Genomic DNA, 288358 nt, shown 5'->3' on the forward strand with positions numbered 1-288358 from the left:
GCAGAAATAGTTAACTGTCACTTTTGTAGGAGTTTTCATGGTGTCTCAGCTTGTCTGGATGGAAATTCTTCTCCTAACAGAACCTGTTTGCAAAAATAGCCCAGAATAGTGCTGAATGCATTCCTCCTGATGGTCCTAACGTGGTACCCCATCCATCACGTGTTACTCTTCCTGGAAATCGATAGGTCCTGCTTTCAACAAACATCTCTGAAACGTAAACGTTCTCACCACTATGTAGAGGCACCTATGCCCAAGTGCAAAGGATGTCTTGCGAATCAATGGAGCGTTCTGACCGGCTCTTACTGAATTTACCCGCCAAATTACTGATGCTGCCAGTGTGGAAGCACTGTCCGCCTTTTTCTTTCTGCAGACAAGACATTCAGCGACAAAACTATTTTGTACAGATCGCCATATTGGACTGAGGGTTGAACCCTGCAAAATTGGCCTACAGATCGTCAAATACAAAAAGACTCTTGCTCAAATACACTCTTCTCCCACTGAAGGCAGAAGAGTGAATATTAGAGCGTGAAACCGATCTCCAAACTGGCAATATATCAAGGCGCACCATGTCGATGTAGTAAACATACAAGTCGTATCCTGCACCATACATAATCGCCCCTTTTGCATCACGCATATAGCTATCGACTGGCAGACAGTCGTATGTATACTGCGAAGACAGACAGCATAAGCACATGCACCATAGCTATACTCCTCACACCACTAGATATTTCCCATGAGGTCGGGCGGTCACGACCACAGCCAACAGTCACACACAAGTCATCCACTCCCAATATGTGACCAGAGCGCCCTCAGCGCACCAAAGTCACTCTCCGAACTATTGTACATCGCCGGGCTCGTCTAGCCTCGGCACAAACACGTTACTGTTTTTGGCCCCAACATCCTTGCTTGCTTTCTACACCCCTCTTCAGACTCTGGGATTACAAGAACACATGTATTTTCACATGGTTTGCCAGAAGATTATACCATTTACGCGATACTTCTCAATATCAAGCATGTAGCAATATCGCTTGCATAGCAGTATCACTCACACAGTATAATTCCAAAGATATAGACTGGAAATTATTTCTCTAGGAACCAGAGACTTTTATTGAGATGAAGTGTGCTGTTCAAATGGCTCTGAGCACTATGGGACTTAACATCTGAGGTCATCAGTCCCCTAGAAGTTAGAACTACTTAACCTAACTAACCTAAGGACATCACACACATCCATGCCCGAGGCAGGATTCGAACCTGCGACCGTAGCAGGCGCGGGGTTCTGGTCTGAAGTGCCTAGAACTGCACGGCCACCAAAGCATGCTGTAAACACTGAATAACTAGAAACTTATCTCATATGCAAAGACCTTTAAGTGGAAACCCGAAAAAAATGCTCCTATTTCCTCTTGCGAATACGAGTGTCGGTGATTCCAGATATCCCCCATAATTTACAAAGTCAAGTAAGGTGCCTCTCATCTCTAGAGAACCAGCAAACGTGTCTTCCACTCGTCTTTCACATTCTGGATGCACACACCACAATCGATGTTCCCTCATCTAAATAAAGGAGCGAAATGTGAAGAAGCAGTCAACCAGACAATTTACATGGGAGGGAATAATGGTCCAGCGCAAACACATGTCCATATTGAATCTTCTCAGATTTCCACTCAATCAAGAAACCTATCCAACACATACTAAGTATTAGTTCGCTATTCGGCCTCTAGAGGACGACATGGTTAAGTCAGCTTCATTCCTGCATCCCAACACACATTAACATCCGGACAGTTTCTGCCGTTACCGGGAAACATGAGTCATTCCCAGCTAAGGCCACAACTGGCGCACCACGCACTCCTAGACAGAATCGACCTACGAAACCAGCCACATATTTCATCCGTATAGTTACAATTAAATGTTACGATTACGGTCTCAACTGAACGACATTCGACAATGAGCAAAGTATCGGAAATACACCCTGCTCACGGCTGTGGCTCTGGAAATAGAAATATCTGTACCATTCTTATGATTTGACATAATTTTCCCTTTGATATCACAGTATACCACGTCAGATCCATATATTCCTTACAACTGGACATAGTCATTTCCTTTGCACATGTCGGAACACAAACACATATTTTATAAGCCTGATGCTCAAGGTGAACCTATCACGCATCCCCTACTACCAAGTACCTGGTATAATACTTAGCCAATAACTGATTGCTGGCGATACAAAATAATACTGACCAAAAATCAGCCATAAGTTTCTCTGGCGAGTGGTACCACTGTGTCTTAGAAAGAGAGGTGTAGTCCTCTTTTTTTTAAAAAAAAAAAAAACAAAAAAAACACGATAGCAACTACTGTATGTTACTGTCAAAAGTAGGCTTGGTTCTACAGGAGCACCCAAATATCCATGTCAAAAGCTATACTGGCTTTATAAATCGAGGTATGGCATTACCTCTGAATGAAGTGGTTTTTCCAGATAAATACCATATCACTTTATAGACGGTGATCGCCGGAGTGTATATTGTCAGACCAACAGTGCAGTTACACGTCGCCGACGTTGCAACCTCGTAATAAAATTACCAAAAATGGCTCTAAGGACTATGGGACTTAATATCTGAGGTCATCAGTCCCCAGACTTAGAACTACTTAAAACTAACTAACCTAAGGGCTTCACACACACCCATGGGCGAGGCAGGATTCGAACCTGCGACCGTAGCAGCAGCGCGGTTCCGGACTGAAGCACCTAGAACCGCTCGGTCGCTAAGGCCGGCAATTTACAAAGTGATTCGGCTAAGGAACGTGGCATGAAACCGGTATTTGCAACTCATGCCGCCACTAAATATTTCTCCAATATTTGTAACGCATTCTGTCTCTATGCCACATCACAGGTTCGGTGATATGTCCACTGAGTTATGGGCAATGGTTCATTGAGAAGGATCACAAACAGTAGATGGTGTGCTGATTGAAGTCGTAAGTAATGTACAGCAGCTTTTCAGATCTCCAGTGTTACACACTCCACTAGAGTATTTACATTCAACCACATACCTGTGTCGGATCCTATGGAGAAGTCCTTTAATGATTATAGACACTAGTGAATCATATTTCTGGCACTCTCATATCTCGAAACGAGTCACCATTTTCGAACCTATCAGCTACTGTGAAATTTTCGATAGTCCCTATGCCTCTTGCAACTGCTACCATTTCTGCAGCTTTGCACATGTGATCGTTCTAATTGAAACCTTTCCGTCTCATCTATATCTCTTTTGTTACGCAACCTTCCCTTCTACAATAACCTATGAAACTTTCGCTTTAGGATTTCTATCTCTTCCTTAATAATAACAAATGAAATCCTCCCTTTGAAATTAATTCTCTTTCTCAATAATAATAAGTGCACTCTTTGCATACGAATTTAAATGCTGCTTATTAAAAGTGATTTGCTGATTATTTCGACGAAACATAGACTGTGTCGTCGTCGTGGCCCTCAGTCGTTATCTGCAATAACCCAAAACTGTTCCTTACCTTTTTTACTGTTACTGGATCGCCATCTGACTGCTACATCGAACTGCGACATGAATATACTTTCTCTGTTTTACTAAACTCTATTAGCTGCTGGTGGGCTGTCATAGTAAGTGGCTTTATTTATTACCAAAGCTGACGTTATTCTTTAATAGCAAAGCTGACGTTATTCTTTAATTAATTTGATCGAAGTTACGTAATTCATAGTCAACCATTTTCTTGACAACAACAAAATTTTGCAAAGTTTTACGTTGATGGTTTTTGGGATGGATTATAATCAGTAATGCAATATTGCTGGCAAATATTAATTATATTCTGAAAACGATTCTTCAAATATTTACTGTTGGTAATGAAATGATTTTACAAACGGTCAAATGGGACTTACTTTTTACAATAATCTTACAACTAACATTGCACAAACATACCTTCAGTAGTCTTGAGTATAAAAAAAAAATCAATAATCTTAGTTCCTCTTACGATAATAATTAGCTGATGTCTCTGTACATCCGTTTATAATCTCTTGTAAATCATAGCTAGTGGCTAGCAGGCACACCGCTCCTCTCAACCTCTCACTTCTGACCTACTACCGAATCGCTTCACATCTCGTTACTGCTGACTTCCTACGAATGCTAAAGTGCGGTCTCTCCCGCCAGCAATGCTTTCTGGTGCTGAAAATCCTTGCTATCATTACAAAATGTACCAATGCGTGGTCTTTCCCCACACTTTCCTTAAAATGTATCCATACGCGGTCTCTCCCGCCCTTTTTAAAATTATATCTATGTGCGGTCTGTCCCGCCAACAATACTGTGGTGCAGACATTCCCTGCTACCACAATTATTTCCAAAATGACGAATATTAATTATTCCTACTCAATCCTATTAATAAAATATAAACATCTTTCATAAATTGTGGTTTGACAATAGACAATAGAAATATACACGTCTTACATAACCTTCCACTGGGTTTCCTTAAAATTTTCCTACGTCGTTAAGTTATTTGGGCTTGACGTAAAGAGAAAATTTGATTATAGAAATATATGTAGTAATAAGTAAGTTAATGATAGAATATTTCTTTCAACAAAGCACATACATATACTGTCATAAGAATTTGTTCTTCTAAGTCTAACAAAGAGAATATTCAAAAGAGTATACATCAAAATATACAAATAATATGAGTCAGTAAGTTGGAAGTGTACATCAGGTAGTAAAAGTTTTTTATATCTCTAATAGTAATGAATAGCAAAAAATTAGAACATAGTTTATGTTTCATTATAAATTGATTTCACTGGTAAAATTGGCATCTATTAGTACCATATTCTTATTATTATTCTGGATTTACAATGTGAGTACATTTTTCCAACACCTATTCTAGATTACAGTAAGCCACTAATTATTGTTCTCCACTCTTCTCTATTTGTCCATAAATCTTCAGGAATGTTGTTCTTCCTCATTGCTGACTGAACTCCCTGTATCCATGTATCAGGTGGTCGTCCCCTTTTTCTTCTTCCAATTGGTACCCAGTCGATTATGCATTTTGGTAGCCTTTCCTGTTCCATTCGTCTGATGTGTCCATACCATTTAAGTTGTTTGTGCTCGATGAAATCAATAATTGAATTTTTACATTTCATCTTGTCTCTGATTACTTCATTTCTTATTCTTTCTCATCTTGATATTCTTGCTGAACGCCTCCAGAAATCCATTTCTGTGGCTAATAATTTTGATTTCAGTTGCCATTTTGTTGTCCACACTTCTGAACCATATGTAATAATGCTCCTAACTATTGTTTTAAAAATCCTTATTTTGTTATCAGTTGTTATGTGTTTGTCCCAGAGAATTCCATTCAATAAAGAGATTGCCGTCTTTCCAGAATTTATTCTTGATCTAATTTCTTTGTCCTGTTTCCCATCATTTGTAATTTTCACACCTAAATATTTATATTCCTCAGTAGCTGTTATTGTTCCCATCCCTTCTTCTAATATTAAGTCTCCATTCACTCCACCAATTACCATATTCAAGGAAGGAAAAAAAAGGGAATTGGATAACATGGTCAAAGTACTGTCTGTGAATGCACTTTTATTGAAAGAGCCACCTATACAGCCTTCCTCTTTAACATACTCCATATTACATATTTGTTGCCTTTCTCCAAACCTATCAACATTTCTACCATTACCATTATGTCTAGTCCTTTTCATCACCTGTTCAGAACGCCATCCCTGGACCTGAGATGTGGTGAACATGTTTCCCGACCGGTTGTCACGCGAATTTCCCCCGTCAAATCTGTATTCTTTACTTGGGTCCTGTTCATGGAAGTTATCACTCCCGTTCGTTCTCCGGCCATTCTGCTCATTCCAGCTTCTATCTCCCTGAGAGTTCCTTTAATTTCTCTCTCGATTACTATTTTGGTGATGATTATATAGATTCCCATTTTTATAACAACCACCCAGTTTGCTCTGTGGTTTGAACTTCAAAGCCCTCTCTAATTTTTCTACAAATTCTAGAAATTCGTCGACGGAATCACATGGACTATGGACATGATCCCACTGCAAATTTTCGGGTAATTGCTTTTTTAACGTGACGATTTCCGTTTAAACCTCCAACGGATGTTTCACATTCATAAGCTTGCCAAGTTCGCGCATGCAAAAATCTCTCATTGTCCCATTACCGTACCTGTAACTCGGCCCGTTTAAAAATTAATTCTGGATCCGTGTCTGTTTTGCCTCGCTCCAAAATTTATTCAAAAAACACTTTTCGAGCTCTTCGTACGATTCACACAAACTACATTTAATATTTGCCCAAGACTGTGGGTCTCCATCCAAATGCTGTTTAACGTATTTTATTTTATTTTCGCTTTGTCCGACACGCCGTGAACAAAAGCATCCCTACAAAGAAATTTACTGGATGGTATCTTCCATCGTCTGTGTAACAGTTCACAGATCCGGTATTTGCCCAAGGGATATTTATAACCATCGTGGCCTGTTGGGAGGTTAACGAATTTAAATCACATTTTATCTGTTGCATTTGTTTTTTAAATTCATTTTCATTAGTGATATTGGACTCTATTTTAGCTTTAATTTTGCCCACTTCTTTCTCCCCCTCACCAACACCATTGGCAATGTCACTAACTGCTAAATTTATATCGCTTTTATGAGCATCTTGCGCTTTTATATAGTCGCTTACCTTACCCCTAAGTTCCGTCTGTATCTTGTCCACTTTTTTCCCGAGGTCTTTTTCCACTGCTTCGATTTTAGATTTCACTATTACAACTTCATCTGTAATTTTCCCCATATTCACTCGGACACATTTTAATTAATCAAGGTTACCCATAATTTTTTTCAACTTCCTTTTTCATAGCAGAACCCATTTCAGTTCACATTGTACTCATATCAGTCCAAATTGTATCCGTAACTGTTTGCAATGTGCCCATATCTGTTCTCAATGTACCCATATCTGTTCGAATTGCACTGTTATTATTTGCCATTGTATTCATATTATTTCCCAATCCCTGGATCATTTGCATTAGCTGAGACATCCTATCTCTCTTGCCTGAATTCCTACTTGAGGCTAACCGGCTCACTTCCATTTTCAGAATTACACATACTAGGCGACTGTTTTATATTCGCGAGATCTATAAGTGGAGCTTGAACTTCAGAGTTAAACACTATCTCACTATTTAGCATGCACTTATCTGATCTAAGATGGTTCTCTCTGCCATGGTGATGCCGTCGGTTGTAGTGGAAGTCGGCACTGAAGACTGCCCTGGAGTACTAGAAGGCGCTGCCGTCGTACTGCTGTCGATCTGCTTCCACCACTGGAAAAGTCTGTAGCTGCTGCCGGTTACCGTGTGTTCCAACCATCTCCGATACCGCTGTCCGTTAAACTTATTTAGACTTTGAGCCCCCACACAAATTGCATTTAACGTGATAGATTAGGACCTCTGTCGATAGCATGTGTTAGTTGTGAAAATTACTTCGCAATTTCAATATTTCCAGAAACCTACATGAAGAAAAAAGCGATCTCACACTGTGTTTTGTGAGAGGTTCACTCTACAGAACTCTCTACTTGTTTTGCAAAGATTTTTCACTTCGCATAGTACGCTGAGTGACAGAGAGCAAAGGAATTACCACTTTGCAGGACACAAATCCTGGACGAGCCCCAAATTGTGGGCTTTCAAAAAAATTAATAGTGACTCTCAACAATGTACCCTCAGACTCAGAGTTGAAACATTAAAAGTTTTGGCTGGTTTCGTTGTCTAGGGGGTGGAATACGAAGTTGCCGCATTACATGCCAAATACAGCTGAGTCTACAGTACACAATATGAATACACACATGAATCGAATGGCATACTTACCTGGCGTCGGGGATACCGTGATCATGAAGGCGGTTCCTCCGGGGTGAGGCTCTTCCATTACACTTCGGTCGAGCTGACCCCCGCGAAAAAAAAAAAAAAAAAAAAAAAAAAAAAAAAAAAAAAACCTGAGTTAACGGATCAACAACGAACTTAAACGGATGTCTTACGACGTCCGCCACGAGCAGATGCAACGAGCAAAAAGTGAACAAAAATGAGATTAAAAAAAAGAAAAAAAATGGCTGAATGTTCCTATCACACGGTAATTGCGAATTTTGAATGTAACACAGAAATTTATAAATGAAAGATTGCAATTAAATAAAATCTCCAGGTACCATTTTAACGACTTTAAATGATGAGTACAACAGCATGTCGTTTATTACTGCAAAACACTTATTGGTGTCGATGGTCCAGCAACTAAATACAAGTTGAATAACAGGGAAACAATAGATTCCAACTTCACGTAATTAGTTATGAACAACAACATAGCTCGCGAGATATTCACTTCTAAATGCATACTACGTCTTCACTGCAGAAGCCACGGAAATCTCACAAATGCACAAGTCGGCACTACGAAATATTTCTATCTCATGCGACCACGCACAAACCGTGCAACACTCTCCAAATATTTTCTGCGTCCGTCTGTCGCGTCTTCCCGTCCAGCACTTCTCCTCATGTTCTGTGCGACCCCATGCTCCTCCTCCACTTTCATCCAGTCTCTCCATTGACTTTGGTAGTCGCCTACCATAGTAACGAGCGCGCGCTGTGATGGGCTAGAGCGTTCTCGCCATGTCCCCAAGCCAACGCACACTCACATACATATTGAAACACATACGAAATACTGGATTTACATTTAAATAACTTGAAATTAAATAAATATTCCTACGGCTGGACCATAAACACGCTCTAACACACATTATTAAATATACACTCCTGAAAATGGAAAAAAGAACACATTGACACCGGTGTGTCAGACCCACCATACTTGCTCCGGACACTGCGAGAGGGCTGTACAAGCAATGATCACACGCACGGCACAGCGGACACACCAGGAACCGCGGTGTTGGCCGTCGAATGGCGCTAGCTGCGCAGCATTTGTGCACCGCCGCCGTCAGTGTCAGCCAGTTTGCCGTGGCATACGGAGCTCCATCGCAGTCTTTAACACTGGTAGCATGCCGCGACAGCGTGGACGTGAACCGTATGTGCAGTTGACGGACTTTGAGCGAGGGCGTATAGTGGGCATGCGGGAGGCCGGGTGGACGTACCGCCGAATTGCTCAACACGTGGGGCGTGGGGTCTCCACAGTACATCGATGTTGTCGCCAGTGGTCGGCGGAAGGTGCACGTGCCCGTCGACCTGGGACCGGACCGCAGCGACGCACGGATGCACGCCAAGACCGTAGGATCCTCGCAGTGCCGTAGGGGACCGCACCGCCACTTCCCAGCAAATTAGGGACACTGTTGCTCCTGGGGTATCGGCGAGGACCATTCGCAACCGTCTCCATGAAGCTGGGCTACGGTCCCGCACACCGTTAGGCCGTCTTCCGCTCACGCCCCAACATCGTGCAGCCCGCCTCCAGTGGTGTCGCGACAGGCGTGAATGGAGGGACAAATGGAGACGTGTCGTCTTCAGCGATGAGAGTCGCTTCTGCCTTGGTGCCAATGATGGTCGTATGCGTCTTTGGCGCCGTGTAGGTGAGCGCCACAATCAGGACTGCATACGACCGAGGCACACAGGGCCAACACCCGGCATCATGGTGTGGGGAGCGATCTCCTACACTGGCCGTACACCACTGGTGATCGTCGAGGGGACACTGAATAGTGCACGGTACATCCAAACCGTCATCGAACCCATCGTTCTACCATTCCTAGACCGGCAAGGGAACTTGCTGTTCCAACAGGACAATGCACGTCCGCATGTATCCCGTGCCACCCAACGTGCTCTAGAAGGTGTAAGTCAACTACCCTGGCCAGCAAGATCTCCGGATCTGTCCCCCATTGAGCATGTTTGGGACTGGATGAAGCGTCGTCTCACGCGGTCTGCACGTCCAGCACGAACGCTGGTCCAACTGAGGCGCCAGGTGGAAATGGCATGGCAAGCCGTTCCACAGGACTACATCCAGCATCTCTACGATCGTCTCCATGGGAGAATAGCAGTCTGCATTGCTGCGAAAGGTGGATATACACTGTACTAGTGCCGACATTGTGCATGCTCTGCTGCCTGTGCCTATGTGCCTGTGGTTCTGTCAGTGTGATCATGTGATGTATCTGACCCCAGGAATGTGTCAATAAAGTTTCCCCTTCCTGGGACAATGAATTCACGGTGTTCTTATTTCAATTTCCAGGAGTGTATAAACAAATCAAATAAACGTATATCAAAGGAACAGAAACAAAAGTAGGTCAGTAGCCTAATGCCTCTGGGCTTTCTAAAACACAGTAAATATATGACCTATTTCTTCATGAACAGTATACTGTATATCGGATATAAAAAAGACATTGACAATGAAATATATTTATAAGCATGCTGCTACCATTTTTTCGTGTAACTGTGGAGTACTTACGGCCTGACGCGATCAATAGTAATCGGCCACTCTGACCTCCAATACGTCATGTACTATTTAAGTTCCATGCCTGTAACTCATACCAATTTAGGTTTACACTTAGCTTTCTAAAGACATGTCGCTCGACGAAATCGGATGAACCGTTTAGATTTTGGAAATTCGTTGCTGTGTGTTACGTGTATAATTTACAGTCAGATACTAAACTTTAAACTAATAAATATATTGAAAATCTGATTACACAATCAGATTCGTCGTGAAAAAAATGGTAATGTACACGTTTCTTTTTAAGGTATCATGATTCCTCTGCCTATTATTAATTTCTACATGAACTGTGAAATGTCTGCCATTGTTGTTTCACAAAGTCCATCTTTGGCACTCCCAGCATACAAATCTCCTTCATCGACAAAAAGCACAGTCCTCTACACAGCATCAACATGGAATGCCCAGCCACGCAGTCGGCCTGGACCACACGCTTGGGCTACCCCTCTTTCTCCAGCTAATGTTCGGCACCCCGTGGTTGCTGACAAGGCTCGGCTTGCCAAGTGGCCCGTGCGGCCACGCCAACTCCGGACTTTAGAATATTTTCAGGCAGCCACAACTCACCCGTTACCTCATAAGCTGGGCACGACATTGCATTTGATCCATATTCCGCCAGAATGTCATGGTGAATCTTTGTGCAGTTTAAGCGTTTTGCCCACCAGAATCGTTCTGTCTCGAGTATTTCAACTTTGAAGAACGTTTTCAGTTGCCGCGCCATTTCACTTCCACACTGCGATATGCCTGTTATCCGTACCTCAGCAGAATTGTGTCTGCAGGAAACCCAGAACAAGTACTCTCTTCTGATAATTTTATGTAAATTGAATGTGGAGGGCAGAGGAAGGAACTATTGATGTCAGCTGCTTTGGGACTTTATGAAGAATCAGCAGTGACAAGTGAAAATGTGTGTTGGACCAGGATTCGAAATCAGCACCTCCTTACTAGACAGTACGTTAACCACTGCGCCATCCAGACCCAGTGTTTATCGCAACTGCAAGGACTATCTCAGTACGCCTCCTGGCCAACCCACACTCCCACACAGTGCCATCTATCAGCAGTCCCTGTCTATGTCTGCAATGCTCCCTCCTTTGAGATTACCGCAGTAGGTCGAACGTAATAGTGCACTGAAGGCGGTGGATTCATTGCCCACCTAGGAGAATTAGTTATACAAATGTATGGTGTCTGTTCTTTGGGACATGCCCAAAGGAACAGACACCACACATTCATATAACTCTTTGGGACATGTCCAAAGGAACACACACCACACATTCATATAATTCTTCTGGTAATGTCCCACTCTTGTTGCACAAAGGTTTTAGCAAGGGACGACAAGTGTAACTTACTTTCTGAAGTCCGTACGTATTCACATCTCTCTACAATCTTCTTTCTCTGCACCATCACTCTCACTCTCTTTTACATGTCTCAATACATTGAAATGTTCAGCATTTATTGTCGATAGGATTCGAACCTGCGACCGTAGCGGTCGCGCGGTTCCAGACTGAAGCGCCAAAAACCGCTCGGCAACACTGGCCGGCGCCAAATAGTTACATCAGCCTCTGTCTCTGTATATTTTCTCTCCCGTGAGGAACTATCAACAGCTCTATTATTCTTTCTGATAAACTACAGGATGTTCTTAATTAAAATTCCAGTTTCAAAACGCTGTAGAAAGAGAACCACTTCACAGAATGACATCAAATTTGAACAGCCAGCCGCCCGGAGTGGCCGAGTGGTTCTAGGCGCTTCAGTCTGGAACCTAGTTAGGTTTAAGTAGTTCTAAGTTCTAGGGGACTGATGACCGCAGAAGTTAAGTCCCATAGTTCTCAGAGCCATTTGAACCATTTTGCAGCAGTCGGTCCGCACAGGTGGTTATTTTGAACATAACCTCTTTACTGGTCAGACTCAACATAACTAGTGTATGCATTTGTGCTGTTCTTCAGCGTGCGCTACCACAGGTATTGCACAAGTATCAGTGCGGGAACTTTACAAAATACGATATCTCGTAAACGACTCGCACTAGAATTCTGCAGCAAACACCACTGACGTTCTGATTCACCCTACTTTTAGTTTGTTAATGTCAATGGGCATTATTCCATTTAAGAAGTTGTGTATTTGCACAAGAAATGCACTTTCTAAGGCTTATTACAATCTGTTGATTGGCTAACAATACGAGCCCCTGACGACCAACCCATTCTGTGAAAACCGCGCATCAGTAGCAATTTCTATTTCCGAAATATTTGCGATGCAACTTTGAGGTGATTCACCCTGTATAAATGATTACACAATCTGAGCTGCCCTCTTCGACAGTTCGCAGATGATGGCACCGCTTAGTGTATGGTAAAGTCTTCATCACACAGAAAGGCGAACCAAAGACTGCGTTTTATTGGCAGAATACTAAGAAAGTGCTTAAGATTTTCTAAAGAGACCGCCTACGCTTGTCCATCCTCTTCTGGTGTATTGCTGCGCTGTATGGTATCCTTACCAGATACCACTCACGGAAGGTGGTGAAAAGGTTCAGAGAAGGGCAGCTCATCTTGTATTATCGCGAAATAAGGGACAGCGTGTCGTGGATATGATATGCGAGTTGGGGTGCCTGTCATTAAAACAAAGGCGTTTTTCGATGAGGTGAGGTCTTTTCACGAAATTAAAACCCCCAACATTTCCTCCAAATACAACAATGTTTCGTTAACTTTCACATACATAGAGATAAATGATCGTCGTAATAAAATAAGAGAAATCAGAGCTTTTTTTATCTTTTTCTTTATTGTGATTTCATACCCCTGCCCCATACGGGCAGGGGAGGGCTGTCAGCGGCACAATCCGCCGCTCTTCAGCCGAGAGACACGACAACTAAAACAAGAATAAAATGATACATACATAAGGAGATAAAAAAGGGGAACATAAAACAGAGTAAGGGGAGAAAATGGAGGTAAAAAGACATGGACATTAGACGTTCATGGGGGACAGTTAAAAAAGTCACCAGAAAGTTAAAAAACACAGTTGGCGATTCTTTAAACTCAGAGAAGACACTGAATGCGAATGCACAGGTTAAAAGTTGGCCACAATATTAAAAACACTCCGAAACAACACACTTAAAACCCACTTGGAGCACACACGACGAAGAGTAAAACTACCAGGTGGGACCTGCCGAGGGAAAGGTCAAACAGGATGGAAAAGGAGGGGAGAGCATGGGGCAGCTGAGGAAGCGGCGGGATGAAGAGAGGAGGGGCAACCGTGGGTTCACGAAGAGGCAGGAGACACGTGGGGCGGGAGAGGAAAAGGGAAGACAGGGCAGGAGGGAGCGCAGAGACACTGAAAGGAGGCACAAGAGATGGAGGGGGAGTAGGAGGGGAAAGCCGCTCAGGAGGAGGGAGGGGGAGGAGAGGGAGCCCTGAGGAGGAGGCAGGAAGAGGGGGTTAGAGTTGGTAGGAAGGGTAGATGTCAGGGCGAAGCTCATCATCCGGGAGGGGTAGATGGTGGAAGTTGTGTTGGGAAAGGAGATGGAGGGTGTGGAGATGGAGAGAGGGAGGGACACAACGGTAAAGGCGCGGCAACTGGTTGGGAGTGGAGAGGAAGGGAGACACCAGGGGGTGAGGGGGATCAAGGCGGCGGACAATATATAGTGTGCGGATGTGTTCAAGGAAAAGGAGAAGGTGGGGGAAGGGGATGAGGTCGTAGAGGATGCGTGTGGGGGATGGAAGGCGGATGCGGAAGGCGAGGCGGAGTGCATGGCGTTCGAGGATTTGGAGGGCTTTATAGAACCGGGGAGGGGCGGAAATCCAAGCGATGCTGGCATAACAAAGGATGGGGCGGATCATGGATTTGTAGGTGTGAAGGATGGTGGAAGGATGCAGACCCCACGTCCGGCTGGACAGGAGTTTCAGGAGGCGGAGGCGGTTGTGAGCTTTGTTTTGGATGGTAAGGAGATGGGGAGTCCAGGTGAGGTGGCGGTCGAGTGTGAGGCCAAGGTATTTGAGGGTAGGAGTGAGGTGGATAGGACGGCCATAAATGGTGAGGTAGAAATCATGGAGACGGAAGGAGCGGGTGGTGCGGCCTATGATGATCGCCTGGGTCATGGAAGGATTAATACGGAGGAACCACTGGTTGCACCAAGCGGTGAATTGGTCAAGGTGGGTTCGGAGAGTACATTGGGACCGTTGAAGGGTAGGATAAAGGGCTAGGAAGGCGGTGTCATCAGCGAACTGGAGAAGATGAACAGGAGGGGGAGGTTTGGGCATATCAGCAGTGTACAGGAGATAGAGGAGAGGAGAAAGGACAGAACCTTGGGGCACGCCGGCAGAGGGGTAGATAGTACGGGAGTTGGAATTGTGGATAGTCACATAGGAGGGACGATGGGAGAGGAAGGAAGCAACGAGACGGACGAAGTTGATGGGGAGAGCATAGGTCTGGAGTTTGAAGAGGAGCTCGGGATGCCAGACACGGTCATAGGGAAACAAAGATAGCAGAGCGACGGGAGTTAAGTTGGAGGGAAAGAAGATTGGTAAGAAATCAGAGCTCGCATTGAAAGATTTTGGCGTTCATTTTCCCCACGTGCAATTCGGCATTGGAACGGTCGAGAAATACTCTGAAAGTGGTTCTATGGTCCCAGTGCGAAGCACTTAAGTGTAAACCCTGAGATGTACGAGGGCCTTTCAATTAGTAAAGCTACACATTTCTTTCTCGGCCTATAACGGTTGAAAAATGCGTAATTTGTTGCGGGACATCGTGGATTATTCCCACGTCAGCCCCTATAGCTTCATGAAGTTCCGCTAGGTGGCGGCACTATACGTGGCCTTCAAAACAAGGTCTATATACTAGTTCTATATAGACCCTGCCTTCAAAATTACGTCTGCAATGAAGGTGCGTTCCAAGCAGAGAGCTGTCACTGAGTTTCTTTTCGTGGAAAACCAGAGCACCGCAGATATTCATAGGCGCTTGTGGAATGTGCAGGGAGACCTGGCAGTGAACAAAAACACGATGAGTCGTTGAACGAGGCTCCTGTCATCATAGTTACAAGGTCGCGCAAACACATCAGATGTCGCGCGTGTCAAACAAACACAGCTGTGACTCCTGCGATGTTGAAACAAGGGGCACTCTTATTCGAGGGGATCGACGTACCACAGTCAAACACCTCGCTGCTCACCTGGACATCTCTGTCGGTAGTGCTGTCACAATCGTCCACCAGTTGGGATACTCTGTGTGTGTGCTAACAGAGAACTAGAAAGAGCGGCGAAGGACCATCTGTGCAGAATTGCTAGAGCACTCCGAGGCTGATAGTGACAACTTTTTGTCGAACATCGCCACACGCGATGAAACATGGGTTCATCACTTCGAACCGGAGACAAAATTTCAATCCATAGAGTGGCGCCACACCACCGTTTCTGCTAAGAAAAACTTCAAAGCCGCACCCTCAGCCGGTACAGTCATAGTGACGGTCTGCTAGGACTCTGAAGGCGTTATTTCGTTTGACGTCCTGTCTCGTGATGCACCGATGAGCTCTGAAGTGTATTGTGCTACCCTCAGGGAACTGAAGAAACAAAATGGTTCAAATGGCTCTGAGCACTATGGGACTCAACTGCTGAGGTTATTAGTCCCCTAGAACTTAGAACTAGTTAAACCTAACTAACCTAAGGACATCACAAACATCCATGCCCGAGGCAGGATTCGAACCTGCGACCGTAGCGGTCTTGCGGTTCCAGACTGCAGCGCCGTTAACCGCACGGCCACTTCGGCCGGCCTGAAGAAACAACTTCAGCGTGTTCGTTACCACAAAATGCAAACAAACTTCTTCTCCATGACAACGCAAGACCTCACACAAGTCTGCGCACCCGGCAACGGGACCTTACAAAACTTCATTGGGCTGTTCTTCCTCATCCACCCTATAGCAAGATCTCGCACCTCCCGATTTGCATGTGTTTGGCGCAATGAAGGATGCACTCCGCGGGAAACAGTATGTGGATGATGGGGAGGTTACTGATGCAGCAAGACGTTGGTTCCGACATCGACCAGCAGATTGGTACCATCAGGCATACAGGCCCTGCCAGCAAGGTGGCGTAAGACCGTCGCTTTGAACGGAGATTATGACATAGTGTTTTGTAGCCGAAAAGAACGAGGAATAATATAGTGTTCCCGGGTTCGATTCCCGGCGGGGTCAGGGATTTTCTCTGCCTCGTGATGGCTGGGTGTTGTGTGCTGTCCTTAGGTTAGTTAGGTTTAAGTAGTTGTAAGTTCTAGGGGACTGATGACCATAGATGTTAAGTCCCATAGTGCTCAGAGCCATTCAACATTCCATTCAATAATATAGTGCATTGAAATCCTGAATCAAACCAACCTACTTCCAGAAAAAAAAGTGTTGCATTACTTATTGAACGCCCCTCGTATGTGTAGATCATATGAAGCAGAAATGTAAAAGCATGTCCTAACGTGCTTTGATGTTGTCAGAAACTACTATATCAGGTACGAGAGAATTCGAGAGCCGGCGTACCTCATCGTCCCGGAAGTGACGCTTTGACAAGCACAGCTATCGCGGCCTGTGCTCCGTACGCATACTTCTAGATATTTTATGGAAGTAACTGCTTCCAGTGATTTTTTTGCAGTTGTCTGATGATACAATATTGGATCTTTCTGTCTATGGATACGCAACAGGTTACAGTTCTTTACGATGAGTATCAATTGCCACTCCCTGCACCAAGCGTCGATCCTCTGCGGATCTTCCTGTATTTCTCTACAGTTTTCTAGCATTGCAACTTCTCTGTATAAAACAGCATCATCCGCAAAAAGCCTCAAGGAACTTCGGACATTGTCTACTATGTCAATTTCGTATATTATGAAAAGTAATGGACCTATAATACGCCGTTGGTGTACGCCCGAAGCTACTTTTATGTCTGAAGACTTCTCTCCGTTGAGAATAACATGCTGTGTTCTATTTGCTAGAAACTCTTTGCCCGCAGCTCGTGGTCGTGCGGTAGCGTTCTCGCTTCCCACGCCCGGGTTCCCGGGTTCGATTCCCGGCGGGGTCAGGGATTTTCTCTGCCTCGTGATGGCTCGGTGTTGTGTGATGTCCTTAGGTTAGTTCGATTTAAGTAGTTCTAAGTTCTAGGGGACTGATGACCATAGATGTTGAGTCCCATAGTGCTCAGAGCCATTTGAACCAATTTGAAACTCTTTAGTCCAATCACACATCTACTCTGATAATCAGTACGCTCTTGTTTTGTTCAATAGGTTGCAATGCGGAACTGTATTTGTCGCCTTATGGGTCTCGCGGACGAACAAATTCGAATTGGGGTTCACACTATCGTCGGATCCCATATTGATTCCTGCAGAGCAGATATTCGTTCTCCAGAAATGTCATAATACGCGAGCATAAAAAATGTTTCAAAATTATGAAATAGGTCGAGGTCAGAGATATAGGCCTATTGTTTTGTGCGTCTATTCAACTGGAAATTTACGCAAGTGACTGTACGTAATGCTATCCCTGAATTTTTACATAATAAAGGCTTAACGTGGGGTGACTGACAAGTAACTGAAGCTGACTGAATAAACATTACTCAATGAAAGCGCAGCGATGATTGTACTCATATACATTCAACTATGTTCTATCGTAGCTCAGCGCAGACTGAATGGGTTTGCGCACAGCGCCTGTTAAAAAGACGCGTGTAGGACAGTTATCACAAAATTTAAAAATACAGAGTTATTACATTTCAATACAAACATAAAATACAGAAACGATAGTTAATACATATTTACATTAGAGCATGAAGTTAATTTCTTTAACTGTGGTAGCGTATTCTTTTAATGGCATAAATACTAGGTTCTGTTTTATGTTGCGGAGTTTTGGAAATACAGTTTGATACCCTAAGAAATTTCTGGAAAAGCAAATTTTCCGTTTGAAATACTTCGTAAAACAACCCTCTTGTCTAGTAAAATCACACATTTTTGGAAACACAAACATCAAAGCTGTAATATTATGACATTGCATTCTGAAAGGGACTACATTTCAAAACACGAACGTATTAGAATTCTTAAGTACATTATGATTTAGTTAGGGTATAACTCAGTAATCACACAGTTTTCAGGAAAGACAAAAGGGTTTTTTTGAAAGAAGAAGATGAGAGCTTTCATATAAGGCATGAACAAAGTATTATTAACAGCGTCTAATTTTCAACTGCACATAGTTCGCGAGGATCTTAAATTTTGAATATTTCTTTATGTGAATTGTTTCTACATGGACTAGTTTTCTGCTGCATGTAAATTATATACTGTATAATAAAGTTAACAAAAACACAGCTTGGAAAAGAATTAAGAGATACAATACATGTATTATGTACACAGTCTGCCCGAAAAGATCCGAGAATTATTTCATCCCTACTTATAAGCGACGACAGCGCAGTAAATTTGGTGGGCACTTAAACTAACAACTGCAAACAACAGGTGTGCATTCGGCAACTGGCGATTATGTGTCAACATGTCGCAAATCGCAGTGGAGCAACGTCTCCAAATCAAGTCTTCGAGATATCCTTCAGCATGTTTTGGAGAAGAGAGAGGTTTGTGCAATGTTTGCCCCGCACCTTGATTCTCGAACAAAAACAACGACACGTGGATATTTGCCGCAACTCGATTTCAAATTCAAAAATCGGACTGGTTTTTTTTTCTGGAAAAAAATCATCACGGGTGACGAAACTTGACGTCACTAACACGAACCTACCACAAAACGACGAAGTGCATACATTCACATGAAGTGTCGATGCTTTGACGACATACCGACATTAAAGCCAATGTGACGCGCGAGTAGAATAATACTCCAAATAAGTACTTTTCTGACAGTTTCCCATGGTCGTATAAATGTTCTACGCGTTATACTCAAGTGAAGGGAGACTATGTAGAACACCTGACGCATTAAAATCTCCATCTTAACTTTTCTCTAATTTTTATTGATGCAGTCTCGAAACTGTTTGGACTGATGGGGCATGCAAAAGGGCGACGAAAAAATTGATTTTATTTTAGTACTGGTATGGTAGCCAGTAGAAATATTCCAACTTACTGTTTCAATAGCTTGCATGCTGTTCAGCACTGCTGCAACCGAGGAAAAACTTAGTGACGAATACCAAATAGCTTCACCTGAAATAACTCACTCAAGCAGATGCATGTCAGTTTTAGAAAATGTGAACGACTAGAAAAAGGGAGGAAAGAAAAGGTAGTGCTTAACGTGCCACTGAAAAATAGATGCACGGAGACAGAGGACAAGGTTGGATTTGACCAGAGTGTCTAAGGAACCAGCCACAGAACCGTCCTGGGATTCGCGTGAAGTGATTTAGGAAACCACAAAAAACCTAAATATCGATTGAAGAACACAGAAATCGCTCTTGGACAGCGGCATGATACATTGTGTGGATGTCTCTTAAGAGGTTAAAGAGTCGAGCAGTGAGACGAAGAGGCAATTTGTGGCCATGTCATATGCTGCAGTCTCAGTTACTCTTGATTAAGTTGAAAATGCTGAAAGCATGGTGACTTCTCTACCCTCGATATGATGGAAAAATTATACGTTTAAAGCCGGCGGTAGGCATAGAACTTAATCCGAAATTGTACTAAATGCTTTCTCAGAAAATTACTTTGAACAATTAGTTCACGAGCCCACTCGAAGCGTAAATGGTTGCAAAAGCATACTTGACCTCTTAGCAACAAATAATCCTGGACAAATAGGGACTATCATGACGGTTACAGGGATTAGCGACCACACGGCAGTTGCTGCTAGGCTGAATACCGTAACACCCTCAATCATCAAAAAGAAACGCAAAGTACATCTATTTAAAAAGGCTGATAAAAATGCTCTTAACGCCTTTTTAAGAGACAGTCTCCGCTCCTTCCGTTCTGATCATGTAAGCGTAGAAAAGACGTGGAATGATTTCAGAGAGATAGTATCGACGGCAATTGAGAGATATATACCACATAAATTAATAAGTGATGATACTGATCCCCTATTGTACACAAAACGGGCCAGATCGCTGTTGCAGAAGCAACGAAAAAAGCATGCCAAGTTTAAAAGAACGCAAAATCCCCAAAATTGGCAAAGTTTTGCAGAAGTTCGGAATAAAGCGCGTGCTTCAATGCGAGATGTTCATAATAATTTCCGCAACGAAACTGTCTCGGAATATGGCAGAAAACCCAAAGTGATTCTGGTCATACATAAAGCACACCAGTGGCAAGACGCAATCAATACCTTCACTGCGCGATAACAACGGTGAAATCACTGATGACAGTGCCACAAAAGCAGAGTTATTAAAGATGGTTTTCCGAAACTCCTTCACCAAAGAGGACGAAGTGAATATTCCTACATTCCAATCAAGAACAACTGCCGAGATGAGAAACATAGAAGTAGATATCCTCGGTGTAGCATAGTAGCTTAAATCACTTAATAAAGGCAAGGCCTCCGGTACAGATTGTAGACCAGTCGGGTTCCTTTCAGAGTATGCTGATACAATACCACCATATTTATCAATTATATACAACCGCTCGCTGACAGATAGATCCGCACCTAAAGACTAGAAAATTGCTCAAGTCACACTAACACCCAAAAAGGGAGATAGGAGTAATCCGCTGAATTACAGGCCCATATCACTAATGTCCATTTGCACAAGGGTTTTAGAACATATACTGTGTTCAAACATTATGAAGTACCTCGAAGAAAACGATTTATTGACAGTCAGCACGGATCCAGAAAATATCGTTCTTGTGAAACTAGCTCTTTACACTCATGAAGTAATGAGTGTTATCAACAGGGGATGTCAAATTGATTCCATATTTTTAGATTTCCAGAAGACTTACGACACAGTTCCTCTCAAGCGTCTTCTAACCAAACTGCGTGCCTGTTGAATATCACCTCAGTTTTGCGATGAGGTTCGCGATTTCCTGCCAGAAATGTCACAGTTCATAGTAATAGACGGAAAGTCATCGAGTAAAACAAAAAGAACATCCGGCGTTCCCCAAGTAAGTGTTATAGGACCTCTATTGTTCCTGATCTATATTAACGACATAGGAGACAATCTGAGTAGCCTTCTTAGATTGTTTGCAGATTATGCTGTCATTTACCGTCTTGTAAAGTCATCAGATGAGCAAACCGAATTGCAAAATGATTTAGATACATCTGTAAGGTACGAAAAGTGGCAATTGACCCTGATTAAAGAAAAGTGTGAAGTTATTCACATGGGTATTAAAAGAAATCTGCTAAATTTCGATTGGTTGGTTTTGGGGAAGGAGACCAGACAGTGTGGTCATCGGTCTCATCGGATTAGGGAAGGATGGGGAAGGAAGTCGGCCGTGCCCTTTCAGAGGAACCATCCCGGCATTTGCCTGGAGTGATTTAGGGAAATCACGGAAAACCTAAATCAGGATGGCCGGACGCGGGATTGAACCGTCGTCCTCCCGAATGCGAGTCCAGTGTCTTACCACTGCGCCACCTCGCTCGGTGCTAAATTTCGATTACGCGGTAAGTCACACGAACCTGAAGGCAGTAAATTCAACTAAATACTTACGGATTACAATTACAAATAACCTAAATTGGAACGATCACATGGACAGTGTTGTGGATACAGAAAATCAGAGACTGTGATTCATTGGCAGAACACTTAAAAGGTGCAACAGATCTACTAAAGAGACTGCTTACACTACGCTTGTCCGTCCTATTCTGGAGTACTGCTGTGGGGGCGGGATTCGCATCACGTGGGCGTGACGGGTGAGATCGAAAAAGTTAAATGAAGGGCAGCTCGTTTTGTATTATCGCGAAACAGGGGACACAGTGCCACAGGCATGATACATGTATTGGAGTGGCAATCATTAAAACAGAGGAGTTTTTCGTTGCGAAGGGATCTTCTCATGAAATTTCAGTCACCAGTTTTCTCCTCCGATTGCGAAAACATTCTGTTGGCACCCACCTACATAGGGAGAAATGATCATCATAATAAAATGAGAGAAATCAGGACTTGCACAGAAAAATTTAATTGCTCGTTTTTCCCGCGCGCCTTTCGAGAGTGGAACGGTAGAGAGACAGCTTAAAAGGTGGTTCATTGAATCCTCTGCCAGGCACTTTTTTGTGAATAGCAGAGTAATCACACAGATGTACATAGATGTAGAAGCAAATGATAAGGAACATTCCGAAGTACAAAAGCCTCAAAAGAACTATTCTGGAGCGGGGATAAAAGCTCCGTCCAGCCATTTATTTTTAGATCTGCCGCTGTATCTCTAAATCATTTCAGAAACGTGCCGTTACGTTTCCATTAAATGATCAGGATCGATTTCTTCCTCCAGAGTTGCCCATCTGAGCCAACGATTTCGCAGCCCACAAGGCTTTTAACTGAAGCTTTGCTCACTTCCTTATACGGCACTACAAAAAAGGTTAAATTTTAGCTGAATAACGTCCGGGGAACAAGTTAATAAGTGAAATAAACTACTCCAAATTGTTAGGTGTTTATATTCATAAGAACCTAAACTAGAAGTCACGTGTTACAGATCCCAAACGTTTAAGCTCTGCAACTTTTGAGTAGCGGATAATATCAGGTTTAGGACACGAAAATGTCAAAGATTTAACTTAATTTTACTATTTTAATTCACTAATGTCTTATGGCATCATATTCAGGGAAAAGTTGCCATTGAGGAAGAATATGTTTGTTGCATATAACCGTGTAAAAGGATAATACGTGGTGTTCACTCTAGAGTCTCTTGCAGTCATTTAAGCTCTCTTTTGTGTTAATTTCGTTTTTCACGTCTAGTTCCGTACGGCCAAATTGAAGGGCAATTCTCCAATTAACATCAGAAAAGTTAACAATAAATAAAATAAAATTTACACGAATTCCATGCAGACGACAATCTGATGAGTATATACACTCCTGGAAATGGAAAAAAGAGCACCGTGAATTCATTGTCCCAGGAAGGGGAAACTTTATTGACACATTCCTGGGGTCAGATACATCACATGATCACACTGACAGAACCACAGGCACATAGACACAGGCAACAGAGCATGCACAATGTCGGCACTAGTACAGTGTATATCCACCTTTCGCAGCAATGCAGGCTGCTATTCTCCCATGGAGACGATCGTAGAGATGCTGGATGTAGTCCTGTGGAACGGCTTGCCATGCCATTTCCACCTGGCGCCTCAGTTGGACCAGCGTTCGTGCTGGACGTGCAGACCGCGTGAGACGACGCTTCATCCAGTCCCAAACATGCTCAATGGGGGACAGATCCGGAGATCTTGCTGGCCAGGGTAGTTGACTTACACCTTCTAGAGCACGTTGGGTGGCACGGGATACATGCGGACGTGCATTGTCCTGTTGGAACAGCAAGTTCCCTTGCCGGTCTAGGAATGGTAGAACGATGGGTTCGATGACGGTTTGGATTTACCGTGCACTATTCAGTGTCCCCTCGACGATCACCAGTGGTGTACGGCCAGTGTAGGAGATCGCTCCCCACACCATGATGCCGGGTGTTGGCCCTGTGTGCCTCGGTCGTATGCAGTCCTGATTGTGGCGCTCACCTGCACGGCGCCAAACACGCATACGACCATCATTGGCACCAAGGCAGAAGCGACTCTCATCGCTGAAGACGACACGTCTCCATTCGTCCCTCCATTCACGCCTGTCGCGACACCACTGGAGGCGGGCTGCACGATGTTGGGGCGTGAGCGGAAGACGGCCTAGCGGTGTGCGAGACCGTAGCCCAGCTTCATGGAGACGGTTGCGAATGGTCCTCGCCGATACCCCAGGAGCAACAGTGTCCCTAATTTGCTGGGAATTGGCGGTGCGGTCCCCTACGGCACTGCGTAGGATCCTACGGTCTTGGCGTGCATCCGTGCGTCGCTGCGGTTCGGTCCCAGGTCGACGGGCACGTGCACCTTCCGCCGACCACTGGCGACAACATCGATGTACTGTGGAGACCTCACGCCCCACGTGTTGAGCAATTCGGCGGTACGTCCACCCGGCCTCCCGCATGCCCACTATACGCCCTCGCTCAAAGTCCGTCAACTGCACATACGGTTCACGTCCACGCTGTCGCGGCATGCTACCAGTGTTAAAGACTGCGATGGAGCTCCGTATGCCACGGCAAACTGGCTGACACTGACGGCGGCGGTGCACAAATGCTGCGCAGCTAGCGCCATTCGACGGCCAACACCGCGGTTCCTGGTGTGTCCGCTGTGCCGTGCGTGTGATCATTGCTTGTACAGCCCTCTCGCAGTGTCCGGAGCAAGTATGGTGGGTCTGACACACCGGTGTCAATGTGTTCTTTTTTCCATTTCCAGGAGTGTATTTGCACAATCAACAATATAATACAGGAATTTGCTTAAATTTTCCCAGGAACAGAATACAGGGAGAGGGCCATTAGAAAATTCTGCAGTTTAGTCTTGAAACTGCGAGGATTACTGGTAGGATTTTTTAAATTCTTGTGGTAGTTTACTGAAAATGGCCAGCAAAATATTGTACATCTTCAAGCACAAGAGTCAAGGATGTGCGATCCAAATGCATATTGGATTTCTGTCTAATGTTAACTGAGTGAAAACTGCTAATTCTTAGAAATAAGCTCGTATTGTTAACAATAAACGACATAAAAATATAAACACTGACGGAAAAAAATCGCAACACCAAATAGGATCATGCAATACTAGTTGGAGACGACTTTAACCTACCGAGTATAGACTGGGATGCCTATGCAGGGGGTACAGACAGACAAACACATGAAATACTTTTGAGCACTTTTCTGAAAACTGTCTTGAGCAGCTAGCTCGGCACCCCACATGTAATGGAAATATCTTAGATCTTGGTGCTACAAATAGACCGGACCTTATACACAATGTCAATATAGAAACGGGGTTTAGCGATCATGATATCATTGTAGCAACTATGGTTACGAAAGTTATTAAACCAGTAAAGAAGGCTAGGAGAGTATTTCTGCTGGATAGAGCAGATAAGCAGTTATTAGCATCCCACTTAGACAGTGAATTGACACCACTTAGTACCAGTAAGATGGACGTAGAGGATTTATGAGCAAAGTTTAAGCAGATTATAAATCATGGTCTGGACAGTTATGTGCCTAGTAAGTGGATAAAGGCTGGAAAAGACCCAACATTGTTTAATACGGAAGCTCGGAAGATGTTGAGAAAGCAGAGGCTGCTGCACACTCGGTTCAAAAGAGATGGCACAAATGACGACAAGCGAATGTTAGTATAGATTCGTGCGTCTGTGAAAAGATCTATGCGCGAAGCACACAACGACTATCTCGTCACGCCTTAGCAAAAGATCTGGCAGAGAGCCCGAGAAAATTCTGGTCATAAGTAAAATCACAAAGCGGGTCTAAGGCTTCCATTCAGTTCCTTGTTGACCAATCTGGTATGGCAGTTGAAGATAGCAAAATCAAAGCTGAAGTTTAAATTTCACGTTTAAGAAATCGTTCGCGCAGGAGAATCGGACAAATATACCGTCATTTGACCCTCGAACAGACTCCCGTATGAACGACATAATAATAAGCATCCCTGGTGTAGAGAAATAACTGAAAGATTTGAAAAGCAATAAATCACCAGGTCCGGATGGAATCCCAAAAAGGTTTTACAAAGAGTGCTATATGGGATTGGTCCCTTAACTAGCTTGCATTTATCGTGGATCTCCCGCCCAGCAGGAAGTCCCAATCGACTGGTAAAAAGTGCAGGTGACTCCAGAGTATAAAGAGGGTAAAAGAATAGACCCGTAAAATTACAGATCAATATCCCTAACTTCAGTTTGCTGCAGAATCCTTGAACGTAGTCTCAGTTCGAATATAATAAGTTTTGTTGAGACTGAGAAGCTTATGTCCACGAATCAGCACGGTTTTAGAAAGAGTCACTCCGGCGAAACTCAGCTTGCCCTTTTCTCACATGATATACTGCGAACTACGGATGAAGGACAACAGACAATTCCATATTTCTAGATTTCCGAAAAGCATTTGACAAGGTGCCCCATTGCGGGCTGTTAACGAAGGTACGAACACATGGAATAAGATCACAGATATCTGAGTGGCTCGAAGACTTCTTAAGTAATAGAATCCAGTATGTTGTTCAAAAATGGTTCAAATGGCTCTGAGCACTATGGGACTCAACTGCTGAGGTCATTAGTCCCCTAGAACTTAGAACTAGTTAAACCTAACTAACCTAAGGACATCACAAACATCCATGCCCGAGGCAGGATTCGAACCTGCGACCGTAGCGGTCTTGCGGTTCCAGACTGCAGCGCCTTTAACCGCACGGCCACTTCGACCGGCCCAGTATGTTGTCCTCGACGGCGAATGTTCATCAGGGCCAAGGGAATCATCAGGAGTGCCCCAGGGAACTGTGATTCGAATTTGGCAGACAGGGTGGGCAAGAATCTGCAGTTTTTTGCCGATGATGCTGTGGTGTACGGTAAGATGTCGAAGTTGAGTGACTGTAGGAAGATACAAGACGACTTAGAAAAAAATTCTAGTCGGTATGATGAATGGCAACTAGATCTAAATTTGGAAAAACGTTAGTTAATGCGGGTGCGTACGAAGAACAAACCCGTAATGCTCGGATACAGCATTACTAGGCACTGCCTGACAGTCAAGTCGTTTAAACATCTGGGCGGAACGCTGCAATATGAAACGGGACGAGCACGTGTGAACGTTTCTTCATATACACAACTTATACCTTATGGCGACAACTTAAGCTCTTAGCAACTGTTCAAAGTAACGACAACCAGTCTTAACGTACAATTTACAGCGGCATAAAAACTTTGACCACACTCCTCAAATATCCCTGTTGTGTGTTGCACAGTGAGACGGGCAGATAGGGCCCAACAAGTTAGTATCTCTACGGTTTCTGCTAAGGCTTTATAAAAGATCGATTTTATACAGGGTGACCAAAAACAATCTGAAGAGCTTGTAAGGGTGTTGCAGGATATGTTGTGCTGAGAAACAATTTTCAAGGAAAAAAATCTATACACTGCGCCGTATGACATCGGAGTTAGCCAAACAGACTACTACGCGCAAATGTAAGCGACTTCGAGAGACGTTGTCGTTAAACGAACAAGAGAGCAATTCAAAAATTGGACATGGCGTGGTAGTAAGGATCAAACCCCAGCTCGTGCGCTATCATCTATGTTACGAGAACAACAGCTATTACTAGTATCTGGCAGGCTGCTTGAATTTGCGCTCGCAGCCACATGATTGGCTACTTTCAATGCTAAATAACTCGGAAATGGCGCAAAATGTCTACTGTTTTATCTTAACAATTATTTCTCAGCACATCCTCCCCTGCAACGCTCATCCAAGATTTTCAGACTGTTTCTGTCCACCCTGTATAGTCCCATAGCAAAATATCCACCGTGGATACGTCACAGACGTTTTTCGTTGGTTGTCGAGCTAGTGTCACACTGGATGCAGTTTACTAACACGTGCCTAACGCACATTGCTCATTCCAGACCTCATATAACGCCATAGAACTTCAAATATTCATATCTGACCATTGGCTCCTTTGAGCCGTGCTCTCCTTCCTCTGGCGCATCGCCAGAGGGGGTCACGGTCCTTAGCGTACGATCGCTGGCGGCTTTCGGTGAAAGAGGACGTACTAGCTTACTGGTAGCTGGTGGTAGGTGGCCCGTGTTTTGCGAGTGGGATTGTATCGCACGGTGAGCTGTTTTGAGGTCGGAAGCCACGCCTCGTCGCGGTTTGTGTTGCGACTCATCGAGAAGGGCGGTGAGATGATGTGCCTGGAGGCATGATGTTCTGCCGTTTGTATTATCGAGTTCCCGTCTTCTTGTGGTAAGATTGCTCTTTCCTAATGTATTGTAACCCCCCCCCCCACCCCCTTAAAGAGCACATGGTGGTTTAAGCTGTGGCTGATGGTCTGTGAAACTGTCGCCGTTCAGTATTCAATTTGTTTAACGGCAAGCAACAAGAGGAGTCTTTCAACAGAGCGACGTTGAGTGTTCAATAAGTGTACAGTTGAAATTACTGTTATAACCAAATACGTCGTTGCTCTGTGATTATTAATAACTTGGCAAGATTACTACATTTCGACCGAGCGCCGTTGATATTTCCTGTTGTTATTAAAGTGCGCCGTCGAATCACAATTTGATTAACGGCAAGCCACAAGAAGAGCCCTTCGACAGAGCGCCGTTGAGTGCTCATTTTATACTTCCTTATTTTTAATGTATGTATATTCTGGGCCGCAGTAGGTCTGGCGACTAACTATTACTGTTGTCAGTAACACCTGCTACTTGTTGCTTCAACGATTATCTTGTTGTAGTCCTTTATCTATGTCTGTTAATATTTAAAAGGTAAATAATTCTGGGCATTTAATAGTCTTAACACAGCAGGTTTACCTGGTAGCTTACAGCCATCAGTTCTAGTATTCTGGGCTTGTTGCTTGGTTGATTACATTTTTCTAGTTATATATATACAGGGTGTTACAAAAAGGTACGACCAAACTTTCAGGAAACATTCCTCACACACAAATAAACAAATGGTCAAATGGCTCTGAGCACTATGGGACTCAACTGCTGAGGTCATAAGTCCCCTAGAACTTAGAACTACTTAAACCTAACTAACCTAAGGACAACACACACATCCATGCCCGAGGCAGGATTCGAACCTGCGACTGTAGCGGTCGCGCGGTTCCAGACTGTAGCGCCAGAACCGCTCGGCCACCAGCGGCCGGCACAAATAAAGAAGAGATGTTATGTGGACATGTGTCCGGAAACGCTTAATTTCTATGTTAGAGCTCATTTTAGTTTCGTCAGTATGTACTGTACTTCCTCGATTCACCACCAGTTGGCCCAATTGAAGGAAGGTAATGTTGACTTTGGTGCTTGTGTTGACATGCGACTCATTGCTCTACAGTAGTAGCATCAAGCACATCCGTACGTAGCATCGACAGGTTAATGTTCATCACGAACGTGGTTTTGCAGTCAGTGCAATGTTTACAAATGTGGAGTTGGCAGATGCCCATTTGATGTATGGATTAGCATGGGGCAATAGCCGTGGCGCGGTGCGTTTGTATCGAGACAGATTTCCAGAACGAAGGTGTCCCGACAGGAAGACGTTCGAAGCAATTGATCGGCGTCTTAGGGAGCACAGAACATACCAGCCTATGACTCGCAACTGGGGAAAACCTAGAACGACGAGGACACCTGCAATGGACGAGGCAATTCTTCGTGCAGTTGACGATAACCCTAATGTCAGCGTCAGAGAAGTTGCTGCTGTACAAGGTAACGTTGACCATGTCACTGTATGGAGAGTGCTACGGGAGAACCAGTTGTTTCCGTACCATGTACAGCGTGTGCAGACACTATGAGCAGCTGACTGGCCTCCACGGGTGCACTTCTGCGAATGGTTCATCCAACAATGAGTCAATCCTCATTTCAGTGCAAATGTTCTCTTTACGGATGAGGCTTCATTCCAACGTTATCAAATTGTAAATTATCACAATCAACATGTGTGGGCTGACGAGAATCCGCACGCAATTGTGCAATCACGTCATCAACACAGATTTTCTGTGAACGTTTGGGCAGGCATTGTTGCTGATGTCTTGATTGGGCCCCATGTTCTTCCACCTATGCTCAATGGAGCACGTTATCAGAATTTCATACAGGATACTCTACCTGTGCTACTAGAACATGTGCCTTTACAAGTACGACACAACATGTGGTTCATGCACGATGGAGCTCCTGAACATTTCAGTCGAAGTGTTCGTACACTTCTCAACAACAGGTTCGGTGACCAATGGATTGGTAGAGGCGGACCAATTCCATGGCCTCCACGCTCTCCTGACCTCAACCATCGTGACTTTCATTTATGGGGGCATTTGAAAGCTCTTGTCTGCACAACCCCAGTACCAAATGTAGAGACTCTTCGTGCTCGTATTGTGGACGGCTGTGATACAATACGCCATTCTCCAGGGCTGCATCAGCGCATCAGGGATTCCATGCGATGGAGGGTGGATGCATGTATCCTCGCTAACGGAGGATATTTTGAACATTTCCTGTAACAAAGTCTTTGAAGTCACGCTCGTACGTTCTGTTGCTGTGTGTTTCCATTCCATGATTAATGTGATTTGAAGAGAAGTAATAAAATGAGCTCTAACATGGAAAGTAAGCGTTTCTGAACACATGTCCATATAACATATTTTCTTTCTTTGTGTGTGAGGAATGTTTCCTGAAAGTTTGGCCGTACCTTTCTGTAACACCCTGTATATATATTGCTCGCAACAGGTCTGAGAATTAACCTATCATTATTGAGAATTGTGCCGCGGTTGTTGGTTTGATTGCGTAGTGACCATAATTTTGGTATATCCTTTTATATACATTCTTCCGACTTAAGGTTTGGGAAGACAAGAAACGTCTGTATTTATTATCATTGCAGGGCCGACATTGGTTTCCGATGTTCCGCACCCAACCGTGATCCTGTACCCTGTACCTTGAGCGCGTATTTGGGTTGAGGGAGTTGCCTATTCTGATGCGCGCCAGTTGCTATCTCTGTTGGAGCCTGTATTGTTCGATTCCCCGGAACTTGGCCTAGCCGTTCCACTCCAACTCCTACTTAACGACAAATCCAGACTTGAATAGGACCATATCATTTGTAGCAGAGTGTGTGTATATCCAGGTTACGAGTGGAGCATGTTAGGTTTCATACGAGCATGGCTGTCAGGAGCTGTCCAGGGTTGTCATACTTAAAAATTGACCATCTGAATTACTAGCTCGCCATTGTCAACAGTCAACCCAGGGGACCGTAACTGAGTTAGTAAATGGATTGTGGGCTACATTACACGAGCGACTTGTCACTTCTCCTGACATCCTGGGGCAGGTTGACCAAGTTATACCCTTGATTGAGCAGGCTGTTGACCAGCTCGAACAGAACTTGAATTTTTTGGCGAGTACTCAAGTCACTCCGAAACAAGGGGCAAGAATTCAGGCCCAACTTTGTCACTGGCAGGCCAGATCAGGTGATCTTAGCTCCGTGCCAACCGATAAACGGCCCAAGGAAGAGATAGACGAGTTAGCTAGCAGAATTACTCAGGTACAAGCCAAAGCCAGTACTATTGGGATAAAGGAAGAATTCGAAGTTATGCATAACCAAAGAATCCAGCCATGCAATCCCCAACAGCAAGGTGCTGGCGTGCCGGAGGGAGAGATGATGGTACAGTTTGCCAGATTGTTGAACCTGGTCATGCATTTGCTCTGATATGTCACCCAGCTCGCCATTGACAGTATTGACCAAATTCGACATTTTCTCTAGTTAGTCGTGCATCTCCCATGCTGAAGCGTTGGGAGTGCCGGAAGCTACCATTTTGTGTTTGTTGTATCCGCTCAGTGTGGGGACCCAGTCTGGGATCTTCTTGGAAGTACTGCGAGAACGACCTACCCTCGCCTACCTCCAACGGACTATTATTACATCAAAGCTTTCACCTTGTGCCCGCAACGAATTGGAGGGCTGGTATTATTGGAGCGTTCAGGGACCATCTGAACTGTTAGTACAATATATCGACAGAGTTTGTACTGCTGAACACACCATAAGTATGGAGGTTGCCAAACAGAGGAATGTGGAGGTTATTCTGCAGGGGGTGAGACCTGAGGATCAATCAAGGGCGCAGTTCACTGGGAAGCCTACTATCTACTCCCAGTTATCATAGTTGGCTACCTCTATAGAGGCCCTTAGGGATGCTGATGAGCAAAGAGGCCTTAGTAGCGCCGCGACCAAGGCACCTGAATTTTCGTCTGAGCTAGCACGATTGCCTCATTGGTTGTTAACTGACTGGAGATGTTTCAGGTGCAGATCTGACACCCATCTGGTCATGAGTTGCCCCAAGCAGCGTGGGACCAAAAAAGGTCGATGACGCAAGAGGAAACGGGGGGGAGGGGGGGGGGGAGGACTATCGTTCTAGGTTACCGAAAGACTGTGCTCATGTCAGAACAACAAATTGCTCTAAACTTCCTTTATCTGTGCTCTACTAAATCAGAATCCCATTTGTTGTCTCCTTGAGTCCGGGAGTGCTGTGTCCCTGCTCGATCTGGACTGGTATCTTGAATTTCGTAGTATCTGTAAGTTGCCACCCAGAACTCCCAGTTTTCAGAGGTGTCGAACAGTTAATGGACAGAGGCCGCCCCCAGCAGGAGAGGTACGGGTCGAGTTGTCTGTGGCAGGTTTTTCCTGGCCAGTAAAGCTACTATTGGTGAAAAAACTTCCCGTTACCCTGTTGCTTCGTTGCGATTTTATTCTGCACACAGGCGTTATCCTTGACATCAACAGCAGGACCATTTTCTTTAAATTTTGCCGCGACCAGAAAATAGGGTTTTGTTCCTGTCAGATTAGTCAGCGGCGTCCCTTGTTGGTCAACGAGGTTACATCTGAGTTTCAGCTTGGTCACCTCCAGAGGCCCCAAGCTCAACAACTGATCAAGGTGGTCCAACTTTATCCTGACGTTCATACCGACAGAGTGGGAGTAACCGATAGGATAGAGTATAGAATTCGCTTGGTTGATGATGTCCCAGTGTACCAAGCCCCCTTTCAGTTATCCGCTCCTAAAATGCGGATCCTATGCCAGAAGGTCAACGCTATGTTGCGTGATGGGGATATCAGACCATCTAACTCCCCTTACGCTTCCCCAATGATCTTAGTCCTGAAGGCTCAGGGGCGAGATTACTGGCCTGTTGTCGAATACTGGCAACTTAACAAGAAGGTGGTTCTGAAGTCCGTTCCCCTTCCTGACCTTCATAACTGCTTCTCCTGGTTTGCCGGCGCTAGGTGTTTTACCGTCCTCGACTTGAATCAGGCATGCCATCAGATTCCGTTGGCGGAAGAATCCAAAAAAGCTACCGCATTTTGTACCAACTGGAATCTTTTTTGAATTTAACCGAGTTCCGTTCAGATTGTCGACTGTAGCTGCTGTTCTATCTCGCCTGTTGGACAGTGTATCCGATGATATCAAGTTTGAATTCCTTTATAATTATTTGGATGACGTAGTCATCTACAGTAAGACCTTTGACGAATATTTAAATCATTTGGGATCCATTCTGGAGAGATTGAAGGGTGCTAGTCTGACGGTTAAACCGTCCAAGATCGCCTTGGCTAGAGAACAAATGCCCTTCCTCGGGCATTTGATTTCACATGACGGAATCCGCATTGATCAGGATTGGACCATCAGTCATAGAAATTTTCCCCCGCCCACCCTCTTTGGCCCCACCTAAGACCCTGGTTAGCGACAATACACCCGACTTTATTTCGAAAGGATTTCACAGGTTCTGCTTTAATAATGCCATCAAACATGCTACCACCACACCTTACTATCCCCAGCCTTCATTTGCTGAGCATGTCAACTGAACCTAAAGACAGCCTTAATTATTTATCATGCCATCGTGCAGAACAATGGGGGTTTGTCATTGCCGTGGCTCAATCTTGCTTTTAACACTGCTTAGCATGAGGCTTCCAGCGCGACCCCTGCCTCCCTTATGCTTGCTTATCCAATTAATACTCCCCAAACCAATCTGTGGAATACAAAAGACCTCTTACCAGCAAATTTGGATTCGCATCAAGTTAAGTGCAATTGGGAGAAGGCTAGGTGCAATATTAAGCGATCACACCTCCGGCAAGCTCAGCGCTATAACCGTGGTAGGGTCCCGGCCCAAATAAAGGTAGCCCATGCGACAAGGGGAGCACCTAGTGTTGGTAAGTTAGCCCCCCGTTTTATTGGCCCATGCCAGGTCCACAAGCAACTGGGTCCCGTCAATGTTCTGGTTAAAAAACTTGCTAACAATAGGTTCATTCGGGTGCATGTTACTCAGATTAAAACCTAAGCTGTCATGCTGACGTCCTTTGACATCCCCCCCCCCTCCCCTTACTTCATCCTTGGAGGAGGAGGAGGAGGAGGAGGAGGAGGATGTTGAGCAATGATCTCCTTCCTCTGGCGCATCGCGAGAGGGGGTCACAGTGCTTAGCGTGTGATCGCTGGCAGCTTTTGGTGAAAGAGAACGTACTAGCTTACTGGTAGCTGGCCTGCATGGACGGCCGCATTTTGTGAGTGGGATTGTATCATACGGTGAGCTGTTTTGAGGTGGGAAGCCATGCCTCATCGCAGTTTGTGTTGTGACTCATCGAGAAGGGCAGTGAGGTGATGTGTCTGGAGGCATGATGTTTTGCCGTTTGTATTATCGTGTTCCCATCTTCTTGTGGTAAGAAGATAGAGCCATGATCACCTTCCCTCACCAGAGTGGCACACAACATTAGTTGGCAGCATCGTTCCCATCCGTTCCCTACAGCCAGATCTGATATTTCCCCCATGTGTTGTTCTTTCACTATGAAGATGCAGCCATGGCTGGCCTTTGCACAGCACCAGAACTTATCTGCCGCCCAGCCACTGCCCTGCCCTGGCTGCAGGTGAGTACACAAATACAAGTGCGACAACTGTAAGTGGTAAGGCAGCATTTGACGAAAATATATCTGTACTTACATAAAGATGAAGCACCATTATTACAGTTATGCTGTGGTGACAGTTTTGCCACTTGTATTTGTGCAGTCACCAGCAAATAATTTTTTTTGTATTTATACAGTGATCTCCAACAGTGTAAACATGTAAATGAATGTATAAACGCCTGAGGATGGGCGCAAGCCTGAAACCGGTCATTTGACAAATAAATAACCTTTTATTGTGACTGGTAGCGGATATTTTTCTTCACCCTATTTGTCATTGAATCACTTCGAAATATTATACATGTACAATAACACTACTTGCCAATTCTTCCTCCTATTTTATATTACTGCACATTACCATACTTTCCGTGACACCAAGTGTGTAGCAAAACACAGAAAAATGTCGTACTCCCAAATTTCTATCTAATACATGGAACGAGACTGTTTTTATATACTTGTTTCTCTCTTCACAACAATAAATGTATTTTGACAGACTGAACAGCCTCTGTTGGAAAATACAGCTTTGGTTTTTGACGACGGGTGATAAGCACTGACTGGACATGTAAGGTAACTGACTGTGTCCTCTTCAAAGGAATCATCCCAGCTTTTGCCTACAGTGATTTAGGAAAAAAAGAAATATCCCAATGGCCAGACAGGACTTTGGATTTCACTCCTCCTCCATGCCCTCTTTCTTAAATGTGTGTTCATATCACTCAACTGCCAACACAAACCAAATGATTTTTTTTATTGAAGATGTTCACACTGCATGGATGCCATGAAATATTACAGAACTACAAAGTCCATGCATTTCCATCTCCATCTGCAACGTTGTTCATGGACAAATGTCATGACACCCAATATGAAGATAGCAGATTAAATCCTGATGGTCAAATGAATTTTCATTACCATTATTTGAACAACATGAAGAGGATTGTGGAGGAGGGTGTAAACTTGCTAATCCACAGGTTGTACTAAATTAAATAGAATGAGGGCATTTGAGAGAATTGACAATTGTCAACTTTATCATGAGGCAGAGATTTATACCATTATCATTGCCCAGGCAGTTGAGATAAGATACATGCTCCCTTAGATACATAATGTGCTACAATTATGCCTTGTAGTGGTGCCAAAAAAACACAAACTGCTTGTCGGATAGAAGTCTGTAAACACTGACTGCTCCACAACTTCGAATCCCTGATTTCGCCATACTTGAAAATACCCAAAGTGACTGGTATATTTGAGGTAGTTGTCATTTGGCACCAACGAGGATGCAACGGGTGGCTCTAAAATGCTACTGAGGTATTGAGCATTACCCTACTACTATTCAGGAGGACTATCATATCCAGGAAAATTATTTCTGGGGTTATATGCAGCTATTGAGACAGATGGTTACATTGGGGGGAGGGGGGGGGGGGAATGTAGTGGCATGGAAATTGGGTAAGTAAATGGGTCCGTGGTATTGCCAAGTATGTCCAAGGGATAGGAAAATAGCTCAACATGAAGGGACGATTAGAACCATTAAGGCTGAACTGGATAGTGCTAGGGAACAATTGATGAGGTTAAGGAGGGAGAAGGATGAAGAGAGTTGGGAAGTGATAGCAAGGAACAGGGGCCACAGAAAGAGAACAGTATCTGACAGCTTCATCATTGGCACAAATAACAGATTTGCCTTGCTACCTCAGTTATATGAGGAAAAGGCTCAAGTAGATGTAAGTGTAGTTAATACTCACAGACTTTCACCAGGAACCCAACTGTTTCCAAAAAAGTAGTACATAGTAGGAAAGTTCTGTCATTCCGTAGTAGCCATGGAAGAGGTGTCGGGCAGATCTTGCAGGAAAAATTACATGACAGATACCAGATCACAGGTTTCTTCAAGTCCAATGCATGTCTTCGCCAAGTGATACAGGATGTAGGATCATTGTGCAGGGGTTTTACAAAGCACAATCATGTTGTGAAATTGGGAGGAGCAGGAAACAGAACTGACAGTGATCAGGGCTAGAATATTGAGTGGGACCTGTTAAAAGTAGCATCTGCATGGACTCTACAAATGTTGGCTTGGTTTCTGCCTTCATGTAGTATTATTGGCCTCAACTGAACGCATCTGACAGGAGGGTCAATACTGAGTTATATCAGCTGCTTTGGATGGCTACTTTGTCAGACATAGATTTGGTTTCTGTTGACACTACTGGTAGGTTGGACTTCACAAGGTGTGGACTGCATCTCAGTAGGAAACAGAAGGGTAAATTGGCTGTAATGATAGCAAAAGCTTTAAGGGGAGGGGGGGGGGGGGCACTGAAACTTGTGGGTAGCTCTTTTTTAGATTAAGATCAGTGTCCAATGAGTCAACATGCAATGAAATTAAGCTAAATGAGAAGCTCAAACAGGCAGGAACTAGAGATGTTAAAATATCACAAGATTCTCATAAAAGTGCAGCGAAAAACAATGTTAGTATATTGCATCAAAATATCAAAGTATATCAAAAAAAAGTAGATAGGCTTCTTGTTTGTTTAGAAGATTTAGTAACTGAGCGTGGAATAGATGTACTATGCCTATCTAAAGAATATATAGTCACAGATGTGGAAAATATAAATTTAGGATGATGCAAGCTTTCAGCATATGCAAGGAGACACACTAATGAGAGAGGAGTTGGCATATATATTAAAATTTATCACAGCATGGAAAATTTAGAAACTCGACTATTTGTGTAGAGCAACATATAGAAGGAGCATGTGCCTGTGACCTTAAACTAAACAATGAGACTTTTGTAACTGTAGCTCTGCATAGGTCCCCACAGGGCAATTTCAAGCAATTTTTGAAAAGCTTGGATTCTTTGTTGTTCTATCGGCCAGACAGAAGGAAGCAAATTATCGTTTGTGGGAATTACAATGTAGATTTTCTGAAAAAGTCTCATAGAAAGAATGACCATGAAGTATCACATGGTGCTTTCAATTTGGCATCAGTTATTGATTTTCCTACTTGGGCAGTACAGGAAAGTAGCACCTGATAGATAATGTTTTTATGGACCAAGATAAATTTAGTCAAATAAACACTTTTCCTCTGAACACGATGCACAGCTAGTTACAGTGTACAACATAACTCCATATAGTAATGCAAAACAGCCCTCCAAAATAGTGTGTTCAATTCAGTGGCAGATACAGAAAAACCTCAAGGACGGGGTGCTAAAGATATCTTGAGCTACCTTTACTTGTACTGTAATAAAAAATAATCAAGTCACATGCAAAGTTTAAGAAAGTTCTATTTAAACTGACTACACACACGTATAAGACAATGCCATCTTTTGATATAAAAAAGTTACAATTGTGGTTCTCTTCCTTAAATGATGAATTCTATGCACCTGTTCTTCCTGGAAAATTGGTTAATTACATCATCAATAGGACAATTGGTGTCAGGGTGAGTGTTCAACAGAGCTAAGCTGTTCCTTTCTAGTGTATTCAATAGAGGGCGCACATGGTAACTATGAGTTTTTAGGAATCTTCTCGAAAGTCACTATTACCAGAGATACCTGCATCAATAGTTTCCCATACTTAACTTGTATTACGAGTTAGGTACGGGAAACTATTGTTACATTATTAGTAAAAATATTGTTATGAGTCTCGTAACAATATTTTTTTTGAGCAATTACTATGAATTATTATTATTATTATTAATACTTCACAATCAACAGATAACTCTCACTGTTGAATTATGTTCACACTTGCACCTACTACACCGAGGCCGTTTTAATTATTAATACTTCAGTTTTAATATTTCTGCTTCTGAATGTAAACTAGCTTCTTATTCAGTGAATAGTCCATATTTACAATGCTATGTATTGAAAGTCTCTGTACAAGAGAACAGTAGAATATTTGTGACTTTTCTCGAATAAATGCCAGACAGAATAACGTATTGAGATTGCTAGAATGGCCCTGACTTTTCTTGTAGGTATGTGTTAGCTATCTATGTGCCAGACAGAAACGTATATGATGTGGATGTGCGTGCTACATAGGAAAGTACAACTACTCAATAGCTCGATTCAGTAGAGTCGACTGATGAAAGGAACGAATGAATCGCATGCGGGCTGACTGGCGGGGTCAGCATGGGAGGCAATGTGGGCAGCCCCACAAGGGGGAGGGGGGCAGGGGGTGCATGTGCCCCTCATATGTATCTGCCACTGTTTGAATTAGCAATTCAACAACTGTAAATTTTAGGGAAAGCCTGCAACAGTTAGACTGGGATGAGACGTATAGGGAGCCATGTGCTAGTTTAAAATTTAACCTGTTTCATGATATCTTTATGAATATATCTGAAAACTGTTTCTCTAAGAAAACAATGAAACATAATTGTAAGACACCATCTAAATAGCCATGGCTTACTTAAGGGATAAAAATATCTTGTAAATAGAAAAGGGAAACGTATATTATAGCTAGAAGGAAAACTACTGCACTGTATTAAGAAAAGTTATTAAAAAGTCCAGAAGCATGTGCGTTATGTCTGAGATTAGCACCTCTGATAATGAAATTAAAACACTTTGGAATATTGTTAAAAGGGAAACAGGACAACCAAGAGCACAGGAAGATGGTATTTCTACCAAACTCAATGCAAAGCTTGCTACAAAAAAGTCAGAATTACAAAATATTTTTAATAATCATTTTTTAAGTGTTGAAGAGAAAACAGGGTCTCCAGCTGTTCATTAGAAAATGCAAGGCTTTTTATGAAAGAGGCAATACCTATGCAACTGGATAACACTGAAATTGAACTGACCTCTCCTACTGAAATTACGAAAATAATAAATTCACTTAAAAGCAAAAGCTCACATGGAACTGATGGCATTTCCAACAGAGTACTAAAAGCTTGTTCCCAATGGATAAGTAGGATTCTCAGCCACATAAGCTGTAGCTTACTGAAACAGGGCATTTTTCTGGATAGACTGAAACATGCTATTGTTAAACCATTGCATGAAATGGGGGACAGGTCTGATGCTAACAATTTCTGCCCAATCTCAATTCTGACAGCTTTATCCAAAATTCTTGAAAAAGTAATGTATTCAATAGTACTTTCAAATATCTGTAAAAATGAAGTACTAACAAAACATCAATTTGGTTTTCAGAAATGCTTTTCTACAGAAAATGCTATAAATGTGTTCACTAATCAAATATTAAATGCTCTGAAAAACTGAACATCACCGTCTAGGAATTTTTTGTAATCTCTCAAAAGTGTTTGATTGTGTGAATCGTGAAGCTTAAATATTTGTGGTATGAGTGGGACAGTCTACATGGTTTAATTCATATTTAACTGGAAGAATGCAGAAGGTTAAATTTAACGTATATTATACCTAGAAGGAAAACAACTGCACTGTATTAAGAAAAGTTATTGAAAAGTCCAGAAGCATGTGCATATGTCTGCGATTAGCTCCTCTGATAATAAAATTAAAACAATTTGGAATACTGTTAAAAGGGAAACAGGACAACCAAGAGCACAGGAAGGTGGTATTTCTATCAAACTCAAAGAAAAGTTTTCTATAAAAAAAGTCAGAATTACAAAATTTTTTAATAATCTTAAAAGTGTTGTAGAGAAAACAGGATCCAGCTGTTCATTAGAAAATGCAAGGCTTTTTATGAAAGAGGCAGTACCTATGCAACTGGGTAAAATTGAAATTCAACCCACCTCTCCTACTGAAATTAGGAAAAATAAATTCACTCAAAAGCAAAAGCTCATATGGAATTGATGGCATGTCCAGCAGAGTACTAAAATCTTGTTCCCAAAGGATAAGTAGGATTCTCAGCCACATATGCAGTAGTCTACTGATACAGGGCATTTTTCTGGATAGACTGAAACATGCTATTGTTAAACCATTGCATAAAAAGGGGGATAGGTCTGATGCTAACAACTTCTGCCCAATCTCAATTCTGACAGTTTTATCCAAAATTCTTGAAAAAGTAATGTATTCAATAGTACTTTCACATATTTGTAAAAATGAAATGCTAACAAAATGCCAATTTGGTTTTCAGAAACGCTTTTCAACAGAAAATGCTATATATGCTTTCACTAATCAAATATTAATTGCTCTGAAAAACCGAACATCACCCTCTATGAATTTTTGTGATCTCTCAAAGGCATTTGACTGTGTGAATCATCAAGTTTAAATATTGTGGTATGAGTGGGACAGTCTACATGATTTAATTCAGATAGTAGAAGAATGCAGACAGTTAAAATTAACAGTACAGATAGTCTGCAGAAATTAGCAGTCCTCTAACTGGGATGTATCAAGAACAGTGTCCCATAGCATTCAGTTGTGGGTCCTTATTGTTCTTAAAATATATTAATGACTTGTGACTTGCCACTCTATGTTCATGAAGATGCAAAGCTAGTTCTTTTTGCTGATGCAAGTACACTAATCACACCCAACAAACAAGAGTTAGCTGAGCAAATTGTAAATAATGTCTTTCAGAAATTAAGTGGTTCCCTGCAAATGGACTCCCATTAAGTTTTGAGAAAAAACAGTATGTATAGTCCTTGTACCGTAAATGACATAACACCATTGACAAATATAGATTTTGAACAGAGGTCTGTTGCTAAGGCAGAATATTCAAAATTTCTGGGTGTATGCATTCATAAGAAATTGAACAGGAAGAAACACAGTGACGATCTGCTGAAACATCTGAGTTCACCTACTTATGCTATTAGGGTTCTTACAAGTTATAGTGATAAACATATCAGTAAATTAGCCTACTATGCCTATTTTCATTCACTGCTTTCATACGGCATCATATTTTGGGAGTAATTCATCATCAAGGGAAAAAAGTATTCATTGCATAAAATCATGTAATCAGAATAATAGCTAGAGTCCACTCAAGATGACCTTGCAGAGATTTATTTAAGCAGCTAGGGATGTTCACAGTACCTCCACAATACATATATTCAATTATGAAATTTTTCATTAATAACCCATCCCGATTCAAAAGTAATAGCAAAATGCATAGCTACAACACTAGAAGAAAGGATGATCTGCACAAAAGGCTTTGGTCATTTAGAAAATAGCATTAAAAATCTGTCAGATAGCCAACCAGCATTTAAAAATTACAAGAATTTCTGAATGATTGCTCCTTCTACTCAACAGATGAATTTTTAGATATGAAAAAAAGTATAAAAAAATCTTACGTTAAACTGACACAGTCCACACCACTATGAAATGTCAAATTCATAATCTCTGGAACAATTATTAATGTAGTGCAGAGTAATGGATTTAAATGTTTCTGGGATTAATTTACATTCAGTATGAAACTGAGCTCCCCAACAGTCAGAAATTGCACAAGCATGAACCTGTGAACATGTAATTCACAAATGACCCCTATCTGCAACATATACATTGTATATGAATGGTCTCTATAATTAAAGTTTCAGTTTCAAGCCGCTGTAGAAAGAGAACCATTGATCAGAATGATGTCAAATTTAAACAGCAAGTTATTGATGCAGGTGGAAATATCTTGGGACAGAAAATGAATGAAAATGAATATTTCACCAACTGATGGCATTATAAGCATCTTGACATAAATGAGATCAGCTACAAATGACAGATGAATAGCAATATGACAGTGTGATTTGAGTTGCACATTACACCATCCATACTGTTTAATGTGCATGACTGTACAGATCAGTAGTCAATAGTTGTGGCACTGTTATTTAGGTAAGCCCATCCACCATGGCAAGGTCGTACCACATCAGATAGGAAAAATTAGTTTTTAATTCTCCTGAAGCCAATGACTGCATAAAAAGCAAAATTACACAGGTTTCTAATTGTTGTGAGACAGATGTTCAATATGTTGTCCACAGTTTTCTGCCACAAGTTGAAACTGAGAAACAGCATGTCGCACAACAGATTGGAGTATCTTGGAGGTCAGGTTCAGAATGCATTATGTGCCTTCAGTCCAGCTACATTCATAATTGAAGCACTGAACACAACATCCTTCAGATAACTGCACAGACAGAAGTCACATAGCTTAAGTTCAAGTGATCTGGATAGCCAGGCTGTAGGGAAATGACGACTGATAATTTGAGCACTTCCAAAATGCCTCTGCATCAGCTGCTTCACTGGTTGTGCAATCTGTGGAGGAGCACCATCTTGCATTGAAATGACCTACTCACACCGATTAGATAAGATTAGATTAGATTAGATCCAGTTTTCATTCCACAGACCCAAAAAATGTGTTGATTCTCGAGGGTGTGGAACATATCAGAAAGTACAAGATAAAAAACATAAAACATTTGAATATAATACTTACTACCCCGATCATTTGTCAAGAGATTGTCGAAATAGGTGTATACAATACAGTAAATATGTCAAGATGCTTATAATGCCATCAGTTGGTGAAATATTTACAGAATTAATACACTGTCAGAATGAAACATTGTTATGCAATATTAATAAATTTATCGTACACAAAATACCTAATCTTTACTTTTGTGACCAAGTGTTGTCAAAACTGAAATCTAACAGACGTTTTTACTTAAGCTGGTCTAGTAGTCTCTGTTTAGATATTTATCTCTCTATAGAGTAGATGGAGCTGCCTATCAAAAATTCTTTCAAACTCTGTGTAAACTGTGATTAATCCAAAACCAAGTTTTTAACGGTTGCTGGCAATTTATTGAAAATGTGTGTTCCTGAATATTGGACCCCTTTTTAGAGCAAGGTAAGTGATTTTAGGTCTTTATGTAGATTGTTCTTATTCCTAGAATTGATACTATGAATTGAGCTATTGGTTGGAAATAGAGATATATTTCTTGCAACAAATTTCATTAAGGAATAAATATACTGAGAAGCATTGGTTAGAATTCAAAGTTCCCTGAACAGGTTTCTACACGATGTTCTTGAATCTACACTGCAAATTATTCTTATTACACACTTTTTCACGCTAAAAACGTTTGCTCGGTTTGATGAGTTTCCCCAGAATATGATCCCATATGACATAATAGAATGAAAGTAAGCAAAGTGTGCAAATTTTTTTATATTTGTATCTCCTACATCTGACATCATTCACTGAAAATACAGACTTGTTTGGCACTTAAGAAATTCTGTGGTATGCCCTTCCCAACTGAATTTATTATCAAGCTATGATCCCAGAAATTTAACACTGTGAACTTCTTCGATCTGCATGTTTTCATATGTTATACACATGCTGGAAGGAAACGTTCTGAACAGCATATACTGGGTATTTTCAAAGTTTAATGACAGTGAATTAGCTTTAAACGATACATTAATGTCACTGAAAATTTGATTAGCAACTATTTCTAAATCTGTACTTGACTTTCTACTTATTGCAATCTTTGTCTCATCTGCCAACAAAACCAATTTATCATCTGGCAACGTAACAGAAAAGATGTCATTAATGTACACAAGAAAAAGCAATGGACCCAAGATGGAACCCTGAGGAACACCACATGTAATTAATTCCCAATCAGATGAAGACTGACTACTTACTGCACAGGTATTTTGCAATGATACCCTTTGTTTCCTGATAGTTAGATAAGACACAAGCCATTATGCAGCATTGCCAGTGACGCCATGATATTCTAATTTGTGGTTCACACAGTCAAAGGCTTTTGACAGGTCACAGAAAATGCCAGCAGCCTCCACTTTACAACCTAATGAATTAAGTATATTCTCACTGTGGGTGTAAATAGCTTTCTCTTTATGAGAACCCTTAAGAAAACCAAACGGTGACTTGAAAAGAAATTATTTACAGTCAGCTGCTTAAGGAGACACTTTAACACAACCTTTTCAAATATTTTTGAGAAAACTGGCAAAAGTGAAATTGGTCAATAGTTTGATGGTATCTCTTAATCTCCCTCATTCTAAAGAGCCATTTTTCACCAGTCTGAAAATGTTCTGCTGATAAGAGATTGATTACGCAAATAACTTAAGATAGAACCCAACTTGCATGAGCACTCTTTGATTAAGTTTGTTGATATATTATCATAACCACTACAATACTTAGATTTGAGGGATTTTCTGATGGATGCTAATTCTTTGGGAGATGTGAGTGTCATTTGTATTTTACTGAAGTTATTTTTAAAGACTGGTCTCAGATACTCCATTGCATTGTTCACCAAACTTGATAACCCCAAGCTGTCAGCAACAGAAATGAAGTACTTGTTGAAGAGGTTGCAACACTACATGCACTTGTTACCAAAGTCTCATTTATTTTTAGATATATCTGTTCCTCTTCCTTTTTGGTCCCACCTGTCTCTGTCCTCACTCTCTCCCATACAGTTTCTATTTTGTTGCCCAATGTAATTAGCTTTTTCTCATAAGCTGCTTCAATTTCTGGAAATTTGCTTCACTATTTTGCAGTATTCTTTGTAATGCATTACAATGCTAACATCAGAGCTATTCCTAGATAGTAGATACAGTCTCCTTTTTGTCCCACGACAGCTTTATCCCTCGCATAATCCATGGTTTACTTTTTTACTTCTGTGTGATATGAGTTACCTTTAGGGGAGAACAATTTTCAGAAGTGGAGGTAACTTTATTAATGAATGCTTTGTATTTTCCATTTGAGCCAAAAGTATTGTAAACATCTATCCAGCTCATGTATTTGAGCAATTTCCTGAATTTCTCAATTTCTGATTTGTTTACAACACCTGTACTCAGATTTAATAGGTTTTTTATCCTGACAAATTTCAACATTTAACACAAGATGCTGCATGTCATGATCAAACAGTCCATTTACTATTGGTTTTATGATATCACTTTTTTCCCTAGATTTGTCTACAAAAAAATTATCAGTAGCAGTCTCAGAGCATTTACATATCCTAGTTGCAAAGTTCACAGTAGGAACTAAATTGAATTATACTGTTACTGACTGCAATAATTGTTCACTGACAGAGCTTTACAATAAATCCACATTAAAATCACCAGCAACCACTATTTCCTTGTTTTTTACTGTAAGATGGGACAACAGAGTTTCCAGATTTTTTATGAAGAGATTAAAATTTCCTGAATGTGATCTATATATCCCTGCTATTATAAAGGACTTACTATGAAATAATACTTCTGTTGCACAAGCTTATAAGTGCTGCTGCAGGCAAAATTTATTAATATCAATATTCTTGAAATCAAAACAGTTTCTGACAAATGTGGTAACTCCTTCTTTCTCTGTATTTTCTCTACAGAAGTAAGAAGCTAACTTGAGTCCTGTAACATTTAACATATCTATACCAGTGGTCACATAATGTTCAGAGGCAGATCATATCAACTCGTTTGCTCAACTCTAATTCTTCAAAACAAACAAGCAACTCATTAAGCTTACCCCTTAGTCCTCGGATACTCTGATGCAATAAGGATAACTGATTTTGTGCACTGGCTGAATTGCAACTGGATGAATGTAATTTTCCTGTCAGTTTATGAGTATCTCTAGTTTGAATCAGAGGCTGTCTGCATAAACTGTGTACATTAAAATTTGCTTTCTGGCTGCCTGTTTTATCAATGTGAATGTCATTTTCAGCCTGTCTCTGAACATCTTTTGTTTCTGCCCTCCCTACATTAAAAAAAACTGCTGGTCTGTCACTTATAACTACTGGTACTTTACCAATTGTGACAGTGCCCCCCCCCCCCCTTAAGTTATTTGCTATTAGCCCAGAGTTTTCCCTTCCCTTTCCTGTTGAGGTGAAGGCCATGCCTAATAAAGTCCCACCTGCTGATAGAGTGAACAGGAACCACACCGATATGAGACTCCATACCTGATCCAAGCAGCTCTTCCACCTCTAAATTAACTCTCCTAACAGAAGAGTTTAAATGAGGGTGGTCATGGCACCTCAGAACAGACACAAGCCCAACACCAATATGTCTCATTGCTGAAGCTACACTCCTGGAAATGGAAAAAAGAACACATTGACACCGGTGTGTCAGACCCACCATACTTGCTCCGGACACTGCGAGAGGGCTGTACAACCAATGATCACACGCACGGCACAGCGGACACACCAGGACCCGCGGTGTTGGCCGTCGAATGGCGCTAGCTGCGCAGCATTTGTGCACCGCCGCCGTCAGTGTCAGCCAGTTTGCCGTGGCATACGGAGCTCCATCGCAGTCTTTAACACTGGTAGCATGCCGCGACAGCGTGGATGTGAACCGTATGTGCAGCTGACGGACTTTGAGCGAGGGCGTATGGTGGGCATGCGGGAGGCCGGGTGGACGTACCGCCGAATTGCTCAACACGTGGGGCGTGAGGTCTCCACAGTACATCGATGTTGTCGCCAGTGGTCGGCGGAAGGTGCACGTGCCCGTCGACCTGGGACCGGACCGCAGCGACGCACGGATGCACGCCAAGACCGTAGGATCCTACGCAGTGCCGTAGGGGACCGCACCGCCACTTCCCAGCAAATTAGGGACACTGTTGCTCCTGGGGTATCGGCGAGGACCATTCGCAACCGTCTCCATGAAGCTGGGCTACGGTCCCGCACACCGTTAGGCCGTCTTCCGCTCACGCCCCAACATCGTGCAGCCCGCCTCCAGTGGTGTCGCGACAGGCGTGAATGGAGGGACGAATGGAGACGTGTCGTCTTCAGCGATGAGAGTCGCTTCTGCCTTGGTGCCAATGATGGTCGTATGCGTCTTTGGCGCCGTGCAGGTGAGCGCCACAATCAGGACTGCATACGACCGAGGCACACAGGGCCAACACCCGGCATCATGGTGTGGGGAGCGATCTCCTATACTGGCCGTACACCACTGGTGATCGTCGAGGGGACACTGAATAGTGTACGGTACATCCAAACCGTCATCGAACCCATCGTTCTACCATTCCTAGACCGGCAAGGGAACTTGCTGTTCCAACAGGACAATGCACGTCCGCATGTATCCCGTGCCACCCAACGTGCTCTAGAAGGTGTAAGTCAACTACCCTGGCCAGCAAGATCTCCGGATCTGTCCCCCATTGAGCATGTTTGGGACTGGATGAAGCGTCGTCTCACGCGGTCTGCACGTCCAGCACGAACGCTGGTCCAACTGAGGCGCCAGGTGGAAATGGCATGGCAAGCCGTTCCACAGGACTACATCCAGCATCTCTACGATCGTCTCCATGGGAGAATAGCAGCCTGCATTGCTGCGAAAGGTGGATATACACTGTACTAGTGCCGACATTGTGCATGCTCTGTTGCCTGTGTCTATGTGCCTGTGGTTCTGTCAGTGTGATCATGTGATGTATCTGACCCCAGGAATGTGTCAATAAAGTTTCCCCTTCCTGGGACAATGAATTCACGGTGTTCTTATTTCAATTTCCAGGAGTGTATTTTTACCAGGTCATGATCAACTGAATAATTAGAGTTCCTATTTATGCTGTTGCCCACCCCACCCACTACTACCATGGTGTCTTCCTTAGTGAAGTCTTTGCAAAGTGAACCTGTATCCTGTATCACCCGACCCAGACTTGCACTATGTTTAAAAAAGCTTGTGACCTGGTAACCTGACCCTAGTTCATCCTGCAACAAGTTGGCCAACATCTCTACCATTTGAACTACCTAACAACAAAACTTTCTTCTTCACAACTTTTTCTGACTTCTTACTTTTCAAACTTTTTTTGGGAGGTTGTTGTGTCCTGTCTACTCCTACATTTAATTGTGGCTCATCAGTTTACAAGCTATTGAAGGGCTGGGATTACGTTGGTGTGCAAAAGACTCTCATAGCATTTACCAGTGATGGCACAGGTAACACGACCCACGGAATTCACTTCCTTGAAAAAAATACTGCCCTGTGATAAATGATGTTCTCAACCCGCACCAGAGTCACCTTTGAAGAATAAAGTAGCACCGGCTCATGTGCATGTGGATTTACCATTGCCAATATTCTGCAATTCTGCATATTGACATTTTCTACATGATGGAAATGGATTTTGTCTGTCCAGAGAATGTTCCATGGCCATTCATTATCCACTTTCATGCAAGCAAGAAATTCCAGAGCAAACATTTTTCCTGCTGGTGGGTCAGCAGGAAGCAAATTCTGAACATGGGTGATTTTGTACGGATAGCACAGCAGGATGTTTCATAGGATTTTATGCTCTATCTTCACAGGCATGTCCAATGTTATGGCCATTCCCCATGTATTGCATGTTTGCACATCTCCACTTAACCCCTCCTGCGATGCTGTGGCCACACCTTTGACAGATGTTGAATCAACTGCTTTCCTTCCTCTGACACACTGCACTTCAAAAGAACCTGTCTTTTTGAATTTCATAATCATTTCCTCCAGACCCTTAGCAGACATCGGAGCAATACCTTTTCATGCCCTTGATCATGTGGAACTTCTGCAGGATTACTGGTGCACTGGCAGCCTTCTTGTAAAAGAGCTTTACCAGCAGTGTGTGATACTTCATGGAGTCAGTCATGCTGGGCATCTTAGATGCAAACTGAAGAACAGCCATGTGCTGCATCCAAATTTGATGTCGTTCTGAGCAGTGGTTCTGTATCTAGAGCATTTTGAGACAAGAACTTTTAATTATGGACTCCCTGTATGTTAAGTGTTACCTTTAGGAACAGAGCATTATCACACTTAAATATGCCTACAAGGAACAAACAAATATCTCATATTTTAAAAATTCAATGAGAGGATCTTAGGTGCTAGTCATGCACTGAATGTGACCTCAATACCTACTAAATAAGTGTCACATTTTTTGCTAACCATGAATAAACAAAACATTGATTCTCTAGGAAAACTGTGATTTGTGTTGGATTTCTTCACAAGTATTTGGCTACAGTCACAGAAAATGCGTAGTGCATAAAGTTTGAACACATTTCATTATGTTGTCTACCTGATTGTACTGAGAGTTGTCATGGGATAAAATCAACAGATTTAAAATGCTGTTTTCATGTTTCATGGCAATGTAATTTGGCATGGGACAGTGGGCACTCATCAGCTGATGCTGTTCTGAAGCCACAATACTATCTAAAAACAAATGTCACAACAAGTAAGGACAGTTAAGTGTTTAATTTACTGTTAAAATCATATTAGGAATAAAAAACTAGCCGTGTATTAGAAGAGAATGAGGAGCGAAATGGACAATGTCTTGTGAAACCAAACTAACATTTTAGAAACGTGATTTAGAAGCTTAAATGAAGTCCTAAACCATGATGATCACATGGAGATTCCACTCCAGCTTTCCCCCAATACAAAACTACTGTCTCAACAGGGTACCACTTAGTATAAAACATACTGTATCATCAATTTTACTCTTAGCAGAGTGGTGTGTCATCCTCTGTTCATTATCTGTAACCTTCCTACAATAGGTCTACATTTCATCTACATAGATACTATGCAAATCACACTTAAGTGCCTGGCAGAGCCATACGGTATCCTTTTGTGGTGTTGATAGGTCACACCGACCACGTAAAGCATGATCTTTGAACTCTAACTGCTCTGACGAGCCGCCATGTTAATGTTCCAGTCAGCCTTTGTATCTCATACAGTGTACACGTGTATCTTTCTTTGTGCTGAAATATATGTATGTATAGATGTATAGTCATTTCTGGGAACAGTTTGTTGTGTATACAGTTATCTGTTTTCCCGTTTCTCACATTGGTGATCCCAAAGTTTCTACGTCTACTGTGACTTCCATGCCGGCCATGTGGAATCAACAGGTTTTACGTTTGATACCATGGCTGCCTCACCAAATGTTTTATACAAGGATTTGGAGGCTCGGCTACTACTACCACTCCAATCCCCTGCCAACAGTTGTTTTGCCGCTAACGGACAATGATTCGCGATCTCCAACGAAGTTAACCTCAAACTTTGCAGCCCTACAATGATCGAGTGTTATGCTGTTACCTCAAACAATGGACTCTGGTTTCGTGTCGCCGGACTGTGCACGCCAACATGTGAAATGTGAAGTTGACGATTTCTAGAATCGTGTAACGACGATTGCTCATGTAGTGTTCAAAGGGACCCAAATTTGCAGATGTGCTTTGATCCTATACTCGCCCCAACGTTGGTTACAGTAGTGCCGTGTGCAATGCCGCTGTTCATGCAAAACGCACTCGTGGTTAACTGCTATCAAGCTACGCCAGTTTTGCATTCCTCACAATTTAATAATGGACATTTTTATACATCAAGTTCACCAGGCTCAACCACCAGATCTGTCGCCCAGTTTCTCGACCACATGGATTCGAGCACACCCAACGGCGCTTCACCATCCAGGAACGTTGTACCACGACAATGTGATCGCCAGCAAGTTTCACCAGTGATTTAAGGTCCTACCACATGGGGTGTGTTTCCAATGTGCACAGAAAGCTCACACTGTTGCCACACCAAGTTTTCCGGCCGTCTGCAGGCAGAAGCAGGGCTTGTTCCGGCTCCACGCCATCTACACCACTGGGCAGTACTCGTTCTCTCTCTCCTCTTTCTGAGCACTCAAGAATCGCACACGCACCATATGTCCCGGTTTACATTCTGGAACAGATCAGCGAGGACAAACATCCTCCGCTGTCACAATCACCGCCACTGCCACATTCGGCTCACTTGTACTGTTGATAAAACAAGATTTTCGGGGATGAGGCCAAGAAGTGCAGATTATCTTGCCAGCACCCAAACGCCGACCGCAGGACCTAAAAGACGCCGAGTCCTGCGGGGAACTTCACAGGCATTCCTAAACATTGTACTCCGTCCACTCAGCCTCTCGGCCGAGCGGTCGTTTATACGTGACCGACATTTCGTTGCGGCTTGTTTTCCTAGTCGACACAGGCACTGACATATCCATCATAACTACATTGTTGGCTCCTCACGTTTTTTCACCGACAAAGTCACTTCTATGCACTGTCAACGCATCAACATTACAAACTGTCAGCTCTGCTAAAGTTATGGTGCATCTGTCTCCTCTACGTTTCCCATGGACTTTTTACATCACCAACATTGATAAACCAATTCTCAGTATGGATTTCTTGTCCCATTACAAACTCTCCCCGGACATAGTTAAAGGTTCAGTGCTACACCACCCTTTTGACACTCAGAAACCATGCTCAGGTACTTATGCTCGTCATTCCATTTTCGTCGCGACATGTGATTTGATTCGTGAGTACTCGACCCTCGCGGACAGAATTGTGACCTGCGTCGCTAATCTACTGTCACACTTTTGACGAGCTCACTGCGGCTCGTACCTCACTGCTGCAACTGCAGTCCACAGTTCCTTCACCTGATCGACCTTCATCAGGAGACACCAGCATGGACGCTCATCAGGTTACTTCAAAAACATTCATTGTATTTGACAATTCGCGTTCAGTGATCTCTGCACCCGCCACACGCTTGCTATGTGCATACCATGTGTTTCAAACAGTGCTTCTAATGACAGTCACGCGCGCGACGCAAACACACCCACCACACAGGCAGCCGCCCCGCATGTTGGTAAACAATCCCCCTCTCTTGCGTGCCAACCACGTGAGTCGGCAGCTATCGCCATTCCCCGCGCAACGCCAACGCCTCTCTTGCCTCGCGGGTTACTCAAGGCAAAGCCAACAACAGACAGTTGCTGTGCGCCCCGATCTGCTCCGCACGCAGCCAACCCCTCCAAACAAGCGCACGCCACACTCACGTAATAGGCATGTGACTTGCATGCTGCCTTTCCCACTCACGCTAACGGCTACACCTCATCACACCCCACTCGTCCCTAAACTTCACGTCAGTATGTTACTCAGCCTCATGTGCAGTTCTCAGTTTCTTCTGTCACTGACGGAATGACACACAAGATAATTACCACTGCCAGCCCTCCTATTAGGCACAAGGTTAGACGCCTCAACCCTATTAAGTTGCTCGCAGCCCAGCAGCAAATTAACGAACTTCTGGAGGCAGGAATTCTACAGCCATTGGACAGCAATTGGTCTTCACCGATTCACCTAATCACCAAACATGACAGTTCTTTTTGAATGTTTAGTGATTACAGATGCTTACATGCTCATACCATCATGGACAATTACCCAGTGCCAAACATAAATAATTCCACCCATGTGTTATCGGGCGCCACAATCTTCAGTGTGATTGACTGTAAACGTGCCTATCACCAGATTCCTGTAGTGCCGGAAGACATTCCAAAGACTGCTATCATCACACCGCTCTGTTTGTTCCACTACAACTTCATGCCATTTGGCTTAAAGAATGCGGCACAAACATGGCAACGTTTCATTGACTCAAACTTATGACAGTTCGAGTTCTGCTTTGCATACCTGGATGATATCCTCATTTTCAGCAAGTCGACTGAGGACCATGAAGATCCTCCAGACCTTGAACTCCAATGGTGTCGAGGTCAACAAAGATAAATTCCAATTGCTCCAGTTTTCTGTGACATTTTTGGGTTACACCGTCTCCGCAGACGGAATACAACCTCCAAAAACCCGTGTGCAGGCTATAACGTCTTTGCCACACCCGGCTATGTACGAAGAACTCTGACGTTTCCTGGGTACTATAAATTACTACTGCCAACATCTACCTTCTGCCGCTGCCATGCAGGCCCCGCTGATGGACTCTGTCTGGCAAACAGACTTCGGGCCTTAAGCCAGTCTGTTGGGCTGAACCTATGCTAGAGGCCTTCAGGACTCTAAAGACAGTGTCAGCTCATGCCATTGTACTCGCCCACCCCGATCCGTCTGCCGAGTTGTTTATCACTACGAATGCCAGTGACATCGTGGTCAGGCCAGTATTACAGCAATGCAAAGGCGACACGGTTTCACCCCTTCATTTCTTCTCTAAAAAGGTGCCTACAGCACAGAAGAAATATTCCACTTTTGATAGAGAACTTCTGGCAGTTTGTGAAGCCATCAAACACTTTCACCCTCACATTAAGGGTCATTCCTTCTTCATCCTTACTGACCACAAACCACTGGTGGACGCCTTCTGTAACCCTCCCGAGGACCCACCCCCTCGGTGTTTCCGCCATTTCGACCTGGTCTCTCAATTTATTACGGATGTATGCTACATCAAAGGCATGGAAACATCCCCGCTGATTTCTTTTTGCGGATCAATATTGTCTCACACATCGAAGATTTATCTGACCTCAGCACTCTCCAGGTCTCTGACGAGGAATCTCAAGCTCTCCTCACAGATCCTCAGACATTGCTTGTGTTTACGAAAGCCAAGTTCCCCAGCATTTCGGACGAAGTGTGGTGTGACTCTTCTACCGGCACTCTGCGGCCGTTGCTCCCTCCCACGTTGTGCCGACAAGCCTTCGACGCCTTGCATAACCTCGCCCACCCTGGCGTCCGCGCTACCACACGCCTCATCACTGAGTGTTTTGTTTAAGCAAGACTGTCAAACGTGGGCACGCAGCTGCATTTCCTTCCAATGCAACAAAATCGGATGCCACACCTCTCCTCCCTTTGGAAGTGTGACATTTTCATCATGTACATATCGACCTTATCGTCCCTCTGCCACCATCAGAGGGCCACAGATACATCCTCTCCACAATCGATCACATGTCTCTTTGGCTGGAAGCTGTTCCTTTACCCAACATCACAGCAGAAATGATGGCCAAGGGATTCGTCTCATCATGGATCGCTAGGTTTGGTTGCCTGTCCAACATCACCACCAACCAAGGTCGACAGTTCGAGTCTGCACTTTTCACAATTCTATGTAACCTTTGCAGTATCAAAAAAATTCATACAACAGCCTACCACCTGCAAAGCACTGGTTTAGTGGAACAATGGCACCACACCCATAAAACATCTCTCAGGTGCCATGCCTGCCTCTGGTCTGAGGTGATTCCTTGGGTGTTACTCGGTCTCCATTTGACCTCTAAACCTGACTTACAGGGAACCATCTCTGAATTCGTTTTCGGCAAGAACTCAGTTCTACCTGGGGAACTTATCCTGCCTCAGGCACTCGAGGATTTCCCCACCTCCCCAGACTTTATTAGTTGGATGCGCATCCACTATAGACACACACGGCTACACCCGCCAGTCGGTCATTCCCTGCCGGACACTTACGTGCCAACCGCACTCAACAAATGCTCCCATGTTATGCTCAGGGAAGATTCTGTTAGACAACACCTACAACCCCGATACCTTGGCCCCTTTGAAGTACTCCGGAGGGGCGAGACGTCGTTTGACATTATGGTTAAAGATCGCCGGCAGACCGTTTGGCTACACAGGCTTAAGCCTGCTTTCGTGGACTCCGATGCCCCTCTGCCATGCCAGTCAGACCATCTGGACAAATTTTTATTGCCAAGCCCGATAATCAGTTATCTCATCCCATGGTAGGGTCTTCTCTTTCTGATGATTCGTCACCGCAGTTCACAGATTTCCCAACCATGTCATCATCAACCCCATGCACAGGTTTTGATGACATTTCATCTACTGCAGAGACTTGTCCCCTGACTTTCAACTTGTGCTGCAATGTACCACCTAACTACGTCAACAACATGTCAATCGTCGCTTTCGATGACCGTGTGCTTGTGCTCCTTACAGACACTGCAGACTCAACACTCAATGAGGAACTAGATTTCAAGGTAGTGCATATCCTGTCCCTCCCTCGAGAGTGCGATCCATCAAGAGTTCGTGCATTCATCTCCTCGGACGGCTCGATCTGCATAGGAGCAGGCACACTTGCACACCGCACCCCTCCCCACACCTGTACTCCCGGGCCGGCCGGCGCATCATCAGCTCCCACTGGCTGTCTGATATGATGTGGACCTGCAGCCCATCACCGCACCTTCATACGCCACCCTGAATGAGATGGAGCTTCCAGTCATGCGCTTGCCGCCTCGCACTACTCACTCCAGTGCTGACACGACCTCCCCCCAGGCCTCACGGGCCATACTACAGGGGAGCGGGGGAGGGGGGGGGGCTGTGTGGTGTCAATAGGTCACATCAACCACGTAAAGCAAGATGTTTGAACTCTAACTGCTCTGACGAGCCACCATGTTAATGTTCCAATCAGCCATTGTACCTCGTACAGTGCATACGTGTCTCTTTCTTTGTGCTGAAATATTTGTATGTACAGACATTTCTGGGAACAGTTTGTGGTGTATACAGTTATCCGTATTCCCATTTCCCATACTTTCTTTACATCAGATATGATATTGATTTACTACTTTAGCATTTTAATCCCTTTTGCTGTACATTATTTACACATTGTTCCACTCCTGTACCATGCTGTGCCATGACAGTTTGAGCCAGTAAGCAAATTAATCTTTTCAAGCCAATAATACTTCCATTTTAAAGATATCTTCTGTTCTTCACTTTTATCAACGGCTATTAAAACATCATTGTTCAGCATTAATCTTTTTTTCATCCCTATTTGTCAAATCTTGATTCTTACTTCTGTGCCCTTGATTTTTGTAACCATCTTCTGCATAATAGTTTCCCTATCATAAATGCATAGTCATTTATTATTAGTTGTTCAAAAAGCTGCTGATTTCATGTTTTCCATACTTCTAGTTTTTTCATATGACATGAAATCCATATTAATGTAATGTATCAATGACTTGGTTTGTTCACATGTAAAACATATTTATTTCAAACACTGGTGCAATATAAATCTTGTAAGATAGTATCAAAGAACATGAAAAAATTTTTAACACACATATTTAAATATAAATGTGATATGTTGTCTAACATTAAGTAAAATTTGATAGTTACACAAGCCTGACAGAAAACAACACTTCACTTAAGTGTGTAAAAAAATAGCAAAGGTTGCACTTATCCAATACTGCCTCAGAACAACGTACTACTAAGTCTCTCCAACAACACAAGAAATTGATTTGAAATAATCTTTTTTGTAAATGCCATGATTATTTCATTAAGGAAATATAAAACAATAAAATCAAAATCAGTAACATATTAGGTATGGAATCTATCCACCTTTACACAGTTATATTGTAACAAGTTTTATTAACATGATGGCATCACCACAATCCACCCAAAGAAACAAAGTAAACACCATATTTCTAATACAGTGCAAGATAACAATGTTTATTGCACAGAGTGCCAAGCAATTATTGGAAACTGTAACGTGATAAGGTCATCAAATGGATGTTCACAATTCTGTCGTGTAAGCTGTATGCAGATTCCAGGAATAAAGGAACAGAAAACCGTATCATAGTTTTTGACAATTTTATTTAAAAATGAAAATATATATTGATATGACAAGAATTAAATCACTGACTGTATTACATATAGTGATACACAAGCAATTAAGTAATAATTTTCAATTAAATAACTACATCTTCCACCTTAACTCAAACACTTTTCACACAATATCATCATTCATGAAATGCTTAAGTTTTTACATTTAGTCACCCATTTTTTAAATATAATAACACTGCAAATGAGACCTTCATTAACTTTCTTGCAGTTTCATTCATGTGATATGAAATAATCAACAACACTAAATTTTACAGAATATAAAGCTATCAGTGGGTAACATTCAATCCCACCATTAGTACCCGTATTAAGTGACAATGAACTATCTGTGAAACAGGTGTACACCACTCTCTCCTTGCATCCAGTTTCAAATGACAGCTGTTTTACAACAACAAAGAAACTAATAATTTCAGCTAGGAAAGTTACTTATTCCAACTGCAAAATTTAAGCTGTAATGAAGCAGAAGCTTAAACAATGTAGTCCCTGAATGACTGCATTAACAGAGAGAAGTTTGTTTTTTGTTTTTTTATATTTTGTTATTATGTTTTCTAAAGTAACTGAAAGGGAAGATACATTAAAGCATTGTGCCTTCATTCATTGTGTTCTATTGTCATCAATCATATGTTAATCTGAAAAGTAATTGTGATTTGCCCTTCCTGAAACTATGCAATATGATGTAACAATAATTACAAATGCCTTCATGGTGAAACAATGTACAGCAAACTATTTTGTTTGGCACAACATATGGCACTAATAAAATCTATCCTGCAGTTAATTTCATGGCACCTTGATACTAGTGTTTTGTCACAACAACAGTAAAAGTATACTCTTATATTTTTCAGGCATTTGGGAAAATTATGACTTTAATAAGGAAGAAAACAAAACTTGACATCATCTTCAAGAGATATTTGAGCATTAGGAATAACCTAATGGCCACAAATCAATCAAACATAACAGTAATTTCCATCACCAAATTGTCACAGAGAAACGAGAACATGATCTGACAATGCCTCCAAAAAGATTATAATAAGTACATACTCACTTATTACATCTTAAAAATGCTGTATAATCACTTCAAACAATTCAACTCACATATTAAGTATGTTTCTTCTAATTGTTTCTAAGAAATCACATTTGTGCAGCCCAGTACTGACTTTGTTTTATTTTTTATTTATTAATCTGCTAGTTATCAGTTTATGAACTCCATCCGAAAATTATAAACCTGAGCATATTTTGCATGCAAACAAAAATTGACAAGCACTGCACAAACTGTGTCATGGGAGTTGAATATCCTGTGAGCCCTTATTAGTGCTATGTGCTTTTTTAACATATGATATAAGTACTACAGAAAATGGACATGTCTGACAAATGTTTTCATGATACACCTATCAGCACCACTCATCTTATTTGATGGCTTCAGCACAGTGTGTGTGGTGGGGATAGAACTGCTATGTTTGGTCACTCCAATCTCAATCCACATACCTCAAAGAGTTTATCATGGGAATGTTTACACAAGTATTGATCCAAAAATAACTATACGAAATGAGTATCAGAGGGGTATCAAAATGGTCCATGCAGCCCTGCAGAGTGCTGCCTTATGCGTTCCGACTGTCCTTAAAACTGATAGCCTGCATTTTCAGCACAATTTGTAAACTGACACACATTAAATCACAGAAGTTGGCATTACAGTGTGATATAGAAAGCTATTAAAAATATCTCACTGGAATTACCTATTCATTATCTACATTTTCTTAGGTTACTAGACATGTCAGTAGTTAAGTTATTGTTCCTGATCACCTTGCTATTTGTTTTTCTACAATTAAGACATGAAGTGTAAATGCACCACTAGCCTAGACAACATAATAAAGTTTAACTGAGTGCTTACTCTGGCAGGCAATCCTCGTCAGGAAACAGCCACCAGGTGGTGAGAGCATCACACTCTTACTTGTGGCATCAAACACAAGATGGCACTCTGTTCAGTGAAATTTGTGGCAACCTTGCCCAACCGCACGCAGTCCCAAGTTGCTTTCAACTGGCTGGCATCTGTACAATACAGCTGCTTCTGAGATACATGCTACTGTGGAACCGAGTCATCACCCCAAGTGCCTGTGAGTACAACTAGTCAACAGCCCATGTGCAGCATTTATCAGCCACCCCAGACACATTGAAATAAGAACTGTTAGCAACAATAACTGTTTCAATAACACGGAATTTGTCATGAAAAGCTTCTAGGGAATCTTTATCAGAAGTGGTGCTTGCTACTGAGAACATAATTATAAATCTCTCTTAACAGCATAAGTGAATATTTGAAAATTTAAGCACAAAACCCAAATCACATTTTGTTTTTAACTTCATATGACAAGTTCATCCATAGCAGTGATTTTGAGAAAATAATGCAAAATAGATTAAGAAAGGTAGAGGTAAATGTTGGAGAACTTGAAAGTTCATTTCCATCTCAATCAAACTGATCACCAGTAATGCATACCACAAGTAAAACCATGCATCGCTCAGCAAATGTACTGATATTTTGTCTACACCAGTTTACAGTTTTACTTAGACACTTATGGCCCAAAACACGCATTCTTATATCTGCTGTTACTGATTACAGATACAAAGAAACCATTAGTATGGCTTAAAACTATTAAATAGAGCTTTATAGACTCCAATGTTTATGGCACACTTACATGGCATGGTAACTAGAGATTTACAACTACTTAAATGTTCTTCCTGCTCTTTCATTGTGAAGCTCACCAACTCACATGAATCTGAACTAAAAATTAACTATCATATTATTACAAAAAGGGCTCATACTTAAATATGAATTTAATGCAGTTGTATACTTAGGAAGGCAATTATGCTCCACATAATAATCACACTTACATCAACATCATCATCATCACATAACATGAGACTTAGAGAGATGTTTCAGTCCTCTGACAGAGAGAAATTTATAGAGCCAAGGTGGCGTGCTGGATATGATTGATGCCTGCAAAATAAATGTTAAAAACCTATAAGTAAAACATCTTAGATATATACAGTTTATTTTCACAATTCTCCAAAATTACAACTTGTTAAAAAAAATAAAACCCAGTGAGATATCAGGTGTCCTAAATAACAAACACCAAAGCAGGGGAATGTTAGGTACAATTGCGTGCGATGTATGGATGGTGAACAAATCAGACTGAAATTCATATTTTGTTAAAGCTGTTTTTCCCACAAAGATTGCAAACTAGTCATGGCAAGCTGTGTTTATTCTTACTGTAATATGAAGGGATCAGGACATTAAATTTTTAATAAAGAATCAGCAATATAATTTATCACTTCTCTCTCTCTCTCTCTCTCTCTCTCTCTCTCTCTCTCTCTCTCTCGCTCCCCCCCCTCCCTCCCTCTCCCTCACAAACAAACACACACACACACACACACACACACACACACACACACACACACACACACACACACACACGTTTCCAACCATGAACTGAGACCATACATTGGATACTACAATACTGAAACAGATCAATTGTTGGATACTTGAAGAATTTTTTGCTGTGTTCACCGTATGTTTTGAAGTTCAGTTGTTGGAATATACATTATGTAACATTCTCACACAAAGAAATAAACATCTACACTTATACACTCATAAGGATAAGCTTATATTCTTGTGAGTTTATAAAGGAACAAATTGTTTTTGATGAACTGCAATTACAAACTGTTTGGGAATATGAATAGACATACAAAAAACATTTTGGCAGTCAATTTAGCTGTGGCTTATACTTGATTTACTTCTGTGATGACTACATCATGTGTAATAAACTGAAAAAACCGCCCAAATTATTACAAAACACAAATCGATACATAATCTGATGAAACATCTAGCTTGAAAACTTACATAATTATATGTTACGATCTTTTGATAATTTATACCTATTAGAAAACTTAGAAAATGGATTATACACAATGCATTTTGAATCATGCTGGAGCTATTGTGTTGGGTTATAACTAGGTTTATCATATTTTTTGGGCCCAACCCAGGATATATTGTTGTTGTTGTGGTCTTCAGTCCTGAGACTGGTTTGATGCAGCTCTCCATGCTACTCTATCCTGTGCAAGCTTCTTCATCTCCCAGTACCTACTGCAACCTATATCCTTCTGAATCTGCTTAGTGTATTCATCTCTTGGTCTCCCCCTACGATTTTTACCCTCCACGCTGCCCTCCAATGCTAAATTTGTGATCCCTTGATGCCTCAAAACATGTCCTACCAACCGATCCCTTCTTCTAGTCAAGTTGTGCCACAAACTGCTCTTCTCCCCAATCCTATTCAATACCTCCTCATTAGTTACGTGATCTACCCACCTTATCTTCAGCATTCTTCGTAGCACCACATTTCGAAAGCTTCTATTCTCTTCTTGTCCAAACTGGTTATCATCCATGTTTCACTTCCATACATGGCTACACTCCATACAAATACTTTCAGAAACGACTTCCTGACACTTAAATCTATACTCGATGTTAACAAATTTCTCTTCTTCAGAAACGATTTCCTTGCCATTGCCAGTCTACATTTTATATCCTCTCTACTTCGACCATCATCAGTTATTTTACTCCCTAAATAGCAAAACTCCTTTACTACTTTAAGTGTCTCATTTCCTAATCTAATCCCCTCAGCCACACCTGATTTAATTTGACTACATTCCATTATCCTCGTTTTGCTTTTGTTGATGTTCATCTTATATCCTCCTTTCAAGACACTGTCCATTCCGTTCAACTGCTCTTCCAAGTCCTTTGCTGTCTCTGACAGAATTACAATGTCATCGGCGAACCTCAAAGTTTTTACTTCTTCTCCATGAATTTTAATACCTACTCCGAATTTTTCTTTTGTTTCCTTTACTGCTTGCTCAATATACAGATTGAATAACATTGGGGAGAGGCTACAACCCTGTCTCACTCCTTTCCCAACCACTGCTTCCCTTTCATGCCCCTCGACTCTTACAACTGCCATCTGGTTTCTGTACAAATTGTAAATAGCCTTTCGCTCCCTGTATTTTACCCCTGCCACCTTCAGAATTTGAAAGAGAGTATTCCAGTTAACGTTGTCAAAAGCTTTCTCTAAGTCTACAAGTGCTAGAAACGTAGGTTTGCCTTTTCTTAATCTTTCTTCTAAGATAAGTTGTAAGGTTAGTATTGCCTCACGTGTTCCAACATTTCTACGGAATCCAAACTGATCTTCCCAAAGGTCCGCTTCTACCAGTTTTTCCATTCGTCTGTAAAGAATTCGCGTTAGTATTTTGCAGCTGTGACTTATTAAACTGATAGTTTGGTAATTTTCACATCTGTCAACACCTGCTTTCTTTGGGATTGGAATTATTATATTCTTCTTGAAGTCTGTGGGTATTTCGCATGTCTCATACATCTTGCTCACCAGATGGTAGAGTTTTGTCATGACTGGCTCTCCCAAGGCCATCAGTAGTTCTAATGGAATGTTGTCTACTCCTGGGGCCTTGTTTCGACTCAGGTCTTTCAGTGCTCTGTCAAACTCTTCACACAGTATCTTATCTCCCATTTCATCTTCATCTACATCCTCTTCCATTTCCATAATATTGTCCTCAAGTACATCGCCCTTGTATAAACCCTCTATATACTCCTTCCCCCTTTCTGCCTTCCCTTCTTTGCTTAGAACTGGGTTGCCATCTGAGCTCTTGATATTCATACAAGTGGTTCTCTTCTCTCCAAAGGTCTCTTTAATTTTCCTTAGGCAGTATCTATCTTACCCCTAGTGAGACAAGCCTCTATATTACCAGGATATATTACCATATTTTTTTGGTCCAACCCATGTTTGAAATTACTTCAAAGTATTAACAGTTTACTGAAAGATTAAATTTTATTTACTCAGCTGTATTTTTCACTAGGCATGACTTTTCAGAAATGGTTTGCGTACAATGTGGACTGAACAGTCAGTTTCTAAAATATGTCTATCTATATCATTCTATACTTTTCTGAACACATTTTCATGTCCCTTTCTCTTTACACCACCAAAATTACTGTTAGTGTTATCAGTAGTATAACAAATCAATTTTTCTTCTTCTTTTTTTCATACTGCAAAAGACACCAAGTCAAGATTTGAGCAGTTTAACCTGTTACTCAATCGAAAATTTAAAAATTTAGCTTGAATTCCCTACTCAAGACAGAAGTATCTTTAAAAAAATCTAAATAAGCTTTACTTCACTTCCTCTTGAGGTTCTGTTGAATCTGAGTTTGTCTGGCAATGTGTTATGAAAATGTAGCCTCTTTAGTAGCACGTTCCAGATCACAATTCGCATTTTTGGCTTTAAATAAATATCATATGTTTGGTGAAGCTGTAGCAGTAATAGCACTCCTATGTTTAGCTGTTTTCACATGGTCTTTAGTGTCACCCTGTCCTTTACGTTCAACAGAAAATTTTCCAGTACAAAGTGTGCAATAAACTTTTTCATTGTTATTGTCATTACACAATCTCAAAAATTTGTATTCCTGTTGGAAATTAACAACAAACACACACCATCTTTTGCCCATTGCTAAACAATGAGACACAAAAGAAATGGAGATAAAATGGTCCAAAAACATGCAGACAAGTTACTTTGCATACAAAAACAACATAAACACACTGCCCTTTGTTGTCTTGCCAAATGACTAACAATAAGTGAAAAATTGTGGTGGAAATGGTAACTATGCCTCCCCATCAATGCCAGTACTTGCTCCAAGGTCGGCCGAGAGACGCTCGGCTGTAATAGAATGTTTAAAAACATGATGTCGAACATAAAGGTCTACAATTAAAAAAATCATTGCCAGTCATAAAATTCTTAAACCAACAACATTTTTGCAACCCTAGACATTACTCCAGACAGCACTAAACAACTGGATCGTCCTGGCTACTCCCAAATGTACTGTAAGGCTAGTTATAACCCAATTATTAAATACGTAAATTGCATCTATCTCAAATCCAAATTTTATAACACAGTTAACGCATATAAAAAGTGACACTAGCATAATATTTGGATTTTTGTGACACTGAAAACATAAAATCTGGAAAGTGACCATCAAAGAAAAGCAAATATTAAAGTGTTTCAAAACAACTGGCCAAATCAGAATAGGAAGACTAAATCATATTTCCATAGTTATTGATCATTATGAAGAACTGGAGACATCATGTGAAAACTACTGATATATTTTCATAATTACCATAAATATGATCAATTATTAGTGATCTTTGAAAAGAGATTAAAATGTAATAGTTATATTGATCTTCGACAAGTGCACCATGGTTAGCACTAAGAACCAGGAAGGATACAAGCTGATGTGATATGCTAGTAGACTGATTAGTTGTTTAAATGCCCCTTTCTTTAGTCGTGCAATTGAACTAGCCACCTCCTCATATGTAAATGGATTGACTACCCTTTCAGTTTCATATTCTTGTTCCATTTCAGTTTGAATGTCAGTACGTATCCCTAGGTCAGTATTTCTGTCATTGTCAGGAAGGAGTTCTGCAGCAAGAATTCTGCAGTACCCCTTCAGCCTTGTGTCAGTGTGCCACCATCTTGTGTCAGGGTAGCCAAAACCAATGGGCTTTTGACCTTTTCTGTCAAAATTTTATAAGGGGCTCCCCATGTATTGTCTTGTAACTGTCACTGTATATAGGTGTCCTATTGCCTTTTTTTGGTCTTGAGTATAGTAGTCCTACATCATTCTTTAGTCTCTCTGTATGTTTGCAGTCTAACCAGTCTTTCCCTAGCATTGTTTGCCCGCTGATAATATTTACATGTTTGTCGTGTTCTTTTCCTTAGTTCCAAAAGTTCACGAGTCCAATGCATTTTTATGCATGGTTTTGAAGTTTTGTTTATGTGTCGTATTGACCTTAATTGTGCATTTTGTATTAACTCTCTCAGTTTATGTATATTATAGTCTACACTACCAGTAATGTCTGATAGCAGGTAGTTCGAGATTATCTGTCGCAGACTATCCCAGTCTGCTTTATTCAAGAGAAATGTATTATATGTTGTTGTCTCTTCTACATTACAAGTTTGGATGTTAATCGTGATGACATTGTGATCACTTTGAGTGTAATCTTCGTGAACTGTCCAATCTATTGCAAATCTCAGTGTGTTATTGTTTACTACAGATATATCTATATTACTGTGATGTCCAGTATGTGTACAACAATTCGATGGTTGTCCACCCATGTTTAGAATATGCAGGTTGTTTTCATATATTGTATCATTGACTATCCTACCTCTTTCATTTGTTTCGTTTGAGTGCCATAACACTGATCTAGAGTTTATGTCTGCACAAATGAGTAAGTTTTTGTGTATTGAATATTGTGCCACATTTGCAATCAGTTGCGTATATGGATAAATGTCATCTGAATATTGGGCATACAGTGAGGATATGATCCATTTTGTATAGCCCCATTTAAGTTCCACTGTGACTAAGTTCTTTTTACTATATTGGCTTACTTTGGTTACAATGATATTTCTGTTTAGTACAATAAATGCCATCGGAGTGAAGTCACCAGTCAGGGTGATGGTTCCAGGTGGAAGGTGTATGAGCTACCCAGCCCTGGAGTATGGTTCCTGGAGACATTCAGCACTCACTAACATACTCCTACAGGCATTCAGCTGCATTACTCTCATAGTAAACATCTAGTAAAGATGTAGTCATTGGGCAAGCATTTGTTATGGTCAAAGTAAATTCTACCATGAGCATGAACTAAATCTTTGTAAATTTTCTCTAAATTTAACTTCCAGAATGATGTATACACACCTTTTGTTAGCAACTCTTCTACTGCTTTCACATCAGTAGGTATATTTTCTGATCACAAAAGTATCCTATCTGTCTGTTCTGTTGTTGGGAAACAGATTTTATCACCCTGTGGATGGGTTAGCCTAACAAGCAGTCTCTGTGTTGTCTGTAGGTTCTCTTTGTTCTCCATCCTAGTTAACTGAAGATTTTCCTCTAGTTTGTTGTAATCTATCATGGGGTAAGAAAGGGGCATTTCAACTTGTGTACTTTTACTTACACTTGATTTGGACTGGAATTGATATAACTCAGGTGTAGTTGAGGTCATTGTACACGTAGTTGTATCCTGTACCCTCACCTCCTCCACACTTGTCTGTAAGTAACCTCCTGAATCGAATTTTACTGGCTTAATACTATCCTTGCACCTAGTTGTATCATATTTGTATTTAACTTCTTTTTTAGATGGGTCTACTACGGATTTATTTTCATTTACAGATGGCTTATGTATTAAGTGATCACTAAAGTTATTGGGTGTGCACTGTAATTGATTAGTCCATTCTGAACTTACAATGTCATCATAATCAAGAACATAATTACCCATAAAATTGTTCTTATGACTGCATGTAGCCATGCACTCATAGGCAGATAGTTCCTCTGCTATAGTTTGAACTTTATTTATAATGCTTGACTCTGTCAATGACTGCATGGTCATATCATCTATATAATCAGTAACTTCAGGAAATTTTGACTTAATTTCTTCTGTTGAAGATGTAAGTGAAGTGGTGTCCACTCTGTGTAATGATTTGTGTTCCTTTTGTTGTTTCCATGCAGTGGCTCTTCACCATGCATGCATCCTTGTAGAGGGTGATTTGTATTTCTTTCTATATTCTTGAGTTGTACTCTCTTTCAGATTATTATGTATTTCATCCTACTCATTCTTCAAATAGGTGTCCTTGGTGGAGCATCAACATGACAGTGATGTTCATTTTTTTGTTCAATTTTGTGCATGTGCTTACATTTCCAACATCACACACATACATGCATGCATATTTGTGTGTGTGTAATTTCTCTGAACTTGAGTGTGTGAATCATAGTGCTGTTTATCAGATGGCTGGCAGCTGGGACCCATGCATGTTGCATTCATTGTGCAATGTGCTGTGGTTATGCTTTAAGGTAATTTATGTGCAATAATGTCTGCTGACTCGAAAGAAAGTACATTGAAATTTATAGATGATTACAGACAAAAAGATTGTTTGAATACAAATTTGATATGTGATGTCCTGAGCATTAAATATTCTATAAAAAGTCTCTGACCACATTACTGTAAATAATAATTCTTAAAGTAAGAAAATGGAAGAGGGAGAAGAAAAAGAAGAAATAGTTTAAAAATTTATGAAAACTGCAGGCAAATATTCATATAATGCAACTTAATACCACAAGAACTGAGGAGCCTGATATCTGAAGAAAAAGTATGGGATATGTGAAGCTCCTATAATCTGCCAGAAACTGAAATTAAGGAGACTGATGATGCAGATAATACAAAACTGGGAAACACTAACTTCATTCTAGTGGATGCTGTGGTCTGTGACATTCTGGAATTTGTTAAGTCCGAGAGTGTTAATCTAGGTATAATCTTTTTTGACTGAAGTTTTATAAAATAAAATTCAAATCATGTATTGAAAGTCAATTAAATTTCACACAATGACTGAGAATGTCCTGTAAGTATTTCTCAGTTTCTGGAATAATCACTGACATGATTTGTTTCAAAATGTGAAATAAGCAGCTCAAACTGATATATAAGTTTGGTAAATAAATTGCGAGTAACCAGCTAACAACATATTATTGACAGCCTCTATCACTGCAGTTTCCCAAGCAGAAAATGTAAAATCTGGTTGTGATCTCTTGAAATCAAACAAAACATTGCAGTCACTTCATATATCTCATATCTCTATTATTCACATATTTTTCACCCATATTCATCTTAGTGTTTTCTTTTTCTGTCACCTTTCATCACAATAAATGCAGCACAAACTGCCGAGCAAAGGAGGGGATACATAGCAGATTGCTTGAGCAGTGAGGCTGTGTGTGGACACAAGAACACATGTGTACTTGGATTATTTCAATTAATTTTTGTGCATGCAGTTTTCTTCCTGTGCGTAAACAATTGTGTACAAGGAAAGGGCAATCATGAAGACATACCTTTAGGGTCATGATCTCAACAACAGAGATCTAGACAGAGCCCTTAAAAGCGTCTACTTCAAATCCTCTTTGACCACTCCATAATGTTACGTATTTATGAGGAGCCATTAGCATGAAACTGTTGCAGTTAAACTTAATGAACAGCACAATGACAGCTACAGATATCAAAAGACTGTAGGAGGGACTGAGAGTGGACTCAGTATGCCTCCAAGAACTTCACATCCATGTTAGACAATTGAAGTGTATTTGCTAGGGCCATCACAGGGTAGCCTAAAGCCTTCACAGTAGTTGTAGTAAGCAATCTGAATTGGACTATCCTGAAGGTTTCCAATCTTTGACCAACACACACAGTCACACTTGAAGTAGCAGGGGGTCATGGTATGTTGACACTATCATTGGTGTATGCTCGGTTCTAACACGAAGTATGAAATTATCTAGAGGATATTGGTAGAGCTGCTGGCAATGATATGAGGCACAATTTACTAATAATGTCAAATATAAATGCATGATCAGTGTCCTGCCATTGTGATCACAATGAAGAATATGGAAGATTGGTACAAGGTATGCTAGAAGAAAATAATGATCCGTACATTTGGAAATAGATCTGGTCAAGCACCAGCCTATGAACTCAGGGCAGGAGAGTAAAGCAACATCAATACTACTGTTTGGAAGGGTTGCATGAGATCAGCAATTGGTTGGCGTTACAAGGGCTTATTTCAACTAATTCTTGTGCATGTGCTTTTGTTTCCATGTGTCAGCAATTGTGCACAAGGAAAGAGCCATTGTGTGGACATACCTTTACAGACAGGATCTCAAGAATTGTATGGTATGTAATTCTAAATTAAGGCAGTGCCACTAGGTACATTGTGTCAAAGACGTGAGGCACTAATGTGGAAGCTGAAAAAGGCTGATCAACTCTGAATGTGTCAGTTAACATCAGAAGGCAGTGTGGACTACAAAATCCATATCCTTATGCAAGAATTACTGGTGGAGCAGAGGAGGTTGATTCCACCAATAAAACAGCAAAATGAGAAGACTACCACATGAACTCTGCAGCTAACAAAACTAACAAGGTAAATGAGAACTGCTAGAACAGTGTACCTATGTGCCATTCTGGTGGTGGATGGACAACAGAGGCTAGAACAGTAAAGAATAATTAAAGACCACAACAAAACAGTGCTGTCCAAACAAGAAGAGTCTCCCGGGAAAAGTATTTGCACATTCCATTTCAAGTAGATATCTGGGACAGACACTACAAACTCGTGGCTGAGCTTGTCAAAACACCTATGGTATTGGCTATGCTATGGATAAGTGACATCAGTTCCTCAAGGGGATGGTGGGATACAGCAAAATATCTGCTGCACAAACTCCTCTCTGATGATGACCCAGTTACAGATAAACAAGAATGAACACAATAAGGGCCATACTAGATCAGATTACAACACTGATACAGTAACTTACTTTTACATGCAAGAGTATATTGCAGCGGTTCTGATCAAATTAATGAAGGAAAAACACATAGGCCTGAAAGTATCCACTTCCTTAACATTTAAACTAAATTAAATGTTGTGACGGGTGATGGGGAGAGGGAGCTAGCATCTGAATGATAGAGGACCAAGTATCAGTACAAAAAAAAAAGACCAGAACCTCTCAGAATATAAGTCCTACTGGCCTACTAGCCTTGTAAATATCCTTGTTAAGGTCCAGGAACATCTGTGTGAGCAACTCCAAGCACACAGGAAGCTTCCTGGACTTATCCACTATCAATTTGGTTTCAGACAGGATAGATTGATAGACATGAGGCACTCGACATAATAGACAAATATGCAATGGAAATTATGATCAACATTGCATGTGCCTTTGATAATTTTTGGGAACCTGTGCTGCTCATGTGACAGAGAGAGGTACAGGTACCTGCTTCACTCCATAGCAGCTTTTTTGATTACTGCAAGTGGTGAGCGGTAGAGAGGCCCGAGGGAAACCAGGAAGTGATTAAAAGTATCACAAAGGGATGCTCACAGAGGTCCATCTGTAGACGTGTCTTCTAGGATCTCATGACAGAGCCTCTCCTCAGTTTTATGGACAGGGACACACTGAGGCAGATGGGACAGCGGAGTGTGCTGACAATCTTCTAGTAGCAGTTTCTATGAACACAAGAGTGGTTCTTGAGAATAAAGCCTGCAGTTTGATGGAGGAAGCAAGGAAGTGATGTGAAGGAAACAAACTAATGATTACAGTGCACAAAACTACCTACACTGACTTAGTACATGTCATGGGATAGTGGGGCACAGACAGCACAGGTGTATTGTATGTACAACACACGCTCCCTGTATAAGATGCAGTTGTATAAGAGACCTTCTGAGAACAAACTCCAATTAAAAAATTGGATGGTAACTAACCTCGCATAAGAAATGGGACAATATTGATAAGGGCCAATAAGTTTAATCTCTCTTCCTGAACATCTGGGGAAAGGCTGAAAATGTACCATAATCAATCCTAATTGGAACATGGTACATCTCTTGACAGGACATGATACTTATTACAATTATCTTGAATGACTCAAGCTCAGACAGAGATATTGGAAAATGGGGAAATGAAGGAACTTCGTAACATGTTGTTTTCCACTGTACACTATTTAACACCTCTAGACAGAACATTTCTTTGCATGCAACAGACCTTGAAGACTGGTGCATAATTAATTACCTAGTGATAAAAATTTCAAACAGACTGCTAGTAAAATACAAGGAAATTTGTCATCATGGTTTTCCCATGGTGTAACAGGTGCAAAATAGGGAGTATGGTGCTACAGTGAGCACAAGTGAAGAGGGAGTGTCACACAGTGTAAGTGAAGTGTTCAGTGATGACGTTTTGTGTGTGTGGAGATCATACCTTGAAGTGTTGTTGGCACACCTGGCACAGGTCAAACTCTTGGCTGTAGATAACTACTAACATTATGTTGGTGTTATAGTTGTAGTAACAGTAGCTGTAGGATAACTGCAATGGAAAATTCCACTCTAACTTTATAATGCAGCATAATATTTATCATTAGTTCAAACAATGGCTCTGTAGAGCAGCAAAGGCTCTACATCTTTAGAACTATATTGAAGTGCACAAAAACAGAATGTAGGCAACTTGCTATGGGGAGTAGACTCGACATATATTCCAAGGCCACAACAAACAGTGGCTGCAATCAGGACTTAACTGACATCTCTTCCTATTTTCTATTATTTCTTTTTTCTTCTTATCTTTTAGTTAGATTTCTTCAACTTTATTCACAGCTTATATCTTTTAAATTAAGTGGTAATCACTGTGCAAACCACTAGTAGGACCGTTATTCTTTGTGCTATTGTTGTATATTCGAACCACATTGTACATACAAATTGTGATAGAATGCCACTATCACGTGTGATTTTATTATTTTAATCATGATTGTTAGTTGTGTCATTAATGCATGTATAGTCCATCATAGTATCTGGATTGTGAACTCACAGGAAAGTAAATAAATAAACAATAAAATAAAAGGGTGAGCTGTTCCATTTCTGCCTCAATCAATCTTTTCATGCAAACCTATTTTTCCCTCGACAACCATATGACACTATCCTACTGTGCACTGCTTTTCAGCACAAAACATGTAGAACATCAAGTGGTGATCCTCCACCACTGTGTCTATGCATCCTGCCAGTATTTCAATGTAGCCATTGAGAGATGACCACAATGAAAGCTTTAGCCAAGCACCATCTACATCAACATCCATACTCCGCAAGCCACCTGACGGTGTGTGGCGGAGGGTACTTTGAGTACCTCTATAGGTTCTCCCTTCTATTCCAGTCTCATATTGTTCATGGAAAGAAACATTGTCGGTATGCCTCTGTGTGGGCTCTAATCTCTCTGATTTTATCCTCATGGTCTCTTCGCGAGATATATGTAGGAGGGAGCAATATACTGCTTGACTCCTCGGTGAAGGTATGTTCTCGAAACTTTAACAAAAGCCCGTACCGAGCTACTGAGTATCTCTCCTGCAAAGTCTTCCACTGGAGTTTATCTATCATCTCCATAATGCCTTCGTGATTACTAAATGATCCTGTAACGAAGCTTGCTGCTCTCCGTTGGATCTTCTCTATCTCTTCTATCAACCCTATATGGAACAGATCCCACACCACAGAGCACTATTCAAGCAGTGGGAGAACAAGTGTACTGTAACCTACTTCCTTTGTTTTTGGATTGCATTTCCTTAGGATTCGTCCAATGAATCTCAGTCTGGCATCTGCTTTACCAACGATTAATGTGATATGGTCATGCCATTTTAAATCACTCCTAATGCCTACTCCCAGATAATTTATGGAATTAACTGCTTTCAGTTGCTGACCTGCTATACTGTAGCTAAATGATAAAGGATCTTTCTTTCTATGTATTCACAGCACATTACACTTGTCTACATTGTGTTTCAATTGCCATTCCCTGCACCATGCATCAATTTGTTGCAGATCCTCCTGCATTTCAGTACAATTTTCCATTGTTACACCCTCTCGATATACTACAGTATCATCAGCAAAAAGCCTCAGTGAACTTACGATGTTATCCACAAGGTCATTTATATGTATTGTGAATAGCAACGTCCCTATGACACTCCCCTGCGGCACACCTGAAATCGCTCTTACTTTGGAAGACTTCTCTCCATTGAGAATGACACGCTGCATTATCTAGGAACTCTTCAATCCAATCACACAATTGGTCTGATAGTCCATATGCTCTTACTTTGTTCATTAAACGACTGTGGGGAACTGTATCAAACACCTTGTGGAAGTCAAGAAACACAGCATCTACCTGGGAACCCGTGCCTATGGTCCTCTGAGTCTCGTGGACGAATAGCTCGAGCTGGGTTTCACATGATCGTCTTTTTCAAAACCCATGCTGATTCCTATAGAGTAGATTTGTAGTCTCCAGAAAAGTCATTATACTCGAACATAATACGTGTTCCAAAATTCTACAACTGATCAACATTAGAGATATAGGTCTATAGTTCTGCAAATCTGTTTGACGTCCCTTCTTTAAAATGGGGATGACCTGTGCCCTTTTCCAATCTCTTCTAGAGACCTACGGCACACTGCTGCAAGAAGGGGGGCAAGTTCCTACGCGTACTCTGTAAAAAATCAAACCGGTTCCCATTAGGTGCAGTGGCCTTTCCTCTTTTGAGCGATTTTAATTGTTTTTCTGTCCCTCTGTCATCTATTTTGATATCTACCATTTTGTCATCTGTGCAACAATCTAGAGAAGGAGCTACAGTGCAGTCTTCCTCTGTGAAACAGCTTTGGAAAAAGACATTTGGTATTTCAGCCTTTAGTCTGTCATCCTCTGTTTCAGTACCATTTTGGTCACAGAGTGTCTGGACTTTTTTTTTTTTTTTTTTGATCCACATACCACTTTAACATAAGACCAAAATTTCTTAGGATTTTCTGCCAAGTCAGTACATAGAACTTTACTTTCGAATTCAGTGAACGCCTCTCGCATAGCCCTCCTCAAACTACATTTCGCTTCGTGTAATTTTTGTTTGTCTGCAAGGCTTTGGCTATGTTTATGTTTGCTGTGAAGTTCACTTTGCTTCCGTAGCAGTTTTCTAACTCGGTTGTTGTACCACGATGGCTCTTTTGCATCTCTTACAATCTTGCTTGGCACATACTCATCTAATGCATATTGTACGATTGTTTTGAACTTTGTCCACTCGTCCTCAACACTATATGTACTTGAGACAAAACTTTTGCGTTGAGCTGTCAAGTACTCTGAAATCTGCTTTTTATCACTTTTGCTAAACAGAAAAATCTTCCTACCTTTTTTTATATTTCTATTTATGGCTGAAATCATCGATGCAGTAACCGCTTTATGATCGCTGATTCCCTGTTCTGTGTTAACTGTTTCAAATAATTTGGGTCTGCTTGTCACCAAAAGGTCTAATATGATATCGCCATGAGTCGGTTCTCTGTTTAACTGCTCAAGGTAGTTTTCAGATAATGCACTCAAAAAAATTTCACTGGATTCTTTGTCCCTGTCGCCCGTTATAAACGTTTGAGTCTCCCAGTCTTTATCTGGTAAATTAAAATCTCCACCCAGAACTATAACATGGTTGGGAAATCTACTCGAAATATTTTCCAAATTTTCCTTCCAGTGCTCTGCCACAACAGCTGCTGAGCCAGGGGGCCTATAAGACATCCAATTACCATGTCTGAGCTTGCTTTAACCGTGACCTTCACCCAAATTATTTCACGTTTCGAATCTCCATCAATTTCCTTAGATACTATTGAACTTTTTATCACTATAAACACGCCTCCCCCTTCAGTGTCCAGCCTGTCTCTGTGGTATACATTCCAAGCTGAGTTTGGAATTTCATTACTGGTTACATCTGGTTTCAGCCAAATTTCTGTCCCTAGTACTATGTGGGCATTGTGACCGTTTATTAATGAGAGCAGTTCTGTGACCTTTCTGTAGACACTCCTGCAGTTTATTATTGTTATTCCCTGTTGCGTTTTGCCTACTACTACCTTGTCACGTCTCAGGAGGCATCTTGCGTAGTGGTCAGGAATAGACACCAAGACAGAATGCCCAGAGAGCACAATATAGCAGGTTGTATCCCCACAGCCCTCCTCAGCTTCTGCCAACTCTATCAGTCCAAGAGGCACCTTGCAGCTTGGCTATGTGGGGCCATTCTCTACAAAAGGTGACTTATCAAGGTGAATAGGTCATCAAAGTTTCCTTTTGTCATCTGCAAGAAGTTCGGCAAGCCACAGGCCACAATCTTACAAGTGACACAGATGATCATTATGAAAGGCCCTCCTTGCACTTCCGAGATCCAAACCTGGTAACAGTTTATGTCAAGCAAAATTTTGCAAAATCTGTCCCCAAAAGCAATAGAGACCACATGAGACTAAGAATCTAATGGTGAATGAGAGAATGATATGGACATTCAAGGCATACAAACTGTTAAATCAAACTAATTTTTATCTTTTGCTGTGGTACAAGGATCCATATTAGAAATTGCTCTAATTCTGTTTTTGAGTACACATAGAATGCTGTTAATCGGACACTTAAACCTGGTGGAAATCCTCCACCTGATTCAGACAGCACCTCAGGTTTTCAGTCAGTACTACCACATCTTATACAGTTCCAGACTGGGTCCATACATTCAGGTGCACAACGGGATCTACACTCAAATCATGGTCCATCTTTCCAGCTGCCATACATTCATGATCTCCACTGAGAGAGGACAACTTCACCAGTTGAAACAAAAGGTAACATTTCAACAACTGCCACATTCAACTACTCATTACCACGGGGAGACCAGACTCCACAGCCAACATCCTGTACCTTCCGACCTCTAGCAGCACCATAGGATGTGGTGTTGTCCACTTGGCTACAACAATCCATGCTCTGTACAAGACTCAGTCCCATTCCTGATGTCACAGGCTGCCATCAAGGAAGGTTACATAGAGATTTGCTCCTCAACTACTATAGCATCACCGATGCCCATGTACATTATAAAATAACTTTGTCAAAGATATTTTATGAAAAGATGTTTAATAAAATATTCAACAGTGTATAGGGAAGCTTTACGATATCTTTTATAAAATTTAGAGTGTGGTCTTCACTTTTATAAGACAATTATCACAGATCTTTGACAGTATAATACTGGCACAGGCAAGCTAAGCATTCCCCAGAGCATATTATAAGCATTAAAGTCTCCTGAAAGTAGGAGTAGCTGAGGGAGTTGTGAAGTAAAGTCTGAGTGAGCCTCTATTGAGAGCTTCATTGCATAACATTACTTGGAATGAGCAATTTTATGGCAACTGCTTGAACAACTATCAGGAGAGGGAACGGAATTGAATTTTATGTGTAATTCAAATAGGTGGGCACTGTCCATTTATCCCTGTCTCCACTGAGGCATCCTTTCATTGGAGCTACATACAATGAGAATAGAAGCATTCGAACATTTAAAATGCTTCATGTGTAGGCTTAAGTACAGTGGCATGGACTGCACTAACAATTTCATTCCCTCCATACGTGCACTGATACTATGCACTTTCCACTGAAAGATTTCTTTTCTTAGATTTGGAAAATCCAGATCAGATTATAGTATGCATTAGTCATCCTTAGTTCTTAGAATGTTGTTTGTGTCTCATAGCATGTGTGAATATACTACATCTCTCATGTTTTACCTGACCTTCACATCACACAGTGGTGTGCCTGAATTTCTGGCACTTTCAGTAGTCAGTAGATCATGGAGATTGGAATTATGGTGATACTTTCAGTATGAGAAATAAAGCTTTTACATAATTTTCCTAACTGTTAAATCAAACTAATTTTTATCTTCTGCTGTGAAGAATTTTGACAGAAAATTCATTGTGCAACTGTAAAGTAATGGAATACTGTGCCCCACACTGAATACAGTCAGTGATATTAATGTAGTCACAGAGTACATTGAATATTTCAGAGATTATACAACACCATATGGTGGTATCATCAACACCCAAACCATGGCATCTGTTGCCATGCTGCTGCAGATCACATGTCACTACCAGTGGTAGCACTAGTCATTCATTGAAGTTGTGTAAATTCTGCTTTCTGACTTTGTTGGTAGCGGAGTAAACTATATTGATTATTCATGCATTACACTATTTGTAGTACCTTCATTCACAAAAACAACACATACAAAAAAATTCTTTGCATTAACGTCTGTTAAAATTGCCTAAAAAAGTAAGTCATTGTAACACACAGTGAACTCCAATGGGAACAAATTTTCCACTGAAAACAAAATATCATTGCCAAGTGTATCAGATCATATTGGATAATGAAGGTACACAATTAGAACAAATATATCTTATGCTAATACATTTGAATACTACTTAGTAAGCTGTAGCTACAATAGTGACATATTTCAACACAGATGTGAGCTGCATCTAAAGTGTGATGACATTAACAGCACTGTCCACACCAAGTATAAACCAGATACAAAACACATAAGTAGTTGCCATATGGACTATATTACTACTGATACCTTTATTATCCATATTTGATGCACCCACTCATAAAAAAATTGTTCTGTGTAATAGACTGCTTGTGAAAATGGGCAGAGCCCAAAACTAGTCAGCCAATAAATAATTAGCAGCTTTTCTGGAAACAGTCAAAATGTCTTTTTTTCAATATTTGAGAGCTGCGAGATGCAACTTCCTTAAAACCTTTATAAGTGTAATATAAATGCAAAGCTGACCTGTTCTGCAACATTGCAGGTGGTCACAGTTATGACCTATGGATCAAGCAAATAACTAACTTCACCTCATCACACGATGTTGAATGCCTTAAGAACATTTACACTACTGTCATAACCCTGGCAGTTATGTTAAAATCTCAGTTCTGTGAGGCACATAATGCTCATCATGCCAGACAGTGGTTACTGAAGCAAACCCAGATGTTACAATAATAAGAGCACTTAAGTCTCTCAGCTTCTTGTATCCTGGAGTAAGAGAAAGCATTAGAAACTAGCACAATATGTATACCAAAATTTCCAAATGTAGGAATGCCCAGGGGATCTCATTGACTCAGTCCTGTAACTGTCTCATCATATAGGCATTGTACCATTGTGGTTAGAGTGATAGATGAGCAGTGATACTTGGTAGTTATGAACAGTCACCCCCCCCCCCCCCCCTCCCAACTGAGCGACAGAGACAGAGACAGAGAGAGAGAGAGAGAGAGAGGGAGAGAGAGAGAGAGGGGGGGGGGGGGGAATTGGAAAATACAATGTATATTCTTTTGCAGAAACATGCACAAAATGTCTATCTTGTTTGTGAAAAGACTTTACTTCTGAACTTGTTGGTGTTTCATTGTAGTATGGAAGCCTCCTATCAGTGACACTATATCTTTTTTTCCCCCCTGTTTCACTCACTCTTTGTACTCAATTGATTACGTAAATTTATAATCAACTTGGTTGCTGACCATGACTGTACTCACCAGGAAACACAGGGCACAGCCACCCCACCCCCTCATAACAAATATTATCTTCGTAAACCAAACTCAGATACTGTTGCACAATGAAGATAGATATATCAATTCTGTACCAGTTTGTAGAAAGGCAGAACTGACTACTAATAAGTTAACCCAGAAACATTTATTGTGAAATATCGAAAGCATTTCACCATTCATTGTGCAACCACAATGTGGTCCCCCTCCCTAGCTGAGGTCCTGGGAACACTTTGTCACTGACTCTATAAAGTACAAATAGCTCTTGAATTGTAACATTCATAAGAGAGAAACGGTCACTAGAAGATGGCATGATCTGTATTGTCACACGATAAGTTAAGATGTATCTCATGAATTACGAGGCAATAAGGTACGTAAGAAGAGGATAAACATATATAATCTAATGGAGATAATGGGAGTCATTTCTAAGAACCTTCACTAATATCCTAGATTACCTGAAAGCCCGGGGGGCAGTGCAATTCTTCTGATTACAAGATAAAATGGATAACACAGATTTTTAGGTATCTGAAGACCATTACTGTACAGTTAATGAGCAGCTATTGATATCAGACTCTTAACAACACAATGATCAGTGCTGCTTTAAGATAAGTGTTGGAAATCACACAAAATATTCAGTTACTAGCTACATGTCATTATGGTGCACGACAGAGCAAGGTTAACACTGACAGTAATATGGATCCATACAGTCTACATCCTTAGTCTTAAAACAACCATACTATCAGCTCTTTAGATGGTGTCAGTGAAGGCATGAGAGCATTTAGTTTTACAATACAGTTGAATTTTATCTGGCATCATTGTGTAGCAGCCCACACCAACTTATCAAATAAAAGACACAGGAAGCAGTATGGTTCAGTCACTTTTAACAATTTATCAAGACATTGTATGGAGGTCTACTGTTTTGAGCCAGGTAGGTTATGGGTATTGCAGTCCCCCAACAGTAGAAACGGTGGAGGCAGCAGCTCCTCTAGGCCAACTATATCTTGGAATGTAATCTTCCTGTATCATGGTAAATAGATATGGCACACCTATACCTCACAAGGCATCAGCACCAGAGCTACAAATGCTTCTAGTTCAATATTTGGAAGCATTTTTCCAATTAAGGCAGCAGAGTCTGTGAGTGTGTGGACACCACTGGATGCTTCATTAATATTCACAGTGTTCTTGGAGCATACATTATAGTTCCTAGTGGAAGGTAGTTACTGGCAAAGCTCAGTCTACACCTACGTCTACTTACATTCTCCACTAGTCATGAGACATACTAGCAATTTATATACTTGCTGATCAGCTACCTAAAGGGCATGAAGTTCACTGGGACCCTGTCACACCCACAGATATAATAAATACTGTTAGAAAATTTTCAAACTCGAAAAGCATGGACTATTACTGGCTATCTAACTACACAATAAAAAGGACAATACACTTCATTTGCAATCCACTTGCTTTTATTATGAATAAATGCCTACAAGTTGAAGTTTCCCCTGATCAGCTCAAAATTTCCAAAGTTATACCTATATACAAAAAGCAGAAAAAACACCTCCCTGGAAACGATAGACCAGTGTCTATTGTACCAATCTTTCCCAAAATATTTGAAGCAATTTTCGACAAAGAGCTAAGAAAAACTATTTTGAAAAGTATGACCTCCTTTGTAATAGACAGCATGGTTTTCGACAAGGGAAAACTACCACCTCTGCAGTCCTTGAAATAGTTAATCAGAGATTAACAGCATTCGAAAATAAACAAACAGTCTCACTTGAACTTTGTGATCTGAGTAAGGCATTCGATTGTATCCCCTTTGAGATCCTACTAGCCAAACTGAAGTAGTATGGTATAAATAATACTGAGTTAGAAATAATCAACTCTTATCTACATAACAAGAGACAATTTGTGTCAATTCAAAACAGAAACTCTTCCATGAATAATGTCACATCTAGTGTACCTCAGGGCTCTGTCCTTGGTCCTTTCTTCTTCATTGTTGCAATTAATGATTTGCCATCTTATGTTGGGTCGGAGTCAATTATCTGCTATGAGGATGATACAACCTTAATCAGCACAGATCAAGATTTATGAAAGCTACACCAGAAATCACAGGACACTCTCACCTTAACACTGAACTGGTTCTTGGCTAACAAACTTCTATGTAATCCAGAGAAAACTCAGCATCTGCAGTTGGGACTGGCTAACGAGGTAGAACCAAAATCCGTAAAACTACTTGGAATACACACTGATTCCAAACATAGCTGTCAACCCTATATCAACTACGTCTGCAAAAAGTTATCGAGGGTGTCCTATCTCATCCAAAAACTGTCTGATCTAGTGAGTAACAAATATCTCAGAACAGCTTACTTTGGACTTTTTCAGTCTCATATATCTTATGGGTTGTTACTATGGGGACACTCATGTCATGTCAGTGATGTACTACTGATGCAGAAAAAGGTGCTACGAATAACGTGCAAGGTTGGTCCACGGGAACACTGCCATCCATTTTTCATCAAAATGGAAATTATGACAGTGATAAATCTTTATATTTATGCATCACTGACATATGCTAAAAAGGACATAACAAAATTTAACACCAGAGAGAACATACACTTACATTACACCAGAAACAAAGAGAGTATTGACATTCCTAGACATAGGCTGACAAAAACAGGCAACTCTCACAAAGTGAACTGTTTGAAATTATTTAAAAAATTACTAAACACTGCACTCAATATACCTTTCAATAATTTTAAAAGTAAACTGCACAAATGGTTAACAGACAATCCATACAACAGTCTTACAGAATTCTTGGATACTTTTAACATAGAAATTGAGTTTTAACTCTATTACTGCAATACTGTACAATCAATTAATGTAGCATAAATAATTTTTACTTGTAATGTAAACACTAACTAATGTAGTAACTTCTTATGTATCTTGACATAATTGTAATGTCTATTTCACTGCATGTGCTCAACGGCAAATAAAGAATCAGAATATGTTTTACTACTAGTCATTTCCTTCCCTATGCCACATGAAAATGGAACAAGGGGAAAAACAGTCCATATGCCCTTGTTCAAGCTTTATTTCTCTTATCTTGTCTTTGCAGTCCTTATATGAAATGTACATTGGTGGCAGTAGAGTCACTCTGCAGTCAGCTCCAGGTATACCCATTTTAAGTTTGTAAAGCATCTCTGTGATACTTGCATGTTGATCCAATCTACCCAAAAGCAAATATAGCATCTAGCCTCTGAATCACTTTGATGTCTTCCTTTAATCCAGTCTGGTAGTGATCCCAAACACATGAGCAGAACTCAAAAATTGGTTGCATCAGTGTTACACACAAGATCTCCTTCATCAATGAGCTACACTTTTCTAAAATTTTCCCAATAAACCAAAACTGACCATTCACCTTCCATACTACCATCCGTAAATGTTTGATCTATTTCATATTACTTTCCAACTCTGTGTATTTTTCTAATTTAGAGCAAACCGCCACTCATCACAACAAATACAGATTCTGTCAAGTCATCCTGTATCCCTCTTCAGTCACTCGGTGACAATACTTTCCCAAATACTACAGTGTCATAAGCAGACAGTCACAGATTGGTGCTCATCCTATCCATCAAATCATTTATGTATACAGGAACAGGAGTGATCCTGTCAACACTTCCCTGGGGCACTCCTAATGATAACCTTGCCTTTAATTAACACTCAAAGTTGAGGACAACATACTGGGTTCTATTAATTAAGAAGTCTTCAAGCCAATGACAAATCAACAGGGTATAGTCTTTCAAATTTCTTCTTGAGCTCTTGAAATGCAATGAATATACGAATATATGTTGCGAGTATTACAGAGATGCTTCGCAAACTTAAATGGGTATCCCTGAAGCTGATTGCAGAGTGACTCTACTGCCGCCAATGTACATTTCATGTAAGGACTGCAAAGACAAGGTAAGAGAAATAAGGCTTGAACAGGGGCATATAGATTGTTTTATCCCCTCGTTCCATGACTGCAACCATTTTCAAAATGTCATCACGTGATGATAACTGCCATTCTAGTTCCACTGCAACATAGCCTTAGAAACTTTTATAGAGTAGGCTTATGGGGAGGAATATGAAGAAAAAGAGACATGCTGGGACCATTTTACTGTCTTTCTTATACTACTCAACTCAGAGGTACCATGTTCACTTTCATTTCCTAACATTCAGGTAAGGTTAGATCAATGGTAGTAGGAGCTGAGGAGAAAAGTTTCATCTTGAATCTTTTCCTTTTTTCCTGGTGTGACTTTGGTGACTCAGGAGCCTTATACTTCTCTGGCTGCACCAATAAGCTGATTTTCAACAGCTCAAAAATTTTGTGGATGATGGAGAAGATATCTTTTCTCTTAAGTGGGTGGTCTGTCTATAATCCATATGACTAGAAAAGATCCCTAACAGTTAAAGTGGTCCTGATGTGGCTGCTACATGCATACATGACAAACAATAATGAAACACAAATTTGTTTACATCTATATGGCAATGTCTCAATACTGTTGCAGTTCTAGGTGAGTATGGTTTGCATTCAGTATTGATGACAGTCATTTGCACATTGTGGCTGAAAGCTGGCTATAGTGCAGTCAGGCATCAGCTATTTTGTCTCTCCATATGAAGTACGTAATCAGACTAATGGTTGGTGTTGGAAGCGTAGATGACATCAGTGCATTTGGGTCAGGTAAAAGATCGTCACAGTACTAACAAAACTTGATGACATATTAGCAGGCTGGAAGCTACCAAATTTTTCCTGATATTTTGGTATGATAAATAGTCAAGGGGCTTTCATGCCTTCTCGTATTGTGGCATATCAGTGATGAAGAAGAGCAGAGTCTCATGAAATTCATACATACAGGAGATAATTCACAAAACATTTTTTGATGTGTTATCCATTCACAGTGCCTGGAGATGGCTCCTGAAAACAGCAGGAGGAGACATACCCACACATTGGACATTTAGAGCACCTCATATGTGAGGAACGCATATGCTTTTATATCACACCGGAATATCATGACCTTGGCCTTCACTGGTAAAACATTCCTTCACAGGAGACCATAAAGATTGAGTGTCTACTTCATTACCTTCCAGCCCATGACAAATTCAGCAAATAAAGTGAATAAATTCAGCAGTTTAATTCAATGTGCAGTTTTCTGACAGTATGTACCATGAAGCCCTGATATATAGAGCCAGCCATTAAAATTGCATCACCATGAAGGCAGCATGCAACAAATATCAACTGGTAAGAAGTGTTCTACACACTTTGATAAGCAAATATTTCAGCACAACTATACAGAGTAGGTAGGAGTAACACAATCTACATTCTGCATATAAGGAAAGATTACACAGCAAGTCTATCATTCAGAAATCACATTAAAATGTTAGTTGTTTCTGAGAAGGTCATATTATGCCTTGTGTAAGGAGAAATGTCTACTAGTATGTGTTGGAAGTCAAATGTGACAGTATCGTGGCCTATCGAGACTACAGTTTATTGTTCCATGAATTTTCTGCTTGGGCTGGTCAGGTTTCCACAACTGTCATACAAATATCAAAAGAATGATTAAAGAGAACCATCTTCAGTGCCTTACATGATCTCTATGGCCCCACATGGCTAGCAGCCAAGAGGACAGACATATTGTTTGCTTGACCATGTAGGATCCTTCAGTCACGTCATGTACCTCAAACTAGGACTGACCTTTTTTGGACCAAGACAAGTATCCACATCAACACTGCAATAACATCTGGAGCATCACAGATCGTCAAGCATGGCAACCATCATTGTGGCTTCCCTTGGCTTGGCATCAAAGGGAGGTGCAGCAACTATGGTGTATCAAACAACAACACTGGACACAGGATTGACACCACATCATCTTTTCAGGTAAGTCCCAGTTCTGTGTACATCTATATCTACATACATACTCTGAAAGACATAAAATGGTGCGTGGTAGAGGGTACCCTGCACCACTACTAGTCATTTTCTTTCCTGTTCCTCTTGCAAATAGAGCAAGGGAAAAACGACTGTCTATATGCCTCTGTACAAGCCCTAAGCTCTCTAATCTGATCTTCATGGTCCTTAGGTGAAATGTGTGTTAGTGACAGTAGGACTATTTTTGAGTCAGTCTCAAGTGCTGGTTCTCTAAATTTTCTCAATAGTGCTCCTCGAAAAGAATGTCGCCTTCCCTTCAGTAATTCCTATTTGAGTTCCCGAAGCACCTCTGTAATAAACACATGTTGTTTGAACCTACCAGTAACAAATCCAGCAGCTGGCCTCTGAATTACTTCAATGTCCGCCTTTAATCCGACATCATGCAGATTCCAAACGCTCCAACAATGACCAACGATGGGTCATGCTAGTGTCCTGTTTACTGTCTCCTTTACAAAAGAACCACAGTTTCCTAAAATTCTCCCAAAAACTGTAATCAATCAGTCACCTTCCCTCATACAATCCTTACATGCTCATCTCATTTCAATTAGTTTGCAACATTATGCCTAAATATACAATCAACATGTGCTGTACTCGAACATTATGGGTTTGTTTGTCCTACTCATCTGCACTAACTAACATTTTTCTACATTTAGAGCTAGTTACCATTCATCACATCAACTAGAAACTTTGTCCAAGTCATCTTGTGTCCTCCTACAGTCAGTCAACAAAGATAACTTCTCCTACATCACAGCATCATCAGCAAACATCCACAGACTGCTGCTGTCCACCTGTACAACTTGTATCCATGTGTGGAGGCTCCAAGGAGAATGGACATTGCCAGACTGCATTTGTCATCATAATACAGGCCCAGTACCTGGTACGACGGTATGGGCTGCCATTGGGTACACAACACAGTAACCTCTGGATCACACAGTTGGTAATTTGGACAGCAGGTGTTGTGTTTCTGATGTGTTAAGACTGGTGGCTGTGCCCTATCTTTAAGGTACCCTTGAGTTTACCTTCAACAAGATTACACATGACCACATGTTGCCTGTGCTGTCCTGGCCTACCTTGATAGAACGGTGTTAGACAGTTGCCCTGTCCAGCATGTTCTTCAAATGTCTCACTCATTGCGAACATGCGATCATGGGTTGCCAACACTTGCCAGCAGCTATAACTGATGAACTCTGGCACATAGATGAAGCAACAAGGAATGATGTTCTGTATTTCTCATTCAATCTCAGTTCAGCTTGATGCCCACCTGGGTTAGGGATGTGGCACCTCTGTGCAGATAATTTCACATTCAAATTCTTACTACTATACTGTATACACACAATAAGTAACCTTTAATTATTTGCTATACTCTGGAGTTTGCAATTTTAATGACCAACAGTGTAGACGAGTCCCTGAATCTTGTGCATTTATTTATTAGGAATAATCTCAACTGGTACACCTCCAAGACTGTTACTTATTTGACTGAGTACACTTCAACATTTTAATTAACACACATGTTTGTCAGATTTCAAAAACTGCTACTTCCCCATGCTTATCTAAAATCTATTCTTCTTAAGAGACTCTTATTCAGTTCTAGAGCGTACCAAATACTGACACACTGTTTTACTCCACTTCTCCTACCTGGTCTGCTTACTGTAGTGTTGTCAAGGATATGAACACTATGAGCTTATAACTCTCTGCATTGTAAGTTTTGTTACAATCCCGTAAGGCAACATGAAACTTGAGCTTCTCCTAGCATACTGAATATTCAAATAATTCATGGGAACACAGCCAGGTAAGGGTATCTGACAACCAGCAGAAGGTCAACAAGTGAATACCCCATCATTTTCAAGGCAAAAATGAAATGAGAGATCACTATGCAAGGCAATTTCAACGTTCTGTGGGCAGGGCTAAAGAAATTTGGAAACAGAAAGATGAAGTAAGCAGAAAGACAACACATGCTGAGAACAACTAACATCACCACACAACAAAAGGTAACCAACATCGGACATTGCTGATAGTGAAATATTAGCCAATGATAGGTGAATTAGTAGCACTAACTCTGTTGCTCTTATATTTGACCAGGGAGAGAGTAGAATTCCAACTGAAATTTAAGCAAAAGCCTCCAACACTATTGTTGAGGTAACTTAATAGATTCACCTCAATAATGGTGAAACCATCATTTCCACTGCTCCATGAAAGCTTGATTCCCTTCACTGGAGATCGTCCATCCTGATGCCTCTGTGAGACCTAACCCACTACGTCAAGCTGTTACCTGGCATGTTAACCAATGTCCTAATTCCCAATGCCTTTGACTAGACAGTGTACATGGGGAGCTCATTCCTCATGTATCTGAGGTGCAATTTCCGCATTGTCAGGGAGCAACAACCATAAGCATTGCCAACGTTCTGCCTCTTCCTAATATCTCCTGGTACACTGGCTAGCATGTTGGTTATCAGAAGTCAGAATTGAACCATTATGAGAAAGGGTACTTGGGGAGATGACACACAATGAACGGATTACATGCCACAAAAGGTGCTCCTCCCCAGAGAGCCCACAAAACTGTGAAATTTTGAAAACTAAGGGGTTATGACCATGAGAGAGACCACAGATGTTTTTAACCAAAAGAGCAAAGTACTATGTTATCCAAATCAAGCCTTAAGTCTGTCTTTTTCAGTGTTGTATCATCAACTTTGGGAGCTCTCCATGGATAAGACAATCCCTGCACTGGTCTTTAGTCACCTCTTACAGTAAACAAGGACTAACACGGTCCAATTCTAGCCCCTGTGGGGGATGTGAAGAGAATAATGGCAGTTAAAAATTTCCAAAAATGTGTAGACTATGAGAAAGACATATGACTAATGCCATGTTCACGCTAATCACAGCAGAAGAAAATATTTTACTTCATAATACATTTATTTACCTCTCAGCATGTACACTGAAGCACCAAAGGAACTGGTACAGCCATGCATATTCAAATAGAGAGATATGTAAACAGGCAGAAGACGGCGCTGCAGTCGACAATGCCTATATAAGACAAGTGTCTGGTGCAGTTGTTAGATCAGTTACTGCTGCTGCAATGGCAGGTTATCAAGACGTAAGTGAGCTTGAACATGGTATTATTGTCGGAGCATGAGTGATGGGACACAGCATCTCTGAGGTAGTGACGAAGTGGGGATTTTTCCGTATGACCATTTCACAAGTGTACTGTGAATATCAGGAATCTGGTAAAACATCAAATCTCTGACATTGCTGTGGCTGGAAAAAGATCCTGCAAGAACAGCACTAATGATGACTCAAGAGAATCATTCAACGTGACAAAAATGCAATCCTGCTACAGATTGCAATGCTGAGCCATGAACAAGTGTCAGTGTGTGAACCATTCAATGAAACATCATCAATATGGGCTTTCAGAGGTTACAACTGGGAACCCCCTCCCATATTGTTATATTAAATACACTGAAAAGTCAAAGAAACTGGCACACCTGCCTAATATCGTGTAAGCCCCCCATGAGCACACAGAAGTGCCACAAAATGACATGGCATGGACTTGACTAATGTAGAAAGTAGTGCTGGAGGGAACTGACACCTTGAATCCTGCAAGGCTGTCCATAAATCTGTAAGATAATGAGGCCCACTTGTGTACCCTTGATGACTGCATGACACAAAGCTTTATGCCTCACCTGCATCCGTCAACACCGACACTGGACTGTTGATGACTGGAAACATGTTGCCTGGTTGGATGAGTCTCATTTCAAATTGTATCAAGCAGATGGATGTGTACGGGTATGGAGATAACCTCATGAATCTGTGGACCCTGCCTGTCAGCAGGGGTCTGTTTAAGCTGGTAGATGTGTGCAGTTGTAGTGATATGGGACCCATTATATATCTAGATATGACTCTTACAGGTGACACATATGTAAGCATCCTGTCTGATAACCTGCATCCATTCCAGTTCATTGTGCATTCTGACAGACTTGGGCAATTCCAGCAGCACAATGCGAGACCCCACATGTCCAGAATTGCTACAGAGTGGCTCTAGGAACACTCTTCTGAGTGTAAACACTTCCACTGGCCACCAAATTCCTCAGACACGAACATTACTGAGCATATCTGTGATGCCTTGCAATGTGCTGCTCAGAGAAGAAATCTCCACCCCCTCATTATCTTACAGATTTATGGACAGCCTTGCAGGATTCAAGGTGTCAGTTCCCTCCAGCACTATTTTCTACATTAGTCAAGTCCATGCCATGTCATGTTGTGGCACTTCTGCGTGCCCACGGGGGGCTTACACGATATTAGGCAGGTGTGCCAGTTTCTTTGACTTTTCAGTGTATTTAATATAACAATATGGGAGGGGGTTCCCAGTTGTAACATAATCTACAAGCAACTGTAATCATAGTATTTGTATAAGGCACAGAATCACTAATGGTATCATCACATGAAAAATTGACTATTAATTTTCATCTGAAAAATGTAGATGCTACAACCAAATTTGTGAAGACTAATGACCTAGCATTTGTTCATATCCACTATGGTGATATTTTCTTGTATCAGAATACAGAATACAAGTTACCACAAAATTCAAAGAATTAACATAAAATTTCATATTTTCTTCTATAAATTGATTTTTAATCAACAGCTACACAATCCAGTCAGTTAAAGTTTATGCAGTATGCATACAATAGGGTCTATAATACATTATAGTGACTGCTTATTCCAACAGTACAGCTACATTGTAGACCAAAAACAAATTAATAATGAAATAATGAACCAACAAAATTTCAAAACTCATACATGCTTCTTATGGAGAATGACATGTTAACTGTACTATCAGAATAAATGCAGTAATAACTGTTAGCAAAATTTCAAATAAAATTGATAATTTCATGGATTTGTTTCTTACATTATTGCACAGAAGAGCAGGATAATTTTGTAACTTACAATTATATCATGTAGCCAGTAACCAGTTGTGCGTTCAGCTATTCCCAAGGTCCTTACTGCGTGCCTTGCATATTTGTCAGCATTTGGTACAAACCATGAGTTTTGCAATTGTTTGCTGTATCCTACCATTTTTGTGTTCACGAACCAAGGTATTAAGGTCTGGACAGAAACATTATGGTCCTTGCATTCATACTGCAATGCTTGAGAAAAGTAATCCATATACACCTGCAAATTATCAACACTAAATTGGAAAAATCATTCACAACTTCTTAATTTTCTTTTAACTAACTACCTAAAGCTATGAAAGAAGTCAAAATATTACCTTAGTTGCTGAATAAACAGCAAACATTGGTGTAGGCTGCAGAGCAGCAGTAGAGGCTATGTTTACTATAGCTCCTTTTTTCCTTTCCATCATACGAGGTAATATCATCTTTGTTATCATACTGCATGGAATTATATTGACATTAATATGGTTCTTTATGTCATCTTCGGTCATGTCAATAAAACACATTGGTTTTTCTAGTATAACACCAACATTGTTTACTGTAAAACATTTTCAAAAAAAAAAAAAAAAAAAAAAACAAACTTCCAAATAAATGAATTTACATATCAAACAACATAGTTGAAATTTACATTATGCAACTGATCTCTTTGTGCAATTTCATAAATGGACAATAAATATAATATTAATCACATCACTTTAAAAATTCATAAGTTTTGAGAGATTCCTCTCCAGGAAGGAGGCATACATTGCCTGACAAAAATGTGGAGCACCCAGAAGAGAAGGAGATAAAATGAAATTTCATGGACTGAGAGGGTATGTGATGTTATTTAAGTTATTACAAATCAGGTTTACAAAGAATTTGGCCGTCTGAGCCCACTTGTCAGTATGATGTTGAACCCCCGCCCCCCTTGGTCTAGATGCAGGCACTGAGCTGCTTCGAAAGGATGTCATAAGTCCATTGTATCCTCTTCTGTATCAAGCTGGCCCACAACTGTTGTATTAGGGTATGTTAAATATTTTGATTTTGTTTTTCAAAAAATGAGGGGGATGTCATAAAGCTACATTTTCATTAGCAATTCAAAATATAATATTTATAAGAAATGACAATCACAGTGTTTTGCTTGGTAAATGACTATCTCAATTCCATGACATTTTGCAAACTGTCTTCTTCCAAGAAGTGTTTATTTATTTGGACTGTATGTATGCTCTAAGGGTAAAAACATACTATAAAACCTGCAAACTTTTTTCATGCCACTTCTAAAAGTTTTTAAACTAGCAACACTCATTTACAGATGAGTGTCTTTTTGTTAATATCACACAAATAGTAACATTTTCTTGTCTTTCTTGTACCATGCACAAACAGTTTCTTCCACTTGCAAAATCTGAAAAATCAAAAGCATGGCTAGTAAAAGGAAAACAAGACTGGCAACTATCACACACATTTGACTTCATTGGAACAGGTTGAGAAATGGTGCCTTCTGAATTCCCAACTCTGTGTGTGTGTGTGTGTGTGTGTGTGTGTGTGTTGTGTGTGTGTTGGGGCTTATGGGCGCTCAACATCGAGGTCATCAGCACCCTGACACACATTAAAAGGAACGAATGTGGAGAGACCTAATAAAACTGAAAAACACACTCAAAGAAAGCAGGAAAAAGAGGGAAAATACTACATAAGAAAGTAAAACCTAAGGAAAGGGAAAACATAGCAACAAGAATGACACACAAAATTGTCATTGGCTGGCCACTTACATAAAATATGGGCGAGCTTGTCACACAGTGAGCAAATTAAAATCCTCTCCCTAAAATCTTTGTAAAAACATGTGACATGGCACAGAACTTTAAAACTTTAACCACATTGGTCCGAGTGTTGCCTAAAAAAGATGGCAGGTCCGCCGGCAAGTCAGCCGCGGCCCGCTGGTCAGAAAATAAAACGCAATCCAATAAAACGTGGCGCACAGTGACCTGGACGCCGCAAGCACCACACATTGGAGGGTCCTCTCGCCGGAGCAGGAAGCCATGCGTCATAGGGCTGTGGCCTATTCGAAGCCGCGTGAGGAGAACCTCGTCCCGTCGATGGGGCTGGAAGGAAGTACACCACACACGCGTTGTGGGCTTGACTATACGGAGCTTATTGTCAGTCACTTCCAGCCACTCATCCTCCCACCGACGCATGACTCGTGAGCTCAACAGCGAGGTGAGTGCGTGCAAGGGGATAGCACACTGAGATACTTGTAGTTCGAGACACGCCTCCTTGGCTGTGAGATCCGCCCTTTCATTCCCAGCAATGCCAACATGCCCCGGAACCCAGCAGAAAACTACAACCTTCCCCAGTCGCTGTAGTCGGAGGAGGGCATCCGGGATGGTCTAGACTATTTTGTCCACCGGATACAAACGTTGCAATGAGTGAAGGGCACTGAGTGAATCGGAACAGACAAGAAATTTAGGAGAGGAAGAAAGTCTCATCTGCTCCAGTGCCCGCAAGATCGCAGACAATTCTGCATCAAAGACAGTAAAAGTCTGAGGCAGTCGGACCTTGAGGACACGATCCGGAGAAACAACTGAGCAACCCACGGAATCCCCTTGTTTCGACCCATCCGTAAAAACAGCTACATAGTCGTGGTGCTCAGATAAAATGGCAGAAAATGCTGCATTAAAAACGCTGGCAGGAGTGCAATCTCTCTTGTACTGCAATAAATCTAAAATCACATGGGGCCTCTTCAGTAACCAGGGTGGCAGGCAGTTAAAACCCAGGATTTGGGGTTGTACAGACTCCACACCAAGGGACTCTAGCACACGTTGCACTCGGATCCCAAACGGCAACGTAGCCCGGGGGGTGGCGGGAAAAAAGGCGGTCCAGAGGTGGATGGGCAACAAGATGGTGAGCAGGCGAGCTGGGAGCTGCAAGAAACTTACAAGCTTGGCGCACCAGCAGGAGCTGCCGCCGGATGGTAAGTGGCGGTTTGCCAACCTCAGCACAGAAGCTGAGTACGGGACTGGTCCGATAAGCACCCGTGGCCAGTCGAATCCCAGCATGGTGAACAGCGTCAAGGATCCGCAAATAAGACGGCCTCGCTGACCCATATACTGTGCACCCATAGTCCAGCCGTGAGCGCATGAAAGCTTGATAAAACTGAAGGAGACGCGCCCTGTCCGCTCCCCAAGACCTGTGGCTGAGGCACTTGAGGATGTTCAGTGCCTTCAGCGTTCTGGCTTTCAAGTCACGTAGGTGTGGCAACCATGACAACCTGGAGTCAAAAATTAGGCCCAGAAACCGCACTGTGTCTCTAAAATGTAGGACAGTATCCCCCATATGCAAGGCAGGCAACGTAAAAAGACGACGAGAATGATTAAAATGAACACAAACACACTTATCGGCAGAAAACCTAAAACCCGTCTTTGCAGCCCACTCCTCTAACCGCCGCACTGTTAGCTGCAATTGACGGCTCGCGGATGCAACACTAGAGGAGGAACAGAAAACAGCAAAGTCGTCCACAAACAAGGAGCACTGTACTGGACTCCTCACTGTAGACGTTATACTGTTTATGGCTATGGCAAAGAGGGTAACGCTTAAAACACTGCCATGGGGGGACACCGTTCTCTTGCTGAAAGCGATCAGACAGTGTGTTACCAACGTGGGTCTGAAAAAACCGCTGAGACAGGAAAGACCGAATGAAAATGGGGAGGCGGCCACGAAAGCCCCATTGATGCAGTTGTGCAAGAATACAGTGTCTCCAAGTAGTATCATATGCCTTACTGATATCAAAGAAGATACCGATACAGTGATGCTGACGGAGGAAAGCCTGCTGAATAGCCGCCTCGAGGAGGGTCAGGTTGTCGACTGTGGACCGAAATTTTCGGAATCCACACTGAAAGCGGCTAAGGAGCTGTCTGGTCTCTAGCAACCAGACCAGACGACGGTTAACCATCCGTTACAGGGTCTTTCCGACACAGCTTGTCAAGGCGATACTACGATAACTACTGGGACATGTGCGCTCCTTTCCTGGTTTGAGGAGAGGGATGAGGATTGCCTCCCTCCACGAGGTGGGGAACACTCCTGTCTGCCATATGAGATTAAAACATTTGAGGAGGATTTCCTTTGACGCCGCTGGCAGATGTCGAAGCATGGAGTACTGGATGCGGTCGTAACCTGGTGCAGTGTCAGAAGTCTCAGTAAGAGCCGAGTCTAGTTCCCACATGGAGAAAGGGGAGTTGTAGGCCTCAGAACTGTTCGACCGAAAGTCCAAGTTCGCTCTTTCGACAGTCGCACGGTAGCGACGAAACGCTGGATCCTGGGTTGCAGTGGCAGTACTTTGTGCAAAATGCTCTGCCAGCGACTGAGCTATGGCTCTGGGTGTCGTTTGGAGGCATTCCTGGTTCAGGACTGCAGCTATTGGTAAACGGCTGCGTTTACCAGAAATCCTCCCGATGGCTTCCCATACCTTTGTGGAACAAGTGGAATGGTTGATGGAGTCCAGAAACTCCTGCCATGATGTTTTCTTGCTCTCTTTAATGACACGGCGTGCCCTGGCTCTTGCGATACGAAAGGCAGTAAGATTGACCGCTGTTGGGCGGCATTTAAATCGGCGAAGAGCCGCACGCCTGTCCCGGATGGCTGAACGGCTCTCTTCTGTCCACCAAGGCACAAGGCGCCGCTTAAGAGTGCCAGAAGACTGTGGTATGGACAGGTCGGCAGCATGGTGGATCACAAGCGTGATGTGATCCACCCATTCCTGTACGCTGTTGTGGCGGTCAAAGACAGCCAACCGAGTGAACAGTGGCCAGTTAGCCCTGCCAATCATCCACGATGGTGGCCGCTGCTCCAGCAATACACCACCCAGGAGATGAATGCGGATAGGGAAGTGATTGCTGGAATATAGGTCGTCAATGACCTCCCTGTGAACGGAGTCAGTGAGGGTTGGAGAGCAGAAAGATAGGTCAATGGCTGAGAATGACCCTGTAGTACTAGAGAAATGAGTTGGAGTACCTGTGTTGAGGATGCACAACACTTAAGATGTTAGGAGGCTCTCCAAAATTCGACCTCGAGCGCAAAGAGAAGTGGAGCCCCACAGGACATGATGGGCATTGAAGTCTCCCAGGAGGAGAAACGGGCGGGGGAGTTGGTCGATAAGGTCTGTGAGAGCCTCTAAGTTCACTGCATCCAGAGGGGGTAAATAAAGGGAGCAAACGGTAAGCCTCCGATGGGAATAAATTTCAACTGCAACTGCTTGCAGGTCAGTATCCAGGGGGAGAGCAGAGGAGTGGTAGTCATTATCGACAAACACGGCGACTCCGCCTTTGGCCCTGTCTCCAGTCAGGTAATCTCGGCGATATAACGTATAGCCCTTTAGTACAGGAGCATCAGATGGTTTGAAATGCGTTTCCTGTAAACACAAGCACAGGGGGCGTTGCCGTGCTAGGAGGTTCAGTTCCTCCACATGTGCCCGGAATCCATTCATGTTCCGCTGTATAATGGGAGCCATCGATCAGGGTGGAAGTACCTTCATTCTCACTTTCTGTCGGGGAGAAGAGCCCACAACAGGTGGAGGCTCAGTTTTGGGGCGAGATGATTGCCCCAGTCTGACATCAACCTCCATCGCCTCAGAAGAGGAGTCGAGAGAGACGTCAGAGAGAATGACATCCACATCAGCAGACTGTAGAACGTCAGTCTCCTTTAGTGGGCGAGTCTTCACCTTTGTCTTTGGCTTCGATTTTCTGGCCTGAGGTGGCATTGGAGCCAAAACCTCAGAAGCAGTAGGGGGTGTAGCAGCACTGGGCAGTGCACGAGACTGGACCCGGGAAGGGGCAGCAAGTTCCATGATGTCAGCTACCACAGCCTGGTCAGAAGGCCGGGGGGGAGCAGCAGTCTTCACAGGAATGGCAGCAGCACACGTACATTGACAAACGCAGGTGCTAGTGCTGACAGTAGCAACCTCCGTTTGTGTAGCGGCATCGGTTTTCAAGACTGGCTGTTTGAGAACGGAAGAAAAGGAAGCAGCGAATGTGGGCGGCTGCAGGGACTTGTAAATTTTCTTCGCCTCACCATACGGGATGCGTTTTGTAGTCTTAAGTTCCTGGATCTTCCGTTCCTCAAGGAAAACTCTGCCTTCCCTACTCCACACAGGGTGATCCCCAGAGCAGTTGACACACTTGGGAGGAGAGGAGCAACTAACTCCCTCATGGGCGGCTTTACCACAATTCCCGCAAGTGGCTTCCCCTCTACAGCCGAGAGTAGTGTGTCCAAAGTGTTGGCATTTAAAACACCGCATGGGGTTGGGGTAATAAGGCCGTACACTGAGACGTAGGAAACCTGCCTTCACATGCTCTGGCAATTTGGTGCTGTTAAATGTAAGGATAAATGAGTCAGTCTTTATGAGAGTACCATCCACCAGTTTCATAACGTGTTGCACGTCGACAATTCCTTCCCGGGACCATTCAACCTTCAGTTCGTCTTGGGGAATGTCAACGAGATCTCTGCAAGTCACAACACCCTTGCTGTAGTTCAAGGTGTTGCGAAATTCAGTCTCTATCGCAAACTCCCCAAGAAATTGTGCCTTCTGAAGGTTCTGGACTTGCTGGAAGCTAGATGTTTCAACCAACAAGGTGCCATTTCGCAAGCGCTTTACAGATTTTCATGTGCCAGCAATACCTTCTAAGCCTTTCTGGATATAAAATGGTGAAACTTTTTCGAAACTCCCATCTTTTCTTTTAATTATAAGAAACACATTCTGCGAAGCAGCATGCGTTCTGTTACTACTACCTGAATCAGGAGGACTGGCTACACAAGCCTTCTTGTGAGATTGGGTGTTAGAACCTACCAGCGGCCCACCCTTTCTGCTGGGAGGAGAAGAAGAAGAAAAGTTCGAGGGTTCCATCTCAGTCCCACGAGCAGCTAGGGAACTAGGAGTCCACCTAGACAGAGCCCCGCGTGCCTAGGTAAGCCTTATACAACTGAGGTGCGGCAGGCTCCCCAGAGGTTACCCGCTAACGACTGTTCCACCTCAACAGCCATGCATCTCATCAGCGCGCAGCACACCTTGAGATTGAGGTTTTTTTTATAGAGGTTTATTTCATCCTCGCGATCTGGGCGGTCAAGCCAAGATCCCCATTCCCTGAGACACACAACGTTCCACCGCCGTGCTGCACAGTGGTCGCTGAAGTACGCTCAGAGCTTACGGTGACAGGGGACTGGCGGCGCTTACCAGTCCCTAGCTCAGGAACCCCGGGGTCGCCAAGCCCGTACCCAGCAAATGAATGCTGAGCGCCTGGGGGCCCCAACTCTGCGTAATTTTCTAAGATATGGGCTTCTGCTAAGAGAGCAGAGTGGAGAGAATGTCAGAAAATACCCAGCAGCCACTCTTGCAAAGGATATTTATCCAAAAGTGCTTGAAAAGTGGGGCCTAGCAAACAAACTGGGAAGAGGCCAAAAACATAACACTTGGCAGAGGAAAACTGGAAGTGAAAGAGGATTTCATAGCAACATTGTACAAGCTCTTTGACATCCTCACTTGCAAATATGAGATTAAACTACACTACTGGCCATTAAAACTGCTACACCAAGAAGAAATGCAGATGATAAATGGGTATTCATTGGACAAATATATTATACTAGAACTGACATGTGATCACATTTTCACGCAATTTGGGTGCATAGATCCTGAGAAATCAGTACCCAGAACAACCACCCCTGGCCGTAATAACGACCTTGTTACGCCTGGGCATTGAGTGTGGATTGGTTTGTGGGATTAAAGGGACCAGACTGCGACGGTCATCGGTCCGGTCATTGAGTCAAACAGAGCTTGGATAGCGTATACAGGTACAGCTGCCCATGCAGCTTCAACACGATACAACAGTTCATCAAGAGTAGTGACTGGCGTATTGTGACGAGCCAGTTGCACAGCGACGTTTTCAACTGGTGAGACATCTGGAGAATGTGCTGTATCCAGAAAGGCCCGTACAGGACCTGCAACATGCAGTCGTGTATTATCCTGCTGAAATGTAGGGTTTTGCAGGGATCGAATGAAGGGTAGAGCCACGGGTCATAACACATCTGAAATGTAACGTCCACTGTTCAAAGTGCCGTCAATGCGAACAAGAGGTGACCAAGACGTGTAACCAATGGCACGCCATACCATCACGCCGGGTGATACACCGGTATGGCGATGACGAATACACGCTTCCAATGTGCGTTCACTGCGATGTCGCCAAACACGGATTGGACCATCATGATGCTGTAAACAGAACCTGGATTCATCCGAAAAAATGACGTTTTGCCATTCGTGCACCCAGGTTCGTCATTGAGTACACCATCGCAGGTGCTCTTCTACTGAGGTCATTAGCGCCCAGTCACAGTTGTTAGAGCACATGGAATCTAGTAAAACTCAAGGGGAGGGGGGGACACCAGAAAGTCCTGACAAAGATGCAGATAAAATTAGTAAAAAAGTTAGATGTCTTTGGACAAGCCAGTCAAAGTTATAAAATGCAGAACACGAGCAGCTGCTCGAGCGTCATCAGCTAAAATATCCGGTAAAGTAGATGGCAGGGACAGGACAACACGAGATTGACTAAAGCGGGGACACGACAATAAAACATGGCGCACTGTTAATGCCTGACCACAAGGGCACTGCGGGGCTGGGTCACCGGAGAGCAGGTAGCGGTGGCTAAACCGGCAATGCCCAATCCGCAACCTGGTCAGAAGGACCTATTCTCGCCGAGATGGTCGGGAGGAGGTTGTCCAAGCAGTTGGGAGCGGTTTTACTGCCCGGAGCTTGTTTCCTTGGAGGGATCACCAAGCCTCCCACCACAACGACACAAGCCTCTTACAAACAACCCCACTAACGTCAGATGATGGGACACAATGGGAGGCTGGCCGAGGCAGGAGGACTGCAGCCTTGGCTGCAGCATCAGCAGCCTCATTCCCAGGCACTCCTACATGGCCGGGAACCCACAGAAAGCTGACAGGAGAGCCATCTGCAGCAAAAGAATGGAGGGACTGCTGGATCCGTTGCACCAAGGGATGGACCGGATAGGGAGCTCCAAGGCTCTGAAGAGCACTGAGGGAATCAGAGCAGAGTACATACAATGAATGGCGGTGGCGGCGGGCATACTGAACGGCCTGATGGAGAGCAAAAAGCTCGGCCGTAAAGCTGGAACATTGGTCGAGGAGCCGGTATTTAATGGTGGCGGCCCCGATGACAAAGGCACAGCTGACACCATCGTCAGTTTTGGAGCCATCGGTGTAAATAAAGGTGTGACCGGCAAGTCGAGCATGAAGTTCGACAAACCGTGAGCAATACACTGCAGCCGGAGTACCCTCCTTCGGGAGTGAGCTGAGGTCGAGATAAATATGAACCGGAGCCTGGAGCCAAGGTGGTGTCGGGCTCTCACCCTCTCTGAAGGTGGTAGGGACGGCAAAATCCAATTGTCGAAGCAGGCGACAGAAGCGGACTCCAGGGGGCAGCAGGGCAGACACATACAACCCATACTGACGGTCGAGAGAATCGGCGAAGAAGGACTAATAAGAGGGGTGGTCGGGCATTGACAACAGCCGGCAGGCATGCCGACACAGCAGTACGTCGCGCCGGTAGGTCAATGGTAATTCGGCAGCTTCAGCATAAAGACTCTCGACGGGACTAGTGTAGAAGGCTCTGGTCGCAAGACGTAACCCCCGATGGTGGATGGAGTTGAGACGGCGTAAGAGGGATGGCCGAGCAGACGAGTAGACGAAGCTCCCATAATCCAGCTTCGATCGGACTATGGACCGATACAAGTGAAGCAGGACAGTGCGATCCGCTCCCCAAGATGAACCACTAAGAACTCTGAGGACATTAAGGGAACGTGTACAGCGGGCCGCCAAATAAGAGACGTGCAGAGACCAACAAAGTTTCCTGTCCAATGTGAGCCCTAAAAACTTAGTTGTTTCCACGAATGGGAGAACAACGGGACCGAGATGTAAGGATGGCGGAAGGAACGCTTTATATCGCCAAAAGTTGATACAAACCATCTTCTCTTCAGAGAACCGGAAGCCATTTGCCACGCTCCATGAGTATAGGCTGTCTAGACAACGCTGAAGGCAGCGCTCCAGGAGGCATGTTCTCTGGGCACTGCAGTAGATCGCGAAGTCATCGACAAAGAGAGAGCCTGAGACATTAGGTGGAATGCAATCCATAATTGGATTGATCGCGATGGCAAAAAGGGCTACGCTCAAGACGGAGCCCTGAGGCACTCCGTTCTCATGGAGGAAGACGTCGGACAATACGGAACCCACACGTACCCTAAACTTTCAATCCGTTAAAAAGGAATCAATAAAAAGGGGCAGGCGACCACGTAGGCCCCACATGTGCATAGTGCGGAGGATACCTCCTCTCCAACAGGTATCATAAGCCTTTTCCAAATCGAAGAACATGGCTACCGTTCGGCGCCTTCGCAAAAAGTTGTTCATGATGAATGTCGACAAGGTCACAAGGTGGTCAACAGCGGAGCGGCGGCGACGAAAGCCGCATTGGACAGTGGTAAGTAGCCGTCGAGATTCAAGAATCCAGACTAACCGAGCATTAACCATGCGCTCCATCACCTTACAGACACAGCTTGTAAGAGAAATGGGGCGGTAACTAGAAGGAAGGTGTCTATCCTTCCCGGGTTTGGGTATAGGAACAACGACGGCGTCACGCCAACGCATGGGGACCTGACCTTTGGTCCAGACGCGATTGTAGGTACGAAGAAGGAAGCTTTTGCCCGCCGGAGAAAGGTGTGCCAGCATCTGAACGTGAATGGCATCTGGCCCCGGAGCAGAGGACCGGGACAGTGCAAGCGCACGTTCGAGTTCCCGCATAGTAAAGGGGGCATTATAAGTTTCCAGATTCAGCGAGTGGAAGGAAGGTCGCCGAGCCTCTTCTGCCTCTTTCCTGGGAAGGAAGGCAGGGTGGTAATGGGCGGAGCTTGAAACCTCCGCGAAAAACCGGCCGAAGGCGTTGGAGACAGCCACAGGATCAACAAAGACCTCATTACCTGAGGTCAGGCCAGGTACCGAGGAGTGGGCCTTAATGCCCGACAGCTGGCGCAGGCCACCCCAAACGACAGAAGAGGGAGTAAAACTGTTAAAGGAACTGGTGAAAGAGGCCCAACAAGCGTTTTTGCTGTCTTTGATGACTCTACGGCATTGCGCTTGGAGTCGTTTGTATCCAATACAATTCGCCAACGTAGGATGGCGGCGAAAGGTGCGTAAAGCACGTCGTCGAGCATGGATAGCGTCTCTACAAGCCTCATTCCACCAGGGGATGGAAACGCGACTTGAAGAAGAGGTAGTACGAGGAATGGAACGTTCGGCAGCATGTATGATAACAGCCGTGAGGTATTCGACCTGACTGTCACAACTGAGAAAATCGTGGTCCGGAAAGGTCGCCAGGGAGGAGTAAAGTCCCCAGTCAGCTTTCGATATGTTCCAGCTCGAAGGACGTGGGGATGGGGTGTGGTGCACGAGACGAACGACACAGGGGAAATGGTCGCTCGAATAGGTGTCAGAAAGGACATACCACTCGAACCGACGGGCAAGAGTGGTAGAACAGATCGAAAGGTCCAAGTGGGAGTAGGTATGAGTAGAGTCCGAGAGGAAAGTCGGGGCGCCAGTATTGAGGCAGACAAGATTGAGATGGTTGAAGACATCTGCCAAGAGTGAGCCTCTTTGACAGGATGCAGGAGAGCCCCAAAGGGGATGATGGGCATTGAAGTCGCCAAACAATAAAAACGGCGGAGGAAGCTGAACAATCAGGTGCATCATGTCAGCCCGACTAACTGCGGATGACGATGGAGTGTAGATGGTACAAACTGAAAAAGTAAAAGCAGAAAGAGTAATACGGACAGCTATTGCTTGGAGTGGGGTGGTCAATGGGATGGGATGGTAATAGACATCGTCCCGAACGAGCAACATGACCCCACCATGGGCTGGGATACCGTCCACAGGGGTGAGGTCAGACCGCTCCGAGGTATAGTGGGTAAAGGCAATACGGTCAGTTGGGCGCAACTTGGTTTCCTGGAGACCAAGGACGAGCGGACAGTGCAGGCGGAGGAGCAGTTGTAATTCCTCCCGATTAGATCGAATACCTCTTATGTTCCAATGTAACAAGGCCATCGGTAGTCAAAAAGGAGGGGGAACGAGACGGGGGAAGAGCTGGTCACCTCGATGGCCGCGGAGGGCCAGGTTTCGAGGGAACAACGCTACAACCGGCGGGAGGCGGATCCTGTTCCATCGAGTCGTCGCCAGCTGCGGCCGCTGTCCCGGGTTGTGTAGGAGGGGCAGCATCATTTGCCGATGTAAGGCCAGCTGAGCGCCTGGCAGCAGAGCGTCCCAGCGAAACTGAGGACAGCCGGGAGCAGCGACTCACGGATGGAGTGTCAGACGAAACGTGCCGGGGTGGAGAGGGGATAGAGACTTCTTCTTGGGGGCCTTCTTGGAAGTCCGAGGAGGCACAGGGATGGTGGGCTGGACCCGAAGAAGGTCCTCAAGCGCGGGGTCCGTTTTGGAATGCCGGACCTCGGAAGCTGGGGTCCGGAACGTTTCCCTGATGGATGCCTGAGAAGAGGATCGCTTCTCAGGCGGCGGAGGGGGGGGGGGGGAGGAGGAGGAAGGGTGGCCCCTGGGGCAGAGGGAGCGGGGGCCGCGGGGGAGGAGGATTTGGAAGGGAGGGATTTGGGAGGCGGAGGCATAGACCCCGGATGGGGAGAGGAGGTGGAGGGGGGACAGGATAGGGGTGAGGATACTGTGGAAGGAGTGGACACGACTGAGGCAAACGAAGTGGTCAACATCACGGGATGGAGGTGGTCATACTTCTTCCTGGCCTCAGAATAAGAGAGACGATCCAAAGTTTTGAGTTCTTGAATCTTCTTCTCCTTCTGATACGCGGGGCAGTCTAAGGATCTAGGCGAGTGGATGCCAGGACAATTAACGCACCGAGGTGGTGGGGTGCATGTATGTTCCTCACGAAGAGGACGTTCACAATCGCCACAAAGGGACTCAGCCTCACACCGTGACGACATGTGCCCAAAGCGCAAACACCGAAAACAGCGCATAGGAGGCGGGATGTAAGGTCGCATGTCGCACCGGTAGCACATCACCTTTACCTTCTCCGGGAGAACGTCCCCCTCGAAGGTGAGGATAAAGGCGCCGGTGTCGATGCGACGGTCTTTGGGGCCGCACTGGACTCGCCGGACGAAATGCATGCCTCGGCGCTCCAGGTTGGCCCTGAGCTCCTCATCAGATTGCAGCAGGAGGTCCCGATGAAAAATAACCCCCTGTGTCCTATTCAGTGCCAGATGCGGGACAATGGACACTGGGATGTCCCCTAGTCGGTCGCATGCCTGGAGTGCCGCCCACTGTGTGGCGGAGGTGGTCTGTATAAGAACAGACCCCGAACGCATTTTACTGAGAGCCTCGATTTCCCTGAAGATGTCCTCGATGTGCTGAACAAAGAACATGGGCTTGGAGGTGGCGAACGTTCCCCCATCGGTTCGAGAACAGACCAAATAGCGGGGGAAGTACTTCGCCCCAAGCCGGCGGGCCTGTCCTTCCTCCCAGGGAGTGGCCAAGGGGGAAAGGGCAGGAGAACCAGAACCAGAGACAGTACCTTTCTTTTTAAAAGACTCGGCCGCAGAGCGACCTGATACACGTTGACGTTTCATCTGCGAAACGTCCGCCCCGATACCACCCACTCCGACCAGGGGCTCTCCCCATGGGCACCACCCAGCCTAAGCAAGGGCCACCTGGGAGGATGACCGTTGCCGGGAGTCCTGATGCCCCAAGGAGACGGGCATCTACTCCTTGGCCGACGTGGGGAGGGTGCAGCTCAGGTATCGGCAGTACGATCCCTGTGTTGTCAGGGGGCTACAACCTAGAGGGTACATGACGACCCCAACACAACGGGCTGGCTACCATGCTGGATTTTGGGTGCCATGGAAAGTCCATCATGATCGTAGGTGCAGATGGGGACGCACTATGGGCATAACTTGTACAACCCATCAGGCGTTAAGGCCCAATTTGAGGAATAGTGGGTATGGTTACAACGCCGTTACAATGCTGAGTGCCAAGGTCTTCGTGCACTGAGGACCAGTGGTACACCACGTAAGGCGTCCTTCCCCAAAAGGCTCGTACTTCTGTATAATTTTGAAAAATGGACGTCAAACCCCAAGGGGGACCATCACATGGAAGGCCGAAATGGTTGAAACTCCTTTTAGTCGCCTCTTACGACAGGCAGGAATACCTCGGGCCTATTCTTACCCCGGACCCGCATGGGGGGCAGGTGCTCCTGCCTGTGATGCAGCGTCAAGGGTAACCACAGCCATGGTCTCCGAGCTGATAGTCCATGCTGCTGCAAACGTCATCGAACTGTTCATGCAGATAGTTGTTGTCTTACAAAGTCCCCATCTGTTGACTCAGGGAAAGAGATGTAGCTGCATGATCCGTTACAGCCATGTGGATAAGATACCTGTCATCTGGACTGCTAGTGATACGAGGCCATTGGGATCCGTACGGCGTTCCGTATTACCCTCCTGAACCCACTGAATCCATATTCTGCTAATGTGGCGTGGCAGAGGTATTCTAGATCGATTCTTGATCGTTGGGCCTCTGAGTGGTGTTTCTTTCTCCGTTGCGGGGCACCTCCTGGTGGCGGGTGGCGCCGTCTCTGCCCGGTGGCGTGTGCACGGGCAGTCAAGTTTGGGCGCGAGCATTGCCTTTTGCGTCGGATGGTGGGTCCCTCTGCGCTGTTGCTGGCCAGGGCTGGTGTTACTTGCTGCTCCCCAGGTTGGTGGTTGGAGTCGTCGCCTGATTACCAGCTTTCCTGCCCTGTCTGACTGCACCTTGCTGAGGTCTGGGTGACAATACTCGTGCTGGATCATCTTTCTCGCAGCGATTTCCCTGGACTGCACCTTGGCAGGAGGAGCTTGTGGCTGTGCTGCTCCCAGATATAGTTTACAGGGGAGTACTTTTCCGTCCTCAGAAGTTAGGTGCTGTTTGTGTGTTTCAGCGTACTATGGCTAAGAAGATTATCTTCGTTGTTATGATTGTGTCGTAAACGTGGGCAAACTCCAGTGTTCGTGTTTCTCAGCATTCTGTGGGGTGATGTACCTTACTTAGTGTGTTTTTCTTGGCGTTCTATTGGGCCGTTGCAGAACTTTTTTTAACATTTTCCCTCCTTACTCTTCTGCAGAGTGCGTTTGGATCCTGTGGCCTGTAATTTCACTTGTGCCAAGTTCCAGGGTTTTGGGGGATAATTGATTAAATTATGTTTTGGAATTGATGGGATTCTGTGTGTTTGTCTGGGGTTTCTGCTGGCCTGTGCCTGTACGATTTCCCGTTTCCTCGCCTGGGCGTTGTACGTAAAGTTTAAGGTGAGTGAATTTTGGTAGTCCCCGTCCAGTGGTTCGGTGTGCCCCGTGACGAATTTTTTTTTTTTTGCACCCTGCCTGTCCTATCTCCCTGCCTTAAGGTTGGCTCCTCTGTGCCCATGCGTGAGTGTGGATGTGGGCGACTTCTCTGCATAGATTGCAGAATCTGTAATTTTGTCTGTGCCATGTTATAGTTACTTCAAGTTGGTTCACACACTCCCCTTGGTAATGACACCTGCGCACCTATGAGATTGAATAATGTTTTGAACTATTGTAAGCTGGCGGTTGTCACTGTGTGTGTATTTGAGTTTTGGTATTTGTATTTGAGTATTTGAGTTTTGGTGTAACTGTATTTTGTTAACTGAGCTAATTTTTCTTGCCCACTGCTGTGATGTCAGAAATGTTCAAATCTAGCCTTGGGCTCCTTGTGAATTTTTATGTTGATAACTGAAGCAGCATTTTAGTGTAATGATTTATCTTTTACATTTTGGGGAAATTTTATCTTGGCAAATCCTTGGGGTTAAATTGTGCAACTTGTGTATATGGTCTATGGAAATGGTGGGGTGGATTGCACTTTCTCGTTAGGCCTATCACTTATTGTTTTACTAAAGGCATTAAGGGATATTTGTTGAAAGTATTTTTTTTTTAAATTAACAATCATAAATTTAATCTTACCTGTGAAGCCATATTTGTGGAGAGTTGTTATTTAAATTTCATTGTCTTCCTAGCTTGCCCTTTGCTACTGTATTAAAAGTAGTTTGCTGTTTTGATTAATCGCAGATCCTTGCCTTAAAGAACTAAAGCTGATTTTGAAAGATTGAGAATTAGTGTAACTGTTCACTCCAATAAAGCCACCATGTTTAAAGAAAAATTTTGGTGCTACCATTTGTTTCCCCCTTGTTCCCCTATCACGGCTCAGCTAACAGTCATTCGATCTCAACCAACACGAGCAGCAATGTCGCAATACGATAAACCGCAATCATGATAGGCTACAATGCGACCTTCATCAAAGTCGGAAACGTGATGGTACACATTTCTCCTCCTTACACGAGGCATCACAACAACGTTTCACCAGGCAACGCCGGTCAACTGCTGTTTGTGTATGAGAAATCGGTTGGAAACTTTCCTCATGTCAGCACGTTGTAGGTCTCGCCACTGGTGCCAACCTTGTGTGAATGCTCTGAAAAGCTAATCATTTGCATATCACAGCATCTTCTTCATGTCGGTTAAATTTCGCGTCTGTAGCACATCATCTTTGTGGTGTAGCAATTTTAATGGCCAGTAGTGTATATTCAGTATTTGAAGGTCCATGTTCAGCTGACTGTAAACTGAAGTGCACATCTCCTGCTCTTATTCTATGGACATGAAGAGCCTTGTCAAAGTATTAATGTCTATTTAAGGTCAAAGAGACAAGGTTGGCTCTGTTGGACAGCATCAAACCATGTTATTCGATCTATCTGGGCACAGAAGACAAATTAAAAAGCAGAAGAAGCAATAAGATGAATTAAGAAGGATTTCTGAATACAAGCAGAAAAAAGAAGGAAGAGTTAACATTACAACCAAATGAAATTCATTTCTCTGAAGAAGATGAAGAGACAGCTGATGTTAAAGATGAACATTCTGAAGATCCTTTGCAGACACAATGTGATGATTCTGATGTACCTTCTACTTCAAGTACAAGTCAGTATAATACATAACAATTGCACAATGTTACACTGCAAAGTACTAGATTTGGTGTTGGTTTATGTGCTACAGCTGCTGTTACAACAGCTCCAAACTTGGATGCTGGATTAATTACTGAAGGAGACAGGAGGCTTCTGGTTGATCACAATAAAGTAAAAATCACAAAGGAAGAAATCATGAAATCACTTGATGAAGAACCTGCTTGATGTAGTGTAGGCAACACTGAATGTATCTTCCTTGATGGATGCCAAGATTCCACTAAAGTCCTGTTAGAAGCAGATAACTACAGTCATCAGTTTCTAAGTATTGTGAAAGATGAGCATTACAGCATTTGCAGTGATCCAGGTGGAAAGCATCTTTTCCATTTTACTCCAGAGAAAGACTTAACGAAAAGGAAACCTGCTCAAGTTATTGCTAACCATCTTGTGGATTTTCTAAAGAAAAATAGCATTCCCAGAATGAGATTTTCACTCTGCAGCGGAGTGTGCGCTGATATGAAACTTCCTGGCAGATTAAAACTGTGTGCCCGACTGAGACTCGAACTCGGGACCTTTGCCTTTCGCGGGCAAGTGCTCTACCAACTGAGCTACCGAAGCACGACTCACGCCCGGTCCCACAGCTTTACTTCTGCCAGTATCTCATCTCCTACCTTCCAAACTTTACAGAAGCTCTCCTGCGAACCTTGCAGAACTAGCACTCCTGAAAGAAAGGATACTGTGGAGACATGGCTTAGCCACAGCCTTGGGGATGTTTCCAGAATGAGATTTTCACTCTGCAGCGGAGTGTGCGCTGATAGGCAAAGGTCCCGAGTTCGAGTCTCGGTCGGGCACACAGTTTTAATCTGCCAGGAAGTTTCAAAAATAGCATTGATTAAAGTTTGCAGGCTACTGTAGGTGACTCAACAAATTTTAACACTGATTGGGAAGGAGTAGTCAGGCATGGGGTTGAGGCAAAGCTTAATCGTAAACTCATCAGTTGGTTTGCACTCTTCATACTAATGAGTTACCTTTGCAACACTTGATCAAACAGTTGTACGGGAAAACTTTGTCTAATGGAGTAGTAAGATTGGCAACATACTTAATAATGTAACCGAACTTGAAATCAATCCCTCACACTGGATACACTATTACACAAACATAACATTTACCTCTCGTAACATATGTGGCTACATGATCATCATCATTAATTTAAAAATCATGTTCCATGCATAATTGTGCAAATAATAATAATAATAATAATAATAATAATCATGTAAAATATAAAGGTGCTTATGAGAACAAAAGTATTATCATGTTATTTAAATGTCACTTCCAACCAGAAGCACAAAGAAGACAAACCTGGCAATATTTCCAACGAAAAATGATTTGTGTTTTGCTGCTTTCTGCAATGGTGTGTTGCTATGTTATCACACACACTTGAGAATGGGAAGTGCCCAAAACCAGAAGCATGAAAAAGAAATAAAAAATTTTATACACAGTGCAGTGTAAAAATGTTATTCTTCAAATCACACAAACAGTTCGTGCAGACGTGTGGATGAGCACTATCCTGCTGAGAAATGGCACCATGATATTGACTGTGAATTTTTCAGTTCCTCAACAATAGAAATCTGCTCTTCAGTCATGGAGTCATTGGATAACTGCTGTGTGGTGAACATCCTGTGCCATGAGAGTTCTCTCAGTCACTACCAGCCATTACCTGAGGTCATGCCCAATGGCTCCCCATGCCATGATGCCATAGCACAGCTGTGCCTCTCCAAAATATTGGAATGTTTAGATCACTGGACAACAAGAGTGGCACATTGTCAGAAGAGAGTCCATGTTCCACATTTCCTGCTGACAGTTCTGTTGCAGAACAGGTAGCAGGTGCAGCACAGTGTTTCAGTAAAATGGTGCAACAACTGGAAACATACTTCAAAGTGGAAGTATGTAGGACAATACATTTCTTGTGGACAAAACACCTATATTTCACGCACAGATTCATGATGAGATTCTGGTGATGCTCACAGCAAATGCAATGTTGCACCCACCATAGTGAAATGGTGCCAACAATTTGACTAAGGCCGTGCAGACAAATGAGATGCTGATTGGAAAGCAATGCCATTGACATTGACCACAGACAACAATGTGCAGGCAATCAATGAACTGATGCACAGCAATCACAGATTTTCCAATGATGAGGAAGTTCACCACACAGCAGATCTTGAATGGTTCTGTGACCGAAGAGCAGATTTCTATTGTTGAGGAACTGAAAAATTCATTATTTACAGAGACTTGGTGACTCTGATGAGAATTAGTGTCACATATCTGGCACTCTGAAGTGTAGTGCAGCATTCAATAAAAGTTACTTGGCCTGCCACAATAACGTGTAACTTAATTTCTTAACGAAGGAATTAAAGACAATAGCTCCCATGAGCAATGATTTATAGCAATGGGACAAGTTGGAAATTTGTACCACATCGAGATTCGAACCCAAGTCTCCTGCTTCCTAGGCAGATGTACTGACCACTAAACCATCTGGATACAGTGGTCACCACAAGCACATGGGCTACCTTAGCACACCTCCTGTCAGACTCAAATTGTTAATTTATACCACAGTGTAGTGCCCCTGCTTATTTGCCTCATTACCCAGATTTGAATTTTCAACTCACCCCATTGACAAAACAATGCACACTTGCAGCTAATGTCTTTAATTTCTTTGTGTCTTAATTGATAGCGGTTGCAGGATCAAAATGGTGTCTGTTCCTTTGGGTCTATCCACAAGAACAGATAAAATACATAAAACTTACTTAATGCCCCCTCATGTTACAGCCCCTATCAGATTCCTGAAAGTGAACACAAAGGTGATGCCATATTGGTCAGGTCTTCAGTTCACTTTGCTGAGTAATTGCTCCAAGATTTGATGTGATGATCATTGTACTTTTTACCATGCTCTGATTGTAGTGGCATGAGCCTTTGGAAAGTAAGTAAGGTTCATAAGGGGTTATACAGGATATGTGGTGAAGACAGGAAGATAGAGAAACCAAAGGGAGCGAATTAGTTAGTTTCATGTTCCATGGATCATTTTGCATGGTAAATCGTACTGATGTGGAACGAATCATTGTCCATTCACATTGTAAATTAATTCGTAAATATGTCTACATGGTGAACACTTATAACTTTATTTTATTATTATTATTATTTTTTTTTTTAAAAACATGCAGATGTGAGTTAGTAGTTCTTATACAACACCTTTTACACATTACAATAATAGAAATTCTTCTACAGAATAAAAGGATAAGCTTTTCCAGTTTACTTCCAAATTTTACTTTGTTTTCTGTCAGACATTTTACATCCACAGGTAAATGATTGGAAATTTTAGTTGCAACATTGTGCAATCCTTTATGTGCTAAAGATAACCTTAATGTGGAGTAATGAACATCCTTTCCCCTCTGGTATAGTAATTATGTACATCATTGTTCCTTTTGAACTGCAGTAGATCATTTACAAGAAACTTCATGAGGGAATAAATATACTGTGAAGCGGTTGTCAGAAAGGCCAAATCCTTACACAACATGTACAAGATGATTGTGGGTGAGCAACACAAATTATCCTTGCAGCATGTTTTTGAGCTTTTAAGACTTACTTTCTTAAACATGAGTTACCCCAAAACATTATTACAGATGGCATTATTGACTGAAAATATGCAACATATATCAACTTACTGATCTGTCTCTCCCCAAGATTTGCAGAGATTCTACATGCAAATGTGACTAAACAAAGTTGTTTTAGGAGTTCCAAAATCTGCTTTTTCCAGTTTAAATTCTTATCAATATGGACACCTAAAAATCTTGAAGTTACCACTCCACTTATTATTCCTTCACCATGTGTTGCACTTATCACTGGTGTAGTATCCCTATATATGCAGAACAGAATATGTTGTCTCTTTTTAAAAATTTAGAGTGAGACCATTTGTGGAAAACCAGTCACTGATACTTTTACGAACATTGTTTACCATGTCTTCTGTTTCTGTATTTCAGCTTGGATTGATTACAATACAAGTGCCATATGTAAAAAGAACTAATTCTGCTTGTTGTATATTAGACAGAAGACTGTTTGCATAAATGAGAAACAATAATGGTCAAATGATTCAGCCTTGGGGGAACTCCATATATGATTTCTCCCCAGTCAGAATAATGTCCCCCAATATACTGGTTGAATTACTAAGTAGAACTTTTGCATTTATTGTTTAGATATGACATTATCCAATGGTTGGATATACTTTCAATCCCACAAAGCTTCAATTTATATAAGAGAATACAGTGATTCACAGAGTCAAATACCTTACATAGGTCACAGAAAATATCAAACAGTGCTATTTTATTATTTAATGCTTTTAAAATTTGGTGAGTGAACATGTAAATTACATTCTCATATAGCAACTCCTCTGAAATCCAAACTGTGATTTGCTGAGGTTATTACTGTTGCTCCAGTGAGATACTATTCTAGAACACATCACCTTATCAAAAATTTGAAAATGATGTCAGCAGTGCAACAGGTCAGTAATTATTGACATCTTCCCTACCAACTTTCTTAAACTGGAGTTTGACTATGGAAAATGCTTTGAGTTAGTGATGAATTACATATTTAAGATAGGACAGAAGTTATCGTATAAGAACAAATCTTTAGTTCTCTTTCGGAAACATCATCAAAACCAGATAAGCTGTTATTCTTGAGAGACCATATAAGTTCCTTCATTTGATGAAAAGTTGTTGATACATTCATATGATTGAATTTTATGAGAGCTGCTTTTTCAACATACTGCAGTGATTTTTCTCTTGAAGCATTTTTCCCCATACTTCTTACTACACTTAAAAAATGATTATTAAATATATTTACTACCTGTGACTCATCATTTATAGCCCTACCAATCAGAAAGATTTCTGACCTTCAGATCAAATTACATGAGGCTAAAAGAGATCTGGATAGCTTAAGTAGAAGAAGGGCAAGCAGAGATGGGAAGTGGCAACAGACAATAGAGGTAATAAGCACAAGACATTTTAGACAACTTTGCAATAAATGCATCAAATAAGTTTTACTAGTAGCTTGAGTTAGAACTGAATTAGCTTCATGCACATGTAGGCACAGAGATCATACAACAAACTTCCAATAAGTAATAAAAAGATGTATTGTGAGACCTTAACTTTTTCCGGCAAATCTAATGTTCAAATAACTTACGGGTTTGCTGTTGGGTGACGTCGTCGAACACCGCCGATATTTTGACAGGAGCACACCCTGCCATTCTCAAGGCACAATTGCAAGGAAGAAAAAATGTGCAAGCAAATTTAATACCTCGGTTCACAGAGGAGAAACAAGGAAGACACCACACACAGAACAAGTGTCAACACGACCAAAGATAACCAACATCAGAAATATCGATAGTTACTATTAATCAACAGGTGAGGTAGCACTAATTCTGTCCTTCTGTTTTAGTCTGATTTCAACAGCTTCCTTAATAACACTATCCCAATAGCTGGACGTGCAAGCCATAATCTCCTATGGAATACAATAACACGGAGATTCTGGCTTGCATGCCCAGATATTGGGATAGTGTTATTAAGGAAGCTGTTGAAATCAGACTATCAAACAACCTTATTAACAGAGACAGTGGATTTTGTTTAAATGCTGCTTGGAATCCGGCTCTGTCTCTCATCAAAAAACAGAGGGACAGAATTAGTGCTACCTCACCTGTTGATTAATAGTAACTATCGATATTTCTGATATTGGTTATCTTTGGTTGTGTTGACACTTGTTCTGTGTGTGGTGTCTTCCTTGTTTCTCCTCTGTGAACCAAGGTATTAAATTTGCTTGCACATTTTTTCTTCCTTGCAATTGTGCCTTGAGAATGGCAGGGTGTGCTCCTGTCGAAATATCTGCGGTGTTTGACGATGTCACCCGGCAGCAAACCCGTAAGTTATTTGAACAAAAGATGTATTGTAGAAGAGCCAGTAAACTAAAGGGAAATTTTGTTGTTAGGTAATTCTCCTGATACAAGAGTGAATCACATGTTCCAAGATTAACTACACTCAGAATAACAGGTCACCAGGATATATGATTACTGTGCACAGATTTCAGAAAGGGTTGCACAATGGTTATAGGGAAGCGCTGGGTAAGAGTATTGACAGAGATCGTAAGTATTCTACACAGTATGGCCAGGTAAAAATAGTCTCAGCACTGAGGGAATCCAAAGTGGTGTTTACATCAGCTCTACGACACAGCTCACCTCATTTTAGCTCATCTGTGGGGAGAGTTAATTTAGAGTTGTAATAGGTACTCATGTCTGAGCCGAGGTCTAATACTGGTGTGTTTCCTGCTGAAGACGGAACATGCTATGAACAGCCTTCACCTAAATAAGAAGGATAAAGGAAAACTAGCCAGACTAATTAAAAGAAACTTGGTGGTTGTGTTGATGGGTGGGGGTTGGGGGGGGGAGGGGGGGGGGAGACAGCACTGTCATGAGTGGCAAAATACCAGTGCTCAAAAGAGGTCAGAGCAGCATATTTTCCATGGTAAAGATGGTAGAAAGAAACCATGCTTTAAGAGATGTTGAAGACAATAACTAGGCACCATAATTATGGTGCATATATTGCATCCATGCCAGGTGATACTAGCTAAAAAATTTTCAGCAGTCAGTAGATTTAGTTATTTATTTCCTGCCTACATTTTAGCAAATATAAAATTTCATTACAACAACCAATGAATGGGTAGTAAAATATTTGCACTACTATATTAATGGTCAAGGCCAGGTGACACAATTTGCCCTTCTGAACAAGACATGACTGCTGGTAAAGGTACGGTGTCACACAGTTAGATTACTGTCTTATTACTGCAGAGAAAGGAGGAGTTGCTACATTTATGAAATACTGTCATACATTTACAATATTTATATTAATAAATTTGCTCAGAACAGCATCTAGAATAATGAATGACAAAAATTGAATTTCATAAAAAATCATTTATAATAGTAATTGTGTACGAAGCACCTACAGTTAATATTCAGCAATTCATAACTCATTTTGAAGTTCTATTGACCTGCTTCAACATAAAAACCAAAGGAATAGTGATTGCTGCAGATTTTAACCTGACTTTGCTAAAATCCTTCAAGGAAGAATTTATTGGAACCAGTAAAATAAATTTCATAACAAATAGCAAAATAAATTTAATTTCTACTGCACTGAGACTCAAATCTAATAATGAAAATAATGCTGTACTCTATTACATGTAGAAAAACCATATTACTCACCCAAAATTCCAACATCCAATTCACTAAGCTTCTTCTTCACATCTTCATATGCTCCATAACCTTTACTGAAATCTGTGACTGCTATTTCAGTCTTTACTCCATACAGTCTGGCTGAAAAAAGGAAGTTAAAGCAATGAGTGACTAGGTTTTTTTAAGTACTTGTTTAATAGTTCAACATGTGGAACATCAACAGAGCAGAGTGTTAGACTGTGTGGACCATGATACTTTACTGAATAAGCTATCCTATTATGGTTTTGCTAATAGCAGCATAAATATGATTAAATCCTTCCTTGAGAACCGCCAACAAGTTGTATGCATTAACAGGGAGAAGACAGATGTGATTAATGTTAGGTCTGGCGTGCCACAGGGCTCAGTACTTGGACCTCTATTGTTTTTACTTATGATTAATGACCTGCCATCTTTTGTAAACTCTCACACAATAATATATGCTGATGACACAACTTTTTTAAATAAAAGCTCAGATTTAAACACACTAAAAAATATAGTTAAAGATACCCTTGCTCAGAGTTCATTATGGTTTAGAGTGAACGGTTTTCTACTAAATGAAAGTAAGACCCAGGCAATTTCCTTTAGCTTAAGAGAGAATCATGACTTAGAAAGTATAAAATTTTTAGGTGTTATAGTAGACAACAAGTTGACATGGGAACCACACGTAAACATTTATCTGCCAGACTCTCAAGAGTTATCTATTTAATTAGAAACTTAAAAAGACATGTCCTTATAGTTATATAAGATCAGCATATTTTGCTTTCTTTCAAAGTATCATATCATATGGAATCTTATTGTGGGGCAATAGCAGTCACGTAAAGGACATTCTACTTTTACAAAAAAAATTAGTAAGAATAATAACCAACTCAGATAAGATAGAACACTGTAAACACTTGTTTGTTAAATTGCAATGCCTTACGGTAATAAACTTGTACATCTATAATGTTCTATTGTATGTTAGGAACAATATTTCAAATATATCATTAAGGAGGGATGTACATAGCCATAACACCAGGAACAAATCATGTTTAGATGTACCATATCAAAGACTATCCAAGTCACAGAATTCATATTTAGTTCTTGGACTTAAGTTGTACAATAAGTTCAGTATAGATTTAAAAGAGTTACCTGTCAGTATCTTCAAAGCTAATTTGTACAGAATATTAGTAAATAATCCTTTCCACACAGTAGGTGATTTTTTTGAAACTGAAAATACTGTCTTTCAACACTGTATCTAGCGGATGGCCTTATGTAATCCAAACTAAATTGTATTTAGTAATTAATGTTAAAAATGGAAGTTATCTTGACGTTGTCTATTGCTTTATGAGCTGAATGACAATAAAATTTGATTGATTGATTGAAGCTAGGCTGGGACAACCTAGAAAATCTGCTGTGGTTAAGTGTTATCTGGAGTACAAGCATCACATAAATTATGATGAGATGAAAATCTTGGCTCAGGCTCCAGGGTGCAGGACAGTATCATTACGGAGGCAACTGACATCAAGCACAACCACCCACAGACACTGGCCACCCTACTCAGCAAGGCTTAAGTCGCTGAAGGAACAATGATGTCTGCATACACATACAGCAAATAGTATTTGCACTACTCTGGAAATGAAGCAAGCACTTCTTCAGTGCCTCTTCAAACAGCAGATGTGCTAAGAAAATGCCTATGGTCCAGCTGGGAGTCAGAGCAGATATGGCACAGAGTGTCAGTGCAGTGAGCATCATACGATCTATTAGAGAGCACACAGGTACCAGGTGATCGCCATGAGAGTGGACCATGAACAGAAGGCATCTGAATTGAGAGCAGCCATGAGGACCACACAGAAGATGGATCATCACAAACAGAATCATAGGAAGGCCAGGGAACAGGGATAGAAGGCAGGAAGAGCAGCCCCCCTGCCAGTTCAATACAACAGGAGCACCTGATGATGATGATGATGATGATGATGATGATGATGATGATTAGGAGGAGGGGGTATATCATTGAAATACTGCAGCTGTTGAACATTAGCACCTAGCTAAATTTCCATGAGGATATCAGTCAACTGAGGAGTTACAGAAAAGTTAACGATGACATAATTTCGGTACTCAACAACCATTTCTTTGTGTCAATGCTAAAATATTATGAACTCACCAACCCCATTAAAGAGAATAGGAACAAAGATGGTGTATGTGTCTATGGTAAACCTAATTACTTCATGCTGAACTTGAACTATTATTTTCTGGTATGAAGACCTAGCTCTCATTTCCGTAATTTGAGGTTAACAGATTTCAAGATATCCAGTGTTTTTAGGGCACATGCATTCATATCCTTCACTTATTGCAGTCATGTAATGTTATAATTGAACATCAGACACTCTAAGACTATACTGTACAGGCAGAACAGTGACCTTCAATCTCAATTCAGCACAGTTGAAACAGTTAAAAATCAATATTTAGCAGTCCAAAATTTGAAACTGGCATTCTTAAACCACTTATTCAGTCTTGTAAGTGTCTGTTGCAAATACTGAGTGGCCAGTTACAACTAGCATATGGTTATTGTCTGACTGGAAGAACAGCAAAGACTAGGAGCATCAAAAAATAAGAAATATGAATTGGACCAATTACTGAGGACTTTATATTATTGATAGCTATTGCAAAAATAGTCAACACTATTACCAGCCATACATCTTATACCTGGATAGCACAATTATTGTGTGTATCACCTGCAAAAAGCACAGTTCAGCACAGTTTACTCTACCAGAAGGGGTTAACACTACTTTGGGAAACACTAATCTCCTGTTCAAAAGGGTTAGACGCAATATCACTTACTCAATATGTACTAACATTTGTGAAAATTGCAACATCCACAAGAAATGGCCTGTATAAATCCAAACTCAAAAGATATGCAAAGTGGCATATCAGCAACAAATGTTTGCAATTGCATGAACATAGTGTAAATACAAGCCCAACAATGCTAACCTCCATTGTTCCTGAAATGGTCATTTTAACACCAAGATTGCAGAGTGAGGAGCCATTAAATGAAGTAGAAACATCCCAATGACATCAAGATGCAGAATATCAAAACATGGATGAGTTCACACTGATCCAAATTATCAGTCTCCAGAAAAACAAAGCTGTCATACGAAGTTTAGGGACACTGCTATGCGCATTATGTATTTTGGAAAACAAAGGAGTGAAGGTGATCAGACCTAACGGCAAGTGAGTACTGGACCACACAATGTGACTATGGTATGGGATGACCTCTGCACAGCTTCATACAATTTTTGTTCAATCTGGAGCACTGTAATGGGTTTGAACATATCTATGTTGAACACTCAGTGCTGTCTGCTAGGGGCTGAACCCATTGCACACAAGACAATGGTACAATTTCTACACACTGGAATCAATATGTCTGTCAATCTGTATGCAACTGCTGCACCACGGAGATATTAGAGCCCAAGATACTGCTCCTCCTTGAGCCAACTCCAAGTACAAGACTTCAGCATGATAATTCCTGGTCATATTTGATGAGGAACACGGAAGGCTTTATTGGGAAATAATGGATAACACTGCTTCGCAGGTCTGTGTGTTCCCTGATATATTGTACATTCAACATGTCTAAGGTATGGTTGCTTGGAAGCTTGCTTGTCAAAGTCCTTCAGCAACCATGTTGATGCTTCATTAACTTACATACAAACTTCGTAAAGGAACATTCCCCATCGACATCTCTAAGCACACTTTGATTCCATCCATATGCCAATTGCAGCCTATGGGCACTTCATAACATACTAAAAAGATAAGAGATCATCCACAGTTCTGTAATCCTAATGATTTGTGGATATCATATTCTCAGTCTGTGGTGTAAAATTCATTTTAGTAACATGTATCCTCTTGGCATTTCAAGTTGTACAAATGGCAGATTACAAAATAATTTATGGAGAAGCAGAATGTGGTAAAAATATACAGATCCAGAAGCCTATGCATGGAACCATCAGATGACAATATTCTACCAAATAGAACAGAAGACTTTCTTTAGAGGGAAAAGTAATAACAGATGATGCCTGTGCGTAAAAGCCTGTTAAATAACTGTCATCAACAGAATCAGGTTATAGACAGGCATATGAAGGTTTTTAATGTATCACGTATAAAATGTACATTGAAAAAATAAACAATCAAAGTACTACAATGTATATAACAATATGTTATACATGCTAGTTGGTTGATCAACATGAAAAAATAAAGATAAACTAGCCATTGTGATACACACTGACACATCTGGTGCCAGGCCTGTACCATATATGCTGGTTTACATAAAACTGACAACTGAAGCAACTTTCAAATAGGTACTGGCTCAAATGGCTCTGAGCACTATGGGACTCAACTGCTGAGGTCATTAGTCCCCTAGAACTTAGAACTAGTTAAACCTAACTAACCTAAGGACATCACAAACAACCACGCCCGAGGCAGGATTCGAACCTGCGACCGTAGCGGTCTTGCGGTTCCAGACTGCAGCGCCTTTAACCGCACGGCCACTTCGGCCGGCAAATAGGTACTAATGTTTAATTTGTTCACAGAGGTAGCATCCTCATCATATACTGATATGAGCACAAATGATGAAACATCTGATGCAACTGGGGAGAATAATTCAAAGCATAACAATCAGTGCCACCAGTAGGACATCACATGGGCTGATCATCTGATAAGTAGTCCAGCATAAAGTTGAAATCTCACTAGTAGTTTCAGTGCAGTGTTTATGATAACTCATTCACAATGGCACAGGCCTAGGCAAGATTACTCAACACCTGCAGCAATACACTGGCTCAGCACTGAGCCACAGCACTTGCTAGGTTTTGCTGCCCACATGCTGATCAGTGCCAGGCTAGTTACCAAAAGCTGGGACACTCTGCAATGCAGTGTAAATGACATTTTCAGCAGCAACACCACAACAAATCCACTTTGGCATGTACTGGGTGGTTATAAGTAAATGTTCCCTATTTAATATGTTATAACATGGAAACTAATTACAATATGAGTACCAAACTTGTTAGTTTTAATGTCCGGAGTATGGGGTGCATGATTTCCATGCATCACAGTGCCACTGTACTGCTCCAACTAAGGGCACCTGGTGCTGTAATCAGTCATTGTGATTTGCAGTCTCACACACCTGACCAGTCACAGTGTACTTGTAGATGTGTCAACATAAACTTGGACAAAAGGAGCAGGACATTATTGGTGAAGCACTATTGCCAAAACAACAGTAACAGCTGCACTTCAAGAATATCGCCAGATGAAAGGATTAAGTAAGGGTCCTCTTTCTGCACTTGCTGTGCGGAGCATGATGAAAAAGTTTGAATCAACTGGAGAACTGGGTGTCACTCCAGGTAGAGGCCAACGACTAGTTGCACCACAGGTGGTTGATGAAATCACTATTGCTATAGCAGACAATGCTGCACACAATTCCCGACTGTCAGGCAGGGTGTGTGCTGTGTCATGTCATTTGAACATCCCATGGTCCACTGTACGAAACGTGCTTCACACGATTCTCAAATGGTATCCATACAAGATCCATATCATACAGCAGCTTGCACCACAGGATGCATGACGACATGTTGGCTTCGCTCTCCACTTTCTCACAAGGATTTAAGTTAATGAGGGCAGGCCCTGGACAATCCTATGGACAGATAAAGCTCATTTTTCTCTGACAAGTCAGGTGAACACACAGAATTGCTGAGTGTGAAGATCTTAACCTCAAGTCACTGTGCATGAAGTTGCTCTGTATGATGAACGTGTCACCGTATGGTGTGGCTTCATGTCTACGTTCATCATTGGCCCATTCTTTTCTGAACAACTTGGCAATCAAGGACCAAAGTCGTGCAGTGTGACTGGCCAGCATCACTGCAATATGCTTCACTAGCATGTCATACCTGCCTGTACTGGAGATAGACACATTGCACTCAATGGTTTCATGCAAATGGTGCACCACCGCACAATGCTTGTGAAGTTCACATGCTTCTCCAAAACACATTTGGAAACAATCAAGTTATCAGTTGATCATTTCCAAATGCTTGAATGGCACAATCACCTGATCTCACTCCCTGTGATTCCTGGTTGTGGGGCTACCTGAAGGCCAGAGTTTACCAGGGGAACATTCACACATCTTAAGTGCAGCCTATCAAGAGATGTAGCCAGAATACCTATGGACATGCTTCGTTCTGCTGTGCAGAATGCAAACCTGTGCTTTCAAACTCTTCTGGACACTGATGGGCGCCATATTGAGCTCCTTTTGTAGCAGTAATGGTACCAGTATGTAATGGTATGATGTACCGTAGCAGCACATTAAAAGTGTTTAAACTGAATTGACTACACTTTCAATATCACCTACTTGCTCATATCAGTAATACATTGGTTGTGGACACAGTGATAGGACTGTTTCTTGGATGCTTGTTGACTTGGTTATCTCTAGATTTATGAGGGCAGCGATCTAGTTCTTGACAAGTCTGCTAGTCATTAATTTTTGCATTGACATTTATAATCACACACTACAAGTATCAGTTGATTAGTACATTACATGCAGTTTCCGTTACAACACAAAAGTGACAATACGGTTACCTAAGAATAAATTTTGACACTCTTAAGTATGATTTAAACAGAATGGAGGAGTTCTTGAACATTCCCCTTTTAGACTTGGACACATTATGTCAAAAATATGCATCGCTTTGTGAAACTGGTTTGAGTTACGCACAAAAATATGTTACACACATATTATTTCTGGAGTGCAAGACCCATTCTATTAGCATTCCTGGAAGATTTAAGGGTGGAATAAGATCAGTTTCAAGACCAGCTGGCGATAATACACATTTCTTTCAGTCAGTGGGCCACATCATAGGCATTCAAAAACTAGACAGATTATTGTGTATCTGTCGGTACTTCGAGGGTACTATTAATGTGCAGTCCAAAGTAACACACTATTCTTTGTCCCAAGCAATGGATAATAATATAATTGGGAGGAGGAGGAGGGGTGGGATACTTTCTCAAGATCATCCTTGAAAATGATTGTCCACAGTTTCCTGTCAACAAAGAGTCTAAAATATCTGATAAATATAAGACTTGGCTTTATCTGAAACAACGACATTCTATTATAAGTAGCTACCACGTTTAAGTATTTTTCACTGCCACCTGGAATAGTGTCCAAAGAGCATTTTCCAATGTGTAAATTACTTCACTAATATTGCTGCTACACCATTTTTAGCAGTCATCAAGTCACATACTCTGATTACCAATACCATCATTACAATGTGGAAATGCTGAACAGGCTGTGCCCAGAATCACGGTTAGGAGGAGTCTTGGTACTTGATTCCTTTTTGAGTTTGGAAAATGGGGTAAAAAGTGTTTGGTTTACCCCAGCCCAATGGCTATTTGCATAACCATTTGAACATCTGTCTTACTGCAGCTATGTTACAGAACATTGAGCAAAATTTGAATGATGAACTAGACCTGCCGCTCAAGCAAATTGTGAAAATCTATTAATTTCTTTTGCAAAAGATTTTAATTGAGCTAAAATTAATGCTCAGCTAATGGCACCATTTATATGTACCCCATTTGGTATTTTATGTGCTAAAAACTGTCACACTCATTTTGATTTTATGTGCAAAACAAAATGCTTTTCTTGGAGATTTACTTTAAATTTGTATGAATCAATTCAAACTTTGCATAAAGACAGATAAATGCATAAAGTCAAAATGAATTTTTTTTCATCCAATAATCTTTATCCATTGTCAAGATACAATGGTTTAAAGTCAAGATAAATTTGGCATGTAAAATTAGTTCTTACATGAAATGAATGTGTGAAAATGGTTTAAAGTTAATCAAATAAACAAAAAATGCATTGCTACAATAAAATTAAAAAACTCACTTTGAAAAATCTAGCTTCATTCAGATTTTACATGCAAAAAACATGTACTTTGCAAGTTTTTTATGTGTGCCACTTCTAAGTTTCACACTTGTTTGAATCAGTTAAAATTTGGTTGGAATGTAGACAAATACATGTAGTTAATTGTCATCCTGTTGTTTTGTGAAAGCTTTATCCATGGTTCGAAAGACAATAAAAAAAGACTTGTACCCAATAAGTCATCATCCGAGTCAACAAAAATCTACATCGTTGCCAAGCTATGGTGGTCTTATATCAGAATTACAATACAGGAAAGGTTGGTAACCAGAATAAAATATGCTCCTATCATAGAACAAAAGAAACATCTTGACATATTTGGGCTTCGTGTTGACTCTACTTCCCCAGCACACTGAGCTCTCTTAGCTGCAAGTTTTGACATACCTGCATCTTGTAATATATATGCTAGAGCTGCTGATCCTGTGCTCAGAATCCAGAAGATTCACCTGGCATATTGAACAATATATATCATCATACAGCTGAAGAGCATGTATGTAATAGCTAACCAAGTTTTTCCGGGGTATACAGTTTCTGGGGGTGGGTTAAAAGCAAAATGTTTCTGAATCTGCCTGATAAGTTGAACAGCTAGTTCTCTTTTTTTTTTTTTTTTTTACATCCTTAACTCTGTCTTTTTTGTGCTATGACAGGGGCACTTTTCATTTTGGTTATTTCATGGCTTGGTGTGGCCCTGAAGTCTTCTCATTGTGCTTAAGTGAGATTAGCTTACAAGCATGACCAGTGAGTGTTTTAGTGTCCTAGTGTCTTTGTTCCTTTAAGTGCAAGAAATGACTAGTCCAATACAAATAATTTATCCAATTCAAGTACGGCAACTCTGCTTTAGATGATGGAATACTACATTAAAAGGTTACATCCTTGTAAAGCTATGTTCCGCTGACAAAGCCAACCTTATTTACAATGAGCTCCTGACTTTCAAGACTTACGTCAATTTTACTGCTTTGTCTGCTACTGTTTGTAGTCACTCATATGCAAAAGGGCTTATATGAGATTGCTTCATACAGGATGTACCAGATATGCAGATACCTGGTGAAGTTTTCAGATTGTATTTGTGGCTCAAAGAGGTCCTCAGGATTGTTGAGACTGGAAAAATAATAGTAGCTTTTGAAAACACCACACTACAAAACACCACAATAACCAAATTGTTTTCCTGATGACTCTGATGATAATCTGTCCTGATTTCCTGCCCAGCATTTCCATTTTTCCATCAAGTCCAAAACATTTTAGGGAGAATGAAGCAGCAGAGTACCCCTACCATTGAGACTCTTATATTGCTTCTGGTCTTGCCACATACATTTCATCTGTCTGTCACAGTAACAACAGCAATACCTAACGGCCCATGCCATAAATGGAGGAGGATGGAGCACAAACAGTGCTCCCAGTGTCAACTGCCACTCAGTCATTGCAGTCAAATCTCACTACTCTTGGTCAACATGTCTGCATTCCACTGGATACAAGAGTGATACCACGAATTACAGCAGCAACTTATTGGCAGTTGGGATCAGCCCTGCTCTTGAAATCCATGGTATCATTGCTCATGAATAAGCAGTCAACAGTTCTAACCTTGGACATCTGCTACACATCTACCATACATGTCAGTCATATGCGTGTTCAAGCCCATGATGATGACTCAGACTGATTTATCAGAAGCTTATTTTTGGCTGCCCTTCACTGAAGAATGACAGATAAGCATGATCAAAAGTATTCTACCTGTTATGTGCTATGACTGTAGGCTGTCTTTCGGCATCTACAGCATATCAGCCATTTTTCATTGTTTTATAGAAGACCTTCTGTGTGATGTATCACAGTGTATGAAATCTTAATCACCAGAACCAATTGCAACCTCCAACAGATATTCTCATTACTGCAGCAGACAGGTTTGCACTGCAGCCTACAAAAGTATTTGTCAAGCTTCCTGATAGATTACAACTGCATACCTGGCCAGGACTTAAAAACAGAATCATGCATTTTGTGGATAATTGCTCTTATTGACTAAACTAACCAGACACAACTCTCAATCTGCTATAACAGCTTTGAGTCTACTAGTATCTCTCTCCTACTTAGCAAACTTCAGAGAAGCTCTCCTGCATACCCTCCTGGAGATAGAATATCATGGAAAACTGGGCTTGCCACAAAGTAGAGGATGTTTTCAAAAGAAACATTTCAGTCCACAATGGAGTGTGCTTGTTCAAGACAGATGCCAATTAACTCATTTATTGGCGATGGGTTGTGGTGCTCAACAGGGCAATTATTAATGTTCTTACTAAAACAGTTTGAGGCACCAGTAAAACATCTTAAAATGTAAAGTTAAACAAACAACTGAATAAGGATGAATGATCCTGCGTCTCAACAAAGAGGTGAGAGCATTTAGGAGATGGCACATTGTGCTACAATATTTTCCAACTTAGCATTCTTAGATACTTAATTTCATCAGCAGTACCACTTCTCTGAAGTCCTAGGTAAGTGACACATGTTTTCCTAAGACTACTGTGCACAAAAATGGTGCACTGTCAGAAGAAAGTACATGTTCCAGGCTTCCTGCGCATACAGTTCTGCTGTGATATGGATGACAGGTGCATCAGAGTGTGCGAGTGAAATCGTGCAGCAACTTAAAAGATACTAGTACCTGTCTCCTACTTCCCAATCTTCACAGAAGTATGCAGGACACAATGATTCTTGTGGGTAAAATGACTAAATTGCAAACAGATTTACTATAAAATTCTGTTGGTATATGAACCAAATGAAATGACAAGTCCAGCCATAGCAAAATGATGCCAACAATTTGACCAAGGTTGCACAGAAGAGGCTGATACTAATCAGGAAGGAATGCCATTGACATAAACCACAGACAACAATGTCAAGGCAATCCAGGAACTGACTCACAGCAACCACAGAATTTTTTATGAGGACATTCATGCAGCAGTTTTCTAACAGCTCCATAACCAAGAAACAGATTTCTATTGTCAAGGAATTGAATGACTGATAGAATGTTTTGACCAATGTTTACAGACATCTAGTGACTGTGCTGAAAGATAGTGTAATGTATCTGTGTCACTTTGAAGTGTCTTGCAGCATTCAATAAAAGTTACTTGGCCTGCCCTAATGATGTGTAACTCAACTTTTTTAAGTCTCCTCATCATGCCCTGGAACCCAACACACTGATACCTCTTTCCCCTGCCTCCATGGTCTTCACTTGTTTATTACCTTGAGATGTGCACTGTGTAGCTTTTTCTTAGTAGTTCAGGAGCCAGATAATATGATGAATTTTGCGGCATGATTGCATCATATCTCTCTCAGTGACCCCCTGATTACATACACCTCTACTTCACCAACTGTAGAATGAATCTTCATTTACAAAATAGCACAAAACAGTCATACAAATTCCACCATTTAGATCTGTGTGTCCGCTGCTCGTGGTCTCGCAGTAGCGTTCTCGCTTCCTGAGCACGGGGTTCCGGGTTCGATTCCCAGCGGGGTCAGGAATTTTTCCTGCCTTGAGATGACTGGGTTTCGTTGTGTCATCTTCATCATCATCATTCATCCCCATTACGGTCGGAGGAAGGCAATGGCAAACCACCTCCACTAGGACCTTGCCTAGTACGGCGGTGCGGGTATCCCGCATCGTTCCCCTACGCTTCGTCACGGAGTATGGGACTTCATCATCATCTCGTATACAAAAATACAGTTGCACTTCTTTTAAATGTTGAAAATGAATTAACCAAAACATAAACTTAAAAAATGTAGTCTGGGTACTGCTACTTCTGTATCCCAATGAATCCACACTAACTTTGGTTCTCTTGGTCTAACAAGGTGGGTGATGGCTCCATTTCTCATTATGAACAGTAACATGACCCATACCTATAAGATACCACTTTCACAAATCTTCAATGCCTTCTTTGTTAATGGAAGAGTTATGAAGTTTCATTCTAATGATGGGTGAGTAGGAAGAAGGTATGTTGGTAATAGTTGTACAGATGTAACTCTATATGAGGTTTGATCAAAAAGTAATGGGAATTTTTGTTTTTCTTTAAGAATTTTCATTTATTCATCAACATCAACTTAGTTCTCTTCAAAATAATCCCCTACAGACCTAACACACTTGTGCCAGCACTTTTTCCAATCTTAGGAGTACTTCTGGAAGTCACTTTCCCTTAAGGTATTCAGCTCCTTCAGCGATTCTGTTTGCACCTCATCAACGGCGGCAAAACTATGTCCGTTCACAGTTCTCTTCAGCCTTAGGAATAGAAAGAAGTCAGGGCCATGTCCGGCAAATGTGGTGGCTGACATAAAATAATGGTTTTGTTTTTTGCCAAAAAATCATTGACAAGCATTGAGGTGTGACCTGGAGCATTATAATGATGCAACTTCCACGAGTGGTTTTGCCACATTTCTGGTCTTTTCTTCAGATTGCTTCATACAAATGGTGCATAACTTCCAAGTAGGATTCCTTATTGTCTGTATGACATAAGGCAGGAACTCATTATGCACTAAACCATTGTTATTGAAGATAACAGTGAGGAGATCCTTCACATGTGATCAAACTTCTTGATTTTTTTTTCAGTCTTGGCTATTCAGGCAGTTTCACTGGGATGATTAGGCCTCGGTTTCAATGTCATACCCATATACCTATTTTTCATCACCTGTTATAACCTTCTTTAGAAGTTTCGGATTGTTGTTGATTTCATTCAGCAATTCCTGAGTGATGTCTATGCGATGTTATTTTTGGCCAAAATTCAACAATTTCAGAACAAACTTTGCTGCTTCATGTTTCATGCCCAAAATATCTGAAAAAATTGCTTGGCATGAGCCAAATGATATGCTGATATCATCAGCAACCTCTCTGATGATGATTCAGAAATTTTCCAGAACCATTTCCTCTACTTCTTCCACATTGTCATCGCTAACTGATGTGCAAGGGCATTCAGGGCAGCTGTCATCTTCAACATCTTCATGACCCTCTTTGAAATGTTTATACCACTTGTAAACTCTTGTCTTCCACATATTAAATTTTCCAAAAGCCACAATCAACATTTTGAATGTGGCACTAAATTTTATTCCATCTTTCAAGCAAAATTTAATGCAATTTTTTGATTAATCCTTTCCAAAAACAAAAACCTTTTTGGCTGTCTACAATAAACCAAATATTCAAAATCCAAATATACATGAGGAACATGTGTACCAGCAAGGCAAAAAAACAGAAATTTCGAGAATCGGATGCATAAAGCCCACGAAATTCAAAAGTTCCTGTTACTTTTTTATCACACCTTGTATTCATATCATCCCATTAGGAGTCACTGCAAGATGGGTTTTGGCAGCTCACCAGCATCAGTCGACAGAAAGGATATTGTGCTAGTTTTTAAAATGCTTATTAGCAGATACATCCTCAGTGTATACAAATTCCTTGCACCATGCACCAATAATAAACCATAAAAAGACATTCAAAAATTGGAGTACTGGGTACCCTTGCTTTGTCTGCTCCCAGAGTAATTGCTGAGTCATTTCAAGAGAGTTAAAGCTTAACATACACTCACCTTTCATTCTCTTAGTGAGTGAAACCAAGTAAACTTAACATCAAACATAAGATTCAGAACCTTCACTGTAATTCTGAAAGCAAAGTATTGTTCCACATCTTCAAATCAAATATATTAAAACATGATGTGTACTGCTACATATCTCTGAAATTAATCTAAATCCAAAGACTGCTGCCCACTTCTTCAGACTTCTAAGTGACAGTTGTAGATAAAAAGTCATTTCAGAAGGTGCAACAGAGGAGTAAAACATTGCAAAAATGTCCAAAATAAAAAGTATTATATAGGACTCTACTGCAAGTGTTATGCTACTGAATGACTACATAAAAATGGGGAGACTGATACAAAACCTCTCCTATAGTTGTACTTATTAAGAATAATGTATCTGACAGCTGGTACTATAGGCATTTTCAAGGTCAAAATATATGCCTACTAGATGATTTCTGCAAAGTAATTCCTGCAGTACAGCCACTTCCAGCAGAATTACATTAGCATATGTTCTAAGCAAATATTGTATAAACTATAATGAGCTGTCTTGATTTCAAAACCTGTTCATCAGGAAATCCACAATTCTACTTATGCAGCTGGATAGGTCTTCAGCCCAGTTGCTAATAGATGTTTAGTTCTTTCCTGACTCCAAAAGATACATTAAAATGTGTCCTCCAGTGGTTTAGGAAAACATAGTATCACTCAAATCTCACTGAAAATTCTGAAGGAGGCTCTACTTATAGCTATGTTGAAGATGATGTAACGCACTACAATGCCTACATTCAGCATAGGTTACCATATCTCATGTCTTGGGTGATGTCATTTTTACTACACACTGGTATACAGAAAATTATATACCTATTGGAGGAGGAGGAGCTTAGTGTTTAACGTCCCGTCGACAACGAGGTCATTAGAGATGGAGCGCAAGCTCGGGTGAGGGAAGGATGGGGGAAGGAAATCGGCCGTGCCCTTTCAAAGGAACCATCCCGGCATTTGCCTGAAGCGATTTAGGGAAATCACGGAAAACCTAAATCAGGATGGCTGGAGACGGGATTGAACCGTCGTCCTCCCGAATGCGAGTCCAGTGTGCTAACCACTGCGCCACCTCGCTCGGTATACCTATTGTTGAGTAATTAGAAATCATGAACACTCTTCTTGTAATCCTGCTGGACATACTGATGGATCAATTGATATAATTAGGTATACGTCTCACAAGGTCGCTAGGCATGGTCTGGATTGATACATCTGCCAGCACTAAGTTACATGGGTAGAAAACAGTGGCAGATATAAGGACTGTCATGGACTGATGGATTGTCTCCACTTCACTTGTCTTATGTTGAATCACTGATGTGTAACACCTGCTCTCTGGTGGACCTTTTTATGATGACCTTACAGTACTTAGCTAGTTTCTGAACATAGATTTTCGGCTCTGCGAATACTGGGCCATCAATGTGTGGTTTGCACATGTGGTGCTGTCTCCATTCTCCACTGGCCAACCTGTACCTACTGTGAATGCACTGATGATGTGATGCATGCATTGGTGTAGTGGTTTGTATCAGTGTGGTTTCCAGAGTAGCAAGTTACAGTATTTTCCAGTACTAATGTTTGAGTCATTCAGTAGATCTCGAGTGTACTTTAATAACCAAGATATATCCAGCTCCAGAAGTCCAGTTACCATATCTCATGTCTTGGATGATGTCATTTTTACTACACACTGGTATACAGAAAATTATATACCTTCTGTTGAGTTGAAGGAGAGTTTGGATCTATTATTTTTTTGTGATTTATTTGTACTTAACTGGTGTTCAATGGAACCTGTGTTGTTAAAGATTTAGACTTACAACAGTGGTGACGATGGGCTGTTTGGAACTAGAACACATCCCATGCCAGAATAGTGCTTATGAGGCCACTTTGATGTGTGTTACAACCAAAATGGATATGCTGTTTTTTGAGTTCTGGAAACAGCAGTTTGATGAACACCACAAGCTTGTACAGAAGCGATGGATCAGGAATGTCTGCAATTTCTTCTGGTAGACCTGGCTTTCCAGCCAATTAATGAAGCTCAAGAAGACTGAGAAGTATACCAGAAGCATTTAGCACTTCATTTCCAGGAAAGTGACATTAAGTGCCCCAAGAGACAGTGAGATTTTTTTATTATTTACAAATCCACTGCTCTATATACCGTATAAAAACTGACACCTCTGTGTAAAACATCAGTGCCACTCCTAATCACTATTTACTCACAGTTGCTTTTAAGTGAATATTTTGCAACAAAAATGCATTGCTGGCTGCTCATTTAGGATTACTCCAACACTCTAAGCATCATGAACTGTGGATCTACAGGCCTGAGTAGAAAATGCAAGTTTATGTGTTCTTGTGGGAAATCATACACATAAACTTTAATAGGTGACATGGTTATCAGATCAGCACTGGACAGGGAAGTGCATGCTAAGCATTAACACAGCCAGATCCTTATTCAGCTAAAGTTTTGCATATTGTTATGGCCTTCAAGATTTCGCTTGCAGCTCAGGCTATCTTTTCAACATAATATCATTTATATCAGAAATGTCATTCTGATTGGCAAATGTGGTGTGACCTAGTCTGTCTGGTGGTGAAAATGTTAAAATGCCATGCAGTCCAGGTTGAGTTGGAGTGGCCCCCACTTGACAGGAAGGCATCAAATATGTGCCATCACAGTTTTTCAACTCATCCTCACTGAAAATTGCATAGACTTCTCAGTTGTCCTGATTGTTTTTCTGTACATGCTAGATGTAGTTGCCTACATTATAATGATATCTGTCAACAGTATTTTTTCCAGTGTGATATGAAAGTTGTTTGTCAGAGCTGACTGAGCCATTAGCAGTCAAGTGTGCCAATGCAAATAAACAACAACATACCAGATTCAAGGGCAGCACAATGCTGCCTTATGCTGTCAGAATTAATCATGGTATTCCTATTTTACCCCAGTCTTGATTATTAATCAGCCCATGTGTCTCCAGTTGTTGTCACTAATCTTAAAATTTTTAGCATCTAAGCTGCAGACTGATGTTCATCTTGAAATTGTGGTACTAGGACAGGTTGTTCTGGAAGTAACATACAATCAGGTAACCAGCACCGTTACTATCTTTCTATTGACAGAACCCTCAGTGGAAAATATTTTTGACCTCAATTTGTATATAGCACTTGGATTTTCTACCCAAAACTCGGTCCAAGCAATTCATAATGTAAAACATCTCCCACTCCATCTCATGGACTGGTACAGCAACTATATAAAGATTATTCTCGAATAAAGCAGTTTTGGTCATGAAAATATTGCTTTAATGATTGGTTTTGCCTTAGCATGGCACCTTTAGATTATCGACAAATAGAATAAAGGGAAAATAATAGTTAAGATATGGTCCCACCATGCAAGGCTGTAAGATAATATCTAACAAAATTTTTACGAACCCTGGATTGAGAACTCTTATGCTGTGCAATAAGCATACATTCAGAGGAAGTTGACTGGGGCATGTGCCTAGACAATCAACATGAAATGATAAGCAGACCGTAAAAAGAAGGAATACATTACACAGTGGTAAATCAAATAAAGTGTTAAAATGCAAAACAATACCTCCCATACAGTCATGACAGCAGGTGCAGTGGTGCAGTCGTAGGATCACACTTACAGAACAGCACACATCGTTCTTTACTAAACACAGTGAAATGAAAACCAGCTATCATGTTCAGTTAAGTATGGGAACACATGCACATGGTGCTCATAAGTAGCTTTAACATGATAACTTAGATTTGTAATAAAAACTCCAAAATTAAGCTGCAGAAGCACTATGGATAGAGACCAATAAACAATAATGAAATAATAAGTGTAACAGGATACACATTAAAAATTAAAAGTATTTAAAAGAAACAAATCTGTATAACACACCAACAGGCTGTATGCATAGCAGCACACAATAGGTAGCAACGCAGCCCCGAAAAGGAGAAAGTGGAGTAAAATATGCATATATCACTGTATGAACATTAATACCATGACAAAAACTCTGTTTGGCATTTCTAATGGAGCATTTGTCTACATAGCAGGCCGCACTGCACTCACCTCATCTTTCTGTGTATCAGCTAGGACTGTTCCAGCCTTATGAGCCAATTCAAGGGGGGAGATCTCTTGTGATCCAACTAGACATTTTGTTTTGATAGATCAGTTGATAAAATTACGTACATATCCAGCAAGGTCATTACACGGCACAAAGTGAGACATCCAGTGGCACCAGGTCTTGTGGGTAGAAAACAGAGGCAGATATATGGACTGCCACAGGCCATGTTGGCCTCTCTTGTCTCAGATTGCTGATGTGTACTTCCTACTCTGTAGTAGATTACTTTGCAATGGCCTTGTGATATCTGGCTAATTTCTGGTCATTGATTTGAACTCAGTAATTCCCAGCCACTGGAATTTGACTTGCACATGAATAAGTCTATTTCCCTAATGTGGTACTGTCTCCATTCTCCATTTTACTGCATGTTATGCTCCAGCAAGTATACCAACAGCATGTGCATGCTCCAAGACAGAGTGGTTTGTATTAGAATGTTTTCCCTGCCTGGTGAGCTTCAGTGATCTCTAGCACTAATGTTTTAGTCCTGAGTACTTTAACTGTTAATTGGTATCCACCTCTCAAAGTCTTTGTTTCTGGTTAGTTCAAGATGAATCAAGATTTACTATTTTCTGTGATTTACCTGTACTGAGTTGGTGATCAGTGAAACCTGTTTTATTGAAGAAGCAGATTTACATGAACTCTTCCACAAAAGCAAGGTGGCAAAAATTACTGAGCCTTGGTTCACTGAGGTGGTAATGTTTGAGGAATATCAATTAATATCTAAGCTACAATGTCAGGTGTTCTTACAAGGCACCTGTGCTTTGATGTAACATCTATTGATGATCTGTTGTAGTAAACCTCCATATAGACTCTCATATTTCTGTAGGACTTGTTGATGGGTTAATCAAGTTTTAAGAAGTTCCTATGGAAGTTCTGTTTACTCCCTTTAATTTTACATTGATACTTGAACCTCGCAGGCCAAAATGTTGTGAGGTTCTCTGCACACTGTCACAATGCCACCTGGCTATCCCTAGTTACTATATCAAGAGGCAGACTGCCTCTTAATGTATTCAGAGGGCTGTGGTGTGGATAATTCAACATCTTTAGCAACCTGTTTTTTTCCTTTTTTTGGGGGGGGGGGGCATGATTCACCATATCCTGGACTCTCTCTTTTTGTTTGGATACACTCAAATGGCTAAATAATGCCCAGTTGCCCATCCTGACAGTCCCAGTCCAACTTGGTAGCCTCCTTTCATGAGCTGCCAAGGGCACCATACTCACGGGCAAGAAGGGGAGCTCCCCCCCCCCCCCCCCCTTTCCACCTCTAACGCAAAGAAAAAAATGGAGAATAGTCAGGTGTTTTTCCATCAAGAAAATAATTTAAAAGTTGGTATTACACAGGTTTTTAACAAGGTCAGACATGGAACTTTTTTATGGCTATTTACTAGTCACCATTCAACTTCCAAAATATTAAAAATACTCCACAGCCCCCCTGCCCCCAAGTACACAAACTGTCATACAGGTGCCTTTGCAAGATGCTCTATCTGATAAACAGATCCAAAACTAAAAGCATCCCACCCCCTCCCTCACTTTCCTCCCAAAAGGAGTTCCACTGTCTGGAGCAGCCATGGACAGATTGGATTTTTCACATGTGACAATGTCCAGAGTGCTGTCTTCACCACTGTCAGATGAAACAAATCTTCTACTGTCTGACAGATACAGGCAAGAATTTCTATATATTATTTCCATTTTCCATCCATTTTTCTCCCTAGGAGGAGATGGTGGTGCACAGCTGGGTTACAGACAAACTTTTGTTTGGTAATATTTCTTGTTGTGGGGCTTTGTTATGAGTCAGACAGCAGTTCTGATTGCTACATGCTTTGCAGATGTAGACAGGGCATAACTTTAATATTGGAGATCCACTTGCATATGCATTTACACGACGGTGTTATGATCAGCATACTAAACATCCAGGTCATAAGCACCCTTAGTACTGTGCAATTATAATAACTTGCAACTTTTAACAGTCATGCACATGGCGAGTGGAGGAGACGCTGTTGCCACCACAAGCCAAAGCTACCACGCCCACTTTGAAGATGTCATCATTAATGTGCCATCTATGAAGCACTGTTCAGTAATTAGCAAATGACAATACTGAACAGGGCACTTAATCACTGAATATTTTATAAACACTCACAAACACGGTGTGACATAATTTCACACGAAGAATTATTGCAGTCCACTTACTCAAACATGGAACTGCTGCTGGAGTTGACAAGAATAGCCTTCTTAGATTTGACCCTCCAGCAATCCTGTACAGATCCATGTTTCTTTGATCAGATTCTTGGTATGGCTCACAACTTGAGACCAATTATGTGGAACAGCATTTGTAACAGCTTCTCTGGTCATCATTTCCACCCCAACAACACAAAACTTTTTATTGTTTCTTGCCACAGAATTTAAGTTCAAAAGAACTGAAATGAGTGTGGTATGTAGGAAGCCTGTGCTATGTCCTTTCACCATTGCCAGTTTGCTGACCTGCCAACCATTCCGAGGAATGTTATGTGTAGTGGCTGTTCTGCCCACCACTTTTGAAACATGTAAAACTGGATCACCACTACTGCACTCCGGTTCAAAGTATTAATTCCCCTCCTCCAATCCTTGATAGCTGTGAAACTGGTAGACACATTGTCAGACAGTCTCTTTTAAGCCGAATCTCTTGTTGAGATATATCATACTGCTACAAAAACAACGCTAATACAATAACACTAGTTCACAGCAACATCTGATGAATTCACTTGAATCTGCTGATCTGTTGGTTACGTGGGAACAGAAATAGGATCATCATTGGTGTTAGCCAGGCAATGTCATCATGCCCTACAACAGACCAAACTGTTAAAGTTCACAAGTTATTTTAATTGAACAGTATATTTTGGATTAAATCTGACAAAAACTGTAGTGCTGCCACTAGTTTTTTGGCACTACTAAGTGGAATAGCAGCAATACTGCTGCTGTTACAAGCAGGCCATGGATGCTGATGGGTGGGGAGCAGACCAAAACACCACTGCACCACCTGCAGCAGTACTGCCAGCCAGTCTTCACACTGAGGGCCAGGGGCCAGCACTCGTAGTACTGATGACGTAATAGAACAGTGGGCCAACTACAACAGTGGAAGATCAATTGTCACCTTGTTTTGCTGTACATGGTTAGAAGCAGTACCTCGGCACAACATGTGGGCTTTACACCGTTATAAACACTAATCATTTTCAGTAGAGGTATTTGCTATCTGGTGGCACCTAATATGACAGGAGAGCCATGCCAGGCAACAGGGTGAGATGGTTTTGCAAACTGCCACCACAAGTCTTGGGCTCCACCACCAACAAGCCATCTTCAGGTTCTGAGTTCACACCCATGGACTTGGCTCCTTGCAGCTGCTAGGCCATCTTGGAGTCACTTCAGCTGCAGCTGGACTTCTGCCTTGGAGATCAGCCATTTGTGACTGGTGTGGTGCACCCACCCATCCACCTGTACTTATGCAGACAAACTGGTGCTGTACAACTCCGCTCACAAGGGTAGACACCACAGCTGGGGGCTGTCCGCTACAAGAATCACAGTGGGCTTCTGCATCTGCAGGCACACCCTGCCCCAGATCTGAGTGCCATGCCAAAACAGCATGAGCTGCCGCAGGTGTCACCGGTCTTGCTGCACTGCTGACACCAAGCGAACCACTGGCCGGGCATTGCATCAGCAGCTACCAGCCCCATAGATATTGACACACATCAAGAGGGTTTAACTGCTACAGAACAATGCTACAAGTGCTGTAGCCTGTTTCATAGTAAAATGTGCTACTGTTAATGCTGTTTTATTACACCAGCACCTGTTAGCAACCTTTCGCCTCAACTCTACCCTGCCACAAGAGAGGTCATCCAACCTGGGCCTCTACATTTTGGCATCAGAAGCACCTCTGAGACAGACACTGACAGCTCGACTCAGTATCGCATAGCAGTGACAATTACAGTGGGGTATGTGGACAAAATGTGCCCCCCCCCCCCCCCTTCTGCATACAGAGGGTGGGGTTCTAAGGTGGAGTGTCATCATAACCTGAGAGTAGCATTTATGAAGCCAGACAAATCAGATGATTTGTCATGACTTCATGGCGATTCCAGGGACCACTATTCACAACCTCCAAGGGGCTTGCAATGCAACCTATTAGGGTAATTCAATCATCAACAAATCAGGTAAAGCAATTAACAACAGAAAAGGCAGAGATGCATAGGAAAATGATTGCTAAGAATGAAGGCAGGGCATCATCCTGTTTATCTACTCCTTTGGTGGATTCAGCTGCCACTAATTTGATTACTCCCAATTCTGGCTTGCCAATTGATGATATGTTGTCCTTCCTGGATGATCTGGAGGCAGCAGGAAGGATTCACCTTTTGACAGCAAAGATTCATTTTTGGACAGGAAAGATTCGTTTCTGGACAGATGATCAGCTAAGCTGCAACTGATGGGGGGCAAAAGCGTTTGTGAGATATAAACAGAGGTTGACTAACACACTGACATTTTAACAGCTTGGACAATGGCTCACACAATGCTATAGAAAACATAATACCATGAGTTTCATTTATTTATTTATTTATTGAGCAGTTGAGTGGAATGTCACAGAAGCACAATGAGTAATTAGAAAGTTTCAGTGATAGAATAAGAAAAGTCAATGACCATAATTATGAGTTAATGGGAAGCAAATAAGGTTATCCTCCAGGAAGCAGAGCAGAGGGTTTTAGATACTTTCCTGAGAGTCCTGCCATCTGATTTGTCTAGGCAGATTCAAGACAGGTAACCCAAAAGACCTAACACTGCTGTTAGGTTATCTATGGTGTAGGACAAGATAGATTTAGTTAGGGAGGCGTGTAATAGGTGAGATATTCTGTCCACTGAGGTGAGATGTTCCAGTTGTGGGTGTTCAGAGCATGTCCAGAGGCAGTGCCATTAGCTAAAATATGTGGCGTGGTTGGGATTGTACGGATAGGGGCAGAATGGACAGGGGCAGAATGTTCTGGTGTTAAAACACAAACAGGTTTCCAAAGTCCACCGGATGGCATTCCCATTAAATTTCAGTGCTGCAGAAATATATGCAGAGGCGGAATGTGAGGTAGTAGGCGTCATAAGGGGTAAGAAGCACAAATTTATATTGGAGATAAGGTGCATGTATCAGTGGCAAGTCTGGACCTCACAGGTATGAAACAATTAAACCCAAAATGCTATAGTTTGTGTGCAGTGGGAGATAGTGACAAGAAGTGACTGCATTCAGCAATATTAAGTTTTCTTGTTGGGGTGGAATAATTTCAGGAGTGCATGGAAGTGGTGCCTCATGTTAAGTGAAGGTTACTGCACAATCCCGGGGGTAAAATTTTTGTTCAAACATCATGCCGAAATTTACCTTCAGCAACGTAAAGAGGAACTCAAGGGGAAAATATTCCATAATGAAATACTGGTGTAATGTCCTTCTGCCTTAAGGGAGGAACCAGTTAAACTGCAGACAAAATCGCTAAGGCTTAATTCGCATAATATAGTGCCACAAGGCACTTGTAAGCTACTTTGAGTGAGTGTGGGACCAGAATGACCTGTTGATATGTTGTGTGTGATAGAACAGCTAGAAGAGAATGATGTGTTGGATGCAAAACAGTGCTTCATCGGAAGAAGTGTTGTACATCTACAGGAGATGGACAGTGAAAGAGTGGTACCAATCAGTAAAGATAATTTTGGCACTGATGATGAGAAGCTAAGCAAAGGTTTGTTGGTAGCAAGTTTATCCATTTTGGACAAAGATGCTTGTGCAGAGGTAGGGCATCTGAAGGGAACAGAGAAAGTGGAAATGGAAGAATCATTACTGGAATTTGAGGAGTTATTTAATCCTCAGGGTCCACTGCCAGCAATGCCCATAACACAACATAGAATTCCAAAGGGGTTTAAAGCACCTGTATATCACAAACTGTACAGTACCTCTCAGCATTTACTGTCAGATTTGAAGGACTCCATTAACCAACAACTGAGCAATGGCATAATAGAGGAGAGCACTAACCTTTGGCGAGTAGCCTCTTCATTGTATCCAAAATAAGTTGGCAGATGGAACAAAGATGTACAGATTTTGTTGTGACTATCAGCACATGAATAGTAAAAAAATACCAGATGAATACCTCATACCCAACATTTCAGAAAGCCTCAACAACTTGGGGCAGTGCTAGTACTTCTCTAGGACAGACTTAAGGAGTGGGTATGACCAACTGGAGATAGCTCTAGTAGCCTGACCAAAAACTGTGTTGTTTAGTCCACTGGACCAATTACCAGTACCAGTGAATGCCATTTGGTTTAAAAAACATATCAGCCACATTTCAATGGTTGCTGGACAGAGTACTAAGGGGTTTGAAACCTCTGCATTGTATTGTGTACCTTAACAATATAACTGTGTTGTCAGGGAATATGAAGGAACGTACACAACCAATGAGGGAAGTGTTTAAGAGATTTGTGCAGTTCGTCTAACACTGAGTATTGAAAAGTATAATTTTGCTATGGAAGGAGCAAGTTATTTAGGAAATGTGATTAGCTGGAAAGACGTGAAAACAGACCCATAATTAGTGCATGCAGTGTGGGATTTTCCAGCTCCTCAGACAAATAAGGAATTACAATCATTCTTGGGATTGGACAATTACTGCAGAAAATTCATGAAAGGGCTTGCAGGCATTACATGGTTGCTTACACAATTACAAAAAACGGGTTTAAAATTTTAGTGAGCAACAGAGTGTCAAGCAACATCTGTGAAGGTGAAAGAGACATTAACACTGAATCCAGTGTTGATCCTTCAGGATGATGAGGAGTTTGCACTGTCGTCCAACACTTCCACCCACACACTGGGTTGTGTTTTGAGTCAGTTGATACATGGTGAGGAATATTCTCTGGCTTATGCCTCAAGACAGATGAACAAGGCTGTGAGAAATTACTCCATAATGGAAAAGGAGAGGTACAAAATTCAAGTTGGGTTTCATGCAGCATTGAACTGGATTTTGGGGTTGAAAAACCCTTCGAGCAGATTCATGATGTGAGTGTTGAGAATAAGTGAGTTTGCCTTTGTGTTAGTCCACAGACCAAGCCAGAAGTGTGGAAATGTGGATGGACTGAGCAGGAAGGTTACAGTAGTATGGGCACTGGGTTATAGTCTTGCAAAGTGGCAGGCAGTGCAGTTTGTTGATGCGGACTGCAAGCTGTTTATGATGCAGCTGCAATTCATTGAGCACAACAGGCTGTCATATAGGTCAACAAGACTGAAACCACTCATAGCAATGCCTACTGAGCTACGATAAGAAGTATTGAAGGAGGTCCTCATCACATGATATCTGGGCATGGGGGTCGTAGAACATTGGACTGAAGAATGACAGAGTATTACTGGTGATGGACACAGAAAAGAAATGCAGAAAAGTACATACAAAACTGTGTGCCATGTACACAGTGAGCACACCTGAGTCATCAGCAAGTACCAATACAAAGGTTAGTTGAGGTAACCAAATCTTTTGAAATGACAGGGACGGATATCTTAGGGCAGATACCCAGTGGGAAAATATTACATTATGGCTATTACTGGTCATTCCTCACTAAACATGGCAATGACTGCCATTCCAAATCAACAAGGAACTACAGTGATACAGCCACCATAATGATCGGGATGTTAATTTACCATTTGTTGTGGCAGCATATAATTCTAAGGTGCATACCGGTGCTGAGCTTTCACCAAATGAGGTGATGTATGGGAGCAAGATGCAGCCCCCGTTTGACATAGTCACGCCAAAAATCAGTAAGAACAGAGTGTCAGTTCAGAATTTAGCAAACATACAAATGAAATTGTGGAAATGTATACAGGTGGCAAACACCTGAGTCGTGCAGCATCAAGAAGAGTTATGGAAACATGTGGGGATAATTTCCAGAGTATAGAGTAGGACAATGGGTGTTTTTATCAAGTCTGAATATCACAAGGGGTAGAGACCAAGACATATATTACATGCTACCAGAGGCAGTACCAAGTAATTGTTATGACATCACACGTAAATGTCAAGCTACAATTGCCAACTAAAGGGGCTGTAGTTCACATGGGACCCCTACAATCATTTCAAAGTGCTCCAGATTCATTACTGCAAGTTTCAGCATTGGCCATTCAGAAAAGAGTGAGGAAATATAGGGAGAATGAGTAACAAAAAGATCTTGAAACATTTATACACTGATCAGTCAGGACATTATGACCACTGATCTACTATCAATATAAACCCGTCTAGGTGACAGCAACATCACCTGGAAAGGATGTGTGTGTAGTATCAGTGAGCATTCTGTCAGTGTGTAAAGTGGGGAAGGTGTGTGATCTATCCAAGTTTGACCAAGGGTAGAATGTGATGGCCGGGAGGCTCTGCACGAGCATTTTGGAAACTGCACAACTTGTTGGGTGTTGGAAGAGTGTTGTGTGGAGTGTCTTCAACATGTGCTGAAACCACTTCCAGATGTCATGGGGTTGGATTTCCAGCCCTCATTACAGTTGTTGGACGTCATAGGCTGGGCACACTAGTAAAACAGGACAGGTGGCAAACTGTGGCGGAAATAACACCAGACTTTAATGTTGGGCAGAGTACAAGTGTGGGTGAACACACAGTGCACCAAACACTCGTAGCAACAGGCCTGTGCAGCCAATACCCATGCAAGTGCCAACATTAATACCAAAAAATCGGCAACTATGACTGAAATGGGCACATAACCATTGACAATGGAAGTTGGCACAGTGGCAGAGCATTGCACTGTCTGATGAACCCCGATACCTTCTTCATCATGCTGATGGGAGGGCACAAATCTGTTGTCTTCCAAGGGAACAGCTCCTTAACACCTGTACTGTAAGATGGAGACATGATGGTGGTGGCTCAGCTATACTCTGACGAACATTCACATGGACATCCATGGGTCCAGTTGAGCTCATACAACGCACCATGATGGCCAAGGAGTGTTGTGCATTGGTTGCAGATCACATACACCCCTTTTATGACAATCATGTTTCCCAACGATAGTGGCATTCTTCAACAAGACAATGCACCATATCATAAGACCAGAAGTGTGATGGAGTGGTTTGAGAAACACAATGGCAAGTTCAAACTGATGTGCTGGCCCTCCAACTTGCCAGATCTGAACCCAATCGAACACATCTGGGATGCGATTGAACGTGACATCACATCTCATCACTCCTCTCCCCAGAACTTCTGGCAGTTAGGTGACTTGAGTGTGCTGATGTAGTGGCAACTTCAGCAACCTATCAAAGCCTCACTGCTTCCATGCTACAATGTGTCGTCACTGTTCTCCCTGCCATAGGTGGACATACTGGCTATTAAATAGGTAGTCATAATGTTCTGGTTGATCAGTGTAAACACGATATCGTATGGGCTGAGCTCCCAGAAGTAGCAAGGAAGGATGTTTATTACTAGGAAATTTTGTTTAGCACAAATAGTGTGGAGATTATTTTGGGAGGTTGTAACATAAATTACGGTGTTATTGTGTCAAAGGTAGGGAGGACAGCATGTAATTGCTGCACAGTGTAATTTCAAAAATAGAAACTAAAGGAGGAATACACTTTGTTGCTGTAATTATTGTTGCTTGATGTCATGGTCTTTGTGTTGTATGTTCACACGGGGAACTGTGTGAGGAGACATAGTGTCCTTTGAAAGAGGGAGGGGGAATAATTACAGCTTCCTTTTCCCAGATTGCTGCATGTCAGAGGATGGGGGTCCTAAGTGTCCTAATCCTGGTGGTGCTACATCTCTTCAGTGAGGGTGAGTTAGCAGCACTGCAGGACCAGCACAGGGAAGTTCGGTGCTGGTCACTAGGCATGAGGATGCTATAGGCCTACTCACTAGTCACTGAAGGACTCTGAGGATGATGTATAACATGGGAAATGCAGAATGAGGTGCAGAGGTTAGAGGAAACCTTTTCAAAACTGCGACAGGAAGCAGAGAGGTAAGGGATGTTCGGAGAAATACGGAGGCAATACCATGGATTGTCCCCATCCTATGAGTGATTATGGGGGCAAAATTGCAGCAAGCAGTGGAAGTAGTACCATGGACTTTGCAGAAACATAGTAGAGGATGGTTGAATGTCAGTGGGAACAATAAAAACCATATTTGGAACCACAGACGACAATGATATCAGAGGAATGGAATGGCACAATAGGAAGAATAAGGGAAGTGGTAGATGATGATAGAGCAGTACTAGAATGGCACACTACAAAACTGTCGAACATGGAATGAGATGTGCTACATAACATCTGCACATTGTGAGGATTGATCATGAAGCTAATGGAGTATGCAAGGACAACAGTTGACTCAGTAAACTGGGACATACGGGTTATACAGACCCAGTTGGTTTCCTCAGATATGAGGGTAATGGTTGTAAGGCTTTTATAAGTGCTAGCCAATAGCATATGGGATGCTAGGGTGGAAGTGGCAGAATTGTGGGAAGCCATACACCATTTCATAAATGAAAGTTGAAGCCAGCACTACCATCACCAGAGCAGTACCTGGTGGGCTTACAAAATGTTCAGAGGGAGTTACCTATGGATTTAGGCATCATCTATGAGCCAAGTAAACACAATCTACCTCTGTATTACAACATTGCTACAGTACAGGACTTGATGGTCCAAGAATGACTCTATGTGCTGGTATAGTTCCTGTAGTGGCAGGGGACCACACCAAGTTTAAGTGTTTTACCATCCACCCTTACCCAATGTTTTGGGGAATTCTCGGAAAGTACATGCAGATGTAGACCAGGCTCAGGGAAGTATGCTAGTCTCAGAAGATGGGTGAAGACACACGGTAATGTCAGTGGGGGAATTCCATAACTATCAGAGGGAATGAGTGGACATATGACTGAACCAACTGATCCAATCTGGCAAGAACACATGCTACATTCAGTTGTTCTTAGGCAAGATGGACAGCCAGTGTGCACACATAACATCCTGGAGACACAACCCTATTTCCAAGTGATGGGGCTACATTGGATCTACTCCATGTACAATGCTGTAGTAGTGGAAGCAAATTGCTGCGAGCAAGGGAGACTTAGAGAGATGATGCTGTTAGATCTGCATGGCAGCAGACTGTTGATCAATAGCAGATCTTGTGACACAGTTGGTCCGACCTTCCCATCTACCAACCATTGTTACAGGGATCACCAGGATGAACGTAACACAGCCACCATTGTACTGGCTGGATGAACTGTTTGAGGTCCTCCAAGTGCAAAACCTGATCTATCTCAATAATACTCTGGGACCCGACCTCTTCCTCTCCCTGAACCTGCTCATAGCCACTGCAGGATAGATACTGTGGTAACCAACATCATATGGTCATGACAACGAGCGTAACAATATCCAGCACCTTGGTATCTCTGACCGTTTTGTGCAGCCTTCATCCACCTTAGGGGCAGAGGGCCACCCACCCATGTGACATATAGCCCCCCCCCCCCCCCCGCCATATCTGCCAAGCAAAGGATATGATTAACTGATGAACAATGTGTTACAAGAATTTCTAAGGGAGAAAGATTTTTCCAGTGTTATATTTGTCTGTTCTACATTTATTGTGATTAATGGTAGGAATATGTGCATTTGTGAAATAAGGTTATTCAATGAATAACACTGCAGTCCCCACCACCAAGTATACTGACTGGATTAATGGCACAATATTCTAAATGATATTTTGTGTATGATTAATAAGGGTTGTAAACAGTTTACAGCAGCACTGAGAAGTTGTCAGTGGTGTGAGGATTAGTATGAGTTAGTGTAACATTTGTACTGTGTGTGTAGGGGATCTATTAAACAAATGTACTGCTAAGGCTATCCAACAGAAGGAGATAGTTTGGTAACATTACCCTGTTGGTTAATGAGAAGTCAAGGAAATTTCAGGTCATGTGTACATGAATGCCAGTGAGTTTAAGTTGTGGGCTTAATACACTGTTGACAAATCTTGTAATTCGAACTAACTAGACTTAAGAAAACGTATGGTACACCATTGTAAAAATGTACTGCAGATTTACCCACAGCTGATATGCTGGGACTGGACCTAGTGGACGAGGGAAGTACCTGTAGCATCGCCATGACTTTACAGTGATACTATATGAAATAGCAGCATTGTCACAGCTGCCACAAGAAGGCCGCAGACACCAGTGGATATTGAGTGGACCAAAACACCCTTGCATCAGATGCAGCAATATTATCAGCTGGTTTTCACATCAAGGGCCGAGGACCAGGGCTCACAGTGCTAATGATACAGTAGAATGGCAGGTCGACTGCAGCAGAGGTGGACCAGTTACCACACCTTCTGGCCACCACCTTGTTTTGGCGTATGTGATTAGAAGTGGTGCCTCGGCACAACAAGTGGGCACCAAACCTGTACAAATATCCATAATTTTCAGTAGAAGTATTCACAATCTGGCAACAACTACTACGATGGGAGGTCCACACCGGATGATAGGCTGATATGATTTTGCAAGCTGCCACCACAAGTCTTGGGCTTCAACATCAAGCAGCCATGTTCTGACCCTATCTTCACTGCCACGGACTCAGCATCTTCCAGCCAGTGGGCCATCTTGAGCTCCATTCAGCCACAGCTCGACTTCTGCCTTGGAGGACAGTCATTTGTGACTGGGGTAGTGCAGACACCCATCCGCCTATACTTGTGCAGGAAAACTGACACTGTATGCCTCCACTCACAAGGGCTGGCACCACTGCTGGGATCTGTCTTCTGAAACAAGAATCACAGCAGGCTTCTGCATCTGCAGGTGTGGCAGAGCAATGTCAAGAAGGTGCATGAACCGCCACAAGCATCCCACATCAGCAGTCATGCTCCACTGCCGACATCAAGCAGACCACTGGCTGGCCACTGCATCAGCAACTGCTGAACCCACAGCTGTCAGCATATGCCAAGGAGGTGTAACTACTATGGAATGACACTACGAATTCTGTAGCTTGTTTCCTGATAAAATGTCCAACTATTAATTCTGTCTTCTTGAGCCAGCACCAGTCAGCATCCTGATGTCAACCCACTGCCTCAACTCAACTCTGCCACTGTAGAGGCCATACACTCCAGGCCCTCACACAATAATTAAAACTGCATACTAAGTCTGAGCCACTTGCCTATTCTCGCCACATTTACTAATGCAATCAGCTATAAATTTACATGTGCACCCATAAGCACTCAACAAATAGGTCTCACTCTACAGTCATTGCATGAAATACAATTAAAAGTCAGTACACTCATTAAAGTAGCTAAACAGGTACCATGGCTGGTTAATCACTGTTGGAAGGAGGGGGAAGTGGGGAGAAAAGAATGAGCTACTCACCCTGTACAAATATTAAAATTATCTGCCTAACAACTCTGGTAGAAGGTTATACACAGAAAAAAAATCTGAAACTCATACCATATCATCTCACGATCATAAAAATTGGGTGTGGACATGCTGGGAAATTGGTTACTGCCCTCTTGTCACAATGCAAAATACATTCTGTTAAAATGTGATCTACAAGATGTGTCCAGAAACTAATGCAATTATATCTTAAAAAATAATGTATTCAAAATATTGCTACAAACATTTTAAAATTCTTTTGAGTAGTCCCCTTTGGTATCTATAATTTTTTTTTCACAACTCTGCCATACACAATATGCATTTTGCCATGTTCTCACTTTTTGAAATGATTGAAGTCATTTATGTAGGGCTGTGATAAAATGGATGATCAACCCTACATTGGATGGCTATCAACCAGTAAATGTGATGAAAATGTGACACGTGGTCATGATCTTTTGACTGCCGATCATCAAATGAGGATGTAGATGATAGCAGCGATAATCAATCTTCCAAAAATCACAGTGCACGACATTATTAGTGATAATCTGAATGTGAAGATAATGTGTGCCCTGCTGCGCTCTGACTACTACAACAACAATCCAGTGGTGACTGCAAATGGACTTTTGAAACTTACGAAAATTCAACATATTATTATTATTATTATTATTATTATTACCGTTTCATACCGGCAACTAAACACATGTGTTTGAGTACAATCCTGAGAAGAATCATTAAAGTTCTGAATGGCATGCCCTAGGGACCCTCACCTCAAGAAGGCAATAATGAGCAAGCTGAAATGAAAACCATGCTAATTATCCATATTGATACCAAGAAACACGGCAAAAGTGAAAACCATGCTGATTATTCCAACTGATACCAAGGATGATAAATAGGCATCGCTAGAGGACAAATGTAAGGATTTGGAAGCATATATCACCAGCAGAAAATACATATTGCTTACAGCAAAATTGAAGAGGCCTTTGGAGAAAAGAGAAGCAGCTGATGAACATCAAGAGTTCAGTTAGAAAACTTATGCTAAGCAAAGAAGGGAAAGCTGAAAGGTGGAAGGAGTATATAGAGGTTTATACAATGGAGATGAACTTGTAGGCAATATTATAAAAATGGAAGAGGATGTAAATGAATATGAGATGGGAGGCATGATACTGTGAGAAGAATTTGACAGAGCACTGAAAGACCCAAGTTGGAACGAGGTCCCAGGAACAGACGGCATTTTGTCAGACCAACTGATAGCAAATGTCAGACCAATTGATAGCCTTGGGAGAGCGAGCCATGACAAAACTCTTCCATCTGGCAGGCAAGATATACGAGACACATTTTGAGAAGAGTGTAGTAATTCCAATTGCAAACAAAGCCAGTGCTGACAGATGTGAATATTAACCAACTTTTGGTTTATAAGTCATGATTGCAAAATACTAACACGAATTCTTTACAGAAGAATGGAAAAAGTGGAAGAAGCCAACCTCAGGGAAAATCAGTTTCGATTCTAGAGAAATGTGGGCACATGTGACGCAATATTGACCCTACAGCTTATCTTAGAAGATATGTTAAGTAAACGGAAACATATGTTAATAGCATCTGCAGACTTATAGAAAGCTTTTGACAGTACTGGCTGGAATACTCTCTTTGAAATTCTGAAGGTAGCAGGGACAAAATACAGGGCATTAAAGGATATTGACAACGTGTACAGAAACCAGATGGCACATATAACAGTCAAAGGGTGTGAAAAGGAAGCAATGATTGAGAAGGGAGTGAAACACAGTTGTAGCCTATCCCCAATGTTATTCAATCTGTACACTAAGCAAACAATAAAGGAAATCACAGAAGAACCTGGAGAAGAAATTAAAGCCCAGGGAGAAGAAATAAAAACTTCCGGGTTTGCTGATGATGATGTAATTCTGTTAGAGACAGTAAAGGACTTGGAGGAGCAGTTGAATGGAATGGATGGTGTCTTGAAAGGAGGATATAAGATGAATACCAACAAAAGAAAAACAAGAATAATGGAATGTCATCAAATTAAATCAAGTGAGGCTGAGGGAATTAGATTACGAAATGAGCCACTTAAAGTAGTGGATGAGTTTTGCTATTTGGGCAGTCAAAAAAAAAAAAAAAAAAAAAAAAAGAGAGATGGTCAAAGTAGGGAGAATATAAAACGTAGACTGGCAATGACAAGAAAAGTGTTTCTGAAGAAGAGAAATTTGTTGAGATCGAATATAGAGTTAAGTGTTAGAAAGCTTTTTCTGGAAGTATTTGTATGAAGAGTAGCCATGAATGGAGGTGAAACACGGATGATTAACGATTTAGACAAGAAGAGAAATGTGGTGCTACAGAAGAATGCTGAAGATTAGATGGGTAGATCACATAACTCATGAGGAGGTACTGAACAGAATTCAGAAGAAAATAAATCTGCAGCACAACCTGTCTAGAAGAAGGGATCAGTTGATAAGACACATTCAGGATCACCAATTTAATACTGGAGGGAAGTGTGGGGGGTAAAAATCATAGAGGGAGACCAAAAGATAAATACAGAAAGCAGATTCAGGAGGATACTGGTTGTGATAGTTATTCAAAGATGAAGATACTGGCACAGGATAGAGTAGCATGGGAAGCTGCATCAAACCAGTCTTTGGACTGAAGGCCACAACAAAAACAACCAAGGATGAAGTTTACAAAGAATTCATACCCTAATGGCAAAATGTCAACAATGGCTATTATATGGACATGTTTGAGAGATTAACAAAAGGGTTCCATGAATTCAAAAGCAGATTTCTGATACTTTTGCCACAGAGTCCCAAATTGATGAAGTAATCCCAGCCTTGTGGAGCATAGAGCCATCCTTGATAGGGACCCAAAAGTGCTACTGTCTTTGACAAAGGGAAAAAGATAACTTTAATTTCATGCTCAGTTGTGTCTAACTTATTATTGACAACAAACTTCCCAAGCATTACAGGAAGCCACAGACTCAAAATTCTCTACTTCATTTTCCTCATTCCTGAAGTTCACCTTAGAAGACCTAATCTCCTTTCTTTTCTGTTGCATAGAATACCAATTTGCTACAAAAACTCTTTATAATTTTAAAAACGTATCTGTCAGACTGCCCTCATCAGCAATGTGAAGTGCTATACGAACCAAATTTCTAAGAACACCCATCATCTGGGAAGGATAGTGGCAGCTATTTGGATATGAATACAGGTTCATATGAGTTGACTTAGGATAAACTGCGTGTCCCAAGCTGTCATTATCTTTGCAGCTGCCCTCAATTTCAATTTCCATTTTAAATTGAATATTTCCATGGATGTAATTTAGATGGTTTACAAATTCATATAATTCATCCTCACTATTGTGCCACATTAGAAAGGTACAAGTTGGCATCCATTAAAGCTCGAATTTCCTGATTTTTCCCATAATTTTCATTTTGCAAGATGTATATGGGAGGAAGTAATATGTTATATGACTTTCTGGGAATGTGTACTTTACAGACTTTTACACCATACCTCTCCATGGCCCACAATGCCCCTTTTGTAGAATCTGCAAGGAGTTTAACGAATATTATGAGACAGAAACTTGCAGTTTTGTCTTAATCTGAGAGGTATCAACAAGTAGCATAGAAAAAAGTATTTACAGGCAATAAAAAATATAAAAAGTGAAATAAAATAAAACTGATACATAAAGTTGTGTCTTTTCAACCCACTCAGTACTGGTAATTATTATTAGTGCAATATTTTATCTTCTATTTTTGTTGTGTGCATTACCATTAAGAAATTAACTGAAACACTATATCTGAACTGTAAGAATACTGCAAACAAAAATGATATTTGTATACTTCTATGCAATATTTGTATACTTCTATGACTGATGGGTACCTAATAATCCAATAAAAAAGTGATGAGGTGGACGAGTTTTTATTGGACCATGGACAAAAGTGACCGAGGTATTTACACAAAGAGGACTACGAACTATAAGTTTTGTCTACTGTTATTATGTCACTCTCGCAACTTCAAAAATGTGTCACAGACTGTGATGGCAATCAGTGAGAGAATGATAATAGTGAGTAATGAATTTTTGTCCCAATGTGTATCAAACTAATTTCAGTGTGCTAATTGGCATCAATGTCTATGGCACTTAACTATTTAAGAATAAATGTCCAATAGCTTTATTGCAGTTCTACAATTATCAGCTGTTTGTTTGAAGTTGAATGTGAATAAAGAACTAAAGTGCTGGAATTTTTTTTACCATTTGTGTGTATCAACTGAATTTTCTTTTGCCAAAATTTGACTGACTGTGACAACATCCCTTCTCTTTTTTTATGGCACATTCCATTCAACATCTTAGAGCCCTTTACCAATTGTAAATTGACTCAAAGCCAATGCAGAATTATTAGTCTTTTTCTTCCCCAATTACATCATCCAAAAATATTGTTCCTAAGAAAATAAGGTAACAAAGAATAATTTTGTGCAGTGAGTAAAGCAGTTGAAATTACACAAAATTTTGTAGATGCAACATAACTGAACAACAGTTCCACATTAAAATGATTCTGAGAATATTTTATCTCGTTTATATTGATGTTCTTTATGCATTGATTCTTAATGTGCTCACAATTGTTACATAACTGATATCAATTATCAATTTAATTTATTTACAGATGGATCTTTATCATCTTCAACAGGTGCTTCACTAGAAATCAAAATAGTATGTGCAAGGAAAATGAAATTATATTGTATATGAACTGGAAAAGACAAACAGACAAGTAAAGCGGGTTTCATATTACAAGAAATACTGTCTTAAGGAAAGTAATTAAAAAGCAAAAATAATAATAATGTCTGAAATTAATAATTCAGACTATAAACTAAATACATATGTGCAATAGTTAAAAGAGAAACTGGGGAATCAATTACCAAATGTGAAGACTTTGTTATTAAAGAAAATAATTTTTTTTAAAATAGTTACTGTCTATCTGCAAGTGCACTGTTACTGAACTTCAATAAATCAAAATAAATTCCTTCTGTACTGTACAAGGCCTGACTACACCATTTGAAATAATGCATGACACTAAATCAGTAAATGAAACATAATATTCTAAATTCTTAGTTGTTTCTACTGATAAGAACCTGAACTGGAAGTCACCTGTTATAGATATTCTGAAATATCTAAGCTCTGTCGCTTTTCCATTATGGATAATTGCACATTTTGGAGCTGAAAATGTCAAAAACTTCACTTTCTTTTCCTGTTTTCATTCAAAAGTGACTTATGGCATCACATTGTGTGAAAATTTGGCACTGAGTAAATACAGTTTGTTGCACAGATATGTGTAATAAGAATACTATGAGGTGTTCACTCTAAAACCACTTGTTGAAAGCTCTTTAAGCAGTGAGGCACACTGGCAACAGCCTCATAGTACACTTACTCCCTAATGAAGATTAAAAATTACAATTTAAAAACAATAGTAACATCCATAAACATAATAGTAGATGGAGAAATGTTTTACACTATCACTCAGCCCCAAAGGGGCACAGAAGAGTGTGAGGTATTCAGCCATACAAGTCTTTCACCATCCGCACCCCGATGTAAGGAATATGTAATATACATATGTAGGAAAAGGGGTGAGAGGGAGAAAGGGAGAAGGGGAGGGGATTGGGAGGTGGAGGGGGGTGGGGTGAGAGGGAGAGAAAGAGAAAGAGAGAGAGAGAGAGAGAGAGAGAGAGAGAGAGATTAAACATAGATAATTGTAAATCATTCTATGATGTTAAACCATGTAATAGTTAAGAAACTCACTGTGGTCTCACATCATAGTGAGAGATTTCAGTTATGATTCATGGAACATGCAAATAAGTGTGTGGGTGATGGACATTATTCTCTTGTTGATAATGACCTGACAACTCACCACTGACTCAATATTTACTAAAATGTTGGGTGAGGAAGGATTAGGTATGCACAAGTGGTGGCCAGTACATATATGCAGTTGTCAGAGGATATTATGGGTCCATAACACAATTTTAGTTGTTCTCAAGATGAAAGTAAACATCCATTACATTATACCTGCTCTGCAAAGCTTTTTGTATTGTCACTCCCTGCAGAGTCATGTTGGACCACTTGCATCATCGCTTAAAATAACTAATAAAAGTGCCCGAGTTCTATGATTCACATACAGCACCGGATGACCATGCATTCAAGGTCTTGGCCACACAGTGAGCCATCATTACAGTTTGCTACTTGGGTAATTATGATCCATTCCACATCTGATGAGATGAATGAAAACAGCTTCTTTTAATGAATCAGGAAATTCTCTCTCTCTCTCTCTCTCTCTCTCTCTCTCTCTCGTTATGTTGTGAAACTAAAGTTGGTTTTCAGTGTTTGCAGTTAGCTGCCAAAACAAGCAATAATGGATTATTTTAGTATGTGGAAAAGAGCCTTGTATCACGGGTGATAAAATGCGAACTTCCAATATAGAGAACTGGTAATTCTTAACTTTACCGCTGGTGGAACTGAAACCCTGACCACTCCTCGTGTGTGTGTGTGTGTGTGTGTGTGTGTGTGTGTGTGTGTGTGAGGGGTTCTCTTTTTTCCTTTTCCTTTTTACGTGCAGGAGAGATATATAGTTAAGTATAAAATAATGTATGTACATTAAACAATCTTTAAGAAATCATGTAAATGATCAGCATATTGCCATATTCCCCACTGATAAATCTTCTATGACTGTAAAACTGACTTATTCCATATGATTCATGGAACATGCACATAACTAAACAATTAGCTGCTTAAATGTCTCTTAGGCTGTTTATTACCTCATTAATGGATCAAATATCGCCTCTTCCTGAAATCCTATTGCTGGCCTCCAATACGAATGTTAATTTAGTTCAGTAATTAATTTGACTCAGGAACTATTGCCAAAATCTCTCCTTGTTCTCCTTAATAACCTGACAGGATGAAGTCCTCACCACCTGTGTGCTTCTCAGTAGTTAGTCTGCACTTCAAACTTCATAAAACAGGATGCCAGTGATTAATTCATTCCTTGTTGCTATTTCAATCTCAGGATATAGAAAATTGGATGTATATAATCCATTTACCCTTACTGAACATCCATTTGACGATAATGAAATATCTACAGCACATCACAACGTGATAGTAGTGCTTGTTCTGCTGCAAACTCAAGACACATAAGTTTTATGCCAGTAAAAAGCTCTCTATTATTCAACCCCTGTGGCCAGTGCTAGTTGATCCCTAGTGCATGACATGCATAAAAATATCTACAAAGGAGATGAAGTCGTAGAAGCTGTATGTTAAGTTCATTAAGAAACTCTGCGTGTGTAGCACTTTCTGAAGAAGCTTAGAGAAAAACATGGTTCAAATGGCTCTGAGAACTATGGGACTTAACATCTATGGTCATCAGTCCCCTAGAACTTAGAACTACTTAAACCTAACTAACCTAAGGACATCAAACAACACCCAGAAGCTTAGAGAGTATGTAGCAAACATTCTCAATATCTGCATGGGACAGTAACTGCTTGCATGTCAACAGAAAGAGGTGGCAGAGCAGAGCGATACCTGTCATTAACAAAGGTAGGTACTCCATAAGTAATTGCCTGCAGGCCCAGACCAGATCTGGGGGGGGGGGAGGAGGGGGAGGGGAGGGGGGGGGAGAGGGACAGAAAATTTTTGCCAGAACACTATACCATGAAGGGCCAGTTGTACAGTCCCCAGTTAGCAGCTGCGTAAGTTCTATTCTCAGAATAGTGTGGAAAATGCGTTGTATGAACACTTAATAATGCCCAACCGAAGAATAAATGCGGAATAACTGAACCGGTGATTCTGGCAGGGTTAGTGAAGTTAGCCAGAGAATAGGTTTTTGACAATGGCAGGAATAGTTACAGAATTAGTAATGACAAGATTGCTGGCTAGATCGAGGAAGAAGAAGAAACAAGAACCTCACACAAATTACATGGAAGAATATGACAATTCCAAAGTTATACAAAAATTTTGTACAACAACAACAACAACAACAACAACTACTACTACTACTACTACTACTACTACTACTACTTTTCAATCTCATGCTTGAGAAACTGGAGCATATGATTGAAATGTGAAACTATTTCGAACATAAAACTTTTTGCTTGTAGTAGGCTCAATAGGCATTTGATATTGGTATTTCAATCATTATATTCTGTCACATTATTTATGTAAATAAGGTAGATAAAAATGACCATTTGTGACAGAACAGTCTCACTTATTTGGCATGTGTTACAACTGCTGCAATATTAGCAAGGCCTATTTTGTTTTATGTAGCAGATAGTGACAAAGTAAACGTCATCAAATTCAGAAACCACACCAGTCTTGGGTACTATTCATATTAACAGTTTTTCTAGTATTAAACAATGACATTTTGATTTTTCATGTAGCAAAACATTTGATGAACTTTGATGAGGTAATAGATTCTTTCACTGAAAGAAAAGTGCACCATGTAAAGCTGTAGCAAGATAAGAGAGAAAAAAATGCTGGGACCTAAGGATTGAAGAAACTTGTACTGTCTTGCTTGTCTCAGCTTTATTGCTTTTATGTTTCCTAATTTTAATTTTATGTCACACAAAAGAGAAAGTTATTAGCTAATAGGCAATAAAGGGTGAAAATTTTCTGAGGTGCTCCCAGTCACAAATAATCCACCCAGTATTATTTGTAAGTTTCTTTTAAGAACGGTACGATGTCAAACTGGCCAACTGGGAGCAGGAGAGGTACCACAGGACATTTTAATTTTCACTGTCCTGATTATGAGTTTGATGGCTTCCATTACAAAATATACACACTTGAATTCCACAGAGTGAAATACAGTGATGTGCGATAGAAGAATGCTGTGTGAAGAGGCGTGGCACTGCACTCTGGCACACTTAAAACCAAATAACATGTATTAGATATCAAACTCTTCAGAAAGTTGTGCACTACAAAATGAACATATTTTTGAAAAATCAATTTTTTAATTTTTGACGACCTATCATCCTACCTCAAATGCTCAAGGGAGGGAGGGGGGAAGGGATCACTATCAAGTTTTAGCCCCAGATCAGAACTATCATAGATCCGGGCCTGAGTGCCTATGCACTCTAGTCCTCCTTCCTGTAAAAATGAGTCCTTACTGCAGGTGTGTATTATGTACTAAAGATCTCAGTTCCTACTTACATATGTGAAACGCACTACGTTCCTCTGCAAAATGGAGCCACCTTACCAGTAAAATCTTTCCAGTGCTGTGATGGTCAGGCTGCTGCTCATGGGAGTAGCTTGTTGTCATTGGCAGATAACAGTAATACAAAATAAGTGCTTGGCTCTTCTCTATAGTTTCCACTATGCAGCCAATGCAGCATCTTTTTATAGCCTCAAAGTGTCTTTTTGTTGCCAGAGCTTAATCTGGTGTTTTCCTTGCAGTAATGCATTGTAATCCTTTACTAATATAAAATGCGATTTTTCTTGAGCAATACCTCCTGCATTCACAATGTAGAACATTAAGTCAAGATCCCTTTACTGTGAAATGAACAATTTTCCACTGACTTAGTAATGGTCATCAAAACACATGCAAGCTTAGGGCAACAGAAGATTGACAGAGCAGACCAGTCTTCTGTTTGGACGTCACAGGTTCATATACCCTAATCTGTACCGAGCTACTGCTGGTTTAGCTTCCTAATGTGCACACATTTAACAACATCCAAGATAAATGGTCCAGTGACATTAATGTGAGCACTGCCTATGTTCAATGTCAATATGTAATAACCACTCACACACTACAGGTGGAAACACTAGCAGTGGAGGGTATATCACGCTTGTTGGATGACATGGAAAATAGTGCAGTCATTGTCGTAATGTGGAAATGGAGCAATTTATATGACATCCAAAAGGGCACAATCATTGGCTTTTGGACCAAGAGTGGAAGCATTTCTGAAACAGTTAAGTTTGTAAACTCCTCACATGCTGTCATGGTTAAGGTATACCATGCATTGCAAAATGGCACTATCCAAACCTGGCACCAACACATCTGTGGTGCACCATGGGCTGTAGATTACAGGAGTGAATGACGGCTGTGGATATGTGTATGAGTGAATACATGTGCAACCTTGAACAACTGAACAGCCAGATGAACCAAGGGGCTACCAACAGTGTCTCTTCAACAACTGTTCAGCGAACGTTGCTGTGGATGGGCCTCCACAGCATGCACCCAGTATATGCAACCATGCTGACTGCTGTTCATTGGCAACAAAGGCTGGAATTTCCATGACAATATTGTAACAGCATGTCCACTGAGTGGCGGCAGATGGCCTTTTCATATGAATCATGTTTCATGCATCTACAACATGAAACTTTCAAAAGCAAACACCCTGCAACAATTACCGGATGAGATCCGGTCGAAGGAGGGAGCGCTATGGTCTGGGAATGTCTTTGTGGCATTCTCTGGGTGATCTCATCATTCAGGAAGGCACGATGGATCAACACAAGTATGTGCCTATCCTCAAGGACCATGTCCACCCCTAAACGTAGTTTGTTTTTCCTCGGCACAATGGCATCTGCCAGCAGAACCATGCAATGTATGTGTGAGTTTACTGTACTCTCCAGGCCACCAGATTCCCAGATTTAAACCCAATTGAGAATCTGTGGGACCACCTCAATCAGGCTGTTCGCACAATGGGTCCTCAACTGAGAAACTTAGCGCAGCTGGCCACAGCACTGAAAATGACATGGCTCCACATCCCTGTTGGTATCTCCCAGAACCTCACTGACTCTCTTCCCAATCTTCTCACAGTGATCTGTGTTGCAAAAGGTGGTTACTCAGGCTTCTAACAGGTGGTCACAGTAATATGACTGGACAGTGTACTTGAATAGAATTCAGAATGTCACAGACATGAAAAACATTTTCAATGGATTTGCTGTGCAATCTGAAGCATAAACATCACTCACAACACTACCCATGCTTTCCTATGCTTACTGCACCCATTGACATTTTCTGTGCAATTTTTTTTCCCAATTTGACTCAGAACTTCACAGAAATCCATCGTCCTACACGTCTCCATTTTTTTCCATTTACAAAATTTCCATAGCCATGAAATACAATGCCTCAGAACTGACTGTATAATGGAAACAAGCAGCTGAATGTCCTACAGAAAACTGAGAAGAATGAACCAAAAAGTTAAGTGATCTGTTGACCAGATTACTGACTTACTATTTATGACAAGAGAAATAGCAGGGGTGAGAAATAATGACAAAACAAGCTATACATTAAAGTTTGACTTGTGATTTTATAAAGAGAAGAGTCCATGAATTAAATTTAAAATGGAGCCCTTCATAGCTCAGATGCTCAAATCACAAAACAGGGCAGTAGAAAAAAATAGAAATATGTTTAGCAGCCTATGATAATACTGCTTTTGGCAGAAATATAGAACATAATAGATTTAAACTACTGAATAAGATTTAAAACTTCTTGACAGATTAAAACTGTGTGCCAGACCAGGACTTGAGCCTGGCATCTTTATTTGGATAGGAGTTGCCCACAAAAGGCGAGGGTCCCACATTTGAATCCCAGCTTAATACACAGTTTTAATTCATCAGGATATTTCAAGTTAGTGCACACTCTGCTGCAGAATGAAAATTCATTATGAATAAGGTTTTTCCTTATTGTCAGCAATGGAAGTGAACTGCCAGGAGCACTGTCTTGTCCATTACTAATCTACAAATGATTAGAACTGCAAGAAACAAAAAATTAGCTATTGACATTTATACAGAAATACCTCTGAATGTTAAGTGTTGAAGCAGGTGGGTATCCAGAATTGGAGGAGGAGGAGGAGGAGGAGGAGGAGGAGGATGAGATTAATGTTTAACATGCCATTGCCAGTGAGGTCATTAAAGACAGAGCACAAGCTCAGATTAGGGGAAGATGGAGGAGGAAATTGGCTGTGCCCTTTCAAAGTAACCATGCCAGAATTTGCCTTAAGCAATTTAGGGAAATCACAGAAAACCTAAATCTGGATGACCAGATGTCATCCTTCGGAAAGCGAGTTGAGTGTGCTAACCACTCCACTACCTCACTCGGTTCCAGAACTGGAGGAATATAAGTAACCAATCATATGGGACCCCTGCAAGTGCTATTCTTTAATCTTCTTTACAAAGATATATCAAAGTCATGAACTCATAAACAGTGATTTGAAATCATAAAAAGGATATGAAAAAGAGATAATACATTTTAATTAAATTTATGATTTGCCCTAGTTAATAAGTAATGGGAGCAAACACCCATTTCCCTGGATATAAAGCATCCATATGAATGAGAACATTGACTGTCAGCATGTGGCCGCATGCATTCAGTTTGATTTAAATACGTATAGACTTAGATAGGCAGTGCCCAAGCAGAATACAAAATAACCAGTGATACCTATCAGCATGAGATGGAAAATCTCTCAAACAGAAAATTTAAGAAAAGATGTGAAACACACATAATGCTGGGAGAAATTTCTTTACACTTCAAACAGCCAAAAAAATGTGTGTTTTATATAACAAACGAAAATGTTCCCTGTGTCAAATAAAGTTGAATAATGTGCAATTTGCACAATTTATACAGTTCACTCCTAATGACAACCAAATACTTCATAACACTCACCTATTTCTTCTGAAACATTTTGCAGTTTACTTGCAGTACGGCTTATAAGAACAATGTTCATTCCACGTTTTGCCAATTCAACTGCATAAGCACGCCCAATGCCATCACTAGCACCAGTAACCACTGAAAATATATAAAAAAAAAGAGTGTACATGGTGCAACATAACACACAGCTTCTATTAAAATTTACAAGATCATCAAACTCCACAGAAATAACAATTAAAGATATGACATAGTTGACTAGTGCATTAAAGTCATGAGTAAACATAGATGTACATGTATTACACTATCTGCCTAACTGATGAAACTGGTGTATTCTCTGATGAGCAGAGTATATTCTGCTGGTGCCCATTCCATATCTACATCTATACTCCACAAGACACCTTACAGCATGTGGTGGAAGGTACTTTGTGCGCCAGTGCCACTTCCCCTTTTCCTGTTCCAGTTGCAAACAGCTCACAGACGATTGCCAGTAAGCCTCCACATGGACTCAAATCTCTCTAATTTTATCTTCATGGTCTTTTCGTGAGATACATGTACAAGGAAGCAATATATTGGCTGACTCTTCAAGGAATCTATGCTCTCAGAACTTTAACAGTACACAACACCATGATGCAGAAGATCTATCTTGCAGCGACTGTCACTGGATTTTTCTGAGCATCTTTGTGATGCTTTTACACTTACTAAATGAACCTGTAACACAATATGCTGCTCTTCTTTGTATCTTCTCTATTTCCTCTATCAGTCCTAGCACTAATTTTTTTGCAAGGAAACATATTGCAGTATAGTGCTAGTTGTTGTTTCATGCTGTCATCTTCCCTGAGAAACATATTTACTGGTTCAAGTTTCATGATGAGGAAGAGTGCCTCTTGCACATTCTAGTCCTGCAATTATAATAATCACCACAATAATGTTTGCTAGTTTTATTACAACCTTTTTTCATATCTTGCTACACCTTCCAAGGCAATTGTGATAGGTATGCCCATACCAGACCACTGGTAGTAAAGGAAATTGAGCAATATCAAAGAAGAGACTAATGAAAATGTGTAATTAATACGGTTTTTTTCCTTTGGAATTAACACTGATTATCAATGTGTTTGTTTGAGTAATTTACATTCAGCTGAGCTGTTGTACATACAACAGCAAAACTCGCAACACTTGAAGACGACTAGCTTGGTCATTGAAATATTGTGCATAAAATAGGAACAGCAGCTCGGCTGAACATTCAGAAGTTCTCCATTAATCAGTCACATGCCAAAAACTGAAATATGTTTTTTTCAATGTAAAGCTCCTGTCTCCATTGCTGGTGAATCTTCAGGATTGTTGTGGCCATAGTACTTGAAACTTTTTTGTTCATGATGTTTCATCCAGAGATGTGTTGGACATCTCTGAAGTGGACCAGTTCCTCTGAGTTGTGCCAACTGATGGCTTGGATGTTGGAGAGTGACATACATACTGTGAAAATAGGGTGCAGTAGTTTACAGATGGTCAGCAGAGAATATCCTTGTCAGACATGAAACTCAATTGTACAACTGTCGTTGGACAAAAATAAAAACTTATCTGTCTATTCTGTACAGAAGTGGTTCCCAACCTTCCTGAGGCCATTCGCTCGCAAACAAGATCACACAAAAACTAATACCCCAACAGAGTATATTACCTAATGTAGTTTAGACTGAAAAAAAAAACTGTTTAAAGAATCCCATTTATAAAATTACTGGAAGATACATGCTATTTCATTAACGTTCAACAAATACAATTCTCATGTCTTTGTAGGTGTTATATCAAAACAATAAACAATGAAATTCAAGGATAGTTGATACTGCTAATTTCAAACAATGTTGTTAATGACGCAGAAACACTTCAAGAAAGAATATCATATGATCGTGCAATATACATTACATGCAGAGAGAGAGGTACACAGATTCCTACCTGGGGGACTGGGGGTTGGGGGGGAAGGCAAGGGATGAAGGCAGTAGCTATAAAATGCCTTTGGGAGTGGCAACCCCATTGTAATAATAGTCTACACTTACTTACTTGTCATTTCTCCACAGAATTTGAGAACTACCATACTTGTCCCAACCTGGCATTGGCCAGATATGAGAGTGAATGTGTGAGTGTGTGTGTTAGAGAGAGAGAGAGAGAGAGAGAGAGAGAGAGAGAGAGAGAGAGAGAGAGAGTTATTGGAAAAAAGAGCCATATTTCAGAAAAATTCCTGACAAAAATCATCCTTTTGTACGTTTCATTTAACAGAGTATCACCAAGTTTATACCAAAAAATCATCTGTACTATGAACTATGTGAAGGTTGGAATCATATTTGTCGAGTTATAGGATATTGTGCTTCACACAGCATTGCTGGCATTCAAAAGGTAGTTGTGATGTCTACATAAGAAAACCTGTCATATCTAATAGAACTACGAGGTTTTCAAGTGTGGGGCGAAACATGGTAAATCCACACTGGAATTTACTAAGTAGCTTTCTGTATTCTAAAGCTATCCAACACTGGTACAAGGATGATTTTCCAGATGCCACAACATGCAGTGCTGGTATTAACTTTGACAGAGGCAGTTTAAAAAGCATCGGACAAAGCATTATCTAGCTGCCATCCGGCGAAAGGACAACTTTATTCCTTTTTTTTTCCAGGTCTTCAGTCTTCTGACTGGTTTGATGCAGCCCGCCACAAATTCCTCTCCTGTGCAAACCTCTTCATCTCAGAGTAACACTTGCAACCTACATCCTGTATTATGTGCTGGACGTATTCCAATCTCTGTCTTCCTCTACAGTTTTTGTCTTCTACAGCTCCCTCTAGTACCATGGAAGTCATTCCCTCATGTCTTAACAGATGTCCTACTGTCCTGTCCCTTCTTATCAGTGTTTTCCACATATTCCTTTCCTCTTCGATTCTGTGCAGAACCTCCTCATTCCTTACCTTATCAGTCCTAATTTTCAACATTCGTCTGTAGCACCACATCTCAAATGCTTCGATTCTCTTCTGTTCCAGTTTTCCCACAATCCATGTTTCACTACCATACAATGCTGAACTCCAGATGTACACTCTCAGAAATTTCTTCCTCAAATTAAGGCTGATATTTGATATTAGTAGACTTCTCTTGGCCAGGAATGCCCTTTTTGCCATTGCTATTCTGCTTTACTCGTTATTTTATTGACTAGGTAGCAGAATTCCTTAACTTCATCTACTTTATGGCCATCGAGCATGGTATTAAGTTTCACGCTTTTCTCATTTCTACTATTTCCCATTAACTTCATCTTTCTTCGATTTACTCTCAATCCATACTCTGTACTCATTAGACTGTTCATTCCATTCAGCATATCATGTAATTCTTCTTCCCGTTCACTCAAGATAGCAATGTCATCAGCGAATCATATCATTGATATCCTTTCACCTTGAGTTTTAATTCCATTCCTGAACCTTTATTTTATTTCCATCATTGCTTCTTCAATGTACAGACTGAACAGTAGGGGTGAAAGACTACATCCTTGTCTTACACCCTTTTTAATACGAGCACTTTGTTCTTAGTCGTCCACTCTTATTATTCCCTCTTGACTGTTGTACATATTGTGTATGACCTGTCTCTCCCTGTAGCTTACCCCTGCTTTTCTCAGAATTTCAAATATCTTGCACCATTTTACATTGTTGAATGCTTTTTACAGGTCAACAAATCCTCTGAACGTGTCTCAATTTTTCTTTAGTCTTGTTTCCATTATTAACTGCACCATCAGAATTGCCTCTCTCATGCTTTTACCTTTCCTAAAGCCAAACTGACAGTCATCTAGCACATCCTCAATTTTCTTTTCCATTCTTCTGTATATTATTCTTATCAACAAATTGGATGCATGAGCAGTTAAGCTGATTGTGCAATAATTCTTGCACTTGTCAACTCTTGCCATCTTCGGAATTGTGTGGATGATGTTTTTCCAAAAGTCATATGGTATGTCGCCAACCTGATACCATTCTACACACTAATGTGAATAGTCATTTTGTTACCACTTCCCCGCAACAATTTTAGAAATTCTGATGGAATGTTATCTATCCCTTCTGCCTTATTTGATCTTAAGTCCTCCAAAGCTCCTTTAAATTCTGATTCCAATACCGGGTCTCCTACCTCTTCTAAATCAACCCCTGTTTCTTCTTCTATCACGTAAGACAAATCTTCCCCCTCTTAGAGGCTTCCAAGGTATTCTTTCCACCTATGTGCACTCTCGTCTGCATTCAACAGTGAATTCCTGTTGCACTCTTAATGTTCTCACCCTTGTTTTTAATGTCACCGAAGGTTGTTTTGACTTTCCTGTATGCTGAGTCAGTCATACCGACAATCATTTCTTTCTCAATTTCTTCACATTTTTTGTGGAGCCATTTCGTCTTAGCTTCCCTGCACTTCCTGTTTATTTCATTCCTCAGCGACTTGTAATTCTGTATTCCTGAGTCTCCCAGAACATTTTTGTACTTCCTCCTTTCATCAATCAATTGAGGTATTTCTTCTGTAACCCATGGTTTCTTCGCAGTTACCTTCTTTGTACCTATGTTTTCCCTCTCAACTTCTGTTATCGCCCTTTTTAGCGATGTGCATTTCTGTTCAACTGTACTGCCTATTGAGCTATTCCTTACTGCTGTATCTATAGCCTTAGAGAACTTGAAGCATATTTCGTCATTCCTTAGTACTTCCATATCCCACTTCTTTGCGTATTGATTCCTCCTGTCTAATTTCTTAAACTTCAGCCTACTCTTCATCACTACTAATGTTGTGATCTGAGTCTATATCTGCTCCTGGGTATACCTTACAATCCAGTACCTGATTTCGGAATCTCTGTCTGACCATGATGATATCTAACTGAAATCTTCCTGTATCACCTGGCCTTTTCCGAGTATACCTCCTCCTCTTGTGATTCCTGAACAGAGTATTCACTATAACTAGCTGAAGTTTATTGCAGGACTCAATTAATCTTTCTCCTCTCTCATTCCTTGTCTCAAGCACATATTCTCCTGTAACCTTTTGTTTTACTCCTTCCCCTACAACTGCATTCCAGTCCCCCATGACTATTAGATTTTCAGCTCCTTTACATACTGTATTGCCCTTTCAATATCCTCATACACTTTCTCTATCTCTTCATCTTCAGCTTGTGACATCGACATGTATGCTTGAACTATCATTATCAGGGTTGGTTTGCTGTCGATTCTGATAAGAGTAACCCTATCACTGAACTGTACACAGTAACACACTCTCTGCCCTATCTTCCTATTCATAATAAATCCTACTCCCTTTATACCATTTTCTGCTGCTGTTGATATTACCCTATACTCATCTGACCAGAAATCCTTTTCTTCTTTACACTACACTTCACTGACACCTATACTAAATCTAGATTGAGCCTTTGCATTTCCCTTTTCAGATTTTCTAGTTTCCCTACCACGTTCAAGCTCCTGATATTCCATGCCCCGACTCATAGAATGTTATTATTTTGTTGATTATTCAATCTTTTTCTCATGGTAACCTAACCCTTTGCAGTCCCCTCCCGGAGATCCGAATGGGGGACTATTCCGGAATCATGACACTTCTTCAATTACAGGCCACATGTCCTGTGGATACAAGTTATGTGTCTTTAATGCAGTGGTTTCCATTGCCTTCTGCATCCTCGTGCTGTTGATCTTTGTTGAGTCTTCTGCCTTCAGGGGCAGTTTCCCACTGTAGGACAAGAGAGTACCCTGAACCTCCGTCTGCTCCTACGCACTCTTTGACAAGATGTTGGCAGAGTGAGGGTGACTTCTTATGCTGGAAGTCTTCAGCCACCAATGCTGATTATTAATCAAAATTTAAGCAGCGGCGGGATTAATACCCGGGACCAAAAACATTTTGATTATGAATTAAAGACACTACCCCAAGACCACCGGTCCAACTCCTTATCATTACTATAACATGATTTCAAATGATCCATCTCCTTTAACATCCAGTGCTGATGAAGTGCTAAAAACACTCCAACATTGTCCAAGTGATGCCTTGGAGTGTTGTTCAGAGATAATTGCTGTCTGAATAAAACCATTATTGCAAAAGTTCCATAACTACAATCAGTCTTCCTATTATGAAAACTGAGGAAGTAGTATTATATATCAACTCTCTAAACACTTGCCATGGTCTCTCTCTCTGATTGTCCTTTATACTTGTAACCTCACAACCTAAAATTTTGCACAATTCTCTACATATAATCAACATCTGAAATTTCATAGTGTGTGTCTGCCCCAGATTGTGAAGTAAGAGTTGCTGATATGCTTCCAGACAGGTTGCATATTAAGCTGAACTGGAGATTTTTGGGACAGGCTTGGATCAAGTGTGTGATGCAATCTTGCCAGTTCCAAAAGCTGTCTTGATGGTCAAACAAGTTAATTGGACAGCTAATTCTTAAACCGCTCTAATGAGAAACTATCTCTGTAGCGTCAACTGGTTTGTGTGGAAGGTAGATCCAGATGATCAAGTGGACAGATGTCATTCAACCACTTTTCATTGTGCTATGTCTGTCAGTGTAGGGGAGTAAAACAAGTGTCAGTGGGAAAAAAAAAGTGCCTGGTGGACACAGAATCCCATCATACATTGTGTGTTCCACCCTCCTACATATAGGTGGTGTGGAGAAAGCTGCAGAATATAATCAATGGAAGCTTTTTTCAAAAAAGAAGAAAAAACAGCCTGTCTGAGTGGTACTAAATGAAGGAAACAAGTTACTACCATTATTGACATGTGCAGTAGTACAGCTACTGTTTGTATTTTTCTTGCAAGCAGGATAATTGTAATGTATGTTGTTCACGTATACAACTAGTGCTGATGTTCATTTCTATTATTATTATTATTATTAATTATTATTATTATATTCAAATCAATGGCTACCACTTAGGCCTGTTTCCCAACAAAGACATCAGTTTGGTGGAGCATACATAGCACACAAGTTGAAGCAGCATCAAAATCTGTCTTGTAAACAGAAGTACAAAGGGGCAAGGGGGGTTATTTCTTGTGCAGAGTTTCAGTTCATCCACATGTGCTCTGCATTTATTCCATGTGGAATCAATTTCTCAGAGAGGCCTTTGTCTCTCTTTTTTCCCTTAGCCAAATGCATGGGAGGTGGTAATGAGGAGCCTGTTAGTTCCCTTGGTGTCAATTGTTTGTGTTGGAGGATAGTTACTCCACATGTAAAATAAAATACTGTAGCATTATCTGAAATATTAATCCTACTTTTCCTATATTTCCAATATCACCCCCCCCCCCCCCCATGAGTCTTTCTTTTCAAGGATGATTGAATTGTTTGGGAGTTGATTTTTCACCATTGTTGTCATGTGTTTAAGTCAATAACAACTGTGAAAAGGCTTAGTGATGAACTCATATAATTCAGCCACCAGTGATTTACAAGGTCTTTAGGCTTCTTCACTGTCTCCTCCATACCCTATTCCTATTCCAAGCGCCAATGACAACTTTTACTTGAATGATAGCAAAAGCAAGTGAATAATTCAACAGAAAAGATGAATGCTTTTGTTTTGTTCAAATCTCCACTCGCTAATTATAACTCTACCATTAACTACACGTAAACCGGTGATAGAGAAAATGTGTGAATGTAACTTAAAAAGCTGGTGAGTAAATTCTAATACACTGTATAAATATTTGCCATCAGTCGGTCATATTCCTTATATCAACTGGAGTATTTTAAAAATTCAGGAATTCCCTTCAAAATATGTATTTAGGAAACAGAATGATGTTCATGTGGGTGTGCAGCTGTTGTTTGTATTCTATTTTTACTCAGGGTTCACAGAAATAGATAAGCAATATGGAGAGAGATATCATTATAGAGTCTGTGGTAGTTGTACAACTTGGCACATTACGGCAAAGCTTCTGTCTCTGAATACCCAACCGCTCTTACATGCGTAATGAATTTTATAAGAGTGCTTCAGTTTATTTTAATTGGCATATAGTGAATATAAAGTGATATTCAGTTCAACAATCCTTGCAAACCCATAAACCTTTTGATATTTTTCTTACCTTAGCAACAAGGTAACTTGAAAACACAAAAGCAAACAATAATATTAACAATCAAGAGATCACATCAAACACCACATCAATTGCATTTTTTGCATATCTTGTGGCTCAGATCTTGTTGCTGCTGATGATTATGGCTTTCAGAAGGCTAAACATATAAGGTCATCCAATCAGTGTACCCCAGACATCTTCATCTAGAGTGAATTCTGTACACAGTTGTGAGAAGGTTTTCTAAATTTTTGTGTAGCATGTATCTCACGCAGGATGTGGGAACCAGCCTGATATTCACCTAATAATCTACTGGATAGATTCAAACTGGGGCTGGAATGCCTCACTGTGTCCCAGAAATGGGTGCTAACACAATCACTACAATCAACCATGTCACCAGTGCCTCACGGTGTAAGACTGACTGGTCCAATGCCACTTGAGTCTTATACAGTAAATGACTATGACATTAGTGAATCTAGAGTTATTCCATCACCCTAATAGATTATATTGAAAAATCTAGATTTATATAGCAACATAAAATAATACAGTAAGTCGGATGATCTAGCAAAAATAAAATCTAGAACCATCTCAAGATTTGCAGAACTTTTGGGATCTGGACAAAAGCAGTGAAACAATCTTGACAACATGTTGTTTCTTACCATTTCCCACAAATGAAAAATACATGTAGTTTTAAACATATTCGATCAAATGGAATGTCTTGTTCTTTTCAGAATCAGAGATTTCTTGCTTCTTTATCTATTTAAGAACTACCAGACCGCTTAGAAAGCAGATGGGTGATTAAGAGTAATAATAGTTCTCTCTAAGTGAATCTTAAAATATCAAATAATGATACACTAAATGTCAGCTTTCAGGATGATGCTTGTTGTAGGCACTTATATACTGTGAGTATATCACAAAATGATGTGTACATATTCTGAGGCATAGAGGCACCTATTCCCACAACTTACGAGACAATAGCTAGGTAACGTCTATGACAACCATCAACATTTCAACAAGTGAACACCCCACCATTTTCGAGGTACAAATGTGACCAGAGAGCACCCTCAGTAAGTGGAGCTATGAAAGAACCATAATACAGTATACACAGAAAGACAACAGACAGTAAAAAGTTAACACACCACACAACCACAAATGATCAATGTCTTAGGTTAACAGTAGTGAATAGTAATCATCAATGTGTGAACAACTGTCCCTTTGTTGTTTGACCAGACACAGAGGATTGCAGGCAGAAATTAAACTAAAACCACCATCTCTATTTATATGGGCACTTGTTAATTTAATCACACCTTCTTCCTGAACAAAACTATCCTAAAAGCTGGAAGTACTCATCAGAATATCTGTGTTGTCATATTCCATAAAATGTCAGGTAACAAGGCAATGTTTTTGAATAGCAGATTTGCTAGGCTACTGTAAGTGTGTGTGAAACTTACACTGTATACACCACTCCTCCACACTCTGACCAATGTATGACACGCCACAACTGCATGGGATGTGGCAGACAACCACCTTACGCAAATCGAGATCATTTACAGACCCTATAAGGCCCCTAATCTTAGATGGTGGTCAAAAAACACACTTTACACAATGTTTCTGCAGTATATGACTGATCTTGCTGGAAATGATTTGCGCGTAAGGTAAAAGTGCGTCAGACTTAGTGCCACCTTGTTATTCCACTCATCCAATTCACAGTTGATTGATAGTGATTTCTGTCTCTTATTTGTCTTTTAGTATAACCACCATGGTGAAAGGTAATTTCTAGGTGGGCTAGTTCAGCTAACAAACTTTCAGGGTCTGAGATGATGTGGGCACCATGACCCAAGGTATAAAGCATCCTTCACACTGAGCTGGATGATGACAACTATCAGCCTGAAGATAATAATCAGTGTGTGTCGGCTCCTTATGAATGTCATGTCCCAATGTACCATCAACATTCCTCCTGGGCAACACATCAAGGAAGAGAAAGCAGCCATAATTTTCCACCTCCTCAGTGAAGGGAATATTCAAGTGGATTGAATTCAGATATTCTAAAACGCTGTTATATTCCATACAGAGGTAGATTTGTATATCTACAAAACATGCAGGTTACAATTCCACCAACCCCATACCTTGTTTCTCAAGATCTTTCATAAACAGATTGGCAACAATAGGTACCAAAGTGCTCCCCATTTCAACTCCACCTGTCTGTCCACAGAACTAGCCACTGAATAAAAAGTAAATGGAAGTTAATATATGCCAAAATATGTATGTTAATTCAATAAACCTAATGTTAACTGATCATTTCATGACCAGTGGGACATGTGTGCCCCACATACAAATTTAATTCCCAGAGTTCACAGGGATATCAAAGTTCCACATCTGTGTGATGCTGCAATCTGGCATTGAAAGTATCACTTGTTTGGACCCAATAAGCTAGCTGTTTGATACTTAATGTGTGAGATATGATTTAATTGTTTCAGTTGTACATCGCGTGCCTCGTGTTTTAAGTAATATTTTTCCTGTTCAAATGTGTGTGAATTCCTAAGGGACCAAACAGCTGACGTCATCGGTCCCTGGACTTACACACCACTTAAACTAACTTATGCTAAAAACACCAAACACACACCCATGCCTGAGGAAGGACTCGAACCTCTGGCATGAGGGGCCGTGCAATCTGTGACATGGTGCCTCTAACTAACTCTGCACAGCTTTTTTTTATCTGCAATATACAGATTTATGCACATATTTATTAATAAAATAATTTTCAATTCGTTTAATGGTCTTGTCTTACAGTGAGTGTGTGTACAGCATTTCTATTTGTGCCTTGTGTTCATATTTGTGTCTAGACTTTTAAATTTATATATTTTATTCAGTGCTGTAATCTTATTTTACTTCCTTTGATTTGATATGAAATGGACAACTCCACAAACCCCTGGTTTGTATTTCTGTGATGAATGCTCACCTTACCCTTCTCTCTATATTTCTCCCAGTTGAAAGCTGCCATACAAGAGCAAGGTGAAAAGAATGTTGGCCACATTTTCCTTCATTACTACAGTTCCACATGATGAAACTGCTAACTACTGCAATGTCAAAAACAAAATAAAAATGACAATGCTATCATGTGACTGAATTTTCTCATGTTGAGAAGTTACAAGGAGCAACCTGTTTTACATGATAAAAAGTGTTCTATAGCCAAGATTGCATACATTATTCTTTATTTTCAACAATAAGTTTTGACAGATTTTGTTGTCATGTTCTGGTCTTCAAAAATTTTTGTTACAAAACATGTTCATTGTTAAGTTACAACCACATGCCACATTGCCATAGTGGTAGATAATGTGTACCACATTATACAAAGGTTGGTCATAAATAAAACATTTACAATTAAAAAGCACCTTGTGGACATGGTCATGTGTGTATATGCAGTGATGACAGATGATTGTTAAAGAGGATGTCAAATTTAACACCTTTCAGCTGTCAATGTTCAACCTTACTTTATTAGGCAATCAGTTTCAGCATTTTACTATTCCATCTTCAGGCCCCTGACCAACATGTAGGAATAATCTACCTTGCTTGTGAATGAAACAGGAGCCAGCAATACTGGTATTAGTAGATATTTGCTACAGTGACTACTTCAACCATCAAGTTGATGGCTGAAAAGTGTTTAATTTGACATCCTCTATCAAACAGCCGAGTCCCACAACCATTGCTAAAAAGATGGGCATACAGGGGTGATTGTTAAGTCTTAATAATCACAAGGTACAGTAAACTGCACATGTGCACATCTGTTCATGTTTGCTTGACATATTCCATTCATTGATGGATCATCAATGAATGGAATATGTCAAGAAAACATAAACAATGTGCAAATCTGCAGTTTACTGTACATTGTGATTTTTAAGAGTTAACAATCATCAGTGAGTGCTACATATTTAGGCAAGGCCATGCGCACGAGGTGCTTTTTAATTGTAATGTTTTATTTCTGACAAACCTTTGCATAAAATCCTACATTTTATCCATTACTATGGCAACATGGCATGAGGTTCTAATTCACAATGAACTCATTTTGTAACAAAAATTTCTGAAGACCACAGGATGACAGCAAAGTCCGCTGAAACCAGTTGTTGAAAATAGATAAGAATTTATGAGATCTTGGCTACAGAAAGTTTTTTACCAAGCTACCGTTTGAGTGACCTACTGCAGTACCGTATCTTTCTCTCCACTGGTAGAAATAGTCTACTCCCCTTACAGCTGTGTAATCTACTATTGCTGTAGGGCACGATATATCTGAGGTTTTACCATCTCCATTTCTGTCTTGTGATGAATCTTGTATCCTTCAGTAATATGGAAAATTTTAATTAATTGAGCAACGAATGCGGTAACTGTAACAAATCAGAGGAATGCGAGTGACTAGACAGACCACACCAAAACCATCAGTCATTTAAATACAATCCCACGAATCAACTACAGAGTTATTAATGTGAAGTACAACTCAACAGAGTAACAAGGTGTCTTGCTGTGGCATATGCCAGAGCACTATTATTACTAAAAACAGGATTAAATAGAATCCCTTCCTTGTGGATGACAAAGTGACCGATGATGATTAAAACACTACAGTTGTTCCCAAACGACATTTACCTCTGAACAGATTTGAAACTCCAACACACAAATGCATTAACAGAAATAAATTGCCATGTCCTGAAGGTGACATTCAAATGATTATCATTTCAGCACAACCACTCAATACAGGCAGGAGTAAAACCATCTAGATTCTGTACATAAGAAAAGATTATGCCGCAGACTTCTCATTCATACATCTTATCTGAGTGTTGTTTGTTTGTGAGATTGTGTTACACCTCATGTAAGAAAGAGAAAGGTCTAACAGCAAACATCAGATTTTGACAGTGGCACAATCGTGGGCTATCACGACTGTGGTTTACTGTTTCTCAATAATGCTGCTCACATTGTTTGGGATCCCACAAATGTCATGCAAATATGGAATCAATGGGTTTTGTAGGGCCGCATTTAACATAATGCAGGATCTCAACTGCCACATGTGACTAGCACCTGAGAGGACAGACACATTGATCACTTGGCCATGCAGGCTTGTACAGACCTTGGCTCTGGAAATGGGCTTCCTCCCAGCAAGACAAGTATCCACACGACAGTGTAACATCAGTAGGAGCACCACAGACAGCCTCCATGGTAACCACTGATGCAGAAACAGAGAGAGGTGTGCTGAAAGTAGTGCACCCAGCAACAACACTGGACACAGGAGTGGTACCATATCTTTCTGCAAAATAACGCATGCTGTGCTGCCTGTTCTTCTCTTATCACCCTCAATACAGAGCGTGTTTAACTTTTGTCCTGATCAGCATGTTCTGGAGATCTCTCACCCATTAAAAGCATTTGGTCATGGGCTGCTGAAAGACTGGTAAACCACCACTCACCAGCTCCTATGATTGATGAACTTCAGCACAGATTTGAATCTTCAGGGAATGACGTACCCACAGTTCTTACCCAAGTTCAGTTCAGTTCTATACCCATCTGTGTCAGAGCCACTGTTCCTGCTTGAACGGCTGCTATGTGTACGAAACTTCACAAAAAAAAATCACCTACAGATTTAATAGTGTACTCTACTATAGGGTATACAAACAGTAAATAAAACCTCAGTACTTGCTACCCTTCCTTGTGCTGTGATTTTAATGTCCAGCCCTACACCTAAAATGTGTGAATTCATTTCCAGTAAGTGAAAGAGTGAGAGGTGATGTCAGAGCTTGGTAGCAATTATTAGTTGATACAAAATAGAGTGGAAACAATTAAGTGCAAAATATAAATGCCTGCCAGTGAAATCTCAAAAACTGATATAACGCATGAATTAATCACCAACCACATTTAAACTGTTATTTTGTGGAGAAATATGCTTATAATGTACAACATGATATTATCATTGAAATGCACAAGGCCTGACTACCTCTTGCACAGTAATAGCAACACGTGAGTAGTGACGGGTAGTGAGGCAGAAACATGTGAGAATGATTCAACAACCGACTGAGGTCCAAATATAGCACAGGTGGCAAAAACAAAATAAAATTAAATTAAAAAATAAGAGTAACCTTACTGGCCTCAGCTGTACTGTGATAAAAAATCCACATACTTTTTAGTGAGAATAGTACATACCAATATCCGTCCAGATGACCTTAACCAAACATAAATAGTCCTGTAATTGTGACAGTGTTCACAAAGGTACAAATTCGATTTTGGCAGATGAAGCTGCTCTAAAAAATTGTTTCACACAACTGAAATGTTGAGCAATCAGCTGCAAATCCTGCCTACACGGTCTTACAGCCCAAGATGGTAAATATCAGCCTTTGTCATACATAAATTGTTTACTGTGACAGTTTTACTCAAATCAATGCCCTCATAGTCAACTCTTTACATAGTAATCTATCAAAAACTTAAAACATATGCTTGCACATCATCAGGGACACTGTGTCCCCACATGCCTGATTCCACTGATCTGGCCACAATAAAATGTACGGATATCTCATTTTACCCATATTGTGCTCGACTCTGATTCATACGGCCAATACTATTCATTTATTGCACATTACGCGGGTGAGTTCGCCTATATGTGGAATGTGTCCCAATTATGATTACATGTAATTCACTTACAATTTACTACCCATGAGATCTACAAACAGATAAAGTCTTACAAATAAAATAATAAATGACTCTTCTCTTCACACTTCAATGGTTTCATATTCAGAACAGACTGGCAGACACAGTCATCGTCATATTACTGGGCAGTCAGTCCAGCGATATATACACTACTGGCCATTAAAATTGCTACAACACGAAGATGACGTGCTACAGATGCGAAATTTAACTGACAGGAAGAAGATGCTGTGATATGCAAATGATTAGCTTTTCAGAGCATTCACACAAGGTTGGCGACGGCAGTGACACCTACAACGTGCTGACATGAGGAACATTTCCAACCGATTTCCCATACACAAACAGCAGTTGACCGGCGTTGCCTGGTGAAATGTTGTTGTGAGTCCTCATGTCAGGAGAAGAAATGCGTACAATCACGTTTCCGACTGATAAAGGTCGGATTGTAGCCTATCGCAATTGCTGTTTATCGTATCGCAACATTGCTGCTCGCGTTGGTCGAGATCCAATGACTGTTAGCAAAATATGGAATCGGTGGGTTCAGGAGGGTAATATGGAATGCTGTGCTGGATCCCAACGGCCTCGTATCACTAGCAGTCCAGATGATAGGCATCTTATCTGCATGGCTGTAACGGATCGTGCAGCCACGTCTCGATCCCTGAGTCAACAAGTGAGGACGTTTGCAAGATAACAACCATCTGCACGAACAGTTCGATGACGTTTGCAGCAGCATGGACCATCTGCTCGGAGACCATGGCTGCGGTTACTCTTGACGCTGCATCACAGACAGGAGCGCCTGTGATGGTGTACTCAACCACGAACCTGGGTGCACGAATGGCAAAATGTCATTTTTTCGGATGAATCCAGGTTCTGTTTACAGCATCATGATAATCGCAACTGTGTTTGGCGACATCGCGGTGAACACACATTGGAAGAATGTATATGTCATCACCATACTGGCGTACCACCCAGCGTGATGGTATGGGGTGCCATTGGTTACACGGCTCAGTCACCTCTTGTTTGCATTGACGGCACTTTGAGCAGTGGACATTACATTTCAGATGTGTTACGACCCATGGCTCTACCCTTCATTCGATCCCTGCGAAACCCTACATTTCAGCAGGATAATGCACGACCACATGTTGCAGGTCCTATACAGGCCTTTCTGGATACAGAAAATTTTCGACTGCTGCCCTGGCCAGCACATTCTCAAGATCTCTAACCAATTGAAAATGTCTGGTCAATAGCGGCCAAGCAACTAGCTCGTCACACTATGCCAGTGACTACTTGATGAACTGTGGTATCGTGTTGAAGCTACATGGGCAGCTGTACCTTTACATGCCATCCAAGCTCTGTTTGACTCAATGCCCAGGCGAATCCAGGCCGTTATTACGGCCAGAGGTGGTTGTTCTGGGTAATGATTTCTCAGGATCTATGCACCCAAATTGCGTGAAAATGTAATCGCATGTCAGTTCTAGTATAATATATTTGTCCAATGAATACCCATTGATCATCTGCATTTCTTCTTGGTGTAGCAATTTTAATGGCCAGTAGTGTATACAATAAAAAAATATATTCTAACATAGTGAGCCAAGTGGGGAGAATAAAAGGTCTTCGTCTAAGAGACATTTCATGTTCACATTTAATATGACTATGTTGCTTTTGAGATACTATTCCAATGCCACTGGAACTACAATAAACAATGTGGCCAGGACGCTATCAGGTTTGTTTTATTTTGCAGAATACAGAGAATTCTCTACGCAACTGTGTATGGTTATTGTTTTTCGTTCACTTGCTATTGATTTCGAAGATTAACAACTTCATCTTCAGGCATATGAACTCTGTGATCAATGTGGTACACCACTAGTATATCCACTTAATGCAATGCAGTATCCTCAGGTTAGTTACTACAGAACTATGGGGAGGAGAGAGGGCTTCAAATCCATAAAAAAAAATCACACATAAATGTGGCTGGACTGGCATCAAATAAGAAACGGCAGATAACACTTCTGCATACACTAAAAATATGGTTCGTTCCATTAACTATCATTATTGCGCTCACAGTGAACTGTACCCAAGATATTCAGAGAAGCTACGACTAAAGTGCACAACTGCACAGTCACCAAGAAGTGCACAAATAGGAGTGTGCCTTGGTGGAATAATAACTTGGAAATTCAAAGAAAACAGGTACAAAGACTGTTTAACATTGCAAGATGTAAAGGACAATGGCTAAATATCATGAGGCCCTTGTCAACTACAACCTTGCAATCAGACAAGCAAAGAAGACATCCTGGAAGGCATTTTGTGAGGAAGTGGATAGCAAGGCTGCTCAAGCCCAAGGTCACAGAATCCTCACTAGAGTACTAATCAATCCAGGAGGTACGTTGAGGAAGGAGGATGGGGAATATACAAAGACAGCACATGAGATGCTGGAACTGCTCCTCAAAACTCACATTCCTCAATACACTCTGCAGCACAATACAAACCAGAATGTGATCCCGGAGAGACAATGGTTCTCAGGCACTTGAAGAGAGGACTGGGAATCGGCCAAGGAGTGTGTGGACTTCAAAAAAATCCAATGGGTGGTAGGAACATTCCAACTGTTCCAAGTCACCTGGCCCAGATGGAATTTTTACAGCTCTCCTACAACAGGCAGGAGAGTATCTCATAAGAGTCCTATGCAGGTTATCCAGAGTTAGCCTAGCAGTAGGATTCATTCCCAATGCTTGGAGGGCAGTGAAGGTTTTTCTTCATTCCAAAGCCAGGGAGAATTCATCATACCAAGGCTAAGGATATGAGACCAATCAGTCTGTCCTCCTCCATTCTCAAAACATTGGAAAAGCTGGTTAATGTATACATTGGGGAGAGGAGGCTAATTAGGGCCCCTCTACATTCAAACCAACACGCATATCAACCAGGTAAATCACATGAGACAGCTCTCCACCAACTTGTTGGGAGGGTGGAGAAAGCACTTCACTTCCAAAACATATCTCTCTACATCTTCCTGAATATTGAGTGGGCCTTCAATAACATGACCTTCGATTCCATGATAAGGGCAGCAGAGGTGCATGACCTACGGACCACTATATGTTGGTGGACCAGGGCCATGCTTAGTGGAAGGAAGGTAGAGGTTACCATAATGAATGAAAAGATGGTAACTAACACCATTAGAGGCTGCCCACAAGGAGTTCTGTCCCCTTTATTGTGGAATGTAGTGGTGAACGAACTCATTGAGGAACTAAATTCCAGACAATGCTTCTGCCAAGGATACACAGATGACCTTAGTGTCATAGTAATACTTGACAAATATATTGACACAGTTAGAAATATGGCACAAGGAGGATTGGGCACTGTGCAAAATTGGTGCTTTAAACAGGATCTGAGGGTTAATCCTAAGAAGACTGTTATTGTGCCATTTACGAAGAGGCATATCCAACACTCAAGGTGGAATCTAAAGCTCTTCAATGAAACTCTATCTGTGAAGGGGATAGTGAAATATCTAGGCCCCAGAGGTATGCACTGGATATACACCAAAGTGGTTAGACCTATGATTTCCTACGGGGCCGCAGTGTGGTGGAAGGAGGTCAAACAGCGGGTTGCAGCTAAGGAACTTGGTAAGGTGCAGAGACTGGCTTGCTTAGCCATAATAGGCAGAATTAGCAGCACACCAATCGCTGGGATGGAAGACATGCTGTACATGCCTCCACTACACCTTTGGGTCAAGATGGAGGCAGCAGATGGGGCATACAGACTTAAAACTGGCAAAAACTGGATATCATCTGGATATCCAGAATCACATACTAACATAGTGAGTGAGGTAAACATAGGAATGGCTGCAGAAATGCCTGCTGACTATATAACAACTCCCAACTGCTTCAACAACCCTTACAATATAATAATTGGAAGCAGGAAGCAGTGGGGAAAAAACAGTTCTACACCATACAGGGGACATTGTTTGGTTCACCAATGGGTCAAAATCAGACCAAGGTGTTGGGGCAGGAGTGTATGGGGTTAAGCCAAGACTGGAGGGCATCATCTCTCTTGGAAAACTGGCCTCTATATTCCAAGCTGAAATTACTGCAATCAGGGCATGTGAGAAAAGAGAATATGTGTAGGTGCTACAATGACCATAGCATCTACATCTATTCAGACAGCCAGGCAGCCCTGAAATCACTGGCAGCTCCTGCAATAAGATCTAAGATTGTTGCAGAATGCCACAGAGCTCTGGTGGAGCTATAGGGAAGCAATAGGGTAAACCTAGTGTGGGTCCCTGGCCACTCGAGGATCTGTGGCAATGAACAAGCCAACAGATTGGCCAGGAGGGGGGAAACGACTCCATTTATTGGCCCAGAACCTGTCCTGACAATCACCAAGGCTATGATCAAACTACAACCACAGAACTGGCTCAGGAAACAGCACATAGAATACTGGACCAAGGCCTATAAACACAAACATGGTAAGGTAATGAAGCCAAAGCCATGTTTTAAAAGAATCTCTGTAATCCTGGGATTGAGCAGGAAAGAGATCAAACTCATGACTGGACGTATGACCGGCCATGGGAATTTCAAAAAACACCTACACACAATGTGTATAACGGAAGAAGACTCTAAATGTAGGATCTGTGATGAGGGTGAAGAAACTGCATCACACCTAATCTTCGAATGCATGGCATTGGAGAGCAAAAGATACAGAATCTTAGGGACAAGTAAACCTGAAGAAATTGTGTCTAACAAAAAACTGGTAAAGGAACTCCTTGCACTATTTAAGAGCAGTGGTTGGCTTTAGTAGATATACAGGGAGCGATACCACACAATAAACTCGGCTTCGGTGCAGGCAGTGGTGGGTAGCTGTTTTAGCTTCACTGTCAAAATCAATCAATCGATCAAAGTGCACTACCTGTGTCGGTGACTCATTAGTTGCACGCTGCTATTTCCAATTCGGTTTTGTTAATCATAGCCAATTGAGTGTTAATATACAGTAGCCAATGAGAATCTCTCAGTCTAACCCAGATTTTTCTGAATATGTCACGATTTCCGAGACTGTGATTAGGGTGGGACCTAATAGACATTTATAATCTTTGTTGACACAGATGACTGCCTGTTTTTATAATATATGGTATTTTTCAAGGGTGTGGTTAGGGTGGGCCTTAATTGCACATCTTCAATTGCTGAGACCGAAACAAAATACCAGCTAACTTAATTTACAAAGCATACAAAATTATGAACTATAATGTGATTGGCTACCCGCGTCCCATTAGTGATTTTTCATTTTCACTTCCTATCACTCACCAGGGAAACCATTACCTACAGCAGCATGTAATGGAAAGTATGCAAACACCATAAACACACTTCTACGAAAGCTATTGTAGGGGTGAAGGATTTAGAGTTGTGAAACAGCAATTAAAATCGAGCATGCTGTGCCAAACACCATGTTCTGCCACTGGGTGCTTAACTCCACTCTTGGGCAAAGTTTGGCAGAGGCCATTCTTCCTGGTGGACTGCTGGCAGTCACATCTAGCACTGGGGTGTGTCCCATGTGGTAAGGGGTTGGGAGTAGGTGTGCAGTAAGAATGGACTATTGTTTTATGTAGACTGAACAGGCAGTGGCATATCACGTTGGGAGTGCTGGAAGAGATTGTGGGTCAGATGTTCCTCATGATGATAAGTAGTCTCAGTGCTGGTGAAGAATGTGGTTAAGTTGTTCTATTCCAGTATACTAAAGATCTTACTAATGCCTTCACAAACAATGTGCAGTTAGGCCAGTCAATGTATACATGCTGGAGTATGTATACAATATATATCTGAAGAAGGATTTGTCCAAGAACCAGCAATATTCTTAGTGTTGATCAAGTGTATCGACAACCGAGTGCCTCAACTGTTGGTCAGTTATTACCTTTACTCCTTAAATCTTTAGACTGTGTGCAAACACAATGTTTTATGAACATACTGGCAAAGAGTATGTCATCAACATGTTATGCCCTTGGCTTCCTATCATCAGTGGGTAGCAGTCACTGCCTTGCTGTTACATACTATCTCTAAGTACACTAAAGTTTTACTTAACTGGCTGTCTTCTAGGGGTCAAAGCAACAAAACAATCAGCACAAAAAGCCCATTAGAATAATATCTAAAAATAGTAGTCAGCCTCATTGTGCAGAAATATTAAAAAAAAGGGGTATTCTTAATGTGCCAAGTAAATTCATTTATCAATCTGTTGTGCACATCAGGAAAAAAACAAAAAGAAAAGAAAAAAAACTCAATAGGTATGTCACAAATAGGTGTATATGCGATCATGAAATAAGAGCCCCATTTTCTATGAGTGACTCAGCTTCAGTTATTTACAACAAAAAATGCATCAACAGGTAAGAGCCAATATGATGCCACATTTTAAGTAAGGACAGGGGACACTATCATATGACTTTGTGATAACCACACAAACATAAATGCAGCAAAGAGTAATTATGTGCTGTTTGCAAAGCAACTATGCATTACTGACAATTTTTAGTTTACGAATAGGTAAACTACATTTGCTACCTTACCCTGCCATATACTGTACCATGCACATTAAAGGTGTAGATGTGGTATAAATTCACATGTTGCATACAGATCATTCATAAAAAAGCAACTAATACCACTTACATGTAACATAACACTATAGCTGTGGGTTTAAAAATGTAAGAGAAAACTGACAAGCATGTCAAATACTTAATGTACGGTAGAGTATATCATTTTCCTGTCGCCCATAATCATTGCATAGCTTCATTGCTAATTACTGAGTCAGTAGCCATTAACAGGGAAGGTTGGAGGAAGGGAATACACAATGTGCAGTTTCAAGACAGAGAACAGAACCAAGGTGTAAATTAGCTTTACAGCACCCCCGACATATGATGGACTTTTACACAAAAATTTCACATAAGTAACTTCCAGAAACTTGGCAAATTAATTTATATTAATAAAAGTTAACTACTTAATATTTAAATCATTCATATTTCTAATAAACCATATTACATCTGTTGAAAATAAAAATTCCTTTATGTAATTAAAGTATTATTTTTCTTCTGGATTACATGCCTTACAATGAACACATTATTTGCCCAAAATATCTCTGGAAGTACTGTAAAGTAAACTACAACCCTGGAGCTGAAGATGCCTGGTTTATTGTTTTATTTACATATTGATTTGCACGGTGTTTTAAAGTTACAAATCAATATTTATGAAACACAAAATACATAAATATTCTATGACCGCCAAGAGGGAATAAATTACACCAAACACAATTTGAGTTCACACCCATTGTACAAAAACATAACAGCTGTGGAAATTTACACACCCATGCTTCGGTGTACAATTAACATTGTACATAACGTCATGAAAAATTTCTTGTGATCAAATTCAGCCTGTTATTTCATTCGCGATATTACCGGCTGTTAAACTAAACCAGTTACACATCGACGAAATTAGCATTAACTACTAAACCACACAATACATAATATAAGGTTTAGCGAATTTCGTATCCTCTCTCTGCCACGGAAAGTGCGATTGTGAATTCTTCGTCGCAATACTCTTTTCATTGCTACTCATAAACAATTCCACACGAGGTTCACACTTACACCTAGAGTTATTACCTGCAAGATTTACTGAATATACAAGGGCAAACACTTTCAAACGAATTTCGCACACCAAACAAACATTACACATCGACAGCTTAAAATCTGAATTTTTACACGAATCAGAATGAGACAAAGCGGTAGATACCTGCCCATTCCCCGTACTGTTTCACCAAACTCCTCGTTCCATTTACACTATATTTTATATACAGTCGACAATATTTCACTGTTTTTACTAAGAAGGAAAGCGCAATCTTTCCTATGTAAAGAGCGCCTACTACATTCACTATATCGCTGTACAGGCCCATATCTTTTGAAATCATATCAATTAACACCCGAGCTGAATCAATATCCATACTTCTCTACAATTACTATCTACCGTCAGTCTTAGTTTATCACAACACTACTTCGCTCATTAATCAACACGCTATCTAAACACAATCATCACAGATCCTACTACGCTTTTCACAACACATTTTGTAATATCTTTGGTTTTAATGGGAACACGGGACACCTGAAAAGGATGTGGTCAGCTGACCAATAATTTGTGAAGAGTTGTCTTAACAAAAGACTAGTACAAGGAAACATGGTCCTGAATCTTTATTTTACTGGGCTGTATTGTTTTATTGATACATAGAAACTGATGTGACGTAAGTCAGCTTGATCAGAAGATGAGATGAGACAACATGACCTAATATATTCAGACTGGATAAACATAAAAAAAACGTGCATGGATGTTCTTCATAAGAACACAAAAAAGCAATACGATGTTTACCATTCTTACCACATCGTGTGATCATAGTTTACATCATCTTTTTTGCAAAAAAGACACAAATGTGCATATATCATCATACTCTCCTTAAGGCCCGTCCACACGCAAAGATCTGTCTGCGCAAATGTCTGCGCACATCACATCTGCGCAGACAGGTCGTTGCGTGTGGACAGAAGATTTGCACCAACCTGAGGTGTGTACAAATCTAGAAGTTGGAGTTGGAGGATTCAGCGAAACCTCTCAAATCTGTGGGTTCAAACCACATCTTCGCAGACAAGTTGGAGCGTGTAGACAGGAGATCGCCGCAAATCTGGCGCGAAACAGCTGTTTGCTCAGTCTAGTGTTTGTATTTGTGCGCACAGGGCATTAAAATGACTGATACTCGTCAGTGTTCTCGAGAGTTTGTAAGTGAATTCATTGAACTATATAGAAACCACACGTGCTTGTGGAAGATTAAAAGTAAAGAATATAGTGACCGAGACAAAAAGACAGCAGCATACAATGCTCTAATTAAAAAATTGCAGGCAGTTGACACCTCGGCAAACAGAGAAACAGTAATAAAAAAAAATTCGTTGCGAACTGTTTACCGAAAAGAGTTATCCAAAGTAGAGTTATCCAAAGTTCAGAAATCTAGAAGATCTGGTGTAGGAGTAGATTTAGTACACCAGCCAACGTTATGGTATTTTGATCTGCTTGGCTTTCTTAGTGATCAAGAAACGCCAAGACCAAGCAGCAGTACAATTGAAGATGAAATTGGAGTGTCAATGTGCGAGGAAATGGAACACGAAGTAATGTAAAACAATATATTTCACATACGTTTATCAAAAGTTTATTCAAAAGAACATATTTGTGTGCAAACATAATAGAAAATTAACTGCTGTTATAAAAAAACTCATCCTTCAGGACAGCGTAAATAGCTTCACATGTGTTGGGTATTATTTCACTCAACGCTTGTTTCGATATTGCAGTTGAAAATTCCAAATCCTTGTAGCTCCTTCCCGTTGCTAGGAATCTTAATGCTGCCGCCAGCCGTTCATGAGGAGAAATTGCCCTTCTCATACAAGTATTTTTTCTCATAATATGAGGGGTTACAAACATTAAGAGATAATTAAAAGTTTCGACATCCATCCGCAAATAAATTCGCCAGTCGTTAGGTTGGCCCTGCAACTCTCGCAGTAAATTTACGTGAGAAAACTGCTTTCGCTTTAGCAGCCACTGTCTACACTATTTTGACCGCTTTCTCTGTTTCCTGCGGTTGGTCTGAATGTTTTTTGCAACACAAGTTACGAACACAGACCACAACAGAACTTCTTCCAATTCTATATTTCAAAATATCTTAACTAAATTTTTGACGTTTACGGGGAGCGTAGTCGCTTGCCACTGAAATTTCTTTTCTACACCGACAGATGGCGGGAGAGTAGTAGATTGGGGTTTGTGTCGTGTGAACGCACCACATTTGCAGCGATCTTTTGCATGTACAGACATCTGCGCCAATGTCTGCGCAGACAGATCGTTGCGTGTGGACCGGGCTTTATGAAAGTACTACAATCAGTCTAGTTAAAAATGTTTATAATTTGCAACAGAATCTTTGTGACCACAGTTTACAGCTGCAGCTTTTTGTATAAAAGCCACAACTTTGAAAATTAAAAGATATTTACAATTTACAAAGAGTGCTCTACGGTATTTGCCCCTTAGCTAGCTTGCATTTATCGTGAATCTCTCACCCAGCAGAAAGTCCCAATGACTGGAAAGAAAGCGCAGGTGACTCCAGTATATAAGAAAGGTAAAAGAACGGACCTGCAAAATTACTGCCCAATACCGCTAACTTCTTTTGCTGCAGAATCCTTGAATATATTCACAGTTAGAATATAATAAACTTTCTTGAGACTAACAAGCTTATGCCCACGAACCAGCATGGTTTTAGAAAGCATCGCTCATGCGTAACTCAGCTTCCCCTCTTCTCACATTATATACTGAGAACTGCCGACGAAGGGCAACAGGTAGATTCCATATTTCTAGGTTTCTGGAAAGCATTTGGAATAAGTTCACAGATATGTGACTAGCGCGAAGACTTCTTAAATAAGAGAACGCAGTATATTGTCGTCGATATTGAGTATTCATCAGAGAAAAGGTATCGTCAGGAGTGCCCCAGGGAAGTGTGATATGACTGCTGTTGTTCTCTACATATATAAATGATTTGGCAGACAGGGTGGGCAGCAATCTCTGGTTGTTAGCTGACGATGCCATGGTGTACATTAAGGTGTCGAAGTTGAGTGACTGTAGGAAGAGACAAGACGATTTAGACAAAATTTCGAGTTGGTGTGATGAATGGCAGCTAGCCCAAAATGTGGAAAAATATAATTTAATGCAGATGAGTAGGAATAACAAACCTGTAATGTTCGGATATAGTATTAGTTGTGTCCTGTTTGACGCAGTCAGGTCATTTAAATATCTGGCCGGAACGTTGCAAAGAGAGGGAATGAGTAGGTGAAAACTGGAAAACTGGTAGGGAAAACAAATGGTCGACAACAGTTTCTTTTTTTGTCATCAGTCTACTGACTGGTTTGATGCGGCCCGCTACGAATTCCTTGCCGGTGCTAACCTCTTCATCTCAGAGTAGCACTTGCTACCTACGTCCTCAATTATTTGCTTGACATATTCCAATCTCTGTCTTCCTCTACAGTTTTTGCCCTCTACAGCTCCCTCTAGTACTATGGAAGTCATTCCTTCATGTCTTAGCAGATGTCCTATCATCCTGTCCCTTCTCCTTATCAGTGTTTTCCACATATTCCTTTCCTCTCCGATTCTGCGTAGAACCTCCTCATTCCTTACCTTATCAGTCCACCTAATTTTCAACATTCGTCTATAGCACCACATCTCAAATGCTTCGATTCTCTTCTGTTCCGGTTTTCCCACAGTCCATGTTTCACTACCATACAATGCTGTACTCCAGACGTACATCCTCAGAAATTTCTTCCTCAAATTAAGGCCGGTATTTGATATTAGTAGACTTCTCTTGGCCAGAAATGCCTTTTTTGCCATAGCGAGTCTGCTTTTGATGTCCTCCTTGCTCCATCCGTCATTGGTTATTTTACTGCCTAGGTAGCAGAATTCCTTAACTTCATTGACTTCGTGACCATCAATCCTGATGTTAAGTTTCTCGCTGTTCTCATTTCTACTACTTCTCATTACCTTCATCTTTCTCCGATTTACTCTCAAACCATACTGTGTACTCATTAGACTGTTCATTCCGTTCAGCAGATCATTTAATTCTTCTTCACTTTCACTCAGGATAGCAATGTCATCAGCGAATCGTATCATTGATATCCTTTCACCTTGTATTTTAATTCCACTCCTGAACCTTTCTTTTATTTCCATCATTGCTTCCTCGATGTACAGATTGAAGAGTAGGGGGAAAGGCTACAGCCTTGTCTTACACCCTTCTTAATATGAGCAATTCGTTCTTGATCGTCCACTCTTATTATTCCGTCTTGGTTGTTGTACATATTGTATATGATCTGTCTCTCCCTATAGCTTACCCCTACTTTTTTCAGAATCTCGAACAGCTTGCACCATTTTATATTGTCGAACGCTTTTTCCAGGTCGACAAATCCTATGAAAGTGTCTTGATTTTTCTTTAGCCTTGCTTCCATTATTAGCCGTAACGTCAGAATTGCCTCTCTTGTCCCTTTACTTTTCCTAAAGCCAAACTGATCGTTACCTAGCGCATTCTCAATTATCTTTTCCATTCTTCTGTATATTATTCTTGTAAGCAGCTTCGATGCATGAGCTGTTAAGCTGATTGTGCGATAATTCTTGCACTTGTCAGCTCTTGCCGTCTTCGGAATTGTGTGGATGATGCTCTTCCGAAAGTCAGATGGTATGTCGTCAGACTCATATATTCTACACACCAACGTGAATAGTCGTTTTGTTGCCACTTCCCCCAATGATTTTAGAAATTCTGATGGAATGTTACCTATCCCTTCTGCCTTATTTGACCGTAAGTCCTCCAAAGCTCTTTTAAATTCCGATTCTAATACTGGATCCCCTATCTCTTCTAAATCGACTCCTGTTTCTTCTTCTATCACATCAGACAAATCTTCACCCTCATAGAGGCTTTCAATGTATTTTTTCCACCTATCTGCTCTCTCCTCTGCATTTAACAGTGGAATTCCCGTTGCACTCTTAATGTTACCACCATTGCTTTTAATGTCACCAAAGGTTGTTTCGACTTTCCTGTATGCTGAGTCTGTCCTTCCGACAATCATATCTTTTTCGATGTCTTCACATTTTTTGTGCAGCCATTTCGTCTTAGCTTCCCTGCACTACCTATTTATTTCATTCCTCAGCGACTTGTATTTCTGTATTCCTGATTTTCCCGGAACATGTTTGTACTTCCCCTTTTCATCAATCAACTGAAGTATTTCTTCTGTTACCCATTTTTTCTTCGCAGCTACCTTCTTTGTACCTATGTTTTCCCTCTCACCTTCTGTTATCGCCCTTTTTAGCGATGTGCATTTCTGTTCAACTGTACTGCCTACTGAGCTATTCCTTACTGCTGTATCTATAGCCTTAGAGAACTTTAAGCATATTTCGTCATTCCTTAGTACTTCCATATCCCACTTCTTTATGTATTGATTCCTCCTGACTAATTTCTTAAACTTCAGCCAACTCTTCATCACTACTATGTTGTGATCTGAGTCTATATCTGCTCCTGGGTATACCTTACAATCCAGTACCTGATTTCGGAATCTCTGTCTGACCATGATGATATCTAACTGAAATCTTCCTGTATCACCTGGCCTTTTCCGAGTATACCTCCTCCTCTTGTGATTCCTGAACAGAGTATTCACTATAACTAGCTGAAGTTTATTGCAGGACTCAATTAATCTTTCTCCTCTCTCATTCCTTGTCTCAAGCACATATTCTCCTGTAACCTTTTGTTTTACTCCTTCCCCTAAAACTGCATTCCAGTCCCCCATGACTATTAGATTTTCAGCTACTTTACATACTGTATTACCCTTTCAATATCCTCATACACTTTCTCCATCTCTTCATCTTCAGCTTGCGACGTCGGCATGTATACCTGAACCATTGTTGTCAGTGTTGGTCTGCTGTCGATTCTGATTAGAACAACCCGGTCACTGAACTGTTCACAGTAACACACCCTCTGCCCTACCTTCCTATTCATAACGAATCCTACACCTGTTATACCATTTTCTGCTGCTGTTGATATTACCCGATACTCATCTGACCAGAAATCCTTGTCTTCCTTCCACTTCACATCACTGACCCCTACTATATCTAGACTGAGCCTTTGCATTTCCCTTTTCAGATTTTCTAGTTTCCCTACCACATTCAAGCTTCTGACATTCCACGCCCCGACTCGTAGAACGTTATTCTTTCGTTGGTTATTCAATCTTTTTCTCATGGTAACCTCCCCCTTGGCAGTCCCCTCCGGGATATCCGAATGGGGGACTATTCCAGAATCTTTTGCCAATGGAGAGATCATCATGACAGTTCTTCAATTACAGGCCACATGTCCTGTGGATACACGTTACGTGTCTTTAATGCAGTGGTTTCCATTGCCTTCGGCATCCTCATGTCGTTGATCATTGCTGATTCTTCCACCTTGAGGGGCAATTTCCCACCCCTAGGACAAGAGAGTGCCCTGAACCTCTATCCGCTCCTCCGCCCTCTTTGGCAAGGCTGTTGGCAGAATGAGGCTGACTTCTTATGCCGGAACTCTTCGGCCGCCAATGCTGATTATTTATCAAAATTTAGGCAGTGGTGGGGATCGAACCTGGGACCGAAGACGTTTTGATTATGAATCAAAGACGCTACCCATAGACCATGGGTATATTCAACTTCAGTTTATTGGGAGAATTTTAGGAAAGTGTGGTTCACTTGTAAAGTGCTGGCGTGACCTATTCTTGAGTACTGCTCCAATGTTTGGGATCCATATCAGGTTTGACTGAAGTAAGACTGAAGCAATTCAGAGGTGGGCAGCTGGAATTGTTACCAGTATGTTCGAAAAACATGTAACTGTTACAGAGATGCTTCGAGAACTCAAATGGGAATTCCTGGAGCGAAAGCGGCATTGTTTTCGAGAAATACTATCGAGAAAATTTAGAGAACCGGCATTTGAAGCTGACAGACGAACTATTCTTGCCACCATCAAACATCGCACGTAAGAACCGCGAAGATAAGATACGAGAAATTAGGGATCATGAGGAGGTGTGCAGACAGTTGTTTTTCCCTGGCTCTATTTGCGAGTAGAACAGGAAAGGAAATGACAAGTAGTGGTACAGGGTACCCTCTGCCACCCCACGTATAGTGGCTTGTGGAGTATTTGAGTAGATACATGACTTCATGGCGAAAATGTGGTGTGTGATGCTAATAAATATTTATTTGTTCTATAAAAATACTGATGAGATAGTTCTGCACATATCCCTGAATTTTACAGGTGTTTTATTGTTTCACACTTTATGCAATCGATACAAATTTTCCACCATCATTATTTATTACAAAAACAATTTACACATTTGGGTTTTAATGTGATAGATACTCAGCAACACCACAATAACACATCTGCAGTCAGTAGCTATAAACAGCTGTTTTAAATGCTGAAATATTTTCGATCATCTTGATGTCACAAGGTAGATTGTTGTACGGCTTGCTTCCTGCATGGAGTGGTCCATTTTGTTTCATTGTTGTATTTGAATATTGAACATGTAGTTTCTGCTTTCTTCTTGTGTTATGCGAGTGAATATCCTGGTTTGTAACTAGAAATTGGTTAGTATGTTCTAAGATTTTCCTAATAAAAAGTATTTCTTCCAAAATATATAAAGAAGACTTGAAGTTCTTTGAATAAAGTTTCGCACGAGTTTCTGGGAGCTGCCCTTTCCATGGCTCATACAACTCTCTTTCGGATTTTGAAACAACTTTTTATAGCACTCGAGTTTCCCCAGAAGATTAAGCTGTATCAGAGTAGAGATTCTGCTTTGGCAAAGTACACATTTTTTATTGTTTGCTTTGATGTGCAGCTTGAAAGAATTTTTGTGCAGTAAAAATTAGTGTTCAATTTATGCAAGTATGTATATTATGTGTGGATTCATAGTGACTGTTTATGGGTATTTATTGTTTGATTGTTTGCAGAAAGCCGGTTTGTAATATCAGAGGTGCATATTTTGATTTCATTTTGGAACTCTTTTTCAGTCATTCCTTAGACTCACACATTTGTACCATCAGCAAATTTAATAAACTTATGATATTGGCTGGCTGGTTCCAGGTCACTTATGTAGGGCAAAAACAAAACTGGTCCCAGGATGGAGTCTTGTGGTACACCATACTTAATACACAGTTTTATGACTGAGAGGTGTTTATGTCATTACCTTGTTGGAATGCAAGTGCAACTATTTGCTCTCTATTTTTTAGGTAAGTGTTTAAGCACTCACTAACTGGTCCCCTAATACCTACACAATCTATTTTCCTAAGGAAGATGTTGCAGCTTATGGCATCAAATGCCTTTGATATGTCTAGAAAAATTGCAGAAATATGCTCTTTATTGTCAATTACATTTAAAGCTTCATTTAGGAATGCAAAGATGGCAGTCTCAGTAGATCTGAATTTACGAAAGCCATGCTAAGAGTCTGAGAAATAGTTATTTCTTTCTATAGAATTCATTAATCTCTTATATTAGATTTTCTCCATTTTTTTAGAAAACTGAGATAGGAATGATATGTCCCTATAGTTAGATACATCTGTTTTTAATCCCTTTTGTAGGGGCCTTTACTTTGACCATTTCCAGTTTTTTTGGTAATGTACCCTGTGCAAGTAATACTTGCAGATGTCAGGTACAGGCTTGGCTATGAAGGGAGCACATTTTTTTATAATCAAGTCAGATATATTGTGTATATCAAGGGAGTTTTTCTGATTTGACTTCTTTAACCCTTTCAGACGTGAATTTTTTCAGGAGGAGGATAATTTTTCTTTTTGAGTTAATGCTCTTAGGTGATTTTTTTTAATGATTTTAGGTGCAAGATTTATACAAAAATGTGTAACCATTTTCAAAACATACTTAGTACACTTGGTTTCATTTTATGGATAAAATAACTAAATACGAAATATTCTCTATTCTAGTAAATAGGAAAATGGTCATTCAATAATTACTATGCAAAATCACAATAACAATATTGCATTATACAGAGGAATGTAGTGAACGAATAACATCCATGTATTTTGGTGGTCACAAACTGCTGCACACTGCTACATTTACTTGCTCATATTTTCATTGTGATGCCTCGCAGTTGGTAGCACTTGTGCATGATAAAATGTTTGAACATTCAGTAATATGTACCTCAGGTTTCCATTGGGAAAAAATACTAAGACACAGTAAAAGCTAATGTACACACTTGTAGCCAGAGGGTCTGAAGGTGTTAATTGTGTCTCACATTTCTTTCTCACTAGTCAGATATAGGAAGAGTATCTTATCATTTGACCTACATCTGAACTGATTCGTTACTGCACACTGAGAGTTTTGCTGTATGAGTTTTTCTGCTACGTGTGTGAAGTATGAATTAATTTTTTTTACAATTTTTGTGAGGTCAGATAACACAACTGAGCTTTCTGAAAGGTTAGTATTTTGGAATTCTGGATGTTCTGGTGCTGTTCCCCTTCTTACAATATTTCACATGACTTTTTACTTTCAGTGTTTCTTTATGTACATGTCAATTTCTATTGTTTTAACTGTTTTATGACCCTGTCAAGGGTTTTACGGTAGAATTTGAAATCCATGCAAAACACTGGAGATGTGCTCTGTTTGGACAATTTTGGTAGCAACCTTTTTATGTTTGTAGATATTTGACTTCCAGTGGAAATACATTCTTTTACATTTCCCTTTTGCATTTTCTTCTTTTTGAGGGGGAAACAGAGATCAAATTAATGAGTAAAGATGCTAATGAAGTTTTCGAATTTCTCATCAGTATTCGAATATCTATATAATTCTTGCTACTTATCTTTGCTCAAGCAGTGCTGAAAGTAATTTATATTCTCATCACTGTAGCACCTACAGGTGTTCTTAAATATTTTCTTCAGTCAAGTTGACAGTCTAACTGAAGAGTAAGTTTTTGTGCTAAGTGGCCCCCAAAAGCTATGTCCAGTATTGCTGTTAGATAGTTCATTTTCTCATTAATAAATATGTGAATTGTTGAGGCTGATGTTTTCATGATACATGATGATGTTTCTGTGATAGTTTGTAAGTTCAACTTTGAAAGAAGGTTCAGTAAATCTGTTATTTGCTTTGATTCTGTCGAAAAGCCTGTATTCAAATGACCAAATAGAAATACTCTACTGCTTCTATGCATTAGCTTGTTGTGAAGTGATCCTAAGATTTTGTTAATATCACCAATTGGTGGTCTGTGTAAACGTATTGCAACTAGTCTCAAATCTAATATTTCAACTCCTGATATATCTGCATCATTATCTTCAACTATTTCTTTAGGGGAATGTATTGTTTCAAAATGCATATTTTTCTTAAACAGATACAACTGCCATGGTATTTGTAGTTTTTCTGATAAAAATAACCACCTAGCACATAAATTGGAAAAAAATATCCTCTGAATATTTTCCTCATCAAGCCAGTGTTCTGTTAAACATAATAATTATGTATTTTTTAAATTTATCTTCTGATAGTACTTGAAAGTCACTTTATATGATAACTATTGCACATTCTGATGAATCATAACCAAATTTGTATTTAATTTTGAACTTTGAAATTTACTTGTGCTTGTTTTGAGCCAAGCATTAGATTTTTTGATATTTTACCTATTGGTTCTTGTCATCTGTCATAACAAAAAATCCTGGCTGCATGCTGCAGGTCTGTTTCCTGGTTGATGATCTCATAGTGTTGCAGATGAATGGAGTTATTCTCTAATATGTAAGACAGTGTTCTTTTGCTGGAATAGTCGGTTTTTATTTATCTGAAGCTGCTGTTTCTGTTATCAATAGTACTTCTGTAGTTGTCCTTAGATTTCGCTCCTGTTTTTTCTTCTGTACTCATGCAACTGTATCTTCCACTGGCGCTGTTGTGAATGAAAGAGATATTTACAGTGTTAATACTGATTTATCTGTCTCTGTAATATTTCTCCAGAATTTGACACTGCCATGTTTTTTTTTCTTATTCCATTTTTGACAGTGACTTTCTTCACAGCAGTTCCATCGTCTATCTTTCCCAAGATTTCTAAAGACATTCCCTGCTCCTCTCTTACGTTTCTATGGAGATTATGTCTTGTGAAACATTCCCTGACACCTCTGTTTGCTTCTATGTATGTTGCATTTGACATACTTCTACATATCTTCTCGGAATTTCTACTAGCACATTCCACCAGAACCATGTTTATTAATTTCGCTTCATTGGGTCTGTGTCAGTTGGACCATCAGCGAGAGAGTCTGCCTTCAATCGCTGCTGCAGATAAAGCATTTACAGCAGGGCTTCACAACATACGTGCTCGCGGAGCAAGCTGTGAGCAGCAAGGCGCGAGCACGGAGCAGTGCGAGAACGCTACCCCCACTACCGGACCAGAGCGGAGAGTGGGGAGAGTCACGTGGGGCACACAAAAGCTGCCGCCAGTCAATGTAAATCCGCGGCCACCTGCAGGGATATCACTCACGAATTATTACTGAGACAAATGAAACAAATAGAGGAGAACGTACACATGCCACATAATTTTATTAGCTTAGTGTATGCCTCTACATTCGTATTAATTTGTGAACTGTTACACAATAAAAAGTGTAACTGAAGTGTTATCTTATACTTTTTCCCTTTACAATTGCGTCTATGTTCGGAGTAATTGTTCTTGTGCACTGTAGGCGCAGCGGGCAGTTTAAATTCCGATCAGACAATGCGTTTCTCAGGCGCGTCTTGTTACATTTCATTGCAGAGAACAGTTGTTCACAAACATATGTGGAACCGAACATTGATATTATTGTAGCTGCCAGTTTGTGTAAATGAGGAAATCTATCCTGAGGGAAGTGTCTGTAGAATTCCAAAATGTTTTTCCTGTTCTGAAATTTGTCTCTGTATTCTCTGTCACACTGCAGGTCAATAATTTCTAGTTGCAGCTCAGAACGAATCTCTTCAATATTCGCTGAATATGGAGAGAACAGATCAAAATCACTTTCTAGTGCTGTCAGATCTTGAAAGCGTTGATCAAATTCTCCCTTAAGGGCGACTAAACTATGTGAATAACGTTCACAGTCTTTGTGAACATCTTGCATAGATGATAATTTAGGAAAATGTGTGGTGTCACCGCTAGACACCACACTTGCTAGGTGGTAACTTAAATCGGCCGCGGTCCTGTAGTACAAGTCGGACCCGCGTGTCGCCACTGTGTAATCGCAATCCTAGCGCCACCACATGGCAGGTCACAATACACGGACTAGACCTCGCCCCAGTTGTACGGACGACATAGCTTGCGACCAGACCTACCAAGTCTTCCTCTCATTTGCCGAGAGACTGATAGAATAGCCTTCAGCTTATTCCATAGCTACTACCTAGCAAGGCGCCATTTGTATCAGTGCTTATAGCTTACTACTATTCAAGAGATGTATTCCAACAAGAGAATAAAGTTAAGTATATTATTCCAGCTACGTACTGTTCTTCTTATTCATTAATAAGTCTCATGTTCCAGTACTTCACGCCCGTCTGCGTTAGTTTAGCGTGCACTTTCAGCCACTTCATTCTACAAGGTGTTGGCCCAGCTGCCGACACATCAAAATGAGCTAGATTTCCTGTTTCCAGCTGACTCACCCAAAGTGTCAATTTCATTTTAGAAGCTCGTATTCGATCTATGAAATGAGTAATTAGCAGATCTTTACCTTGTAGTGAAATGTTCAAAGCATTCGGATGGCTAGTTAAATCTGCTAAGAACGCGAGATCACATTTCCATGAAGGCTCTTTCAATTCAGGAAAACGGATGTTATTTATTTCCATGAACATATTTATCTCATCTAACAGGCAAAAAAATCGATTTAATAATTCGCCACGACTAAGCCAGCGGACCTCGCTGTAATAAGGCAGGCTACCATACTGGCTTTCTACATCCTCAAGAAAGATTTTAAATTGCGTGTGTTGTAGCCCATGCTTCCTTATATAATTGGTTGTACGAACAACAACACTCATCAAATTTTTTAGAGTGATACTGGTGGATCACACAGTGAACGCGCCCTATTTCATTCGGCACGGTCACTTTTTGCATATTCTCCTTCAACAGCGCAACGAAACCTGATTTTTTCCCTGTCATCGCTGGTGCATCGTCTGTAGACACTGAAACTAAAGAATTCCACGACAGTCCTATATTTTCAGCACTTTCTTCAACACTACTTAAAATATCACCTGCAGTTGTAATGTTCTTCATGGCTACTACATTGAGGAGCTCCTCTAATAAATATGGCAAGCTGTGCTGTTCCAGTGATATCAACACTTTCGTCCAGAGCTAGAGAATACGCCATAAAATCTTTACAGATATTTGCAAGCTGGCTCTGGGCGTCGTCTTCCATGTCCTGTATGCGACGCATAATGGTCATGTTAGATAATGGCACAATCCGAAACTGTTCAACTTGAGATGGACACAAATGTTCCGCTGCAACTACCCAACATTCTTTTCTTAAATCGCCATCAGAGAAGGGGCGCAGGGATTTTGCTAAAAGCAAAGCAATTTTGTAACCCACTCTGAGAGCTGCCTCAGTTGATTTTTCTTCGTCGCCCAGATCTTCTTCGGATAGCTTCCTTTTAAGTTTAATAACTTCCTGTGCACGATCTGGTCCATCACATTTTCCACTTCCATAGTCTTTCGCGTGGTACGACATATAATGTCGCTGCAAATTAAATTTCCTAAAAGAATTCAGCGTTTTGTGACATACTAAACATTTTGCAACACCATCTTTTTCTGTAAACAGATACAATTCCTCCCAGTGGGGGTTGAACTGTGAAAGGATGGTAGGGGCTACACAACGGTGACATGACAAGATTCTTAACCAGCAAAGTGACTGTTAGAGCTGATCGTAGTACTTTAAACGTTACACAGTCGGCGCGAATTCAATAGGTACACTGCGGCCCTATTCAAACGTGCGCGCGCATTTCCCCTCCCTCCCCTCCCTCCCTACTCAGCGACCTTGCACCTGCTCGCGAGCACATGCCTGAGCAGACGCGAGTACTCCCGCTCATAACCAGCCAGTTGTTAAGCCCTGATTTACAGCATTTGTTTGCGAATTGCAATTACGAGTTTCAAACAGGAGCGACATATTTTCAATGTTAAAAAACATGTCGGCTCAACCACTTGTTTATAGCGTAAAACAATAAAATTGACGCGTTTCGGAAGTCAAGCTTCCATCATCAGAATAATAAAAAGTAAAAGAACCTGTTAAAACTCGCTAAAATGGAACATGCACCAGGCATAATAAAACTGATAATAAAATTAAAACATTGTGGCTACTTCCCTTCTTGCAGGTGTGTCTTCCAAGGTGCATCTCCACATAGTCGTCAAAATATAAAAACTCAAAAATGGTGTCGCCTATGGTGTTCAAAATCTAACCACATGGCTCTCTCCTCTATCGTCGTAAACCGCCCATGCGTCTTCATTGATACCACACACACCACATAACGAAACACTACACTGAAACGCGAGTGAGCTCATGCACAAGTAAACAAGGAAGTCACAGAGATGTCTATACAAACAGATAACGTGAGTATCAGGCGTGAGACGTGCTTCGGTAGCTCAGATGGTAGAGCACTTGACTGCGAAAGGCAAAGGTCCCGAGTTCGAGTCTAGGTCGGGCACACAGTTTTAATCTGCCAGGAAGTTTCATATCAGCGCACACTCCGCTGCAGAGTGAAAATCTCATTCTGGAAACATCCCCCAGGCTGTGGCTAAGCCATGTCTCCGCTATATCCTTTCTTTCAGGAGTGCTAGTTCTGCAAGGTTCGCAGGAGAGCTTCTGTAAAGTTTGGAAGGTAGGAGACGAGATACTGGCAGAAGTAAAGCTGTGAGTACCGGGCGTGAGTCGTGCTTCGGTAGCTCACATGGTAGAGCACTTGCCCGCGAAAGGCAAAGGTCCCAAGTTCGAGTCTCGGTCGGGCACACAGTTTTAATCTGCCAGGAAGTTTCATATCAGCGCACACTCCGCTGCAGAGTGAAAATCTCATTCCAGATAAAGTATACATGTTCCAAGGACCTCATGAAATGATGGTATCCTTCCAATTGCTAAAAATGTAGTTACTAAAAGAAACCAGCGAAATGTTTGAGAAAGTTATTTGTATCACCAGTTAGCTGTTCATTCAGTGTGTTCTGATTATCCACGCTATGTATCGTAATTTCCAGCTGTTCTAGGAGATCCAGCTCTTTGCCTTTGTCCTGTCTATGTAAAAAAACAAGATCCTGATCTATTCCCAGCATGGGGTGTCCCGTTTCCCAATTATGTGTGGCTACAGCTGACTTTTCGAAATTAGCAAGCCGGAAAGCATCACTATGTTCTTTGTAACGTACTTTAAAGGACCTATCAGTTTGGCCTACATAAGTTGCCTTGCACGCGTTACACTGAATTTTATCGACCCCATCTCTCTCATGTTTATCGCTTTCCTGCTGTAAATTATTTCTTAGTTTAAACCGCAGCGTATTATTGGTCTGAAAAGCGGTATCAACTTTAAAAGGTTTGAAAATGTTAGCCACTTTTTGCGAAATATCACCGAAGTATGGTATTGCGACTCTCGTACTATTATTTGTGGTAGTCTTCCTTGTATTCGCGTGCTGTTTCTGTCGTATTAATTTATTGACAACGTTTTGGTGATATCCGTTAGCTCTGGCTAGTTGTTTCACGATGTTCAGCTCATTCTTCCGTGCATTCGCGCGCTGTTTTTGTCGTGTTAATTTATTGACAACGTTTTGGTGATATTCGTTAGCTCTGGCTAGTTGTTTCACGATGTTCAGCTCAGCCATTCTGTCTTCTTCATTCATAGGGACTCTAAAGGCTCTATCTATCAAAGACCTAAAAGCAGAAAGTTTCTGGCTATTAGGATGGCAGGAATTATTTTGTGTCAACACATCAGTTGTGGCTGGTTTCCTAAATATTTTAAAAACATGCCTACCATTTTATTTCTTAATACTTAGGTCGAGAAATTGCAGTTCACCATTTTTCTCTTCTTCCACAGTGAATTCAATTTTACCATGTAACTCGTTAAACTTATTTACTATTTCTGCAACTTCTTTTTCCTGTTCATCAATAAGAAGCAGCGTATCATCTACATAGTGTTCGTAATATACAAATTTATCCACGGGATGTTGCGTGTTAACTTGGAGTCTTTTTTCCAAATGATTTATAAAGATGTCTGCTGTGGTTCCAGATATACTGTAACCCATTGCCAGTCCATCTTTTTGCATATAAAATTTATTGTTAAAAGAAAAATAATTATATTTCAGAACGAATTCTAACAGTTTGATGAATATTTGGGGAAAGGAACACCCCATGTGGGGAATAGATCAGGATCTCGTTATTTTACATAGACAGGACAAAGGCAAAAAGCTGGATCTACTAGAACAGCTGGAAAATACGATACATAGCGTGGATAATAAGAACACACTGAATGAAAAGCTAACTGGTGATACAAATAACTTTTTCAAACATTTCACTAATTTCTTTTAGTAACTACATTTTTAGCAATCGGCAGGATACCATCATTTCATGAGGTCCTTGGAACATGTATACCTTATCTGTTTGTATAGACATCTCTGTGACTTCCTTGTTTACTTGCGCGTTAGCTCATTCGCGTTTCAGTGTCGTGTTGTGTGTGGTATCAATGAAGACACACGGGAGGTTTACGACGATAGAGGAGAGAGCCATGTGGTTAGATGTTGAACACCATAGGCGACACCATTTTAGAGTTTTTATATTTTGACAACTATGTGGAGATGCACCTTGGAAGACACGGCTGCAACAAGGGAAGTAGCCACGATGTTTTAATTTTATTATTAGTTTTATTGTGCCTGGTGCATGTTCCATTTTAGCGAGTTTTAACAGGTTCTTTTACTTTTTATTATTCTGCTGATGGAAGCTTGACTTCCGAAACGCGTCAATCTTAGTGTTTTACACTATAAACAAGTGGTTGAGCCGATATATTTTTTAACATTGACATTCACAATCATGACCTCTCATCCAGTATAGATAAAATCAAAGTTCAGTTGCCAGGCGAAGCATTGAAGTGTATTTATAAGTACAAGAACCTGAAGCGAAAGTGGTTAAAAACAAGAGCTAATTTAAATTTTAACAAGGTGTGCGTGACATATAAATGTATCCCAAATGACGTCAAAGTCAAATTATGTAATTCCAAGACCAACATACGTAGAATAGTGATCGAGAAAGCACAGAAAGTTTGGCTGGCAGTGGAAATAAAATTCCTCCATAAGAAAAAAGATGTAATTAACGAACAGCTACTTAGGGCCCGCTTAGAAGCGGCGAATGCTGTATCCAGTGCGACATGGGACAATGTTAAAGCCAGAGTAGACGGGGGGCTACAGAATGAATTCGTAAAAATAAATTAGAGGGGTTACAACAACAGTTGGAATTTGAATAGGACTTCGTAAAAATAAATTAGAGAGATTACAACAACAGTTGAAGTTTGAATAGGACTTGAGATCAACTTACTTTCATTTATTCCACTCCTAACAAGAAATAAAAATATAATAATAAATGAGTCATCAATTAAATATTTTATTGTCCAAGCAATAGCATGAACAATACTATTATTTCCAATTTTGTTGGTTCAAACAAAGTATCCAATAGGGTGAGAAACAGAATTTATTCCATCAATAATAATCAGATCTAGATTATTATTAAAGATTGGAGCTGCACCTTTTCATTTCTGATTTCCAGAACTAATAGGAGCTTCGAGATGAAATAACTGTCTAACATTAATAACATTATATCCAGTGCGACATGGGACAATGTTAAAGCCAGAGTAGACGAGGGGCTACAGAATGAATTCGTAAAAATAAATTAGAGAGGTTACAACAACAGTTGGAGTTTGAATAGGACTTTGTAAAAATAAATTAGAGAGATGACAACAACAGTTGAAGTTTGAATAGGACTTGAGATCAACTTACTTTCATTTATTCCACTCCTAACAAGAAATAAAAATATAATAATAAATGAGTCATCAATTAAATATTTTATTGTCCAAGCAATAGCATGGACAATACTGTTATTTTCAATTTTGTTGGTTCAAACAAAGTATCCAATAGCGTGAGAAACCGAATTTATTCCATTAATAATAATCAGATCTAGATTATTATTAAAGATTGGAGCTGCACCTTTTCATTTCTGATTTCCAGAACTAATAGGAGCTTCGGGATGAAATAACTGTCTAACATTAATAACATGACAAAACGTTGCTCCAATAATGGTATTATCATACTGTATTCAACTAAGAACTTTCATTTGAACAATTATCATTTTAAGAATCATTATTGGAGCAATAGGAGGTTTAAAGCAAACATCTCTACGCGAACTTCTAGCATATTCTTCAATTAGACATTTAGGGTGAATAATTAGATCCCTAACAGTCAGAGAAAACATCTGTGAACTATATTTCATTATTTATTCACTACTAAGAATAATCATGGTTTTATTATTCAAGCAAATAAACCTATTTTTCATGAACCAGATTTATTCAGCCAGAATTATAAAAACTGAAATTAAATTCGTAGTATTCTTATCTCTCCTATCTCTAGGTGGTTTACCACCATTTCTTGGATTTCTACCAAAATGAATTGTAATACAATCGTTAATAGAAAACAACATAACAACTATTATAACTATTATAGTTGTATTAACTACAATTACACTTTATTATTACATACGTAATAAATTCTCATCCTTAATTATGTCATACACAGAAAATTCATGATCTATAAAGAAAAAGTCTCAAAAATCAAGAATTATTCTTCCTATAACCGTAATAATTTCAACAATAGGATTCATTTCAACATCAACCTTAATTTCATTATACTAAGGACTTAAGATAATTAAAAGAATAATCTTTTAGGCCTTAGTAAAATTTTACACCTCTAGAATTGCAGTCTAGAATCATAATTGAATATGAGACCAAAATATGGTAAGAGAGAAAATATCTCTTAAGTAGATTTACAGTCTACCACCTAAAATTCAGCCATCTTACTGCAAAAATGATTATTCTCAACAAACCATAAGGACATTGGTACTTTATACTTCCTATTTGGAGCATGGGCAGGAATAGTAGGAACATCAATAAGAATACTTATTCGTGCTGAACTTGGTCAACCAGGATCTCTGATTGGAGATGAGCAGATTTATAATGTTATTATTACAGCCCACGTATTTGTAATAATTTTCTTTATAGTAATACCTATTATAATTGGTGGATTTGGTAATTGACTTGTACTATTAATAATTGGTGCACCAGATGTAGCATTCCCACGAATAAATAATATAAGTTTTTGATTACTACCACCTTCATTACCCCTTCTTCTTACATCTTCTATAGTAGATAACGGTACTGGTACAGGATGAACAGTTTACCCCCTTCTAGCAAGAGCTATTGCACACGGGGATGCATCTGTAAATCTAGCTATTTTCTCACTCCACTTAGCAGGTGTGTCATCTATTCTTGGTGCAGTAAACTTCATTACAATGACAATTAATATACGATCAGAAAGTATAACTTTAGTTCAAACACCTTTGGTATTATTTCACACATTGTATGTCAAGAAAGAGGGAAAATTGAATCATTTGGAACATTAGGTATAATTTACGCCATGTTAAGAATTGGATTAATAGGATTTATTGTATGAGCACATCACATATTTACAGCAGGAATGGATGTTGACACACGGGCATACTTTACATCAGCAACAACCATTATTGCCATACCTACAGGAATTAAAGTATTCTGATGACTAGCTACACTATGTGGAACTAAATTCAAGTTCAATCCACCATTATTATGAGCTCTATTATTTATTTTCATATTCACAATTGGTGGATTAACAGGATTAGTATTAGCAAATTCATTACTTGATATTGTATTACATGATACATATTATGTAGTAGCCTACTTCCATTATGTATTATCTATAGGGGCAGTATTCGCAATTATAGGAGGTGTTATTCAATGATACCTACTATTCACAGTATTGACCATAAACAATACATGATTAAAAATCCAATTTACAATTATATTTATTGGAGTAAACTTAACATTCTTCCCTCAACATTTCTTAGGGTTAGCAGGAATACCACGACAATATTCAGATTACCCAGACGCATATAAATCATGAAATGAAGTGTCAAGAATTGGATCTACAGTTTCTATTGTAGGAATTATCATATTCATTGTAATTATATGAGAAAGAATGGTTATAAACCGAGCAATTATATGTAGAGCTAATATAAGAAGATCAACAGAATGGCTACAAAATAACCCACCTGCAGAACACAGTTACTCAGAATTACCATTAATCTCTAGATTCTAATATGGCAGATTAGTGCAGCAGATTTAAGCTCTACAAATAAAGGTTTGACCTTTTATTAGAAAAATATTGAAATGGCAACATGATCAAATTTATCCCTTCAAGATGGAGCTTCACCATTAATGGAGTGACTATCATTCTTTCATGATCATACTATGGTCGTATTATTATTAATTACAGTAATTCTACGTTATGCCCTAGCAGCAAATATAATTGCAGGACACCTACTATTAACCTTACTAGGAAACACAGGACCATCTATAGCAATAAACTTAATCTCACTACTAATTATTGGACAAATACTTCTATTAATACTAGAATCAGCAGTGGCCATAATTCAAGCTTATGTTTTCTCAATTTTAAGAACTTTATATTCTAGAGAAGTATATTAAACCTATGTTAACAACTCACTCAAATCACCCATTCTACTTAGTAGACTATAGACCTTGACCATTAACTGGAGCAATTGCAGCAATAGTCCTAGTATCAGGATTAGCAAAATGATTTCACCTATTTAACATTAACTTATTTATAATTGGATTTGGAATTACCTTACTAACTATAATTCAATGATGACGAGATGTAGTACGAGATGGAACATATCAAGGACTACATACAGGGTTTGTATCAATTGGATTATGATGAGGAATAATCCTATTTATTGCATCAGAAGTATTATTCTTCGTTTCATTCTTCTGAGCCTTCTTTAGAAGAAGACTAGCACCAACAATTGAGCTAGGAATATTATGACCTCCAATAGGAATTCAACCTTTTAATCCTATACAAATTCCATTACTTAATACAGCTATTCTTTTAGCCTCAGGAGTAACAGTAACATGAGCACATCATAGTTTAATAGAAACTAACCATACTCAGGCATTACAAGGATTATTTTTTACAGTATTATTAGGGCTATATTTCACAATGCTTCAAGCATATGAATATTGAGAAGCACCTTTCACTATTGCAGACACAGTTTATGGATCAACATTCTTTGTTGCAACAGGGTTCCATGGTCTCCACGTAATTATTGGAACAATCTTCTTAACAACATGTCTACTTCGACACTCAATAAATCAATTCTCACCAAGACACCACTTTGGATTTGAAGCAGCAGCATGATACTGACACTTTGTAGACGTAGTATGATTATTCTTATAAATCTCTATTTATTGATGAGGTAGATAATTGTTTTTCTAGTATAAATAGTACATTTGACTTCCAATCAGAAAGATTGATATAAATCAAGAAAAACAATCCTAATTCTATCTACAAGAGTTTTTATTAGATTTATTGTTCAAATAATTGTTATAATCCTTGCAACAACATTATCAAAGAAATTAATCAATGACTGAGAAAAAAGATCCACATCTGAATGTGGGTTCGACCCAAAAAGATCAGCACGAATACCATTGTCCCTACGATTTTTCCTAATCACAGTAATTTTTTTAATTTTTTATGTAGAAATTGCACTAATTCTTCCAATTGTAATTATTTTCAAAACCTCAGACATTATAATCTGAACAGTATCAACAATATTTCTTATTCTAGCCCTATTAGGCGGACTATACCATGAATGAAATCAAGGAGCCTTACAATGAGCAGAATAAAGGGATGTAGTTAACTATAACATTTGGGTTGCATTCAAAAAGTATTGATATAATCAATCAACCTTAAATAGAATAAGAAGCGAAATATTGCAGTCAGTTTCGACCTGGAAGATTGGTAAATAAAATACCCTTATTCTTATTAATTGAAGCCAAAAAGAGGCATATTACTGTTAATAATATAATTGAACTATAAAGTTCCAATTAAGGAAATGTAAAGCCAATATGAAATCTGCTAACTTTTTATATTAGGGGTTAAACTCTATTAACATTTCTAAAATTTATATAGTTTAAATAAAACATTACTTTATCACTGTAAAAATAATATATCTATATTTATAAATACCTAAAAGTAAAAATACTTCCTTAACATCTTCAGTGTCACACTCTATTTATAAGCTATTTAAATACACGAAAAACAACATCACTAAAATAAATATTCAAAAAATAAAAGTTAAAAGATAAATCTTGAAATTAGAATCATATCAACCCTGAATATATCCAATTAAATAAATAAATAATCTATATAAACCTTGGCCACCAAATAATTCACCTCAAGCATAATCAAATGATTTCGATGAATAATAACCTAACTTTAAAGAAATATATCTAACAAACTTAGTTGAAAGGAAAGGTATAAATCATATAGAACCAGCAAATCTAACAAAAGAAAGCATACTTAAAGAAAACAAATTATGAGAAAAATCAAACTTAGAAATAAGGTAACCCAAATAAGCACCTAAAACAACAACTGTAATAGTTAAAAACGTTAAATAATAAGGTAAAGCAATCATATGAGGAATAGGAAAAATTAATCAAGACAAAAGACTACCACCAAAAATAGCAACAAACAATAAACCAATTATACCAAGCGAAATATAATAACCCTTATCATCAAAAGAAAATCTAGAATAAAAATTAGTATCCCCAGATATTGAATAATAAAATAAACGAAAAGAATAAGAAGCAGTTAAACCAGTAGAAAAAAATAAAGAAAAAATTAAACAATTAATTCATCTTAAACAAACCATTTCAAGAATCAAGTCCTTCGAATAAAACCCTGCGAAAAAGGTATACCACACAAAGATAAACTAGAAACATTAAAACAAACAGAAGTTAAAGGTATAAAATTAACAATTGAACCTATAAAACGAATATCCTGAGAATCCTTTAAATTATGAATTATTGAACCTGCACACATAAATAATAATGCCTTAAACAAAGCATGGGCTAATAAGTGAAAAAATGCAAGTTTTGGATAACCTATAGCCAAAATTCTTATTATTAAACCAAGTTGTCTTAAAGTAGAAAGAGTAATAATCTTCTTCAAATCAAATTCAAAATTAGCACCCAATCCAGCCATAAATATATTTATACAGCCAATTAAAAGTAAAAATCAACCACAATTATAAGTATCTAATATTGGTCTGAAACGAATTAACAAATAAACTCCAGCATTAACAAGAGTAGATGAATGAGCTAAGGCAGAAACAGGAGTAGGAGCAGCCATAGCAGCAGGGAGTCAAGAAGAAAAGGGAATTTGAGCTCTCTTAGCTATAGCTGTCAAAACAATTAATATAGTAATAAGCTTTGTTTCAAAAGAGGTAGAAATAAAATCATAATAATAAATATAATTCCAACCACCAAAATTTAATATTCAAGCAATAGAAATGAAAATAACAACATCACCAATACGATTAGAAAGTGTAGTTAATATACCAGCACTATAAGATTTTACATTTTGGTAATAAATAACTAAACAATAAGAAACCAAACCTAAACCATCTCATCCTAACAAAATTCTAAAAAAATTAGGACTAATAATTAAAATACCTATAGAAAGAATAAATATTAAAACAATAATAATAAAATGATTTATATTCTTTTTGACGGTTATATAATCCTCTATAATAAATCACCAAAGAAGAAATATATATAACAAAAGACATAAAAATAAGAGCCATTCAATCCAAAATTAAATTTATAACAACCATAGAATAATTTAAATTAAAAAGTTCTCATTCAACAAAAACTCTATAATCAATTATTAAATAATAAATACCTAAAATAAAAAATATAGTTCTAGAAAAGAATAAAGAAAAAAACTCAAACAACAAATAGAAAATAAATTCACAGCGTAAGATGAAAAAATTCATATCATTGATTTCACAAAACAATATTTTAAATTAAAATACTTAAGCAATTTAAATAAAGAAATATTCACCCTTTAAACAAAGAATCAATGTAAAAGTAAAAGATGATATTCACGAAAATAACCAAGAGAACAAGTATAAATCCCAGAATAATAATTCCCATGCTGAGAATAAGAATATACACTCCTGGAGATGGAAAAAAGAACACATTGACACCGGTGTGTCAGACCCACCATACTTGCTCCGGACACTGTGAGAGGGCTGTACAAGCAATGATCACACGCACGGCACAGCGGACACACCAGGAACCGCGGTGTTGGCCGTCGAATGGCGCTAGCTGCGCAGCATTTGTGCACCGCCGCCGTCAGTGTCAGCCAGTTTGCCGTGGCATACGGAGCTCCATCGCAGTCTTTAACACTGGTAGCATGCCGTGACAGCGTGGATGTGAACTGTATGTGCAGTTGACGGACTTTGAGCGAGGGCGTATAGTGGGCATGCGGGACGCCGGGTGGACGTACCGCCGAATTGCTCAACACGTGGGGCGTGAGGTCTCCACAGTACATCGATGTTGTCGCTAGTGGTCGGCGGAAGGTGCACGTGCCCGTCGACCTGGGACCGGACCGCAGCGACGCACGGATGCACGCCAAGACCATAGGATCCTACGCAGTGCCGTAGGGGACCGCACCGCCACTTCCCAGCAAATTAGGGACACTGTTGCTCCTGGGGTATCGGCGAGGACCATTCGCAACCGTCTCCATGAAGCTGGGCTACGGTCCCGCACACCGTTAGGCCGTCTTCCGCTCACACCCCAACATCGTGCAGCCCGCCTCCAGTGGTGTCGCGACAGGCGTGAATGGAGGGACGAATGGAGACGTGTCGTCTTCAGCGATGAGAGTCGCTTCTGCCTTGGTGCCAATGATGGTCGTATGCGTGTTTGGCGCCGTGCAGGTGAGCGCCACAATCAGGACTGCATACAACCGAGGCACACAGGGCCAACACCCGGCATCATGGTGTGGGGAGCGATCTCCTACACTGGCCGTACACCACTGGTGATCGTCGAGGGGACACTGAATAGTGCACGGTACATCCAAACCGTCATCGAACCCATCGTTCTACCATTCCTAGACCGGCAAGGGAACTTGCTGTTCCAACAGGACAATGCACGTCCGCATGTATCCCGTGCCACCCAACGTGCTCTAGAAGGTGTAAGTCAACTACCCTGGCCAGCAAGATCTCCGGATCTGTCCCCCATTGAGCATGTTTGGGACTGGTTGAAGCGTCGTCTCACACGGTCTGCACGTCCAGCACGAACGCTGGTCCAACTGAGGCGCCAGGTGGAAATGGCATGGCAAGCCGTTCCACAGGACTACATCCAGCATCTCTACGATCGTCTCCATGGGAGAATAGCAGCCTGCATTGCTGCGAAAGGTGGATATACACTGTACTAGTGCCGACATAGTGCATGCTCTGTTGCCTGTGTCTATGTGCCTGTGGTTCTGTCAGTGTGATCATGTGATGTATCTGACCCCAGGAATGTGTCAATAAAGTTTCCCCTTCCTGGGACAATGAATTCATGGTGTTCTTATTTCAATTTCCAGGAGTGTATATATAAAGTATAAACAGCTCTAAAAAAATATAAAAAAAATTAAAGCAAAAAATCTAAAAGAAGATCAATACAAAATTCTATTTAATAATTTAAGTTCACCTACCAAATTTAATGATGGAGGAGCAGCATTAATTGATGATCTTAAAGGGAATCACCATAAAGCCATTGTAGGTATCAAATTAATTATTCCCTCGTTAATATAGTGTAGCTAGTCATCTGAATACCTTAATTCCTGTAGGTACGGCAATAATTATTGTTGCTGATGTGAAGTATGCCCGTGTGTCGACATCCATTCCTACTGTAAATATATGATGTGCTCATACAATAAATCTTATTAATCCAATTGATAACATGGCGTAAATTATACCTAATGTTCGAAATGATTCAATTTTCCCTCTTTCTTGACATACAATGTGTGAAATAATACCAAATCCGGGTACGATTAGAATGTAAACTTCTGGGTGCCCAAAGAATCAGAATAGGTGTTGGTATAGAATTGGGTCACCTCGTCCTGCAGGGTCAAAGAATGATGTATTTAAATTTCTCTCTGTTAATAATATGGTAATAGCTCCTGCTGAAACTGTAAGTGAAAGAAGGAGAAAAAGGGCTGTAATAGCTACAGATCAAACAAATAAAGGTGTTTGATCTGAAGTTATACTTTCTGATCGTATATTAATTGTTGTTGTAATGAAGTTTACTGCACCAAGAATAGATGATACACCTGCAGTACTGTTACTGGTGACGTGTTATGATGCCTTTATCGTTAACTTCCTAAGAAGAAATGAAAGGCTGAGCCCCACCAAAAGACGTAAACTGGAGTAAAGAGTAGTCTGAACCTAATATTTTACATCTGATAGCTCCAAAAGTGTGTTTTGGGCTACGAATTCTGCCCCAAGGGGTATGTGCATCACAGCTGGAATTTGTTGCCAACAACTGAGACACCTTTCGGTCGCAGTGCAAGAAAATCGAGCAACAAAACTACATCACCTGTGCTACTGCATGCATTGATAGGAAAGTCGTCTCTCAGGCACTTGTATTGATGGGGAAGTCCTCTCTCAAGCACTTGTCCCTCTTGTCATATACCATATTCATAAATTTTACCTTTCCCGCTCTTGATCGATCAACCGTCTAGGCAATTCATTTCTGGATGAAAATACCCTTCAAACTACACTGGTTTAATGACATCGTTAGAACCAGTAGGTTTCTACGGGCGTAGAATTCGTAAACAACTTTAGCATTGTCAGATTGCTTTAGATATCGTGAAAGAAAATTCTGCTGCTGACGGCAGTCTATCTGAATAAAGCATTAAGTGTCTGTAAGACGACTGAGCCTATTTTAACACGAATTAGTAGGATATTTCCGACTTCTGACTTGGAAGAGATCTGTATTTACTTCATTTCTTGTATCATTCGCAAGTATTATGAAAATGTGGCAGTTCATAGATAAAATTATGTATTCACAACAACAAAAAATATGTCGGCAGAAAACAAAAGTGGCATTATGAATTTTGCAGTACCGCAAGGTTTTCACTTTGACACTAAGGGTTACTAAAAGTAGCAAGACGAATTTTGCTTGAGCGTTGTCTTATGATTCCCTTATTGAGTTTGTATCTGCTTGCTTGTAGCTACAAAAGAATAAAAAATCTGGCTTTCAGCGAGTCTGGAAAGGCGAACGAAAGCAGCTTGCACCTGGTAACCAAGCATGGTACCTGGGAACTGGTTTTTCCCTAAAGTGGGTAGACATCCATTTGAGGTTGAATTGTTGGAAAATGTCAGTCAGACGTGTGCCGTTGGTGCAGGTGTTTCGGTGTGTTGAATTTGTACCAATGATTTTTTATAGGTTTTTTCTGGACCAAATAGACAGTTGAAGTCTCCCATTAGTGTTTTCACGTCATCTTGGTGAATTTTCCTCATACTTTTTTCGAGTGTGTCTCAGAATTTGTCGACGTTTTCGGTGTTTTTCTTACTTTCGATGTTGGTGGGGATATGTGCATTGATGAGTGTATAATTTTTACTGGGGCTCTGAATGAGCATAGTCATAAGTCGAGTGTTGATGGGTGTGGTTTCTTTGGCTTAAACGGCTTTGAGCACTACGGGACTTAACTGTAGAGGTCATCAGACCCCTAGAACTTGGAACTACTTAAACCTAACTAACCTAAGGACATCACACACATCCATGCCCGAGGCAGGATTCGAACCTGCGACCGTAGTGGTCGCGCCATTCCAGACTGTAGCGCCTAGAACCGCTCGGTCACTCCGGCTGGCGTGATTTCTTTGACAGAGTTGATGATAGATCTGTGTTCGAGAAATGCCATGCGAAAGATTAGTGCGCCTTTCGCTACCTTTTGTTGTATTTTTCTCATGAAGATGCAATGGTTTCCGTAATGCAAGGTTTCATTGTCAGTTAGTGTTCAAATGTGTGTGAAATCTTATGGGACTTAACTGCTAAGGTCATCAGGCCCTAAGCTTACACACTATTTAACCTAAATTATCCTAAGAACAAACACACACACCCATGCCCAAGGGAGGACTCGAACCTCTGCTGGGACCAGCCGTGTCAGTTAGAGGTGGTTCTTGAAGAGCAAGGATGAGAATTTTTTGTAGGTCGATTTCTTATATGAGATTATTTAGGTTGCGTGTTTGGATCAATGTATCGATGTTAGTTTTCAAATGCATGTTTTCTACTTGTAGGGAAATTTACCACAGGCCTTCGATATTTTCTGCCATGCTAGCCTGGACTCCCCAGACTCCGAAAATCCACGTGCTGCCTGTCGACGGGCGGGTTGTTTACCACCTGGGGTAAAGTTGACTTTGCTTGCACGGTTCATGTTTGCTTGTGTTTCATTGGTTTGGCCTGGGTGATACCAGAACCAGACAGGCCCAGAGGGTGTTGAAGCCTTTGGAAGCAAATGTTTTCAGCAGAGCTCATTGAGCTAACAGACAGTGACCAGAGTAGCAGTGATTTCACTCAGACGTGTCTGGATTTTGGGTTCAACGGATTGAATAGCTGTTCAGGATTGTGTTAGTATTTGGATCACCCCAAGTATTTGATTTCCTTGGTAACACCCATATGAATAGGACTTAACTGCTGTGGTCATCATTCCCATAGAACGTAGAACTACTTAAACCTAACTAACCTAAGGACATCACACACATCCATGCTCAAGGCAGGGTTCGAACCTGTGACCGTAGCGGTCGCGCGGTTCCGGACTGTAGCGCCTAGAACAGCTCGGCCACTTCGAACGGCCACGGGATTATTATTATTATTTCCTTCACTTTCTCAGACGTTAAGTCCGGTTAAAAATGGAGTGATGCGGACCTTGATCAAGCGTCACTTCCTTTTAACTGTACGGTATATGTTATATTGCATTTAGGAACTTTCGGGTAATTGAACATGTATCAATAATTACGGATTTCTGTCGTTGTATATATATGTTTGGATGTAGCTGTATTGCATTGATGTACGGGTGGATATTGTGTGGTATGACTCCTGTAGTTGATAGTATAATTGGTATGATGTCAACTTTATCCTGATGCCACATGTCCTTGACTTCCTCAGCCAGTTGGATGTATTTTTCAATTTTTTCTCCTGTTTTCTTTTGTATATTTGTTGTATTGGGTATGGATATTTCGATTAGTTGTGTTAATTTCTTCTTTTTATTGTTGAGTATGATGTCAGGTTTGTTATGTGGCGTTGTTTTATCCGTTATAATGGTTCTGTTCCAGTATAATTTATATTCATCATTCTCCAGTACATTTTGTGGTGCATACTTGTATGTAGGAACGTGTTGTTTTAAAAGTTTATGTTGTAAGGCAAGCTGTTGATGTATTATTTTTGCGACATTGTCATGTCTTCTGGGGTATTCTGTATTTGCTAGTATTGTACATCCGCTTGTGATGTGATCTACTGTTTCTATTTGTTGTTTACAAAGTCTGCATTTATCTGTTGTGGTATTGGGATCTTTAATAATATGCTTGCTGTAATACCTGGTGTTTATTGTTTGATCCTGTATTGCAATCATGAATCCTTCTGTCTCACTGTATATATTGCCTTTTCTTAGCCATGTGTTTGATGCGTCTTGATCGATGTGTGGCTGTGTTAGATGATACGGGTGCTTGCCATGTAGTGTTTTCTTTTTCCAATTTACTTTCTTCGTATCTGTTGATGTTATGTGATCTAAAGGGTTGTAGAAGTGGTTATGAAATTGCAGTGGTGTAGCTGATGTATTTATATGAGTGATTGCCTTGTGTATTTTGCTAGTTTCTGCTCGTTCTAGAAAGAATTTTCTTAAATTGTCTACCTGTCCATAATGTAGGTTTTTTATGTCGATAAATCCCCTTCCTCCTTCCTTTCTGCTTAATGTGAATCTTTCTGTTGCTGAATGTATGTGATGTATTCTATATTTGTGGCATTGTGATCGTGTAAGTGTATTGAGTGCTTCTAGGTCTGTGTTACTTCATTTCACTACTCCAAATGAGTAGGTCAATATTGATATGGCATAAGTATTTATAGCTTTTGTCTTGTTTCTTGCTGTCAATTCTGTTTTCAGTATTTTTGTTAGTCTTTGTCTATATTTTTCTTTTAGTTCTTCTTTAATATTTGTATTATCTATTCCTATTTTTTGTCTGCATCCTAGATATTTATAGGCATCCGTTTTTTCCATCGCTTCTATGCAGTTGCTGTGGTTATCCAATATGTAATCTTCTTGTTTAGTGTGTTTTCCCGTGACTATGCTATTTTTCTTACATTTGTCTGTTCCAAAAGCCATACTTATATCATTGCTGAATCCTTCTGTTATCTTTAGTAATTGGTTGAGTTGTTGATTTGTTGCTGCCAGTAGTTTTAGATCATCCATGTATAGCAAATGTGTGATTTTGTGTGGGTATGTTCCAGTAATATTGTATTCATAATTTGTATTATTTAGCATGTTGGATAGTGGGTTCAGAGCAAGGCAGAACCAGAAAGGACTTAATGAGTCTCCTTGGTATATTCCACACTTAATCTGTATTGGCTGTGATGTGATATTGTTTGAATTTGTTTGGATATTAAGTGTGGTTTTCCAATTTTTCATTACTATGTTTAGGAACTGTATCAATTTAGGATCACCTTTGTATATTTCCAATATTTGTAGTAACCATGAGTGGGGTACACTATCAAAAGCTTTTTGGTAATCAATGTATGCATAGTGTAGCGACCTTTGTTTAGTTTTAGCTTGACATGTCACCTCTGCATCTATTATCAGTTGCTCTTTACATCCTCGTGCTCCTTTGCAACAGCCTTTTTGTTCTTCATTTATAATTTTATTCTGTGTTGTATGTGTCATTAATTTCTGTTTAATGACTGAAGTTAATATTTTGTATATTGTTGGTAGGCATGTTATGGGGCGATATTTAGCTGGGTTCGCTGTGTCTGCTTGATCTTTAGGTTTCAGATAAGTTATTCCATGTGTAAGTGTATCAGGGAATATGTATGGGTCTGCAATGTAACTGTTAAATAATTTAGTTAGATGTGAATGTGTTGAGGTGAACTTCTTTAACCTGAAATTTGCTATTTTATCATTTCCAGGGGCTTTCCAATTGTGAGTAGAATTAATTGCTTGGGTGACTTCATGTTGCAAAATTATCACTTCAGGTATTTGTGGTATCATCTTGTATGTGTCTGTTTCTGCTTGTATCCACCGTGCATGCCTGTTATGTTGTACCGGGTTTGACCATATGTTGCTCCAGAAGTGTTCCATATCTGTTATGTTTGGAGGATTGTCTATTTTAATGTGTGTGTTATCTATTGTCTGGTAAAATTTCTTTTGGCTTGTGTTGAATGTTTGGTTTTGTTTCCTTCTATTTCCACTTTTTTTGTATCTCCTAAGTCGTTTGGCCAATGCTTGTAATTTCTGCTTCTTCTCATCTAATTGCTCTATCACTTCTTGTTGTGAGATTTTACCTAACCTTTTTTGTTTTTTTTCTGACATTTCATTTCTTATAAATTGTGTTAGCTGTCCGATGTCCTTTCTCAGTTTTTCTATTCTGATCTGTAGCCTGTGTTGCCATGCTGGTTTTGTGGGTTTCTTCTGTGTGTTGGTTGGTTCTGATCTCTGCCTAGTGTGTATATTTAGTGTAGTGAGTGCTCCTATATAAACCAGTAGTTGTAACACTTCCATAGTTGTGTTTTCATTTATTTTGTTGTGTATGATTGTGTTGATAGTTTTTATTGTTGTTTCGACTTGTGGGTTTCTTGGCAGTCTATGCAAGAATGGTCTAATGTCTGTATTTGTGTCTTTGTATTCTATATATGTCAGCTGAAATTTTTCTTCTATATGTAACATGTGTGTCACTTCGTGTTCTATTTGTGCTTGTTCTGGTGGCTGTCGTAAGATTTCGTTTTCCTCTGATTGTTTAATTGATGCGTGTTGTTCTTTGTTTGTTTACTCTGGGATGTTTAAGTCCATTACTGTATTTTCTTCTTCTTCTTCTGATTGCACATTATTTTGTTCCAGTATTTGTTGTACTTGTTGTTTGATGTTTTCTAATTCTGACTGGGGTATCCTATTATTTTTGATAATTACACGGATCTGATCAGCTAGTCGTTGTTCTGTTAAAAATTTTAATTCTGGGTATCTGGTAATAAATGTTGTGTATACTTGTGATCTGTATCCAGTTGTGTTGGTTCCTAGATTTGTTGCTTGTTAATAACAGAACATGAGGTGTCGATTAACTTCATCTGACCATCTCATCCTCTGCCTTTGTTTTCCTTTTAGGGTGGTTGCAGGAAGCATATCCTGCAAAACACCTCTATTTGGATTTAAATCATTTTCCAGTTGGCTAGCAGTGTCGTTACCATTGTGGGCGGGCATAGGGTTCAAGCGTCGTCCCCGACCATGACGGCGCTTGTCCGAGGCTTCTTTAGTTCTGTCCTGAACCAAGTAATCACACTAAAAGGGGGGTTAGCCCTATTAGTGGTTTGTTCTTTTCGTCGCCTTTTACGACTGGCAGAACATACCGGAGGCCTATTCTTTATTATTATTATTATTATTATTATTATTATTATTATGTCATCAGCAAATCAGATATGGTGTATCTTCCCACCACTGAAATATATATGTATTGTTCGAATCAATATTTCCATCTCATAAATATGGGTTATAATTATGTTACATTGCTGCTAGTAGACATATTTCTCACTTTTTCTTAGACAGTTGCTACTTGTTACTCCATCAAAGGAATTTATGTGCGCAACATTGTTGCAAAACAGACATTCAAATTATCAGATTTCTGTAATTTCATTTCGATACCAGATCGTTCTAATCGGATTCACCCAGTCAGTCTTAATGTGGACATCTGAATACGACTGTCATCATATGGTAGACTGGGTAAATCACATTTTTAATCAGACTGTCTAATCTAGATCACTTGTCTATGACAGGGCCTGAATTCTTAAACACTATGGAAAATAAGAATACAATGTGCTTATTACAGATACGTTATTTAAATATAAATATATGAAGTAACGAGATAACAGTTTATTTACAGGAGCAGAGCCCTATCCATCATAGCAGAGCAGTGCAAGATTTGTTTCAGGGCCAAGAGAGGATAAAGCTGTTGCCGTTTGTTCCACGATCACCGAACATCAACCAGATAGAGAATATGAGAGCAAAGGTAACAAGGTCATTGCCATGTGGACCTACAAATGCAAGCGACCTTTGGACGAATATAGAAAATGTACTGTGGGAAGTAAACCATCACGCTACACTGTCGACGACTTAATGAAATCAAGGGCCCCACGCCTTCGAGAAATCTTACGTAATGATCGTGGGTGGGTTGGTTACTGAAAGTATACTCGTCTACAAAACCCCTGTGGACAATTATCTGATAATCGGTCAAGCTTTGCTTTGTCGCAGCTCTTTAGCATACAAGTCCTTTACTTTCAATCTCCTCCTTACAGTTCTTGCAATGCAGGTAATTGACAAATCTCATCCACTCGACGCCAGCTGAGGAATTGACTGGTGCATGTGTTGTTCGACACACAGTAGTTGTCACCCCCACTGGAATCAATGACTGTGTGTGTGTGTGTGTGTGTGTGTGTGTTTTCGTATTCACGCACAATCTGAATCAATACTATTAACATTAGAGAGACAACCAACAATAAATATTGCATCAAATATGACTGTAAAGTATTTTAATGCGATTGGAAGTTACAAACTGAATTTTTACCCAACCCACGTCCTGCATATCACGTTAAGTAAGTAAGATGTATTAACTCCATAGTATCGTTAGCTGAGACGTGCGCTCTTGTCGAGGCTCGCGACAGGTGCAGCGATTAGCTGTGCCCAATGCCGCCGCGATTTGTTTATGTTGGCTGAGCGTGGACACTGCAGCAGACGCTTCGCCATAAACAGGAAGAAATCACCTTGGCTCTGACTGCAGTGAGCGGATATCACTGCCTGCGCGTTCTTATGGTAACCAACGTGAGACTCTACTCACAGGTGCCATGGAGCAATTGCAACGGGTATCATGTCATTAGTCATTAGAATATTAACCAGTGATGATATGTCCACTCTATTTGAATCCCAAGAAAATAGGAACCTTCTCACAAAGGAATGTGAGGTGATATCAAAAGTTATCCAACAAACAAAAATTAATTGCAGGGCTTTCATGTACGCAGTAGTAGCGCACAAGGAAATATTTTGTCTTGGAAGCGTATATTTCATTTCCTCTTCTCATATTAATGCGCTTGTTTTAGTATTAAGTGAGAAAATAAACACGAAAAACTGAAGTTCCCGAGAAGCATATAAGTCGTCATCTCTTCTCATATCATAACTTTTGTTTTAGTATGAAGTAAAAAAATAAATAGTTTAGGTTTCTGAAGCATAATATGACACCAGACTCTTATCGCAGGCGCTATCGGAAACGCAAAAAGCAGGGAGCTGTCCATTCTTTTGTTCAACGGTCTGTTTCCTTTCATGCATTACTCCTGCGAGGAGATTCTTATTTAAGGACTTGTGAGCATCAAGTTCTTCAGCAGAATAAGCTTTATGTTATTGTTCTAATTATGGTATGGAAAAAATGCGACAAAGACGAGTTTCTCTAGAGCAGTGAGGATATTTGCACATGTCTGTATCCAGCAATGACTGCCAGCTGCCACAACACTTCACAGAATCCATGCGGCAGGCAACCCAACTGTGCGTGCACTTCAGACTTCATTCAGTAGGACGTCAGGAGATGGACGGAAACGTCAAACTAACGTCGCTTTCCGAGTCGTATTCAATCCAGAATGAGGTGTTATTAAGGTAGTTGAGCGTTCTAGCAATTACACTTTGATCATTCCCATATGAGTATTCCGATAGCCAAAAGAACCCGTTAGTGGGAAACCATCGGGAACTGCATTAATATCAAACTGCAAGAACTTGAGACAATACGTGGACTATTCTCTTCGCTGGGTGACCTATTACTGTTATTTAGGATTCTCTCCGTCCTAGGCGTAATGCAAATGGAACTTCAGAGGCGCTTTCCGCTATTCTTGACAAGCATCAACAACTTGGAATCACTGGCGAGTTACAACTGTGTGATGATAATGGTACAGATTGTCAGTAGTTGTGGTGTTGTTGTCAAACTGCTTACAGTAACGTTAATGGTGGCGCACATAATTCAGCGCTGACTACCTACTTAAGTAAAGATAGTGTTGTGGCATCGTCACTTCTCTTTATTTGGCATCAGCTTGAGTAAGCCGATTTAACGAACATAGTAATCCATTCGCGAGCTGCTAATGATACAGTATGACTACAGAGATCATCGTGCTGGTCTTATATTAATCCTGCAGTGAATTGCTTAGCAAATATTACACTCAGCTATGCAACTGGAATGACTCATTACACAGGTACTCTATGTTGCACTTGGTTAAGTGATCAGTTCGCTGCAATCCTGCTTCTACTGTTCGTAAATGCTTGTATACTGACCATTCGTTATTTGACTAAATATGCGATACAAACTGATTCGTATGTGTATGATACGGGTTAGGGCCGTCACCAAGCAATGACTAAGGGTTGGATTCCGTCAAGTCCCGTTACGTTGATGGCAAGACAAATGTTCGCAAATCACCTCTATTGCCTCAAAAAACAATGCCATCATAAATATCCAAGGGCCGACGTCCACAGTGTAACAGCGCTTTGAAATACAGCAACAACGGCAGATGAAAATTTGTGACCGACTGGGCTTCGAACCTGGAACTCCTGCTTATTAGACAGACGTGCTGCCCACTGCACTATCTTTTTTTTTTTTTTTTTTTTTTTTTTTTTTTTTTTTTTTTTTTTAAAAGAAGACTTTCAGCACCAGGTAGGCCGAGGCAAAGAGGGCAGGGGTCGAAGATCTGAGGCGTGGCCAAAATGCCTCCCCCACACCTGTCACTGAGTAGCTGCATTATTCCCATGTATTCCGTATTCCATGTTTGTTCCCATATATGCCTTAAATTGTAGAACAAAATTGAAGTAGTAATTAAGGTAAAATAAATTACAGATTGCCGCCTCCAATGGCATGCTCTTCTTGTAGAACATAACTTATAACAGTGAAAAGGGTGACGGAAAAATACATAACAAACATTCATTCAGAAATATATTCACAATTTAAGTTATTATGCACTGGATGCATATGAGATCTGTAAGGAAGCCACATATTTTTCAACAAATGAAAGAAATTTCGGAGCCGGAGGAGTTTTGCCAAATTAGAACAGTTGTGATTTTAGAACCAACGTAAAAGAAGATTCCAGGAATAAAAAAAGTGAAAAAATAGTTTTCTGCCTCTAATCAATAAAATTGTCCATCTGTTTGTAGCCCGCATAAAGGAATAGATAAGAAATTGTGAAGTTATTCTTCTTCAGCTTAAAATGTTCTTCTGAAATATAAAACATGTACTGTTCTAAGTTCGAAGTTTTGTTTTTTAAGACGTAAAACACAAACTGTCCCAGAAGCCACGAATAACTGTTATTCTTTGCGGACGGGTAAAATTTCCGGTCGGGTTGTAAAGCTTCAGTTATCGGTATATGACTTTCTGCGGTTCTGTTGATAGTGTTAATTTATTCCTAGTCCAGTTTCAAATTCTGATTCTATTTTCACATAAGAAGATGTGCGCTACAGTTTCTACAAGCCGATATTTATCGTAGCATGGAGATAGTCTCAATTTGATTTTCCATAATCGTTCCGCTGTGAGTATGGTTTCGTTTACAACGTCGTACCATACGGCACTGACTCTAGTTAGTAGAATTTTATTGTTGATATTTTTCCAGACGTTCATCCAGTTTTTAGTAGGTTAATTTACCGGAATTGGGTTGTGAAGACGATGTCTGGTAATATAATCATAGACGGTTCTAGTGTTGGTTTGTTCTGGTGGAAGTCTTATACAGCTCCAATCACCATAGTACTTTCGGACGTAATCTAGGCATGCATCTATATGTGCTACATTAACAGGAGCGTTCCTATCCCCACGATCTAACGAGAGGAACAGAAGTTTCGTGATGCCTGTCTTAGTGGAACGTATTAGTTTAAAAGCACGTCTTTAATTCCAAGTCCTCCGTTTTGCCTCTGGAAAGTCGCAGTGTAGAAGGATACTTTGAAGATATTTTGTTTCTGTAGTGTCGGCAGACTTGCCAACACTACGCACACTAATTGAAAGAGGCGGCCAAGATGCACGCGCTAACTCACGAAGGATGGAGTGAGGTCTGAAACAGGAGACTTAATGAATGTGATAAAGAAAATACGTATCTTTGGAATATACTTAACTTTTAATACATCCTTGTATACATCGTTCTTGATGAGACATCTGGAGATTGTGGCGATACAAGTGACTCTTTATATACAAGCTATTTAAGGCTAATGGCGCCTTGCTAAGTCGTAGCCATTAACTTAGCTGAAGGCTATTCTAACTGTCTCTCGGCAAATGAGAGAAATGGCTTCGTCCGTATAGTCGCTAGCAACGTCGTCGTACAACTGGGCCGAGTTCTCGTACGTCTCTCGAGACCTGCCGTGTGGTGGCGCTCGGTCTACGATCACACAGTGGCGACACGCGGGTCCGACATGTACTAATGGACCGCGGCCGATTTAAGCTAGCACCTAGCAAGTGCGGTGTCTGGCAGTGACACCACAGTTTCCACACATACCAGGACGCTACAGGTAATATTTTATGTGCTGTGACCTGCGGTGTCGGTAAGACTGCTGCGCCATGATATATTTTGCTAAGTATGTATGTATTTATAAACTGAACTTTCTGCAGTCGGTCTAACGATCGCATGTCATGGTCCTTCAACAAGGTTCCGATGAAATTAAGTTTCCGCTCCCAATTGTTCGTAGCCATGCGCTTGGGATTCGCCCTTACCCACAATTCGAGTTGGAGTCTCTCTTCAGTTACATCTAACCAGTGCACTTTAGTAAGAACCGAGATGCAGTATTTTGGATTTAAAATTTTGTGAATTTGTGGTAAGATCTTATGGGACCTAGCTGCTTAGGTCATCGGGCCCTAAGCTTACACTTAAACTAACTTATGCTATGGACAACACACACACACATGTCGGAGGGAGGACTCGAACCTCCGACGGTGGGCACTGTCAGGACACAGCAACCAACCTCTCTGCAGCACCTATCAACACACGCTCCTCGTCAGACGCGAATTCCCATCTTTGCCGCATACCACATTACCACACGTGCGGTACCTCCCCCCCTCCCCCTCCCCCCCCCCCCACCCCCGTGTCCATTATTCCACTCGCTCGCGGCCACACTGTATTCTCGCGAGGGTTCGGACGATGACGAGCGTCTAGCACTGAAAACTTTCGATGACCCTTCGAGACCCAAATAATTATATAGTATGTTTCAGGAGGAATAGTAAATATTGTAGGAGGCGGTAGTATAGACAAATTGCAGAAAAAATGCCATATAACATGTGTCCAATTTTTATTGCGTACATATAGCTGGGTTCAATGCATTTTCGTTTCGTATGTTGGTCCTTACAGGATCCAGTTGTTTACACTTCCTTGAAAATGAGCTTCCAGCGTTATTGGAAGAGGTTCATTTGGCTTCAAGAATGCGTATGTTCCTCCAGCATGACGGGGCTCCTGCACATTCTAGTCGTCTGGTGACACATTATCCAAACCTAAAATTTCCCAGAAGATGGATCAGTAGATATGGGAACTTTTCTTGGCCGTCGAGGTATCCGGACCTTGCCGACCGGAGTGGCCGAGCGGTCTTAGGCGCTACAGTCTGGAACCACGCGACCGCTACTGTCGCAGGTTCGAATTCTGCCTCGGGCATAGATGTGTGTGATGTCCTTAGGTTAGTTAGGTTTAAGTAGTTCTAAGTTCTAGGGGACTGATGACCTCAGAAGTTAAGTCCCATAGTGCTCAGAGCCATTTGAACCAATTTTATCCCGACTTTATCTCTTTGGATATTTGCCTGTGGGAGTGGTTAAAGGTGAAGTCTACAAAGAAAAAGTAAACCCAAGAGCCGATTTGATCGTTCGGATTATGAATAGTGCAGCCCTCATAAAAGAACGCAAAGACGACCTCAGAAGAACTACACGTGGTGTTATCAAGAGAAGTCAAATGTGCATTGAAGTTGGTGGGGGAATTTTTGAAAATCAACTTTGAACGTCCTCATTTGTCTTTGCTTTGAGTTTGTTAGGGTTACGTACTAACTGCTGTATCTCTGTACTCAATAAAAAGTGGACGTATTTATATGGAATTTTTTTATGCAATTTGTCTGTACTACCACCTGCCAAAATATATACTATTCCTCCTCAAACACACTGAATATGGATATATGTGTGGTGTCTGTTCTTTCGGACATGTGCGAAAGAAAAGACACTACGAATCCGGGTTCGAACCTGGTCAGGCACAAATTTTCATCTGACGCCGTTGTTCTATTTTAACGCCCATGACAGCCTGCACATCTGTCCTTCGATATTTAATTGATTAACTAGGCTGTCTATTTCGATTCGTAGTGTCTGTTCTTTCGGAGATGTTCGAAAGAACAGACACACACACACACACACATTTTTATCTTAAAGTGATAGTGCCGGAGCGGAGCTGCATCAACCTACTGATTTCACTAGATATAGTTGTAATTTTCTGAACAATTCCTGTTTAATAAGTGACAGCGACTGTGCCTCTCATCGTTTACTTTGTCGGAAACCTGCTTCTTTCTGCCCTAGCCTATACTACAGCAATAAGTGATTGCTCACATTCTTGATACCTCAATTTTACCACTGAAAAAGTATGTTTCAAGTTAGATTGTTTTACTCCTCCCCTACTGTCACTGAAAACGATCACAAAGAAATTCAATCCCGTCTCCAGCCATCCTGATTTAGGTTTTCCGTGATTTCCCTCAATCGTTTCACCTAACGTGCATTACCCCTCTGACAGGTATCTTTCTGCGTGATTCATCCCAAAACCGCTCATTGTGAAATGTTCGGTTTCGAATTACACTGTTTCCCTAACGGTAACAGACATGATGTTTCCAGAATCTCATCGACAGAATAATAATAATAACGCATTCAGATACATACTAAACAGCATATGGTTACCAGACTCTGTGTTGAAAGCCATAAATAGTGGGACTATGGTGATAACACATGCAAATATTAACCGAGTTTGGATAATATTTGTAAAGCACACTGCTAGTCCTAGAGGTAACATAAGGCTCAAACAAAATGTAATGGGCCTGAACGAGGCAAGAATAATAGTTGGTACTAAGCTATGGGACCATTGGAGGAGGGTACAAAGAAAACTGGTTTCACATCTATTAGATAAAGTGGTGTGAATAAATTCACGCCCACGACGTGGAAAGGTCTTCTTTCAAACCTGACCAATCTTCAATTTCTACGAATGTTGTATGTAAGTGCAAATGTTTTCTAGAGGACCTGCTGCAATCGCTGTTGACGATTAAGATGCCAGATACTGTACCACCTGGACTACAGTTACCGAATGAAAACCATATGTCTCAACCCACGATTGAACCATCGACCTCCTGCATGATAACCCAAAACTATACCCACTGCGCCAACTGTACAGCACAACTGATACCTGATGACAGAGGTAGTTACCATAAATGTGGTTACAGTGTTGCCAGATTGCCACTCTTTAACGTCCTTTTTCTGCCGGATGTACTCGCTGGACGAAATTTTGTGAGGGACATTTTTTTATCGCTGGCATGTGAGGAGTTGCGCTGTGAAGCCCGAGTAAGCAAATTTTACTTCACCCTGTAGATGTAGAGATAGAGAGCTAGAGAGAGAGAGAGAGAGAGAGAGAGAGAGAGAGAGAAGTCAAACTGCTGCATTAAAAAGCAGTATATCTTAATCCGAGAGCAATATTTGTGGATCCCGTAAATCTACGTGAATGGCTACATCTACGTCTATACTCCACAAACTATTATGAAATACATGGCAGAGGGTACTTCACATTGTACCATATTTTATGGTTTCTTTCCATTCCACTCACGTCTGGGGCAAGGGAAGAATGATTCTCTATGGGTGTGCTGTAATTAATCTAATCTTGTGTCCGCATTCCCTACAGGAGCGACATATAAGGAGTTGTAGTATGTGTCAAGTGTCTGCCACTACCGGTTTTTCAGTGCCTCGCTGATGGTTCCCCATTGGTCAGACAAGCGTGTGACCAATGCTACCTTTCTTTGTGTACTTCAATATCCAGTGTTAGGGAAGCCAATCAAAGATTTCGTGTGGTGCCCTGTATGTTCGTAATTTAGTTAGTAAGCGTTTATGTGGTACAGAGTCAGATACAGTATGGAAGTCAAGATATACGGCATCTACCTGACTGCCTTGGTCCAAGGCCCTTAGGACGTCATGTGAAAGAAGTGATAGTTGGATTTCGCGTTATCGATGTTTTCGGAGTCCATGCTGGCTGCCATGGAGGAGGGCTTTCTTTTTAAGGTATCTCGTTATTTTTAAGGTGAGAATATCTTCTAACATTCAACAACAGACGATCTTAAAAAGTATTGGATGATAGTGTTGTGGATCACTTCTGCTATCCCTCTTGTAGACGAGTGTGGTCTGTAGTCATTTCCAAATACTAGACAGAGATTTTTGTTCAAGAGATCTACCGTATACGTTACTAAGATTTTAAAAAAGGGCATAATCAGACGCAATTTTCGTGTAGAATCTGACAGAGATTTCACTGGGTCCTGGAGCTTCATTCAATTAAAGCGATTTAAACTGTTTCTCAGTGTCATTGACACTAATGTCTATATCACTCATCTTTATCAGGGGTGCGAGAATTAAAGTGGAGTGGTACACCTGGATTATCCTTTGTAAAGGAACGTTTAAAAACAGAGTTCATCGTTTCTACTTTTGCTTTGCTACTCTCAGTTTCCGTTTCTGTCTATTCCATTAATTTCTGGACACTAAGTATGGTGCTACTGCCAACCGCTACGTATCATCAGAAATTCTTTGAGTTCTGTAATAGGTCTTTCGATAATATTCTGCTACGATAGTAGATGGAGGCTTCACGTTTGCCATTATGATAGGCACTCACTTTTCTTTCAGTTTGTCGTACAGTAGTCACCGATTCTTCAGAAGATTCTTTCTTGTTCACCACAGAAGATATCTCCCATCATAAACTATTCTATTAGATACGTACGACGCATATCCGGTCCTTGGTCAACTATTATTCTAAACGTGAACAGTATTTCCTCTTCATTCTCATGATCATAGCTAAATGTTTCAAGTTCCTCATTGTGATATGATACTACTGCCTCTTTATCTAGTTTACTGAAGACGTAAATCTTTCTACTTGTTTTAGTTGCTGTTTATACTTAGGTAATCGATTATTGTGAACACAGGCTTTGCAATGGACGAACCAGGGGTTGAGATTGGTATGGATTGCATCTTCGTCGATCGCAGAAGGCGTGCTGCGAGCAGCTCATAGTTACGCTAGAGACCGCATATTTCAACCTCCCACCAGCGCGCCGGTCGAGTTCGCTCTTCTAAAGCTTACTGTCCTTCTAGGGGCGGCCGGCTGGGGTGGCCGAGCGGTTCTAGGCGCTACAGTCTGGAATCGCGCGACCGCTGCGGTGGCAGGTTCTAATCCTGCCTCGGGCATGGATGTGTGTGATGTCCTTAGGTTAGTTAGGTTTAAGTAGTTCTAAGTTCTAGGGGACTGATGACCTTAGAAGTTAAGTCCCATAGCGCTCAGAGCCATTTTTGAACCTTCTAGGGGCGGCGTTACGCTTACACGCCACCAGTGGATGCAACATTGACATGACTTCACTGGCCGCGACTCCGATTGGCCGGCACATCTTTTAAGCAGCCGCACTCACGGCTTTGCTCCAAATTCAGTGCATCTACACGTTTATGAACTTAAGTAGGGAAGACTGCAGTGAGGACATTATATCGACGAAGCACGACGCTACAAAGTATTTCTAATGTTCAAAGACTATCAAGGTTTATCGGCATTGAAGACTATTTGTTTCGATCTAGAACACTATTTTCGTTGAACATGGTATCCCAAAAGTCCGTTAACATTTGAAAATTCAGTACTTCACGTTATAAGGCAGGTAGAGGTAAAAATTGATACATACGCTTGAAATAATATGAGTTTTTATTGAAACACAATAAGTGCACAAAATGACAAACAGATGGTGATTCAAAAGAAACTTCCTGGCAGATTAAAACTTTGTGCCGGACCGAGACTCGAACTCGGGACCTTTGCCTTTCGCGGGAAACGATCTACCTTTTTTTTTTATCTCGTTTTGTTCGTTTCAACTGTTCGTGGCGGACGTCACCTGATGCCCGCTGAAGTTCGTTATTGGTCCATTCACTCAGTTTTTTTATTACAGAGGGCAGCTAACCCTCTGACCGAACACGCTGAGCTACCGTGCCGGCTACCACCTGAGCTACCCAAGCACGACTTAGATCGCGACCTCACAGCTCTTCTTCTGCCAGTACCTCGTCTCCTACCTTCCAAACTTCACAGAAGCTCTCCTGCGAACCTTGCAGATCTAGCACTCCAGAAAGAAAGGATATTGCGGAGACATGGCTTAGCCACAGCCTGGGGGATGTTTCCACGCCGGCCGGTGTGGCCGAGCGGTTCTAGGCGCTTCAGTCTGGAACCGCGCGGCCGCTACGTCGCAGGTTCGAATCCTGCCTCGGGCATGGATGTGTGTGGTGTCCTTAGGTTCGTTAGGTCTAAGTAGTTCAAGTTCTAGGGGACTGATGACCTCAGACGTTAAGTCCCATAGTGCTCATAGCCATTTTTTTATGTTTCCAGTATGAGATTTCCACTCTGCAGCGGAGTGTGCGCTGATATGAAACTTCCTGGCAGAGTCGTGCTTGGGTAGCTCAGATGGTCAGTTAGCAGGCGGACGGCGTGGAGGTAGGACGTAGTGTGGTGTGCGCTGCGCCGTCTGTGCTTTCGCGTGGTAAGTGTTGCGCTTGCTGCACCTTAAAGCGCTGTATATAGAACACTTCGAGAACTAATGAGTAGTATGCTGTGATGGCCCAACCAAGCCGAAAAGATACATTGAAACTTTCTTTGGATCCTCGATATGCTCGACCCAAGTCGTTTGAAGTAGAGAATTGGTTAGAAGAAGATGTGAAGCTCTCCTTTAATGATACAATAGGGATCGCTCTGTCGATTGTAGCATGTGTTGTGTTTGTAAAATTGCGGAGTGCCGAGTTGTGCGAGAAAATAGTTGAGTCTTCCGGAGGTCTCACGAAATTTAAGCATTCTGATGGAACATTGGTGAAGTCACCGTTGCACATGCTGCTTTCGGCATTCGCACAGTTAGAATCTTGGAGTTGCCTTTTGAGATTACAACAGAACAAATTAATGCCGTAACTTCACCCTTTGGGAAAGTGCTCAGCAATTTTGTCGAGAAATGGTCAAGCGCGCATAAATTTCCAGTATTAAACGAAGTACGGCAGCTTCGAGAGTAGTTACAAAAGCACACCCCGTCGTTCATCATTGTCTGCGGGTATAGAGGGATTGTAATTTATGACGATCAACCGCGAACCGATGCCGCCTGTAACAAGCCTGGGTACGTTCGCGCAGAATGTATACAGCGGCGCGTTGCAAAGCTGCCCGCCGGCGAGGCCGCCAGGCCACCGGCGGCGATGACAACACTGCCGGGAACTTACGCCACCGTGGCACGTGCACGGCCGACCGCTTCCTCAGCCCCTGAATTGTGTACAAATACAAGTATTCCAGATGGACGTCAGTGCCATCATAGCTGAAGACCTACAACAGTCCTGCCAATCTAAAAAAACCGTTGAAGTTCCACCGAAACATGCACCTGCAACTGCAAAGGAAGCAGATCCGCCGTAAGTTGAAGACCGACACACCTTGCAGGAAAGCGAAACTAACTTGGATACTGAAGAAAGTCCGTCGAGAGGCATTTCTCCAAAGAAAAATAAGAAACGCCGTCTGGCACGCAAAGGTGCAGAGGAGGCAGCTCCCATACTGCGCCAAACAGCGAAGGAAATAGGTAGTAGCTTAAGCCAACAGATCTACAGTAACACGAAAGCAACGCCAGTTTCTGAGGAGCGTTCCCCTTCTTCGCTGGAAAAACGGGACGTCCAAGGAAAGCTAACAAAGAAAGTATCCATGCACCCCCAAGAAACCAGCCACACTCCTGAAGATGCACTCGTACCCCGCACGACGACGTCAACCAGCTGGGCAGACGAAAGCGACCACAACAATGCGGATGAAGAAATGACAGAAGTTTCAGATACTAAAACAGACTGTCCGCCAGCCCCAAAGGTAGCTGATTCCTTCAACGAAGACGTCTCCGTGAACGAACTTTCTAAAGAACAAGGACACACAACTGAAACATTTGCTACCGGTGAATATTATTAAAATGTGTTTTAAAGCTGACGCTTGCGAGACAAAACGGAAGAATGTTTTTTAAAGTTTGATCAAGTAGAACGAACAATGTCCGACATACAAGCATACAAGATCGCTAAAGTAAACCTTAATAAGATTGATAATTCCTTTAAATTACAGAACTTAAAAGATTTTATATATGTTTCTGACAGTGACATTATCCTTTTACAAGAAGTGACAGACATTGAGCTTGATAACGTACCTGGCTTCAACGCCATTACAAACCCAGGGCACGGAACGGAAATGGGCACAGCTCTGCTCACAAAGGAGGGCATAGTAGTCCAAGATGTGGTAAAACTACCAATCAGTAAAGGCATAGCGGCCACAATAAACAAAATACGACTCATTAACGTGTATGCCCCTTCAGGATCCAGCAACAGGCACAGCAGAGCGGAGTTCTTTAAAGAAGAAGTTGTCCCTCTATTTGGAACTCGATATGAACACTTTATCCTGGGAGGAGATTTTAACTGTGTTTTGCACGCCAAAGACCAAACTCCCAATTTCAACAAGTGTACTGAAATGGAACGTATAATTAATGACTTAAGACTCATAGACTCATGGGAACATTTGCACGGTGCAGCCCCTGGCTTCACCCACACAAGTCACTCGGCGAGCCGTCTAGACAGGATATACGTAACGCACAATTTGAAACACCTCATTTTGCAGTCCAAAGTATGGCCTACCGTTTTTTCGGATAATGCTGCGTACATATTCACAATCAATCTGATAAAACAAGAGACATACCAAGGTAGAGGCACATGGAAGCTTAACGTATCACATCTGGAAGACCATGCTTGTCAGGAGGCATTTTACAAAGTATGGAGAGAGTGTAAAAGCAAATTTAGCTCGTACAACTCTGGCATTGACTGGTGGCTGAAACATACCAAACCTAAAATGCGGAGGTTTCTCATAAATTACTCAAAAGGCAAACACTTTTGGTACAAATCAACTATAGAATTCTACTTTCAGTGTCTAAGGAATTTGTACAAGTCCGATGCAACAGTTGTGGACAACTACGAAAGAATTAACAAAATTAAAGCAAAAATTTTGACACCTGGGCATAAACAACTGGAAGGCTACCAAATAAGGTCGCGTGCCCAGAATATAGCACAGCACGAGGTCACTTCCATTTATCATGTCATTCGTGAAAGCAAAAGGGCGTCTCGCAAGATATTATCTGAAATAACAACTGATGATGGAAGGAAGCTGACGAAGCAAAGAGAGATTAAAGAGGCAATCGTACAGCATTTTGAATCCTTAATGTCCAGTCAACTAATTGACGAACAACTTCAACACGAGTTAATGACCAACCTCCAAGGCAAAGTATGCCATGCGGAAACACAAACTCTCATCTCGGAAGTGACTGAAGAAGATATCGAAGAAGCTATATATGGAAGCATGAAAAATAAGGCTCGAGGGGCAGACGGAATTCCGGCAAAATTTTATCGCAAATTCAGTGGCCTCGTAAGAGCCAAGTTTACTCTTATGTGCAACGAACTACTAAACCCTGAAAATGACATCCCGAAAGAATTTAGTGAGGGATTCGTAGTGTTAGTGCCAAAAACTACCAACACGAAAACTGTAAGCGCTCTGAGGCCAATTACGCTTTTAAAAAGCGATTACAAAATCTTTGGTCGCATCCTCGCTCGCAGGCTGAAAACCACAATGACCAGCGTCATTGGCCCTTATCAAACAAGTGTGGGCAAAGACAGGAAAATTCTCCAGACCCTCTGTGATTACAGGGACCTAATCCCAACGGCAGACGTCTGCAAAATAAAATGTGCACTCATCTCACTCGACTTTGATAAAGCCACCGACAGGGTTAATCATCGTTTTCTCCTTCGGTTCATGGACGCAATGGGCTTCCCACCTAGATTCATTGCAGTAGCAAGAAATACATTAACAAATAACACAGACTGATTTGTCATAAATGGACACATTAGCCGCCCGATTGACGTCACCAGCTCCATTAGGCAAGGGTGTCCAATGCCAATGGCACTCTTCGCCATCGCCATCGAACCCCTGCTTGCCTCCCTTACGAAACATCTAGAAGGACTACAAATACATGGAGAAAAGATCGTGTGCAAGGCGTACGCTGATGATGTTGGCTTCCTAGTTGTGAATGGAACTGAAGTAGAGAGCGCACTACAAACAGTAACAAAATATGAACAGGCATCTGGTGCAGAACTTAATAGAACAAAGTCGGGGATATTCAACATCGACCATGGAATTGGGACGCAAATGCAGGGTCTGTTACGCGAGCTTGTAACCATGAAATGTCTCGGCATAGATTTTAAAAGCTCATTCATCTCTTGGTTACCCTCTACGATTTTTACCCTCCACGCTGCCCTCCCATAATAAATTGGTGATCCCTTGATGCCTCAGAATATGTCCTACCAACCGACCCCTCCTTCTAGTCAAATTGTGCCACAAATTTCTCTTCTCCCCAATTCTATTCAATACCTAGTATGTGATCTAACCATCTAATCTTTAGCATTCTTCAGTAGCGCCACATTTCGAAAGCTGCTATTCTCTTCTTGTCTAAACTATTTATCGTCCACGTTTTACTTCCATACATGGCTGCACTCCATACAAATACTTTCAGAAACGACTTCCTCACACTTAAATCTATAACGGATGTTAACAAATTTCTCTTCTTCAGAAACGCTTTCCTTGTCATTGCCAGTCTACATTTTATATCCTCTCTACTTCGACCACCATCAGTTATTTTGCTCGCCAAATAGCAAAACTCATTTACTACTTTAAGGGTCTCATTTCCTAATCTAATTCCCTCAGCATCACCCAATTTGATTCGAATACATTCCATTATCCTCGTTTTGCTTTTGTTGATGTTCATCTTATATCCTCCTTTCAAGACACTGTCCATGCCGTTCAGCTGCTCTTACAGGTCCTTTGCTGTCTCTGACAGAATTGCAATGTCATCGGCGAACCTCAAAGTTTTTATTTCTTCTCCATGGATTTTAATTCCTGCTCCGAGTTTTTCTTTTGTTTCCTTTACTGCTTGCTCAATATACAGATTGAATAACGTCGGGGATAGGCTACAACCCTGTCTCACTCCCTTTCCAACCACTGCTTCCCTTTCATGCCCCTCGACTCTTATAACTGCCATCTGGTTTCTGTACAAATTGTAAATAGCCTTTCGCTCCCTGTATTTTACCCCTTCCACCTTCAGAATTTGAAAGAGAGTATTCCAGTCAAGATTGTCAAAAGCTTTCTCTAAGTCTACAAATGCTAGAAACGTAGGTTTGCCTTTCCTTAATCTATTTCGTAAGATAAGTCGTAGGATCAGTATTGCCTCCCATGTTCCAACATTTCTACGGAATCCAAACTGATCTTCCCCGAGCTCGGCTTTTACCAGTTTTTCCATTCGACTGTAAAGAATTCGTGTTAGTATTTTGCATCCGTGGCTTATTAAACTGATAGTTCGGTAATTTTCACATCTGTCAACACCTGCTTTCTTTGGGATTATAGATTTAAGTGTGAGGAAGTCGTTTCTGAAAGTATTTGTATGGAGTGTAGCCATGTATGGAAGTAAAACGTGGACGATAAATAGTTTAGACAAGAAGAGAAAACTATAGAAGATTCATCGGAGCAGTAATAAGCACTGCCAAGAAGCACATCCCTAGGGGATACCGACGAGAGTATGTCCCAGGGTGGTCCAAAAACAGTGACGAGCTCTACCAGCGCTTCCTCAAGACGGGCGACAAAGAACTGGCCGATGACCTTCTCCACAGTCTTGATACTGCAAGACAACGTAAATGGACAGAAGCAATGGAGAGCCTGAATTTCCAGACTTCAAGCCGACAAGCATGGACTCTGTTAAGGAAATTAGGAAGTGGAGCACCTATTCAAAGACAGACAGCAAACGTCTCCACAAACACCATGGCATCTCATATAGTGGCCACGTCCAGAGCCCCTAGTGACAGAGCACACACGATCAAGATAAAACGAGAACTCAGGAATCTGAGGAATAAGGCGACAGAAACTGAATACGCTCTCCCTTTCTCACTCGAAGAAATAGAAACAGCACTCAAAGAGGTCAAGCCAGGGAAAGCACCAGGACTCGACAGCATTAACCCAGAACTCCTGATACACTGCGGTAAATACACAAAACTCTGGCTGGCGAGATTCTTCACCGACATCATCCAAACCGGTAATGTGCCTAGTGACCTCAAAAGATCGAAAATAATAGCCATCTTAAAACCAGGGAAACCAACAAACTCACCGAAGAGCTACAGGCCTATAGCACTACTGCCAGTAATATATAAATTGTTAGAAAGGCTCATCTACAATAGAATCTGCCACAAAATACTCAATGCTATACCAATCGAACAAGCAGGTTTCAGACCAAACCGCAGCTGTGTCGATCAAGTTCTCTCACTCACGACGTACATTGAAGCTGGGTTCCAAAGAAAGCTTAAAACCTCTGCAGCATTCATAGACCTGTCAGCTGCCTACGACACAGTCTGGAGAGAAGGCATGATTTATAAGTTCCTCCGCATAATCCCATGTAAACTAACAGCTCGCCTACTAAACAACATGCTGAATGACAGAACGATCCAAGTCACCATGGGTTCAGATATTAGTTCACCGAGGAAATTAAAAAATGGCCTACCTCAAGGATCGGTGCTTGCACCACTCCTCTTCAATCTCTACATTGCAGACATACCGGAAACAAGATCAAAGAAGTTTGGCTACGCCGATGACTGGGTCCTTGCAACGAGAAGTCAGTCATTTGAAGGGGCAGAGGAGACCTTAACAGCTGACTTGGAGAAGATGGGAGAATATTTCCGAAAATGGCACCTGCAACCTAACGCCAACAAAACAGAAGTATCATGTTTTCACCTAAACAATAAAGCGGCTAAGAGGGAGCTCAGAATAAAATTCGAGACCACATGGCTTACCCACAATAAATCTCCAAAGTACCTAGGTGTGACCCTCGATAGAACACTCTCTTTCAAAGATCACCTAATGAAAACAGCAGAGAAACTAAAAACAAGGAATAACATTATACAGAAGCTCTGTGGAACGACATGGGGAGCGGCAGCTACTACGTTACGGACATCAGCCTTAAGTCTCGTCTTCTCAGCTGCCGAATATTGTGCGCCGGTATGGCTAAACAGCCCCCACACCCATAGAATCGATGCACAGCTCAATAACACAATGAGAATGATCGCTGGTGTAATAAAGACTACACCCGTGGAATGGCTCCCAGTACTAAGCCACATACCACCCCCTAACCTACGCCGCACAAACGCTCTTATAAGAGAGTACAAAAAGATAATGAGCAATCGGAATCTACCCATCCATGAGAATATTGAAGATGCCACCCAAAGCCGCCTCCGCTCCAGAAGGTCACCCATCAGAACCGCAATAGCCACATCTGCAACAGAGGAAGAATTCAACATAACCAGCGCCTGGCACCAAGAATGGTCCTTAAAGAACATCAGCAAACTTCCATGTATCTCCCAGAAGCCTTCAGGTTTTGACTTACCACGCAAAACCTGGGCAACTTTAAACAGAATTAGAACTAAACATGGCAGATGCGCCTATTCCCTCTACCAGTGGGGCATGACAGAATCGCCGCTATGTCAATGAGGAGAAAATCAAACTATCCAGCACATAATAGAAGACTGCCCCAGGACAGCCTATGATGGGACCCCAGAAGATTTCCTGATGGCGACTCCAGAATCAATAGCATATATTAACTCATTAGATGTTTGTTTGTAATTACTTCCAAACTACTATAACTTTGTATAACTACTGTAACATGTGTATTATGTGTAATTTTGTATAATTTTGTATAATTCTGTATAACTATTGTAATAACTGTAAGAATATCTAATGCCAAATTATTACAATTTTGCATATTGATTGTAATAACAATTGTGTCTAAATGCCATACGCTAAATAAAATAAATCTTTGGGATTGGAATTATTACATTCTTCCTGAACTCTGAGGATGTTTCGCCTGTCTCATACATCTTGCTCAGCGGATGGTAGAGTTTTGTCAGGGCTGGCTCTCCCAAGGCTATCAGTAGTTCTAATGGAATGTTGTCTACTCCCGGGGCCTTGTTTCGACTCAGGTCTTTCAGTGCTCTGTCAAACTCTTCACGCAGTATCAAATCTTCCATTCCATCCTCATCTACATCCTCTTCCATTTCCATAATATTGCCCTCAAGTACATCTCCCTTGTATAGACCCTTATATACTCCTTCCGTCTTTCTGCTTTCCCTTCTTTGCTTAGAACTGGGTTTCCATCTGAGCTCTTGATATTCATGCAAGTGGTTCTCTTTTCTCCAAAGGTCTCTTTAATCTTCCTGTAGCCAGTATCTATCTTACTCCTAGTGATATACGCCTCTATATCCTTACATTTGTCCTCTAGCCATCCCTGCTTAGCCATTTTGCACTTCCTGTCGATCTCATTTTTGAGACGTTTGTATTCTTTTTCGCCTGCTTCATTTACTGCATTTTTGTATTTTTTCTTTCATAAATTAAATTCAATATCTCTTCTGTTACCCAGGGATTTCTACTAGCCCTCGTCTTTTTACCTACTTGATCCTCTGCTGCCTTCACTATTTCATCTCTCAAAGCTACCCATTCTTCTTCTGCTGTATTTCTTTCCCTAATTCTTGCCAATCGTTACCTAATACTCTCCCTGAAACTCTCCACAACCTCTGGTTCTTTCAGTTTATCCAGGCCCCTTCTCCTTAAATTCCCACCTTTTTGCAATTTCTTCAGTTTTAATATACAGTTCATAACCAATAGATTGTGGTCCACATCTGCCCCTGGAAATGTCTTGCAGTTTAAAACCTGGTTCCTAAATCTCTGTCTTACCATTATATAATCTATCTGAAACCTTAGAGTATCTCCAAGCTTCTTCCACGTATACAACCTTCTTTCATGATTCTTGAACCAAGTGTTAGCTGTGCAAAATACTACCAGGCGGCTTCCTCTTTCATTCCTTACCCCCATTCCATATTCCCCTACTACGTTTCCTTCTCTTCCTTTTCCTACTATCGAATTCCAGTCACCCATGATTATTAATTTTTCGTCTCCCTTTACTATCTGAATAATTTCTTTTATCTCATCATACATTTCATCAATCTCTTCGTCATCTGCTGAGCTAGTTGGCATATAAACTTGTACTACTGTGGTAGGCGAGGGCTTCGTATCTATCTTGGCCACAATAATGCGTTAACTATGCTGTTTATAGTAGCTTAGCCGCATTCCTATTTTTTATTAATTATTAAACTTACTCCTGCATTACCCCTATTTGATTTTGTATTTATAACCCTGTATTCGCCTGACCAAAGGTCTTGTTCCTCCTGCCACCGAACTTCACTAATTCCCACTATATCTAACTTTAACCTATGCATTTCTCTTTTTGAATTTTCTAATCTACCTGCCCGATTAAGGGATCTAACATTCCACGCTCCGACCTGTAGAACGCCAGTTTTCTTTCTCCTGATTATAACGTCCTCCTGAGTAGTCCCCGCCCGAAGATCCGAATGGGGGACTATTTTACCTCCAGAATATTCTACCCAAGAGGACGCCATCATCATTAAACCATACAGTAAAGCTGCATGCCCTCGAGAAAAATTACGTCTGTAGTTTCCCCTTGCTTTCAGCCGTTCGCAGTACCAGCACAGCAAGGCCGTTTTGGTTAGTGTACAAGGTCAGATCAGTCAACCATCCAGACTGTTGCCCCTGCAACTACTGAAAAGGCTTCTGCCCCTCTTCAGGAACCACAAGTTTGACTGTCCTCTAAACAGATACCCCTCCGTTGCGGTTGCACCTACGGTACAGCTATCTGTATAGCTGAGGCACGCAAGCCCCCCCGCAACGGCAAGGTCCATGTTTCATGGGAGGATGGGAAACAATATGGGAAAATATTCACTGCCAGAACCTGCCGACGTATGTCAAATCGACCTGGTACTTTGCTGTCAACAGGAAAATTACGACGAACTCTAAACTTCACTCTATTCGATTGGCCGAGTCACCACTGTGTACATTATGTAATATACCAGATACCGAAGAGTGTTGATTGTTGTGTGACAAGGTAAAAGACATATGGCTCTACACAAGACAAAAGATAGCGAGCGTCAGCAGAACCACGCCCAACCCCGTTACGCCTGCTGAATTTTTTAAACACTGACGGTATACCTTACCCTAAAACAAAACGAAAGGCAATCAACTGGTTGAAAGCCAAACGGTGCATTACCTACTAACAAAAGAATCAATCAATAAGGAGGACTTCTGGGTATACCTTACAACTAACCACCACAAGTTGATGTGTACTAAAAAATACAAAGAAAACTACGCAAGTTTTTTTAACTAAAACAGTATTGTAAACAATTGAAGTGAGTAATTTACATTATACAACCAAACATTTCGTACATTAGACGAATGATTTTTGGTTAAAGTTTCTAGTTCTCGTAGCAGGAGGAGGTTTTCCAACAGCAAGTAAACAGAGAAGATCGTCAGTGTAGACCAGTTAAGGCAATGTGTATATATTACTTTGGTTTGAGGGAAGCAACAACACAGTGATGAAACTGGTAAATACCCTTTATTTAGTTTTTTTTCTTTCTTTCCTTTTCTTCTCACAAGAAGACATATTTATGTTAATTATGTGTAAAATCAAGCAGCAGAAGCGTACTTTAGTTCATTACCTTTCTGAAGAAGAGAATTTTACATGTCAGCAATAATGAGTTTGCTTCTTTCCGTTTTTCCACGCACTGAGAAAGAAATTTATAGATGCAGTTACGTTTCCATAACAATTACGTGAATGCCTTCTCCATGGAATTTACTTTTATTTTTATTCAAGCCATGTTGCAAACAAAACGCAACAGAAGGGGCATACTTAGTTTGACGTTCAGAAGAAGCGCGTTTCCACATCATCAAGTTACATTCTCTCTTTAAAGGCGGAGAAGCCGCGCCGAGAAGGCAAAAACTGGTGAGCGTAAAGGACGGGTTGAAGGGGAGGAAGGAGACCCGGAAGAAAAGGTGGTAGAGCACTTGCCCGCGAAAGGCAAAGGTCCCGAGTTCGAGTCTCGGTCCGGCACACAGTTTTAATCTGCCAGAAAGCTTCATATCAGCGCACACTCCGATGCAGAGTGGAAATCTCATTCTGGAAATGGTGATTCACATAATACAAAAGTAGTAATTAGCATAACAACTGAGCCCAGAGTCTGCATTTGTGGGTCTTGACAGAGCCTAGGAGTGTGAAATGGGCTTCGTCGGCCCACAGCACGTTAGACAACGAATCGTCATTTTCCCACACCTTTTGAAATGCCTACACCGCAAATGCTTTCCGCGTCACAAAATCGGTGGCTACAATTCATGATGACGCTGGATTTCGTACTGAGGGTACATCTCAGTACTTTCCAGCACTAGTGCGTGGAATGCTGGTGTGACGTGCGACTTCACCAGCACTGGCTGCACCAGGTGGAGATGATATTCACCATGATGTCCACCACATGCTTACGCGGGGTTGAGCTGCAGACCTCGGCCGTCAGGGAGATTGCGTCAGACACCGATCGCCCCGGCCGAAAGCCAAACTGCCTGTCTCTTATCCCGCACAGCACCCTGTGTGCCTCCAGTCTGTCAGCTAACAGACTCTCAGATATTTTCCCCAGAACGTCTAGAACACATATTGGCCTTTAGGACTTGGCTTCCAGTGGATCTTTATCTTTCTCCTTCTTTATGATGACATCATTTGCCTTCTTCCAGATTTAAGGAAATTTTCCAAGCCTCAGGCATTCGTTATAAAGTCTAGTAAGAGGTGCAGTTAGCTGAGTTGCTAGGAAATGCACCACCTCCGCTACAATGCCGTCTGGCTCCGGAGTCTTCCCCCTTTTTATGGATTTTACGTGTGTAGCCACCTCCTCCTCCGAGAAGGGGTACACCATAGTGTTGTTAGTGTACTCAGCAAGATCATCCCTGCGGATCTGGCGCTGCATTTCCGTCTCATGCTCGTCGTCATCTGGCAGCAGAGTCCGAAGGAAGAGCTCAGCAGTCTCCTGCCAGAACTTTGTCACCTGACCGCTGTCTCTAATGGTCTACAGGACCGTGGGAGATCTTATTTTTTCCCTCACCAGCTTATAGGGGACTCTCCATGGGTCAGTGACTAGCTGGTGCAGTACGTACTTTTCCCAACTCTTATTTGTCTAGTATTTCGCTGCCCTGACTTACCACTGGCCGGCCAACCACCACTGGTCGTCCGACATGTCTCTCATCTGCCTCTGTCTGATTGTGCCCCCGGTTTTAGGAGGAGGAGACACCAGCCTGAGCCACAGGCTCAGTCTGAATGCAAGCATCAACCATTATTACTCTTCGAGCTCTCACTTCTGACAGTGACTTCAGAAAATCTTTAAACCTGCACGCCCTCTCAGCATCTCCCCTCCTTTTACTTGGGGACTTCTTCTTCACCATCTTGGTCTCGATGATGGCCTCAGCCGTAATCAGTTCGGGATATTAAACGTTGTTTGAGTATTTTATAAGTGGGGCAGGATCTTCTAGTGGCACTGCAGATCTTTTTGCCCGTACACATACATACATATACTCGATTTCTTATAGTCCTTCCCTATGTGGTCCTCAGCACCGTACTTGGAGCATGCCGGCCTCCTGCTGCAGTGCTTGTATACGTGATCAAGGTCTCAGCAGTTGTGGCAACGAGGTACCAAAAGATAATCTTTCAAGTTTATGGCACGAAAGCCAAAATACACCTAGCCCACAGTCGTGAGTCTTTTCCACAAAATACCTGAAACCTCAGCAACGTGATGAACGACATCACGAACCCTCGGTATGCTTCTGATCTTTAACTTAAAGTCCTTCTTAAAAGTGTCCATGTAGTCTCAGTTCTGTTGATACAGAGTCTCATATGAGCCCTCCTCCTTTAAAGACATTTGGAAGTCATACAAGATGACTAATGGATTATGCTTTTTGGGGGGTCCGCATTTCATAGCCTTACATAATTTTTGGTTACTTAATAACTTATTCTTATCACTTTTGGTGGCAACATCAACTATCACCACGTTCTTAGTTGTCTTTACTCTGTTTATTTTGATCTTTTCTCGCCCTGGGTTGACTGTGGTAGTAAATATTTCCTGCACCTTTTCGATATCTTGGCCGGGCATAGGTCTCAAAAAGACTGCCATGTCTGGCCATTTGGAAACTTTGCCTACAGTGTCCCTAGTCGTTTGGGCCTTTGGTGCCGCTTGATGGACACGCCAGCCCAAGTCTTCACAGGTTGTATACATGGTCTATCATTCTCTTTTTCTAATTCTTCTATGTGGCCTTCGAGCTTCAATTTTGCGATTGTCCATGCAGCCAGTTCATTTTTAATAGCTTGAACTGTGGCCTGACTAATTTTACCGTTTTTTGTATTCTGGTTGAGGATCTGGGTGATCCTTGTGTGCCTACTCATTATGTCGTCATCCGTCATCTGACCTAGGCCATCTTGTGGTGAGGGATTGGTTAGCATCGAAGCCCTCATAGCGGGCGCACTCGAATCACTTGTCCCATTTGCGGCCATTATGAACAGTTGACAAGTGAAGAAATTGGGGGCCACGTCTCTTGCGCCAATCCGGCTCCTCTGGCATGGGGGGGGGGGGGGGGACTAATTGCAGCTTGCCCACTGGTTTTGCCCCTAGACCAGGGGCCCCTAAGAGTTGTTGGGCTCAACATGCCACCTCCAGCTCACTGGTCCCCTTCAGTACCTGGTCACCGTCGATTTCACTCATACTGCATCGGCAAGTGCACCCCACACTACAGAGAAGTGGATGCACCTCTCGCCCTTCGAACCTACTAGCCCGAGCTTCCACATTGCTGCCAGGGACCCACTCGTACTCAGGTGGTGGGTCGGCCACCCAGTCATTCAGGGGTGTGGACCCATTTCACCTAACCCGGGCTGTGTTGCCACCTCCTGGCTTGGCGGAACTTGCCTTGGATAACCAGAGGTGCAGCGAGGCACACTTTCCAACTTGGGCCAAGATCCCACGCCAACAAAGCAGACCATTGGCGGCAGTGACGATGTTATGTCCCTTTTGACTTAGCTCCCCCTTCGCCATGCAGCCTTTGCTTTCGCTTTGGATTGGGTATTCTTAACGTCGTCCAGGACGTGAGGAGCGGCGGCAGCCAGGTCACCTCCCCAACCGACCGCTGCCGTTCAAGAGAGACAGATGGTGTGTCTCTCGCAACGGAGCTTCCACTGTGCCCCACACCCATTACTTTCGCCTGGGGTTGGGGACGTTAAACATCCTACCGTTACAGAAGTTTAACGTCCTTCCTTGACACATAACAACCTTCACCGTTCAATGCAGCCCAGAAGTGCAGAAAGATATTGGCCTGGGTCTTATGTTGTGGAGTTTGACATCAATGAGACAGTGCAGCACTCAAACCTGAGTTAAGTTCCCTGGAGGGCCTCCACACGTACTGGGGGATCATGGCTGACCATGTCTCACCCACTGCTTTTGATAATACACGGTGGGCCAATGCAGTCCAATGAGGATTGCACCCAGCCTAAGGCTAGCTTTTTAACGTCATGAATGGGCAGCCCTTCCCATGTTAGCTTCACCCAATTCAAAGGGGCTACTGAGCACCAGGGCCACAACAAGGCCACGAGATAGGACGTTATGATCCCCGCCCCACTCAGGTTCCTCTGAGCCAAACGAGCACTTTAGAATAAATCCAAAGATTTTCGGGAATCGCAGGGTCTCCTGACGATTTTAACCAAGTTACAGGAAGGCAACACACCTCCCCTCCAGTGGTGCTATGCAGACTGAAACTTGTGTAAACAGCTTTGGATTTCTTTGGCGAGGGAGATGTGGGATGTTTCCACTGGTGGCTTAACCTTTTACCCTCACACTGCTTGAATGCTATCGGACAGAATCATCCTACTGCAAGATTTACCCATACCCACGCTGCCAATCGTACGAGAGCTACACTTTATCAATTTAGTTGGTAACACTGCAACATCCTCCGTACAGCTCGGATCTTTCACTGTGTGATTTTGACATCTTTGGCGAACTGATGGAAGACATGAGTGGACGTCACTTTCAGTCGGACGAGGAAGTGCAAGAGTGGGTGTGGTTGTGGATCCGTCAGCGGCCGACCACGATTTACGAAATAGAAATTGATTGCCTCGGCTCCCAGTGTGTGAGAGTTTCCAATCTTTCAATGTTTTGAAGTACAGCGGTGCTACTCCTTGCGTAATGGTCTAGAGAGCCACCAGGTATGACTTCGGGTCACGGCTGGTAGTGATTGAGTGAACCGTACGTCGCGGATATCCTGTGTCCTCAGGTGTACCTCTTCTGCAGCAGTACCGTGGTACCATTTTTCGACAGGACAATGCTCGTCCACACGTGGATGTGTTTCTATGAACAGCCCGAGTGACGTTGAAGCACTCTAGTGGCCAGCAAAATCCCCTTATCTGTCCCTGAAAAAAGCATGAATAGGGCCTGACTGGACGTCAAATCAGCCCCAAAGACATATTCAATATATTAAGGACCAGTTACAATAGTTGTGAGTCACCTTATCTCGTGATAAGTTACAACAGCCTTATGACACTTTTCAAACCGAATCAAATCGGGCGTCCATGCCAAAGGAGGTGCAACGTTATACTTTTAAGTGGGCTCATATTTCCAAGTTCTTTGTAAATTTGATTTGATTTTGTAGTCAATAAAATAACATCACAGACCGTCTCAACCCATGAATTTTTAGTTCTTGTCCTCCCTTCCCTTCTCGGTGCTTGGCTTTTTTTTTTTGTGGGGCAGTGTAGAAATAAATGCAGCTCTGTATCACAGGACGTTCACGGGTTGATAATCTCAGTCAACATCACAGGAAGTTCACAGGCTGAGAATCGCAGTCACAGTTTATTGTGCTTTGTTTCTCTCTATTTGCAGTTACTTTGTTTTAAGGTTTTGCTTAATTCAGATCAAACGGTCAAGAAACTGAACGTTTGTACAACGTAGGTAGCAAGGTGTAGGTACACCATCGCCGGTCGTGCACAGGGTACAGTAATAACTGTTACATATCTACATGTATCTATCAGGAGTAACTTGACGCTGAAAGATTACTGAGGGGAGGTGAGGCTGTTTACATACAGATTCGTTGGAAGAATCCCAAGGAAGTGTATTTCATCAAAGTCGTTTAAAACACTATAGTCTTAGTAGTTCCTAATAATTTTTGATCACTTTGAAATAATATTCAGACTCTGACACACCAATTTGTTAATCAATTAAAAACCTGATGACTTGAACATTGTCAGATTTCAGAATAAAAGGCTTCTGCCCTCAGACACACACCATCACAAAAATCAGAATTCACTGTCTAATCAAAAGTATCTGGACAGCTATTAGTGTGCATTAATGAGGATTGCATCTAACCTTCACCTCTATGACGGCTTGGGCTGATGGAACAGTTTCAGTGAGGTGTCTGAATGTCTGTGGTGGAATGGCATCAAATTCTCCCTCAGGATCCGAAACAAAAGGAGATAGTGATGTTGGAGGCTGCAGTCTGGAGCAAATTCGCCGTTCTAACTCATCCTCAAGCTGTTCGATTGGGTTGTTATTGTCCACAAAGCTTTACCTCATCCTCGGGTATGGGTGTGTGTTGTCCTTAGCGTAAGTTAGCTTATGCTAGATTAAGTAGTCTGTAAGCCTACGGACCGATGGCCTCAGCACTTTGGTCCCATAGGAACTTAGCAAAACTTTCAAAATTTCCATTACCTCGCAGATGTTGCTTTATGGAAGGTTGCATTGTCATGCCAATACAAACAAACATCGTCTACGAATGGTTCTTCCAGAGCACACATTATACAGTGTTGTAAAATGTGTTCATATCCTTCCGCCCTTCCGCATTTAGCATTCTCTTGAGCGCATTAAGGGGACCACATCCTACCGCGGGAAGCACCCCTATACTCTAACACCACCTCCTCTGGACTTCTCTGTTGGCAGTGCACATGATGTTGGGTAATATTTTCCAGACATTCACCAAATACGAACACTTCCATAGGATTGCCACAGGGTATAACGTGGTTCATCCATCCAAATCACTCGTTTCCAATCATCCACAGTCCGGTGGCTTCGCTCTTTACACCACCACAAGGGTAGCTTAGCACTGTCTGCAGAAATGTGTGTCTTATGAAGAGCTGCTCGATCATTCCTCCCCATTCCTTTTAACTCTTTGTGCACAGTCATCGTGCTATCCGGACTTCTGGTTGCACTTAGGATCTCACGAGCGATTCCTTTCTCTCATTTAATGCGACAATTAGTAGACGAATGAGGACAACGCTATCTCAATATTCACTGGAAAACATTCATTTACTAATCTGCTACAGACACAGGTAAATACATGAAAAATAAAAATAAAAGTAATAATCGGGTTTGGAACATGGGACGAAAAATTGTGAAGCCGCGACGTTTGCGACTGCTCCACCACTTCGCACGAACGTATACAACTTGTGAAAGAGATATAAATGTACCCCAAAAACAATGACCGTCGTTTTCTCAACAACGGTGGAGTATCTACGGATAAGCCGACACACGTGCTCGCCTAATATGTCTCCTCCTCCACTGAGCGAAGTTGCTGGGAAATCGGGTTATGGAACTTGACGTATCCTCCCTGTAAGACGTGACACTGTGTTGTGTTTAAGAATCATTACCTCCATCTCGTAACATCTATTCATAACTTACGTAAAATTATGGCAGGTGATACGCATTACAAGAAGGCATGTGAAAGGCGCGCAGAATAGGAAACGTAAAATATTTTAAAGGTATAAACTGAAGTTAATGTATTTTTAGTCTCAGTCTGGCCTTACGCAATAATCGAACTCAAGGCTGTTTAGATTAGATTAGATGCATTTTTGGTTTCATATATTCACAGTGAGGAGGTCTCATGGATGCAGAGCATGTCATAAAACGAGAATCGATATTACATAAAGAAAAATATGTATGACGGAGTACTTTTCACGGTTCCTAAACGAAATGAACCACATAGTTGTGGAATAAGCTAAAAATCTTCATCATATGCAGCTTTAGAAATATACTGAAGCACCTCGAAGACATGGTCGAATGAGAATGTGACTTTGGACACGTATACGCCAGTGGCGGGTGTGTAAATGATTAGAGTTGCAATACTTTGTGGACATGTAGAACAGCCATAAGAGTGCATTAATGAGGTTTATGTTTAATGTAGTTAGCCAGCCTAGTAGGACGTATAAGGTGCGTGAACATCAGATGTTAGGTGAGCACTGTGAAGGATATGGACATGTCGCGTAATTGTGGTAGACAGCATTATCAGCATTTGACAAAGTTTCAAAGGGGCTTCTTCATTGTGTGTCCCCATTTGGTCGACTGGTCGAACAGTGCAATAGGCAGATTTATGGGACATTTGGATGTGACAGTGGATTTGTGTTGCACAACATGGGACCGCGAGGGCAGGCATATGACTCATCATGAAGATGATGATATTGGTTTGTGGGGCACTCAACAGCTTAGTCATCAGCGCCCGTACAAATTCCTTTCCGGTCCCAATCTCGCCACTTCGCGAATGATGATGAGATGATGAGGACAACATAAACACCCAGTACCTGGGCGGAGAGATTCCGCGTTCCGCTCGGGAATCGAACCCAGGACCCAGTAATCCAGAGTTAGTAACGCTAGCCACTAGATCACAAGCTGTAGACACGACTCGTGAAGGTTGCAGTCAACCAAGTATGACCACGACAAGGGAGGTACACTGCATTGTGCACCAAGCACAACGTAATTCCGTCACGTCTCCACCTGCCAATTGAGAACTTGTACTAGACTCCGTGATACGTTCTCAGTCATCTCGCAGCACTGTTAGGAGACTAACAGCAGCCAGACTAATGAATAACCGTCCGAAGCATAGCCTGTCGTTAACACCATAAGGCAAATGGCTGGATTTGGAGTCGTGGTTAGTAAACATGTACTGCTCATAAATACCGTCGCAATGTGTTCAGCGAAAAATCGAGGTTCTACACTACCACTGATGACTGTCGTTGGCGAGTAGAGCGGCGATCTGGGGAGAGTTCCCAATCTTTCAGTGTTTTGAAGTACAGCGGTGCTACTCCTTGTGTAATGGTCTAGGGAGCCACCAGGCATGACTTCGGGTCACGGCTTGTAGTGATTGAGTGAACCATACGTCGCGGATATAATGTGTCCTCAGGTGTACCTCTTCTGCGGCAGTATCGTGGTACCATTTTTCCAGAGGACAATGCTCGTCCACACGTGGATGTGTCTCTATGTACAGCCCGCGTGACGTTGAAGCACTCTATTGGCAAGCAAAATCCCCTTATCTGTCCCTGAAAAAAGCATGAATAGGGCCTGACTGGACGTCAAATTAGTCCCAAAGACATATTCAATATATTAAGGACCAGTTACAATAGTTGTGAGTCACCTTATCTCGTGATAAGTTACAACAGCTTTATGACACTTTTCAAACCGAATCAAATCGGGCGTCCATGCCAAAGGAGGTGCAACGTTATACTTTTAAGTGGGCTCATATTTCCAAGTTCTTTGTAAATTTGATTTGATTTTGTAGTCAATAAAATAAGATCACAGACCGTCTCAACCCATGAATTTTTACTTCGTTTCCCCCCTTCCCTCCTCGGTGCTTGGCTTTTTTTGTTGGGCAGTGTAGAAATAAATGCAGCTCAGTATCACAGGACGTTTACAGGTTGATAATCTCAGTCAACATCACAGGAAGTTCACAGGCTGAGAATCGCAGTCACAGTTTATTGTGCTTTGTTTCTCTCTATTTGCAGTTACTTTGTTTTAAGGTTTTGCTTAATTCAGATCAAACGGTCAAGAAACTGAACGTTTGTACAACGTAGGTAGCAAGGTGTAGGTACACCATCGCCGGTCGTCCACAGGGTACAGTAATAACTGTCAGATATCTACATGTATCTATCAGGAGTAACTTGACGCTGAAAGATTACTGAGGGGAGGTGAGGCTGTTTACATACAGATTCGTTGGAAGAATCCTAAGGAAGTGTATTTCATCAAAGTCGTTTAAAACACTATAGTCTTAGTAGTTCCTGATAATTTTTGATCACTTTGACATAATATTCCAGCTCTGACACACCTATTTGTTAATCAATTTAAAACCTGATGACATGAACATTGTCAGATTTCGGAACAAAAGGCTTCTGCCCTCAGACACACACCATCACAAAAATCAGAATTCACTGTCTAATCAAAAGTATCTGGACAGCTATTAGTGTGCATTAATGAGGATTGCATCTAACCTTCACCTCTATGACGGCTTGGGCTGATGGAACAGTTTCAGTGAGGTGTCTGAATGTCTGTGGTGGAATGGCATCAAATTCTCCCTCAGGATCCGAAACAAAAGGAGATAGTGATGTTGGAGGCTGCAGTCTGGAGCAAATTCGCCGTTCTAACTCATCCTCAAGCTGTTCGATTGGGTTGTTATTGTCCACAAAGCTTTACCTCATCCTCGGGTATGGGTGTGTGTTGTCCTTAGCGTAAGTTAGCTTATGCTAGATTAAGTAGTCTGTAAGCCTACGGACCGATGGCCTCAGCACTTTGGTCCCATAGGAACTTAGCAAAACTTTCAAAATTTCCATTACCTCGCAGATGTTGCTTTATGGAAGGTTGCATTGTCATGCCAATACAAACAAACATCGTCTACGAATGGTTCTTCCAGTGCACACATTATACAATGTTGTAAAATGTGTTCATATCCTTCCGTCCTTCCGCATTAAGCGTTCTTTTGAGCTCACTCCACATTGTGTGCTGCTTGCAGCCGCCTCCCTTCCCCCCCGCGTAGACATTGGGTGACGCACCATCCACTGCTACTGCACTACCGTTATCGGGGTCTTCCTGTCCTGCACACACAGATCTTCGCCTACCAGTGCTACCTCAACATGTGTTACCTGGCAGGTTTCCTAAGCTGCCTCATTTGCAAAAGGACAACCGTAACACATGGTTCACATTGGTGGATCACCTACTAGATATCCACTGGATTTCTGACGACGTCGCATGTTTTGTCTGCCTGGTGAGCCTCCTCCATGCTCATCCAGAACTCATCAGTGATCTGCACCTCTCACTGCCCGCCTTGTCCAAGTATTTAATGACGAAAACATTGCTCATCAAACTCCTTTTTCGCCCATCAGCGGAGGCTATCCACCACATCATTCATGATGAGCACCTCGACGGCCACACACCTTCGCAGCTTTGGTGGCACCTTCATACCTTAATTGATGATTAAGCATTACCGGACGCCGCGCTTTGGATTTTGTGGTTGGTCAAACTGCCTTTGGGCCTACAAATTCACCTGCTATCTCACGTCACTGACCCTCCTGAGGTTCTACTACGAATGGCAGATCGAACCTATGCTATAATTTGTCGCTGACGCCGCCTGTCACAGACGACATCTCCATCACCCTCAGTTGGCACGCCTGCACCTTCGGTTCCACACCCTGCCAGCAGAGGCAAACGCGCTCACCTCAGTGGCCACTCAGGAGCTGCCAACTAGTGGCCTACAGGGGGTACTGTCTGCTGCCCCTGACAGCTGCCAACCTCGCCCGAGCAACAACTCGATCGGCTACCAGCCCTGACGTAGTCAGCTGCGCTGTGCTGGATCCCACTACTTACGGGGACGCCACCCGCAATTGCTGCACACCTTGCTCCTTTCCCAACCGAGACAGGCAGGCACACTTAGGCACCATGTCCTGCCATGATCCTTTACAGCGCCTGCTGTCCGACGCCCCACCACTCGTTCCAGTGGCGCGACGCCTCTACGTCACGGACTGGTCATCGGGCACTCGCTTTCTCGTCGACACTGGCGCCAATGACAGCGTTATCCCAGCCAAGCACGCGGGAAACAGGCTTTCAAATGCTAACCTCACTTTGATCGCTGCAAATCATTCTCCTATCGCGATCCTTGGCTCCATCAAGATGTCGCTTCGCCTATCACCAGTCGCCACCTTCCCTTGGACTTTCCACATCAACGTGGATGAACCTGTGATCTGGTTGGACTTTCTACACCATCACAAACATTCACCAGACCTACAGGCCGCTGCACCCTGCCACACGTCTGGTTCTACTGCTCCGTGCTCGAACGAGTACAGCATGGCTTCACTCTCCCCCTTCTTGGCTACGCTTTCCACATGTGCATCTCTGCTCGAGTGTATTACTACACAGTTCTCTGAGTTGCTGGACGTGAGCACACAAATCGACAGGCTCCGCACACAGAACAAGGCGTTACGCACCTGCATTGCTGGCGCCTCTGCTGAATTGTCACATGCTCGGAGTATGATTCGCATCCTGTCTGCAGAGTTGCAACAAGGTGAACCGACACTCACACTACTGTGTCTTCACACTAAATTGCTCCTGTTTCAAACTTCCCTCCACCTGCTGCTATGTCCATGTCATCGCAGGCGAATCTACAGGACGCTCCTGTCCTCGCTTCACGGGATTCCTCACATTGTGTGGCTGCTGCGCCATGCCGTCCCTCGTCATCTGCAGCCAACGCACCGCCCTCGCCATTCTGGCCCGACAAGGTCAGTGAACCATCGTCGCATCTGCCCCCTCTCACCCTCTCTGCCTGCCTCCCTTCGAGGATATCGGATATCAGCAATGGCTTTTGTCATAGAATCATAGAATCTGCACCACAGATGGCCCACCTGTACATTATAAGGCCAGGCACATTAACACTTCCGATCTGCCTGCCGTCGCCGCCTACTGACGTCGCCGACGTGACTTCGAGCGACGTTCCACCGCCTACGAAGCAGTCCGACGCACGTGACTCTGTTGGCGCTGTTTCTGATGTGCCCACTTCTCGTGCTGGACCCCTCCTTCTACCACCGCTCTGGCATGAAGATTTTGTGTTTGAGTGAGGAAGCTTTCCTCCGCCGTGCTCTGCACTGCCAGGAGCGGGGGGGGGGGGGGGGGGCGGGCGGGCGGAAGGGGGTCTGTATCGACTCTGGCGTAAAGTGCCATAACAACTTTGGACTCCATCATCTTTGATTTATCTTTGTCTATGCTCTCTCGGAGCGCAACGTTTGTACCGCCATGTTGTATTCGCTTACTTCTGCGCTAAAGAAATGTATATTCGACGTCTATAGTATGTTATTACCGCCCTACGATACGTTATAGCCACATACGTATTTACTGATATTTATTCACTTCTACAACGCTTTAGGTCAGGATTGAGAAAAAATTTCAACTGGATCAACATAAAAAGACATCTCAGCAATAGAAAAACGTAACCAAGATACGGTTAAGAACTTCGCAGCAACCATTGTTCTCCTCATTTTCGAAGCATATGGACGACAGAAATGAGTTCAATGAAGATCTTTGCAAGGCTTTAATAGACGCAAACATCCCCTTGAATAAGCTGGAGAATGAAGGATTAAGAACCTTCTTGAAAAATACATAGGAGAAAATATTCCTCACGAGTCAAGGCTGAGAAAGAGCTATGTGGACCCACTGTATGAAAATGTAAGGTTTTTCGGTAATTTTTATGAACGTAGGTATGTGAAAGTCAATAGATATAATTTGGGATATACATGGGTCAAAATAATAGTCATTTAATTTAAAAAAACCTCGAAAAATGAATTTAAATTATCTTCGAATGTTTATTTTTGTAAAACAAGCATTGTTACTTGAACATAAAAAAACTAAATTTAAATTGAGTGAAGTTTTCGAAGAAAGGAAAAGACAAATGAAGAAAGGACTTGAGAAGACCGTCTGTCTAGAAACGTTCACTGAAAAAAAGAAAGTAATTTTATTTTTAAAGAATATAATTTTCTTGTGCAAATTAAACGACTATTATTTTGGTCAATGTATATACATAAGAAAATAGTCAAAATATAGGAAGGTACTAAAATGGTTATAGTTTGTTTTCATGTGTGTATCTGCTATGTAGTGTCCAATGTTTATATGCATTTTTTAATTTAGTTTCTATATTACAGACATTGGAGAATATTAGGAAAGCCATTGGCATTTCTCCAGTCTGGTTATCCGTTGACGAAACTACTGATCCTTGCGGTCGGTATATGGTGCACATCATACTTGGAAAACTCTCTGCTGATAAGGCTGGATGAGGACACCTCATACTGCGCAAAGAAGTGGAATGACAGCCACATGCCAAGATGGCATGCACAGTGCAGGAGGCATTGTGTAAGTTTCGCCAATATCGAATAGTTTAAAATAAATTATAGGTAATATAAGAGTGCAGTTTTTCACATCATATCCTGAGCCAATAATTAGTTTTCACATCATGTCCCGAGCCAATAATAAAATAATAAAAAAGTTTGTAAAATTTGTAAAATCCTTTGATTCTCTTTCAGGCATGCTATGTAGAAGTGAAGATCAGAAATGTGGGGAGAACAAGGTTTTGACCATTATGATGGATAGTGCCTCATGTATGCTAGGTGTTTGACCATGAAATTATTCACTTCATGTGTCTGGCTCATGGCATCCATGGAGTCGCTGAAGAGGTCAAAGCCACATAGTCAGAGGTCAACAGCCATATATCTTCGGCAAAGAAGGTTTTCAGCTGAAAACTATTATGCAAGACAGCCACAGAAAAGTTGAAGAGGTATGGAGGCGTATGTAATTTTGGATAAATTGAATAAGCGAAGAAAACATGGGGTTTTATTAGAACCAAAAAAATACAAAAGTTCAAAAAATTTCCGACAGATGGCGCTTCATCTGATCAGAATAGCAATAATTAGTATAACAAAGTAAGACAAAGCAAAGACGATGTTCTTTACAGGAAATGCTCCATATGGCCACCATCATTCCTCAACAATAGCTGTAGTCGAGGAATAAGCATGTCCGGAGTTATGGTGAGGCACTGGCGTCGGATGTTGTCTTTCAGCATCCCTAGTGATGTCGGTCGATCACGATACATTTGCGACTTCAGGTAACCCCAAAGCCAATAATCGCACGGACTGAGGTCTGGGGACCTGGGAGGCCAAGCATGACGAAAGTGGCGGCTGAGCACACGATCATCACCAAACGACGCGTGCAAGAGATCTTTCACGCGTCTAGCAATATTTTTTTTTATTCTAATAAACCCCATGTCATTCCTAGCATGTGTGTCAATTTTTACCTCTCTATCTACATTAACCCGTGGTTTATTAAGTTTTCAAATTCATACTGACTTTTTGATCACCCAGTACTTCAGAAACCACTGGAAGACCTGATGACGCATGTGTTAGCTTACAAGTTTTAATTTCCTACAAAAAATTTGTAAGGATAAAGGTGCGAATCCTCTTTGATAGTTCCCAATTTTGCAGCTAACCGCTACTGCGTTGTTGACGAATTTTTCTGTGGGATAGTTCAAAGCATTTACTTCGAAACACACTGTACAGAAAATGGTGAAGATTACTTAGTATTATTATTAGTAATTTCACATTTTATTCTCATATAGTGCGAGGAAAGAAAGACTATCTAATTGTCATGGTAATCTCATAAACCTCTTTTACGTTATTCTCATGATATGTATGAAACACGAACTTGTTTCGGACTATACTCCAGTTACGATAAAAGTTAGGCACAATGAGATAAAGAAGCACAAAAATATACAGTGAGGTTAAGTGGCGTAACAGAAGATATGTGTAAAGGACAAAATTCTCATGATTTCTAAGTGAAATGCATGGTGGAGGCAGTTCAACCAGCAGGGTTTCGAGACATCGCAACCATTCTTCCAAAAACTCCCAATTAAGCTCCCCGCTCATCTCTGTTCACTTGACATGATAATAGACCCAAAGATACATCTCATAATGTGACTCCTCTGCTTCCATCACACAACAGAGAAGTCTTGCTACTCGTCTACGACTTTTATATCATCTGGGTCGCTTTTTGCGAGAAACAAGTTTAGAAAACAAGCATTCCGTAAATGACAACAACGGACGCAGTCGGTTTCCGTAAATGATAACAAGGGAATGCGCAATGATTCCTTAAACAGACCCCAGTCACTTACTACTCCCATCCTTGTCCAGCGGAGTTAGTACTCCATGTCTAATGACCACGTCGGTATGTCAACCTTTAACTTTCTTTCCATCTTCAACCATTATATCGATCCTGTGTTTAAGAGGGTTTGTTGTTGTTGTGGTCTTCAGTCCTGAGACTGGTTTGATGCAGCTCTCCATGCTACTCTATCCTGTGCAAGCTTCTTCATCTCCCAGTACCTACTGCAACCTACATCCTTCTGAATCTGCTTAGTGTATGCATCTCTTGGTCTCCCCCTACGATTTTTACCTTCCACGCTGCCCTCCAATACTAAATTGGTGATCCCTTGATGCCTCAGAACATGTACTACCAACCGATCCCTTCTTCTGGTCAAGTTGTGCCACAAACTCCTCTTCTCCCCAATCCTATTCAGTACCTCCTCATTAGTTATGTGATCTACCCATCTAATCTTCAGCATTCTTCTGTAGCACCACATTTCGAAAGCTTCTATTCTCTTCTTGTCCAAACTATTTATCGTCCATGTTTCACTTCCATACATGGCTACACTCCATACAAATACTTTCAGAAAAGACTTCCTGACACTTAAATCTATACTCGATGTTAACAAATTTCTCTTATTCAGAAACGCTTTCCTTGCCATTGCCAGTCTACATTTTATATCCTCTCTACTTCGACCATCATCAGTTATTTTGCTCCCCAAATAGCAAAACTCCTTTACTACTTTAAGTGTCTCATTTCCTAATCTAATACCTTCAACATCACCCGACTTAATTCGACTACATTCCATTATCCTCGTTTTGCTTTTGTTGATGTTCATCTTATACCCTCCTTTCAAGACACTGTCCATTCCGTTCAACTGCTCTTCCAAGTCCTTTGCTGTCTCTGACAGAATTACAATGTCATCGGCGAACCTCAAAGTTTTTATTTCTTCTCCATGGATTTTAATACCTACTCCGAATTTTTCTTTTGTTTCCTTTACTGCTTGCTCAATATACAGATTGAATAACATCGGGGAGAGGCTACAACCCTGTCTTACTCCCTTCCCAACCACTGCTTCCCTTTCATGCCCCTCGACTCTTATAACTGCCATCTGGTTTCTGTACAAATTGTAAATAGCCTTTCGCTCCCTGTATTTTACCCCTGCCACCTTTAGAATTTGAAAGAGAGTATTCCAGTCAACATTGTCAAAAGCTTTCTCTAAGTCTACAAATGCTAGAAACGTAGGTTTGCCTTTCCTTAATCTTTCTTCTAAGATAAGTCGTAAGGTCAGTATTGCCTCACGTGTTCCAGTATTTCTACGGAATCCAAACTGATCTTCCCCGAGGTCGGCTTCTACTAGTTTTTCCATTCGTCTGTAAAGAATTCGTGTTAGTATTTTGCAGCTGTGGCTTATTAAACTGATTGTCCGGTAATTCTCACATCTGTCAACACCTGCTTTCTTTGGAATTGGAATTATTATATTCTTCTTGAAGTCTGAGGGTATTTCGCCTGTCTCATACATCTTGCTTACCAGATGGTAGAGTTTCGTCAGGGCTGGCTCTCCCAAAGCCGTCAGTAGTTCCAATGGAATGTTGTCTACTCCGGGGGCCTTGTTTCGACTCAGGTCTTTCAGTGCTCTGTCAAATTCTTCACGCAGTATCGTATCTCCCATTTCATCTTCATCTACATCCTCTTCCATTTCCATAATATTGTCCTCAAGTACATCGCCCTTGTATAGACCCTCTATATACTCCTTCCACCTTTCTGCTTTCCCTTCTTTGCTTAGAACTGGGTTTCCATCTGAGCTCTTGATGTTCATACAAGTGGTTCTCTTATCTCCAAAGGTCTCTTTAATTTTCCTGTAGGCAGTATCTATCTTACCCCTAGTGAGATAAGCCTCTACATCCTTACATTTGTCCTCTAGCCATCCCTGCTTAGCCATTTTGCACTTCCTGTCGATCTCATTTTTGAGACGTTTGTATTCCTTTTTGCCTGCTTCATTTACTGCATTTTTATATTTTCTCCTTTCATTAATTAAATTCAATATTTCTTCTGTTACCCAAGGATTTCTACTAGCCCTCGTCTTTTTACCTACTTGATCCTCTGCTGCCTTCACTATTCCATCCCTCAAAGCTACCCATTCTTCTTCTACTGTATTTCTTTCCCCCATTCCCGTCAATTGTTCCCTTATGCTCTCCCTGAAACTCTGTACAACCTCTGGTTCTTTCAGTTTATCCAGGTCCCATCTCCTTAAATTCCCACCTTTTTGCAGTTTCTTCAGTTTTAATCTACAAGTCATAACCAATAGATTGTGGTCAGAGTCCACATCTGCCCCTGGAAATGTCTTGCAATTTAAAACCTGGTTCCTAAATCTCTGTCTTACCATTATATAATCTATCTGATACCTTTTAGTATCTCCAGGGTTCTTCCATGTATACAACCTTCTATCATGATTCTTAAACCAAGTATTAGCTATGATTAAGTTGTGCTCTGTGCAAAATTCTACCAGGCGGCTTCCTCTTTCATTTCTTAGCCCCAATCCATATTCACCTACTATGTTTCCTTCTCTCCCTTTCCCTACACTCGAATTCCAGTCACCCATGACTATTAAATTTTCGTCTCCCTTCACTATCTGAATAATTTCTTTTATTTCATCATACATTTCTTCAATTTCTTCGTCATCTGCAGAGCTAGTTGGCATATAAACTTGTACTACTGTAGTAGGTGTGGGCTTCGTATCTATCTTGGCCACAATAATGCGTTCACTAAGCTGTTTGTAGTAGCTTACCCGCGTTCCTATTTTCCTATTCATTATTAAACCTACTCCTGCATTACCCCTATTTGACTTTGTGTTTATAACCCTGTAGTCACCTGACCAGAAGTCTTGTTCCTCCTTCCACCGAACTTCACTAATTCCCACTATATCTAACTTTAACCTATCCATTTCCCTTTTCAAATTTTCTAACCTACCTGCCCGATTAAGGGACCTGACATTCCACGCTCCGATCCGTAGAACGCCAGTTTTCTTTCTCCTGATAACGACATCCTCTTGAGTAGTCCCCGCCCGGAGATCCGAATGGGGGACTATTTTACCTCCGGAATATTTTACCCAAGAGGACGCCATCATCATTTAATCATACAGTAAAGCTGCATGCCCTCGGGAAAAATTACGGCCGTAGTTTCCCCTTGCTTTCAGCCGTTCGCAGTACCAGCACAGCAAGGCCGTTTTGGTTATTGTTACAAGGCCAGATCAGTCAATCATCCAGACTGTTGCCCTTGCAACTACTGAAAAGGCTGCTGCCCCTCTTCAGGAACCACACGTTTGTCTGGCCTCTCAACAGATACCCCTCCGTTGTGGTTGTACCTACGGTACGGCTATCTGTATCGCTGAGGCACGCAAGCCTCCCCACCAACGGCAAGGTCCATGGTTCATGGGGGGGGGGGTAAGAGGGTTTAGGATATTATTATCTGATTAGTAATAGCGGTAGTACGGAACGGTGCCAATCTTAGTAAAAAAAAAATTAATTTCTATCAAATTAAACGCCCCCTCCCCGACCCCCCCCCCTTCCGCCCACACACACGGAACCATGGACTTGCCCAGACGGTGATGCTTGTGTGCCTTTGCAATAGATATATAGAGATTGATGTACCGTAGGTGCAATCACAACGGAGCGGTATCTGTGGAGAAGTTAGACGAGCTTGTGGGTACTGAGGAGGTCAGCAGGGTTTTAAATACACTCATGCTCATAAATTAAGGATAATTGCAGAATGTGGTGCCACACAACGTGGCACTACACAAAACTGGCGCTAATAGCATAGGCACATAGGTAACACACACGACACAGATCTGTAAGTTCACGGTATTCGTGATAAGTTGAGAAAACCGTCCTAAAACACATGTGCTACAAAACGCCACTGTTCCCTGCGCATGTGTCCCGACATCAATATGGGATATGATCACCATGCACACGTACACAGGCCGCACAACGTGTTGGTATACTCTGGATCAGGTGGTCGAGCAGCTGCTGGGGTATAGCCTCCCATTCTTGCACCAGTGCCTGTCGGAGCTCCTGAAGTATCGTAGGGGTTTGAAGACTTGCAGCGATACGTCGACCGAGAGCATCCCAGACGTGCTCGATGGGGTTTAGGTCTGGTGAACAGGCAGGCCACTCCATTCGCCTGATATCTTCTATTTCAAGGTACTCCTCCACGATGAAAGCTCGGTGGGGCCGTGCGCTATCATCCATCAGGAGGAAGGTGGGACCAATTGCACCCCTGAAAAAGCGGACACACTGGTGCAAAATGACGTCCCGGTACACCAGACCTCTAACAGTTCCTCTGTCAAAGACATGCAGGGACGTACGTCACCAATCATAATCCCACCACACACCATCAAACCACGACCTCCATACAGGTCCCTTTCGAGGACATTAAGGGTTGGTATCTGGACGTCCGGTGTAGCCGAGCGGTTCTAGGCGCTTCAGTCTGGAACCGCGCGACCGCTACGGTCGCAGGTTCGAATCCTGCCTCGGGCATGGACGTGTGTGATGTCCTTAGGTTAGTTAGGTTTAAGAAGTTCTAAGTTCTAGAGGACTGATGACCTCAGATGTTAAGTCCCATCGTGCTCAGAGCCATTTGAACCATTTTTGGTTGGTATCTGGTTCCTGGTTCACGCCAGATGAAAACCCGGCGAGAATCACTGTTCAGACTATACTTGGACTCGTCTGCTAATATAACCTGCGACCACTGTTCCAATGTCCATGTACTGTGTTCTTGATCCAGGCTTTACAGGCTCTCCTGTGACCAGGGGTCAGTGGAATGCACCTTGCAGGTCTCCAGGCGAATAAACCATGTCTGTTCAGTCGTCTGTAGACTGTGTGTCTGGAGATAACTGTTCCAGTGGCTGCGGTAAGGTCCCAAGCGAGGCTACCTGCAGTACTCCGTGGCCGTCTGCGGGCACTGATGGTGAGATATCGGTCCTCTTGCAGTGTTGTACACTGTGGACATCCGGAACTGTAGCGCCTGGACACGTTTCCTGTCTGCTGGAATCGTTGCCATAATCTTGAGATCACACTTTGTGGCACACGGAGGGCCCGTGCTACGACCTGCTGTGTTTGACCAGCCTCCAGTCGCTCTAGTACTCTATCCCTCATAACGTCATCAATGTGTGTTCTTTGAGCCATTTTCAATACATAGACACCATTAGCACGTCTGAAAACGTCTGCACACTTACTCGCTGCACCGCACTCTGACATGCACCAACACACCTCTGCGTATGTGAACTGCTGCCAGCGCCACCATGCGACGAGCGCAGGTCAAATGCACCGCATGGCTATATCCCGAGGTAATTTAAGCCCGCAAACCACCCACCACAGCGTTGTTTCACCATGTATCAGAATTATCCTTAATTTATGAGCATGAGTGTAGTTGCAGGGGCAACAATATCGATAATTAATACTGCCTTGTAACGTTTAGCCGACATGGCCCTATTACATTGGTACAGCGAACGGCTAAAACAGGGGGAAATTACAGCCATTGTTTTTCCCGAGGACGTGCACCTCTACTGCATGACTAAATGATAATGGTATCCTCTTAGGTAAAATATTTCGGAAGTGAAATAGTCCGCGCTTTGGCTATCCGGGCGGGAACTACTCAGGAGGATTTTGTCACCATGAAAAACAAAACTGGTATTATAAGGTCGGCGTGTGGACTGTTAGATTCCTCAGTCAGGTATGTGGGTTAGAGAATTCAATAAGGGAAATTAATAGGGTGAAGTTAGACATAGTGAGACTTAGTGAAGTGCGGTGGTAGAAAAAACAGAACTTCTGATCGGGAGAGTACAGAGTTATCAACACAAAATAAAACAGGAGTAATCCACGAACAGAGCGAACAATGAATAAGAAAATAGGAAAGCAGTAAAGTCACTATAAACAGCATACTGAACGCATTATCGTAGCCAAGGTAGACACGAACCCAAACCCACCACACTAGTATAAGTTTATATGCCTACCAGGTCCGCAGATGATGAAGACATCGAAGGAATGTATTAAGAAATATAAGAAATTATTCACACAGTAAAGGGACATGAAAATGCGATCCGGACTGGAATTCGACAGTTGTAAAACGAAGCAAGAAAAAACAGTAGAAAAACGTGGGCTGGGGGAAAGCTGCTTGGTAGTATTTTGCACAGGACATAATTTAACCATTTTCGACACTTGGTTTAAGAATAATGAAAGAAGGCTGTATATGTGGAAGAGACCTGGAGGTACCGAAAGGCTTCAGATAGATTGCGTAATTGTAAGACAGAGATTTCGAAACAAGACTTTAAAAAATTTCCAGGGACAAATGTGGACTCTGAACATAATTTATTGTTTATGAGTTACAGGTCAAAAGTGAATGAACTGCAGAAAGATAGTAAATTAAGGAGGTGGGATCTAGATAAATTAAAAGCACCAGAGGTTGTTGAAAGTTTAAGAGGTAGTATTAGAGAACGATTGATTGAACCACAGGAAAGGAATGCAATAAAAGACGAATGAATAGCTCGGACAGATAAAGTGGTAAAGGCAGCAGAGGATCAAACAGGCAAAAAGGCAAGGCGCAGTAGACATCCATGGGTACTACAGGAGATACTAAATTTAACTCATGAAAGGAGAAAATATAAAAAGGCAGGAAATGAAGCACGCAAAAGGGCATACAGACGCCTAGAAATGAGATGGACAGAAAGTGTAAAATAGCTAACCAGGAATGGCTGGAGGACAAATGCAAGGCTGTAGAAGTATGCATGCCTGAAGGAAAGGTAGATGCCGCATATAGAAAAATTTGAGAGACCGTTGGAGAAAACGGTATCAGCTGTGTAAATATCAGGAGCTGAGATGGTAAGCCAGTATTAAGCAAATAAGGGAAAGCTGAAAATTGGAAGTAATTCGTAGAGGGTGGTAATAAAGGGAAATGAACTTCAAGACAATCTTATGTAAAACTAACAGGAAGTAGATGATATTGAGATGGGATATATGAAACTCCGAGAAAATCTGATAAAGAACTGAAAGACTTAAGCTGAGGGTATGTCCCTGGAGTATACATTTCTTCAGAACTATTGAGATCATATGGAGAGCCATTCATAAAAAACTTTTCCACCAAGTATGCAAGATCTATGAGACCGGCGAAAAATGTAATAACTGCAACTAAAAGGAAGGCAGGTTGTGACAGGGTGCGAATATTACCGAACTATCAGTTTAATAAGTCATGCGTGCAAAATACTGACACCAATGATTCACAGAATGGAAAACTGGTAGAAGTCAACCTCGGGAGTGATCAGTTTTGGTGAAATGTAGGAACACAGGAGGCTGTTCTGACCCTGCGACTTGACTTGCAAGATAGGTTGAAAAAAGGCCAAACTATGTTTACAGCAATTCTAGATTTGGAGAAAGCTTTTCACGCTGTAGACTGGAATACACTCTTTGAAATTGTAAAGGTAGCAGGGATAAAATACAAGGGGCGAAAGCTTATCTATAACTTATACAGAAACCTTACTGCAGTTGCCGGCCGGTGTGGCCAAGCGGTTAAAGGCGCTACAGTCTGGAACCGCGTGATCGCTACGGTAGCAGGTTCGAATCCTGCCTCGGGCATGGATGTGTGTGATGTCCTTAGGTTAGTTAGGTTTAAGTAGTTCTAAGTTCTAGGGGACTGATGACCTTAGAAGTTAATTCCCATAGTGCTCAGAGCCATTTGAACCTTACTGCAGTTATAAGACTCGAAGACATGAAATGGAAGTAGAAGTTGAGATGGGAGTGACACAGATTTGTAGCCTATCCCAGATGATGTTCAGTCTGTACTCTGAGTAAGCAGTAAAGGAAAGTAGGAGAAATTTGGAGAGGGAATTAAAATTCAGGGAGCGGAAATAAAATCTTTGAGGTTCGGTGATGATATTGTAAGTCATTCAGAGACAGCAAAAGGCTTGGAAGAGCAGATGAACGGAATGGATAGTGTCTTGACTAGAGATGATATAATAACATCAAAAAAGGTAAAAAGAAAGTTACAATGGAATGTAATCGTATGTAATCGGGCGATGTTAAGGGTATTAGATTGGGAAATGAGGCACTGAAAATAGCAGATGAGTTCAGCTACTTGGGCAACTAAATAACTAATGATGGCAGAAGTAGGGAGGAAATAAAATACACATTAGCAATAGCGACAAAACAGTTTCTGGAAAAGAAAAAACTTGATAGGATCGAATATAAATGTCAGTGTTAGGAGGTCTTGTCCTATGGTATTTGTCTGGAGTTTAGCCTTGTACGGAAGTGAAAATTGGACGATAAACAATTCAGACACGATGGGAATACAAGCTTCTGAAATGTGGTGCTAAAGGCTAATACTGAAGATTAGAATAGTAGATCGTAAAACTAATAATGGGATACTGAATCTAATCGGGGATAGGAAAGATAAGTAGCACAACTTGAAGATGTCGATCGACAAGACACATCCTTAGGCATCAAGGGCTCGTCAGTTGTGTATAATGATGGAAGTGTGGGGGGATAAAAATTGCAGAGGAAGACCATGGCTTGACTACAGCAAGAAGGTTCAAATAGGTTCAGGATACAGTAGTTATGCATGGATGAAGAAACTTGCGCAGAATAGGATAGGGCTGCAGACCACCACAAACCAACAACATAATAACAACCTCTGTTTGCAAATTATCTACTAAATCCGAAATTGTGTCTAATAATGAGATGTAATCTTTCGAGAATAGTTCTTTAAACTCACGTAAACAAGGGTCCTTCACCACAGGAGAATGGACGTGGCATCATTTAATAATTGTGTCAGTGTTATCCTGAACTGATTCAGAGAAACTACGAAAATTCATAATTTAAATGTCCGGACAGGGGGTATAGCAACGACGCTTCAGCTTAAGCACTGAGTCAATGACCACTGCGGCGCATTAGTACGTCAGCAGTGCAGTGCAGTGTGGAGAGATGTAGGCTGACAGCGGCATCGTTAAGTTGGAGCTGCAGGAAGCGTGGGCGCTGCACGCAGCGCGCCACCCATTGATCGCCGGGATGCCGACATGTGCATTTTAATACCATTAGTGGCTGCGCCGGGATCGCTCCTGCCGACAGGATTTATCACGCCTTGTAGATAACTCCTTCCCCTCAATCTAAAGGAACCTCAGGCTCATTATAAACAGCAACAGTTTCAGAACATAGGCGCTACTGAGTGCCGCTGATCGTGGAAAACCTGCTGCATGTAAAAGAGAAACACACCGAACAAAAATTTATTCACTCCAATGAACATCACGCTAATATCGTGTAACGCGGTCAGTAGCCTCGATAATGGTATCAATTCGTAGGGCCTACAGATTTCTTTAGGTACGGCATATACAGGTGAAGCCGCTCGTTGGTAATAGGATACGTAGAGCTACCAAACCGCGAGCTGTTGATTGTTACGTTTCATCCGCTGTTCCCAATAGTCCCAGAAGTTTTCTGTGAGATTAAAATCTTGTGATTTGACAGGCAGGTCGAAATGTGGAAGGGCGCCTGCGAGTTAGGGTGTTGCTTGCACAGGAAAGGTATAGGCGTAACGTTGCAAAGCGATATGAAATGGAACGAGCACTTCAGGTTGGTTGTAGGAAAGGCGAATGCTCGATTTCGTTTTATTGAGAAATTTTTGGGAAAGTGTAGCTCGACTATAAAGGAGAGAGCGTACTGAACGTTAGTGTGGTCCATTCTTAACTCTCTAACGGTAAGGTTGGGGTTGGATCCGACCCCAGCGAGTCCGTTTTGTTTATAACTCCCCACTCCCTTTTCTGAGAGCGCTGTGGTTCCAGCTGCCCTACCAGCCAGTCGTCCCGAGAACGCCGAGGAGGCCACGCCAGTCTGGTGACTGACCTGCAGCTACCCTCTCTATCCGAAACCTACATTACCCGCGCTCGGGTTGGATTCGACCCCGCCTTACTGTTTACTGTGGTGTCACCGCCAGACACCACACTTGCTAGGTGGTAGCTTAAATCGGCCGCGGTCCATTAGTACATGTCGGACCCGTGTGTCGCCACTGTCAGGATCGCAGACCGAGCGCCACCACAAGGCAGGTCTCGAGAGACGTACTAGCACTCGCCCCAGTTGTACGACGACGTTGCTAGCGACTACACTGACGAAGCCTTTCTCTCATTTGCCGAGAGACAGTTAGAATAGCCTTCAGCTAAGTTAATGGCTACGACCTAGCAAGGCGCCATTTGTACCATTGCATGTATCTCAAGATAGTCTCACTTGTATCATCAAGAATGCTGTATACCAAAGGACGATATAAAAGTTAAGTGTTCTAGTAGCTACGTTCTTTTCTTTATCACATTCATCACGTATCCTGTTCCAGACTTCGCGCCAGTCGGCGTGTGTGTACGTGTGCCCTTTCGGCTACCCGTCTCTGTGGACTGGCTGCCTTGTCAGTCCACTACATTGGCGACGAGTCTCAAAAGGGACTTTAGCGTTCGTATTGTATTAATTTGCTTGTGTCATGGCTTCGCCACATTCTCCAGATGTACTGTCCGAATTTTATCGCTTGCAGAATCAGCAGACGCAGGCGTTATTGGATGCCCTGGGACAGCTCGTCCAGGGTCAACGTGCGCTGCAAAACGATGCGGCCGCCGCCGCTTCATCGCTACCGCAGCCACAACACGCAGTTGCACCGTCCTTCTGTAGTTTTGATTCAACCCAAGAAACATGGCCGGAATGGTCTCGACAATTTGGATTTCATCTCGCCGCCTACAGAATTCAAGGTAATGAGCGGCAGCCGTTTTTGCTTTCGTGTGTAGGTGTGTCCACCTACCGTGTGATAGTGAAATTGTTTCCCCGACGCGACGTAGCAACTCTGTCCTACGAAGAAATTTTGTCAGCTTTAGATGCCTATTTCAAGGAAACAGTCAATGTCGTTGCAAAACGGTATACGTTCTTTCGTACAAAACGTACGGCCGGTCAGACTAATAGGGAGTGGGTTGCGACTTTGCAAGGACTTACTAGGGAGTGTGCATTTGAATGTGACTATGGACTCCCTAATTCAGATACTATGGTGCGTGATGCAATAGCACAGAACGTTTCTGATGTTCGCATACAGGAACAGATTTTGAAACTAGTTAATCCCTCCCTTCAACAAGTGATAGACATATTGGATAGGCAAGACACACTTGACTTTGCTCAGGAATCATTTGCAACTTCGCCAGCCGTGTGTCACATTAACCGGCCCGCCGGGCCCGCTGCACGGAACGCTAACCTGCCCTCGCGCGCGTCCGCGCAGCCACGTGTCCCGCGCAAGCAAGCAAATGCAGTGAAATCATGCCCGCGGTGTGCAACTAGACATTCGCGTGAGAATTGCCCGTCACGCCACGCTATTTGCTTTTTCTGTAATAAGAAAGGGCATGTTCAAAGTGTTTGCCAGAAAAAGCTTAGATCAGACGCTCACAACCATTCCAGGCCCTTTGCTTCGCGCCGGAATCGAATCAAGGACACACAGGCTCGGGAACCTTCGCCCATGGACATTCATGTAGTTAATGCCACTCTGCCCAGTGTTCTTCTCGCTAACAGTGACTGTGTTCGTCCCACAAAGAGTGTGCGTCGACGTCGACGCAAATCCCGTCACGTCGCACGTGATTTTGTACCAGTGTCTGTTCACGTTGCACAAAACAGTCGCTCTTGTCGTCAGCAGGACAATAAACTTTTTGTAGATTTGGACTTTGCCGGACAAGTGATACCGTTCCAGCTCGATACCGGAGCTGCAGTTTCATTGCTCAATCACGCCACGTACAAACAACTGGGCGCACCTCCGTTGCGTGCCGCAAATATTCAGCTCACGAGTTATTCAGGACGGAATATCCCTGTGTTAGGACAGTGCAGCCTTCTTGCAACATACAAGGGACAAACAAAACTTGTGTCTTTTTACGTACTTCGTTCTTCTACTGCAGTGAACTTGTTTGGTTTAGATTTATTTCAATTGTTTAACTTGTCTATCGTCAATCAGGTCCTATCAGTGACTCAGACTGTGCCTTCAGCCAGTGTTTCTAGTCTATGTGAAGAATTTGCAGACATTTTTGCACCGGGCCTTGGTTGCGCTAAGAACTATGCAGCACATTTGGAACTAAAAGTAAATGCGCAACCGAACTTTTTCAGAGCGCGCAATGTTCCCCACGCATTGCGTTATGAGGTCGCCAACCGCTACGATATCTTGTATCGGTCCACTGCTAAGCACGGCAACGCTGATGCGTTGTCCCGTTTGCCTGTTGCTGAGGATAGAGCATTCGATTCTTCCAAACTTGCTTGCATGTTCATTGATGCGGAAACCGATATTGTGGTCGAATCGTTTCCGATTGATTTTCGTCGTGTAGCTACAGCCACAGCTGCTGACCCTGTCCTTGCTACTGTTTTGCGTTTTGTTGCTACGCAATGGCCCTTGTCAACGTCGCGGATCGAGGATCCGCTGGTTCGCCGATTTTTTGCTCACAAGGAGAGCCTGTTTGTATGACGTGGTTTTTTGTTGTTGCGTTCTGATAATGATCAGTCCAGAGTCGTGGTCCCACGTTCGTTACAGTCCTCTGTCTTACGGCTCCTTCACCAAGGACATTGGGGTATAGTGCGCACGAAACAACTTGCTCGTCAGCACTGTACTTGGTTCGGAATCGATGCTGCGATTACGAAAATGTGCTCTTCTTGCATGGCGTGTGCCGAACAACAATCCGCACCACCGCGGAACTTCTTTGCGTGGCCAAAAGCCACTTCCCCTTGGCAACGCTTACATATCGATTTTGCTGGTCCATTCTGGAATGCTCGATGGTTGGTTGTTGTCGATTCTTTCAGTAATTTTCCATTTGTTGTCCGGATGTCTTCCACGACGTCTTCTGCCACAATCCAAGCGTTGTCTGCTATTTTTTGCATTGACGGTCTTCCACAGACTATTGTTTCCGACAATGGCCCACGATTCATGTCTGCCGAATTTCAGTCATTCTGCAAGGCCAATGGTATTCAACATCTGACATCAGCGCCGTTTTCGCCACAGTCAAACGGTGCCGCTGAACGATTGGTCCGGACTTTCAAGTCACCGATGTTGCAATTGAAAGAGTCGCATTCTCGGGAGGACGCGTTATTGCTCTTTTTGTCCTCGTATCGCTCTCAGCCCCGCGATGGTCGCTCGCCAGCTGAGTTGCTCCACGGTCGTCCTCATCGAACCTTGATGTCTTTGCTGCATCCGCCGCATCAGGTTCCTGTGCAGCGGCAGACTCCTGCTTTTGCTCCTGGCGACGTTGTCTTCTATCGCAACTATCGAGGTTCACGGCGTTGGCTCGCAGGGCGCATTCTTCGCTGCCTCGGCCGCGCGATGTATTTGGTTTTGGGGGCCTCTGGTGAGGTGCGTCGGCATCTCAATCAGCTGCGCCTCTGTCGTCGCCTGGGTTCTGCCGCTCCCCGTCTGCTTTCAGCGACGGTGCCGTCCGGTCAGCGCCCTGGGGACCCATCTACTGGCTCGCCTCATCCCCAGGTGTTACCGACGGTGCCTTCCCTATTGCCTCATGGCGACATGCCGCCGCCGCCGCCGCCGCCTGTTCTCCCGCCGGCGCCGCCCGCAGTGGACGCTTCGCTGCAGCTGCCCAGCGCCTCCCTGGGTCACGCGCCGCCGATCGCTTCCCGTGACCAGCTGTCCTCCGCCATGGAACTCTTGCCCACTCCGGCCCAGATGTCGTCATCGCGCGTCGGATCCCCCGACGCAATGGAGGTCGACCCTTCGGCCCCTCCTGTCTCATTACAGGCGCATACACCGCATGTTGACGTGCACCCTGGACTAGGTTTTCAGGCGTTTCCTAGCTCCCCTCGGACCGAATGGCAAGGGTGCGGGTGGCACGGCCTCGCCTGTTGTTAGGCTCCCCACCCCATCGTATACGTCAACATGGGGTCCTCCCCACGGCGGGCGGAAGCCTTATCACACGACCGTTCGCCGATTTGCGGGGGAGGAATGTGGTGTCACCGCCAGACACCACACTTGCTAGGTGGTAGCTTAAATCGGCCGCGGTCCATTAGTACATGTCGGACCCGTGTGTCGCCACTGTCAGGATCGCAGACCGAGCGCCACCACAAGGCAGGTCTCGAGAGACGTACTAGCACTCGCCCCAGTTGTACGACGACGTTGCTAGCGACTACACTGACGAAGCCTTTCTCTCATTTGCCGAGAGACAGTTAGAATAGCCTTCAGCTAAGTTAATGGCTACGACCTAGCAAGGCGCCATTTGTACCATTGCATGTATCTCAAGATAGTCTCACTTGTATCATCAAGAATGCTGTATACCAAAGGACGATATAAAAGTTAAGTGTTCTAGTAGCTACGTTCTTTTCTTTATCACATTCATCACGTATCCTGTTCCAGACTTCGCGCCAGTCGGCGTGTGTGTACGTGTGCCCTTTCGGCTACCCGTCTCTGTGGACTGGCTGCCTTGTCAGTCCACTACATTTACATCACACTTATTAGCTTCTTTTGTGGGGAGGATTCAACCCCCTATTGATGTTTATATTACTTCTAAGTTTTGTTTTCTCTACTGGTATCTTACTAAAATGGCGCATCAACTCCTTAGAACTCCTGAGGAGATATACAACGAGTTTCTCCGACAGGAGGCTGAGTCAGAGGATGGCGACAATATCGATGCAGAAAACTGTTCAGAAACCGAGGATGATGTATTATCTAACGCTGATGACGAGGATGATGTATTTCATTGCGCGGCAGGAGCAGTCGAGTTTGATAATTCTGTCAGATGTAGATGATGAGAGAAATTTTGAGCTAGCTAAAGACTTGGAGACAATATAGACCAACAAACCCATCCATTCAAAATTTTCTAGGACACCAGCGTCAAATATTATTACTCATCTCCCTGGTCCACGTGGGGGAGCAAGGGGGTCACTAGTGAATTGGAAATATTGTTATTACACTACTGGTCATTAAAATTGCTACACCAAGAAGAAATGCAGATGATAAACGGGTATTCATTGCACAAATATTTTATACTAGAACTGACATGTGATTACATTATCACGCAATTTGGGTGTATAGATCCTGAGAAATCAGTACCCAGAACAACCACCTCTGGCCGTAATAACGGCCTTGAAGCGCCTGGGCTTTGAGTCAAACAGAGCTTGGATGGCGTGTACAGGTACAGCTGCCCATGCAGCTTCAACACGATACCACAGTTCATCAAGGGTAGTGACTCGCGTATTGTGATGAGCCAGTTGCTCGGCCACCATGGACCACACGTTTTCAATTGGTGAGAGATCTGGAGAATGTGCTGGCCAGGGCAGCAGTCGAACATTTTCTGTATCCAGAAAGGCCTTTACAGGACCTGCAACATGCGGTCGTGCATTATCCTGTTGAAATGTAGGGTTTCGCAGGGATCGAATGAAGGGTAGAGCCACGGGTCGTAACACATCTCAAATGTAACGTCCACTGTTCAAAGTGCCGTCAATGTGAACAAGAGGTGACCGAGATGTGTAACCAATGGCACCCCATACCATCACGCCGGGTGATACGCCAGTATGGCGATGACGAATACACGCTTCCAATGTGCGTTCACCGCGATGTCGCCAAACACGGATGCGACCATCATGATGCTGTAAACAGAACCTGGATTCATCCGAAAAAATTACGTTTTGCCATTCGTGCACCCAGGTTTGTCGCTGACTACACAATTGCAGGCGTTCCTGTCTGTGATGCAGCGTCAAGGGTAACCGCAGCCATGGTCTCCGAGCTGATAGTCCATGCTGCTGCAAACGTTGTCGAACTGTTCGTGCAGACGGTTGTTGTCTTACAAGCGCCCCCATCTGTTGATTCAGGGATCAGGCGTGGCTGCACGATCCGTTACAACCATACGGATAAGATACCTGTCATCTCGACTGCTAGTGATACGAGGCCGTTGGGATCCATCATAGCGTTCCGTATTACCCTCCTGAACCCACCGATTCCATATCCTGCTAACAGTCACTGGGTCTCGACCAACGCGAGCAGCAATGTCGCGATACGATAAACCGCAATCGCAATAGACTACAATCCGACCTTTATCAATGTCGTAAACGTGATGGTACGCATTTCTCCTCCTTACACGAGGCATCACAACAACGTTTCACCAGGCAACGCCGGTCAACTGCTGTTTGTGTATGAGAAATCGGTTGGAAACTTTCTTCATGTCAGCACGTTGTAGGTGCCGCCACCGGCGCCAATCTTGTGTGAATGCTCTGAAAAACTAATCATTTGTATATCACAGCATCGTCTTCCTGTCGGTTAAATTTCGCTTCTGTAGCACGTCATCTTCGTGGTGTAGCAATTTTAATGGCCAGTAGTGTATTTATAGATTCGAAAATATAAAGAAAAAATTGTTTTGTACACAAATCTCGAAATGGAGAAATCTAGGCAAAAGTACAATACGGTCCAGTGGTTTCATTCACCAACAGAGAGCGTTGAAATAAAAGGGTTGATGGGCCTTCTCTTCATGAGTGGTGTCCTAAAGAATTCTATGCTCAGTGTAGATGAGATGTTCTCAGCAACCAACGGACCTCCGGTATTCCGTTGCACTATGTGCAAGAAAAGGTTTGCATTTCTTCTAGAAAACCTCCGCTTCGATGATAAAGCCACCAGAGAGGCCAGAAAAATCAACGACAAATTTGCGGCTTTCCGAGAAGTGTGGGTCATGTTTGAATCTAACAGTGAAAAAACTTATAGTCCATCTGAATATGTCACAGTAGACGAGACTCTTCCGGGTGCCAGTCCATTCAAAACGCATATCCCATCGAAACCCGACAAATATGGGTTGAAAATAAATGGTTGAAATGGCTCTGAGAACTATGGGACTTAACAGCTGAGGTCATCAGTCCCCCAGAACTTAGAACTACTTAAACCTAACTAACCTAAGGACATCACTCACATCCATGCCCGAGGCAGGATTCGAACCTGCGACCGTAGCGGTCGCACTGTTCCAGACTGAAGCGCCTAGAACCGCTCGGCCACTCCGGCCGGCGTTGGAAATAATGTCACTATGCGACGCAAGGACTTTCTATTTTTTGCGTGGCATTCCACACACTGGCAAGGACAACAGAATAAAGAGGAGACCTGGAGATTTGCCTTTACCTGCCCATTATGTTTTGCGCCTGACGGAATCTATCAGGGGTTCTAATACACTCCTGGAAATGGAAAAAAGAACATATTGACACCTGTGTGTCAGACCCACCATACTTGCTCCAGACACTGCGAGAGGGCTGTACAAGCAATGATCACACGCACGGCACAGCGGACACACCAGGAACCGCGGTGTTGGCCGTCGAATGGCGCTAGCTGCGCAGCATTTGTGCACCGCCGCCGTCAGTGTCAGCCAGTTTGCCGTGGCATACGGAGCTCCATCGCAGTCTTTAACACTGGTAGCATGCCGCGACAGCGTGGACGTGAACCGTATGTGCAGTTGACGGACTTTGAGCGAGGGCGTATAGTGGGCATGCGGGAGGCCGGGTGGACGTACCGCCGAATTGCTCAACACGTGGGGCGTGAGGTCTCCACAGTACATCGATGTTGTCGCCAGTGGTCGGCGGAAGGTGCACGTGCCCGTCGACCTGGGACCGGACCGCAGCGACGCACGGATGCACGCCAAGACCGTAGGATCCTACGCAGTGCCGTAGGGGACCGCACCGCCACTTCCCAGCAAATTAGGGACACTGTTGCTCCTGGGGTATCGGCGAGGACCATTCGCAACCGTCTCCATGAAGCTGGGCTACGGTCCCGCACACCGTTAGGCCGTCTTCCGCTCACGCCCCAACATCGTGCAGCCCGCCTCCAGTGGTGTCGCGACAGGCGTGAATGGAGGGACGAATGGAGACGTGTCGTCTTCAGCGATGAGAGTCGCTTCTGCCTTGGTGCCAATGATGGTCGTATGCGTGTTTGGCGCCGTGCAGGTGAGCGCCACAATCAGGACTGCATACGACCGAGGCACACAGGGCCAACACTCGGCATCATGGTGTGGGGAGCGATCTCCTACACTGGCCGTACACCACTGGTTATCGTCGAGGGGACACTGAATAGTGCACAGTACATCCAAACCGTCATCGAACCCATCGTTCTACCATTCCTAGACCGGCAAGGGAACTTGCTGTTCCAACAGGACAATGCACGTCCGCATGTATCCCGTGCCACCCAACGTGCTCTAGAAGGTGTAAGTCAACTACCCTGGCCAGCAAGATCTCCGCATCTGTCCCCCATTGAGCATGTTTGGGACTGGATGAAGCGTCGTCTCACGCGGTCTGCACGTCCAGCACGAACGCTGGTCCAACTGAGGCGCCAGGTGGAAATGGCATGGCAAGCCGTTCCACAGGACTCCATCCAGCATCTCTACGATCGTCTCCATGGGAGAATAGCAGCCTGCATTGCTGCGAAAGGTGGATATACACTGTACTAGTGCCGACATAGTGCATGCTCTGTTGCCTGTGTATATGTGCCTGTGGTTCTGTCAGTGTGATCGTGTGATGTATCTGACCCCAGGAATGTGTCAATAAAGTTTCCCCTTCCTGGGACAATGAATTCACGGTGTTCTTATTTCAATTTCCAGGAGTGTAGAAACGTTACAGCGGACAATTGGTTCTCCTCACTGGAGGTGACTGACGCCCTCCTCCAAAAGAAACTCACATTTGTAGGTACATTGAGGAGGAACAAACCGCAAATACCACCATCAATGCTGCTTTCCGCTCCAGTAGGCTCTTCAACATGTATCAGGACGACAAAACTTTGGTGTCATTTACCCCAAAGAAAAATAAAAAAGTTTTACTGATATCGTCTATGCACTTCTCTGGAGAGATAAATGAAAAATCACATAAGCCTGAAATTGTGGAGTTCTACAATCTAAATAAAGGAGGGATCGATGTATTAGATATGCTTTGCCACAGCCGGACCACAAAAAGAGAATCTAGAAGATGGCCCTTGCGGTACTTTTATGCTATTTTAGACATCGCTGCTATTAATAGTTTTATCATTTACAAAAGCAATAGCAAAATGGACAGCTTTTCAAATGACGCGAGAATATCATTTCTCAAAAATCTTGCGCTCTCTTTGACAAAACCTCTTAAGGAAAAGAGGTTGAATAACACACATCTTCCCCGTGAGCTCCGTTCGTCTATTGGAAAACTTTTAGAAAAAGAACCAATAGAATTAGACAAACCTACCCAAGAAAAGAATATGTGATTTTTGTGACAGATCAAAAGATAGGAAGGGGAATGCGTGGGGAGCATAAAGTTATTATATGCCCTGGCTGTAAAGAAACTGAGATGTGATAAATTGTGCCAAATATGTATTTTCAGGGCTGTATGTGATCGTTTCCAGGATAACATTATACATTTATTATTTGTTCCTATTACATTATGTGTACAAAGACATTTATTATTGAGAACTTCATATTTCGAAACTGCTGACACTATAATTATTTTCTACAATTAGTAAGAGATGTTTCTCATTTAGTTCCTATCTTTAGAATTTCTAAAGCACTCAAGTTCCTAGTTGACGACTAAACTTGTTGTTATAACAAATATTATATGTGTTTAATTGATAATAAATCTTTTTCCCATCATTCATTTTTTTATTTTACCCCGAAAAATCGATATTTGGAGGGTGGGGTCTGATCCAACCCCTCCTTACCGTTTATGTCAGGAAACTTCACCTTACCGTTAGAGGGTTAAGTACTATTTGAGTGTTTGAGATCCCCACCAGGTTGAAGTAAAGGAAGACAGCGACGCAATTCAGCGGCGTGGCGCTAGATTTGTTACCGGGAAGTTCTCTCAGCACGCAAGTATGACGGAGATGGTTTGTGAACTCAAATGGGAATTCCTGCAGAGAAGACGACGCTCTTTTGGCGAGGCATTATTACGGAAATTTAGAGAACCACCATTTGAGGCCGACTGCAGAACAATTCTGTTGCCGCCGACATTTGTTTCGAGTAAGGACTACGAAGATCAGATGCGAGAAGTTAGGAGTCGTACGGAGGCTTTTAGACAATCATCTTCAAAAACGGGAGCGTTCACACCATATTCATCATGAAGATTTAGAAAAAACTCAACACCTCGGTACCGATAATATTCAAATAAACATCCCCAATCATGTTCACAGTAACCTGAATATGTGGAGCCAAGTTGCGGTACGAAAAACTTCCGCAGACATCTCAGAACCATTTCCATTCTGAACTACAGCTTCCACGCACTGTTGGTGTACGTCTCATTGGGCTATCAGTGAGTTCGACCCAAAATCGCGACTCGTCCGGCCAGACTACACACATCCAGTCAGCTACTGTCCATTTTTTTTGTTGATTGGCCCATTGAAGACTACATCTTTATGTGCCGCACTGAGCAACGGCCTTTTGCAAGGTATCCGACTCCAAATGTCCATTGCGTGCAGTTCTATTCGCAGTGTTCGTTCGGAAACTGGTTGAGATGGACCTGAATTTACTGAGAGCATAAATTCTTATTGGCTTTGACACTCGTTTCCGTTCCCTGTCGGCTAGGATCTTTTTTACGAACACTGCTCTCATCATGTTACATGGATGCAAACGGTACCCTAACGAACGGCGCACTTCTTTGACTTTACGTTATGCACTTCCTGACAAAGAAAGTGAACACCCAGAACACATGACTGGATATCAATGTAACTTAGTACACGTACACACCATCGGCGCGAATGTAAATTATTGAAGTTGCAATTCTCTATGACAGGTAGAACGACTACCAGAGAGCATTTGTGTTGTTAATGTTTAGCGTTGTTTGCAGGGTATATAATTTGCATGAACAGCGTCAGACGTTGAGTGATCAGTGTAAAGGACACGAAGTTGCCGCGTACTCGGATGAGACAGCGTTATTAGCACCTCACAGAGTTTGAAAGGGGTCTTATTGATTGTGTGTTTCCATTCGGTCGTTTGGTCGAATCATTGTTCGGATGTGACAGTGGCCCGATGTTAGACTGATTGTGAACGTGAGGACAGGCATACTCGCCGGCTGGAGTGGCCGAGCGGTTCTAGGCGCTACAGTCTGGAACCGCGCGACAGCTATGGTCGCAGGTTCGAATCCTGCATCGGGCATGGATGTGTGTGATGTCCTTAGGTTAGTTAGGTTTAAGTAGTTCTAAGTTCTAGGGAACTAATGACCTCAGAAGTTAAGTCCCATAGTGCTCAGAGCCATTTGAACCAGGCATACTCGTCGTCAAGGTTCCAGTCGACGCCGTCTAGGCACCACAAGGGAGGATTGCCGTACTGTGTGCAAAGTACATCGTAACGAATTAACCTTGTGTCTGCCATCCGAGAACAAGTAATGGACCCTCTGTAACACTCTGTGTCATCTCACACCATTGGACAGCGACTAGCAGCAGCAGAGCTAGGGAATTACTATAGGTTTCTGAAGTTAAAATCTTCTGGGTTATTAGGCCGCGCCCTAATAACCCAGAAGATTTTAACTTCAGTGACAACGGCCTCGAAAGCCTGCAGACTTACATACTATAGGTTTGTTTATAAGTAATTCATCTGCTACCAGTGCCGATTTTCTTTATTTTTTTTTTCGGCCCCCCCCCCCCCCCATGAACCATGGACCTTGCCGTTGGTGGGGAAGCTTGCGTGCCTCAGCGATACAGATGGACGTACCGTAGGTGCAACCACAACGGAGGGGTATCTGTTGAGAGGCCAGAGAAACGTGTGGTTCCTGAAGAGGGGCAGCACCCTTTTCAGTAGTTGCAGGGATGATTGACTGGATGATTGACTGATCTGGCCTTGTAACACTAACCAAAACGGCCTTGCTGTGCTGGTACTGCGAACGGCTGAAAGCAAGGGGAGACTACAGCCGTAATTTTTCCCGAGGGCATGCAGCTTTACTGTATGGTTACGTGATGATGGCATCCTCTTGAGTAAAATATTCCGGAGGCAAAATAGTCCCCCATTCGGATCTCTGGCGGGGACTACTAAAGAGGACGTCATTATCAGGAGAAAGAAAACTGACGATTTACGGATCGGAGCGTGGAATGTCAGATCCCTTAATCGGGCAGGTAGGTTAGAAAATTTAAAAAGGTAAATGGATAGGTTAAAGTTAGATATAGTGGGAATTAGTGAAGTTCGGTGGCAGGAGGAACAAGACTTTTGGTCAGGTGAATACAGGGTTAGAAATACAAAATCAAATAGGGGTAATGCAGGAATAGGTTTAATAATGAATAAAAAAATAGGACTGCGGGTGAGCTACTATAAACAGCATAGTGAACGCATTATTGCGGCCGAGATAGACTACTACAGTAGTACACGTTTATATGCCAACTAGCTCTGCAGATGATGAAGAAATTGATGAAACGTATGATGAATAAAAGAAATTATTCAGGTAGTGAAGGGAGACGAAAATTTAATAGTCATAGGTGACTGGAATTCGAGAGTAGGAAAAGGGAGAGAAGGAAACATAGTAGGTGAATATGGATTGGGGGTAAGAAATGAAAGAGGAAGTCGTCTGGTAGAATTTTGCACAGAGCATTGCTTACACTTGGTTCAAGAATCATAAAAGAAGGTTGTATACATGGAACAATCCTGGAGATACTAGAAGGTATCAGATAGATTATATAATGGTAAGACAGAGATTTAGGAACCAGGTTTTAAATTGTAAGACATTTCCAGGGGTAGATGTGGAATCTGACCACAATCTATTGGTTATGAACTGTAGATTAAAACTGAAGAAACTGGAAAAAGGTGGGAGTTTAAGGAGATGGGACCTGTATAAACTGACTAAACCAGAGGTTGTACGGAGTTTCAGGGAGAGCATAAGGGAACAATTGACAGGAATGGGGGAAAGAAATACAGTAGAAGAAGAATGGGTAGCTCTGAGGGATGAAGTATTGAAGGCAGCCAAGGATCAAGTAAGTAAAAAGACAAGGGCTAGTAGAAATCATTGGGTAACAGAAGAAATATTGAATTTAATTAATGAAAGGAGAAAATATAAAAATGCAGTAAATGAAGCAGGCAAAAAAGAATACAAACGTCTCAAAAATGAGATCGACATGAAGTGCAAAATGGCTAAGCGGGGATGGCTAGAGGACAAATGTAAGGATGTAGAGGCTTATTGCACTAGGGGTAAGATAGATACTGCCTACAGGAAAATTAAAGAGACCTTTGGAGAAAAGAGAGCCACTTGTATGAATATCAAGAGCTCAGATGGAAACCCAGTTCTAAGCAAAGAAGGGAAAGCAGATTGGTGGAAGGAGTATAGAGAGGGTCTATACAAGGGAGATGCACTTGAGGACAATATTGTGGAAATGGAAGAGAATGTAGATGAAGATGAAATGGGAGATACGATACTGCGTGAAGAATTTGACAGAGCACTGAAAGACCTGAGTCGAAACAAGGCCCCGGGTGTAGACAACATTCCATTAGAACTACTGATAGCCTTGGGAGAGCCAACGTGACAAAACTCTACCATCGAGTGAGCAAGATGTATGAGACAGGCGAAATACCCTCAGACTTCAGGAAGAATATAATAATTATAATCCCAAATAAAGCAGGTGTTGACAGATGTGAAAATTACCGAACTATCAATTTAAGAAGTCACAGCTGCAAAATACTAACGCGAATTCTTTACAGACGAATGGTAAAACTGGTAGAAGCCGAGCTTGGGGAAGATCAGTTTGGATTCCGTAGAAATGTTGGAACACGGGTGGCAATACTGACCCTACGACTTATCGTAGAAAAAAGATTAAGGAAAGGCAAACCTACGTTTCTAGCATTTGTAGACTTAGAGGAAGCTTTTGACAATCTTGACTGGAATACTCTCTTTCAAATTCTAAAGGTGGCAGGGGTAAAATACAGGGAGCGAAAGGCTATTTACAATTTGTACAGAAACCAGATCGCAGTTATAAGAATCGAGGGCCATGAAAGGGAAGCAGTGGTTGGGAAGGGAGTGAGACAGAGTTGTAGCCTCTCCCCAATGTTATTCAATCTGTATATTGAGCAAGCAGTAAAGGACACAAAAGAAAAATTTGGGGTAGGTATTAAAATCCATGGAGAAAAAATAAAAACTTTGAGGTTCGCCGATGACATTGTAATTCTGTCAGAGGCAGCAAAAGACTTGGAAGAGCAGATGAACGGAATGGACAGTGTCTTGAAAGGAGGATATAAGATGAACATCAACAAAAGCAAAACGAGGATAATGGAATGTAGTCGAATTAAATCGGGTGATGCTGAGGGAATTAAATTAGGAAATGAGACACTTAAAGTAGTAAAGGATTTTTGCTATTTGGGGAGCGAAATAACTGATGATGGTCGAAGTAGAGAGGATATAAAATGTAGACTGGCAATGGCAAGGAAAGGGTTTCTGAATAAGAGAAATTTGTTAACATCGAGTATAGATTTAAGTGTCAGGAAGTCGTTTCTAAAAGTATTTGTATGAAGTGTAGCCATGTATGGAAGTGAAACATGGACGATAAATAGTTTGGACAAGAAGAGAATAGAAGCTTTCGAAATGTGGTGCTACGGAAGAATGCTGAAGATTAGATGGGTAGATCACATAACTAATGAGGAGGTATTGAACAGAATTGGGGAGAAGAGGAGTTTGTGGCACAACTTGACAAGAAGAAGGGACCGGCTGGTAGGACATGTTCTGAGGCATCAGGGGATCGCAAATTTAGCTTTGGAGGGCAGCGTGGAGGGTAAAAATCGTAGAGGGAGACCAAGAGATGAATACACTAAGGAGATTCAGAAGGATGTAGGTTGCAGTAGGTACTGGGAGATGAAAAAGCTTACACAGGATAGAGTAGCATGGAGAGCTGCATCAAACCAGTCTCAGGACTGAAGACCACAACAACAACATTTTCCGCACGGCACGTTTCGGGAAATGATTTCCATTTTCAAGTGCGTTTTTTGTGTTTATTATGTCATTCCTATGTGATGTTGTCGATGTGTGAGATTCTGATTCATTTTGGTGACTTTACTGCAATATATAAGAAAACACGCGATTTTTAGCTCGTTGTTGATCTTTTTGTGAAGTTAGTGGCGAAATTTAGAAGAATTCGTACTTACAGTTTCCTTATGGTCCATTTCTGCAGAATCTCTCACACACTAAACTCACACAACTTATACACTTTTGAACATCGAAAACATTTTACATAAACAAAAGAGTGACACAGATGTTCTAACAAGTAGTCAGCAGAGATGACATTGTAGGTCTTCCACAGAGTATGATATGGTTTGGACAGAGGTTATTTACCTTAACAATTTCGATCATAATTTACTTATGTCTGTTTTACAATTGTGCTTATTTTTATGTGTTTCTACTTTTATTTAAGTATACTATCGAAACATCTGAAGAAATGCACTGATTCACTTTCAAGTTTTTAGTTTAATATTTTATCTTCATATTTTCAATAATGTGATTATATCTCCAGTTCTTCTAGCAAATCCATTTCATGTCCTTTATTTAGTCGGTGGAGTACTTTGACATAGGTAAACAAACCTATTGTTTCGCAGTCGCAGGCTTTCAGAACCATTTATATTGGATCAAACCAGATTAGGCAATTACTGTTTCTCGTGTAGGCTGTCGCTTAACGCCACAACACAAACGGCTGTATTTGGCGTGATGCCTTGACTGGGAAGCATGGCCTGCTGATGAATGGCGGCCGGTTTTTGTGGCCGAGCGGTTCTAGGCGCTTCAATCTGGAACCGCGCTGCTGCTACGGTCTCAGGTTTGAATCCTGCCTCGGGCATGGATGTGTGTGATGTCCTTAGGTTAGTTAGGTTTAAGTAGTTCTAAGTCTAGGGGACTGATGACCTGAGATGTTAAGTCCCATAGTGCTCAGACCCATTTGAACTATTTTTGATGATGACGTAACATTGTTTTCAGCGAAGATTCGCGTTTCTGTGGTACTCCGGGTAACTGTTGTCGGCGAGAATGGCAGTGACTTGGAAGGAGGGCCCATTCTTCCAGTGTTTTGGAGAGGCACAGAGGTGTTAATCCTGATGTCATGGTGTGGGAAGCCATAGGGGATGTTTTCAGGTCACGGCTGGTGGTGACTGAGTGAACTCTGACAACACAACGGTACGTTATACACACCCTGCTTCCTCATGTGTTATATTTCATGCAACAGTATCAGGATACCATTTTTCAGTAGGACTATGATCGTCCACACATGGCACGTGTTTCTACGCTCTTTCTGCGTCATGTTGAGGTAGTCCCTCCTGTGGCCAGCGAGATCTCCAGATCTGTCCATGATAGGCCAAATGTGGGCCCAGCTTGGACATCAACTCCGTCCCAGTGGCAGTATCCACGATATCAAGGACCAGTTACGTCAGTTATAGCCAGCTTCCCTCAAGAGTGGATATAGTTCAAATGGTTCAAATGGCTCTGAGCACTATGCGACTTAACTTCTGAGGTCATCAGTCGCCTAGAACTTAGAACTAATAAAACCTAACTAACCCAAGGACAGCACACACATCCATGCCCGAGGCAGGATTCGAACCTGCGACTGTAGCGGTCGCTCGGCTCCAGACTGTAGCGCGTAGAACCGCACGGCCACTCCGGCCGGCAGTGGATATAGTGCCTTTATTACACCCTTTCCAACAAAATCAGTGCATGCATCTGTGCAAGAGGCGATGCAATGTCGTACTGATAAGTGGACTCATACTGCCAAGTTATTCGTACATTTGCCACGATTTTGTAATCAAGGAAGTGTGTTTCACTATTTTTGTCAGGCAGTGTGCCTGCAGAAATTGTCCCTGACGAAGAATGTACACTGAAGCGCCAAAGAAACTGGTATAGGCATGCGTATTCAAAAACAGATTATGTAAACAGTCCGAATACGGTGCTGCGGCCGGCAACGCCTATATAAGACATCAAGTGTCTGGCGAAGTTGTTAAAGTGGTTACTGCTGCTACAATCGCCGGTTATCAAGATTTAAGCGAATTTGAACTTGGTGTTACAGTCGGCGCACGAGCGATGGAACACAGTATCTGTGAGGTAGCGATCAAGTAGGGAGTTTCCCGTACGACCATTTCACGAGTGTACCGTGAATATCAGAAATCCCGTAAAACATCAAATATCGGACATCGCTGCCACCGGAAAAGATCCTGCAAGGACAGAACCAACGACGACTCAAGAGAATTGCTGCAGATTTCAGTGCTGGGCCATCAACAAGTGTCAGCTTGCGAACCATTCAACGAAATATCATTGATATGGGGTTTCAGACTAGAAGGCCCACTTGTGTACTCTTGTTGACTGCACGACACAAAGCTTTAGGCCTCGCCTGAGCCCATCAACACCGACAATGGACTGTTGATGACTGGAAATATGTTGCCTGGTAGGACGAGTCTCGTTTCAGGTTGTATCGAGTTGAATCCATGGACCCTGCATGTCAGCAGGGAACTGTTCAAGCTTGTGGGGGCTCTGTAATGGTGTGGGGCGTGTGCAGTTGGAGTGATATGGGACACCTCATACGTCTAGATACTACTCTGACAGGTGATACGTACTTAAGCATCCTGTCTGATCACCTGCATCCATTCTTGTCCATTGTGCATTCCGACGGACTTGGACAATTCCAGCAGGACAATATGACATCCCACACGTCAAGAATTGCTACAGAGTGGCTCCAGGAACACTCTTATGAGTTTAAACACTTCTGCTGGCCACATAACTCCCCAGACATGAACATTATTGAGCGTATCTGGGATGCCTTGCAATGTGCTGTTCAGAAGAGTTTTCGACGCCTTCGTACTCTTACGGATTTATGGATAGCCCCGTGGGATTCATGGCGTGTATTCCCTCCAGCACTACTTCAGATATTAGTCGAGTCCATGCCACGTCGTGCTGCAGCACATCTGCGTGCTCGCGGGGACCCTACGCGATATTAGGCAGGTGTAGCAGTTTCTTTGGCTCTTCAGTGTATATTCTGTACCTGAGCGACAACCGCAGTTAGAGCTCCACATAAGCACTCATGTGTTAGTGCTGACATTCCCCAGACAAGACAATCTGGATGATCTCCCTACCGACATTTATGTGAAGATCATGATTACAAATAGAGATATTATTGAAATACATATAATAAACCTGATAATACTATCCTTATACTGAGACAGGTAGAGTCACCCGAACTCACAGTTTATTTAGTATTTGAAAAAAAAAATCATTCCGATGCGCGTGAGCGACTGAACTTACAATTCTTGAACTAGCAGCCTGTTGGCTGTCTTCCATTAATGTAATATTTTCCACTAGGTTTCGCTACAGCTTTTGCGAGACGATAGTTTACAAGTAATCCGCTACAAAATTTACTTATACACTCCTGGAAATTGAAATAAGAACACCGTGAATTCATTGTCCCAGGAAGGGGAAACTTTATTGACACATTCTTGCGGTCAGATACATCACATGATCACACTGACAGAACCACAGGCACATAGACACAGGCAACAGAGCATGCACAATGTCGGCACTAGTACAGTGTATATCCACCTTTCGCAGCAACGCAGGCTGCTATTCTCCCATGGAGACGATCGTAGAGATGCTGGATGTAGTCCTGTGGAACGGCTTGCCATGCCATTACCACCTGGCGCCTCAGTTGGACCAGCGTTCGTGCTGGACGTGCAGACCGCGTGAGACGACGCTTCATCCAGTCCCAAACATGCTCAATGGGGGACAGATCCGGAGATCTTGCTGGCCAGGGTAGTTGACTTACACCTTCTAGAGCACGTTGGGTGGCACGGGATACATGCGGACGTGCATTGTCCTGTTGGAACAGCAAGTTCCCTTGCCGGTCTAGGAATGGTAGAACGATGGGTTCGATGACGGTTTGGATGTACCGTGCACTATTCAGTGTCCCCTCGACGATCACCAGTGGTGTACGGCCAGTGTAGGAGATCGCTCCCCATCCATGATGCCGGGTGTTGGCCCTGTGTGCCTCGGTCGTATGCAGTCCTGATTGTGGCGCTCACCTGCACGGCGCCAAACACGCATACGACCATCATTGGCACCAAGGCAGAAGCGACTCTCATCGCTGAAGACGACACGTCTCCATTCGTCCCTCCATTCACGCCTGTCGCGACACCACTGGAGGCGGGCTGCACGATGTTGGGGCGTGAACGGAAGACGGCCTAACGGTGTGCGGGACCGTAGCCCAGCTTCATGGAGACGGTTGCGAATGGTCCTCGCCGATACCCCAGGAGCAACAGTGTCCCTAATTTGCTGGGAAGTGGCAGTGCGGTCCCCTACGGTACTGCGTAGGATCCTACGGTCTTGGCGTGCATCCGTGCGTCGCTGCGGTTCGGTCCCAGGTCGACGGGCACGTGCACCTTCCGCCGACCACTGGTGGTGGTGGTGGTGGTTAGTGTTTAACGTCCCGTCGACAACGAGGTCATTAGAGACGGAGCGCAAGCTCGGGTTAGGGAAGGATGGGGAAGGAAATCGGCCGTGCCCTTTCAAAGGAACCATCCCGGCCCCCGACCACTGGCGACAACATCGATGTACTGTGGAGACCTCACGCCCCACGTGTTGAGCAATTCGGCGGTACGTCCACCCGGCCTCCCGCATGCCCACTATACGCCCTCGCTCAAAGTCCGTCAACTGCACATACGGTTCACGTCCACGTGTTAAAGACTGCAATGGAGCTTCGTATGCCACGGCAAACTGGCTGACACTGACGGCGGCGGTGCACAAATGCTGCGCAGCTAGCGACATTCGACGGCCAACACCGCGGTTCCTGGTGTGTCCGCTGTGCCGTGCGTGTGATCATTGCTTGTACAGCCCTCTCGCAGTGTCCGGAGCAAGTATGGTGGGTCTGACACACCGGTGTCAATGTGTTCTTTTTTCCATTTCCAGGAGTGTATATTCAGTTTGCCTGTCCAATAGTGGGCCTCCCAGTAAACCACTGGTGGGAAATGTTCACGCTTCCGAGCTTTACGTATGAGTTTCGTCGCACAATTATGAGCACACGGACACATGCTTTTCACGATTCTTCAGTTTGGAAATTACTTGCAGAAGCCTCATTCGAAGCCCTGCCGAGCCTTTATCGATACCATACCACTGTACCACGTGTCTCAGCAAGTGCGTCGGAAACATCTCTTATCGCCTGTACGGAGCAACCTAGTCGGATACGTCGAAGTGACTTGAACACAGTTTATAATATAACGCCATGTTGATATGCAACAATGATACAATACTAAGCAAAGTAACCATGTTAGAACACCCGCTACACATTTCCACTCAGGGATGATATTCTAAACTGGAGATTTCCAGTGTCAAAATTCACAATTCTGGAAAGAAGAAAATAGAATGTCCTAGTGGAATTGTGTTCTTGCTGTAGTCTTCTCGATAAAAGCATTTACACAGCCAAGTTAACTCTTATATGATATCATTGCGTAAAAGAATACAATACAGAGCAAAATAAAAGAATTTGTAAAGCTGTACTCAGCCAAAAGATCAGTTTGAACAACGCTGTGGTTTACTAGACATGGTGCTATTAGAGACCGTGTGCCTTACTGATATCTTTGAACTCCTTACCCTGTCAGAGTTTAACGTAGACTCCGAATCACAATGCAACATGACATTCTTGGCGTTAACGAATTATTGCGAAAGGTGAAAGAAGCGATAAGTTACAGAAACATCGTAGGGTCTAGTAGGATCTTTTCGTCATATGAGGTACTACGAGATTGATATTCATGTCATTGAGTATTATTCACTTATCTTTCTGACAGACAGTTGGTGATTTTGTCCTCTCTACAAATACAAATAATTATTATCTGCGCATGATTTATACTGTTCGCAAAATTAACGACTTTCGTCAATCAAGTAAATAAATGGAAACTGAGTCTAAATTTAGACTCACAATAAATGATTGACGGTGAACCCAAGCGAATAACAGACTTCACGTAAGTGTTGAATGATGCTATTTTTTGTGAGAATGGGTAATGCATTTTTATTTGCAATGCAATAAAATCATTGGTGTCATCTTGTGCTTCCTTCATCAATGAATGTATAACCCACACACTGGGATCGAAGCCCGGCCTTTTGGATCTGCCGTCTGGCACTTACCCACTGAGCTATAGTATAAGAAAATAGAAATATAATAATTTCGGAAAACACACACATCACTATTGTCTCCTATGTATGGGGAGGGATAATAGGGTAGGGATTGAGGGGGGGGGGGGGGAAGCTATAGTGCTGTCTTTGGAAGTGTGCATGGATGCAACAAGGACAGGATAGTAGGTGGGTTGGCACACAACATGAACTAATGTTTTTTTTTTTTTTTATTTAAGCGGTATGATTATCAGAAGGAACCAGGGGGAGTAAAAAGTAGATGTATTTTTGGGAAGAAGTGGAGATCTGTTTTATTTCGTGATCCAGTTATTATAAATAGGGCATATCGCCAAGAGAATACCGGTCACGCTAATACAATTCTGCAGAAAATCATTCATCTTTGAGAATGCAGGCAACAAGTGACTTCCATATATAGGAAGGGTAAAAGAAGGGATCTGGAGAATTACCGGCCAATTTCCTTAATAGCGGCTTGCTGCAGAGTTCTTGAGCATGTTCTGAGATCGAATGTAACAAATTTCCTTGAGACAAAAAAGGTCCCATCCACAAATCAGCACTGATTTAGAAAGCATAGCTCCTGCGAAACTCAGCTCACCTTTTTCTCGCTAGATATCTTGCGAACAATGGATGAATGGCAACAGATAGACTCCATATTGCTAGATTTCAGAAAAACGTTTGACACAGTGCCCCACTGGAGACTGTTAACAGTCAGAATACGGAATAGGTGCTCAGATAGTGCGTCGTCGCGAACGGTAAGGGTTCATCAGAGACAAGGGTACCATCAGGAGTGCCCCAGGTAAGCATAATAGGGCCGCTCTTGTTCTCCATACATAAACGATCTGACAGATCGGGTGGGCGGTAATCTGCGACTGTTTGCTGTTGTCACTGTAGTGTACGCGAAAGTTGGTGTGGTGAGAGCCAGCTTCTTCTAAATATAGAACAATTTAAGTTGTTACATATGGGTAGGTTGAACAATCCTGTAAGGTTCGAATACAGCACTAGTCGTGTGCTACTTTCACAGTCATAGCGATTAAATATCAGGCGGGACGTTGCAGAGCGATATAGAATAAAACGAACATGTAAGGACAGAATCAGGGAAGGAGAATGATCGACTTAGGCTTGTTCGTAGGATTCTAGGAAAGTGTAGCTAGTCTATAAAGGTGACCACGTACAGAACACTTGGGCGAACTATTCTTGAGTACTGCTCAAGTCTTTAGGATGCAAAATTGATCGGACTAAAGAAGAGTTATGGAAATGCTCCCTGAAGTTAATGGGGAATCCTGGAAGGAAGACGACGTTCTTTTCGAGAAACACTGTTGAGAAAGTTTAGAGAACCGGCATTTGCGAGTGACAACAGAACGATTCTACTGTCATTTCTCGTACGTAGGCATATAGGCAGTCTTTTTTCCTTGATCCATTTGCAAGTGGAAAAGGAATGGGAATGACTAGTACAAGACACTGTCTACCAAACATCTGTAGCGGTACCACCGTTTAGGATAGGGAAAGTTAGTTTAGAGCAATATTCTGAGCACAAGTTACAGAAAGGTGTGGGCCAGATTACAGTGAGTTAGCTTACCAACAGTTGCGAAGTAGAATAGAGGCCACAGGACTGTCAAATTGCTGAAAGAGTATACGTAGCGGTTTTACATGTCGCAAATCACACCGAGCAAGGTGGCGCAGTGGTTAGCACACTGGACTCGCATTCGGGAGGACGACGGTTCAATCCCATGTCCGGCCATCCTGATTTAGCTTTTCCGTAATTTCCCTAAATCGCTCCAGGCAAATGCCGGGATGGTTCCTTTGAAAGGGCATGGCCGACTTCCTTTCCCATCCTTCCCTAATCCGATGAGACCGATGACCTCGATGTTTGGTCTCTTCCCCCCAAACAACCAAACCAACCAATCGCAAATCACAGGCTGAAGGGGCCCACTGGCCAACCTAGCATGTTATGAGTACGTGACACAAAGCGGCGCGTATGGCAAAACAGAGGCGCACAGCCACATATAAATAGGAGTGGGTTTCTTACGAGATTCATTCCAGTGTGGCAGCTCTCCTGAATGGCGGGGCATGTCACACTACCAGCTACACGTAGCAGCAGATGGGGCGCCAGCGTTCCAGTCCGCAGCAGGTCGCTGGTTTGACCCTCTGAGGCCAACGCTGGGTCTATAGCCAGCCAGCTGTGGGCCACTCCATGGCTCGCTACCACGGGCAGTCGTCCTGGCTTCCAACCCACGCCGGAGGCATCCCGAGGCGAGGGCTGCAGATTGGGACTCCAGATCTCGGGCGCTTGTTGTTACTGCAATCTCAGCCACGCTGGCAAGAAGCACGCAGCTGGCTGCCTGCGGCTCACACCGAGTGGCGGTGAATCAGCAGGGATGCAGACCACTGAGTCGACTGCCGGCATCCTGACGATGCCGCAACTCTGCTGGCGTACAAGGCCAACACACAGCAGTGTGTGCATGGGTCGCCGAGGCAGCGATTCCGCGCCAAGCCGTTTTGCAGACAGTGAAGTGGCGTTTTGCAGACAGTGAAGTGGTGTCCTCAGCATTGTGGGACCCAGTGACGCAGATCAAGAACGGGGACACTGTCATTGGAAACATTAAATCACTCAGAAAGCTCGGACGAGTCTTAATATGGTGCCTTCTACCTCTTCCCGCTACATTTGGTCATCCTGATACATTCGGAGGCGGAAGTTGCCACTACACATCGTATGAAGGCTTGACGAGTATGGATGTAGATTTACAACAACGTAAAACCCAAAAACTTTTTTCCTGCTTGACACTTTTCCTCACAATGAAGTTCTACTACTTTCAATAACATGCGTGATATTATACTTCATATACTGAGTCGCACCACTGGCACACAGGCGTCTCCACGCCAAACATGCAGCGTCATTATTGAGAAATCCGCAAATCATCGCTAATACCAGCTCTTGTCTTTATGTACCGTATAACTTGGCCTTATGTTGTTACTGAAATTTCACAAAAGCATTGTCTTTATAAGTGTTTTAAGCAAATGTTAGTATAGTTACAGCTTATAAAATGAAACATAAAATATTCAAACCATTCAGTTGTTGTTACTGCTGCACAAGATTACACTGAGGTGACAAAATCATGGGATACCTCCTATTATAGAGTCGGATCTCCTTTTCCCTGGTGTAGTGCAGCTACTCGACCTGGCGTGGAGTCAACAAGTCGATGGAAGTCCCTGCAAAAATATTGGGCCATGCTGCCTCAAAAGTCGTCCATAATTTCGAAAGTGTTACCGGTGCAGGATTTTGTGCAGAAACTGACATCTCGATTGTGTCCCATAAATGATCGCTGCGATTCATGTTTGACAGTCTGGCTGGCCAAATCGTTCACTCGAATTGTGCACAATGTTCTTCAAACCAATCGCGAACAGTTGTGGCCCGGTGACATGGCGCATTGTCATCCATAAAAATTCCAACGTTGTTTGGGGATTGAAGCCTATGAATGGCTGCAAATAGTCTCCAAGTAGCTGAACATAACCATTTGAAGTCAATGGTCGGTCCAGTTGGGCCAGTGGACCCAGTCCATTCCATGTAAACACAGCCCACACCATTATGGAGCCACCACCAACTTGCGCAGTGCCTTGTTGACACCTTGGGTCTATGGCTTCATGGGGCCTGCGCCACACTCGAACCCCACCATCAGCTCTTACCAACTGAAATCAGGAATTATCTGACCGAGCCACGGTTTTCCAGTCGTATAGGGTCCAACCGATGTGGTCAGGAGCCCAGGAGAGGCGCTGCAGGCGATATCGTGCTGTTAGCAATAGCAGTCGGGTCGGTCGACTGCTGTCATAGCCCACTATAGTTCAATTCTTTTATCTTGGCGGCTCGCACATGCCCGCCTAGACGCGGGAGATTGCTGCGTTGCCAGTTGCACACGACGCACGCGCCAAGAGAAGCAGCGCCATAGTATAGCATAGTTCGCAAGCTTACGTTTAGGGGGGAGCGCGCAGTTCATGAAGTAAAGCCACCATGGCCGCATTAACCCTTTCGCTGCTACAAAGACGTGCTCCCTGCATTCCGCGCTGTGGGCGATTTTGTCACTGCACTGCTCGCCTGTGCAGACACATTGTATTCCGACTGCTTTGACACTCTTTATCATTCGATTCCACAAAAACTATTTGGCTCAAAAATTAGATTTTTACCTATCTTCTTGACTGATACCTTCCCCCCATAAATGACTTAATTTTGTTTCGATGTTCAACGCAGTTATTATGCAGCATTAAATATAGTAAACCATTGCACGAAATTTTGAAGAGTTTGCAGAGGTAAAGTCCATAGAGTATACTTCCCGGATGGTCGATTTTAGTTGCCACAGTGTTGAGAATGAAATGTGGACAAGATAGCTATATATTTCATTTAATTTAAGTACCACATAAGTGTCGTATGTAACATTCAGAAATATTCCACCTTTCGCGACTGTAACAAAAGTTTTACTTACACTGGGCACGTTTGGCTTTACTTTAAAGCACTTCAATCAATCAAAAGGAAGTAGACAAAATACATTAAACAAAACTGTGGACTTGAATATACCGTCTGTCAGTGAAGTACTCAGAGCTATGTCAAATATAATTTTGTGTGTGGCACACACAAACAGCATTTATTTGCTAAAACACTGATGAGCCAACACAAACGTTGAATATTGTGCTACCGCAGCACAAAACTACGAAAGGTGACTTGGCAATGGAGGACACAAAATACAGTCCTCTTACAGGGCGTTTCAAAAATGACCGGTATATTTGAAACGGCAATAAAAACTAAACGAGCAGCGATAGAAATACACCGTTTGTTGCAATATGCTTGGGACAACAGTACATTTTCAGGCAGACAAACTTTCGAAATTACAGTAGTTACAATTTTCAACAACAGATGGCGCTGTAAGTGATGTGAAAGATATAGAAGACAACGCAGTCTGTGGGTGCGCCATTCTGTACGTCGTCTTTCTGCTGTAAGCGTGTGCTGTTCACAACGTGCAAGTGTGCTGTAGACAACATGGTTTATTCCTTAGAACAGAGGATTTTTCTGGTGTTGGAATTCCACCGCCTAGAACACAGTGTTGTTGCAACAAGACGAAGTTTTCAACGGAGGTTTAATGTAACCAAAGGACCGAAAAGCGATACAATAAAGGATCTGTTTGAAAAATTTCAACGGACTGGGAACGTGACGGATGAACGTGCTGGAAAGGTAGGGCGACCACGTACGGCAACCACAGAGGGCAACACGCAGCTAGTGCAGCAAGTGATCCAACAGCGGCCTCGGGTTTCCGTTCACCGTGTTGCAGCTGCGGTCCAAATGACGCCAACGTCCATGTATCGTCTCATGCGCCAGAGTTTACACCTCTATCCATACAAAATTCAAACGCGGCAACCCCTCAGCGCCGCTACCATTGCTGCATGAGAGACATTCGCTAACGATATAGTGCACAGGATTGATGACGGCGATATGCATGTGGGCAGCATTTGGTTTACTGACGAAGCTTATTTTTACCTGGACGGCTTCGTCGATAAACAGAACTGGCGCATATGGGGAACCGAAAAGCCCCATGTTGCAGTCCCATCGTCCCTGCATCCTCAAAAAGTACTGGTCTGGGCCGCCATTTCTTCCAAAGGAATCATTGGCCCATTTTTCAGATCCGAAACGATTACTGCATCACGCTATCTGGACATTCTTCGTGAATTTGTGGCGGTACAAACTGCCTTAGACGACACTGCGAACACCTCGTGGTTTATGCAAGATGGTGCCCGGCCACATCGCACGGCCGACGTCTTTAATTTCCTGAATGAATATTTCGATGATTGTGTGATTGCTTTGGGCTATCCGAAACATACAGGAGGCGGCGTGGATTGGCCTCCCTATTCGCCAGACATGAACCCCTGTGACTTCTTTCTGTGGGGACACTTGGAAGACCAGGTGTACCGCCAGAATCCAGAAACAATTGAACAGTTGAAGCAGTACATCTCATTTGCATGTGAAGCCATTCCGCCAGACACGTTGTCAAAGGTTTCGGGTAATTTCATTCAGAGACTACGCCATATTATTGCTACGCATGGTGGATATGTGGAAAATATCGTACTATAGAGTTTCCCAGACCGCAGCGCCATCTGTTGTTGAAAATTGTAACTACTGTAATTTCGAAAGTTTGTCTGCCTGAAAATGTACTGTTGTCCCAAGCATATTGCAACAAACGGTGTATTTCTATCGCTGCTCGTTTAGTTTTTATTGCCGTTTCAAATATACCGGTCATTTTTTAAACACCCTGTATGATGCTTCAAAAGAGAGAAACGCATCTGGTCTAAATAAGTCGCTTATTACAGTTGCAGAAGAGGGATATGTTTCAATACCATTGGTAAAACTGCGACTGTGGAACAAAAACAAGAAATAGAACATGAATACCATTGTGTATGTGCCATACCTTTTCACCTTTCACTTTAAAATAAAGCCAAACGCGCCCTGTGTAAATAAAACTTTTATTACAGTCGCGAAAGACGGAATATTTCTCAATATTACATACGACACCTATGTGGTACTTAAATTAAATGAGATATTGTTATACAGTAAATATTATATGAAATTTAGGTATCTTGTCCATATTTCATTCTCAACATTGTGGCAACTAAAATCGACCATACGGAAAGTATACGCTATGGACTTTTACCTCTGCAAACTCTTCAAAATTTCGTGCAATGGTTTACTACATTTAATGCTACACATCAAAACAAAATTAAGTCATTTATGGGGGGAAGGTATCAGTCAAGAAGACGTGTAAAAATCAAATTTTTTGGCCAAATAGTTTTTGTGAAATCGAATGATAAGTGTGTCAAAGCAGTGGGAACACCATGTGTCTGCACAGGCGAGAAGTGCAGTGATGACAAAATCGCGCACAGCGCGGAATGCGGGGAGCACGTGTCTGCAGCAGTGAAAAAGTTAATGAAGCACTAGAAATTTCATTCAAACGAATAAAAATCGTGGAGTAAGGCACTCCAATATTGTTTTTAAATAAAGAAGATATTAAGCACCGCACAAGGTTTGAACTCGTAACCTTTCACTTAGCAGTCCAACACCTTAACCATTCCGCTACATCAGTTCATCGAACAGAGTAACTACATAAGGACTCTAACACCTCACGCAACTACTTATAAACACTGTTGGTATGACTATGAATTGCTCACGCTTCGTCGAAGTACAATAGGACATAAACAATTACCGCTGTTCTTTATTGCGAAAAAGCAGTTCGTGATATTCAAACAAACACCTTTCCTTGCTATCGCCTGAATTAGGAGTCTTATTGCTTGTTTGGTTTAATTAATTAATAGAATATGAAGCAATTGGTATAAAGAATGCTTTTTCCAAACTTTCTATAAAAGAAAGTCTGCTATCAAGACATTGCTTTTGTTCTATTACTGTATTTATGACTGAACGTTTCTAAAACTGAAGAGACTCGTCCGTGCTCTGCACTGCAGTCGAGATCTGGCAACGTCGTTCTCTGTTCATTGGCTGACTGTGTTTTCTGACGTCAGATGCGCAGAACGAACCTAAACTCGGCCGCCAAGATATATCACGCGCACTTTAACGCCAGATTTCGCAGCAATATCTTACCGAATACTTTCGTCGTATGTCCTACATTGCTTTCTGCAGTTATTTCACACAGTTTTGCTCGTGATTTAGCACTGACAACTCTACACAAACGCTGATGCTCTCGGTCATTAAGTGAAGGCCGTCGGCCACTGCGTTGTCTGTCGTGTGAGGTAACGCCAGAAATTTGGTATTATCAGCACGCTCTTGACACTGTGGATCTCAGACTATTTAAATCCCAAACGATTTCCAAAATGTCCCATTCGACTAGCTCCAACTACCATTCCGCGTTCTAAATATGTTAATTCCCGTCCTGCGGTAATAAGCACGTCGGACACCTTTTCACATATATCACCTGAGTACAAACAACAGCTCTGCCAACGCAAGTGGTAGCTCAGACCATCAGTCCTGATTGTCGGGTCAAATAGTGGACGACAGTATCCCACCACTGTGTGGGGCGTCTCCCAACATGTATTCATTGGTAGCTGGGATTCAGTTCGAAGTGGGACTCATCAATGAAGACAATAATAGAATTATTCTACTAAGTCAATGACATTCCAGGTCGAAGAGGTGTCTGGGTATGCCCCAGACAGCGGTGGGAAACCAACATTACTGTCACCCGCAATATGAGTCGACGACCAGAAGTGATAGTCAGGAGTGCCATTTCTTTTTAACGCACCGATTGGACAGAACGTGACACTATGTCCCTCAGGAGGACATCCAGCAATTCTCTCTGTAACTGATTGCATAAGGGTTAGAGGTGGACCATGATGACTTGCTCAGTTTCTGAAGCTCTCTCACTTGAGTAGATCGTGCAGTTTTTTTTTAAATTATAATCATTTGTCTGTCCGTACAAGTATATCACATCTACCAATTTCCGTCCCATTCGGATAATTCCTTCATAGTGGGTAGCTTTTTTTGTCTTAGAGTGTAAATTTGTGCAGATGTGATACACACTTCTAATTTCAGAATCGTTTTAAGGATTTACTGCCTGCATTAACTAGCACCAGACTGCTAACTGTTATCTAAAATGTATCTCCGTTTTATCATATTGGCCTTCCCTTTGTTTTACTATTTCTTT

At 41.8% G+C, this 288358-nt stretch overlaps 1 protein-coding gene across 1 annotated transcript; it reads right to left on the reverse strand.

Moving 5' to 3' along the window:
• Positions 1–56375: 56375 nt before the first annotated feature.
• On the reverse strand, positions 56376–179537 carry LOC126248487 (hydroxysteroid dehydrogenase-like protein 1). Its single transcript, XM_049949512.1, has 6 exons — positions 179236–179537; positions 156797–156919; positions 113189–113299; positions 89174–89394; positions 88852–89076; positions 56376–59972 (listed from the first exon to the last, which is right to left on the reverse strand). The coding sequence occupies exons 1-6, from the start codon at positions 179441–179443 to the stop codon at positions 59883–59885; spliced, it is 978 nt and encodes a 325-aa protein (XP_049805469.1). The 5' UTR covers positions 179444–179537; the 3' UTR covers positions 56376–59882.
• Between the last annotated feature and the right edge of the window lie 108821 nt (positions 179538–288358).

Source organism: Schistocerca nitens, chromosome 3 (assembly GCF_023898315.1).
Source record: "Schistocerca nitens isolate TAMUIC-IGC-003100 chromosome 3, iqSchNite1.1, whole genome shotgun sequence".
In the NCBI taxonomy this organism is placed as follows: domain Eukaryota; kingdom Metazoa; phylum Arthropoda; class Insecta; order Orthoptera; family Acrididae; genus Schistocerca; species Schistocerca nitens.

What these genes read in the sequence shown, in the direction of transcription:
- LOC126248487 (XM_049949512.1), bottom strand. Translation starts at nt 179,443, where the DNA reads ATGGATATTGATTCAGCTCGGGTGTTAATTGATATGATTTCAAAAGAT. An exon ending in ACAGTACGGGGAATGGGCAG is followed by an intron (nt 156,920 to 179,235) that starts GTATCTACCGCT and finishes ATATATTTTCAG; the next exon opens with TGGTTACTGGTGCTAGTGAT. An exon ending in ATTGGATGTTGGAATTTTGG is followed by an intron (nt 89,395 to 113,188) that starts GTGAGTAATATG and finishes AATGTTTTACAG; the next exon opens with TAAACAATGTTGGTGTTATA.